A 288,358-nucleotide genomic window follows, 5' to 3' on the forward strand; every position below is an offset into this window, starting at 1 on the left:
TAAAAAGTTCATATTTGATAAAAAACGATTTTGTATAGTTCATAAAGAGAAGTAAAGTTGATAAGATTTATTTGTTGCTAAAAACGAACTATTTACAACTGTTAACAATGTATATAAATATTTTAGTTGATATTTGATGTAGTGACATCACTTCCTGTTTACCGCAAGTCTACGTCCGGTTTGGGAGATCGTTCTTTGCCATAGAGAGACCGAGACGTTATGTTTGTTCTCCATTCATCATTCAACATCCATGTTCAGATTTACACAAGGCAATGTTGTAAGTACGAAATATCAAGTGTTGGATTGGTAGCTTTATATATTAGTCATCATTTGTTGGGAATATTATGTTTTTAGTTATTGTTTTGTAGCTAGATTGTTAGGCCAAAAAGCGGACTTTCTAGCTAACCACTGTTTGTTTACATCCTGTTGAAACATGTTTTGTGCTGTTTGTCTTGCAGTTTTTACCAGTTCAATATACCTGATTTGAAAAGCCACCCTACGCCTCTTTCTTTGATGGACTTTATTGACAAGGTTTAGCTTGATGTTAGAGAGAGAACATCACACCTTCATCTAAACAACCACACACCTGTCATCTAAACACACCCGTCATCTAAACAACCACACACCTGCCATCTAAACAACCACACACCTGTCATAAACAACCACACACCTGTCATCTAAACAACCACACACCTGTCATCTAAACAACCACACACCTGTCATCTATGATGAAGTGCTGGTAATAGCCTACCAGCCCCAGGGAGGATTTGACTCGCCTTTTGGTGTGGGCCCGGATGGCCTCTGCCTTGGGCTCCTGGGGTCGCATGCTGTCTCGCCCCACCCAGTACAGTAAGGTAGGAGGCCTCTTCTAGGCCGACGTGGCACTTCTTGGAGTTGGCTGTGAGTCCCACGTCCCGCAGAGCTTTGGCTGTGGCATCTCGGAGGGGTAGGGCCTCGGGATAGCAGGTGGCGTAGTCTACTATTACAAAGAGGTACTGGTGGCCTCGGCCGGTCTTGGGCAAGGGCCCCACAATGTCCAAGGCCCCACAATGCCTCCCTTCCACCATTTCAGGCCAGACGAGCATCACAACGCTGCCTGAGTCTATCAGGGCGGGCGTATCTCGGCCCCCTACTCGGATGGTAAGCTCGGTGCCTCGGTGGCCTGGTGGGCCCAACAGGTGCCGGGTTCCTCGTCTTTGGCTGGCCGAGGGCATAGAGGCCTCCTTCCAGGGGAATTGGCGGGCCAGATGTCCCTGCTTCCCGCAGGTATAGCATCTCCAGTCCTCTCTCTGGGGGCGGGGACCGGGAGGTCCACCAGCCAAGGTGGCGGGCGGGAGGCGTCTTGTGGGCTCAGGGCGTGTCTCAGGCCTCTACCTCGGCCTTGGCTTCGCTGCCACGGTTCCGGGAATCGTCATCTGGCTCGCCACCTGCAGTTTCTCCATCATCTGGACGAGCTCTTCTAGGTGGTTCTGGGTGGGTGGCCCAGCACTTCGACTCAGCCGGTAGGGTCCGGATGCTGTGGTCTAATCCCACGCCGGTGTGGAACCAGCTACGGGTCAGTCGTGCTAGTTGGGCGAACTGGGCCCTCACCGTCTTGCTGGTGTCGTACCCCCCAGGCTTGCACCCGCTGGGCCCTGGTGGCCAGGTTGTGGTCGTGCTGAGTCCCCCTTTAGAGTGTTGTAGTCCGCTGTCTCCACGCTGGTCATGTCCTGGTAAGCGTGCTGGCCTGCTGGGTCTGGGCATGAACGAGAAGGGAGAGGGGGTCGGTCATCGCTGCTCTCGTTTGCTTCTCAGGCGCTCATCTCTAGCTCGGGTGTCCATGGTAGTGGTCTCAACGTGCCTGCGACACACGACACAGAGAGTTGGTACCGGTCAGCCATTTCGGGTATATTTAATAGTTTAAACAATAGTTCAGGTCAGGTAAAGTCCAACAAAAGCCTCCCTTGTCTGGAGTGGGGGGGAAGGGTATAATCCCCAAAACAGATACATCCTCCCTTCAGAGGGAAAACAGAGAAAATCTAGATAGTCTATGATTGTCCTCGCTGGGTAGGGTGAAGTGGGAGGAGGGACCCAGGTGGGTTTCTGGTGAGACAGAGAGTAGCAGATTAGTCGCATTTCCGATATGTGACAGCGGCTGGTGAAAGGGGGAACAAGTCGGCAACCAATCAAAATGTTCTGACTTTTATTTTGAAAAAACGGAAATACATTTCAACGCAAATCACAACATACACTCACTAGTCATGCTAAAATATTGCAATACAATGAATTCGGTGAGTAATCCCACCTGCTACCTAGTTTACTATAACACTACTTTACATTGTTAGCAGGCTCACAAAACAAGCTGTGTTAGTTGACTAGCGAGTGTGTCATTGATTTTCAACAACGCTGAAATGTATTTACATTTTTCAAAATAAAAGTCTGAACATTAAATCGGCTGCCGGCTTGTTACCCCCTTTCACCAGCAGCTGTCATACATCAATCTTGCTCGGCTCCGGCCCTCACCCTCTCTCTGTCGCTTTACGTCATTCGGCCACTCTCTCCCTTCTGGCGGATTCCCTGCTCCTTTTCTGAGCATTCTTTGGGAGGCACAGGTGCACCGAGTCGGGCTGATTAGCCTATGCCTAACACAGGGCAGCTGCACACCAGGGTAGTATGTCCCACCAGGGTAGTATGTCCCACCCGGGTAGAATCTCACCAGGGTAGTATGTCGCACCAGGGTAGTATGTCCCACCAGGGTAGAATCTCACCAGGGTAGTATGTTCCACCAGGGTAGTATCTCACCAGGGTAGTATGTCCCACCAGGGTAGTATGTCCCACCAGGGTAGGATGTCCCACCAGGGTAGAATCTCACCAGGGTAGTATGTCCCACCAGGGTAGTATGTCCCACCAGGGTAGTATGTCTCACCAGGGTAGTATGTTCCACCAGGGTAGTATCTCACCAGGGTAGGCTGTCCCACCAGGGTAGTATGTCGCACCAGGGTAGTATGTCCCACCAGGGTAGTATGTCCCATCAGGGTAGAATCTCACCAGGGTAGTATGTCCCACCAGGGTAGTATGTCCCACCAGGGTAGAATCTCACCAGGGTAGTATGTCCCACCAGGGTAGAATCTCACCAGGGTAGTATGTCCCACCAGGGTAGAATCTCACCAGGGTAGTATGTCCCACCAGGGTAGAATCTCACCAGGGTAGAATCTCACCAGGGTAGTATGTCCCACCAGGGTAGTATGTCCCACCAGGGTAGCCTGTCTCACCAGGGTAGAATGTCCCACCAGGGTAGAATCTCACCAGGGTAGTATGTCCCACCAGGGTAGTATGTCCCACCAGGGTAGAATCTCACCAGGGTAGTATGTCCCACCAGAGTAGAATCTCACCAGGGTAGTATGTCCCACCAGGGTAGAATCTCACCAGGGTAGTATGTCCCACCAGGGTAGTATGTCCCACCAGGGTAGTATGTCCCACCAGGGTAGAATCTCACCAGGGTAGTATGTCCCACCAGGGTAGTATGTCCCACCAGGGTAGAATCTCACCAGGGTAGTATGTCCCACCAGGGTAGAATCTCACCAGGGTAGACTGTCCCACCAGGGTAGACTGTCCCACCAGGGTAGTATGTCCCACCAGGGTAGTATGTCCCACCAGTGTAGTATGTCCCACCAGGGTAGAATCTCACCTATGACACTGCCCCGTGGGCGACGTGGTCGCTGTCCCTGGTGCTGAAGCCCGCTGTTCCCTGGGCGAGGCGAGGGGTTGCCACAGTGTGTGTGTGTGTGTGTGTGTGTGTGTGTGTGTGTGTGTGTGTGTGTGTGTTTGGACAGCCTTATGAGGACAATTGGAAGCAGCCACCAAAGGTTAATAAGCTGGGGTGAAGAGGAATCCTTTCATCTGCTGAAACACATAAAGGTAACCTTCTTTCATCATAGCTTGGATGACCTTTTTATTCAGAGATCCTGCAATGCTGCAATAGGGCCAATGCACTGTGTGTGTGTGTGTGTGTGTGTGTGTGTGTGTGTGTGTGTATGTGTGTGTGTGTGTGTGTGTGTATGTGTGTGTTTATGTGGGTGTTTATCCATCCCACTCTGGAGGCAGGATGACCTTTAACCCTAACCCTACCATATTAGTATAATTTCGCTTACATCACATGGCTTTTTCTCTAATGCAGTGTCATTGTACAGTGCTTACCCATTGTGCTCAAAACATCAGTGGAAATAAAGGCATCAACTATCCTCTGTTAGTCCAGCCAGTGCCACTGTTTACTGTCCACCTCTTTTCGTTTGAACCATGAAATGTTTGTTCGAACCAGTTTCTCACCCTATTGTACTGCTGATAACAATATTGCAAATGTTGAAGGCATCGGTCACCTCTGTATTGCTTCTGCTTTATAAGTACTCAAAAAGGAAAAATGTACAGAATCCACATATTATAGTAATAGCAATGACATGTCCAAATGTGACATGCTTTCTTTCTACTCAGCCATCAATTTTAACACACATTGTGTCTCCCCCTGAGTCTGGCTCATCGATCCACAGGTAGTCGATTGCGCCTCTCACATTTGAACTCTTATCATAATGGGCCTTTTTAGAACCATCTCATTTTGATGATGAATTGGATTTCCAAAGAAAGCCAAAAAGGAGTTACTGTGGTAACCACATGGACTGTCAATCACTTGCAATCAGCCTGTTTTTTCTTTGCTCATTGCTTGCCACGTCAAGATTAGGACCTTCTCCACGGGGGGCCTCACAACACTCAGTGGAAATGGAAAAAAGATCTGTATGGAAGTTCTATGTCTGCTGTTTGGAAACTTTGCAGAGCATGACCCTTTGGCCCTTACACTGACACACAGCTGAACAGCATTTGAAGCGTCTCCCTCTCATCTTACTCCAATTTCCACCAATGCATGCTCTATAATGTGTTAGGTCCTGTTAAAGGTTTTATTTGAAGAATCCTGTTATTTGTGGGGCATTTGTAGAGCTACTCCTTCATCAGTCATTTCAATACTTCAAATCTAGACCTATGTATTCACAGTAACATCTGAATTCTCCTTCTTCTGTGGACTTATTTCATAGAAGATTCAGGAACAGAGGCATCTGATAAGTGCAAGTTCAGGATGTTGTTGGATCACCTTGTCATATTGAGTGTGTTATGAGAGTGTAATGCGTTATAGACCTTTTACAAGTGTTACAGTATGGAAGGGTTTGGAATACCTTGCAGTATATAACCTCCTGTATACCACCCCATATTTAAGAGTCCTGTAAGATGTATTGTAGACTCTTGTAGACTGGCAAAAAACAACAACATCAAATGTATGTATGATATCATGTTTAATTTAACTTACATTTTTCACACAAAAACTAATGGACTGAACTGACATAAGGACTGTGACTTGACAGAACGAACGACATCTTTCATCATATTACAATTTTACTGTCGCACCGTTTTAACAGTTGAAATATTTAGGGAGAAGTGCAGCTGATTTGCTGGTTCAGCTGATTCGCTGGTTCAATGACTAAATGTGGCATTACATACTTGAAAAAGGGAAAAGCCATATTATCGGCACAGAGCCTCGAAAGATCTTAATTCCCCATTAGTTTTGTATTCTTTTCAGCAACAAAGAGAGAGGTCTTTCAGCCTGGTGTTCCTTTGCATACCAAAAGTCATTCAACAGGGGAGACCTTTACCAAGAGCAATGCTCTATTCATTCCATTTTAATTACAATGTTAAACCATTATTTGTTTCAACACCTGGTTAACCTATTCAGACCTGGTTAAATCCCTTTCATTATCCCAGGTGTGATGGAAAGGCACTAAGGAGTGAAAAGGTCTGCTGGAACAGGAACATAATCAAGTCAGCGCTACACAATGTGAATAAGGCTCTGGGATGAGATCAGATGTTACACACTTGAGTCTTCAAATAAAGAGTGCTAGGTGGATTATGCTTGAAAAGAGGATTTAGTCAAGGATGTATCCTCAACTTCTCTTCTTTCAGCGGTAAGCATCATGAATAGCAGATTTCTTCCTCAGGAGCTGTATTAGGACACTCAATCGCTGGCTTTAAAGCAATTGGCTTTGTTGGACATTTCTGTGCATATATTTGTGTTGCAGTTTGGCTGATTGAAATGAAGAGGCCATGCTGTGTGGTCAGGATGGATGGTCCTCCTGTTAGAGCCGGACCATAGTGAAGGACCATAGTGAAGGGCTTTCTCATCCTTTAAGCTTCTTTTCTTTCTCTCTTTTCTCTCACCTACTTTGAAGTTTAGGTTGTAGTTAGGCCATATGCCTTTGTCCATTACGATGCCATTAGCAAGGCTATACTGAGGAAATGGACCCCTGCGGAGGTGTTGTTGACCCCTGGGGAGGTGTTGTTGTGACTGGCTCTCTTAGCTTACCTGGTTTAGCTGCTTGTTTGGGATGATCCCATTTCAATAGGAAACATTAACAGAGGAGACAAAAAAAAGTGACCGTAATTGAAAAAAGAAATGAAATGAAGTCAGCACCTTTTCTTATTTCAATCAGTCCCACCTTCTAATTTCCTGGCCTGTACCTGCAACTACAATGCCATGGTTCTTTTTCTATACACCCCTTGCTGTGGAGTTCATTCCAGACATGCAGACATGGAGAAGTCAAGATGATACCCACACAAAGTTCTGATTAACAAATTAACATCTCCTAATAACCCTTCACCATCCTTCCTTAAATGGATTACGGCTCCTCTCTTCACTTTCTTCACACCAAATTTAATTAAGATTTAGATTTGGTTTGGAACATGCCATGACAGATTCACAGTGCATTCATGATGTACTTCAATTAAGGACCAAAGCAACTTAAGCTGCTTCACCAATAATTAGACTATCGGCACTTTTAAATGGTATCTAATTATACATCCCTGTGTAATTTAATTTCGGTGTAGGCTACTGCCGCCTTACTAGCCTAGTATCACATTTTAAAGGCCGTCCTCTATTTCTGTGTTCTATAAAGTGTTCTAATGCACTTCTCAATTAAATGCATAACTGTATGACACATTGACTATGTGGTATCAGGCACGACCCCAATAAGCTATCAATCATCTGTACTAGCCTCAAACCACAATTATAAAACAATATGATACGCCTGACATGCAGTATGTGATGTCTCCATCACTGATCAAGTCATATAGTAGCTTGACATTCAGTAGGTTCACCTTGCAGCCTGGCTTTTTCTCCAGTTTGCCATTGGCCCTCCCGTGCGTGCTTGTTGCCCATGTATTTGTATAGTGATTTAAAACAACAGCCAAACCCTGCCCAGTGTTAATTTACTTAAAGCAGCAGGGGTGGCTGGGCTGGCCGCTGACCATTACACAGTAGGAAGGGGATGTCCAGCTGACTGTCCTTTTAATCCACAACAGCAGGCCGGAGGAATTTAACAGCATGGGATTTACCGCACTTTTAAAAACAAACAACGCTTATGGAAGATTTACGAGTCGACAGAATTGTCTGGGCTTTTCTTCCCTTTGACTCGTTCAGTTAGAGCTGTGAATGACTTGGTTAAAGGGGGTGACAAGACAATTGGAGGTGTCATCTAATTATTTTAGCCGGTGCTACACCAAACCGCTCCTGCGATGGATTCCCTTGTCTTGGCTTAGTGATATGAGGTAAATGGGTTAAAGCAGCGGGGGAGATGCAATCTTTTGCTCTCCTGGAGATGTGATTCGACCACTGCCATCTTTAAAGTGAATCACAGATCTGCGGGACTGCATTTAGATTAGATAGAAAATATAAGCTATGTAAAGTAAATCAAATCACCAGTATTATCTTCATATCAATGGATAGGCATCACCTTATAAGGTCAAGCAGTACATGGTTATCTATACAGTAGTCTCTCTCAATATTCTCTCTTATCCACCACTGTTCTTGACTGCCAGCCAAAGCATACAGTGCTGTGGTAAAGAAGCAAGGGATCCCTCTATCAACCCCATAGACCCACAAGGAAGTAACCAATGCTTTTCTTTATCCCAAGCTAGCCAAAGAAAACCAAGATTGAGAGGTCATGTATGAAGACATAGCGTGGTGCGACGGGTTTCTTTAAGAGGAGCCTATCCTGTAGCCAGGCTTTCCTGGTCTGTAAATTAGCTGTGAGTAATGCATTCTGGGAAGCTGCCCTGCTGCTGAGATGCTCCCTCGCTGCCGGACACTCCCATGCTCCCCGTTGACATCGCTTTCCCAAATCTGTCCTGATGCTCCTAGTCTGTCAGTGAGCGTCCCGGGGGGGCACAGGGGGCGCTGGGCCTGGTCCCCACCCCCCCCCACACACCCCCACAACCCCCCGCCCTCAGCCCTCTCTGGGCTGAAGCCAGCTGAACCGTGTAAGTCCCTGCCATCGCCAAGTAGGATGACCTCAAACGGGATTGACGGATCACATACCATGGATGCAGAGGCCACCATTCCAACAACATCCATTTCTACTGGTGGTGTTACACTGCTGGCATGAATGGACCAAATCAGAGACACGGTCACTAGATTTCATTTCCTTTGTTATTTCATCTACTTTGAAATAACACCAACACCTGACACAAACCTTAACTTGTAATTGTCTTCACCTTAAACTCTCAGTAACAACTGGGAATAAAATCCGAGAATTGTTTGGTTTGTAGGACATCTGCGCTGTGGCATGTAATCTGATACACAGCGAGTGTTCTACACTACTCATAGCTGGCCTTCCCTTTTAGAATCAGAATCAGAATCAGAGTCTCCCTGTGTCGGTGCAGTTATCTGTGGGCCGGATGAAAAGCCTTGGCTATGACACTGACATAGGCCCCAGCACGCCCATTAGAGAGCCTGGGGGTTCCCTAAGTGTCACCCATGAAATCAAGATGTTAGGGTATGAAAAACAGGGGAGGGACCGCTAGTAATTCTCATCATTGTTAAATGGTTATCGTCCCTGGTGTTGACTTTGCCTCTGTCCAGCTCAGTCAAGGCGAGGGGAAAAAATACATGGTGTTGTAGTAGAGTTTTAGTAAGCTTTGAGTGAGATTCAGAAGAAGATAGTTAGCAAGGTCTCTCTTTTATAAAGGAATGAATAGAAGTGGGCACAAAGACCAATCGCACTGTGAACTGAAATTGCACAATTAAATAATAACTTGCATACAGATTCCAATTGTGACTGCTCCTGGTGTTTCTGGACACCTCTCGGAAATGAGAAAGACGTCAAATTCGTCTTTAAAGTTTTTTTTTTTTTTTTTTGATTTTCGTTTTTTTAGCTAACATTCAACTCGAAGATGTGAAGTACCCACTCGTTATTTTTCCGAACAGTTTTACGTTCATTAAATAAGTGTAATCCATAACACAATGACTTCGTTTCTTGTTGTTTGATGGGGATTCATTATCTTTGATGGGGATTTTCTGTGCTTAGTGATTTCCGGTGTAGCAACTTTCAAATACTCATGTCGTCTTCAATTTGTTTCCGATTTCAATGTATGATGCATCATTTGAAAGCTTACAATCTGTAGTTTAAGCACATGTAAAAGACTGAAAAATGATTTCGCCTACAGGTAGCCCTTTTCATTGGGCTGTGTCACAATTTTCTCCATCAGTTCTAGCCAACTCTTACTGGATCTCTAATTTGGAGGAATCATCAATTATCATGCACTGTGATTAATTTGTGTGGAGTAAAATTCTAAAATACCTCAAAGTATCAAGTCCCATCTAGGGTCAACAGCAATGTATCAGCAATTACTGTAAGGAGAGAAATCCCTAGTGTCTTTAATCATATGCATCCCTGCACTATGGCCTTCTGGAAATCCATTCTGCAGTGTTGACTGGCAGAGAGAAAATAACTTCTCAATAGCAGATTTCTGACGTCCATAATGGCTTAATGTCAGGATATGACAGCCATATTGGGGGAAGTGAAGTGACTCTTTGCGTGGCCCAGAGGCTTTTGCTGTCATAGCTGATGACAGTAACTTTCTCCATGCAGATTAAATTGGTGTTTACAGATTTGCCCTGGGTGTACGTTTTCCCCCTGCTGGGCCACAGTGACACAGGCTGATGATGAGACGCAGACGAGACCAGCCGCTGCAGACACTGATGCCTACGCCTCCATCACATGGAGCCTTGCAGTGGCTCAGCCAGCAGTCACAGGCAGCAGTCACAGGCAGCAGTCACAGGCAGCACTGTCACTGGTACAGCTGCACAGTCTGGTACACTTACTGCTGCTGTACTGCTGTTGTATCACTTTGATTAACTCTAATACGACCATACATCTATGACCTCAGCATATTATTATTATTACTATTACTGTTATTGTTATTATTATGATTATGACTATTATGATCATTATTATTATTAATAATAATAATAATAGTAGTGTTTTTATTATTATTAATAATATGTTTTATTATTATTGCTGCTCCTATTATTAGGATATGATATACATTGATATGATAATACATTTGTACTGTGACTCCTGGGCAGCTATACTAATATATTTGATAGATAAGAGAATTAAATAGGTCATCAGTAAACATCATAATATCATATAATTTATTATTTCATCTTGATAATCCAGCCAAAGACAGCTTGTATTCCAGCTGAGAGTTACGGTGGACATCAGTGCAGTCTTACAGGCGTGCGTTCCTGGTCAACAGAGGTTGTTACAGCTGGGCTGTAAAAGAATGTGTTCAAAGTTTAAAGCCACAGTGGATTGTTTTTACAGATGCCTTTTTTTCTTGGTTTCACTTCAAACAGGAATGGTATGACTCGCTGCAACGTCGGCTATGTTTGTGAATCATTGAAAATCAGCTGAAAATATATTTCTTCTGAAATAAATGATGGTATTTTATATTTGCTGTCCCGATCGAAAGAACACAGAGTCTCCTTCTGGAGGAGCAATAAAGACTTGATATTTGCAAATGGTATGAGGCTGATTTAATGACACGATCTTCCTATGTCACCTGTCCAAGCTACTATAGACTTTCATATTCAGAACCTGACCGTATAAATCCACTTTGGAGGATCATTCACTGACTACGACACTGTAGCCTGTAAATGCATGAGGGGTACAGTGACCCTACAAACACAAGCAAACTCTAATCAAGCCTGAAAGATATTCAGTGATGGGTACTTTCATTATGTAAATGACTGAAAATAATCAAGAGAGACCAGCCTCTGGGAAAGTTCTAATGGCATGTATTCCATGAAAAACTGTAATCTTTGCAGCATAGCATTTGCATTGATTACTTTAAATGTTCAATTGTTGGGTAGGATTTGTTGATTACGCAAATTGTTTGATGTAAGAGGAGTGCTTAGTGTGAGGTTCACTTTGTTAGTGTAAATCTATTGTTTTGATTCATCAATAACCTACGCGTTTCTAACTACAAATTAACTGATAATGTGATCCTCATCACTGCTTCAGTATACCCATTTGGCAAACCGTACATTCCCTATACATTTTTGATCAATGAAACACAATTCATCAATGAAATCATATCACACTAAAACCACATGTCATAACTGGTATTTCCCAGTTAAATCAGATGCAGAAGGCATAAACCCATGTCCCACAAATATATCTCCAAGGGTTTCGCTCAAATCAACCTTGTGACTAAAAAATATAAGGTGTCAGCAGTGAATATACAAAGCAACAGTATACAGAATGTGAGTATTAATTTCAGGTTGTAAACAGTAGTCTCTATGTGCTGGGTTGTTATCGAGTTGTGGCCCCCAGCGCAGGATTGATCCACTTCAGTCCAGCAGCGGGGGGGCGGGAGCTCTGGAGGGGCTCAGCAGGACTCCAAATCAATAAGGTTAATAGATGTGGGGCCACGCAGTCAGAGGTTAGCAGCCTGGCATTTTCGGTGCCAATGAGGAAAATTCCTGATGACGAGATGTCACTTTCGGCCCCGGCATTAATGTCAGTCTGATTACCTGAAGCCAGGATGTCAGATATGGTGTGTTAGCAGGGGCTTGTTCACTGGCCATTAACTGGAATTAGCTTTACAAGAAGCCCCCTTCAGACTGGAGACTTTTAACTTGCCTCCGCTTCTTCTCTTGTCCATTTAGCCACAAATTGCCAAACCCCCACCCCCCTCCCCCTCCTTGGCCTATTCTCTCCCTCTGATTTCTATAATACCAACAGTTTCATAATCACTTGATGAGTAATTTCTTTTCCTTTGGGATTTGGAGTGAGGTTTCTCTCTTCTTATTCTAACACTATCTGTATGGCCTCTCACATCAGGTTCAAGAGCATAATTGAACTACGGAGGGTAAAAGAAAAGAATGCACATGGGGTTAACGGAAAAAAAGAGGGAAAAAAACGTGTGTGGATGAAGGTCCTGTTATACGAAGACAAAATGCTGATGAAATCATTTTCTGTTTTAGTTTTCAGGATAACATTACCCTTTTGTCATGTTCTCATGTGTGTAGCTGTTCAGTGTTTGTGGAAGTTGCAAAAAAGCGATTGTTTGGCATCAATTTAACATTGAGTTCTAGAGTGTAATATAAAATGTTGTTTGTACACTATTTTCTTTTTGCCTAATATTTTTTTGGATTTCCAGGATAACAACTATAGTAGATTGAAGTTCACATGGGTTAGTTTGTTATCTTCCCCACATTGTGATATACAGTACACAGGCCATTACCATCTCTGAATAGCCCCCTTCAGTGTTCCCCTCAGACTTACTCAGGCTCTGAATGGTGAAATGCAAATTAGGGGCTTGCTGATCTATTCTCTTTGTACCTGACCAATATCTTACAGGGGCCTTGCGTTTGTGTTTGTGTTTGTGTGTGTGTGTGTGTGTGTGTGTGTGTGTGTGTGTGTGTGTGTGTGTGTGTGTGTGTGTGTGAGAGAGAGAGAGAGAGAGAGAGAGAGAGACTGTTTGTGTTTGAGAGAGACTGTCTGTCTGTCTGTCTGTCTGTATGGAGGAAGACCAGTGCCACACCTGTAATTATGCATGCACCTGCATTGGCTGATTAAGGTGGAAGAAAAAAAAACAGAAGCCATGCTGGCTCAAGCTTTCCCTCCCTCAGCCCTGCTAAACAAAACACTGAAGTCATTTACAATAATGGCATCGGTTGTCTCCTTTCCTCTTTCTAAAGAGCTTTTCGCACAGGAAATCATTTGCTTCTCCAATCATGGACTCCATGCAGAGGGGGGCTTGCATGGAAATGAGTTCTGGCATTGTTGTGCTGAGGCCCTCCCCTCTAATAAATTGTGGAGGATTAGTAGAGAATGTAATAAAGAATACTTCATCATGACAGCCATTTTGAAAGGGGGTTGGGGTAGCTGGCGATTTAAAGGATAATCGTCCTTTGGTTTATTTCCATAACATGCCCTAATCTGCTTCTTTGAACTTTGCTTCCGCTTAGGTTACTTGATTTATAAAAAAAATAAAAAAATAAAAGCTTCTATTATTATATAGTGTTCAAGACATCTGAGTGACGTCTTAAAGTATTATGGTTCATGGAGAATATTAAGAGTTCATCTAAGATCTTTGATCTCACTGAACAGTTGAAATGGCCGCCCTGGTTTCTAAAGGGCAATGAAATCAAATGCGTAGTCCTTGGCAAACAATGTGATATGGCTTTTATTGTAAATGATCCACTTGTGTTAGGAAGGTCCCACTCACTTTAAACAACTGATCATTTCTAATGGCTTAAGGAAGCCTTCATAAAGCCATTATAAGACCTAGATGTTTTACATGTACCGTACATGTCTTACATGTAGGCCTATATTCTTACTTGGGACGTTTTATTCTAGATTCTTTGCAGAATTATGCATGTTGACTTGTTTGTGCAGTTACTGACGACATTGTGCAGCTTTTTAAAACTTTTTCAATAATGAACTGAGCCATATCATCGAGTAACCTTTTCAAGTAATTAGCACATAGTATACTCACTAATGAAAACATTTGGACATGTTGCCAAACAATCTATCTCAGTTCTCATTGATCACAAAGTCAGTCTCAATCCTACTGAAGGTTTGCTGGAGGTTTTATTTTATCTCTCTGTGTGATTGGAAACACTTCAGAAACAGTGACCAACAGCAGGTGAGGGCCACAAGAGCTTTGAAGTCTCTTCTTCTTATTGATCCTGTGCATATTCTAAAAATCAAAGAGGGCTTCAAAGGCATATCTAAACTCTTAAAGACTCTGCTCGCCCAGAACAGAACAGGGCACCGGTGACAGCGTGAACAAGCAAAGCAGGTGGTGGCCAAAGCAATCCTGCCCCCGAGCCTTAAACTAACTAGACCTGCTTCCATTTTACTGCTAGGGGGCAATACCTCCCAATTTGATTGGCACTTGCCCCCTGCGGCAAAAAGAGGATTTGAAATAAATTCCACCATTAGGTTCATTTGAAATGGGAACATACTGTATGTTATGCCAGACTTCAAAACAAGGCCCTAGTATGAAGTATGAGTATGAAGCAAGGTGTTGTCTTTTTTACACAGCAATTGGATACAGACAAGCATAGTGCCGTTGACAACATGGCAAACCCGTCTCGTTGACAGCCAGCCCTAACCAGAGCAATGCACAATCAGGCCAGGAAGCCTGTCGTTGGCAGAATTGATGACTCAAGAGTCTGTGAGTAGAAGGTGCAACTGTAAGGTCCCTCTAATATCCCAGGATAGATATCCCATCTCTGCTCAGTCTCTACCTCCCTCCTGATGCATGACTCTGTCTGTCCTTTGCTCTCCTTGGGTGCACACAGGAGTTATCTGAGCCTTTCTGGGAGCAGCGGGATGCGGTGCTGTCACACCGGCTCACTGTTGGATTACCACCATTGCGTGAGTCTTTGGCTTCTTTCCTCTCATGACGACACAGGGTGGAGTTCACAGGGACTGATTTAACTCATTCACCACAGTCCACTGCCACTACTCTCCAGCCCTGACAGCTCTGTTACTCTGAAGCAATGCTAAGTGTTCATGAAATGAGGAGGCAAAATGGATTCACAAAGATTGAATTTTCTTGGGATGATGCTGCCCCTGATGATGTAGTCCCCGATGTGCTGCGATGCGCTCCCCAGGGGGTTAATCCCGACGTTGAAATTTATCTCGAAGCGTTTTTGGGGCCTTGTTTGTTGCTAATGTATGGTTCATTAATAAATATGGGGTTTTGGATGATTTTCTTTGGTATACCGCAAGTTGTATTCACTATGTGAATGTGTTTAGGGCAGAATTCAGAAGAACAGAGTGTGGGAGGTGTTCACATTGGATGTGAAAGACACTGGGCTGAGGAATCAGCATGCTAATGCGAATGGACAGGACACATTTTTAGCTGTAAGCTAGCTCAGGGGGAGCGCTACTATTGATCCTGAACATAATTGTAAGGCAAATGTAAGGTCTCCTAAAACTGCAGGGGTGTGTTAGGTTTTAAACCGTGTCAGCATTGCACCCCTATCGCTCCTCACCTAAAAAAAGAAATTATTTTATTTTCTCAATCCTGGTTCCAGGAATCCTACTCAAAAATGTCCACTTCTACAAATCCCCTTTAAACTGCTGTTCTTGAGAAAAAGAAGTATACAGTTGAGAAAAAGACTAAACAAAAGTGAACTAAATCTTTAGCAGAGCACCAAGATGACTACCTCTTCCTTGTTCATAAGACGCCGGTGCAGAGCACCAGGAAAAAGCTTATCCAGCCTTTTCTTGAGAGAGTGAACAATGCACACAATGAACCTACTGACCCTCAAAATCCTTTTTGATTCGCTATCAGGATGTTTCTTGTCGTGTTTTTGTTGACTGTGTTTCTTAAGTGTTTGAATTTCTGTAAGTAGTCTACAGCGAGTCCTCTGGCCCTGTGAAGGGAAGCATCCCGTCAGGGACGTCCCGAGAGACACTCGGTGAGTAATGTTCCCCCATTAATAGGGCAAACATGAGACACTCACTACGTTAGGACTATTCATTTAAAAACTGGCCATGTTCTTGTTCAACAGTGTCCTACAGGCTAACGTATCGTCTTTTTGTTCTCTCGCGGTCATGTCAGATTCAGACTTCACGAGAGAGAAATCATTTGATGAAAAGTGAGTGAACGGTATAAAGAAATGTCGATGAATGATAAACTCCTACATTTACGTTTGTCTGAGAGAGGAAATGGAAGCATCAGTGCGTCCCATATTATTGAGGTTAATTCGGAGGACGAGAGGGGCAAGTGAACAGCGGCAGTGGGCGGGGTGAGATGTGTCCTCTGCTTTGGTGTTTGTGGTCCGTGTCATGTAATTATAAACCAAACATAGAAAGTTCTCTAAAAGACCAAGGAAGATATACGTGTGTTGTGGCCTCTTGCTAGAAACCTACACAGTGAGGTACCTAAATTGGCCTATTCAGGAAAAATGCCCCAAATGAGCTGTGAATGTTAACTTTCACTCCCATAAAAACCTATGTGTTTTTTTTACAGACTCCTGCCACAATGCCTTGCAAAAGGACAATTGGGACATTTAGGAGGAGTGTGAAAAAGTCCTGTGTCTGTGGCCAAGAGAATGAACTATGGCAGACTGGAGATGGTGAATAGGCTTTTTACAGGTCACAGATTCCATTCAGCCCTCTGACATTGTTATTATCTGACGGTCATAGATGGGCCTAATTAATATTCCAATCATACGCCACGGGAACATTTTAAGCAAAATTATCCTCTGAGTGCCATTTGCTTAGATGCAGTCGCTCATTGACTCTGTAAGTAGGAAATAACCACACTGAAAAATTAACTCAAGCAAAGGCTGACTTGTAGATAAACAATTGTTTCATTTCTCAATCTCTTTCAGTTAGTGGATTTGCTCTGTCTTTCACTCTCTCACTCTTCGCTCTCCCTCTCTCTCACACACTCTCTCTCTCTGTCTCTCTCTGTCTCTATCTATCTCTCTTTCTTTCTCATTCTCTCTCGCTCTCTCTCTCTCTCTCTCTCTCTCTCTCTCTTTCTCGTTCTCTCTCTCTCTCTCATCCTTCTCCTGGCAGACTTGTTGTTCACAATAGAGTGAAGTACAAAAGTCGAATGGCAATTCACTTTCATAATTGAATTGTTGTATTAATTTTTTACCAAAGTATGTTGTTATGTATGATAAGTAAATAGAACAAAATTGTATGTTACTTTCACATTGATAAATCACAACGCAGCTCCATGTTCTGAAATTGCTGGTTTAAAATTGCATTTTAATAGCACTTTTGTTTATGAACTGCATATGAAAACAGTGCTGCAAATCAGCATCATTATTGTCCCCTGTCAGGGTAAGATTGTGTTCTCAGTCTCAGTGGGGCTTTTGCAGAGTTATTGAGTATCATGCCTTAGGAGACCTAAGTGTCTTTTACTCTCACCATCTCGTGATAGAACTTCAGATGGGAAAGTGAACAGACTGAAATGCTAATTTTCTCACAATGATAAATCTAGGGTATGAAATTGTGGGTTCAGAGCTCTTACCCCCAGGCTGAGGGTTATTGCTTTATTCTATTAGTCAGTTATTACCAGCGATCACAGAAGACCCCCTCCACCCCCCTCATACAAAGCCCCTCTTACATTACATTTATCAGCCGTTGTACAAACGTTGAAAACATATGATGGCTGCCCTCAGAGCCATGTTTCCTTCAGGGCTGAGCAGAGCTCCAGCTGTCCCAGAGTGCATCTGTGCATTGGGCTGGGAGGTAGTGACACCACGAGAGGCACCTGTACCCCTCTCTCCTCTCTCTGGTCCTGTGGAAGCTTTAGGGAGAAGCCCAACTCTTCTTCTATCTTTTCACAGGAGGACACTTCTAGTAATACTTCAAATCTTCAGGTATAATGTAGGTCAAAATAAATTATAAGACTTGTTATGGGCGCATGATATGGCCTACTTAGAATGATAATCATGTCATAATGATCCGTAAAAGTTCATAATAGCCATTATATCTGTGTATCTAAAAAGAATAAAAATACATTTAGCATCAGTTTGTTCTGGAAGTGCATATATAAGTCACTAAGTAAAGTGTGTATTGTATTCCTGGGAGTATCTCCGCTTTGACACACCTAATCAATTGAATCTTCCCTCCCTCTAGTACAACTGTTACCAGATGCTCAGCCCTCTGCCCTCTCTATATTTCCTTTCTGATGGGAACTGTAGCCTGAGGCTATTTACACCACAATCTGTGGAGTAATTACCATACTATTTAATATAATGCCAAGGCAATCAGAAGGTGATAACATGCAATTAAGCTGTGTTTTCAGATTAGACTATCTGCAATGTACATAAGCAATCTTCCATATCTGTCCCCCAAGATAAAGTGCCCATCTCGCAAATGTCAAACTGTAGTGACTTAATCAGATTATTTTCAATTAATATGTATGTCGCCCTGCCCTGCTTTTACTGCCATTATTGACATTGATAAATTGAGCTCATCTCTGGCAGAATTTGTCCCTGAGACACTAGATTTTGTTAAATGTCGCCTTTTCTTCCTCACACTTCTTCTTGTTCCTTTTATTTTTATCTTCCTGCGAGCGAGCCATGTACGATCTAACTGAACCCCCCCCCCCCCCCCCCTTCCAAGTCATCTTTCAGATTAGGGCGACATGTCAGTCTTGAGAGGAATAATAATCTGAAAGGGCATCGATATAAATAGGGTGTTAGGATATAATTGTTTGCCATGTCATTTCTCTCCTCTCTAAATCCCTCTGAGTCCTGTTGGAGGGAGGCAGACAGCCGTGGCTGACAGGTGCCAGGGGGATAGGTGTTTATAGTGTTGCCCAAGCAGGAAGATAGAGCTTGGACCTTCAGAGACTCTGCCGTCTGCCTGCCTGGCTACCCAGAGAGCCTCGGTTCATTCTGGAGCCACGCGAGTCGTCGCATCTGAGCTCAGACACTCCTCGATACAGATAACACCAACGGGAGTCTAGAAAGGTTTGTGGTAGAGAAAAAGACAAATAACAGATATCCCAATGCAGATAGGAGGAGCTTTAAATGAGTGTGAGCTCTGGTGGTGAACAGGCTGCACTGTCACATTCGAGCGGCCTCTGCCTCTAGCCTCAGGAACCACGGTGCCCACCGTTTGAAGATTAAACCATCCAGTGTCATTTCCTGCTCCAGTGGTTGCTTTCCCAAGAAAAGGGGAGATATGAATTGTATTTTCCACCCCCTTCAGAGCTGATTATCGAGAGCCAGCCTTTCAGCAGCCTCCATGTTTCATGGTGGTCTCGGGAACAAGCCACCAAAGAGGCAGAATAGGAGGGGAGCAGATCAGCCGTGTGTTGTACTTGTGTAGTCAAGCCATTGTTCCGATCAAGTACAAAAGGTGATGCTTGGCTGAATCCTTTCTACATTTCCTTGGGTGAGTGTATGTGTGTGTGTGTGTGTGTGTGTGTGTGTGTGTGTGTGTGTGTGTGTGTGTGTGTGGGTGTGTGGGTGTGTGGGTGTGTGTGTGTGTGTGTGTGAGTGTGTGTGGGTGTGTGTGGGTGGGTGGGTGGCTGTGCGTGTGGGTGTGTGTCTGTGTCTGTGTGTTTATGTATCTGTCAGTGTTTGTATATGTGTTTGTATACAGTAAGTGCATGTTGCTTTTTGGGTTGGTCATTGAGTGTGGTTGTCAGGGTGGTTCGTACCCTAGTCTCCCTCCTTGGCCTCTTCATCCCAACTGTGCACCGTCAGCAGCCCATCCAGGGTAGGGCCCAGGGTAGAAGGAGATGCCATGTAGGGAGCTCTAATAAAGCCATCAGTCAAGCGCCTGTCCAGCCAACCATACCTTAGGGCCTTCCTTTTAATGCCCTGACACATGACGGAAGGACTGAGAGGGGAGGTCGTTTGTCAAAGTGCATCCAATGTGAAGGAAGTTGTTAGCAAAGTGTTTCTTCTTATCAGACAGGACCATGGCTCTTCCACAGGATCGTTGGCTCTATGATTTACAAGAAATGTTTTTCCTGTTATTTTATCGATCCATGAAATCTATCAAATGTAATAATGCCTTTTTTTGTCTAAATTGTTTTTTGACTAAATGGTTGTGATTAGCTGACATATCCCAGTATATGGGTGAGTGTGTGTAGCTACAGTACATGATGGGGTTTATTCCAGTAGGACTGGCCAGCCACTTCCTGTGTGTTAGCGTCTGGAGCGGAGCCACAGAGAGACACAAACATGCAAATCTGCGAGGAGCAGCCGCCTCATATCACCACACCATCACACCTCTCCCTGCTACACCACCCTACCTGCTGCTCCTCTGTTTAGCATCACTATTTTTGCATCATGACTTTGTTTTTCTCTCTTCTGTCTTTGCTCTGGATAGCCACGGCATGACAACGTGGAATGGAGTCACTCAAGCATGGCTGCTTCCTCCTGTTCTTGTTCCGCAGCGGGCATGGCAGCTCCCCTTTGCAGACGATCATTACTCGTCTCCTCTCTGAGGCACGTAACACTGCACTGGCAAAGGAAGGGGAGAGGAAACCAGTGCTGGAAATGTGTCAGGTAATGTCAAGAACACTCACATGAATACCTCCATGTAGGGATATAGCCAGGTGCACCGTGCACCTTATGTCATAGTAGCAATAGCAATTATGGTTTTCTACAGAAATGTCTTCACTGATACAGGGCTTGACGCTTACCTTTTCCCCAGGTAGCACTGTGCTACCATGTTGAAAAATTTAGTAGCACACCAAGAATTTCAGTAGCACAATGAAAATTGCGCAATTTTCGTCAACAACGACAACAAATTATCATAATCATAACATATCAAAATGATCATAACCGGCTCTTGGCCGTAATAAAAATGGAGACTCACACAATGTAAAGGGGAAGTTGGCCCACGGTTCGGTATGAACCTCGGTTTTTGGGTCACGGTTCACGGTTCGTTTTTTATTTTTATTTTTTAAATGCTACTATTTATTTACAAACTGTTACTTTATTTTGCTTATACTTATGGAACTTTAACATTTAGACACATTCCAGAATATGACTGGTAAATTCAAATGTGACGTGTTGTGGATTGGAACTACGGATCATAAGCTTTCAAATGATGTGTCATACATTGAAATCCGAAAAAAGATGAAGTTAGAGTCATTTGAATGTTGTTAGACGTCAGGCACATATAGGGTTAACCTCTTTGTAATGAAACCGGAAGCAGACGCTGCTAGCAGCTAGCGGCTAACAAAACACAGCGCTATGAACTATGAGAGCTGTATCCCATATACCCATTATGCGCATTTTAAGCGCATATAGGACTCGCGTGAAGCATTTCTGCGACACGCGTTTCTGTTCACTGTTTTCATTCCCTCATCGCTTATACACATAAGTTAGACTGCGCATGACAGTAGTTCAGCAGTCTTTTAGTCGCACTGGTGCGATTGAATGTATTTCCAAGTCGCACAGAAATATATTCACTCGCAAATGCGACCAAAACAGTCGCACTGTCGAGCCCTGCTGATAGCATGTTTTAATCTAGGCAAGTTCACAACGTTTCTTGGGGCCAAATAACCTTGAAGGACGGTGTGTTTGGGGGTTGCACTTTAAAGATTAGGAGAACATTTGAACTAGAGTTACAGTGTTTAATTTGTTGATCCGTTGAAAGTATTAAAATACATCTGAGCTAATCACCATACAAGACAGAGACATCTCCAACGACCTTGAAAAAGAACACTTTGTTTGCTGTGTTCAGTATCTTAGGATCATGGGAAAGAAAGAGAAGAGATGTGTATGAAAACAGAAGATACAGTATACAGACACCGCTCAAATACTATCTTTACTATCTTTGCTCTTCTTAACACTCACTGGGAAGAGAATGTTGCCTAGGGGTAAAACTCAAAACTGTGCAGCTGTTTCCAATACACTACTCTGTTAGAAAAAACAGAAGCGTTGAAATGTAAAGATAGTATCTGAGTGTATCTGTGGGTCTTCTTTCCCCCTGGGATCACCTGCTTGCTTGGAGAATCTCTGATCAAAGTCATCCCCTTGAGAATGCCCTGATTAGATTTTACACTTTCTCTCCAGGAGGAAAGGAAACAATACAAAACACACCTCTCGAAAACATCAATACATATTAATTCTCCTTAACATACATTGCATTTCATGTTTGGTATCCCATTGTAACCCATTATGGTTCATCTGAACAGAAAGTGGGCCGTGGCTTGTATGTACGTAGTGCGTATATCATCCATAGGCAATGGGGTGGAAAACTCATATTTGATCCCATATGTTCTGGTTGAAGATGAACACATCCCTTTCTGGTAATGAACCAGTTGTGAAGAGGGGAGGCGGTGCAGGCTTTTAATTGGCTGGGTTGAAGTTTTGCTATGGGAAGAGTTTTGGTTGAATGAGATCTGGGCACGGTGCCAAATGAATAGAAAATGGTACTCTCTCTCTCTCTCTCTTCCCCTCCGATGGCCGTGCTGCTCGCTCGTCATTAGGGGAGGCATGTGAGCCATTCCGCGATTTGATTTTAATAACACCGACGTCTTCATTACTCCTAGCCTTCCTCCTGGCCCCCTTATGTTGCGGCTGAGCGGCTACAGTGGCTCCTCGCCATTGAGAGATTGTCATGAAAACACCTTGCAGTCCTTTTTATTCACTGCTCAAGGGGTATCAGGTGTGTGTGGCAGAAGAGGCCCTATCCGTTTTCTTCGAGGAGCCCTATCATCTAGGTCTCATCAATAGAGTTTGCTTTCACAGAACAACATTGAAATGTCAAAACACGGTGTTCCCCCTTTATCAGCCTCTGGGATTCTTCTTCTGGTCTTTGCTGTGGGGATATGGCAAAGGCCCTGTAATCATGCAGTTAAATGAGCTGACCTAACTAGAAGGCACTCAGCACCCTATGTTGGGCAAATAACACAGCCACGGTTCGAGTCGACCAGACAGGAACGCGTGCTTTGAGAGACTTTTATCTCTGCCACTTCAGATGCCACTACAATGTCCTTGTTCTGCCTTCAATGACAATGACATATCTTCAACAAGAGCACCTGGATAAAGAGTGCTGTCTTATGAACTCTGCCGTCTGGCCTGCGAGCCGGGCAGAAGCCAGAGGTTAGCGCTCCATTTTTCCCTCCTTGGTTGCTGTGTCACCATGGAAACGGATATAGAAGTCACAGTGACTCCTGTGAAGAATGCCTGGGTGACACACAGTGGCACTTTTGTGGCACATGAAGACGACAGGGTTCATTTAGGCTATCCGGTCAAGGATATGCATTCAGCTGGGTGAATGAGAAAGATCAGACAGGACAGAGGGGGAGAGAAAGGGCCATGGTCAAAAAAAGCAATGATGTGGCTCCACAATAGAATCTTCTAGCAGTAGAAAGGAAGAGGTGATTGGCTCATTAATTCCCAGTCAAGTCAACAAGCTCGCTCAGATGTTGGGTGTTACTGTATCTGAATGCGTTTCACCCAACTTTATTGGAATGTGTTGACTCTCTGGCCTCCCCACCTATGGTGACTATGCTCCATCCAGGTCTTACAGGTTGGAGGCTAGAGGATGAAGAGCCACTCGGGCAATATCAGGCACATTGGGACCCTCAAATGACATTTGTTGCATCAAATTGTGCAAGCAATTTATGTTTTAAAAATGCTTCCTAGAAATATTTGTTTAGCATGTATTCATCTGTGTCTGCAACATGTATCAAGAGAGTGTCTGAAGGTTGTACAAGGCATGGGAGGCCTCTACTGGCCAACTCAGTCCTCACATCTGTCGCACCAGTGGGGAATTAGGCATATCTGAAATGAATATGTGTCCCTGTCACTGGCCTGGCTTTTTCATATAGAGCTCAAGTGGAACAAGAGTGGTGAGTTGGGAGATCTCATTAAAGTTCTGCACAACATCTTCCTTTTTAGTGAATTCAATTTGAGAACTGTACGGTTTTTTGGGATCTATATTAAAAGAGCATGTGTCGAAATCAGTCAGCTTCCACAACGTGTTTCGGAATAGTAACTGTTCAATAAAACTGTCAAAGGCTTCACACGCTTCATTGAACAATAAAAATCGATACCATTAAACACTTCTAAAAAACAATGCAAGCATTTCTCCTGAGGCCTAGCTGGTCGGCTCACATGTATTATATTCTTTTCAAGACTCTTGAAAAATGTTTTGAAGACGTCTAGTCACTGATAGATCAATAGAGAATCTTCTGGAAGGAATGTAAGGCCTGTATGAACGTGTTCCATGCTATCATGAAACGGACACCACTCTCACCATTAAGGCTATCTGGGGCATGTGGCCATCAGATGTTTTTATGAGTGACCACAAGCCCTGATCATTCATTTCCTCTGAGCATACCAATTCCTTCACAGATGTATAAGCAATTATAACAGTAGTTAGGCAGAGGTGGAACTGCTTGACATAATCTCTATCAGACAGACTCCACCGTCAGCCATATGACAGGTCATGTTAAATCCCTGACTCAACTCAAGCGCACATTGGAATAAGCCCTCCACGACAACAAACACCAGAGTACGGTCAATGCAAACGCTCCCCTAAACAGTGTTATCCATCATATGTATGTCCACTACTGAATATCCCAGCTGCATGACCCAGCATATCTGTTATTCTGGTATTAACCAACTTTACAACATCACATATAAAATCCAATAGAATTCAATCAAAAACTAAATCCATACCAACTCTGGTAGAAGCTTTTTTTTTGTGCAATGCAGTAACAGACCACTGATGCTGATGAAAAGGTTCATGCTTTTCTTGTGTTTGATTCAATCAGTGACATTGGGTTGTGGCATGGTGGTGTGAGGCTGGGAGTTAGTTGGAGTGAGTTGTCGTCACAAAGTTGAGAAGGTAGACACCGATCTTTCAGTTAGTTTTCTGGTTTGATGGACGGTACTGTTGTTGTTGTTGTTGTTGTTGTCGTTGTTGTTGATGATGATGATGTTGAGAGGTATGATGAAGTTCTCCCAAGAGCATTTAGACCAACAGAGGTTCGGACAGACATATTGTTTATAAAACATATCTTTGTCAGTTTGTTATGGTCATTGTGAAATATGTGACAGGTTCTGGTGAAAAAGTAGGAGCTAAGACATAACATCACTATGTTTAGCACATCACAACATGCTGAGAGAATGTCAACATGCTAAAAACACATAACTACATATAATTAGATGATCACACAGTCCTTGCTTTTGAACAAAACTTATGTTTGTTTACAAGCCATGTATCACACAGCGATTCCAATTCACAAATGATAAGTATTTAGTGATCCTAAAACAGTTGTTTGTTATATCCAGTTCTCTCTTTCGTAATATGCAAAAAAACGAAAAACTTTTTTTTTCTTTTAATAAGCTTTTTGGTCATTTGCGCGACTTGAGCATTGCCGACATATGGACCTTTTCATCAGACTGTGTGTCACATATGATAGTTATTTATGTTACTTTATGTTTATATTCCTTAAATGGTTTTGAACTGTCAGCCATAAGGGGAGATAAGTTGTGTTCAAGACATTTCCCTATTAATAGCAATGTTTGGTGTACTGTCCTTGAATCTCTCAGAGAGGTTCAATACATACCTCAGACAAGGAGATCTGAAAGGAGATCGCAAATAGTATCTATTCCTCTTTTAATTGGGGCTTTTTTTCCTGATGCTATATGCCCCCCAAAAGTCTGTTTTCTCCCCCATTGAGGTTGACTCTTGCCGGCTCTCCAGCTGAGGTCTGGGGGCCCTCTCAGGATCCACTGGCCCCCATCCCAGCCTCCATCCCGTTGCCCCCCCTTTCACCCTGTCCCGTTTGAGCTTCATCAAAGCGAAAGTAGCTAAAGGATCGCTAATGCTTCAGATGGTAGCACTAGCCCTAACAACCCCGAGGTTGAGGAATTCTTTGCAGCAGACTGAGGTCATTTTTTCTTCCTCCTCTCTCGCTACCCTCACTACCCCCCCCAACCACCCCTTCTCTCTCTCTCTCCCTCTCTCTCTCCCCCAATGCTTTTCTCTATTAATCAGAGCTCACGGCTCAAACTGGTCTTCAACTTCCTCCCCAATCCTCGCTAAGCCTGTCATTTCTGGCTATTATTTACTTTAATGGGCTTTGGCTGATCCCTGGCGAAGCCTTGGATCTGAGAATAATGCGGCTGAGGGTAGCCGGCCCAGACGCAGGCGCAGGGCTGCCTGTAGATTAGCTATGGCAGATGGGCTTTACAGGGGCTTCCTGTGAGCAGGAGTGTTGATTGAGAGGGCATAATGAGAGAGGTGGTGTCCTCACAATGGACCCAGCCACCTCACTGCACCTCTCGCGTCCAAACAACCCCCCCATTCTCCTCCTGGCCCCTCAGCCCCCCGTCCTCCTTTACTCTTACTCTTACTCTCTCTCTCTCTCTCTCTCTCTCTCTCTCTCTCTCTCTCTCTCTCTCTCTCTCTCTCTCTCTCTCTCTCTCTCTCTCTCTCTCTCCTCTCTCTCTCTCTCTCTCTCTCTCTCTCTCTCTCTCTCTCTCTCTCTCTCTCTCTCTCTCTCTCTCTCTCTTTCTTCCGTGGAAGTCAGAGTGCAAGAACAAGCACAAAAGCAACTGTAAATAACCATGAATGTTAATCCAGCATTAATTGGTTCCCTCTTAAACTGGGTGTGCACTTTCACAGGGCTGGCTCCTCCGCAGGTCATTAAAGGAATAGAGCCCTTCTCATTGTTTACTTAACAAGGTGCCTCTATATTTTGAGGGAGAGATTAGCACAAATGACAATGGCTGGATTATTATTAGATGACCTCATTTATTAACTTTTTTTTTGTTTAGTTGGAATGGGTTAAGGATCAATTTATTGTTTTGTGAATTACTTTATCCAGGCAATGGTTTTGCATATATTCATATATTTGTCGTTTTGCAGGAATTATTTTCCTCTAGCAGAATCTCTTGAGACTAGAACAGCCAATCCAGCGCTAGTGGAGGGTTGGATGGTTTCCATTGTTGTGATGTGTTGTGGCCACTGATTCCTCTCCAGCGCAGTGCTCTCACCTGTCTCTTTCTAGTCTGTTGTGTTGACACCAGGGGCACACTGGGGCAAACGCTCCGCAAATGAACTGTGGAAACCAGCGAAAGTCCTCGGGTCAAGTTTGTGTACAAGAGTTGAAATTTTGTCGCGTCCGACTCTCTCTCTCGCCTGCTCTGAAAGTTTCCACACAAGGGGACACACAATCCACAGACTCCAATTATCCCCCTCCTCTGAGCGCCTTAAGCAACTTTTTCAAAACTCCTTTCACTTGGCTCTTGTCAAGCGATGAAAGAGAAACTAACCACCATGTCAAGAGAACTCAGCTGCCTAGCAACCAGGCCACAGTTTAATTCTGATTTGCTTCAGGTCTTGAGTAATGGAAATTGACAATGTTAAGCTAGTCACAAGTGTTGTTTGTCACCTCTGAAATGCAAACAAAACTGCATTGTTTTTCCAAAGTATTGAGCATGATTGATGTTAAGAGACCACAATGGCATCATTCATTTCTCTCTTGTGTTTTTGCCGGGATTGATGTCATATCTTTTCATGGCATATTAAAGGTTCTGGAGGAGCATGAAAACTCATCGCTTTTCATCGCCCAGCAGACGGCAGCGCTTCGGACGCATTCCTATAACTGGTGAAGTTTAATGATTCTTTTCAGCCTGTGTCCATTTCACCCAGAAATAATTTAATAAGAATCTTTGGCCTTTAAGAGCTGCTGTGTCCTGCCACAATGCTCAGAGAACGGACAAAAGATGGCTTGAATACCACAAAGAGGCAGCCTTGAAGATGAAAGTCTTTGACACCCTTCATTTGTTTGTTCTGCAACTTTGTGTAGATTTCGGGTTTTGGACACACTTTGAGTGTAAGCGTTTTGATTTCCAGCTTAGTTGTAACAGTTAGGTAAATACGTCATGAATAGAGAGTTACTATGTTTAAGAGTTTCTGGATGCATTCTTGAAGTTTACATACTGTATATACCGAAGGTTTAGCAGTTACCAAGAAACCTTCCTGTTTCTCTATCACAACATGTCATCATACTGGAGATGAATAGTAAATGTCATCATACTGTAGATGAATAGTAAATGCCTTCTACTGTGATATGTTTTAGGAATGTAAGGACTATATAGTATGTAAGGAGTATATAGTATGTTAGGAATGTAAGGAGTATATAGTATGTTAGCAGTGGTCAAGCAAAATGGATGCCCAGTGTGAGTGTGACAGAACAATGCTATCACAACAATGAATATCGTCTTCCCATGATACACAATATCCCCCTAGTACACACAGACCAGGGCAACATAGCGCTCTCGACTGCATAACAGTGTATTTCCCAGTTCAAATGCTTTGCACTTATTTTACACTTGCAGTTTGAGAAATAAGTCATCATGAAAATTGTATAGCAACTTAGTAAGCGGGCATATAGAGGTAATCGCATCATCTTTTGTTTCATCTAATGCTTTATACTAACTTATAATAACTAAAGTATTTCGACCGATGTGGCTAATGTAGATGGGTTTCATTTCAGATGATGTGTTTACAAGGTGTGCTGCTCTCTGTGGCAAAATCAACCTTTTAAAACGTAAATATCATAAACTTTTGTGGTAACTACATAACTGCATATTCTTCTATATGACCGACATGTAAAAATGCTACAGCTCTCAGTGGCACTGTTTACAAGCCAGCGCTTGACCTCAACCCTGTATTTTGAAATGTGATTTTAGACACCAAAACAACATTGTTCACCGCTTCAATTTCTCCCTCCCAATATCCTTCTCATATCTCTTCTCATATCTCTTCTCATATCTCTTCTCATATCTCTTCTTATATATCTTCGGCATTTAGAGATTTAAAAAATCTCATAAATATCACATTCCACACTTTTAAAGCTATACAGGTTTTGTACAAGTGATTTGTACAAGTCATTTTAGTTAATGATTATGTACAAAAATGTTTGATACTGTTTCTAACGATATATGATTTTCCTCAGAGATTAAACAAAGCTTGGTACGTCAGAGCAGATGGGTTTGGCTACGCCAACGGAAATTGCATTCATGGACCTGAGTATTTGATAGTATGATATGGATGCTGGCAATTTCTTCTGCTCCACAGAGCATTTTTCAAAGGCCCAAATGGCACAATAAGAAAGCCATCCATCACAAAGGCGAGAAAATTAGTGTAGAAATAAATGGCAGTCTTTCTCCCCTTCTCACTGTACCATGTGAAGCTCAGATGAACGTCGGGGCGGATGACAGAGAATAGTCAACAATAACCTCGCTCACATCAAAGCCCCAGACAGTGGTATTGGGGTAGACCACAGTGGGTGATGGAGACAAAATAAACGCCGGCCACGTCAAGCCCACATCACCCCCCCCCCCCCCCCCTACAGATATACGACTGTTACCCCCACCCCCCACCCACAGATATACGGCTGTTACCAGGTGGGTCCAAAGAGCCAATGTTGGTTTATGGTGGTGAGTTTACATTACAGTGTTCAGTGCGAATGGTAGATTTAAAAAAAATAATCCGTTGAGCAAATAATTTCTCCCACCCTTGGTCAACACACTGGCCCGAGTGATAAACTGCCATCTTATCCTAACAGCACATGAGAGAAGGACATCCAGGGGACAAGGCTTAATTTTTTAATTCTTAGTGTCCTACTGCTCACTTTGTAATTTTGAACATATAGAAAATGTAACTTCCATGCAGTTTCGTTTAACTCTTTTTGATACGTATTTCAATCGATTTTGAATGGGGTCATTTGACTTTTAAATTATTTAAATAGATCCGATCATAGCTATCTCTGTATTTCTATATAGTGTGGTGATGTCAAATTATATCACAGAACATATTCTATGTTATACATTGCAGTAGCTTGCTTATACTGCATGTATATTGAACTGTTTAGTATAAAGTAGATTAGTATAATGAGCTGTTGTAATTAATTAAATTAATGAGGGACAAAGATATACACAGAACGACATTGTACTGTATGTTCAACATATCTGTCGTCGTTTGAATGTTACACAAAATGTATCAGAAGTATGTGTACGAAGAAAACATTCATACTGTACATTAAAATCATCAAGCATACAGTTGTTAAACCCTAGTCATGTCTCTGCTTTAAATTATTGTAAAGCAGCTCATTTGTATCACCCACACACACTAAAATAATCAAGAACTACACCACCACAACAATTAGTGTTTTGTGTGGAAATCATATCAGATGTCTCTCAGGTTTTGACTTTGTCTGAAATGTCTTCCCCCTTCCATAACAAATGGCTTTTAGCACTTTTGCCATCTGTCCCTAATGAGTCATTTTTTCTCCCACCATTTCCATACTGTATTGTGAATTGCCTTACATTCATTTGCATAATTGTTCAAAGATGTTGCTCCAAAATTGATATCCACACTGGGAGTGTGAGAGGATGAGGAGAGAGAGAAAAGAAGGGGGAAAAGCAGAGTGAAGATGTTTGTGAAATTATGTGCAGAGCAAATCCATTTTTTTTTCCTTCCAAGCACCACAGTAACCTAATCAGGACGGCCTTTATCTGCTAATCCACATTTAAACTTTAACCTGTAGGGGGGCTCTTTGTGTTAGTTAATGTACCCATAAAAGGAGAGGCCAGCCTGAATGACTAATCAGATTCATCATATTTTGCCAGACTAAAAAGCTTCTCTAAAAGACTAAAAAGCTTCTCTAAAAGACTAAAAAGCTTCTATAAAAGGGAATCAGAATTAGCGTGACTTCCATCTGAGGAGGAGAGGGGAAAAAACTTTCAAATGAAACAATCACTTCTGACGAAAATGGTGGTGCGGAATAAATTAATGTTCAAAAGCCAACTTCTTAATCAGCTCAGCTGTCTAAGATAGACAGACACTGGGATGTTGGGTCATTTCGTAAAATGAAGGCCATGAAGGACAAAACGCAAATGGAGAAAGGCAGCTGCTTTAGGGAGAGAGTTAGGGACACAATGGAAGGATACGCATTTTATCACCAAATAAGAGAGAAACAAACACTCTGATAAAGTAGAGAGTTTTAAATCGGCACCGTCCCATGGGACGCTGAAAGGCACGAAAGTGATGAATGACAGAGCAGGACAGCAGACATATTAGAGTATTAATATGTCAGTATTTTTTGTGAATTAATAGGTGGAGATGATGGAGGGTGGAAGCCATTTGGATCTTCTCACAACAATGGCTAATTGATAGAGTGTGTTGATGACAGTAGACTATTGCCAATATCAGATGTTCGTTTTTCCATCACACAGCCTTGTGAAAGGAGCAGAGAGAGAGGACCACTAGAACATGCTGAAGCAGTTCTGTTGAGGGAGAGAGGATTAAGGATTACATTTGCTCTTTCTTTGTTTAGGAAGCCTTCCGACACCCAAGACTAGGATTTGCCTTGTTAAGGAAAGAGAAACAACCTGGCATATATTTAAAAGGGTTTGTTTAATGTATTTCAATCAGTGTAAACTATGAATATTCATAACAGCGAAATGTAAGCCTTTGAAACAATACATTATTTACCATGACACGAGTCTTCAGCCTAGTCAATTACCTGTCACAACTGCTAGATGCTAAATGGTGCAATTCACTTGAGAGATCTCTATCAAGAGAAATATGAAAAAAAGAAGAAGAAAATAATTCACAGCATTAAACATCTGTTCACAGATACAGTATATATCAACAACATTCTAACTTGTGTCTCTTGTTTTACTCCGATATTGTGTCAAGGAATAGTGAAAAGCCTGTCAAGAGAGTAGAATTGTTGCATGTCTATATAATGTGTTATGGAGAACGAAGAAACGAAGGGCTTGTACGCACAATTAAAGCTAATCTTTCTCTTTTTATTGACATTAAGCCTGGCTTTTATGAATTTATTAACTGGACAACTGGAACATTCTCTTGTTGCAACAATCTTGAAAGAAATGTGTGCCACCATTAGCCACCATTAATGTTCCAAAAGCTGTCTTTGCTCAAGGCTGTGAAAAAAAGAATAGCATGTCACTTCTCCACAATCCACATATCAGCAGTATAATTTTCTCCATTAGATTGTGCTGCATGGTACTGTATCTGCATTATCATATCACGCAGTGAGCCATGCCTTCATTTTGCCTTCACTGCCTTCAAACCGTTTCATAATTCATCTGATTCTCACTAGTATCCTTTTTGTTCCTAAACCTGAATGTACCCGAATCATAATACCGTAATAAAGATATCATCTACCAGTCCACAATTTTGGGGGATTTTTCCTATTTTCCCTTGAGGAAAAAAAGGACTGTTTTGTTCACTTATCATTCGAGATTGACCTCTACCTGATGCAATAACAGTCTCAGGATCAGCCTCGGGGAAGTTGCCTATGTTTAACAAGGCTTACGCAGTTGCTTTAAGAAATCATATTCTAAGTTACGTTCTTGTTCGCTTGAGCACTTTTTGTTGAAGGGCCATATAGAGCTAGATCCTAGTCTTCATCAGCCTATGATTTCTTCCTCCGGTCACATCTAATATATCTAATATATCTCACATCTAATATATCTCACGTTTCACGTTCCTCCTCTCAGATGCTCACCCAGATGGCATCTCACCCTCATGCTCACCCTGGGTTACACCCTGCAGGGATGCAGGGAGCTATGCAGGGAGCTATGCAGGGAGCTCTGCAGGGAGCTCGGGTGTAAACCAGTGCTAACCTCTAAAATCGAAGGAAATGAAAAGAATACAGTTTGTATATTGTCTTACTTAATGCAAGGAGCGTGCAAATACTCCTAATCATATATAGGTTGTATTCCTTAAGCTCTACTACAGTAGTATATGAGTGTATGTGGAGTGTGACCTGGTCAGTAGGCCACTATAGTATCTGGGTGCTGTAGCACGTGTCCAAAGCTCCTCTAACGCTGGTGTTACCATGGCTGTGTCTCCGTCCCCAAGGCTCTTCTGTAGGATCTGACTCCATCTAGTGGCCCTAGTGGCTCCCTTCAGCACACAGCAGACAACACTAGGCCCACACAATTCACACACACATACACACACACACACACACACACACACACACATCACTCTAACGCTCACACACTGTAACAAAATACCATCCACACACTCTAACATATTGTGTTTTCTATCACAGTAGATATGACTATCTGTACTTTGCATTTCATCAACATTGAATGCAAGGCCTATTATGTTGTGGTTGATTTCAGCCATAGGGCTTTGGTACATGCCAGTCCTTGGGAGAAGTGGGGGAAGAAAACTATTTTAGGGGCTAATGGAAGGGGCTATCTCCTGGGACATGTAATCTTTGCACATCCTATAAAGCTTATTCATATAATACCACAATAAAGTTGGCTGTCATATTAATATTCTCTACTTTTTCCAATTTGAATGAAGTTATCTCCGTCATTTTCATTTAGCAGATTACAATATGTAAAGAAACAATAAGTGTGGCCGCGGCTTTGCGTCTGTAATCATGTAATTTACCACCAGTCTCAGGTCTTATATGACAGGCCAATTTCCACACTTATTAAGCCTCTGACACACTTGAAATAATCGTATTAGTGCTTTTTTTTGGAAATTAGCCCGATTTTGGGGAGAAGTCCTTGATTCGATGTAATAGACTGCTCTCACACACAACTTGTGATGTCTCTATTTCTGCTCAGTGCCAGGCAGGGGGTGGAGAGGTCTGTCCACAGCCAGAGTTACCAGTCAATCATCAAATCACTCTCTACTTAGCCACTGTCTCAGAGAGCATGCTCCATTTCCCACTTTTAAAGTCCTAGTCAAGGGTTTGGTGGTAGTAATGGGATAAGTGCGTTGGGCCCGAGGAGCAGTGGATGATTTTAATACCACTTGGGGCTCCCCATTGGGAGGGTCATCGGCAAACCCCAGGACCTCAGCTCTGGCCAAGACCTCGAAAACAACTTCCCCACTTGTTTTTCACCCTCTATGTTTTAACTGTTTTGACATTTCGACTTTGAGACATCGGTAAACATTGCCGAAGTAGCGAGTATGAAGTTGCGGTGTCATAATTCACCGCCGCAAAATGAGACCGCTCACTGGGAGTGGTGGAGAGAAGAAACACACGGCACTCGGCTCGCCGCCCCCCTCTGGTGAGGAATGCACACACTGGAAACTGGTTACTAGTTAGGGTACGCCACATCCTGGTACTTTTATCTTTGACCTCTGACCCGCGGCACATCTGGAAACATAGTTGGAGCCAAACACAAGGAAGTTTTCTTTTCTCTTCCTTCAAGCCGTTTATGGAAGAGAGGCTTTTAAGTTTTTCTGCGACAAAGTAGCCTTTCTCAGAGAGAGGCAGTTTAATGGTTCGCACTGGTAATGAACTCTGGGATATTGACCGTTTGAGCAGGAAGGGTATGTGTGCAGGGGACAGTGGGATGGTGAGAACACCGCATTGTTCCTCCTGGCTGTATGGATTCCAGATTTTGGAGCAAATAAACATCTTGGGGAGGGGTGTGTCCTGGACATGAAGACTATAAAGGCTTGGTGTCTTTGATGTTCAGGGATGGTCTCGCTTAAAATACACCAAGTCTGGAGCCAACGCAAGCATTCTTAGGCAGGAGATTTCGAAGTAACAGGTAGGTATTTTATTAGATGGACTGAGGTCTGTCGGTGTTAACTGATACAAGCTGACCTCTTTTCAGCCTCCAAGCTGAGTGTTTATGTTCGTTTATGTTCTGGGGGGAAATTGTGATGTTGCTTAGAGGCAGGCCGCAGCAATGCAAACAACATCTAGAATCTAAGCCCATATATCCTTTATTAGTGTAGGCTGAAATGACCCAATACAAACAGTACATCTGCCATCTTTTTTTGTATGTTCGTTAGTATGGCATTAAGAGGAGCATACATACATACATGTATGTACAGAATCATGAAATTGTAGAGTCATTGCTGTACAGTGAAACAAGCAGCAGCCATGTTTAAGGCAGTAGTCTTTGGGCCTATCTGGCATGGGGAGGGGGGTGGGGGATTTATTGTGTCTACGAGTATAACAGGTCCCCACGTGGAAGAGACTGACAACAGCAGTCATATAAAGTAAAACCAATGGATTCTTTTTCAGGCAGCCATTCGTAGCTCACTCTATCAAAGCTGACAGTCAATAGGGTCTCATTTGGACATGGACATATATGAGTAGAAATGATATTATAATAAATTCTAGAAGTGTTTTGTCCACTGGTTCTGCCTTGGGGAGTTTTTGGCATGTCGATGGGGGTTACGATTTGATGATCAGAGGATCTGCTGGGAATGTATGGAATCCTCTTCAGTTTTCGGAACTGGGTTTTTATTTGAGCATAGCATGGACATCCAAGGACCATAATCCAGACCATTTAACAGTGCTGACATTTACTGGCGCATGGATGTAATGCCAATCTCCTGCTCCTCAGCCAGTCATGCATGTTCCCTTCACCTATACCTGGAGTTACTTTCCTCTGTCCAAACAACTCAGCAACGTAGTATGTACAGTAAAGACTTCAAGCTCAGATAATACATCTATTGTATAACAGAAAATAGCAAAAGTCCTAAAATGAGTGTCTCTAAGGGATTTTGTCATAGGTCAGGTGCCTCTAGGGAATGCAGAGAGGTGTCTATCAGTGTCCCCAAAGAATGATTTGATAGGTCTTTCTGAGCCTCTAAGGAATATTGTGAAAGTTCTCTCAAAGTCCACAAGGAATTTCGCTAAAGATGAATCTTCCCAAACTCCCTTCAACTCACAACCTCAAGCTCCTACATTGAACTACATCATTTAGATAATCATTCAGACGTATCTGAAAGTGCCATAGTGTCTTCTGTGATCTTTTCCTTTTCGGAGACAAACGTTCCAGAGCTACGAACATGACCCGCAAAAGTTGTGCTACATTTGACTTGTCGTTAAGCTTTGGGATTTTACTCTTTACTCGTTTTTAAAAGGCAGTTTTGAAAGCCAAAACACCCTTTCTCGTAAAATAAATAAATGTATTTAATGAGATATGAAATGCTTATAAATGTCTACCCTCTCCACGGTTAATTGCAGCTTGTCACCCCAAAGCATTCCTTGATATATTGTATACAGCAGTAGGTTTTTCCAATGTGTGACTTTTATGTATTACATCCACACTATGTGTAGTGTTTTCAAATGTATATACAATGTTGCTATTGCATTTAGTTTAAAATTGTATAAGCATACACTGCTTAGAATTAGCCTATTCATCTTTTCTAGAGTTTATGAGGTATGCAATGTAGCAGTGCATTGCTTCATCAAATAATAGTATAAGACAGATTATTTCACATGGACCGTATGAACAACTGTATGAACAGTGCACTGCAGACAGTGGTTTTGTTCCAAGTATTTTCTTCCGAAAAAATCATAGGATGGATCAAAACCCTTGTTCTATCATTTTCCAAATACGAACACTCGATCATCTTTTTGTTCAAAATTCTCCTATAAAGTCAGTGTGCTGTAAAACCGGCCCATATTTTTACATCTGTGGCCCTCGCTGAGAGAGGCTGCATAGGGAAGACCATTTCGCACATCTTACTTCCCTGTGGTTTTCTGGCTTACAGTCTTAGGGCCCATGTTCTCCACATTTCCCTGTATGTGCTGCCTCGTTAACTCTTATTCAGACCCAACTGTGTGAAAAGACATTCTCTCTCTGTAGTTCTTGATTGTTATCTGTCCAACTTTTTCCTCAATTGACTTTCTCACAAAAAAGAAAAAAACTAAAAACATTTTGTTGCCATTACCAGAAGATATTTGAATTTGCATCCTTGGCATGTACAAAAAAGTAATAATGTTCACATCTTCATAGCCCAAATGTTTGATAGAATGATTGGTATCTTTAAACAGGCTGGAAAAGCAATTGTGGCATTTGATCGCACATACATCCATTGGCTTTCGAGTGCTCAAGATCGCCTGTGAAAGAGGGAGCCAAAACTCGACCTCACTCTCTGTACAGATAAGTGTAATTCCACTAGGGAAAGAGAGGGAGAGGGAGAGAGGGAAAGAGAGAGATAGAGGAGCTGAGCTGCACTAGAATCAAGGACTTCACAGAGTCCCTTCCCTTGCAGACCCCCTGCGTTCAGAGTTGTGGGTGCTATCAGTGGAAACTCATCGGCAGCCATCAGAGGCGGGAGCTGGCGGTCCGCTAGGCTAGACGAGAGGCCCAATAAAGTGTCTGGGCGCCCACAGATTAGAGGAGGTCACGCCATGCTAATGAGAGTCATTACTATCACATGATAGCCAAATAAACTAATTGCCGGCTTATTTACAAGACAGAGCGTCCTGAATCAAAAGGTTAATTACATCTGAGACAGAGTCCTTCATTGGAGATTGTACCCCTGAATCTTTCTTCTCTCTCTCTTTCTTTCACTCTCCTCTTTTCTCTCCCTTGTACTCTCTTTCTCTGAGAAGGGAGAGACAAAAAGGCAATATCCAGATAGGGTTGCCTGCATGTTTCTTGATAAGCTTCAGGCAGTGACGTTCGCCTATTACTTTTTTCTTTTTTTTTCTTCCCAGGAAGTGCTTGACTGCATAATTAGCAAACATCATCAGGCAAGAGTTAGTGCCACAGAGGACTTTATTTTTCCCAAAGTTTTTCTTGCCCTGAAGCTTCCCCCAGCAACCTAAGTCTGTTTGTTCTTCCTGAAATTAGATTGGTTTAATCGCTGTGAAACAACAACGAAACAACCTCCCCAACCCACCCAAAAAAACCTGTCTAAGATCAGGCCAGCTAATTATGCTAATGTACAATTGTTCAGGCGTGCTGATATGTTTACTTAGGGAGTTCATGCGTTGCCTTTTGCTCTGTCATAAGCAGGCTGTCGACTGGTCCTGTGTGAGATCTCTGCACCTGAAGGCAAGAGTGCTGCTCCTTCATCCATCCTGCCTAACCCATTACCCTTGGACAGGAAAGAAGATAAATATTGTTGCAGATGCCTAACTCTCTGCAAATGAGCTTTTTCAAACCAGATCTATCAAGCCGTAGCGGGCTGTGTAAGGCACCAGAACCCGGCCATGATAAAATGGCAGAGCATGTTTCTGGATCATCCACAACATGGCTGTTGACATGTGTTAGGATGACATAGACAGTGCTTTTCCCTGAGGTTGGTCGTGATTTTAATCATGTTTCGTGACGTTAGAATTATAAGGTTTTTTGTCAAAATTGAGTTTTTGACATAATCTGATGCATTATGTGTTTATTAATAACTGTGTGGTGTTATTTTTAAAATAATGATATTTTTTAGTTAGTAATTAATAAAATACAAAGGTTCCCTCACAAAACATAATGGAATGTAAAAACTTTGACGCTCAATATCTCTGAATTACCCTAAACGGAGATAGAACCTGATAATTCTAAGATCACGTTTTTGTATTCTCTGTATATACAGTAAATCAGCAACATCTGTTTGGTTAGAACTGTGAATGAATAGGCCTAAGTATACTTTTAGATAAACATCACTATCTTTAAAATGAACTATTTAATAGCATTCAGTAACTGTTTTGTATTATTCCTGAGATGACTCATAGCTTCCAGAAGGTATTGAAGTATCATTTGTTATTTTAGTGTTTGTTGAACACAATCTCTTTGTTAAGTCAATGACTGCCATGACTTACATAGTTGCAATCCAATGGCAGTCAAGATGGTTATTCTTTTCACTTTCAAACACAACACCACTATATTATAACAATTCCAGTTGAACATTGAAATGTTCACCTGGCAAAATATTGATTGACTGAGCGACCCTCTAGATTACATTGTCTGCTTTGCTTTCGTCTTTGTTTGCGATGAACAGAGAAACCATCACAATGTCTCTTACACTGAACAACAATATGTTGGTATATCTCTCATATACCTAGCAGCTTATATTAATTTCCTGTATTCTGTCACCCTGCTTTGACATATGCGTTGACAAATCCAATCAGAAGTTGCCATCTTTGGCCTTGAGATTCAAAAGGATTCCATTCGTGATGACACAACATGCTCTGCATTCCAAATCGGCAGACAGCCTCAGCATGCTTGCAGCGTTACATCGTACGCATCATCAAAACTTAAACCTTACCATGTGTACAGGAGATACTCTTTGATAGTAAATTGTGTGTTCACAGGAACAATTTCGGCCCATATACAGTCAGGTCTGATTCTGGGGCTCTGACCAAAGGAATACGGGCCAGTCCAAGGTGTTAGAAACATCTGTTTTGGTGGTATGAATTACACAGCCAGCACTATGAAAAGTTTAACAGTACCACAGGATCCCAGACAGACATTCCCCCTATAGAGCACCACTGGACTGTGGACAGGCATGTTTGTAGTACTGTGTGTTGGTACTGGTTCAGGCGAAGGGGGCTTGTCCTGTGTTTGGGGTCTAAATCATGTAAGAGTGACAACAGGCCTGGATGTTCTTAACCACGTCCACAGTACGCTGCCTCTCCTCATGCTCCACGCAGGCTGAGAAGGAATCGCTGAGAAGAATTCATAGCAACTGCAGTTAAAGTTGTATATCCGAACCTGTTGCCTGTCAGACCTGGCTTAACGACACTCCGCGGAGCCTCCTATGGTGAAGCTCCATATTTATGTTGGCAATATATGCGAGAGAATTAAGATCATAAAACTCGATGACCACACAAAGCTCTCATTAACTTGGAGGGGCCGCTTTTTTGTAAGGCCAGCTTTATTTATGCACTTTGGACTGAAGTGAAATCGTCCTCCTTTCTCTCTCTTTCCAATAATATTTCCCTTTCTTTTGTTGCTTTGTAGCTGCAATCAATAGACAGGATTTATGACCTGAAAATATTCTGCTCTGTTTGGATAATAATTGAGTAATGCTACGTCAGAATGTTTCGTTTTTCTATTTATTTTATTTTTGTTGGACCATTGGTAAAATTCCAGTGTAATAGCGATACTGTACTGCACGTCATGTGTGTATCTCCTTTTTTTAACAATTTGTTTATTGAAGATTTTACTTTTTATACAGAAGTACATCAAGATACAATTTAAACAATGTGTGTATCTCCTGAAGATCAATGTTTAATAAGACAATGAGGTCCTAACAGTGGATAAAAACATTCTGAGCAAATGTGATGGTATTTTTATGGTTATGTTTTACCATTATATTTCCCTGTGTTGATGACTTATGGGGTTGAGTGAAAACGTAAGATGTGGTTGCACTCATATTCAGCGTATATTAGTCTCTCTGACAGGAATGACCATTAGAAAGGGCAGAAATGAGAGGCTGGTCATAAGAACAACCATCTCATGGAGAAAATGATTGCCATGGTAACATTAACCCATGACCCTGGCAGCCAAACTGCCTACCAGTCATTGGAGACCACAAGTTTAAATGGCAAAGGTCAAGTCTAACTATAACATAGATTTATTTTTATTTTTTTGAAATGTTTGTAATTGTATTTGTATTTCTATGTCTGTGTATGCCTTTACGTTGTATGCAATACATTGGAAACACACTTTGAGTCTAACAGCTGCATATACCCCTGAAATGAGAGGTTGTTAATCTTTCTCTGTTGATATTGGGCTTTGCACAGTAGCTGGGGTTGTGTTGGAGATTTGGCATGTTAGAAAGTGAAGAATTGTACTTAAATGTGTTTGTAATTAGTCTCTTCCCGGTGGAACCTCTTCTCATTACGCCTCTATGTTAATGAGGAGGATTGTGAATAAACTTGTCAAACTGCCATGAATCCACAGCATGCCAACTGTCAAAACAAAACTTTACAAAGAGTAGTCCTAGCAAAGGCTTAGTTTAGTTCTCCTGGCTTTCATAAATAAGTGATCTCAATGATGGAACAATAAGATTTGATCCCCAGTCTTTTCACTATCACACTGTCCAAGACAAAGAGAAGATGGAGAGAAGGAGAGAGTGGATGAGAGTGCATGGAGAAAGAAAATGCAGAAAGCTATGCTATCGTCTCCCATTCTATCCAGCCCACCTGAAATGTGACATGGTAAGATTCCAGACATGTGTTCCTTGTGCGTGTTTTCCATGAGCGTCCCGCCTTGCCATCTGTGTCCTGGAGGTCACATGACTTGGGCCTAGGATGAGCTAGAGGCGGGGAGGGCCATCATCCAAGAACAACTCTGAACCGTGGAAAAACTCCTCCCCCTCCCTCCTCCCCCCACCATCCCCACCTCCAGGGGGAGCTCTAACATACAGCAGGGGGTCACAGCGCTGCTCGTAAAATAAACACAGAAATCAGGCTGAAGACTTTAGCTGCCCCGCCAGAGAGGAGAGAAAATGCAGACGAGGAAAAAGACTCTTCCCTTGTCTTTCTTCTCCACAGGGAAGAGGGGGAAAAGCATAAAAAGAGAGTAAAACATTTTTAATTCATGAAATAAAATTTTACACACTGGTGATACATGGGATGGCCACTCTATTAACGGAGAGTTGAGCCTCTGCACACAGCTGACCTTTGACCTTACACTTTCCCTCCAAATCAACACTCTCCTCACGCACACTCTTCCAAGACAACAGGGAGCCTGGAGTTCCTGCAAATTAGCTATCTGTCAGGAGGCTGTTTATATCCTTTCTCTCTCCTTTATTTAACACTCAGATATTAAAAGAGAAAAGCTTTTTAATTAGCTATGGACTTTTCTATTTTAATCAACTCAGAAATGGAGTCCAGCTGTGACAGTCTTGACAGGCGAAGTATGCAGACGCTCTGACATTTGACTTCCTTAAAAAAAGAGCAACATATTTGCAGTTTTGAATGGAAAACACAGTTTACCGAGATAGATGGGTTTCAAATTAAAATGAAACAAGACTGTCTATTTCCTGCACTGCATGACAGCAAGAAGATTGCTTTTAGTCATTTTCGATACGGTTTTTTACCCACATTTGAGCTGTTTAATGTATCCAAACTGTCATAGTCTTTTGGAACAATGCTGAATTGCTGCTGTGCTTACATGAATGTGTTGCCACAGTACTGTAATTGAATATTTTGTCAGTCTTAGGCAAGATCCTGTGATTGCATCCCTTGTCATAGTTTTGCTGAGAGATTCACCACTCTTCTTCACCACTCATTTTTCTTAAGATATTCGAACAACAACTTTGACCTGTTGCTTTCAGTTTCATTTTTAGTTACAGAACAATCCAAAAGCCACCATCAGAGGAATTGTGCTCTTTCAGCACAACGTTTCCAATGGTCTTTCATTGCTGTACAACAGCTTTCTCCTCACAATTGTTTACCATTCAGTTCTAACTAAGGAGATACCATTAATTTTTAGGATGTTTTTCATCGTCTCCCAGTTGCGTGCAGTTTGTTGTTGCAGACAGTGTGTTGTGAAGGCCCACAGTTTAGTGCCAGTTTTAGTTTCCCCAAACCAGCCCTATTTTTGCCCCTAGTATTTCCTTTGTTATTTTCTATACAATTATATACGTTTCGTGAAGTATATGTATTATTCTTGTAATGTTTTATGCATATGTTTGATGACGTAGTATCCGGGGTGTGTCTGTGACCCGGATGTTACGTTCGGTGGTGCCTATATAAGAGCCGGAAGGGCGGAGTCAGTCAGAGTGTGTGTAGAGAAGCCGAACGAGAGAGAACTAGAACGAGAGAAGCAACGAAGCCGATCTAAGATGGCGGATTCAGCAGCGAGCACACCGTGCAGCAACTGAAGACGCCAGGAAAAGCGATTCTTGAGTGAGCCACTGTAGCCTGTTGGTTGTGTTCCCGTTGGACCGTCTTGCCAGCGGCCGGCTGTTCACCGTGGGACCAAGCGGGACGCCAGCTGGACATTAATCGTCGTCTCCACGAGCAAACACAGACTCCAGCGGAGCTTCAACGCGGACCACTTCGTCGACGCACATGCCAGTCAACCAGGCCTCGACGCGCACCACGCCACTGGACTATAGGCCTGTTCAGGCCAGAGACTGTCAGTGAGTGATTGAGAGTGTGTGTGGCCGGCCGGGTGGGAATGTATATATGGGGATGTATACAACCGTCGTGTAATAAATGTGTTGTTCATCTGTAATACCGTGTGTTAGTTGTTTGTAGCTTCAATGCTAATGCTAGTTGTTTGTAGCGCTAATGCTAATGCTAGTTGTTTGTAGCGCTAATGCTAATGCTAGTTGTTTGAAGGCTAATGCTAATGCTAGTTCCCTTGCTAATGCTAACGACCTTAACTGCTAGTCTAACGGTTTGCTGTCGCCCACTGCCTGTATCCCCTTATACTGCCTATTTAGCTCCCTTAGTTAGATAACCAGCCCTTTCCTAAAAGTATACAGTCCTTTTCAGCTACTCCCTGGTTACAATTGGTCCTTCGAGCCGGATTGGTAGTGTAGTGATAGCATGGCTGAGCGCAGCCAACCAGACCAGACAGTTACCCCCCCTTCTCCGCCCCCTGAGCCAGAGCCACGACCACAGAGAGTCCCGCGGTTGCCTCCGAGGTTACAGGAGTATGAGCTTGAGCTTGAAAGCTCACTGAGTGGTAGCGAGGAGCGCACTCCACGGGATACAGTGGTCGGAGAGGCCGAGGTGTCCGCCGGCGAGCAGGTGGCTAGCACTGAGACAGCCCTCAAAGAGCACCAGCCTGAGGATGAGATGGCAGAACCGCAGGGTTTTGCCGTGGAAACGGAAGAACAGGAAGGAGAGGCCCGGTCCGACAGCGCCTGCGGGCGGAAGAGGGAGGGCCTCAGCCTTAACGATCTGCCTCCCAGTACGGCGCGCTCGAGACCTAGCTCCTGCCGCTCAGTGGCTTCCTACCGGTCCAGGGCTTCCGTGGGCAGTTCTGCCTCTGGGGCGGATAGCCTGCACTCCAGAGGGAGTGGTGCCGCGCTGTCCGAATATATGCGCCAACAGGCCGAGATGGCGTTAGAGCGGGAGCGCCAACAGGCCGAGACGGCGTTAGAGCGGGAACGACTCCAGTTCGAGCGTGAACGCCTCCAGCGCCAGGAGGCGCTAGAACGCGAACGCCTCCAGATGAACGGAGCGGAACGCGCGGCGGAGAGACAGCGCCAGGAGGCGCTAGAACGTGAACGCGCGGCGGAGAGACAGCGCCAGGAGGCGCTAGAACGTGAACGCTTCCAGATGGAGCGCGACCGCCTCCAGACGGAGAGACAGCGCCAGGAGGCGCTAGAACGTGAATGCCTCCAGCGCCAGGAGGCGCTAGAACGGGAACGCTTCCAGATGGAGCGAGACCGCCTCCAGATGGAGGGGGCGGAACGCGCGGCGGAGAGGCAGATGGCGAGAGAGCAACTGCACGCAGAGAAGATGGAGGAAATGATGCAGACCATGCGCGACGTGTGCATCAGCAGAACTCCGTCGGCCTGTAGCTCCAGAGTATCATCCGCACGGCCCTCTCGAGTGCCATCTCCTGAACCCCCCGCCGATGGCTCCATGACCCCCGCCAGGACTGTCCAACCACAGGCCCAGCTGACCACCTGGAAGGAAGAGGACCAGGGACCCGACCGCTACGCGGCCCAGAGGGAGCCAGCGTCGCTGCCCGGGGGGGGAGTCATCCCCCAAGAGCGTAGCACACCCCTAGGTCCTCCAGTGCACCAAAGTGCATGCAGGCCGGACACCCAGACCGTCACTCCAGCACCGATGATCCACTACAGGATGTTCCCCCAGGTGGAGGGACCCAAGTTCCCTTTCTTCAAGGACGAGGACAGGAGCCAGTATGTGGAGCTACGCATCTGCCTAGACACGCTCTTGGACAACTCCTGCTCCGAGTCCTACAAATATGCGATTCTCCTTCAGCATGTGAGGAACCCCAGAGCCCACAACATGGTACTGGCCCATGCCTCCGCACCGACACCTTACACCAGAGCGCTCGCTGACTTGGATGCCCGCTACGGTCGTCCCTGGAACCACGCCCTTGCTGAACTGCAAGCCCTCGAACAGCAGGCCCCCATCAAGGATGACCGGGCGCTGGATGACTTCGCGCTCCGCGTGCACACCTTGGTTGGGATGCTGAAGACGCAGGGCCCAGCTGGCGCCAGCGAGATCAACAGCACCTCCAACGTAGAGCGGCTGCTCCGCAAGATCCCACGCTTCCGGCAGGAGAGGTTCCGGCGACAACAGCGCGTTCGTAACCCCGAGAAGTTGGGTCTGAGCATGGCTGCCTTCGCGGAGTTCCTACTGGAGGAAGTGCATGACACCAACGTAGACGCCATGGGTTACGCTGAGCCGAAGAAGGAGAGGGAGAAGGGAGACCGCTGGGACGGGCCGAGCTCGAACAGAGGACGCCCAGTAGGAGTGCTGCACACGGAGGAGGAGCCTCGGAGAGAGAGGACCACCCGACCTGAGGGAAAGGATTCCTCTCAACCCCCTCCAAAGGGACGGAGAGGTCCACCGCCATGTCCGTACTGCACCAGCGAGCACTGGCTCAATGAGTGCAGTGACTTCAACAACCTGAGTACCGAGGCCAAGCAGAGGTGGCTCGAGAAGAACCAGAGGTGCTGGAACTGTGGGCGCGACCATCTGGCGAAGAACTGCACCTTGAGGAGGAAGTGCAACCGCTGTGAGGAGGTCCACCTCCACATCCTACACGAGGTCTCCCTCGCCAGGTCCACGGAGGGCAACAGAAGCCCTAGGTCCGGTCGCGCACCGGAAGAGGAAACCCCTGTCTACTACCTAGACTCGCCACAGAGCAGCGGCTCCAAGGTTCTACTGAAGGTGGTGAAGGTCCGACTTCACCACAACAACGCTGTGTACGACACGTACGCCGTTCTAGACGACGGGTCGGAACGGACCATCCTTCTCCAGGGGGCAGTGCGCCAGTTGGGGCTCCAAGGGACTGCGGAGAAGCTGACTCTGCGCACGATACGTCGCGACCTTAAAGAGGTCACCGGGGCGAGAATCAACTTCTCTATCTCCCCGGCGGGGCGGCCGTCGGATAGACATCGGCTTCAGGATGTCTTCACCGCCGACCAGCTAGCGCTCTCCCGCTACGACTACCCCCTGGAGAGGTTACGCGCAAGATATCCCCACCTACGGGGAGTAGACCTACATCCGATAGAAGGAGCGGAGCCAACCCTTCTCATCGGCTCGGACAACGCTGAACTGATCGTGTCGCTCCGTCCTCCGCTGAGAGGACCACGAGGCTGCCCGATGGCTGTTAAGACTGCGCTTGGGTGGGCCCTCCAAGGCGCTACCGAGTGGAGAGAGAGGGACGGGAGAGCTACGTCATCCCTCCATGTCCGAACCGAAGAAGCAAACCAACCAACCGGACCGCCTGGAGTGGGATCTATTGCTGCCAGTGCACCTGGAACAGTTAGTACCACAAATGGTTCACCACAGGATGACCAACCGAGGAAGAAGTCTCTGTGGACAGAGCATAAGTCTCTGGATGGGAAGCCTTACTACTACAACTCCCAGACTAAGGAGTCCCGGTGGTGGCGCTACCGTGCCATGGCGGCAACAGCTGTTGCCGAGGAACACCTGCAGGTGGCCATGCACCCTCACGGGGCCGAGGTCCGCATTGACGCACCCGTCAACTCCGTCGAGTACACGTCAGCCATGAAAGTCTCAGCCAGTATTGTAGACGCCTCCAAGGAGGAAAGGCCGAAGTTGGCGAAGAAGAGAGTAAAGTGGAACCCAGAAGAGGAGGCCAAGCAGGCCTTCAAAGAGCTTCTGGAGGAGGATGGTGGTTCATCCGACGCGTCATGGGAGCAAACCATGAGAATGATCATCAACGACCCACGCTACAGCGCCCTGCCCAAGCTGAGTGAGAAGAAGCAAGTGTTTAAGGCCTACCAGGCTAAGAAGGAGAAGGAACAAGCCAAGCAGCTCAGGAAGAGGAACTGTGAGGCGCTGACGAGCATTCTGGACAACATGGCCAACGTCACCCACTGCACCACCTGGTCCGAGGCCCAGCAGTACCTGCTGGACGACCCCTTCTTCGCTGCGTACGAGGCGCTGGAGACCATGAACCAGGAAGACGCTCTGCTCTGCTTCAAGGAGCACATCCGCGCCCTGGAGAAGGAGGAGAAGCAGAAGATTCTGCTGAGGGAGAGAGACAAGATGTCCGAAGGTGCCGTGGTACTGGTGAGGGACCAGTCCCTTCCGCGCGCCGCCTGGCAGACAGGCAGAGTGGTCGACACTATCACCTCATACCTCGCGCTGCTGGGGCAGCCTAGCTAGTGTGCCTTCTTTAGTTAACTGAAACCGAGGGTTTCATGGGGCGGCTGTTGTGAAGGCCCACAGTTTAGTGCCAGTTTTAGTTTCCCCAAACCAGCCCTATTTTTGCCCCTAGTATTTCCTTTGTTATTTTCTATACAATTATATACGTTTCGTGAAGTATATGTATTATTCTTGTAATGTTTTATGCATATGTTTGATGACGTAGTATCCGGGGTGTGTCTGTGACCCGGATGTTACGTTCGGTGGTGCCTATATAAGAGCCGGAAGGGCGGAGTCAGTCAGAGTGTGTGTAGAGAAGCCGAACGAGAGAGAACTAGAACGAGAGAAGCAACGAAGCCGATCTAAGATGGCGGATTCAGCAGCGAGCACACCGTGCAGCAACTGAAGACGCCAGGAAAAGCGATTCTTGAGTGAGCCACTGTAGCCTGTTGGTTGTGTTCCCGTTGGACCGTCTTGCCAGCGGCCGGCTGTTCACCGTGGGACCAAGCGGGACGCCAGCTGGACATTAATCGTCGTCTCCACGAGCAAACACAGACTCCAGCGGAGCTTCAACGCGGACCACTTCGTCGACGCACATGCCAGTCAACCAGGCCTCGACGCGCACCACGCCACTGGACTATAGGCCTGTTCAGGCCAGAGACTGTCAGTGAGTGATTGAGAGTGTGTGTGGCCGGCCGGGTGGGAATGTATATATGGGGATGTATACAACCGTCGTGTAATAAATGTGTTGTTCATCTGTAATACCGTGTGTTAGTTGTTTGTAGCTTCAATGCTAATGCTAGTTGTTTGTAGCGCTAATGCTAATGCTAGTTGTTTGTAGCGCTAATGCTAATGCTAGTTGTTTGAAGGCTAATGCTAATGCTAGTTCCCTTGCTAATGCTAACGACCTTAACTGCTAGTCTAACGGTTTGCTGTCGCCCACTGCCTGTATCCCCTTATACTGCCTATTTAGCTCCCTTAGTTAGATAACCAGCCCTTTCCTAAAAGTATACAGTCCTTTTCAGCTACTCCCTGGTTACACAGTGAGAAGGCCTGGTTACAGAGGAACTGTTTGTTGTTGTTGAAGTTTTAGAGAGCAGACAGTAATGTAAGTCTTAGCAGAGGCACATGTTTCAGCCATTTGATTTAGCTGCCAGGCAGTCAGTGGGATACTATAATATTAATTTCCTTTATTCATGTTGCAGCTGTTATCTACATGACAAGACAGAACAGATTGCACTGGTCTTGAAAAAAACACACACAACAGCTCCAAATTAACATGAAAAATGCTGCCAAACAATAAATGAAAAAAGACTGAGGCGTATCAAAATGACAAGTATATCTTCTTCCAAGCCGTAACGTTGGTCAGTTTGTTTGTGCTGCTATCTAACTGATACTATAAAGATTTGAGCTGTCAGTTGATTAAAACAATTAGTTTATTAATATTTTCCTGTTAATTGATTCATCTACCAAAATGTGTGTCTTTATTGTTCACCTTGCAGTTTAGGTGAATGCTGACGATCCAGACAATCCTACACAAGAAACCAAAAGTGGTGCTTAACAATGAGTTAACATTTCATTGTTTTAACTTCACAAGTTACAGAGGTGCAGTTTTGGCATTCCCTTTCCTGTAGGTGAAGACAAAAGGCCTGGCTTGAACCAAGCTTCCTTGTTCCAACACTCGGCTCCATTCCACTCACTCTAGCTTGAACTTCTTCTAGGCTACCAGGTCTGACATATAGAAATCAGACACATTTAAAACAAATAAATAATAGTGAGGCCATGTGGGTAGTGGAGATGAGTTGAGGCGTGTGTAGTGGAGATCACTTCAATAGTGAGTGAATCCTATTTTGGGAAGTGGATTACTCTTTGGCTACATGTATTCTATTTCCTGACCAACCTGAAAGGATGTGATATCGAATCTTGGTGAGAGGAAGGTGATGGCAGAATTGTCATGCTGGGAGTTAGCTCCTCCTTGTCAAACATGTTAGCTTGTCTGTAACCTTGTTGAGACCAGACGTTTCCTAGTTTGGAAAGCCTGAGGAAATCCTTTACAGGAAGTAGCTACAAATGGGTGAAATTTGGTTTGAAGTTAGTGCTTGGGGGCGGAGCTACAACAAACAGAATGAAGTTTTCCTTCAGGTTTTCTTTAATTGTCTTTGTTGCAAGTTAGCAACAAACTCTGCAAAATAGTCCTACCTGGTCGGAAAAGACGACACACAGCAGCAACAAGAAACCATTCTGGGAGCATGGGAGAGGGGTTTTGGAATGTAACATTCTCCCGTCACTCCGTCTAGTTCTGTCAAGCTGCCAGATCGGCTCATCTAACATTCTCCAGACCTCCAAGGGAGGCGTGAGAGCAAGGTGATTCTGAGGTATGGCCACACAAGACTAGAGACTGTCTGCCATCCAGACCTCCCTAGCCTATACAGTAGGCCTACTTGTGTGGGTGCACATTCCTTGTGACACTATCTGCACTGAAAGCAATGTTATGAAAAAGAAAGAAAGTTGGAATGAATTCATTGCTACAATTATACATTGCTAATGAATTAGCAGTGCACATTTTATTACATCTCACACTGAGGAAACGGTATCACTTTTGTTCTGGCAGGGCTGTTTGTTAAAATGCTTTATTTTATTACAAGCTCTCTTAATTCCCTGGCTTTAGCCTTCCAGCCACCCTGCCTGTTTTCTTTCCTTTTTTTCTTTTTTTCCCTCCCTCCTCCATGCTCACCCCAACTGGCTGTGTGTCGCTGGAAGTTCTCCATGCATCATAATCGTTTTGCTAATTCACTATGCTAATTGAGTAATTAATTCGGGAACAGGAGATTAGAAGCGGGCAAAAATAAAGAAATAAATAAACAAGTAAAGCGTTGAGTGTTACCGGCGGGCTACCATTTGCTCTGACATTAGAAATGCAAACTGACTCCCATATTCTAGCGCTTGCTTCCTTAGCCCAAGGCTAGCGCAGTGATGAGCTGTGTGTGTTAGCATCCCAACCTCCCGCCCTGGCACTTACAACCGCTCAGCAGCTAACTGCATGGTAACTGCATGGTACAGCACAGCAATTGAACTCCAGCCGTGTGGTCAGAGTTGTTAGTCAACACAACACAGCCAGTGTTTTTGTGTGTGTTTTTTAAAATTAAAAAATAAATATGAATGAATGAATGAATGGTCTTTATTGTCATTGCTACAGTACAGGTACCAAACAACGAAATTTAGGAGGGTTGGCTCCCCTGGTGTTAGGAAAGAAAAAAAAACACTTTTAAAAAAATCACAAGAAGGGAAGGAGCTGGTTTACATAAATAAAGGCTATGTACACTATCCACTATACTATACTGTACAGATAGACGACTAGGGTTGTCATATTGCACAATAGTGTTATTGCACATTTATTTAAAGTGTCGCAGTTTGCAGGCTTGAAATGTACATATTTGTGCCTCAGCACTACACCTGATTTTTTCAGTCCAGCAGCTGCCATCAATCCGTCCAGACTGTCCAGGGCCCAGAACCTAGGTCTTTGCTGTGTTCAGGGCCTGGACGGCCCTGTGGTAGAAGCTGTTCTTCAGTCTGTTTGTCCTTGCGGCCAAGGTCCTGAACCGCCTTTTCGAGGGCAGCCGGGTAAAGTGTTCGTACCCAGGGTGGGTTGGGACAGCGTGTGTTGTACAGCTCTTCCAGAGAGGGGAGGGGGGCGCCGGTGATCTTCTGTGCTGTTCTCACGACTCTCTGTAGCGCATTTCTCTCCGCGGTTGTGCAGCTGGAGAACCAGTTGCAGATGCCGTAGGTGAGGATGCTCTCCACTGCGCCGCGGTAGAAGGTCACCAGTATCTCCTGCTTGCTGTGTTCCTTCCTGAGGACTCTCAGGATGTATAGCCGCTGTTGTGCCTTCTTGATGGTGGCTTTTGTGTTGTCCTTCCAGGTCAGGTCATCCCGCATGTGCATCCCCAGGAATCGGAGGGTTGAGACTCTCTCCACGCTCTCTCCGTCGATGAGCAGGGGCTGGATCTCGGACTTTTTCCTCCTGAAGTCTACGATGATTTCCTGGGTCTTTGACTTGTTCAGCAGCAGGTTGTTAACCTTGCACAGCTTGCTCAGTTGCTCTACCTCATCCCTGTACGCCGCCTCGTCCCCCCCCGAGATGCATCCCACCATCCCAAATATGAATGTAGGCCTAAGGAATGATAGATGATTAAATTATTGTATTAGTTTAATCCACATTTAGACATAGAATGACATCATACCAGTACAGTAAAGTAAAGTAAGTTTATTAAAACATAATGAAGTGACATGAGAACATGTTACATCATCATAACTAAAACCATTGCTTTGGGGCTACTTATAGTAGCCCATATGCGTCTGTTTTTTCATGCAGTTCAGATGCAATCCCACAAGGTGGCAGTGATCTTTCTGCTTTGTAGGCCTATTTCATTCTACTCTCCATGTTGACATCCTATTCTTAATGTCATTCACTCTCCATAGTTCCAAGCTAATGCTAATATTGTCTCAAATATCTTACGTATCTTATCGTGTATGAGGTTAATTGACCTGTGTACTGTGTATGCCTTGGGAGTGCTGCCTGAGGACATGACTGCTGTCTAGACTTACTGTCTCAGACTCTTTACAACGTCCTGAGGCAGATACAATGTAAGAGCCATTAGAAATGTGAGGGAGACTTGGGATGGCTATTGTCATAGTACAGAGAATGAGATCAGATAAACATGTACACGCAGGAGGAGGCTGTCGCCGTCTGTTCTTCATTCATTTGTCCAGCAGGTGGCAGAGTGGCGCCACAGGGATGAACCGTGCAGAGCTAGAGCTTGGGTTAATGCACCCTATAGAAACCCTCCCTATCAAGTTTCACATAATAATAATAATAATAATAATAATATTAATAATTATTATTATAATAATAATAATAATACATTTTATTTCTGGGCGCCTTTCAAGGCTCTCAAGGACACCTTACAAGACAGTTTAAAACCACATATCAAAACATTAAAATCAACAAAGCAAAATTAGATAAAAACAGCCAAATCAGATATAACAACAAACAAAATACAGGAGATCAAACCAAGTAAGCCATTGTGAAAAGGTGTGTTTTAAGACTGGATTTGAAAGTAGTGAGCGTGTCAATATTGCGTATGTTAGGTGGCAGAGAGTTCCAGAGGCGGGGAGCAGAACGGCTGAAGGCTCTAGATCCCATAGTATTCAGGCGGGCAGAAGGTATAGTGAGTTGAAAGGCAGTGGAGGACGGAGAGTGCGAGAGGGAGTGTAGGTGTGGGGTTCCTTGTCAACGGGGTTCCTTGTCAATGTGCGAGCAGCCAGAACTGTTAACACACCATAGCTTAGCCTTAGCGTCACCGTGTTCTTTACTGAAGTATCAACAACAAGACAAGAGCAATACATCACATATAGGCACATTAGGCTTCACATCACAATCCCATAGCAATCGATCATACGTGAATCACCATAGTAACAAGCAATCAAACCCAGAGTATCCCCAATTAACCCTATGTGTGGACACAACAAGTACAACTAGTCCCCTCGCAGGATGCTACCCTCTCTGGTACTGAGGAAGAAAGGACGTCATTGGCGTTTTCTGAGAATTCTGTTGTTACACAAGAGGTTTTTGTATTAGTATTATTAGATTAGATTCGCACACTGGCTGATCGCACGTCATTACACAGAGTACAAGTAGCCAACAGAGACAACGAAATGTAGTTACTGCCATTGTCATAACAAACCTAGTGTGGGTACCTACACCTACTCCTCCCTCCTGTATGGTTTTATTTTGTATTGTATTCATTGAAAATGTTATTGATGTGTGTGTGATAATGATGTGTAGAGTGAGTAGAGTTTTGTGTAACATCCTGTAGCATATATCTCCCAGTTGAACTTGTCTGAAGATCACCGGTGGCTTTTCTGAGTAAAGCTGTCATTTCCTGTTGAATGTGTGATTCTGTCTACAGAAGGCTCGTCTTGGCCTCTGTTGGCGGCTCATTGACACTGAGTCTTCTGTTCCGCACAGAATAAACACAAAACACAAAACCTGAAAAAATCTTTATTTCATCAACTCACCAATAAGGAATATATATTAATTGCCATAACAGTGTTCACAGATAGGGCTTTCACACCGCCAAGGAACCGTCTGGAACCGGTTGGCGAAAATAAATTGGTTCGGAGACTGAAAAGTTGGGTTGCAGCGGGAACCAGAAAATAATGGTTCTCAAGCGGGAACCAAAACGTAGCACAGTCGTCGTCAGTGGGTGTGTCATATTCTAGGCTGCAAAAACCAGCAAGAAGGAAAGAGACAAAATGTAATCTAATCTAAATCTAATCATTAGTGATTTAAAAAAAAAAAAGAACGCAAATTTCGTAAGCCATTTCTATTCCAGTAATGGAGCAGCTGGTTAGAGAACGCATGTAGAAAGTGTCTTTGGTTTTGTTTCATAGAAAAAAGTGTTTATTTCAGATACTGTAGTGCAGGGGTCAGCAACAGGCGGCCCGTGGGCCATTGCTGGCCCATCACCAATAATATTTGGCCCAGCAGATTATTTTGAGAATCCACTTTTTTTTATTTTTTATTTTTTTTTACAATATCGGACCGACAGTCCCACATATAGCGCCTATAATGTCCGATTTGTGAATCGACCTCCACCTGAATAATGCTTATTGTACTTTTATCCATGTTGAGAGTGACTGACACAGGGACAGACAATCAGGCAGCGAAGCGCACTAAGTAGGTGGACAACGCGTGGTGCTGAAATAGCCGACATGCGGTGTGTGGTTTGAAATAAATAACACGACCTCAGTAAACCATTCAAACGTAATGTTTACGTATATGTGACTGCAACACACATATGAACAGTAACAAAGCAAATTCTGTTGAATTTTCTGAAAAACATTGACAACAAAATTGGCGCAAACAAAAAGCAGAATCCGCTTGATCTTCGATCTACGCTCCTGAAACGACAGAGCAAACACTCTATTAGGGATAATAATTACAATGAGCCATTCATTCAAAATATACAAAATACAATTAGGTTATTAAATACAATAACGACAGGCTTGGTACTCACTTAATGTGAAAAGTGGCATCTCCCATCGGTCACTATTTGCTTGATATCTGGTGATATGGACGTCACTTTAATCCGCAGGCAGTTCTCAAGGTTTTTATGCATCAATCGATTCCTCTCGTGCGTCTTTATCACATTCATTGACGGAAAGGACGACTCGCATGTATAGAAAGGGAACATTGTCAGTGAGCACGTAAAATGTGAGTCTCACAACGGCTTTGCATTGATGAAACCAGGTAGGATGAACGTATAGCTCGCTGTCCATTCCTCTTTAAATGCCTTGTTTTCACCGTCAACTTTCCTCTTTAGACCTTTGGAGAGTGACATTATGTTTCTCTTGCTAGCTAGCAGGTTAAATGTTTAGCTAACTTCACCCGACACGCAAACAACCAATCCAATAATAATATGACCTTGTCTGGGAGGAGGGGGGAATAATTATCAGAACAAAAGTATGTTAAATAATTATTAGAATAAGTTAGGCTGCGCTACATCGTCAGTCCACACATTTATTATTCAAAAATATGGAAAAGGGTGAAACTACGTTTCAACAGTGGTGTGCCGTCAGGGCCAGCAAGGCCTTCTCTGCTGGCCTAAACATAATCAGAATATACATTTAATTTTTATATTTTTTTTCTACAAATATGTATTAAATTATTCCCGTAGTCTATTCTCTTCATTTCATAGCTTTCCTCTTGGTTGCGCTGCTTCCAGACATTTGGAGGGCTGGCCTTTAGCTTTTATCCAATCAAATTCAGCCATAATGTGTTGCCAGGGTACCAAGAAATCTGCCCGCCTGCAGATTCAACAGTGGCGCGAGTACAGATTGTAATTTAAAGTGAGCGAGAAAAGAGCTGTGGCGTGCCGTGGTCAGATCTCGGGTTGGCAGCAAATCCAAGCAAATCCGACGAAGGGGCCTTCTGGATGGCGGAGCACCTGATCAGCCCCTTCACGTCTTTTGATTGGATACAAACTATTGGGAGGCGGAGCTAACACACTGAAACTTGATCTCGCTAATTTGTGTAGATGGAAGGTGTTGTTCTACAAGCCGAACCCCGACGTTAGCGACGATATCCATGTAAAAGGACTTATTGGTGGAACTGATCAACTGTACAACAGAGTCATTGAAGTCTTCTTGAGGAAAGAAAGGAGGATGGATTTTGTGTTCAAATAATCAGTTGTTTTGGTGAGTACAAAGCATTTAATGTTTTCTGCAAGAGATGTAGACATATGGAGCGACCCTGGGGTCCATAGAGATATGTGTGTTGTGTTGCCTGGCTCAGTTGTGTGAGTAAGTGGGGCTTCAATGCGATCTTCTAACCACTTCCCGGGCTGCTACCATGGAAAACGACACACCCCCGTGACCGTATGAACACGAGGAAGATAACCATCCTTAAATGGAACCTCGAAACGGTTCTCCTATCGAGATCGAGTTCGGGAAATAACTGACGCTTTCGTTTTCATGCAATGAATTGAATACACCCAGACAAGGTGCCGCTATAATAACAATGGCAACGCCCGGTTATACTGCGTTTCTGTCTAAATGTATAGTTTCTAGAGCCATGGCGTCATAATGATGGTATTAAGAGGTGGAATAATTCAGGTAGGACATCACTGAAGGCCTAGGTGTGAAATGCACCGCCCGCCACTGCGTTTCAACGTTGTTGAGAATCACAACACAAACTCGCTAGTCAAGCCAAAATACTGCAACGTAATGGATTGGACTGCTACCTAGTTAACTAGAACACTACTTTACATTGTTAGCAGGCTCACAAAACAAGCTGTGTTAGTTGATTAGCGATGTGTACATTTTTCGAAAGAAAAGTCAAAGCATTAGAACGTGTCACATTTTTTAACAATCAATTACTTAAATTAGCCTTTGATTATGTTCGGGCCCGCCATCTAGTGGCTTAAATTTTTTGGGGCCCGAGGCCAAACTTAGTTGCCGACCCCTGCTGTAGTGGAAGATATTATCCTCATTTCCTGTGAAGTAGCTGCCATCTAGTTGTGGCATTTTTGTTCATCCTGCCTCTTCATCACCCAACGTTGATGACGGTTCTGGTTACACTGGTATGAACCCTGATGGTTCTGGTTACACTGGTATGAACCCTGATGGTTCTGGTTACACTGGTATGAACCCTGATGGTTCTGGTTACACTGGTATGAACACTGATGGTTCTGGTTACACTGGTATGAACGCTGATGGTTCTGGTTACACTGGTATGAACGCTGATGGTTCTGGTTACACTGGTATGAACGCTGATGGTTCTGGTTACACTGGTATGAACGCGGGCTGGTTCTGGTTACACTGGTATGAACGCTGATGGTTCTGGTTACACTGGTATGAACGCTGATGGTTCTGGTTACACTGGTATGAACGCGGGCTGGTTCTGGTTACACTGGTATGAACACTGATGGTTCTGGTTACACTGGTATGAACGCTGATGGTTCTGGTTACACTGGTATGAACGCTGATGGTTCTGGTTACACTGGTATGAACCCTGATGGTTCTGGTTACACTGGTATGAACGCGGGCTGGTTCTGGTTACACTGGTATGAACCCTGATGGTTCTGGTTACACTGGTATGAACACTGATGGTTCTGGTTACACTGGTATGAACGCTGATGGTTCTGGTTACACTGGTATGAACGCTGATGGTTCTGGTTACACTGGTATGAACGCGGGCTGGTTCTGGTTACACTGGTATGAACCCTGATGGTTCTGGTTACACTGGTATGAACCCTGATGGTTCTGGTTACACTGGTATGAACGCTGATGGTTCTGGTTACACTGGTATGAACCCTGATGGTTCTGGTTACACTGGTATGAACCCTGATGGTTCTGGTTACACTGGTATGAACCCTGATGGTTCTGGTTACACTGGTATGACGCGGATGGTTCTGGTTACACTGGTATGAACGCTGATGGTTCACCAGACAGCACCAAGGTTCGGAGGTTTCAGAACGCGAACGGGAAACGGTTCCTTGGCAGTGTGAAAGCCCTAAGAGAAGCACCGCCGTAGGGTTGACAATCTACTTGGTGATGTCTTTATTCCATTGTTTGACAAATGTCTCCAGATGAGGAGGCTAATGGACCTGGAGAGTAACAGAACAAGGTTATAGTACAAGCCTTTGATGTGCATCGCATAAAATACCTTTTACATGAGCTGATGACGCCAGCAAAGGGCCGTTTATTGTTGTGTGTGCGGCCTAATGGCACTGTTCTCTCTGCAACCGGCTTCTATGACGTGTACAGTATGGGGGATAATGTACTCGACACACATGAGCCAATATGAAAGCAAATTGTCCTGGATGGTGGGTGTCACATTTGAAAACATTTTTAAAGATCTACAACTAAATCTTTCTTACTCATGTCAGTCCCATTTTAAAACAAATGGGATTAAAATAAAAGCATAATAAAGCCTCTATAATAAAATATAAAATTGCATAGATGCTTAATTTATTAAACACCATGTCATAAAGGGTGCCAACAGTTTTATGCCACATTTGGAAAAGCTCCAGATGTAAAACCCTTTATATAGTATGAATTTGGTTATTAATGATTTGTATAGCATCTATGTATGCCTTACAGTATAAAGGGTTTATTCTGTTTTAAGTCAGACCCTGATTTCTATACATGGCTATGAAGGCACTCATGGCTATGAAGGCACTCTTAGCCATACAATTAATGTATCTCCTGGCTTGACCCTCATCCTGATATCAAATAATATATGTAGTGTCAATGAAGAAAAGTATGACTTAATCATTAGATGATGAACTGTCAACACATTACATCAAACTAGGCATTCACATTGGGGGTTATAAAAGGTCAGAAATAGATGACATAGACTTGTCTGCATGGACACACCTGATTTAAAAACCCTAGACCAAGGTGTTGCTGTGGGAGCCCCTTACCCTCTGGGAGATAAGAAATGGTGACAGTCTTTTCCCAACAGTTTGACTGGAATGCGCCTCAGTGCCAAAGAAAAGCGCTCCAGCTTCCTAACATTGGTATCAAGGGGAAATATCTGGACCAGCGACACAGCCATTACTTCAGATGAATGAAAGCCCAAGGACTCGTTCAATTGCGGAATATCACATGATGTATATTTGGTTGAATGAAAAACGTCTATGTGTGTTGTTACGTATGGTGTTCTGTTGTGTCTATCGGGTGCTGGAGCGGGGGAACCGAGGTCCAGGTACAATATCAATCAGACCCTGACTGAGAGAGAGAAAAAGCATCCATTAGAACAACATCCAACAGTAATGAAGGGCTTCAATTTCTGGGGTTTGCTTGTGTTTTATTAACATTTAATAGGTCTGAGTGATTTTAAAGGTCATTGTTAGCATTGTCTTTCTTCATTTTGCTTCATCAAATGTAATTGTTAAAGGCATTAGCGTAATGAGGCCTACGTGCAGGGAGAGAGGTACACACCACGTCCCCTGGGCAGAGAGGGGCTCTGCTCTGGGGGAGGGGAACACGCAGGCGGAGGCAGTTGGTTTTGATCGACCACAGTGTCTCATGCTCAAATCTATATGGCTTTTTTAATCCAATGAAAAATGAGAACAGTGCGATAACTTTGTTAGGAGTGGGTAATACAGCCAGGAGAAATGGAATAGGACGCCAGGTTTGCAGGTCCTCTCCACACACGTTGGAAGAGCTGATCTGATTTACTCTGCTGGTTCTGAGAGCAATACCTCCCAGCGCTGCTGCTATCCCGATGCCTCTTCTGACTGATCCAATAAAGATGATGGACATTGATCTGTTGGGGCTGTTAGTTAGACGTAGACGTAGATGTAACATAGCAGTCGTGCATACATACATGTACTGTATATATGGCACTGGATGTTGTTCTTCTCTCCCATAGAGAGTGAATAATGTTCATTTGGACTGAATTACTGAATGATGTTTCTCAACCTACTCTCTTCCCTTTTCACTTAACCCTTGGCACGCATGGCACACATATGTACAGTACAGGGGAGGCTGGTGGAGGCAGAAATCAGAAGGCCAAGCCCATTATACATGTGTTTGATACCATTCCTGCATCCATGCATTACAATGAGTGAAAAATCAAATCAAATCAAATCAAATCAAATGTTATTTGTATAGCGCATTTCTCACACAATGTGACCCAATGCTCTTCACAAAGAGCAAAGAAGATAAAGCAACAACTAAGATGGACATTAAAGGCGAGATTGAATAAGTAGGTTTTGAGGTCTCGCTTAAATGTTCCATAGTCTGGGAGCATATATACTGAAAGTTGTCTCTTCATATCTCTTGGTCCTGGCTTCTGGGTCCGTCAGGAGTTCAGTGCCAGTGGACATCAGGGGTCTACCTGGTGTGTATCTTACAAGCATGTCCATGATGTATTTGGGTGCATGGCAGTGGAGTGATTTATAGACTAGTAACAGAATCTTGAAGTCTATTCTGACTTCTGATGTTCAGTGCAGTGCAGTGATTTCAGGGCTGGTGTGATGTGTGTGATCTCTGTCTGGTCCGTTTGGTCTTTGTAAGGACATGTGCAGCAGCATTCTGAACCATTTGCAGTCGACTAAGTCGACTAGACCTATCAGGAGAGCATTGCAGTAATCTAGTCTGCTGGTGACAAAGACATGCATTAGTTTTTCTGTCTGCCTGGGAGAGAATAGATTGTACCGTAGTAATGTTTCTTAAATGATAGAAGGATATTTTTGTTGTATTTTTGATATGGGTTAAGATCTGAGTCAATTATAACACCTAGATTTCTGGCCTGGCACTTAGGTCATGTTCTCACATGAAAGTCTGAATCATGAGCCGGAGCAAGTGGATGAGTTTGCAACATTGTTGCATAAATTATTTCTCTGATTTGCATTCTCACAGCCCTTTATGTAAACGAAGTAACATAAAGTAACATATTCAATCGAAGCAACAGACGTGGTAGTTGATTTGTCGCTGCTTTGTCCTGTGGTGTGCCCCAGGGTTCTGTTCTGGGACCTATTTTGTTTGTACTTTACATGCTTCCTCTAGGAATGATCATTAGCAAATTCAAAGAGGTCTCCTGTTATGCAGACGATATTCAATTGTACATCTCATTTAAGCCAAGTTGTCTGTTCTATTTGAATGTCTGACTGCTGTGAAGGATTGGATGGCAAACAACTTCCTCCAACTAAACCAGATAAAACTGAGGTTCTTATTACAGGTTCAGATAAAGTCACTCAAAAAATTAAGCTCAGAAACCTTGGTGTTATTTTTGACCAGCAGTTGCACTTTGATCACCACATCAGATCACTGACACGTACTGTACCTGTTTTTTTCCATCTGTGCAATATTGCTAAGCTCCGGTCTGTGGTATCCCACGCAGAGTTGGAAATGATAATTCACGCTTTTGTATCATCCCGATTGGGCTATTGCAGTTCCCTGTTCACCTGCCTCGACGCATCCACCCTGGGCCGGCTACAAATGGTCCAATATGCAGCTGCAAGGCTGTTGACTAGGTCCAGAAAGTCATGTCATATCACTCCCATCTTCCCACACTCCCACTCACTCCCCTCATTCCCACTCCCAGCGTCCTTAAAGCCCCAGTAGGTCTCTCAGGTCCTCTGACCAGGGTTTGTTGGTTGTCCCCCGTGCCAGATTGAAGACCAAGGGTGATAGAGCATTCCAAACCGTGGCTCCCAGGCTTTGGAATGCTCTTCCCTTGGATCTTAGATCAGCGGTCTCGGTCGAGGCTTTTAAAAAACAGCTTAACACTGTCTTGTATTGACAGGCTTTTGGATAGCCCCAAAAGCCTGTCTTTCTGTGTCCTGTTCTTCTTCGGCGTATGGGTTGTTGTTTTCCTCTCCACTCCACCAGGCTCGGGGCCGAGGGGCTACCCTTTTACCACCCCGAGACCTGGTTGAGGGGCTCACCCGGGCTATATTTCTGGACACCCCTCCAGAAGCCACGTCATCGTCTCGTCATCTAATACCGACAGACCATGCATCCCGTTGGGTGGGTGGTACACCGGGCAATCCAGGATAACATGATCTGCGGTTTGGTCCTCTGTGCCACACTCACACAACGCATTTGGGGCCAAGCCCCATCTGTGCATTGATGAGCGAAAACGCCCGACGCCGGTCCGGAGACGATTGAGCCTCACCCAGGATAGCCTTGGCAAGTCCATCCCGAGGGGCTCAGGGCCGGCGACTGGGATGTGGTCGCGGAGTTTGGAGGTGTTTGCCTCCCACTCCGTGCGCCACATATAATCCGCCCATCCTGCCGCACTGATGTTAAGATCTCTGCATTGCTGCCTGAGATCCTGTGCGGCAGGCACAAATGGGTGTCTCCACTTGAGACGCCGGGAGGGCTCCGCTGTTATAGTGAGCCTATCATGGAGCAGATGGTTATTGAGCTCCACGGCCCGGCAGGCGAGACGTGCTGTGGCTCCCATGCGGCGGAGGTCTGCGGACTGGATGGATTGTGTCCTGTTAATATTGTTGTACCTGTTGTCTGTTACTTATTTTCACTTGTTTGCCTATTTTAACCTGCTATTATGTTCTCTATATGTAAAGCACTTTGTGACCCCTGGTCTGGGATAGGTGCCATACAAACCCATCCTCCCCAATCGCCATCGCTAACAACAAACACAACCTACTGCTGGCCTGTCGCCAGGGTGACCTTACATAGTACTCTGTTGGGACTTCCAAAATAGTTTGGTTGGAAGACACAGTTGAATGAGTGTACTAGAGGAAACCGTAGAGGAAATTGCATCTCAGGGGACAGGTTGTTATGGAAGTCTGTCAGTATAGTTTGATGCTGGGTGTTGATACGGTGGGTTTCTAACAGCAGTTCTGTGTCCGCTTGGCGGGCTCCTTCCGTCCCTCCCTGTGTTCCTGACTGATTAATTAGAAGAGCGAGTGGAATCGGTACATCAGCAGGAGGGAGGGAGAGGGTGAAAATATTTACCAAGCTCCCTGGATGGGATTTCATTAGTAGTGGCCTTGTGATGAGTCCGCTCTTCAGTTGCCGCGGTGACGGAGCGTGGGAGGGGTCTGAAATGTGTACAACAAATACAGTACACACCAACCACAGTCATGACCAAACTGCATGATGAATGCATGTCCACAACAAAAGACACATATTGATTGGGAGCTTCACATTTTACAACCACGGGGTCCCAATGATCTCCCATGCTGTACATATAGTCTCAGGCTTACTGTATATATAGTCTCAGGCTTACTGTACATATAGTCTCAGGCTTATAGGAGAAGAGTTTTACAATAACCACTGGTGCCATGGAGATACTGCTTGACATCACACTGACACCAAAACAATCCATGGTCATCCCATGTCTGTATGTCTGTACCTGTACATGTCTGTACCTGTACATGTGTCTGTACCTGTACATGCAAAATGTATGTTACATTGAAGGTCTGTAAAATAGGACTGCAGTGCCTTGCCTGAACCCCACTATGATCCTATGTGTGATCAGACGACACATCCCGTTCACTCTAGAACGGTAGAAGGACACGACACACAGTCCTAGAGTGAGTCAGTAAGCAAGGCTGCTTTGGTTTCTATCACTGCTTTTGCTTCGCTGTTGATTGGCATGGGGACGCCCCATGGCTCTGTTATTTCCTCTGGCTCTCCTCCCATCCACTCCACTAGTCTCTGCAGGGGTTAACTCAGCTCCCTCTGACTTCATAAACACTTCATATGAGCACCCACGGAGCCAGGGAACGGCTCTGTTATCATTGTGTGTCCCTGCAAAATCAAACACATGACCGCAGAGTGTTCATGGGTGGCATTCAAATGAGCTCCCAATTACATTTCAGTGCTTTCTTTCAGTAATGCCATGTTGAACAATAGTGTGAGTATTGCCATGGAAGACTTCATTCATTTGGGCACCACAATCAACCTACCATCTATCCTATGAATCAAGTATCTGAAAGTGACTCTTCCTTCACAATGCTCTTGCTCAAAGTCCCCACCCACACTGGAGGTCATTCTGGAGAGTGCAGTCAAGCTGATAGGCCTTGGTGCTACTTCCTACTGGCACTCCTTGACACAGAGCCAAATCAAATACCTTGAGCAAGGTCAATGCCACTGAGAATGATGGGAAAGGGCGCGGTATCTCTAGGGGAATGTCCAGATCGAATCATTTTTGAGCTATAAGTCAACAGACCAGAGTAGAATCAAAAATAAATGGAGTAATATGGCAAGATAGGGACTCTCTCTGGCCCAGAGAGCTACAGACAAGTCTGTATGTGTGTCTATACTATTAAATGACTGTATTGTAGCCCTGAGTGTTGCAGGAACTGTATAGGTGGTTGTTGTTGTTGTTGTTGTTGTTGTTTTTATCAGTGTTTTTACAGGAATGGAGTCGCTTGTTAACGTCTGTTGACCTCTGTAGAGTGTAGGGAGAAGTGGTGACCTCATTGCCTCTGAGTTAGAGGAAAGCGTGAGGGAACCCGGCGATGAACCAACGGATGTCTGCAACAAAAGGGAGGCAAGATAAAGTGACTGAAGCGCTCACTCACACTGATTTTCAGGTTTTTGCAAAGTTCCTGTTTGCATTGGATGTTTGAGAAACACAGGGCTTAGACTGAGTATTATTCCCCTGTCAAACCTTTATTGTTTCTCAATGCATTGAATCATGTTCTTGGTAATCCTCCTAGGATAAAGTTTAAGAGGAAAACATAAAAAACATAACCACTCATATACCCCCACTGAATTTAGCTGACTGAAAATAACCCATACCCACAGATACTGGCTGTGGTAGCTGAGGAACATGGTTAATAAAGATACTAAAGCAAACAGTACAAACTCTGAATAGATGTTTTCTTAACATCCTGGGAAGTGTTTGGTTTCAGTTGTGTCTGAGAACTCGTAACACGTCAAAAGATGCCAAATAGGGAAATTGATACTTTTCACATTGTTTCAATCTCGCCATCTGTTACATTACATGAGCAATTAATCTTCATTAAAAATAATAATAATATGATCGGCTTTTAATTGCATACCATCAGAGTTCAATTTCAGAGAGTGTTTTTAACAAAGAGACAGTTGTTTATTTGATATGGGACCCGGTCCACAGAGAGTTAATCACAATCCATCTCCAGAGCATTATCCCAAACACAGAGACGCTGATGTGTTTGTTACTGGAGCGTTGAGGATGTGGCACAACAACTCCCGCGTGGCGCAACTCACCTCTTCCCTTGAGGACGACACGCAGCGTGTGTTTAATCCGGTTCTGAAAGGCCCAGGGCTGTTGACTCAGCTGGGCCTAAAATCCCCATCAAGGCCAGGGAGAAGTGGGCGGGCGAGGGGGGCCTGGGTTGGAGGTGAGAGAGACACATGTAGATTGTAAATTGTTTGCTGGCTTCATCGAAAACAGAACAAAGTCTTTTTCGGGGGCAGTCCGGGGGGAATCTTTAGTTTCATTGTGTATTTATTACAGGTACATACGTACATTATCTTTAGGATTTGTCCCCCGAACCCCCAGTGATACTACTTTGGTCCCTGCAGTACCAGTGACATTCCTGGGGAGGTTGGGTGCTTGGGTGGGTTAACTGGGTTTGAAAAGTAAGAGTCATGGGTGAGAGGGAAGACTCAATGCTCTGTGCTGTTTACACAAGGAGAGTCTGGTAGAAGAATGAACAGGTTCCAGACCCCATTTATACCACTGTAAAGACACACACACACATACACAGAGAAACACACACACAGAAATGCACACAGACAGACGCGCACACACACACACACACACACACGTACACAAAGACACACACACACGTGCACGCGCACATACACATACACAGAAATGCACACACACACAGACACGCACACAGACACACACATACACACACACGCACACACCTGAAGTGCCCTGTGAATGCAAGGTGTGTTTCTAAAAAACTGACAAATAAGCTTAATAAGAAGGTTTGAACAGCAAACAGTCACTTCCTTGGCTTGTTGACGACACTGACTTTATACCAGTCTCTTATTTCATCTGTCCTCTGACCTTTAAAAATGTATAGAATTTTTATCTAGTCACATTTAATCCATTCTATTACATTATTGCTGCAATTTTATGAGGCTGTGCACATAATATTTTTTAATTCTTAGGGGGCATGTAGCCCTATTGTAACTGTTAGTTATTCCGTTTTCATGAAAAATGGCCATGACTCACACAATTATTGGTAATTAGTGGTAACTAGTGTTCCTAGTAGTAGTAGTAGTAGTAGTAGTAGTAGTAGTAGTAGTAGTAGTAGTAGTAGTAGTAGTAGTAGTAGTAGTAGTAGTAGTAGTAGTAGTAGTAGTAGTAGTAGTAGTAGTAGTAGTAGTAGTAGTAGTAGTAGTAGTAGTAGTAGTAGTAGTAGTAGTAGTAGTAGTAGTAGTAGTAGTAGTAGTAGTAGTAGTAGTAGTAGTAGTAGTAGTAGTAGTAGTAGTAGTAGTAGTAGTAGTAGTAGTAGTAGTAGTAGTAGTAGTAGTAGTAATAACAGTATTGTTATTGGTGATATACTTCTTCTTATTCTTTTCCTGGCTTTGGTCAAATAGCTCAAAAAGTCCCTGACCAAAAATGCTATGAATCTGCAGGCCACAACTAGAGAGCATCAGTAACTATGGCAGAAAGAATGACCATGATTAGACCATAGGTGGCACTATAATAACCAAAAGTAAATAATTAACTTCAGAATGCTGGCATTTCCACCCCTTTGGATGGAAATGTATGAAATTTGGTATATATGTGTCTTTCCTCATGGGGAACATATTTGCCTCAAGAACCCATAGTCCCCCATGATGGATTTGTCTGCAGGTGTAAAATTTGGCCAAACGTATACAAATTAACTTAAAATCAACTGTAAGTCTGATTAGTCCAGAATTGCATATGAACATGTGTGGTGCACGTCTATATATAGGGTGTTGAACGATAAGAGATCTATTCCAAGATGGCGAAGAAAATGATGTGAAAACCAAAAGTAATTGGGCCAGAATTTTCAAATTCTCATAGATTTTGCTCTGCTAGGTAAATCCCTGACCAAAAATGCTATAAATGTGCATGCCACAACTAGAGAGCATCAGTAACAATGCCAGAAATAATCACCATGATAAGACCATAGGTGGCGCTATAATAACAAATAGAAAATCAAGTAACTTCACAATGCTGGCATTTATACCCCGTTGTATGAAAATGTATGAAACTTGGTACATATGTGACAGCTTCCGGTGAAAAGTGCAACCAGTAGCCGAAGTAATTTTTCTGTTCTTTACATGTGCTTAAACTACAGACTGTAAGCTTTCAAATGATGTGTCATACATTGAAATCTGAGAAAATGTTAACACGACGGGCGTATTTGAATGTTGGTACACCTCAAACACTGAATGGGAAAAAAGTGACTCTAAACGCAGCCACAGCTACGAACGCTGCTAACAGCTAGCGGCTAACAAAGCACATCGCTACGAAGGTCTAAACCAGCGGTCGGCAACCCAACATGTTGAAAGAGCCATATTGGACCAAAAAAACAAAAAAATTATCTGTCTGGATCCGCAAAAAATTAAAATCCTTATATAAGCCTTATATTATAAGCCTATATAATATAAGCCTTAGCACATATGCATACAACCGAATGCAAACGTATTGTGATTTACAAAAGTGAAACACTAGGATAATGTAAAGGGGGTCTGGGGGTTCTCCCAAGTTTTTTAAGATGCAATTTCGTGTAATCTGGTGCCTTTTAACAGGTGGGTTGATACTTTTATCTGGCTATACTAGCATGAGAAAAAATATAGATAATTTTGTAATTTCATCCGGAGGAAGTGAGCAAACCAAAAGATTGTCAGCCCAAAAATAGACAAATCTACTCTACAGACTGTAGACTACAGTACCAAATTAAAACTAGCCTCCCTCGTCCTCTTTTCACTATTTTAAGTTAAACGTAACCCTCTCAGCAGCACGGGAGAGCCCAAATATCATACCTTCTTTAGAAGTTCATAATTCGAGCTCAAGACAAGCAGTTTTTTGCAATTAAAAGTAGGCAAATAGCGCTCATCAGGAAGCTCCCGTTCATCGATGTGCGTCGCCGATGTCCGTATAAATCTAGCCACAAAGTTGTAGACAATGTGGATAGTTTCCTGCTTTGCCTGCCGCAGTACTTTGTCAATCCCTGTGGATATAGGTCTACTCTCGAAAAAAACGTCACATCCAGTCTCATGTTGGGTCCAGTCAAAATGTAAAATACTAGTCAACATATCCAAATCCTATTGGCCCTCGTACAACATCCCGAGTCCTCCGACCTGGATGGATTAATCTCCCTGGCCATCAGAGTGGATAATCGCTTATCAGAACGGAGACGTGAACGCGGAAGTCGTTTCCCCGTTAGCTTCGCCACCCGGCGTGCTTCGTCTATTCTAAACCCAAGTAATTATTCTCGCCCTTTTCAGCCCAACGTCACTCCTAGAGAGGAGACGTCTTCTGTCCCCGAACCTATGCAGCTTGGTCGGATGCGCCTCAGCCAGGAGGAGCGCCGCCGCCGTTTTGAGAACAACAGCTGCCTTTACTGTGGGGAGCTCGGTCATTACCTCTCCACCTGTCCCACTCGGCCGTTAAACCAGCAGGCTCGTCAGGAGAGGGGAGGACCCTAACGAGCCGTTCTGCCATCTCTGCCTCTCCCCGCACCCGGACCCAGCTCAACGCCACTATCACCGTTAAAGGTCAGTCCACTGTGTTCCCCGCCCTCATTGACTCTGGTGCTGATGGTAATTTTATGGATGTGTCTCTGGTGGAGCAGTTAGGTCTCTCCACCAGTCTCCTAGACGTGCCCCTAGAGGCCATCACTTTGGATGGCAGGCTCCTCGCCAAGGTCACTGATAGGACAGAGCCTGTGTCTATGTTACTGTCCGGCAATCACCAGGAGGAGGTGAGTTTTTTCATTACGTGCACTCCCAATGCTCCCATTGTTCTGAGTCACCCCTGGCTGGCCAGACATAACCCCAACATCAACTGGACCCACGCCAGGGTAGATAGTTGGAGCCTTGAATGTCATGCCGCCTGCCTCCGGTCCGCTGCGTGTACCTCTGCTTCCCTCCAGGCGCCCAGACCAGAGGCCCCTGACCTGTCTTCTATTCCGCCGGAGTATCGGGACCTCCAACAGGTGTTTTGTAAACAGCTAGCCCTTTCCCTACCCCCTCATCGACCCTATGATTGCGCCATTGACTTGCTGCCCGGAGCACCCCTTCCTAGCAGCCGCCTGTACAGCATCTCTAAACCCGAACGGGAGGCCATGGAATGTTATATTAAGGACTCCCTGGCTGCTGGCCTCATCCGTCCCTCCTCCTCACCCGTGGGCGCTGGTTTCTTTTTTGTGGTTAATAAGGACAAGACTCTGCGGCCCTGCATAGATTACAGGGGGCTTAATAACATCACCATCAAAAATTCTTACCCTTTACCCCTCATGAACTCTGCTTTCGATTCTCTCCAGGGCGCCACAGTGTTCACGAAGCTCGACCTCCGCAACGCCTACCACCTGGTTCGTATACGAGAGGGGAATGAGTGGAAGACAGGGTTCAACACCCCTTTAGGCCATTTTGAATACCTGGTCATGCCTTTTGGCCTCACTAATGCCCCTGCTGTGTTTCAGGCCTTAGTCAACGATGTCCTCAGGGACATGATAGGTCTTTTTGTTTTTGTATACCTTGATGACATCTTAATTTTTTCAAGGGACCCAGTCACCCATGTCCAGCATGTCCACCGGGTCCTTCAGCGCCTCCTCGAGAACCGGCTTTTTGTAAAGAGGGAGAAGTGCGAGTTCCATGTCCCGTATCCTTCCTGGGGTACATCGTCTCAAATGGACAGGTGAGGATGGACCCCGCTAAGGTGAGAGCAGTCCTGGAGTGGCCCGTCCCCAGTAATCGTAAGCAGCTCCAGAGATTTTTGGGGTTTGCCAATTTTTACAGGCGGTTCATCCGCAACTATGGCCGTGTCGCGGTCCCACTCACTGCTCTTACTTCCACTTCCTGTCAGTTCCGTTGGTCGCCCGAGGCCGAGAAGGCTTTCCTCGACCTTAAGACCTGCTTTACCTCGGCGCCCATTCTCATTCAGCCGGACCCCTCCAGGCAGTTCGTGGTGGAAGTGGATGCCTCAGACATCGGGGTGGGGGCTGTCCTCTCCCAACGCTCTACGGACGGTAAGGTCCATCCCTGCGCCTTCCTGTCCCACCGTCTCTCTCCGGCGGAGAGGAACTATGACGTGGGTAACCGTGAGCTGCTAGCCGTGAAGCTGGCGTTAGAGGAGTGGAGGCATTGGCTGGAGGGCTCGGAACAACCCTTCCTCGTGTGGACAGACCACAGGAACCTGGAGTACATCCGTACGGCGAAACGGCTCAATTCCCGCCAGGCCAGATGGGCTCTGTTTTTTGGCCGTTTTAATTTTTCTCTCACTTTCAGGCCGGGATCCAGGAACGTGAAGCCCGATGCCCTGTCCCGCCTCTATAACAAGGAGAGTGAGACCAGCGCATTGCCGGACACCATCATGCCGGCCACCTGCGTGGTCGCGGCCGTCACCTGGGAGATTGAGGAGGCGGTCAGGACCGCGCAGCGGGCTCAGCCCGACCCTGGAAACGGTCCTCCTGGTCGCCTATTCGTCCCTGACACGGTGAGATCCCGGGTGTTACTATGGGCTCACGCCTCCACTCTCACTTGCCACCCTGGGGTGACTAGGACCCTGGCGTTCCTCCGCCGGCGCTTTTGGTGGCCAACTGCGCCCTCTGCCCATTCCCCGTTGCCTCTGGTCCCATGTGGCCCTGGATTTCGTTTCTGGCTTGCCGATGTCTGATGGGATGTCTGTCATTTTAACTGTGGTCGACCGTTTTAGCAAATTTGCCCACTTTCTGCCCCTGCCCAAGCTTCCTTCCGCCAGGGAGACGGCGGATCTGTTGGTGAGGGAGGTGTTCCGGCCCCACGGCCTACCCACTGACGTGGTGTCTGATCGGCGACCACAGTTCACCTCGGCGGTCTGGAAGGCTTTCTGCTCCGGCCTCGGGGCGTCCATCAGCCTGACTTCTGGGTTCCACCCCCAGACCAACGGCCAGGCGGAGAGGGCCAACCAGAAGCTGGAGACCACCCTGCGCTGCTTGGTGTCAGCCAACCCTACTACCTGGGCGTCCCAATTACCGTGGGTGGAGTACGCCCACAACACCCTGACTACCTCGGCCACAGGTATGTCACCATTTCAGTGCCTTTACGGCTATCAGCCTCCCCTGTTCCCTTCCCAGGAGGAGGAGATCCTGGTCCCGTCCGTCCAGGCTCACCTTCGCCGCTGCCATAGGACCTGGCATCGGGCCCGTGCCACCCTTCTTCGGGCTTCGGAGCGTTACCAAAGACAGGCCAACCGTCGGCGTATCCCTGCTCCCGATTATTCCCCCGGGGACAAGGTATGGCTCTCCACAAAAGACCTACCACTTAGGACTGAATCCAGGAAATTGTCCCAGAGGTTCATTGGTCCCTTCACCATTGAGCGGGTGATCAACCCTATGGTCATGCGCCTCAAGCTTCCCCGTACCCTCCGTGTCCACCCCTCCTTCCATGTTTCCCTCCTCAAACCTGTGTCCTCCAGTCCCCTGTCTCCTCCAGTTCCCGACCCACCTCCCCCCAGGATGATTGATGACCTCCCTGCCTACACCGTCCACCGCCTCTTGGATTCTCGTCGCCGTGGTCGAGGGTTCCAGTACCTGGTGGACTGGGAGGGCTATGGTCCTGAGGAGAGGTGCTGGGTCCCTCGGCAACAGATCCTCGACCCTACGCTCATCCAGGACTTCCACCGCCGACACCCCGGCAAGCCTGGTGGTCCGCCCAGAGGCGTCCGTCGGAGGGGGGATACTGTCACAGCTCCGCCCCTGGCTCATCAGCCGTCGATCAGTGGTTCCAGGTGTGGCCGATTAAGAGCGCCCCTGGCTCATCAGACGTCGATCAGTGAACGATTAAGAGCGCCCCTGGATCATCAGACGTCGATCAGTGGACGATTAAGAGCGCCCCTGGCTCATCAGCCATCAATCAGTGGTGCCAGGTGTGGACGATTAAGACCGCGACTGGCTCCTACTTAAGCTCTGCTCCTGCTTCCAGTCATCGCCAGATCGTAGCCACTTAATGGATTCCCTGCCTGCCGACCTCCTGCCTGCCTGACTACCCTGCTTCCTGCCTGATCCCCAGCCTGTCTGCCGACCACTCCGCCTGCCTGACCTCCTGCCGTTCTGACTACCTGCCTACCTGCCCGACCTCCAGCCTGTCTGCCTACCTGCCTACCTGCCTGATCCCCTGCCTGTCTGACTACCTATCTACCTCCAGCCTGCTCCTCCTGACACCCCTACCCTATAATAAATCATTATTATTGTTTTACTACCTATTCCCCGTTGTCTGCTTCTGGGTTCCGCCCTCTGGTCGTGACACTAAATGCAGGCATTTAGTAGTTACTTAACCCCTAGTTGTTACTAGTTAGTTTCAAACTAGTTGTTTACTAATTTCGGTTGCACCACACCAATCTTTTGCCAATCTTAGCTAGTAAATACTCAGTTTTGGTAACTGTTTTTTGTTTCTCTACTGTAACATAACCAGGTACATTAATAATAATAATAATTATTATTAATAATTACAATTTACAATACAAATACAACAATTGGGGGTCCCTAAAAAAAATGTGGTAGCCTTGATAGCCATCTTGAGCAATGCACTGTATATAAGATGATGACCACGGGTCTTTCTGCTGCTGACCAAGGGGCTGAGTCCTGTTGATGGGGCCAATTTTTCTTTTAGAGTCTGTAGGCTACTGTATTTGTTTATTAAGATTTCATAAATATGATATATTGTCTGAATTTTTTTCTTGTTTTATAAAATGTTACTTGTTTTTATTTATTGTGCTGGTTTATTATGAACATCATGTAAAATTGCAGGAAACTAGCACAAATAATTGGGTGGGAGAGAGGGGCCGCCGCTGCCAAAACGTGCCGTTTTGGGTCGCTCCACCGCCCAAAAATCTCACTCCAAACTTTTGGTGAAACTTGGCAGCCCTGAGTTCATACTTCTAAAAATACACAGCTATAAGCACATTAATATGTACCGTGAATGATGACATATTCAAATAGGGCTATGTCAGTCATTGTATTCAATGTAATCAGTCTAATCAATCTCAAAGTTAGTGTGCTTTGAGACAGTGCCATAACAGAGATGTGTAACAAATTTGAGGTCAACCTTTGCACCCTTAATAGCCTCTAATAGCTCGGCTATATTTTACTGTAAAATTGCTGAGCAATTGACTCATGAATCTTTTTTCTTTTCTCAAACTTGAGATCAAGAATAGTAGTCTGGGAGAGGTTATACAGGGGGGAATACAGTAGATTATTTTCACTACCGCCTCAGTACAGCATATTCCCATCTGTCAATGTGGGTCGATCTTAGGGTCAACCTTTGAGTAACCGAAACCCAAACAATATTGTGCTCAGTGGCTCCCTGCATCCTTCCCACCACTTCTTTCCCTGAGGAGGGCTTCCTGTTTGTGTAATAGATTTGTTGTCTTTGACATATCAGTTCATTCTTTCTGATTAACGAGAGTGCAACAGTTACAGCATGCCACAACCCCAGGGTCAATGGTTTCCATGACACTGACGAGGACCTTTGTCATGTCCATTAGCAAAGGTCAAAGGTCATCAAAACCAGGAAGTACATGAAGGACATGTTTACAGGTTTGCACTCCTCATGTTCATGACAGAGAAACTTTTGCCAAAAAGTATCAAATGTTATCAGAAACATGGAAATTATAGTTAGTAGTAGATAATCAATCTCTGCATGTGATACACTGTTTACATAAATACACATATAGGCCTACTATGTCTTTTTGGGATCTAGAAATCGTTTCTCTCTCTCCTCCATTCCTCCCTTACTCTGACCCTTGGATGGGGAATATAGTCAACAATCAAGCAACAGCAGCTAAGATAAAAATGCAGGCCCTTCCCTCCAGTATGAGAGATGCTGTAAATATTTTCAGAGCCTTGACTACACCAGAGGGATGTAGCTGGGGACGTGTCCTTGACCACCTATGCTGCACACAGAGAAAATAAAAGCCTTGTTAAAGTTATAGAGAAAGGTTCCCTTTGGGGCTTTACATGGTGATATACAGTATCATATATACTGTATATATATATATATATATATATATATACTGTACTTAGAGATGTGTAAGACTGGAGAGACGGCTTGCTACAAAGAGATGTTTAAATTAAAGATGATAGTAGAGGGTAGGCTACTGTATGTGATAATAGGTACTTTTTGTTTCTAAAGAAAATATGATATCTTTCGTGTTCTAAAGCACGCTTAAGTGATTGCATGAATTGTATTTTTCGACAATTCTGTCACACCTTTTTCGTACATTCCAAAAGCTTTATGAAAGCTTTATGATGCTATTTGATGATGCTCCATGATGACAAATGATCAATGTCATACCACTGTTCATGAAATGTCATTCTTTGGGTAATCTTCTGCTCTGCGTAAGGTGTTACATAGCTATTTTCATTTGAACCATTTTGATAGGATACAATCTGGTTCGATGAGGCCAGACTATTGCTATGACTGTAGCCTACTCATCCATTATCAATGTGATATCAAATATAGTAGCAGTTACTAAACACAGAATTCTAATTCTCTCTCTCTCAGAATACAAAAAAAACGAAAACAATGTTGGTTTACAGTCCTCAGGTCTCATACCTAACAGAGTATCGTTTTACCCAACCAGGTGGCTTTCCTAAGGTTTGGCATTTTAGACCACGGTGTTTGACTGGATGTGTTTATGTCACTGGTCAACCTTTGTCTTTCCCAGCAGTGCTGTATGGCTTATATCATTACCTCTGTACACAATTCATTCTGCTGCTATGCTCGTGCTAATACCTCTAATCAGGTTACAGCTCTGATCACCACCAGCCTCCCGGGCGTGAAAGTCATGAGAAAGGAGTCAAAGGCGCTCCATCCAGTTTACAGACACAGATTAATCAGGCATGAAAGGTGTTGGGAAAATGTTGTGTCATCATTTCAATTTGTGTAATTTTTATTTGTGAAACTACAGCTGAAGGCTTGCTGTATACTGACAAAAATGAAATGCAGGTTTGTCCTAATGTAAACAGAATAGTATGGGGAAATCAGGTGCTAATGGGCACGGTGCCTACAGTATGTATACTACTGTATGTACTACAGTATGTATATATACTACTGTATGTATACCAAAGAAACACCAAATGGATTGGATATACACATGGTCAGGAGGAAGCTATGGAAGCTGTGTATTTTTGAGTTTCCCAAAACTAATTTTGAAATCAATAGCATCTTGTTGTTGGTCCGTTTCCTTGGAAAGAATAACTAGATGCCTGTAGGGTGTTGAAATAACATCCTGTCCTATCCATTGTGTGTTTTCTAATATTTGTTTTCATATGATATGCCTTGATATTAATAGATACAGAGTCTGATTCAGCCTGATAGATCTGTTCCTCTTTTCACTCCCTTCAGTGTCTCTATTGGGCTCGATTGTTGATTATTGTTGCTCAATTCCAGATAACAAGGTCACTTCAAATGTGTATGCATGTTCTTATTTAGCTCGCTGGGTCATGACCCAACAACATTTATGGGCTAAGGCACATTTTAAGCAGTACTGCAACTCATTAAAGCACTGATGGAACCTCACACACAATACTGTTGCTGTGTAGCTTCCATCCCTTCCATCCCTACAGACCACTGACAGCTAAAGGCACGCGACGTAAAAGCACGTTTCCATATTCCTTTCGCCTATTAAGTCCTTTCGGATCAGTGTGGAAATGACACAAGGCAAAGGAGTCATGGAAGTATCGGAACACATGGCAACGGAGAAGCTGTTGACAGATGACCCCTTCTGATCCTGAATGTCATCAGCCTGGGTGGACGAGAGAGGGAGGCTTTGTAAAAGTGATCATTCTAAATGAAAGAGGTCATGCTTGACTGGTCACAACCTACCCAACCGGACCTCCACTTACCCCTAGAGCGTTTGTTTTTCCTTTCCTTCCCTCATCCGTCTTTGGGTGTCAGAACTCAGGCGATGTGGACATTGTGGACACTGAAACTGAAGGGATTTAGGAGATGACAGTCCGCCAGCCTCATCCGTCATCATCCATCTCAGCGGTGGCAGAGATAGTGGTGCTGTTAGTCCGCAGGAGAGCGATGAGGATATGACCTACATATCACAGCTGTCAAGGAAATGGCCAAGAGAAGTTTAGTTTGGGGAAGTTTAGTCTGTTTAGTCTGGGGCCACTATAAACTAATCTAATAGATAAACGTATTAGAAACAAACAGTCAGCTGAAATTGCTTTTACTCATATTGGAATGAGAACATTCCTTTGATTATACATTTAGAAAACGGTATTGTAGTTTACAGACATCAGCGTACAGACGGGCATCTTAGCCATGGGGAGTCGTCACCACAGCCATTATACAGAACAGTACCATACAGAACATGTTCCAAACACCACTGATAGATGACTGACAGCTGGACCACAATGGAAACACTCAATGTCCTCTGGGCCTGAGAACAGCAGTAACCCAACACCATAGAGGCACCAGCCAAGGGCACCCCCAGCCAAGGGCACGGCTGTGACAGCTATTAATAAGGCTTTATAGGAGGGGTCCACTTGGAGTTAGAGCCAGGGCCATTCTTCTAACACTGTAGTGGCCTGTAAACAAGGTACATTGATTGGCGGCGGAGAGGGGGGGTAGAGGGAGAGAGGAAGAGGAGGAGAGAGAGAGAGCGAGAGAGAGTGAGATGGGCCTCATCACAATAGTGGGAGGGGTGAGAGTGGTGCGTAGGAGGAGGAGGTGGTTTGACCAGTGCAGGGTGCGGGGGGGGGTTGTTGTGTATGTTTCTGTTTACAACAGAGTGTGTGTGTGTGTGTGTGTGTGTGTGTGCGTGTGTGTCAGGCAGTATCACGGCTCATCTTGTTCCTCCAGAGTGGAGTATCAGGACAGTCATCACTATCACACTGAGGAGGTCTCTCCCTCTCTCCCTCTCTCCCTCTCGCTCCCTCTTATCCTCCTTCTCCACATCATCTATCGCCCTTCGATTCACAAACTCAGGTAAGAGCTCTCATTCTGCCAATCTCATGAACATTTTAGATATCTTTTGTATTCTTTTAAATCCAATGTTTCTTATCTATTTAAACTATAATTATATCATGCATCTTTTTTTGAGAATGTTATTTTGAGTAGATTCTGGGTGAATCTCTTCTCTTTTTTTGCCTGAATCTGCTTTATAAAATCATTCTATTTTACATGTTAACTGGGGTATTGCTGGATACAAACATACCTCAATATATTCACAGGATTTATATATATTTGTAATTGTTAGTGGAAAGAGCAAACTTTCTTTCTCCCGGTAGTTTTCTTCCACCTGTTGGCCTGTTTGTCTCTGGTGCTCATGTGAGGGTCCTGTCTGGTTTGTTCGAATGTGTCTTTTAGAAAACATGCTGTGTGCTTATGGATAGGAAAACCCTGCACGATGAGAACCGTAGCACCATGGAGTAGAGGCTATGCATACATGTAGAGTTGACATGCAGAAACCTGTGTCTCCACAGAGGATAGGGTTCACTTCCTGATCAACAAGCCCCCCGCTTTCCCATTAATCCTCCCTTGTGAATAACTAATAACTAGTTATTAATAACTATCCCAGAGAGGGGGGGGGCAGATAGTGACAGGGGGGTATGGAGAGAGTGGGAGAAAATCTGGAAATGTTCTGAAAGGGATGGTTAGGGGGAGTGATGGTTAGGGGGAGTGATGGTTAGGGGGAGTGATGCGGAGGAAACCGTTAGTGAAGGAATGAAGGGGAAAGGAAAGGAAGGGATAGGGACATGAAACACAGGGATGGAAAAGAAGTAAGGAGGGAGCAATGGAAGGAGGACAGGTGACAGAGGTATAGTGAGGCAGAGGGGATGAGGGAGGTATGTTGGGGTAGAGGGGATGAGGGAGGTATGTTGGGGTAGAGGGGATGAGGGAGGTATGTTGGGGTAGAGGGGATGAGGGAGGTATGTTGGGGTAGAGGGGATGAGGGAGGTATGTTGGGGTAGAGGGGATGAGGGAGGTATGTTGGGGCAGAGGGGATGAGGGAGGTATGTTGGGGTAGAGGGGATGAGGGAGGTATGTTGGGGTAGAGGGGATGAGGGAGGTATGTTGGGGTAGAGGGGATGAGGGAGGTATGTTGGGGTAGAGGGGATGAGGGAGGTATGTTGGGGCAGAGGGGATGAGGGAGGTATGTTGGGGTAGAGAGGGAGGTATGTTGAGGTAGAGGGGATGAGGGAGGTATGTTGGGGCAGAGGGGATGAGGGAGGTATGTTGGGGCAGAGGGGATGAGGGAGGTATGTTGGGGCAGAGGGGATGAGGGAGGTATGTTGGGGCAGAGGGGATGAGGGAGGTATGTTGGGGTAGAGGGGATGAGGGAGGTATGTTGGGGCAGAGGGGATGAGGGAGGTATGTTTGGGTAGAGGGGGTGAGGGAGGTATGTTGGGGCAGAGGGGATGAGGGAGGTATGTTGGGGTAGAGGGGATGAGGGAGGTATGTTGGGGTAGAGGGGATGAGGGAGGTATGTTGGGGTAGAGGGGATGAGGGAGGTATGTTGGGGCAGAGGGGATGAGGGAGGTATGTTGGGGTAGAGGGGATGAGGGAGGTATGTTGGGGTAGAGGGGATGAGGGAGGTATGTTTTGGCAGAGGGGATGAGGGAGGTATGTTGGGGTAGAGGGGATGAGGGAGGTATGTTGGGGTAGAGGGGATGAGGGAGGTATGTTGGGGTAGAGGGGATGAGGGAGGTATGTTGGGGTAGAGGGGATGAGGGAGGTATGTTGGGGCAGAGGGGATGAGGGAGGTATGTTGGGGTAGAGGGGATGAGGGAGGTATGTTGGGGCAGAGGGGATGAGGGAGGTATGTTGGGGCAGAGGGGATGAGGGAGGTATGTTGGGGCAGAGGGGATGAGGGAGGTATGTTGGGGTAGAGGGGATGAGGGAGGTATGTTGGGGCAGAGGGGATGAGGGAGGTATGTTGGGGTAAAGAGGATGAGGGAGGTATGTTGGGGTAGAGGGGATGAGGGAGGTATGTTGGGGCAGAGGGGATGAGGGAGGTATGTTGGGGCAGAGGGGATGAGGGAGGTATGTTGGGGCAGAGGGGATGAGGGAGGTATGTTGGGGCAGAGGGGATGAGGGAGGTATGTTGGGGCAGAGGGGATGAGGGAGGTATGTTGAGGTAGAGGGGATGAGGGAGGTATGTTGGGGTAGAGGGGATGAGGGAGGTATGTTGGGGCAGAGGGGATGAGGGAGGTATGTTGGGGTAGAGGGGATGAGGGAGGTATGTTGGGGCAGAGGGGATGAGGGAGGTATGTTGGGGCAGAGGGGATGAGGGAGGTATGTTGGGGCAGAGGGGATGAGGGAGGTATGTTGGGGCAGAGGGGATGAGGGAGGTATGTTGGGGCAGAGGGGATGAGGGAGGTATGCTGGGGTAGAGGGGATGAGGGAGGTATGTTGGGGTAGAGGGGATGAGGGAGGTATGTTGGGGCAGAGGGGATGAGGGAGGTATGTTGGGGTAGAGGGGATGAGGGAGGTATGTTGGGGTAGAGGGGATGAGGGAGGTATGTTGGGGCAGAGGGGATGAGGGAGGTATGTTGGGGTAGAGGGGATGAGGGAGGTATGTTGGGGCAGAGGGGATGAGGGAGGTATGTTGGGGCAGAGGGGATGAGGGAGGTATGTTGGGGTAAAGAGGATGAGGGAGGTATGTTGGGGCAGAGGGGATGAGGGAGGTATGTTGGGGTAGAGGGGATGAGGGAGGTATGTTGGGGCAGAGGGGATGAGGGAGGTATGTTGGGGTAGAGGGGATGAGGGAGGTATGTTGGGGTAGAGGGGATGAGGGAGGTATGTTGGGGCAGAGGGGATGAGGGAGGTATGTTGGGGTAGAGGGGATGAGGGAGGTATGTTGGGGTAGAGGGGATGAGGGAGGTATGTTGGGGTAGAGGGGATGAGGGAGGTATGTTGGGGCAGAGGGGATGAGGGAGGTATGTTGGGGCAGAGGGGATGAGGGAGGTATGTTGAGGTAGAGGGGATGAGGGAGGTATGTTGGGGCAGAGGGGATGAGGGAGGTATGTTGGGGTAGAGGGGGTGAGGGAGGTATGTTTGGGCAGAGGGGATGAGGGAGGTATATTGGGGCAGAGGGGATGAGGGAGGTATGTTGGGGCAGAGGGGATGAGGGAGGTATATTGGGGCAGAGGGGATGAGGGAGGTATGTTGGGGTAGAGGGGATGAGGGAGGTATGTTGGGGCAGAGGGGATGAGGGAGGTATGTTGGGGTAGAGGGGATGAGGGAGGTATGTTGGGGCAGAGGGGATGAGGGAGGTATGTTGGGGTAGAGGGGATGAGGGAGGTATGTTGGGGCAGAGGGGATGAGGGAGGTATGTTGGGGCAGAGGGGATGAGGGAGGTATGTTGGGGTAGAGGGGATGAGGGAGGTATGTTGGGGCAGAGGGGATGAGGGAGGTATGTTGGGGTAGAGGGGGTGAGGGAGGTATGTTGGGGTAGAGGGGATGAGGGAGGTATGTTGGGGTAGAGGGGATGAGGGAGGTATGTTGGGGTAGAGGGGATGAGGGAGGTATGTTGGGGCAGAGGGGATGAGGGAGGTATGTTGGGGCAGAGGGGATGAGGGAGGTATGTTGGGGCAGAGGGGATGAGGGAGGTATGTTGGGGTAGAGGGGATGAGGGAGGTATGTTGGGGCAGAGGGGATGAGGGAGGTATGTTGGGGCAGAGGGGATGAGGGAGGTATGTTGGGGCAGAGGGGATGAGGGAGGTATGTTGGGGCAGAGGGGATGAGGGAGGTATGTTGGGGCAGAGGGGATGAGGGAGGTATGTTGGGGCAGAGGGGATGAGGGAGGTATGTTGGGGCAGAGGGGATGAGGGAGGTATGTTGGGGTAGAGGGGGTGAGGGAGGTATGTTGGGGTAGAGGGGATGAGGGGGGTATGTTGGGGCAGAGGGGATGAGGGAGGTATGTTGGGGCAGAGGGGATGAGGGAGGTATGTTGGGGTAGAGGGGATGAGGGAGGTATGTTGGGGTAGAGGGGATGAGGGAGGTATGTTGGGGCAGAGGGGATGAGGGAGGTATGTTGGGGCAGAGGGGATGAGGGAGGTATGTTGGGGCAGAGGGGATGAGGGAGGTATGTTGGGGCAGAGGGGATGAGGGAGGTATGTTGGGGCAAAGGGGATGAGGGAGGTATGTTGGGGTAGAGGGGATGAGGGAGGTATAGTGAGGGGGGGTGCTAAGGGAGAGATATGAGGAAGTAGAATGGACGGAGGTAGTGAGGGAGAGGCTGCTGAAAGAGAGGGGTAACGACCTCCCTCCCTCTTGGGATTCCACACACTCAAGACCCAAAGTTCACTGTCATACGTGTTGATAGCCGTTTGTTTGTTCGCCCATGCATGTCATTGGTCATCCTTCTATTCATTTCGGGGAAGCCTAGAAATAAAATATAAAGTATTGACATTTTAATGAAATATTTGTTTCGAAAAAAATATGTTGTCGCAAAGTGAACATGATCCATTTTGAGAAACTTTCCATCATTATCTTCTTACCAGTATTTTTCATTAGAAGCTGTTAATGTCACCCTTTGAAAATGCCTGTCGCTTATTGTATACAGGAAATGAACAAGCCCACTTTCACAAGAACCAGAAGGTTTGTTCTGGATCATTGTGACAAGCGAGGCACATGGAGGCATGTGCAGTTCTGTAAACAGGGATACACAGACACCATTTCTCATGCCAATATTTCCATTAGCTTGAATCCAGCAACCACAAATCAAGTCCAGCGAAGGCAATTCATTAGAAACGGTTAAAGTTGTCCAATATTATTCCCAAGATAATTAAAAGAGGATAATCGTGGACAATTTGATAGTGTACACAGGGATTCTACTGAGATAGTTTTCCAGAGTGTTCCCCAGTAAAATGAGACTAGCTGAATAATGGGCTGGTATGAATCATTAACTCCATCAGTGAGACATTTTAGTGGGCCTCTCTATGGGTTGCCAGATGGTGGTGCTCATGTCAGGCTGGGCCGAGGCTCGGGGCCAGCTGCAGATAGCTCTGTTGATGGGAGCCATGTTTCACCACTCACCTTTATCCTCTTCAGCCGGAGGTTTAGCTTTGAGTTCTGTTGGTTTGTAACCTAGCGAAGGCTCCCATAAATTCCAGTACCAATGGTTCAAGTTATGACTGAGCACTCGATGAACTAGATTGCAAGTTAGAGCATCGAATGAGCCATCGCGCTATGAGGGATGAACATTTGTGTCACGTTTCCTTTTGCATCATGTGGGTTATGAAGCTTTCTCTAGTACAGTAGTCGGCTGGCTTGGGTAAACGTGGGCGGGGGGGGTGTTCATGGTAAACAACGGTAGTTGTTTGCCTTCCTGTCTGCGGTCACCTTGGCTTTATGACCGCCATTCTGCAATGTGCCATCCTGCTCCTAGCTTCGGCTCACTGGGCATGGCAACACTAATCACCTATCTGAGAGCTACTCTGGTCCGCACTAACCGCTTTATTATGACCCAAAGACACAGGACCGGTAGTGTACTCTAGGCAGCTATTATATTAGGACATGTGATCAACACTACAATATATGGGGATTTCTTTTTCTCTTAAGTTACTATGGGGGAGAATACCATTGAGGTGTTCTTATAATCACATTGTATGTTATCACTGCATTTACTCTGGCGAGTAAGAGTTTTTTTTATTATTATTACATTTTTTGGCGTCTCCAAGATAAGACTAAGGACATTTAAACTGTTTTAAAACCGAATGGAAAATTGATACACATAAGTTTGCTTTTTCTACCTTATGCTTTGAAATGTACAGCCACCCACTGTTATAATCATTAACAAAAGAAAACACATCTAAATCTAAGCAGTGACATCTGTGTTGGTACTTTATTGCACTCGGTCTGTAGAGGAAACTCTCAGAGATATTTCATTATTCTGTTGCCCTTGGCACCCCGACATCCTCTGCTTGCAACAATCCCCACATCTGCAACTGATATCGCAATTACTTTTATGCAGGAAGGCTTTTTTGAAGAAAGCATAAAGCCGGGGGAAAACGAGAGAGGCTTGACCTGGAGATAGAATGGAGTATTGGAGTGTCTCAGGATGTACAGCAACTGTATGTCAAAGACCTAATGCCAAACAGAGGATGTTCACACAGCAGATAATGAACCATTTAAATTATGCATTTTACATAGTTTTTCTGTCCATGCAGCAACTACAGTACGAGAGCTTTTTCTGCTTGAGGGTTTGTAACTTTGGATATATATTGTATTCATATTTCATGTCGCCTCTTGCGAGTTAGGATGCCATCTTGTGGCTGGTAAACACTATTTTTCATTAGACAAGATTGTTAATTCCATTCCAGCTCAACACATGAATACAGGCAATCAACTGAAATACAGCTCATTTAGTTGTTTTTTTTTACAAAAGGACCACCGTTTTCTATGATAGCTTTACAATTCAGGAACTGAATTTTGGTAAAAATGCAACTGAACACAATACTGTAGAAAACATAAAGTATGTCTATACCAGGGCTAATTTTCTATTATCATTTTCTTCATTTTCAATTCAACCACACATTTTACTGTAGTTTGATTAGTAAGAGAATTTACCTTTTGTTATATATATATGGTATATATATTTAGTAGTGCTGTGAATCTCTTTGGCTTTTACTCATATTACTATCAGCACCACTAATGATGGACAGTTTAAGCTCTTCCATTAAACATAAAGACAAACATGGAAGAAGGGAATTTGTTTTTATCCCCATTTCCCATTCAGCGTTTTATAATGAAGCACAAAACTAGCCTCAAGCTAATTTTCCACAGCACACAGGTTTGATTTTCTCACAGAGAAAAGTTTCCACAGAGCGAGACCCCTGCTGTCCTGTTTGTTTAGGTGTGTGCTGATTAGAAGTTCCCATGCTGGGTATCTTAGCACACAGTGGGCATGAAACGTGACATGTCTTTACAGTGACTGGAGCCGCAGCTCTCTCCCTCTCCCCCACTACCTCAGTGCTTAATGGCGTTGTTATCCAAGCACGCACTTTGTCCTCCTCCATCTCTCCACCCTGACCCCCCTCCTCCTCACTTTGGCATGCAGTCTTCATTAACACAGGTCGTAACACATGACATAAACGCTCTCCTTCCGGGGGCTGACAGTCCATCCAGATGGACGGCCCATTTGAAAAACACAGTACAGTTTTACTGTTGCCATTCATTAGCAAAGAGACATTTTAAATGGGGGGGCAAGATCCAGCCTGTCTGTATAATGATGTTTCAAAGGGCATTTTTGGAATATTGAATAACATACAACATCTGTTTTTGATGGCCTCTTACTTTACAGAAATAACATAAAGCGTCAGGTTGGTTTTAATGTGCAGGTCTTTAATGAGCTGGTGTAGGGTGAGCGCTTTCATGGTCGCTCGTGTGGATTAGCGTTTATGGCCCGTGCCTGTGGTAATGATGGCTCTTCTCCTAGACTGTGACATTTTTGTTGTGTTTCTTTTATAGGACTCGCTGAGCCCAAGGCCCAAGGCCCGTATTGGTGGCTACAGACGCACCCCGTCGACAGGGCCCCCCGTTTTACAGTCCCAGGATCTGGCAATAAAAGGGGAAATGGAGAATCATACGGCGGGAGTGACAGAAGGGATCCATCTGAACTGCAGCACGTTCTCCAGGCACGACTTCATCTTCACCCTCATCCCTGTGGTCTACGGCTGTAACTTTGTCATCGGCATCGTGGGCAACAGCATGGTGGTGGCCGTCATCTACCGCTACATGAAGCTCAAAACGGTGGCCAACGTGTTTGTGCTCAACCTGGCCGTGTCCGACCTCACCTTCCTCATCACCCTCCCCATGTGGGCCACCTTCACGGCCACGGGGTACCAGTGGCCTTTCGGGGGCTTCTTGTGCAAGGCCAGCGCCGGCCTGGTCATCTTCAACCTTTACACCAGCATCTTCTTCCTCACCGCCCTCAGCATCGACCGTTACCTGGCCATCGTGCACCCTGTCCGCTCTCGCCGGCGCCGCACGCTGGTGTACGCCCGCATCACCTGCGTGCTGATCTGGCTGTTCGCCTTCCTGCTGAGCGTGCCCACCGCGCTGACGCGGGACGTCCTCCAGATCCAGAACTACAACACCACGGTGTGCGGCATCCTGCACTCCAGGGACCTCCGCCACGTGCTGGTGACCATCAACCTGATGAAGAGCCTCCTGGGCTTCCTGGTGCCCTTCCTCATCATCATCACCTGCTACTGCCTGATTGGCCAGGCGCTGCTGGGCGCGCGCAGCATCCAGAAGAGCACGCGCTCGCGGGACGACGAGGTGCTGCGCATGCTGGCGGCGGCCGTGCTGGCCTTCTTCCTGTGCTGGGCGCCACACCAGGTGTTCCACTTCATGGAGACGCTGGCCCAGCTGAAGGTGCTGTCAGACTGCACCATCCTGGACGTCATCGACACGGCCATGCCTTTCACCATCTGCATCGCCTTCCTCAACAGCTGCATCAACCCCATCCTCTACGGCTTTGTGGGACAGAACTTCCGTAAGAACCTGCTGCGTCTGTTGCGCTGCACCCCTGCCGGCCCCGGAGCCCACCCCAGCATCAGGTCCAAGATGAGCACCCTGTCTTACCGGCCCTCTGAGGCCTTGAGCCTCAAAGGCAAAAACAAGGACTTGTCTGACGTCAAGTGAGAGGAGACAGAGTGTGTAACCTTGCCCTCCCTGCTCTGTTAGTTGTGTGTTGAGAGGGTTTTGGAAGGTGGCACACCATGCTTTTAGAACCCCAACTGTATTACCAAGCACTGGACCATGTGTTGAACATGGCTGTAATGTTATATACAGAGGCATATACCTTTGTGTCCCAAATTAAATGAATGTGTCCATGAGACATTCACTGCCTTGCACAACATAGAGGTTGCTAACTGCTGTCAAAAATATGAAAAATAGGAATATCTCTGTTGCCATCATTATGTTTTTAATTATAAACATCACATTACATTACATCATATATATATATATATATAATATATATTGCTGTTTCACAAAACAAGAGATTAAAGTCACAACAACAGGAAGTCCTTGTTCAATGAGAAAATATTTGGTGGGTTTGCAGCTCTAGAACAAAAGTTGCATGATTTATTTTTTTAAAGTGAAATATGTTATCTTTTGCATTACATCCTTGTCTTCACACAGTAGCAGCTGTGCATTTATCCAACATTTGCTGGAATATCTGCCTTTGAACTGAGAAAATATGGGGTGGGAATACTCTTAATTATAACTTATTTGAGCTAACATGACACACTTTGGTATTATATTTATCCCTATTACATATTTTACCTTAGAAGACCTGATGTGGAAAACAACAAGGAAATCAATGATGCCAAAGCGTTAACAATGTCAGACTATCTGAGGTACGCCTGTCCAACTGTTCACTCTGCCTACCTATACACCCTCCTATGCTCAACCAAAGCCGCTTGTAGAGAGTGACTTGCTTGGCTGGTCAGTTTGTACAATAACAACAGATTTCCCTCTTTTGCCTGTAATTGTAAAACGCATGTTTGTAATCCTTGTGACTGTGTTCTGTTGTGCCAACACAAAGTGGCTATTCCTGTGATATTTTGTGCTCATAGTGGCATTGCCTTTGTATAGGGAGACTGGCAAATGTGGTAGTTTGAAATGTTAAATTTTGACTGGGAGAAATATATGATAGAAATGTGTATCATCAACACTCCAGGTAGGGTGATTCTTATCTATTCAGTGTTTATTTGTGGCGGTGTCTTTGTGGTATTTAAACATGTTGACATTTAATAGAGATTTTTTATATTCTGTAAGTGTACAGTTCATCGAAAAATATGTTTTGAATATATGAATAAAATGGAAAAGACAAATGCAAATCTACTCTTTTGTGATAGTTGTGCATTTCTTTGTAAAGTAATGTGAAAGTAATGTGAGTCACAATCACAATCATTCACACACCTCCTTTGAAAAGATGTCATAGGTGTCAAGATAATACTATATTATAATAATAATAATACTATTCCGACTGAGAGGGTCACAGGATCAGACCAAACCAAAGACCTTGGCTCAAGGCTTCCCGTCATGCTAAAACATATATGACTGGACTCAATCAGAGGTTAATTATTGAAGGAACATCATCTAGCAGTAGAACACTCCGGAACCCAAATTTAGACAAAAAAAGAACAGGTGCATATGCTTCTGTGGATATAGTACTGAGGAACGTGATATGCCATGGGCTGATGGACAGATTATGGGGATTGGTGGATTGAAGGAGGGTCCAGGTGTTATAAAGGCTAGCTGGAGCTGAGGTCCACCACACTGGAAACATGAAGGTCCTTCTGCTCTTGGGATTTGTGGCGGTCGCCTTGGCCGACGTGAAGCGGTTTGACGGGTAAAATCGGCCTTTTTTTCGTTTCACACTTAATTAATGTCTGGAAATTGCATAGCTGTTACTGTACTGAGACATGGTGAGATTACATGATTGAATTACCAAGAGAGGAGTGAACTCTCTTCGTTAAAAAAAATTCATATATTTCTACATGATGCATATGCCAAGTGTAAGTAATACATAGTTTGGAGGTGCATATTACTCTGTTTCACAGCAGATATATTGTGGAAAAAGACAGCAAAAAAGAAAAAGAAAAGCGAGTGAGTGAATATCTAAACAGTTGATTTAAGAAAGAGCCAATAACTGCTCTTCCTTCTTCTCTCCTGCATCACCAGGGAGAAAGTCTTCCGTCTGAGGCCCGTTCTTGACAAGCATGTGACCCTCATTAAAGACATGGCTAGCAGCATGGAGGTAGGATCCTTACGCACACGCAGCCTGCGCTCTTCTCACTCTACAGGGGTTCAATTGCTTTATTAGAGGTGATAGAACTCAAATTGGACTTTCAAATGTCATTCTGATCATTAGCATAATACTAGGCAATATCTGTGTAATCACGTCCAAATCCAAAGGTCATGGTAACTCCTTCCTATCCCAGTTCACCCCCATGGTTCTGCAAAATGACTGAAGTCAATGTTTAAATGGTTAACATCTACATAACAAATAATGTTGGAAAAATAAGATTTCTTATGACTTCTTGGAACTCCTCCCTTGGTTCCCACTGGTTCTTGATTGCTTTGGGTTATTATGAGGATGGGAGTGTTCAAGTGTGTGTGTGGCGCCATCTGCAGGTTATTATGAGGATGGGAGTGTTCAAGTGTGTGTGTGGCGCCATCTGCAGGTTGACTTCTGGAGCCCTGACAGCGCTGAGCTGGTGACCATCGACATTGACGTGGACATCCACGTGTCTGCTGTCCACACCGACATGGTGCTCACCATGCTGCAGCAGAGCGACATGGAGAACTAGTAAGACTCAAATACAGATACTACTGTACACCTCTCACCTGGTCTAATACATACTACTGTACACCTCTCACCTGGTCTAATAGATACTACTGTACACCTCTCACCTGGTCTAATACATACTACTGTACACCTCTCACCTGGTCTAATAGATACTACTGTACACCTCTCACCTGGTCTAATAGATACTACTGTACACCTCTCACCTGGTCTAATACATACTACTGTACACCTCTCACCTGGTCTAATACATAGTACATACTACTGTACACCTCTCACCTGGTCTAATACATACTACTGTACACCTCTCACCTGGTCTAATAGATACTACTGTACACCTCTCACCTGGTCTAATAGATACTACTGTACACCTCTCACCTGGTCTAATACAGATACTACTGTACACCTCTCACCTGGTCTAATAGATACTACTGTACACCTCTCACCTGGTCTAATAGATACTACTGTACACCTCTCACCTGGTCTAATACAGATACTACTGTACACCTCTCACCTGGTCTAATACAGATACTACTGTACACCTCTCACCTGGTCTAATAGATACTACTGTTCACCTCTCACCTGGTCTTCTGATTCCATCTGAATTGTGTCTATGTGTTTTGAGGTTGTGGTAGCCTAGTGGATAATGATCAGACTGGTGATCAGATGGTCATGAGTTCAAATCGCACCTGGGAAGACCACCACTAGTGTGCCCTTGAGTAAGGCACTTAACCCTAAATTATTCCAGGGAGAATGTCCCTGTAATCTTTAATTGTGCATGTTTTAGATAAAAGCATCTGCTAAATGGTAAAAAATATAATTTGTTAAATATAAATAATAATAATAATAATAATAATAGTAATAATAATAATAATAGTAATAATAATAATAATAATAATAATATCTTAGATTTATATAGCGCCTTTCTCAAACCCAAGGACGCTTAATACTTATATAATGTTACGACCTATTGATAAGTATAATCCTTGCACACCACCATTATGAATGAAATATAATAATGATGTAAGTAAAGCATATTAACCCTAATAATAATTGATCATGTATGGGTTCAGGCTCACCAGGTGACCTCTCTATAGGATCAGTGGGGTGATGGGGCTCTCTCTCTGTTCTCAGCGTCCTGATTGAGGATCTGCAGGTTGCCATGGCAGCCCAGCACGACAACAAGGAGATCAATCCCAGATCCCACAACTACATGAAGTACAACAGCTGGGACCAAGTAAGGGACTAGTCTCTCTCTCTCTCTCTCTCTCTCTCTCTCTCTCTCTCTCTCTCTCTCTCTCTCTCTCCCTCTCTCTACTCTCTCTCTCCTTCTCTCTCTCTCTACTCTCTCTCTCTACTCTCTCTCTCCCCCTCTCTCTCAACTCTATCTCTCCCCTTTCTCTCTCTTTCTCTCTACTCTATTGCTCCCCTTTCTCTCTCTCCCTGTTTCTCTCTACTCTATCTCTCCCCTTTCTCTCTTTCAACTCTCAACTTTCTATCTCGCTTTGTATCTCTCTCTCTCTCTGTCTCTCTCTCTCTTTTCTCTACCTCTCTTCCTGTCTCTGATCCATTCCTCCATGCTTGTGTTCAGATCCAGTCCTGGATCTCCTCTATCTCCACCTCCAACCCTGCCCTGATCAGCAGGCAGATGATCGGCAGCACCTACGAGGGACGCCCCATGAACGTCCTCAAGGTATCACTCACCTTTGAGATGAGCCTAGAATCAGATTGATGATGATGATGATGATGATGTATTGAAATGTCATTTGCTTTGGTACAGACCTGTTGACGTGTTGCTATCGATCTCTCCAAAACACACACAGATTGGTAAGCAGTCCGGCTCCACCAAGCCCTCTATCTTCCTGGACTGTGGCATCCACGCCAGGGAGTGGATTTCTACTGCCTTCTGCCAGTGGTTCGTCAAGGAGGTGAGGCCTTTGATTTAACACTAGAACAGCCGTGAGGGGTCATTTGTGAGTAAAGAAAATGTTTATATCTTACATCTTATCTTATATCTTATCTGACTTTTCCTAGATATGTGCGTTCTACCACCCAGTATCCTTACATTTTCGAAATCACATCAGGATAAGCTAGTATGAAGCTATTTTGCAATTTTTTCTGTGTAGGAAGCAGGCTAATTTACAAGTGGCCAACTAGTGGTCGTTGTGTGTAAATAGCAGCTTAGCATTGTAAACCTCTTTTAGTAGGTAAAAAAGGCACGGCTGTTCTAGTGTTAAACCCTTCCTTACACCGACCACACTTTTCCAGTCTAAAGCGATGTAGTATTGATGTAGTATTGATGTAGTATTGATGTAGTATTGTATTAAACCTCCTTCATTCTTCCTCAGGCCCTGTCCACCTATGGCAGTGATTCTCAGATGACCAGCCTGCTCGATGAGATGGATGTCTACGTCCTGCCAGTGTTCAACATCGACGGCTATGACTTCACCCACAAGAGTGTATGTTAACCATTCAACCTACCCGAATGCTTTGCTGTTCTATGATGTGACATAGTGCAGGTGTTCCAGTTTCTAAGGAAAGGTTCTATTATGCATTGAATATTTGGAGAGTGACAACCATAGTGGATGTCCACGACTCATTCTATGCGAGGACATTTTCGAAAAGGCATGTACACATTTGAATGACTCCTTCATTGTTGATCTGATTGTTGACGGTGTATTGATGAGTGTGAATCGGTATGTTCTGGAACCTGCAGGACAGGATGTGGAGGAAGACCCGCTCCAGGAAGTCTGGTTCCAGCTGCATTGGTGCTGATCCCAACAGGAACTTCAACGCCGGCTGGTGTAGTGAGTAGAACGAAGAACTAGTCCCAAAGAGTCTAATCATGACTCATTTGGAAAAGTAAATGGAAGTGGTATACCCACTTCAAGTAAAGCATAGCCTACCATCATCATGTCAGTATCTCGAAAACCTTGAACTCTGAACTCTGTGTGTTGGCAGCCATTGGAGCCTCCAGCTACCCCTGCAGTGATACCTTCTGTGGCTACACGCCTGAGTCCGAGATAGAGGTCAAGAACGTTGCCGACTTCATCCGCAAGAACAAGTCCACGATCAAGGCTTACCTCACCATCCACTCCTACTCTCAGCTGCTGCTCTTCCCCTACTCCTACACCTTCGACCTGGCTGAGCACCACAGCGAGCTGGTGAGTCACTGCACTGCAGCTGTCATACACAGGGTTCCCACGGGTCCTTGAAATCCTTGAAAAAAAAAGAAAAAAGAAAAAAATCAAGGCCTTAAAAGTTTTTGAAAATAGACATGGGTCATTGAAAGTTCTTGAATTCCCCCCCCCTCTCTCTCTCTCTCTCTCTCTCTCTCTCTCTCTCTCTAATATATATATATATATATATTCAAAATGTATACGTAATTATAGAGACCATCTAGTGTTCAAGCCTCTACATTCAAAAGCCTCTCTTTTTAAAAATTGTTTTGGTCTGTGAGCGGATAGTTTCTATTATATACATTCTCATCTAGATAATCTGATAGATCTGTCTCAAACTATGCCGCGTTGGGCACTGAATTTGAGGGAATTGAGTCTTGAAAGGTGCTTGAATTTGATGTTTTAGTGTGGGAACCCTGCATACAGACGAAGAGTTCTGCTTGTACTGGCTTTACTGAGTTACACTGAGCTTGAATGGACACTGACCAGTAAGATTGTGCAAGCACAGAATGTTCTTATGCTTTTGAAAAATTATTCCGGATATTCATCACTGGGGTTTCCTGCGCTGGTGAATATAGCAGCGAACGTATTTAATGAAATAATGTCATTTTCATTTGAAGTTAACCATCAGTCGGTTATCTTACTGTTGACCAAATGCTTCTGTTCAAACTAAGCATGGTAACATAATCTACTAAGACAAAAACTAACTAATGATACTATACGTTAACTGCACCATGTCAAGCAGGCTGGAATCTCCATGTGGGTTAATCTCTGAAATAGTTATGAGCTCTAACTACATACTCCTAGACCTCTCTCCCTCCAAATGGGCTTCCGCACCCGGCTAATTGAAGCAGCTATCTGAACACTTGTCCATTCATGGCTCTTATCTCCAGCCCAGACATAGGTACTTCTGTCATTCCCTGACTGCTTCTGCCATTTATCTTCCTCATGTAGGAGTCGACTGGTCCTTTTGCCACATACTTCCATACACATACACATACTTCCATACACATACACATACACATACTTACATACACATACTTCCATACACATACACATACACATACTTACATACACATACTTACATACACATACACATACACATACACATACTTACATACACATACACATACACATACACATACACATACACATACACATACTCCGTTCTAGCTATCACACCTTCTGTGCATCTCTACCTCTGTGACTTCATATTCACACTCGAAATGATAGGAACAAATGTTATTGTTTCCATTGTGACGTTGAGAAACATTGTTTGATTTCATTTTTTCTCTGCTATCAGTGTGTCTGCAATGAAAGTTCTATATTTTAGTGGGTTGTAATATCCTGTCGGCAATTATCTCATACTGTTGTCTCTGTGTCCTAGCTGAGTGTGGCTGAAGGAGCTTCCAAGGCTCTGCGCAGTCTGTATGGCACCCAGTACACCAGCGGCCCTGGCGCTGCCACTATCTGTGAGTACAACACACCTATCACTAAGCCACGCCCCCTAGTATAATGGTCCTATCACTAAGCCACGCCCCCTAGTATAATGGTCCTATCACTAAGCCACGCCCCCTTTGAACACTCGGACAAACAAACAACGCTTCACTGACAGTGACTGACTGACCGACCGTGACTGAATGACATTCAATGACTTACAATGGCAGGAGTTGGCAAATTTCTGATTTCTGATTTACCACAGCAAGTAAATTACATGTTTTTTTAAAGATGACAATAATATTTTGTCTAGAAGCGTTTCGCCATCAGATATTCTTAGTTTTCAGTCACGTGACTGGCGCAGAGCCCTGGGGGCCGTTCCACTAAAGTGGATTAGTATATCGGCGATTTAAATAAATCAGGCGATCAGGCAACTCGGGATTGGAATTCAAGCCTCAGGTGATTCCTCGAACGAGGATCAGGCTTATGTCATCAGTGTTCACAGAACACCGGCTTAGAAATCCTCGATATGGGCGCGTGCACGCAGACATAAAGAGCCCCGAAGAGTCGATCTGTCGAAATGAAGATACTCCACTCTGCAGGGGTCCTACATTCCGAATTATTGATCTTTATGAAGACGGAAAAATAAGATGTAAAATTAACAAGGCGAGGGAAATGGTTTGGCAAGAAATTGCTGACCGATTACTAATAAGACACTTGAGGAACTGTCGTTCGGGATGTAGTTTACGCCTGTGAGCCTTTTTTGACGCACGCATTACCTTAGCCAGCCTGTAAGTCTGCTCGGGACCAGGCTAATTATATCTGACTCAGAAGGATAGGTTGCATAGCATAGCAACCAAGCAGCGAATTATTTGAGCCACATTGATGGAACCGACCGCAAGCTTATTTAAACCTTATTTAAACCAACCCAGGGTCGTCTCCTCGTAGGTTAGTGCACCCGATTGCACAGCAACTATCTAGCATTTTGTCAAACAACTAACTACTTGGTAAAAACCTGGAAATAGCTGGCAGGCAGCGGAAGAAAGATTTGTTTTGCCCGCCAGGTGGCCGTTCCTATAAGAATTTGACATCACGTGAAAACTATGAATTAGCGAGTTGTTTGTCCGAGTTTTCTGCCTGTAGTGACTTTTGCTGTGATATGATTGGACAATTTCTATTTGGGGCGTGGCTTAGCGATAGGTCCATTCTTACGACAAGAGGAAGTAGGACATCGAAAAGGAAGCATCTTTAATGCTTTAATGAGTTCAGCGACTTTACGGATTAGCTAAAAGTGTGCTAAAATTGTTCAACTGCTTTGTTTGATACTCTATATTCTGTCCCTCTAGACACATTAGCTTCCGTCTGTCGTTTGCTCAGCTTATTGTAAATGATGTATTTCTCTGTTCAAAGACCCCGCTGCCGGGGGCTCTGACGACTGGGCCTACGACCTGGGGGTGAAGTACTCCTACACCTTCGAGCTGCGTGACACCGGGCGCTACGGCTTCCTGCTGCCCGAGTCTCAGATCAAGCCCACGTGTGAGGAGACCATGCTGGCTGTCAAGTACATTGCCGCCTACGTGCAGAAGAACCTCTACTAAGGAGGGACAACCAGAACCCCTGCCAACCACACATACCCGCCCCCCCCCCCTCCCCTCCCTCCCTCCCTCCCCTCCCTCCCTCCCTCCCCCCTCCCCTCCCTCCCTCCCTCCCCCACACCCGCTACCTCTCAGCGCTCTCGACCCCGTATCCATGGATACGCGGCACCACCCGCCTTGTTTTCTCACTGTGCATGACAGAATGTCAGGATGAGTGCAAACAATAAAACCAATGATCCGTTTCATCTCCGAATTCCTTGCTGAATCGAATAATGCTTTCTTGTTTTTTTAATAACAATGCGATATTTTAGAGATTAAACCATATTTAGGATCTTGGGTGTAGAAACTTGGAGACAGCAGAGCACAGCAGTGATTTTCGTAAAAAGCATTTCATCAAACATATTTCTGAAAAGTTAGTTCTATGATGTGACATATGATGTGTTTATAAATTCAGTTTTGCTCAGATTTAGAGTGTTATAGACTCTCAAGAAAATACAGTCAGACATTTCATCTAAACCTTCCTGAGCACCACGTTTACTGAATAAACACAGGCAGCAGTGGGAAGATGTCAGGAGTTTGCAGGATCCATATCCTAATCCTAATACATCTCTAAATTGCAAATCCCACTCAAATCATCCATATGCAATACATAGGGAATAAAATATGTGTAAGGATAAGCACTAGTCTCACAGAGTTAGTGTTTTGTGTATTTAAGCAGCCTATAGAAGCACACGAGAATGCAAAGAGAAAGAGAGGGGGCTATGGCTTCATTGTGGGACCCTCTCATGTGTACTACTGGCTCTGTTCCAATAAGTGGGGGTCGGACTCCCCCTAAGTATTCTGGTCCGACTGCACATTACGTGACAGCCATAGAGTACAGGCTCCATGACAGCACCTTTACCCTGCCAAGTATGCGCTTGACTTCATAAATCAGCCACATAGTGTATCTCACTTCATGGCCCTGAATAAGGATGGAAGAGAGATGTGTCCATGGTTCACCTATGGGATGCATATCAGATGTGTCCATGGTTCACCTATGGGATGCATATCAGTATTGATTCAAGAAAATTTCACTGCAAACGTATGATTATGATGTAGTGTAGGTTACATCAGGCATTTCATGTACGAAAGGCGCTATATAAATAAAGCTTTACTTACTTACTTACATCATTTGATTTGCCTTGCAAATGGTTACCATGGTTCTTATTACTTTACCATAGTGGACATTGGACAGACTGTATCAGTGTTAGGAGGATTACACTAACAGTGCACAAGCCCCTTTAACCCCCTTAACATGTAGAAAGGACACTCATATCCTGACTATTATGTAATGTGAAGTAACTGGAGGAATGCAAATGACCTCTTACACACTGTGACACACAGTGACACACTGATACAGCTGTCTTGTTGGATGCGCTCAACACCACTAGATGGAGACAACATATAGCAAAAGAAATATCACGATGAATATGAATATAACATTGAATATATCAATGTATCTATGAATATAACATTCAATTGTGAAGTGTCATAGGTCAGGTTGTCATAGGAACCCCTGGATAGGATGGTGTCTGAGGGGATAAAGTAGAGCAAGTCATGCAAGTGGATCCTGTGCTCTGCCTCGGTCATGTCTGACTCAGGTTTCATGTATGTAAGACACTGACGTGTGAAAGTCATCTGAGCTGAAAACTTAACATGGCAGACAGCTACGAACATATACATGTGTAATCTCATGTATACAATATTGTGGAAGTAATTGTGTTACAGTAGAGTAACAGGGGAAGTGCTGTAGAAGTATGCAGTATGCTATAATTGAGTTTGTAGTACAAACCCTCTTGATATGACTACTGTACAACTGACATGATGGTTATTGCCCATGGCTGTTGTCCTCTCAACATGCAGCATACTGGAGCTTTATACTGTAGCTTCGTTATAAAGAAAAAAGCTGAGGACAAAACGACTTAAACTACTTAAACTACTTAGGAAACCAGCAAGAGAAGCCAAAGTGCAGTAGGGCTGAGGGGTTGCTGGCAGTGTTGCCAGATTGGTCTGATGTTTACCAGCCCAATCAGTGCTCAAAATCCGCCCAAATTGATTAAAAAACAACAGCCCAAATAGTATAGCATATGATATATCATAATACATATTTAACAATTCTGTCCACCAGCACAATGCAACCTAAACTAGCCCAATTGGGTTGGAAAGCCGCCCATCCTGCAGGAGAAGTGCTCCATGGCGCTTGCAAGTACAGAAGTGGGTGTGTCCGTCCAGACCGTGTCACGTGACAGGGTGTGTAGTGAGTATCCATGCTGGTATAAATGCATCTTGATATATTGTTTAGTCCTTTCCTCAACTAAAGCAGTGTTCAGAAGGCTAGGCTACAGAGTAGCTTCGACCTCGACTCCAACCATGGCAGGTACGTAACATTGTTGCACGGTGTGATGGCGTGGATGCGCTAGTTTGAAGTTCAACTTCGAGTTGAAACATTTCTTGTGTCTCTCTTCCGCAAAAACGAGCTGCCAGTCAGGCACCTAGACCTGTGGAGCTGGGAGGCGCATTGGTTTGGTTTGTTTGCTGTTTTGGGATTTGTTATAGTGATGATAATGCATGCAAGTATCGATCGATTCCCAAATTAATGTGAAATGTTGTCCTGGACTGGTTGTCAGCTTTTGTTTTGGAACATTCCTGAGCTTGAATCCTTTGTTTTTGTAATGTTGCTGCAATCTCATTATTTGACATGTCATTGCACGATTGTCTGCCGCTCTAGTTTACGGAATCTTTAGGTCATTGCTTCCCATTGCTTCCCCAAGAGAGCACAATGTTCTCATGTTCTCCTAGCAGACTGAGTCCTGTCCTGTCCTGTCCTGTCTTACTGCAGTCAGTGTTCAGTCGTACAACTTTGATGATGTTAATGCACGAAGTAGTCTGTTCTATTTTGCTTGTATATTCATAAGGTTTCTAGATTTGTATTTAATAAACTTTGCATTACATGTAGGCCTAGTCATTATTTCAGAAAGTTAGCAAGTGATCCTGTCATCTGATTTCAAGCCAAGTGTTGTGAGGATAACCCAACTTTTTAATGCACGTTGCTCCTCTTCATGCATGTTACTCCTCATTGATATGAGCCCTTTAGAAAGGGTAACGCTTGGTCTATCCCTTCTATGGCTGACCTGTATGGAATGTGACATGCTTATGTAACTGCTCTTATTTAGTGAAGGGTGAATTCAGCAAGCAGTGGTTCGAATAATGGGCCTCTGTTGACTGGTTTTTATGAGCACACACTAACCCTAAGGTGCTACTGTATGATTCACATTCATTAAGCTGTTACTGTGCCTGTTTTGGCATATGAGGGCAATTTGAGAACTTGGTCCGTGCTGGGAGTTATCCAATGTTCCATGCTGTGGGCCAATATTGTTAACAATACTAAGGGCATTCTTTTATTGACTAATGGGGACTGCTCAGGGCTCATATCAGCTTCCAGAGCCTAATCCTGACATACATTCACCAGTGGCCATTATGATATCACTGCCTTCTACAATCAATCCATTGTGAGATTCTCGTCAATTGGCAGTTACATAGGAAATGCATTGGCTAGATTTTCCTCCAATGACACCTATCTGGGTTGACAGTTGGCAAGCTACGTCAGTGTTTCCCCTAGGTTTGCTGCCTTGGGGGGGGTGGCATGGACCGTGGAATTGGAATTGGCATTGAATTGGAATTGGGGTGGCATGGACCCTGCGACATACCAGCGTCATGTCCAGGGGGTGTACTAACTTGTACATCAAGCCGCCTCACGCTACGGAAACAGGAGATAGGCTCCTGCCCTATGGGCCGTTAGGCTCCAGAACCAGCGGTTCACAAGGCTACTTACAGTATGTGGTCTTGACTACCTGTCCACTTTCTCACCTGGTTCTTGCGCTCTCTCTCTCTGGTGTGCCGACACCATCCTGCTCTCTCTCCTTCTCTCCCTCCTTCTCTCCCTCTCTATCTCTCTATCCTCCTCTCTCCCTCTTTTGCTGTCAACCAAAAGGCAAACATAACAACCAGAGTATTTCTAATCTAATAAGAGGTATAAATTGATCCATATCAATTTATAACATAATTATAATAGCTTTTGGATTGCTGTGGGCAATGCAGTCAGATGATTACTCTCACCTGAAAAAAGATCATGTCCAACTATTTAAAAAAACAGACATTTCCAATGCTTCAATCCACTGTCCATGTACTGTAAATATGCCATTATGGTATTACCATGAAGCCCAATTCTAGCAGAATAAGAAAGATTGTATGTCTACTTTAACTAAAATAATAAAGTCAAGTGCCTCCAGTTAGCTGTTTAGCTGACAAGTGTGCAGCAGACTAGCTCATCTCATCACCTCTGAGCTAGCTAGCTAGCTTGATAGTTCTTTGACACTATTTACAGTTACACCATGGAATTATAGTCACACACTTTCTAGTCACAATAATAACGACCAATTTTAACCAACGTTCTCTGTCAGAACACTCAGCAAGTATATTTGCTAACGTTTCAACTTGCTTACTTTCATCTGCAGACATCTCACCCTGCAAAAACTCTCTCACGCACACTGGCGCACACACTCGTCTCGCGCACAATGTTGTATTATTCTCCAGCGCGGCACAGTGTGAAGCGAAGTGTGGAGAGAGAGGTTTGGCTACTATGCGAGACTACTGGCGGACTAATGTTACCAACGAGCCTATGGGCTTGCCACTCGCCAGATTCGGGTTGGGTGCGTTTAAAAAACGCAGATATTTTAGCCTGCTTGTCAGATGTTTGGTGTTTACATCCGTAATAATTCCTCTTTCTAAGGGGGGCGGGTGGTTCCGTTGGGGGGGCGGCCCGCCCCCCCCAAGGCAATGGTAGGGGAAACACTGTACGTACTGTCTGTGTAGACAGGTTAAGGTGGCAAGTGCTTACATTGGTGGCATTGTTCCCTCAGGCAGCTTCATGCAATGAGAGCCTAACCAACATGACTGTGTTCTTCTTCTTCATACAGATCAGGCTTTTGTGACGTTGGCTACAAATGACAACTATGCTAAAGGAGCCATGGTGCTCGGCAAGTCTCTGCGCAACCACAAGACATCAAAGAAGCTGGTGGTGCTGATTGGCCCCCACGTGTCAGATCCCTGCCAGTAAGAAGCCTTTCCGCCCCAGTGATGCAACATCATTGTTGGTTCACTTTACCAGATCAAAACTTGTTATTGTGCATTGTGTGATTATTTTTTTTTTTAGGGTAGAGCGAGTTTGAAGAGATGATCTTAAGCCTGGTACACATAAGGATTTTCAAAATCTTAACAGATTTTTTTATCTGAGAGAGACCCCACACATGGATTGAACAGTTTTGTCTGTGGTGTGCTCCGATATACGACCACATGCATAAAGATCTGTTTTCCGACAGTCTGGAGTCTCGTCCCCCAAGCCAGAAATCTTGTGTGATCAGGGTAGTAGTACCCTGACTGACCTGTAGAGGCAGCCATGTGCGACAGGAGAAATAAAGTGCAGAAGAACGAAAAGAAGAAGACGCGTCAGTCAGCTCGCTTCTTGATTGGCTACATTCCATTCTTGATTGGCTACATTCCATTCCAAGTCACAATCGGACCCGGGTGTTGGCAGTTTCGCCCACACGCAAGAGGATTTTTGGTCGTAAATATTGAACACGTTTAATATTTACAATTGTCGGCCCCGACCATTTTCCGAGCAGATTGTCGGGAGTAATTGAGTCTTAACACAGCTCACACCACAGGATAATCTTGTAGGATAATCTTTAGAGCCATCCGATAATCGGGCGTTTGCTGTCCTTGGTCGGAAGGGGGAAAATCGGCCCAAAACCAGCCAGATTATCTTTATGTGTGTACCAGGCTTTAGTCATGTTATAAAGGGCAGGTACAGAAGTTACTGCTTGACAAAGTTCGATAAAACATAAAACATGTATACTTGATTAACAATTATTTGACATGCCAGTGGGTTAACATGCCATTTAAGCCATGTCAGAGACAGTAGGTATAAGTTATTATTATTAAACTCTTGTTCATGCGTTGAGAGTGCTTAAGATTCCCTCCTCTCCTCCTGTAGGTCAGTGCTGAAGAGGATCTTTGACGAGGTCAGGCTGGTGGATGTGTTGGACAGCGGCGACACGGCCAACCTGGCCATGATGAAGAGGCCGGACCTGGGGGTCACCTTCACTAAGCTCCACTGCTGGACCCTCACACACTATTCCAAAGGTGTTTTCATGGACGCAGATACACTGGTGAGAGGCCGTTTTGATCTTTCATCACCTTCGTGTCTGTGTTTGCTTCACTAGCAGCGGTGAAGCTCTGTCAGGACATGCACAGCAGTTTCATGTTGTGGCGGTTTGTCATGATCATTGTAGAAAAATGTGGTCAGTGTGGATTCATGGCAGTTTTGATTTAAGAATAATAATAATAATACATTAGACTTATATAGCGCTTTTCTAGACACTCAAAGACGCTTTGCAAACTGAAAAGATTGAGTAGTAAAATAAAAAGAAACAAAAAGAAATAAATAAAAGAAAGTATAGGGTCTAATTAATTTTTAGATTACTAAATCTAAATCTAAGTGTCTTTGTAGGACAATCTACTCTGTATACTGCAAGTATATCTAGATCTCGGGCGGAGAAGCGGCGAACAAGCAACGCCAGCGTCCTCGACCGGCATTTTTTGAAAAGTGAAAAGTCTTACGAGTATGATCAATGTCATGTTAGCTAGCTACCTCTAAACATGGATTTGGCTGGGCATAAATGAATTAATTTGAGGTAGTAAACACAGTCTAAGATACCCCACGTCTGCGCCTGAGGTACACATGTTGACTTCCCTCTTGCTAGGATATAATAAACAAGCATTCCACTCTGACATCTGTCACCCTTGTCATGTTGAATGAGACACATGGGACGTATCTTCCTGGGTACAGTAAGTTGTGTTTGTCTTGCAGGTGGTGTCCAACATAGATGAGCTGTTTGACAGAGAAGAGCTGTCAGCTGCCCCAGACCCTGGGTGGCCAGACTGCTTCAACTCTGGGGTGTTCGTGTTCCGTCCTTCCAACCAGACCTACGGGAGACTCCTCCAGTACTGTACAGAACACGGCAGCTTCGACGGCAAGTCAGACGGATAATAATAATAATAATAACTTTTATTTGTATAGCGCTTTTCCTGCAAACGTTGCAGCTCAAAGTGCTCCAATCATTATATAATCATGATTTAATTATTTTTTCATTTGAAGGCAATATTAAAAAGATGGGGTTTTTAGTCTTGACTTGAACATATTTGCTGAGGTTGCATCCCTAATGTAAACTGGCAGTGCATTCCACATTTTGGGTGCATAACATGAGAATGCAGCCTCACCAAATCTCTTCTTTTGTACATGTGGTACACAGAGAAAACCAGTGTCAGAAGACCTGAGAGCTCTATTGGGCTGATATGCTAGCAAAAGGTCTTTCAGATATTCTGGTGCTGTGCCAGTGAGAGCTTTATAAACAAGCAGAAGGATCTTGAAATCTATTCTGAACTTAACAGGAAGCCAGGATAGTATTCCTGTTCTTTGTTTTGATGTTTTCTTCAAATGTTAGACACTTGTCTTTGTCCCCGTTGACATACATCATTGTCATACAGCCTATCGTACCCATTAGATATCGGTTATCATTGGAATTGAATGAACATGGTAAAATGAAATGCTGGGACATATCAGAGTACCATTCCCAAGGTCTGATGGGATATGTGGTGGATTTCCAAGAATGAAGATGAATGAAGTGTAGCATCCCAGATATCTGTGGTATTTGCAGTTTGGGGAAGTTTGGATATTAGCAGACGTCCACAGTTCATTTCCAGCATTTGGGGTTTGATGGTATTTAGCTAGGCTTTGAGTGCTTCTATATGTATGATGTCAAACTGTGTTTACCTTTCCTCTGAGTAAAGCCTTTACCAGGCCTAGTGCTCGGACACAAGGCTCTCCTGTTGCTGCCCTCCAGGGCTATTCTCGGGGCTCTTTAGGGTGGGGTGTGGGATAATTTTGAGAGGCCGCATTTTGCAACGGACACTCGTTGACTTTAGGCATCTATCCTCCTTAGGACACCAGGGAATTGTGGTCTTCATTTTGGCTCCAAACTCAGTTCTACAACTCTATTGGAAATAGCTGCTACAGTACAGTGGCCTCAACCTTTTGTTTGTTACAGTTTTAATTAAAGTTTTCCACCTTGTTTCCTCAAGCAACACCTACAATACTGCTTTTTGGCATCGTAGCATAACAGAGCTGGCATCCTAGCACCCACTTGTGGCTCTTCAAAACTATTTGTGCATGAACAACAACGCAGGTTTTGAATGGAAACAAAAAGCTCTTTCATGGCAAGTTTTTTTATAGGCCATTTTATGAAGTCACTTTGTTGGAGTTGAGCTTAATGTAACTTTTTATGAGGGCAGCATTGAAATGGGCTCTTGTTTCTACTGATCAGTAATCAAGCTACATTTAGGCCACAGATGTGATCATACATAGTATGATACAGTATATTACATGCATCTTGCCACAATGGGAAGACTGGGTTGCGGAATGAAGTGGTGCTGTGTTCGATTATGCTTCAGTACATCAGTATAATGTTAAGACAAAAAGACTAATGGCCTATTACAAATGTAAGTTTGCAATTGGCAGTAATACGTTGCATTAGATTTGAGTGAAGGTGATTGTCAATGGCCCTTTCTTAATTGTTAGAAACTCCATACCTTGTGTCCTCTGTCCTCCACTCGCATCATACTCAAAATGCATTAAGAAGAGCATTTAGATTCCTCCCCTAAGATATTCTCCTCCCATGTTCTTTGAGAAGAAGCAAGTGGAAGACGAAGGAGTGGACGCAAGGAATGGACAGTTGAGAGGGCCAATGTCTGGCTAAACAAAGCTACCAGTACTCTAACCTCTTTATAGCTATGGATCACAATAGAACTGTTGTTTGTCTGATATGGCTAAAAGCTTACCTAATCAAGAGTTCATCAAGAAACCAATTAGTTTGTTTAATGGTGCCACATGCTTTTGAAGTTCAGACTGGTTTTGGCTGTGTAGAGTGACCGTTGGCATGAGTTCCATGACTGCCTGGCATCCCCCACGCTGCACGGCAGGCACCCATAAATGTCCTACTGAAAGGAATGCTTTCCAAAGCTCACTAAGTGCTGGGCCCTTTTGCTACTCTTGTTAGCCTAATGCCAGTCTATCTAGTTACCCATCTCATTTGTTATGCACAAGAGGATTTGGTGGCATGTTTTAATCAGACATTTGATGTGATGTCATGGTCTAAACCCCCAGATTAACAATGTAGTTGAGTGACACACTGATGTCCTGGTTGTATGCTAAATGATCAGCTGTAGTATTTATAGCCGGACGGCCGTTTCATGTGCTCCAGCTTATGACTTGCAATTCCTTTGACCTTTTAATATTTCTTCTCTGCTCCGAGGAGGAATACATGCTGTGTCCATGCTAATATGTAAAGTTAACACGTTATTGGGCAATGGCAGATATGATGAAACAGTCAAAAGAAGGTTTGCAGGTCACAGGGCGTCTGTATTCAATTTCCCCTTTATTGCTGTGGCTCTACCCAGGGGCAGTACAGTATCTGTGAACCTGTTGCTTCAATCTCATCTGCCGCCAAGGTAAACTAGCGAATAAGTTTCACATTCTTGCTGGGCTCTGCTCATCCCCTGGAAATGAAGATGCTGAGGCCCTTATTAAGTCCATGGAGCTTTTCGTATCGTAAGAAAGAAAAAAAGCCCCTGAGGAGGAGTTTCTGGGCTGGGCTGGACCGAGCGGACAGCGATGGCGTGCTTAAACTGTCTTAAACTGCAGCGGCCTGTGGTCTTAGAGGCGATACAGCCTTGTGCTTATGAACATGCATATCATCTTGAGGTTTAAAGGTCATCTTCTAATGAACTCCTGTTCTCTTTTATCACTATTGTAACATGTATTTAATAGCCTTGAATCTCCTCAATCTTCAGTACTATGGAGAAACGTATTCTTGTGTCAAGGTTCTGTCCGGTTATGTGTTATAATATAAATATTATAAATTCATATCTGTTTATGTGCAAGAGAGGGATATCTTCAGTAAGATGTGCAGCTTCTGAGAGAAGGTTGTGCAGCTGCTTGTTGCATGTGCATGCCAGTCACAAGGCTTCCTAGTGGGTTTGTTTTGCTTTTGTTTTGTTTTCTTATCTATATCTTATAGCCTGCTCTTTCAAATATGTGACAGCAGTTGGTGAAACCGGGAACAAGTCTCCAACCAACGGAGCTTTTCGAATTTTATTCTGTAACAATTGTAAATACATTTCAGCGTTGTTGAAAATGAACGACACACTCGCTAATCAAGCCAAAACATTGCGATGCAATGGATTCAGTGAGTAATCCCCACCACTACCTAGTAAGTGTAGAGTAGTGGGGATTACTCACCCAATCCATTGCATTTCAATGTTTTGGCTTGACTAGCGAGTGTGTCATTGATTTTCAACAACGTTGACATTTAATCACATTTTTCGGGAATACAAGTCTGAACATTTTGATTGGTTGGCGACTTGTTCCCGGTTTCACTAGCTGCTGTCACACATGTCATACCCCCCCCCACACACACACACACACACACAGCCATAGTGAACAGACCAGAAGCACCCAAACCGTCGCTAACAGATTCACCCCCACAAGCCTAGCCTGCTGCTATTAATAACCGGAGGGCTCGCTACAATATACCCTGCTTGGTACCCTGCTACCATTGGAATGCAAGGGTCTCCTTAGGGTACGGTACATGTTCGGTACATGTTCTGTACATTGTGTCTCTTTCACACCCTGTGCTGGCACTGCGACATGCTACATACTGCCTAATCTAAATATAAAATCTCTGAATGCCTAGTGACACGGAGCAACTCTTGCAAACAAGATGAATGACGAATAGTGTTTTATAGGAAATCGCCATGGTATTCTGAGCTGCCTTGCCTAGGTAGGCTCTTGACATGCGTGACCTTGGGCCCTATTATGCACTTCATAAGTCTTAAGCAATAAGACGAGGCGGTAGATCTAAACTTAAGACGTGGAGGCGTGGTCACGGCCACTTTGCTATTATGCGTGCGGTAGTGGGCGCCTAAGACCCGGCGCTAAGCCCAGAAATTAGTCATGGGTGTGTTTTGGGCGTCTTCTCAATCAACCCAATCAGCGTGCCAGGTGCCATTCCCTTTAAGAACCGGCTGCGTTAAGTCATAAGCGCTATGCTATTATGCAGTTCATAGGCGCTAGACTTCATGCACGTTTTGAAACACGAGCACGCCTCCGCGGTTTGCGCATGCGTGCCGACCGTCTAGCGCCTAAGAACTTTTCAAACCACTTCTTAGCGCTAGGCGCAAAGTCAGATCGCATAATAGCAGGGGCGCCTAGCGCACTTCATTAACATATGAACACTCCCACAATGAGTAATATATGCACGGGAGTCTTACGTCTTATGTGTGGGCGCCTATAGCGACACCTGCATAATAGCAGGTCTTAACCTGGCGGTGCGTCTTAATTAAGACTTAAGACGGCAAGTTAAGAAGTGCATAATAGGGCCCCTTGTCTGTTACAGCTGGTCACCGCCTTCCCTTACCCACATGTAACTGTAGGCCTGTGTGCAGTAGCTTTACCACCAGCCAGGCCCTAACTTGGAGTGGGTAACCTTTCTTCAAGAATGGTACTATTTCTACAGTAGGCCTCTTTTGTGTCTGCTCTTCCAGTATCCCAAAACAAAAAAGGTACAGCCTTTTCAGAAAGGTTGTTGCACTGATGTATTGACCTGGCTGGCACGTTCACAAACATAACAGACAGCTGTCTGTTCAGTGTTTGTGTGAACATCCGCACTAAGTGCAGTTGTATGTGAGAACCTCCTGTTCTCACACACAGCTTGTCTGGATTGCTTCCAGCAGACTGTGCTGACTACAGTAAGCTAGCAGTGGAAAGCTAAATTGCTTTGGGTGTTGAAGGTGTGGTTCAGTAGTTTTTTCAGCCTCACTGAAGTCTAACTGCACATTCATTCATTCAGTAAACCATTAGCATCAAGATCAGCATTAGTTTGTTATACCATCAATCAGGGTTCCTCATTCCTGTTCCAGGGGACCCACAGGGTGTGCATGCTTTTGTTCATGCCCAGTGCTAACACACTTTACACAATTCCATCAAAGGCTTAATAATGAGTCTTTGAATCCGGTGAATGGACACCGGATTCAAATGGAGGAAGCCTGCCCTCTCCAAGAGAACTCTACTGTGACCTCCTCCCAGACAGCCAAGAATCTTGGGATGATCCTTGACAACGACTTATCCTGAGCGGCGAACATCACAGCGACAGCACATTCCTGTAGATTCTTCCTCTCCAACAGAACGATATGTCCATTCCTCACGAGAGAAGCAGCACAACTCTTGGTACAGACGCTTATGATCTCCCGCCTTGACTGCTGCAACACACTCTTGGCCTGGCTCCCCACCTCCACCATCAGATCTCTGCAGCTCATCCAGAATGCTTCTGCCTGTCTGGTGTCCAATCTCTCAAATTTCTCCAATGTCAGCCCCTCCTTCACACCCTTCACTGGCTCCCGGTAGCAGCTCGCATCAGACTCAAGACCCTGGTGCTCGCCTACCGGCCAGCAAAGGGTACAGCCCCTCCCTACTTGCAAGCAATGGTCAGCCCCCAAACCCCTGCCCGGTCACTCCGCTCTTCCACCTCAGCTGGCCACCAGGCACCGCCACCTCTACGTGGATGTAGTGGTCCCGCTATTGGGTCTCGGCTTTTCACTGTCCTGGCGCCTTACTGGAGGAACAAGCTTCTTACTGCTGTCAGGACTGCAGAGTCACTACCTGTCTGCCGTCAGGACTGCAGAGTCACTACCTGTCTTCCACCGTAGACTGAAGACCTCCATCTCTTCAGGCTTAATCTTGACCGTCCCTCCTGAAGACCCCTTCATACCCACTACACCATGTACAGTTTCTCTACTGTTAATAATTGTAAATATATATATATATATATATGAATAATTCTTCCTCCTTCTAGCATTGTGATTGCCAATGGCCCCTGATCCTAGCATAGATTTGTTTTTCTTATGATGACTGATGTATAGATGATTCACTTACTTACTTCAGATGAAGGTGTTTGCTAAATGTCAAAATATTTATTAGATATGGAATTAAAGGGTGGTTTACTAAAAATACAAATGACTGTATTTTTGTGTGTTTATTGCTGACTGATTTAGTTTTTCTCTCTGCAGGAGGGGACCAGGGGGTACTGAATGGCTTCTTCAACAGTTGGGCAACAGCAGACATATCAAAACACCTTCCCTTCATCTACAACCTAAGCAGCATAGCAATCTACACTTATCTTCCAGCATTCAAGCAGTAAGTACATAGATCAGCGGTTCCCAACCTTTTTGGACTCTCGGCCCACTTTCCCAATCTCTACAGTATTCGCGGCCCACTGTAGCCTAGCGCGCGAAGCGTAAATGTTGTATGTGTTCAATATTTACGACCAAACATCCTTATGTGTGTGGGCAACTCCCCACTCGGGTTGCCAGATGGGCTCGGGGTTTTTTTGGTGGAATTAGCGGTTTTAGACTGTGGTTAGGGTGGAAAATGTCTCCAATCTGGCAACCCTGTTCGCGAGTCCGATTGGGATGGAATGTAGCCAATCAAGAAGCGAGCTGACTTCTTCTTTTCGGATGGAAATATCGCCGCACACCACACACGCAATACGATCAAGGCTGTTCAATCCAAGATTTTTAATCTTTTTTAAATTAAAACGTTTTTGTAACAAAAAAAACATTTGTTTGCCCATGATTTGGCAGCCCACTTGCAGTACTTTGGCGGCCCACTGGTGGGCCGCGGCCCATAGGTTGGGAACCGCTGACATAGATGTTAAATTGACAAACCATTCAGCCAAGTCACAAATACAGCTAAAGAATTCAATTTTCCAATTGACATCATCTACTCTGTATGGTTAGCAGACTTAATGACTATGGTAACAGGTAAGCCTATGCAGTATGTTGTGCATTCTGAATTTGTGACTGTCTGAAGATTCACAATGACAGTTTGAATCGAGGCACACATTCTTGTTTTAAAGGCTTATGGGTATCCCCTGTATCCTTGGAGGTATCCTTGTTGAGACCAGACCTTCCTAGTTCGGAAAGCCTGGGGAAATCCATTTGCCGAAAGTAGTAGACTATAAAGTAGTAGGCTATAAAGTAGTAGGCTTTGGATTCAGAAATAATCACTCTACCGAAACAGCTATCTGTAATCTAATTGAACATGTGAAATCACTTTTGGACATAAATGGTGAAGTCGGTGCATTGTTTCTGGATCTAAAAAAAGCATTTGATTCTATTAATCATAATGTGCTCTTAACTAAGTTGTCCTCATACAATGTCTCTTGTGAAGCAATTTATTGGATACAATCGTATTTAACTCATAGAGGCCAAAGGGTTCATATAGGGAACTGCCAGTCTGATCTCCTTCATAATCATCTTGGAGTTCCCCAAGGCTCAATACTGGGACCTCTTCTGTTCAATGTTTATATTAATGATCTGCCACTTATTTGCCCTCAAGTTGATACTCAAATGTATGCAGATGATACAGTTCTGTACATCCATGGGAAAACCAGGTCAGAAATCGATCAGAAACTAACAGAAGCAATGACCAGTGTCTCTAAGTGGCTGATTGATTCATGTCTACACTTGAACACCAGTAAAACCGTCTGCATATGTTTCCAAAAAACCTAACAGTCATATGGTGTGACGATAAATGGGGAGAATGTGACAATTGTAGATAATGTTAAGTATCTTGGCATTATTTTGGACACCCATTTAACCTTTAAAAAACATGTGACCAAAATCGTTAAAACTCTTAAATATGGATTATATAATTTCCGGACTATAAGAGGACCAGCTGGTCTCAAACCGGAGTCACTATTCTAAAACCAATTGAATCACTCTACAAACAAACACTGAAAATCTTGGATAAAAAGCCTAATAGTTATCATCATTGTCACATTATCCTCAAGTATAATCTGTTCAGTCTGGAGAACTTTAAACAATATATACATGTGTCTCATATTTAAGATACTTAATGGATTAGCTCCCCCTCCTTTAGGTGCATACGTCACTGTTAAGGAGTCACGGGTAACACGGTCAGCAACCAGACGAGACTGTGCTGTTCCATATAGACACAGTGCTTTTGGAAATTTGACATTTTCCGTAAGAGCCGCAAAAATGTGGAATACACTCCCTACTAGTATTAGGAACCATAGCAATTATCATACATTTAAAATTAAACTGCAACATCACATAAAATCTCAACAAATCTGCACACATTACTAACTGATTACCTGTATAGTAGCAATATGCTAACGTTGTTTTTTTGTAATTTGTTATTGTTTATTTGATATTGTTTGTCCTGTATAATCCGTTTTAATGTAACTTTTAAGTATGCTCCTGCTCAGGGACTGCAGGTGCAATTTAGCCCTTATAGCTAACCCTGGCACATTTACATTGATTGAGATATTAATGTTGATTAATGTGCTTTGTCCCTGAATTAAATAAATAAATAAATTACAATTAAAATAAAGTAGTAGGCTATAAAGTAGTAGGCTATAAAGGGGCGGCAACCCATTTGAAATAAGTGACGCCTCGCCCCACCTTGCTTGGGCAGAGTTTTTCCTTCAGGTTTTCTTCCATTTTCCTCAATGTTGCAAGCTAGCATAAAGGCAACAACTCTCTTGAAAATAGTCCTACCCAGTCTAAAAGCATAACAACCAGCGTCCCTATGGGCATATGGGGGAGGGTTCTTGGAATGTAACATCCAATGAAACGTTCTCCCAGCGCTCTGTCCAGTTCAGTCCAGACAGAACAGATAAGAAAACCATCTAATGTGATTCTGAGGTATGGCTATCTGACCTACCTTGGTGGTAATGTTTTGAAGTGAACTATGCATTGAGTCAAGTTATGCATACTCATTAAATGTATTTAGAGACAAGAAATACATACCATGAACATTAAAGAAAGATTTATAGAACATACCATGATATTTGGACTATATCAGACAATATCGATGAGTCCTAGATTCAATACTACCTGTGAAACCCGCGACAGTGATGATCTTGGGCGTTGGCTGTGGAGTAGAGATGGGTGTAAGCGGATATACAGTCACATGAAAAGTATTCGTGCCATGACATCAGGTTACCAGGGAGGAGAGAGGTTGTGGGTAGCCTGTCTAACCCCCCCCTGACGTGTGTTGAGCTTGGATATCCACCCTGGCCTCCACAGCTCTGATGCCAGAGCTTAACATAGACATGCTTATTTAAAGACCTTTATGCTTGTCAACAGGGCCGCTGGTCACTGTGGCCTGCCTCTCTCACTCACTCACCCACTCACTCACTCACTCACTCTTTTCGCTCTCTTGTTTTCCCCTCTGCAAAAGAGAAACTCTCATTACTGACCCCCTGGCAACAATATACTGTCTGTTTCAGCAGGCTTGGCTTATAACTCTTGGAATCTTGCGACACAAATTTAGTATACACTCACTGCGCACTTTATTAGGAACACTATACTAATACTGGGTAGGGTCTCCCTTTGCTCTCAAAGCAGCCTCCATTCTTCATGCCATTGATTCCACAAGATGTTGGAAACATTCCTTTGAGATTCTGGTTCATGATGATATGATTGCATCACACAATTCCTGCCGATTTTTCAGGTGCACTTTCAAGCTGTGAATCTCCTGTTCCACCACATCCCAAAGGTGTTCTATTGGATTCAGATCCGGTGACTGAGAAGGGTGAAGAACATTGATTGATTGGTATTAACAGCCCCAAAGTGCCAAGAAAACATTCCCACACCATTACGCCACCTCCACCAGCTTGGACTGTTGTCAGATGTACAGGTGTTCCTGTGTTCCTGTTCCCAGAAACTATTGTGCAATAACCATGGGAATAGTGCAATGTTCTATAACCGTGCAATATGTTTACATTCTTGTGATAAAGGAATAGGCCATATAGTGTATATAAGTATTGAAGTTCACATAATAGATACATTCTCAGTCTACCGATCACTTATCCCCCTATTTTTATTTATACCCCCCCCCCCCCCCCCTTATTTATGTCTATTTATGTCTCATTCTTGTTTTTTTCTTCTTCGGACTGTGTTTGATTGTTAGCACCTAGGGTTTGCATTTAAATTTCGTTGTACCTGTTACAATGAAAATAAAGATAATTAGGGATGCACGATATGCATTTTTTCCAACCGATACCGATACCGATATTTACCCGCTTCTCGTGGCCGATAACCGATACCGATATTATTATTATTATTTTATTTTTTCTTTCCTAGCACCAGGGGAGCTCCCCCTCCCAAATTTCGTTGTTTGGTACCTGTACTATATCAATGACAATAAAGACCATTCAGATATCATTTCACAGTTGATAACCTGTAGTTCATGCACACCTGAAGGTAAGAAAGGCTATGTAGTGAGCAAAGATTGATGATTTAATATTCCATAGTGATCTCACCAAATCTAACTTACATCACTATTGTTAACACAACAAAGAGAACACTTCTGAGTCTTCAAATTTTCATTTATTATTTCCTCTAACAAACAGAATCTGTTATACAGTGCACAATGCTTTTTTTAGCCAAGATCTGGCCTCCTTTTATGAAAACAAAAAAGGCTCACCTAAGAGTAATTAGATCAAAAAAAGTGTCAAAAATAAAGTGCACCTTGTGCATCAGTCAATACAAAAATAAAGACTTTTAAAGAACCAAAAGTTGTATAGAACTTGTACAGAAACTAGTGCCAAATGGCTGCTTAGTCTGCAGATAAACAGAATGATACAAGGCACATAGTAGGCTACACTAGTATGCTTAATAAAGCAACTGAAAAGGGCTGGGCTATGCTACTTTTAGTGCATGAGGATGAGGTAGGTTGTGATAAAGCCCATCAAACGTTTTGCATAAGAATTCAAAATAAATTGCACTGACATGGAAAAACAAAAAGTGCATGTTTTCCTTGTAAACAACTTGTCTTGTATAGCCTACATTCACATTCTCACCTAAATAATAGACACGTTTTCCATTGGTGTTCCCTAATATACAAACTGAATACAATTCAAATGCGTGTTCAATAGGCACCGCGGCTAGGCTACCTTCTGCTTGATATTCCTTCCATACAGCGTGCTTGCAATGGTGAATCTTAAGGTGACTTATGAGATTCGTTGTGTTGTAACTCGTAGACCTTTGCCCTCCTCTCCGAACTTTTGTTGAACATGTGTTGCAAATTGCAAATGCACTATCTGCCTCAGAAACTCTGCAGAATGTCAGACACACTGGGGAAGCTCTCATGTTTCGCTCTCGTCTATACACTGCGGATTATGAATGAATGAATGAATGGTCTTTATTGTCATTGCTATAGTACAGGTACCAAACAACGACATTTGGGAGGGGTGGCTCCCCTGGTGCTAGGGAAAAGAAAAAAGAAAAAAAAAATCGGCTCAATATCGGCTAAAATGTTATAAAACCGATAAAAACCGATACACATTAATTTCCCATTATCGGGCCGATAAATATCGGTGCCGATAATATCGTGCATCCCTAAAGATAATTCATTCATTCATAAAGTGTTCAGTGAGTGTAGATGACTTGGTTGTATATTTGTTCAAACTTGTTTGATGTCAGCCAACGAGTAGTGATGATGGATTGTATTTATTATTAAACGTTTCCTGTACTCAAAGGCTTATATTAGCTCCTGTCAACGCCAGTCATTTGTAGTTTTATGTCATGCTGTAACATCTAAAGCCAGTCCAACTTGATTTTGCCTTCACAAAAACCTTAATAATGGCTGTAATAATAATAATAATAATAATAATAATAATACATATAGCGCTTTTCTAGACACTCAAAGACGCTTTACAAACTGAAAAGATTGAGTAGTAATAATAAAAAGAAACAAAATAAATAAATAATAAAGTTTAGGGGCCTAATTAAGGCAGTGCTGGGAACACATGGGAAGAGGGTTAACTGGTGAAGGCAAGCTTGAAGAGGTGGGTTTTGAAGGCCTGTTTAAATGTTGGGAGGGTGTTGGCCTGTCTGATGTGGTTGGGGAGGGCGTTCCAGAGGGACGGGCTGGCTGCGGCTGAAAAGGCCCTATCACCCCAGGTCCGGAGCTTGGTCCTGGTGGTCTTGAGGGTGTTATCCTTGTACTAAATGCAAGTTTAGCTTTGAATTCACTCATCATGTGTCTATTTCAGATATGGTGGCAATGCCAAGGTTGTCCACTTCCTGGGTAAGACCAAGCCATGGAGCTACACGTTCGACCCCAAGGCCAGGAGGATCAGGGGGGACATGCATGAGGCGGCCACGCATCCCACCTTCCTGCTGGAGTGGTGGACCCTGTACTCCAGCTCTGTGGTGCCCATGCTCCACGAACACTACGGAGACCAGCCCTTCCACTCAGGATGTGTGGAAGTGAGTCAACGAAAAAACAGCATTCTTTTTAGTATTATTGGGGTTTTATTTAGTTATGTGGGTAGTTGGATGTCTATTTTAACTGTATCCAATATTTGTAACTGTGCTTGAGGCTGTGGTATATCAACAATGTTGGCACAGCTATGCCATTGATTCTGTAACAATGATTAGTGAATGATTGTATTCATAATGTGACACAGTCCCTCCTGCTTTATAATTAATAATAACTAGTCAGTGTTGATTATTTCAGGGTTCCCACGGGTCCTTGAAATCCTTGAAAGTTTGTGAATTTCAGAAAAGAAAATCAAGGCCTTAAAGGTTTTTGAAAATAGACATGGGTCATTGAAAGTGCTTAAATTCCCCCCCCCTCTCTCTCTCAATTTTTATTTTTTTATTTTTTTATTCAAATGTTTTATGTAATTATGGTAGATAAGTCACATTGCACAGTAACTTTACACATATTTCACAATATTGTTTTGCTCTGCTGTGGTAGAGAAGGCAAGAGACCATAGACCATCAAGCCTCTACATTCAAAAGCCTCTCTTTTTAATTGTTGTCTGAGAGCGGATAGTTCCTATTATATAAATTCTCATCTAGATCTGTCTCAAACCATGCCGTGCCTGGGTCCTTGAATTTGAGGGAATTGAGTCTTGAAAGTCCTTGAAAAGTGCTTGAATTTGATGTTTCAGAAGGTGTGGGAACCCTTTTCTGCCTTCTAGTGCAACTAGTGGAGGGCTCCGGCCCCTCTTGTCTCCTCGTACAGTTTTGGAGCATGATTGTGATTTGGTCCAAATCTTCCAGTTTCTTGGCCAACTAGATTTAATGTCTTAGATGACTGAAGTTACATGTTGTATTTGAATGTCGATTAATCAACAAATCAGATTCCATATCAATGTAAATGCGCCAGAGCAGGTATATTACTAATACTACTAATGCTGCTTTTGGTCAACAAATGGTTTGGAATAGCATCAGTGTCAACTATGTTTTTGTAAAGCGTCAATGTGTTTGGGACGATTGCACACAAGCTGCACTGATTGCAATGGATCAAGTGTTGTGGAGAGTCCTGTCTTGTGTCTCCTTTCTGGATTGTAATGTTTGTTTGTTTTTCTCCCTCCCTTCTTCCTTCTTCCTGTTTAGGAGACCCCGTCACCATGCCAACCTGACATCTCCTCAGAGGAACGCAAGCAGAAGTGGGAGCAGGGTCAGGCAGACTACATGGGAATGGACTCTTTTGATAATATTCAGAAAAAGCTTGATGCCTTTCTCTAATAAAGATGTGATGAAGGAAATGTCTACATACAAGAGAGCACTTGCAGTTTGAAACATTGATTCCATAGGTGTATGAAACATGCTGAAATACAGTTTACTTTTTCCCCCCCACTCCTCTCTAGAATAGGGAAGTTGGTCTTCAATATTGTGAGCCACTACCCCCTCCACTCCAACTTCGAAGGCAACACAATGCTGTTGTAATGGGAACATGCTTCAAACTATGCAATATTACAGTGTTTGTCCTGCCACATGTTCCTCTATATTCGCTAAAGGTTTACACACACTGAAGCAAGAATTACCAATACAAACACGATTTGTACTGACATGTAATTGAAACTTTTTCATAATTAGCAATCACAGTTTTTCCCCCTCCAAACTCCCTAGCAAAATGTGACTTAAGGGTAATAAGTACAATATAACGCCTATCCAAATATGGACATACAAAGGGAGCCTTTGTTTTGCACTTTGCAAATACAGGGGTGGCTTGCGCTCTAAGAAAGCACTTAAAGAATTGTCTTACAGTACTGTGCCTGTGTGAGTGGTTATCTATCTAGTTACACAACACAATCTAGGACTAGCATGTTTATTCTCAGCTTGTACCTTTTTTACCATTCAGACAGTTGAACATACAGTCGCACTTTTACTGAATCTCTAAACTGTAACATTTCTAAATGTTTTTTCTATTTTTTTTCCTCATGGAGATACACTGCTGCCTTAGTTTTTATATCGTTTACAATTAATCTCTGCTGCATAGGTGACGACCACCCTTTTGGCCTCTTTCACCCAGCGCAGGTTTTCAGTTGCCCTTCACAGCTAAACCCTGAGTGCCTGTTACACTGTTACACTAGCATCCCATGACTGGAGGTCATGTTCTCTCTCTGCACATTCTATTCACTGTTCTACATCTATTCTGTTCTAGGTACTATTCTGTCTACTCTGTTCTAGCTTCTATCTACTCTGTTCCTGCTTCTATCTACTCTGTTCCTGCTCGTACTCTGTTCTTGCTTCTATCTACTCTGTTCTAGCTTCTATCTACTCTGTTCCAGTTCTATCTACTCTGTTCCAGTTCTATCCTATCTACTCTGTTGGAGGTTCTGTTCTGTCTGGGGGAGCAGTCTAGTCTAGGGAGCAGTTCCTAATGCTGTTCTCACACCTAGATGCAGTCGTTTTGTCTGTCTTCAGCTTTTTAAGCCCACGGTTGTTTTACTTGAACCACATGTTGCCTATATAACAGCCCCTTTCACCTGCAAAAATAAAATAAAAAGTAGTGGAAATAATCAACTGTGCTGTTTGTCTTTGGAACATCTACAGTACTATACAGTACACAAACACAGCAGTGTTCTGTCAATGGTCATACCAGTGACCTTGGGGGTATGAGTGTGGTTGAAAGGAAATAAGGCCTGCACATACTTTTGCAGTGTTAAGGCATAATGTCATAGAAATACACTGCATTGATCTGTATAATCCTCATACTTTTCAAAAAATGCAGTCGAGTGAGGACGCTGGCGTTGCTTGTTCGCCGCTTCTCCGCCCGAAATCTAGATATACTTGCAGTATACAGAGTAGATTGTCCTACAAAGACACTTAGATTTAGATCTAGTAATCTAAAAATTAGACCCATATACTTTCTTTTATTTATTTATTTTTGTTTCTTATTATTTTACGACCCAATCTTTTCAGTTTGTAAAGCATCTTTGAGTGTCTAGAAAAGCGCTATATAAGTCTAATGTATTATTATTATTATTATTATTATTATTATTATTATATAGAAGCATGTTAGGTTCATTGTTTGGACAGCTCTACAGTATAGTAACAGGTGAATCAAATCCAAATCAAATTGTATTTGGTACACAGATACAGCCATAACTGATATAGGTCTAGTGAAATGCTTTAGGATCGTGCTCCTCGATCAACAGCAGTCAACAATAATCATCGAATCAACAATACATTATAATATAATAATAATAAAACAGTGGCAATAGTAGTGCATAAGGATGTAGTGTAAGTACAGTAGCAGCAGTAAGGGTTGCAATAATGACCCTAGTAATACAATGTCAAGAGTATGTAGGATTTCTTTACCATCATTATACATCCAAGTTTTCAGTTTAATTACAGGTCACAGGTAACATGTTACACATAATTATGTTTTATATTTGAGTGTACAGTAAAATATTTGACTTAGTTGATCATTGGTGCTCAGTGCCAGTGTGAGTTATGGACAGTAGGCTTAGCTTTTCACATTTGATCAATCTAATATTTAATCCTTTTATTCAGTTGATGACTGTAGGCCACTGGATGACCTGGCCCTGCATAACTGACCTATTTTATTGACTAGTCAGTCTTCATTGTGCATATTAAAGCCATCACAGGATCACAGGATGCATACCAGTGAAAACAAATACATTTTGATGAAATAAAGATACATGAATTGTCATAGGTTACATCCAAATGAGTGTGTTTCCTTTCAAATAATTTGTTTATAGAGAACATACCTGTACAAACCTTGTTTGTAGAGAACATATTCACTATACCTGTGAATTGAGTTACTTCATTTGAACCAGAGATAAATGATGTTCTCCTTTGGAGGAAAGTGCTACATTGCCATCCAGTGGCCATAAAAACACATTCATTGACACTGTAAATTCAGCCAATTTCCATTTAGCCTCGAGGTCTACTTTATTTCCTATTGTCAGTCTGTTTCATTTCAAGTTAATTTCAAGTTTCATTTGTAGCATTTACACGTGACATTGGACTAACAATACCATTACCACTGTTTATTGACACATAGCTGTATGGGGAATCATTCACATTCAATTTGTTACAAAGTAACTACGGAAGTGAACAGTGGGCGTGTCTGATGATGTAACAGCGCAACCAATGGCGTGTCTGATGATGTAACAGCGCAACCAATGGCATGTCTGATGATGTAACAGCGCAACCAATGGCATGTCTGAGCGCAACTCTTCTACATCAACTCAGTAAACAGCAGTTGTGTCAACATGGCCCCGCTGCCTCTGGTTCGGGTGCTGCTCCTGGTGTCATTTTCTGTTTTATTGACGGTTGTTTTGGGGTTCGGACTTCCAGCAGCGGTGAATGTAGTTGCACGATGCTGTGGATTTCCTGAGACAAGTGTTACCGAATGCATAGTGTTCATGTATTTAGTGTTTGTGGTTTATGTCGCAACGCCTCGAATTCCCAGAGGATCAGTTGAGGTATGACCCTACACATCATGTCTGACTCTGTTCCTGTTTATTCCCTTTGTGGGAATAACCTCGCAGCCCATAGGCTGCAATGCAAACAGTATTATAAGCAACTATTATAATGCACTCTGTGAAATTGTGTGTTCAATTGCCAGCACAATGTCTGAAACGTGCTATGAGCTCTTCTATTTCGAGGTTGTGTAATGATGGTAGTTGTTAATCTATTGGTTTTAATGATTTTCTGAACCTATCACGTCAAAACCAATTATGTTGAGCAGTGTTCTCAATGAAATCTCAATTTAGATTACATCTTGACACAATATTAAAACCACTTTTGAACACTTTTGTTGGTAACATTATTTAATTGCTTTCCAATTGTAGGTGAAGGGAAAGGCTGTGTTCATCACAGGCTGTGATAGTGGTTTTGGTCATGCATCAGCCAAACATCTCCACAAGCTGGGCTTCACTGTCTTTGCTGGATGTCTTTTAAAGGTAATGGAGTATAATACTATCCTGTATCCATCTAAATGTCTGTCAAAATTACCCTCATTCTGTTCATGAGTTCATTTATGTTTGAATGTTTGTCTAGAATGTTTGTCTCGGGGCGGCTGTGGCGCAGGAGGTAGAGCCGCCGTCTAATGATCGCAAGGTTGGCAGATCGGCGGTTCGAGCCCCGGCTGGCCACATGTTGAAGTATCCTTGGGCAAGACACTGAACCCCAAATTGCTCCCAGTGAGCGGGCCAGTGCCTTGCATGGCAGCTTGCCGCCATTGGTGTGTGTGGGTGAACGAGAGGCCGTTGTAAAGCGCTTTGGAGCAGCAAAAAGGCGCTATATAAGTATAATACTATACTAAAACCATTTAGAATAGATATTGTCTTATAAGGTTTTGTAATGTGATTGTCAGACCATGGATGTGTAGATGTGCTTATTGTGCTTATTTATTGAAGTCAGTTGACAGAAATGTTTGAATGCACCTGAAAGTGTCGTTGACAAAGCTGATATGATGAGTTGATTCTATGTGTCAGGATAAGGGTGGTGATGGGGCTAAGGAGCTGGAGGATATGCACTCAGATCGCATGAAGGTGCTCCAGCTGGACGTATGCAGCGAGGAGCAGGTGACCCAGGCTGTGGGTTACGTACAGGACAACCTGGAGGACTCAGAGCGAGGTACGAACGAGGCAGGAACTGTTATCTCCACTTTCACTCCACTTTGTGTGTACTAGGCTACTTGATGCCCACCACTCAGGTAGTCCTCACAGCATACAGTACACATGAATGAAGTCTAGACCTCTAATAAACGTCTTACCTCATGTTCCTGCCATCCATAATGATTAGATCTCCATGGATGTTGTTCCTGTCAATTAGTGTATTTATATACACAGCCAAAATGTATGCGAGGTGAAAGAGGAACCGATGAAGTCACTCCCCATCTCGATCCACCCAGGTCTGTGGGCTGTGGTGAATAATGCTGGTGTGTCTACGTTCGGGGAGGTGGAGTTCACCACCATGGAGACATACAGGCAGGTGTCAGAGGTCAACCTTTGGGGCACCATCAGGGTCACTAAAGCCCTCCTGCCCCTCATCCGCAAAGCCAAAGGTGAGCCATCACCACGGTTACTTAAATCTTCCATTTTAGTCATGAATGAGATTCAATGCAAAACACGAAATCTATATCCTATGCATTGACAAGGTTTTCCAGCACACTCAGATTTGACTCCTGCCACAGTTACAGCACAGTTGACTACTGTTTTTCAAACAATATACTAACCACTGGGCATGTTCTTTAGGTTTCATACCTTCTCTCAAACTGTACTGCAGGAACACAACTCATGAGATAATATTTTTCAAAAGTAATCAACGATGCTTTGTCGGAACACAAATGCAGAATACTATTCAAATAGGGATGACTGAGTAATACAGGTTGTGTTTTGACTGGAGATACTCACCCGAAAGGACATTTTGATTTCTTTGGAATGCAGGCCTGAGCTGGTTATAAATGAGTGACAGCTTTCTGGTCAGTCTGTCACTGTTAAGTAAAGAAGATTAAGTAAAGATTAAGAGAATGTTTCAAGATCTGTATTTAAGACAGAAGTACTCTAGACTAGAAGCTTACATACCTATGAGGCTTTGAATATCAGGCTTTACCTAAATCTCAAGTCATACGCCTTTCCTTGTTTCCATATCTGAATTATTTCTTACGTTTTGTAATATCAGTTTGAGCATCAGAGCAGCACTTCATATCAAACGTAGGTCCACTTATGATTTTGTTATTAAGAGACATATGCATTTGTATTAACAGCACCACTCTTATTGTAGGTCGTGTAGTAAACCTGGCTAGTATGTATGGAAGGATGGGTAACGCCCTGCGGTCCCCCTACTGTGTGTCTAAGTATGGTGTGGAGGCCTTCTCTGACTGCCTCCGCTATGAGATGAAGTCCTGGGGTGTCAAAGTCTCCATCATTGAACCTGGAAACTTCATCGTGGCCACGGGCATCCTGACTCGAGACATTGTGGCGACCACAGCAGACAAGCTGTGGAAGGAAGCTCCCCCTACTGTTAAGGAGGACTATGGGAAGACCCACTTTGAGCAGCACATGGCTCTGATGCGCTCCTACTGCAGCAGCGGCGAGAAGGACGTGGCTCCTGTTTTGGATGACATCACAGACGCCGTCACGTCCAGGCGTCCGTACACTCGCTATAACCCGATGGAGCCTCACTGGTGGATCAGAATGCAGTTGATGACTCACTTGCCAGCACTCATATCAGACCGGCTCTATTTCTGGGTTGGAAGGATTCACTGATTCCACACTCTCTATTCAACTCCATTGAATAATTCCCCATAGAAAATAATTAATGATTCTGAAATGTATTTAATTATCGTGTCCTCTCATGGAGTCAAGAGACTTGCCCAATAGGGTGACTAAACTAAGTACAATTGATCACTCATAATGTTTGAGCCTTAAACATTGTGGCCTTAAACACATTGAAAAATGTGCTGATATTTGCACTATGGCTTTTAGTATCCAGTCTGATGTGCAGGATAAAGTATGTTTTTTGCAAATCTACTACACAGAACAAAAATATAAATGCAACACTTTTGTTTTTGCTCCAATATTTCATGAGTTGAAATCAAAGATCTAAGACCTTTTCTATGTACCGGTACACTAATGGCCTATTTCTCACAAATGTGTTTAAATTAGTGAGTACTTCTTCTTTGCCGAGATAATCCTTCCACCTGACGTGGCATATCAAGATACTGATTAGACAGCATGATTATTGCACAAGTCAAATCAAGTTTATTTATAAAGCACATTTAAAACAACTTTCACTGACCAAAGTGCTGTACATGGACTAAGATCAGAATAAAAGGCAATCAAATCACAATATGCACAATCATAACAACGCAAACACAAAGACACACATAAAAGTACAAAATGAACAACAAATAATAAAAAAAAACTAAGGAAATGCTAAAGAATACAAATAAGTTTTAAGTGCAGATTTGAAAAAGTCAATGGAGGTCTAGGGGCTGCGACAGCAAAGGCACGGTTACCCCTGGTTACCCCTGGGGTTGAGCCTTGATCGCGGGACAAGCAGGAGCCCTAAGATAGGTGACGTAAGGGACCTGTAGGTGGAATAGGGGGTTAAAAGGTCTGCGATGTAAGAGGGGTCCTGCCCATTCAGAGCTTTAAAAACAAAAGGGAGGACCTTAAAATCAAACCTGAACCACACTGGAAGCCAATGGAGAGAGGCCAAAATTGGGGTGATATGGTCTCTCTTCCGGATACTGGTCAGGAGCCTGGCGGCGGCATTCTGGACAAGCTGCAGGCGGGACAGGGATGACTGACTAATCTCTGTTTAAAGGGAGTTGCAGTAGTCTAGATGTGAGGTTATGAAGGCTTTTCAAGTTCTTTGAGAGAGAGAAAGGGCTTGATTTTTGCAATTATTCATAGCTGAAAGAAACTGGCTTTCACTACTGTATTAACCTGCTTGTCAAACTTAAAGGCGGGGTCGAATGTCACACCAAGGTTTTTGACATGGGGTTTGACAAGAGGGGCCAGATTGCTGAGGCTGTTGGTGATCAGATTGGTGGAGTCGGGGGGAGCCGAATAGGACCACTTCAGTTTTGGTTTAATTTAGCTGTAGGAAGTTTTGTGCAATCCAACACTTGATGTCCTCAAGGCAGTCCTTGAGACTGTCAAGGTTACAGTGGTCGTTTTGTTTTAGGGGGAGATAAAGCTGCGTGTCGTCTGCATAGCAATGGATTTTTTTTCTTTTCGTTTTGGCTAATTTGGCCAAGGGGAAGCAAGTAGATGGAGAACAGAATGGGACCTAGGATGGAACCCCGTGGGACCCCACATGAGCATCTGGCTGGTGGAGAGGAAGAATTAGCTATGTTAACAGAAAAACGTCTTTTTCTGAGGTAGGACGTGTACCAGGTCAAGGCAGTGCCACCAATACCGACCCCATACTGGAGACGGTCAAGTGAGAGGAGCAGGTCATTAGTCACTTCCAACAGGGCAGACTGTGCTATGGCCAGCTCTAAAACCTGACTGAAATCTTTCCAAGATGTTATTTTGGTCAACAACAGTTGTCAGAGAATGACATTTTCAAGACTTTTTGACTGGAATGGGAGTTTTGAGATTGGTCTTTGGTTGCTAGGTAATGTGGGGTCTAAATTGGGCTTTTTTCAGGAGGGGCTGGACCACTGCATGCTTAAAGCAGGTTGGAACGGTGCCAGTGGCCAGAGAGCTGTTGATAATAGAGAGGATGCAGGGACCGGCTGTGTTAAAGACATCCTTCAGGAGAGCAGTGGGGACAATGACAAGGGGGCAGGTTGCGGATTTCATGGAGGAAATAATCTCTAAAAGGAGGGTAGTGTGATTGGTTGAAAACAGTCCAGGACAGATGAACAAGCCAGGGAGACAGCTAGGTCACGTGTGGAGGGGGAGATGTTGGTTCTGATGTTCTCAACTTTGCTAATGAAAAATGTAACAAATTCTTCACAGTGCGTTGGGGATACACCTATGCTGGTCTTGGGGGCGGGACAAATAACAGAGTTGATGGTACTAAATAGGCCTTTGGGTTATGAGAGTTGTTGGCAATGAGGTCAGAAAAGTGCTTGGTTCTTGCAGCCTTAACTCCTTCCTGGTATTTGGTAAGACTGTCCCTCAACATTTCAAATGAGAGGAGCTTATCATGCTTCCATCTCCGCTCTGCTACTCTGAACTCCCTCCTCAGGGCCCTGGTGGTCTCACTAAGCCAGGGCAGACCTTTAGGCTTAAGTTTTTTCACTCTGAGGAGGGCAACAGAGTCTAGGATGGATACGCATGTGGTGTTGAATAAGGAAGTAAGTTCCTCTGCTAATATGGGGAGGTGGAGACTCAATAGTGTATTGGGAGCAGCTATGAGGGCCCTGGAGAAATTACAGGCAGTCGAGGAGTTAATGCTGCAAGAACCACATACAGGGAGAACCACATACAGTAGGTGAAAGGAACAGAACTGAATCAAATATAATAGCACTATGATCAGAAAAACATGCATAAATGATTTCCATGTTGCAAATTTGAATATGAATAATAAAATCACCAAGAATGAGCACTCTGTCAAAGTTGGTCATAGTGTTTGAAAGAAAGTCTGCAAATTGAGGACAGAGCGACAGACAGACAGACAGAGGACAAACAGCAGTGGCAGTAGGCGACAACAAGCAGCCGGAAACAGAGGCGCAGCCATCGCATGCACAGGGGCCTCATTCATAGAACGTGCTTACCCGTGTCGTACGTATAAAACCACGTCAACGTAGTGATTTATACAATTTCAACATGAGTCAATTTGATCGTGGAAACGATCGTAGCTCGACGTCGAGTATTCAACTTGCTTACGCACATTACCTACTGGTTATGCGGAGTTATTACAGGCATGTGAGCCGCACTGGAAAAACGTTGCCTACTGTAATTCATGCGAAGTTTAAGTGGCTCGTAATAAAATTAACGATGTTAATTACCAGCCGAGAAAATGAGTTAAATTCAAGATTTAAAGGGAACTAATGTTTATGATTGTATTTCAGTCTTTCTTTATATCCCTCAGGAGCTGTCTATCTCTCTTCAACATGCCTATGCCTTGCCCGGCCACGCGCTAAATGATACTGGATTTCGAGTTGAGTCGGGATGAGGGGGAATGGCACCCCCCCCTGAAATAAAAACAGTCCAAATCATCCCCCTTCTAAAACTGCCATCCCCCCTTTCCATCCCTTATGTCATTTTATCAATGAACGTGGTATTACTGCCCTCTCCCGCTTCCAGACGCACGCCTACCCTATAATATAGTATTAACGCCCTGTGATAGCGGCTCAAATGGCGGCTGAATGAAGCCAAGTGCTATAATATAATATAATACAGACAGTACTGTATATAATATTGTCAGTATTGTCTGTCTGTATTATATTATATTATAGCACTTGGCTTCATTCAGCCGCTATAATTGAGCCGCTATCACAGGGCGTTAATACAAACCTCATTCACCTGCGTTCAATTCCAAGTATGTTTGGTATTTATAGAAGGAAGCACGTACGCAACTTTAAACCATCTCAGCCCGTTTTATAAATAATGCTTACGTCCGTTTAGAAAAATGTGCTTACGTGAAAGTCAAAGATGACGTTCAAGTACTTTTTTATGAATGAGGCCCCAGGTGTGCCGTAGGCTGGTCACAATAAAAGACCACTCTAAAATGTGCAGTTTTATCACACAGCAACAATGCCACAGATGTCGCAAGTTTTGAGGGAGTGTGCAATTGGCAGGAATGTCCACCAGAGCTGTTGACCGTGAATTGAATGTTCAGTTCTCTACCATAAGCCGTCTCCAAAGTCGTTTCTGAGCAGTACATCCAACCGGCATCCATTTGGCAGTACATCCAACCGGCCTCACAAACGCAGACCACGTGTACTGTAACCACACCAGCCCAGGACCTCCACATCCGGCATCTTCACCTGCAAGATTGTCTGAGACCAGCTACCCGGACCGCTGATGCAACAATTGGTTTGCATAACAAAATAATTTATGCACAAACTGTCAGACACCATCTCAGGGGAGCTCATCTTCATGCTTATTGTCCTCACCGGGGTTTTGACCTGACTGCAGTTCGTCGTTGTAACCGACTTGAGTGGGCAAATGCTCACCTTCACCTTCGATGGCGTGTGGCACTTTGGAGAAGTGTTCTCTTCACGGATGAATCCTGGTTTTCACTGTACCGGGCAGAAGGTGAGCGGTTTGCTGATGTCAACGTTGTGAATAGAGTGGCTCATGGTGACAGTGGGGTTATGGTATGGGCAGGCATATGCTATGGACAACCAACACAGGAGCATTTTATTGATGCCATTTTGAACAGAGATACTGTGACGAGATCCTGAGGCCCATTATTGTGCCAGGTGGATGGATTATCTCAGTAAAGAAGTCCTCACAAACACAGGTTTAAACTAATTTGTGAACAAAATTTGAGAGAAGTAGGCCTTTTGTGTACATAGAAAAAGTCTTAGATCTTTGACTTCAACTCATTAAACATTGGAGCAAAAACAAAAGTGTTGCGTTTATATTTTTTGTTCAGTGTAGTATAGTATGTATTTTTAGAAACTTCTGATTCAATCATGAAAAACTGAAAAAGAGGGAAATCGCCATTGACTATTCTCTTTGAGGAGCCCTTTCACTCTTAACTGTCCCTCTGGCACAGGGACCAAAGCTGAAGCCCAGGAGAACATCCCTGCTGTGCTTGTTGCTCGTGCCGGAACAAGCCAGGGTTGTTTACGGTAAGACCATGGTGAGACTTGGCTAGACTGATTCAAGGTTATGTAATGAAAACACAGACTCTCTTTGTGTTGCCTGCTCTGAGATTATTTTTGCTGATGCAATATTTATTCTGATATGGAGGGACAGGCTATTCAATAATGTTAAGCAATTTTTAAACATGTTTTTCAGTTTGATGGCACTGTATAGTACAGGATGTGTGGGGTTGTATATGTGTGGATATAAGGACTACTGCTAACAAATATCTAGTTAAGATGCTCAGAACCACTGGTTAATAGATGGTTTTCCTTTCAAAACATCAATCGATTCCTTTAATAAAGATGACACAATCCAGTGCCTTGCTCAGATTGACCTTCTGGAGAGTTAACCAGGTCCAGTCAGGCCTGTATGTCGCTGATCTGGATATTCCAATGTTGACTTTCTTTTAGGAGTTTTTAGATTATAGTTTTGCTTATGTTACTATTTTGACATTTCTGATGGTCATTTGTCATATTATGTGTTTTGTTATAATGGAGTGGTGCTCGCCCATGGGCCCACGATTGCGGTCGCTCACCTACACGCATGACAGGCTAGCTCCGCCCTGCAGAGTTGCCTTTGGAATTGGAATAAATACAACAGTGTCATAGTGATTTATTTAATGTAATTGCATTTGTGCTTTGGGGGGCTCTACCATGATCGGTCCAAACCTCAGCAGAAGAAAATGCACCAATATAACTGGCCACCAGATGGTGTAACCACATAACAAAACATTTGACAAAGACAGAAACTCATAACAGTAGCCCCAAAATCACTGTTATTTCACACTAATTATTTTCTTTCTATCCACCAAAAATAATAGATTAATCTATGCTATCCTCCCACAATTGCTTAATTCCACGTATTTCCAAAAGGTCTAGCTCCATTGAATCTTGGTGGAGATGGCATGCATCCTTGTTCCAAGGGTTTTGAAGGCTCTTCATAGGAACATGCACTCTTTTCAGAAAACATAATTGATGGCAGTTTTTTTTTAATGCCTCACCCACAGCTCTTCAGATATCTGTCCAAAAAGCCAGGAGTGATCTCCTGCTTTCACAATGGATACAGACAGCTTAGGAAGCAATTATAATAGGAGCTGACTAGTTCATAAAAACAATATGCATGTATCGCTTTCTAAATTGGTCTTGCTGCACCCCCATAATGTCATTTTTGGATTTTGTTCCAACCTATCTTGTAAGTGAAACAAGTCGTTGGCAGCAGAAAACCCCCAATCCACCTGGAATGTATGAACATATCTAATTAATCTTCAAAGCACTGAGAACTGAATGAGATTGTTGATATCATTTGGCAAATAAAAATAAACAAGACGACATTGCTTTATGTGGTTTATTACTTCTTTTGAACAGTCTAATAAACTCTTCTAAAATATTACATGAAGATCATTTCCCCCCGCCATAAAACAGTATTACGAGTATGAATACATTAATGTTCACAGCACAGCCTGTTCCACTCCACTGCCTGTATCCTCTCTCTCCCGCACACACGCACACACGCGCGCACACACACACACACACACACACACACACACACACACACACACACATACATTAGTGAGAAAAACAGAACACTCAGACTAGGGCACACAAACATGGAAGCAGCGCAAAAGCACCAAGTTGTCATGGGTCACTTGATATGAATATCATCAGGAAAAAATACTATTTAAAACATTCTCAGTCTCATGTTAGGTAAATTCATACAATAACCATATCCAATTATTTTGCAGTTTGTGAACTTTAATAATCCTTTTGCATCCTCAAAACATCAGAACGACAGACATTAGGTGTTATAAAAGCCTGATAATAAGACTCTCCTGATGGTATTGATTACAATTGACCCCATGTCCTTTTCAGCAGATATAAAACCATTTCTGTACAGCAGTAAGGTTCTGCCCATGCAGCTTCCATTGATGACGAGATCCTAGTTCACACAATATACAGGGAGAGAGAGATGCGTATTCAAGTGACAATTTAAACATTTAAGTGTGATCAAAGAATCTTTCAAACATTTAAATGGCTCAATAAGAAGCTAATGTTTTACACCGTCTGTTGTTAAATATGAAATACATTTCATATATGTGGGGAGGGGATTGCTGTGCTATTGGATACCATAAGCATTTCTTTACAACAAACACATTTGATCCCACTTGAAGAAATGAATGTTATAGCTTTGCCAAGCTGCTCAGCAAAGTCATATCTGGAATTATGCTCTGAACCGTGCGCCAAAGCATGGCTGAAAATCATGTCCACAAATGCAGGCATTCACTGTTAATCACGTTTTTAAGTTAGATTAATTAAATCAGCTATAGTAAGGTCACTTGATACTACACACATTAGCATCGAATATTTTCCAAGATACAAATCAAAATGTTACTCACATTTTCAACCAAAGGACTTGAACCAAAATCAACACTTGTCTTGATGGAACAACCTCTACAAGGAAGTGTTCAGAACCCCAACACATCGCTGACTCATCCGAGGCGGTTGACGTACATGCAAAGCATTAATAAAAAATAAAAAAAGGGTGTGACAAGGTAGGGGGAAGCTCCCGTGGCAGGGTGGCATTAGGGACACTAAACCTTTGGTTTTTGACAGTAAGCGTTGAAGGCACATGTTACAAATGTCCTGGTAATTCCTTGCAGCTGGGACTTGCTGAGTTGGCGCCTCAAGATAATGTTGTAGCCTATATAACATTGCAGATAGAATTGGAACTCATGGAAGAAACCTGTGAAATAGAGGGCAGTGTCTGTTCTAAATATTCAACTCCTACTCAAATGTTGTGTAAATTAATCTTGAATTTGACCTAGTAAGACAACCCTCGGCCTGTAACCCAAAACTCCCACTCCTGTCCTCTCCCATAATGCATCAGCATTGGCCTCCATTCATCCTCTCCCCCATCTCTCTCCACTACCCATTTCCCCCACCCCTATCATTGGGTTTGCTATTCCAGGTATTTAGTCACTGCTCTAGCCTTGCTCTCTCCTCTGGATCTTTACTTTTAGCTTTTTTTTCTTATGGGTCATTTTCCATTTCTCCTCTGTAATCCCCATTCCTCGTTTTAAACTCCAGTCCAACTCACCCCAGCTGGGAAACTCATCACGCCATCTCAATCAACCCCCCCCGAGCCAAAAGATCAGCTCACTGTTGCTGCTGCTCACATTCAAACTCTGCTTCTAATACTGCCTGGTCTGTTCTCCCTCAACAAAGTCTCCTCTTCCCTCCTCACATGGCTTTCTTCCTCCTTTCCCCAGATAAACCTTGGAATGTTAGACCACCAGCAAACCCTTCTAACCGTCTCCATATCTTCAAGCAAGATATTCAGAACTATACTTTAAGAACAGAAAGTCGTACTGGGAATTGACTTCAAGACGCCTAAACCTACCAATGACCATTATCTCAGATGTTGCGGAGCCACAAACCCATCCGAACACTTACTGTTAACTAAGACACGTATCAAATGAGTGCCAACACAGAACGCAAGACCATAAGACTTGAGATGTGAGTGAGAACAGAACAAAGGAATACAATACAAACTCATGGCACCAGACTTTGATAGCTACTGTACCATCAACACTGATAGCAATCATTATACACATACAGTACACAACAATCAAGCACATATCCATTTGATGGAAGATTTTTGTGAAAACAGAGAAGTCCCATGTGTGCCTGTGAGAGGAAGAAGGCGTTTCCTTGCTTGGCGCGCACTCACCCACATGACCCCATAGTGACCCTTCCCATAGCGACTGACGTCAGCTCTTTGGACTGCCTGGACAGACCCTGCCTCAGCTCCTGGGAGATACGGCTGACAGGGCCTGTGGCTGTTGAGCTACATCTCTCTCAGTATGCATCCTCAGTGCTCTCTGTCTCTCTCTCTCTCCTGAGACCAGAACACGAGGCAACACCACCAGGTTTCAGCTGTCAATCACACTCAGGCAGGAGACGGGTAGGGGAGGCAGAGGACTGAGAGGAAACAGGAAGTCTCCTGGGGCAGTGGAACTGCAAAGAGAGCAAATGCCTCTACTTCACACGCCCCCGAGACCTGATTAACTTCTCACCCATCAGCTGTCAATCTCTACCACCAGGGAGATACAGTGACAGTATCTGGGTCTCTGATCAGCAATGACCACACACACACACACACACACACACACACACACACAGAAGGAAAGAAAGACACACACACACACACACACACATACATACATACATACATACATACTCTTGGCAACGTGGAGGAAGCACCACATCATGTACTGCCTCAGACCAGCGACATTCAAGTGACATGGACCCAGCTACAGGTGAGACAGTCCGCCCTGCTGATGCAGAGAAGCTGTCCCACTGCCTTTCCTCTAGCCTCAACCACAACACAGGGACAACTTGAATATGTCTAGAGATAGATCATCTCTCCTAATAATAGAATCCATATGACCCAACATACAGTATGATATTCAATATCCTTAACTATTTGGGAAATGAAATCCTACCAATAAATATACTTTGGTCACTTATTCGTTTTTATTTAGTTGAGCAGTTAGCAAAATTGTGGATTACTGTCCACAACATAGCAGTTGTATGACGTTGAGTGTGTTAAGACAAGACAACACAAAACTCCTTTGAAATGTGTGACTCTAGGCTGATCTGGACCACAAAATACAACATCCAAAATGCCTCATGTGGGGGTTGTTGTTGGGTGTGTTTGGGTAGAGTTAAAAACATCACATTTTAAAAAGAAACTGTTAAAAAGAATATATATATATTATTAACAAAAAAAACAAAAAACTAAATGTAGATCTAATAGATGTCAAGGTTGAAATACATCGTTCATCGACCTAAATACATCTGGATACATTAGAAGGTTGGACCGCGAGGTCTGGAGTCCACACTCAGGAGTCCATAGTCCTTTTCTCCTTCCTCGCTCCTTTCACTCTCGTTCACTCATGCTCCCCATCTCCCTCTTGGAATGCTCACAATTCCCGGCACATAAGTCCTGATGATGTGTAAAGTCTCCAGGCTTTGAGTGTGAGTGTGTGTGTGTGTGTGTGTGTGTGTGTGTCTATGTGTGTAGGTGTGTTTAAGAGTGTGTGTGTGCATATGTGAATGTAAGTGTGTGTGTGATCAGGAGGCGGCCAGGGCCTTGACCAGGTAAAGTTTGTCTCCTTGCTCGCTGGTGAAGATGGGGGCCTTTTTGTAGTGTTCCACCAGCTCCTCCATGGAGTTGAACTTGCGCTGGCCAATGCAGTACATGCTATCCTTCAGCTGCACCTTGAAATGCTTGTTCTTGCCCTGCGCCTTAAGGGAGATGGAAAAGTCGTTGGGCTGCGGGGGGAGGTGGGAGAGAGTAAGAGAGAGACAAAGGGGAAGGGGTCAATACAAGCTTTTCATATTTAGGGGAACGCTAACACATAACCGACAGCAATTAACAGTTTTTAAATACAGGGATGCAAACTGGTGATGGCCCAAAAAGGGCCTCTTTTTTCCGCCTGAAAACAAAGAACATTTATTAAAATTGTTGACCTATTTTGAGGTAAAAACGGCTAAAACGGTTAAAAGGTGACAAGTTTGCACCCCTGAAATATCAAAATCAAAGCGTGTGATGAATACCCATATTAAGATGCTGAAATGTGTCCGGTGACTCACCGATGACTCGCTGTCTCTGATGAGGAAGTCCCCCTCCGAGCCTCTCTGGTTGAGGGCCACCTCCGCCTGGTGACGCGTCACTTTGCCGTAGTACCACTGCTTCCCTGCGAAGCGTCCGCTGGTCGCGGGCGAGATGTAGTCACAGTCGGGCGTGGGTGGCCCCGGGGGGCCCGGCGAGGGGTTCTGGGTAGCGGAGTCCTGCTGGGGCAACACCGTGACGTAGTTCTTGGGCACGAGGCCCAGCTGGCCGTCGCCCTTGCGGCACTTCCACCACTCGGGGTCGTTCTCCGGCTTCTCCACCACCTCCATCACCTCGCCCTTCTCAAAGTTCAGCTCCTCGTCGTTGCCCGAGCTAAAGGGGTAGAGCGCCTGCACCGTGTGCAGCACCCGGTTGCCGTTGGCGGCGCTGCTCACCACCGCCGCCAGCTTCTCCGTCAGCGAGCCCGCCGGGTCGCCCGGCCCGCCCACGCCCCCTCCCGCCGTGCCGTCCGCATCCTCCGTCACGTAGTTGGAGGGGAACCAGCCCGAGCGGCCCTGGTAGCCGCCGCGCCACCAGCCGTCGCTGCACTTCTCCATCACGATCACCCGGGTGCCCTTGACCAGCGACAGCTCGTCTTCCCGCTCGGCCGTGTAGCTGAACTTGACCAGCGCCGGGAGGTTGAGGTCGTACAGCCGCTCGCCGTTGTCCGAGTACATGTCGGCGTCGGCGTTGGAGGCCGTGTCCCTCATCCCCGCTTTCCGCTTCACCTTCCCGATCCCTGAAGGGAAGAAAAAAACAGGAAACATGTCATGGTAACTGAGGGCGGATTCACTTCGTACCAGGGGGAGATACACCTCGAGGTCTCATCAGTTGACTCTAAGAACTAACCTATACCCACAGTTACACAGCCGGTGTACAGTTACTGAACATCACAAGCTTAAGACGTCCCTCTGCTTGTCCTCAATGTAAATATGTTTGGAGTAGGCCTATAGGTCTAAGTCAAATATTTGCCTTGAGAGTCTCAAGCGTGTTAGCTACCCAAACACAAGCCACAAAGTCCAGGTTCATTGAGGTTCATTGACTTCTGGTCTATGGCTGTGTGACTAACATACAGGATTACAAGAGGGAGGATACTGTTTAAGACCTTGACACAGAATCACACAGTCATACTTACAGGGAAGCAAAACAAGCTTCCACAGCAAAATAAAAGCACAAATGAAGGGGGGGGAAAACGAACATTCCCAGGCAAATAGCAGGCAGCGATAATAGGCATTAGAGGTTCTGTTGAAACATGGGGGGGGGGTCAGTAACACTGCTCTCCTACACTACTAACCTCCCCCCTTCCACCTCAATTCCTTGGGATTAGTTGCTGAAAAGAGGCTAAATGCTAAACTGGTCTGATACGTCTGATACAAGAACAATAAGTGAGATCCAAACATGTCCTGACATATGTGACTGCTCCTGGTGTTTCTGGACACCTCTCGGAAATGAGAAAGACGTCAAATTCGTTTTTTCTTTTTTTCAGATTTTCGTTTTTTTAGCTAACATTCAACTCGAAGATGTGAAGTACCCACTCGTTATTTTTCCGAACAGTTTTACGTTCATTAAATAAGTGTAATCTATAACACAATGACTTCGTTTCTTGTTGTTTGATGGGGATTCATTATCTTTGATGGGGATTTTCTGTGCTTAGTGATTTCCGGTGTAGCAACTTTCAAATACTCATGTCGTCTTCAATTTGTTTCCGATTTCAATGTATGATGCATCATTTGAAAGCTTACAATCTGTAGTTTAAGCACATGTAAAAAACTGAAAAATGATTTCGCCTACAGGTAGCCCTTTTCATTGGGCTGTGTCACATATGTTCTGGCAGTGAGCTCATACAGGCTGTCCTGACTAGGTACAGTAGCTCCTCTGCACTCCTGTGAACCGAGCTGTTCCCTCTGACTCTGCAGGGAGAAGCCCCAGTAACATCTCACTGCTGCTAATCGCATTGCTCTAATCACCTCAGCCTTGACATCTCCAGCCTCACCAGGGGCCTGCTGCATAAAGATAGACCCAGTCTTAGATCTCACTTGAATAAAGATAGACCCAGTTTTAGATCCAGTGGCGGCTGGTGATAAACATTTTGGGTGGGGCACAGGTTATGGGGGCATGCTCCACGGGGAAGAATATCAACTTTAAAATCTGGATTTACAGTCGATTTTAGCATGAGAATATATATATATATAACTTAATTATTTTTATATATAACTTATTAAAGGGCAAACTGCAAACACAACAAAAATATAATGCACAACAACTGACAAATCAACTGGAATAGTCTTTGTTAGCAGAGTAGACCTAATGTTAACAGAATGGACTTATACCCTTTGTCTATCTGTGCAGCGGTAAGGTGAATAATTCTAGCAGTACTGTCCAGACAGTTGTCTTGTTTAGCCATTCAACTAGGCATTATTTATTCAATGGAGAAAGACATGGAACACAATGCAATTGTGATAATAAATGTGTTCTTTGTTACTTCTTTAATTAAATTAAAGTGTACCTTTCTATTATCATACAATATTTCCTTGAACATGTAAACTCTATAATCATACAGTTGTCTTTCTATTAGTTGTCTCTGTCATACTGAACTGTTTGTTATCATCCTGAACTATCTCTGTTAGGGATGCTCCGATCTGGATTTTTGGGGCCGATACCGATCACCGATTTTTTCCCTCAAGATCAACCGATACCGATTTTTTTTAAATACATAACTGTAGGCCTACTGACTGGATAGCCTACATATTTTTTGCTTTTTAGACAAACGTTTTGATCCATTAGGCACCAAGCAAACGCAGACCCATTTTTATGGCATAGTAAAGGTCTGGCCTATCACCCAGTTAGGGCCTGAAGCCCAAGTCAGTCGATATGGCTGTATAAAAGACATCATAAACGTGGCCTTCATGGTTTACATACTGTTACGTCCTCCTATGTTTTCTGTTCAGTTATCTGTCTTCCCCAGGAAAAAAATAAAAATAAAAATATCGGTTTTTGCGATCGGCCATTTTTGCCGATCACCGATCGAGTCATTTGGAGTGAAATCGGCCGATTTAAATCGGTGGCCGATAAATCGGAGCATCCCTAATCTCTGTTGCTCACCTCACCTCAGTTCTGTCTCTATTGCTCTCCTCTCCTGTTGTCTGTCTCTCTGTTGCTCTCCTCTCCTGTTGTCTGTCCGAATATCGGTTGTTAAGTCGCGACGTGTTTCGGGGTCCAAAGTTGGCTGAGGCGCTGTCTTCGAAATGCCGCAATAATAATAATTAATTATATTTATATAGCGCTTTTCCGAGGCTCAAATACCCTGACAATATGGGGAAAACGGGAAAGTGCTGTGTCCCTTGTTGTATGAATAGATCCGAGTCTAAAAAACGATTAAACTGTCATTCTACCGCTGTAGTACACTGGTATTCTGGTGCGGAGAATTTCTGGTTTGGACCCGGAAATTGCAAAACGTCACGTTTGACGTCAGACTTAACAACCGGATATTCAGGGCTCTCAAGTCTCACGCATTTTTTTATTTTTACTACCCCTAGTGGTAGTGGCCCTAGGCTGCAGCCTAGGTAAGCCTATAATCTGCGCATGCTCGGGCGCATTTTTGGCGCCCCGACCGAGAAATAGGAGACAGCCAATTGGAGCGCTGCTCCAGCTCACGTGTAAGCCAAAAGTATTTGGACTGCCATAGACTGCCATTCGGCCGGCGTCCCCGACTCCCTACCCTATGTATTTTCACAGTGAATTTTACACACATACAGATAAAATGTTTATTGTATTGGAGGATTTTTAATGAATGCTGATAGGCGCCGACAGAATATCAGCCGCATTTTATGAATAAACAATGTTTAAAAAAAAGAAAAAAAAGTAGCAACTAGGAAGTGGGGGCGCTTTGGAAGGTGGGGGCGGCGCCCTAGCGTCCTCTATTGGCCAGCCGCCACTGCTTAGATCTCACTTGAATAAAGATAGACCCAGTCTTAGATCTCACTTGAATAAAGATAGACCCAGTCTTAGATCTCACTTGAATAAAGATAGACCCAGTCTTAGATCTCACTTGAATAAAGATAGACCCAGTCTTAGATCTCACTTGAATAAAGATAGACCAGTGTTTCCGCTAGGATTTTTCACATTAGTGGCGGGATGGAGTGTCTTTGATTTTTTTTTCGCGTGCACGCGCATAAAACGCCACTGGCGCTCAAAACAAAGACGTAATTTCACCAAAAACTAGAATGTGGCAACATTTTTTTTTTTTAAATAGCGGTTAAGCCGAGCAGGTGATTTTATATAGAAGGTGATCAAATACCAACATATCCTACAGCTGCAGACACACACACACAGAAAGATCATCAGCTCAATATGAAGTAGAGATGCTCCGATCTGATCGGCGCCGATCGATATCGGCCGATATGGCCTTGATCGGTTTTGATCGGAGTTCTCAAAACGGCCGATCAAACACGGCCGATCAGTTTACATAGAGAAATGGCGTCGCCAGTCTGGCAATATTACACAGTGTCGGAAAGAGACAACAAATATGCAGTTTGTAATGTCTGCTCAAAAGAAATTCCTCGCGGAGGAACGCACGCAAGGACTTTCAATACCACGAATATCATACGGAATTTGCTGCGTTCGTCGATTCGCTCCGAGAGCGCCGAAGCGCACACTGGGCTCGACGTCATAAAGGGACCGAGTGCTTTGATTGGACGAGAGGCGTTCCACGAGTGCTGGTCAGAGTTCCAGCGCGACTTCACGAGCGTAGTGTAGGTAGTGTTCAGCGACGTCATGTGACCCCGCGAGCAGGAAGTCACTAAGCTAGGCTAAGGCCCATAGCAACAACAACTATTAGCGCGCGAGTTTTAGGTCTTCCTCTGTGCACCTTGCACAAGTGTAGATAGCGAGCGACTTTTCAGCATAGCAGGACATTAGATGATAAGAGGAACAGGCTGAGTGCCAAAAACGCTGAGATGCTTGTATTTCTCAAGGCTAATCTGCCAGTGATGCTGCTTAATCAGAAGTAAGGTTTGAGTCTGAAATCTCCTTAGGTGCAATGTTTTGTTTTTTTGTTTTATTGATTATTGCCGACTTGCTGTCTTATCTCCTCCTAAATATGACTTGAAACTGACTGACTTGAAACAGTATTTTATATTTGGCTATAGCCTGTTTATGTTGCAGTTTAGTTTGGGTATGTTTATTGTTCCTCAGGAAAGCTACAGTATAAGCTCCAAGTTCTCTAAGAGACCCTAGTTCCTCTCATTCGAGTGGAATGTTGCACATTTGATGTGACGGTGTACATTTTATTTATTATGATTTTTATTTTCACATTTTATTTGTTTTTCCTGAAGTAAGCTACAGGTGGTTGTGAATTCAATAAAACAGATGGTTGTCAATTAATGATACTTTCTCATCTCCTAATTTCATTTGAATACTTAATATACAATGTCAATGGTGTTAAGAATAATTAAAAACAAATAATGCTACACAATAAATAGAATGCTTCAATTGCCATTTTCGACGCTGTGATCGGTGATCGGTGATATCGGATCGGCAGATCACTGATTCCAGTGATCGGTGATCGGCACCAAAAACCCTGATCGGAGCATCTCTAATATGAAGTACACGAGAGATAATCAGCTCATCAAATATGAAGTACACAAGAGTAGAGTAGGCTACACATGGAACCGGGAACGCGCATACAGCACTGAACAACATCCGTAGAATATAAACTTGTGACTGACAGTCACATACATACAGTACATACACACACACACACACACACACACACACACACACAAAATGAAAGATCATCAGCTCATCAATACGAAGTAGGCCTAAATGAGAGTACACGCACAAAACGGGCTAACGTTACTGTTTACACAAGTAAAATCACAGTGTGACAGTCAGATGGAGCATTCGGTAAACAACAACAGCAAGGTAATGCATCAGCTGAGTTAAAGAAAACCAACTCTTACCTTTGATGACACCGACATGAGCCCTGCTTACCCGTACCTCCGCCGTTCTGTTCGTGGTGATTTTAGAGGCAATAGATTATTTTTGCCCCGCGCATATTGCTACGAATAGTTCGAAACTAGCGTTAGGTGCGAGGCTGCTCGGTTAACCCATAAGCGGGAACATTATTTGTTTCACAAAATAGGCTGATTTAGTTGACCATGAACATCAGAGACATACATTCCGAATGTTCATTTAAAATACTTGTATACTGAGCACTGGTATAAGAACATGAACCAGAGAACAGTAGTAAATGCAATAACCCACAGTCGTCGCTGATGATTAGGGCTGCACGATTTGGGGGGAAAAATCGAATTGCGATTATTTGGACAGATATTGCGATTGCGATTTAATTTGCGATTATTATTTTTTTAAATAGCAAAAAAAAAAAAAAAAAAAAAAAAGGGAGTTTTTGTAAAGTGTGGCCATATCTCCGGCTAGGAAGGTCGTATCAACGTGCAGTTTGTTTGTACGTCTTCAGGGGACTTAGAGGCTCCCTCCTCTAGCACCCCCACAGCCCGAGCTACGAGTGAAATAACTAAACTTATTGGGTTGCTTTAAAGTTGGGTTGCTTTAAAATCAAGCTTCAGATTAAAACATGTGATGGAGCATTACTAACCTGACTCAGGTGGTTTGTTTCACACAACCATCTAGGAAAGCTTAATTGGAAGCTGTTTGGAAAAGGGCAGGTACTTTCAAAAAATACTTGGCAGGTGATTGGATGAATCTGTCTATCACCTATTTTCAGAGAGCATTACCACATGATACCATCAAACTATTAACTGCTCTAATTCTAATGCAAGGATGAGAACTTAAGATATGAATTGTATGTATGATAACCTCATCTCATCTAGACAGGTGGCTACTTTCTAAGATGATCCAGCTATTAAAATGATCATTTGGGGATACACTGTGACTATAACTGAAAGGACCACATCTAGATGACTCGGTCAACAGTCGAACTGATGAATGATAGAATGGTGGTCTCTGACTATGGAGCACAGACACACGTCACCTTGACTTAGGAATCTGTGACATACTTCAGCCCAAGGCTAGGCTAGGCTAACCTCTGCGTCTTTAAAGCCGGCTGGTATGAACGAATGGTATGAGGTTATGCATACAGGACACATTCATGTTTGACAACAGAACAGTTAACTTCCATGTATCCATAAGCCTGCTATACTATATAAACACCAACCCGCAGGTTGCTGAGACTGTCAACTCTGTGTCTGTACTTTAACGCCGGGTTAGCATGAGTAGCTAAGCTACCGTCTCGAAGACTACAAGTTAGCTAAGCTAAGTTTAAGGCTGGACTAACAGCACCGACATGCACTTGGCTGGTACAGTTAGTATAGTGAAATTGTACACTTACCTGTCGCAATTATAACATACTAACGTTTATCATACGTCCAGTAAGCCATGTGGTGTCTAATTGTCTCCGTTACGTTAGCCCAAAGTCTCATAATAATTGGACTGACTGTCGTGACACAACCTATGCCTGCGTTCGTAAATTCGCTCTGAGAGCGCCGGGTTCAAAGTCATAAAGAGACCAAGTAATTTGATTGGACAAGAGGCATTCCATGAGTGCTGATCAAATTTCCAGAGCAAGTTTACGAACGCAGCCTATGACGGTTCTACGGAAGACCGACACGCTTTATTCATGAATATTCATATGTTACCGAACTCGCTTCTTCCATTGGGACATCAGTCGTCCTAAACCCGAAATACTTCCATACAACAGAAGTGCTGCTTTTCTTCGGGACTAAATCGTCCAACGTTGCTTCTGGTTCTGCTGAAGCCATTTATCCACCATGAATGTTGCTAGCTACCGAAACGTGGGCGTTTCACGTGCGATGTTGTTGTTGTGCGTGTGCGTTCATTGACATTGACGTTCATTGACGTTGACGTTCATTGACATTGACGTTCATTGACATTGACGTTCATTGACGTTGAATCCGACGCGCTGTATGACGTATCCCAAATAAGTATTTCACAATTGGATTATGGTGATACAGTATATATAGGTTTGCTTCTCTGTCCACTTTATCCAAGCTAGACCCCCTGTATCATTCGGTTCTAAGATACATCACCAATAGTGCCTTCAGGACCCATCACTGTACACTGTATAGTCTGGTTGGATGGCCATCTCTTTCTGTCAGAAGGCTCCAACACTGGTACACTCTTGTGTTTAAAATCATCTCTAGCTTCTTACCGAATTATCTGGGCCGGAAGTTCATCCCTATACCGAGTGGCTCGGGTCTCAGGTCTCGTAGACGGCTACAATACAAGGTGCCACTTATCATGAACAATGTTGGAAGGGCAAGCTTGTCTTATTATGGCCCTTGGTCTTGGAATGACCTACAGACTACTTTTAAATTAGAGGCCCTTATTTCCATAAGTATCTTCAAGCGTAGATTAAAGGATGAATCACCTTGTAAATACCCCTACCACCCCTACCATTGTTTGTCTATTGTATTGTTGCCACTGTCTTATGTCCTGTCTTGTTATCTGAACTGTTTTTTAAGCTACTATTTTGACCCTGTCTTGGCCAGGTCTCTCTTGTAAAAGAGGTTTTAATCTCAATGTGACTTCCTGGTAAAATAAAGGTTTAAAAAAAAAAAAAAAAAACGCAGGCAAATCGCAGGCTTTGCGATTAGCTAATCGCATCATTTCAAATCGCGATTTCGATTTAAAATCGATTAATCGTGCAGCCCTACTGATGATGTTGCATTTTTGATTAGGATACGGGATTAAAGGGACGGGCGAAGAGAGAGAGAGAGGAGAGTGATTTCCTGAAATCCAAATGTCCCGCGAAATTCGGACCAATCACAAAACTGTCGCCACGCGCCTGTTGAGAGCGATTCAGTCTCGATTGCAGTGCGAACACAAACTACGAGGTTAATTGCAACATTGTAACATATTGTAACTTCCTACACCCTAACGAAATGTGGGTCTGGAAGCGGACAAAATCTAGTTTCAATCTGCATTTTTTTTCTGTTCTCCGGTCATAATAACTGAATCAATTAGTGGCGGAGAAAATTCATTCGTGGCGGCCCACCATGAATCAATGCATATAGAGGAAACACTGTAGACCCAGTCTCAGATCTCACTTGAATAAAGATAGACCCAGTCTCAGATCTCACTTGAATAAAGATAGACCCAGTCTTAGATCTCCCTTGAATAAAGATAGACCCAGTCTTAGATCTCCCTTGAATAAAGATAGACCCAGTCTTAGATCTCCCTTGAATAAAGATAGACCCAGTCTTAGATCTCACTTTAAGTCAGTCTTGCTATAGACTCTAAAATGTTCCTGTTGCATGAAGCTCACCTATGAGTGACTAAAGTAAGACTGACTTAGATAGCCTGTCACGCAATGCATTCTAGGTAAAATAAGACACTTGACAAAAGAAAAAGAGAGATCAACTCCCTTTTCTTCTGCTGAAAACGTCTGTATATTGGAGGAATATAATGTGGAGAAAAGTATACTGCTTAGCAATTTTAACCAGTGAAGTAGTTTACCGCGCTGGAGTTACAGTGTTAGCTAGCTACTAGCCTTGACTCGTTCCCACAGCAACACAGCTCTTAAATCAAGATTAGCCAGGGGGGAAGGTGGCTAACTTTCTAACCTCAGAATCAGTCAGTCTTATTTTCTATGCAACAGGCAGTCTTAATTAGACTGGTCTAACCTGAGAATATAAGACTAGTCTAAGGCTTAGACCAGTCTTAATCTATCTTTATGAGAATATAAAACCAGTCTAAGGCTTAGACCAGTCTTAATCTATCTTTATGAGAATATTAGACTAGTCTAAGGCTTAGACCAGTCTTAATCTATCTATGAGAATATACAACTAGTCTAAGGCTTAGACCAGTCTTAATCTATCTTTGAGAATATAAAACTAGTCTAAGGCTTAGATCAGTCTTAATCTATGTTTATGAGAATATAAAACTAGTCTAAGGCTGTAGTTCCTACAGCTGAATGAGAGCAAGGGGGAAATCCTCCTCATCGGCAACACCACCGCCATCACTCAGCTCAGCACCAACATGGGAAGCCTGTCCACCCTTGTCAGACCACATGTCAAGAACCTCGGTGTCATCTTTGACTCCGAGCTTAACCTTGACCGACAAGTGAACTCCGTCGTGAAGGCATGTTTCTACCAACTACGCATCATAGCCAAGATCAAGTCCTTCCTCACCCCCAGCGACCTGAGGAGGGTCGTCCTCATGCTAATCTCATCTAGGCTCGACTACTGCAACTCACTCTATGCTGGACTTCCTGATAAGACCATCTACCGCCTGCAGCTAGTCCAAAATGCCGCTGCCAGGCTGGTGTCAGGCACCAAAATGAGGGACCACATCTCCCCTGTCCTCATCTCCCTTCACTGGCTCCCAGTGAAGAAGAGAGTGAAGTTCAAAATCTGCACCTTTGTTTTTAAAGCTCTCAACAGTCTCGCCCCACCCTACATCAAGGACCTCCTGGACCAGTCTACCTCCTCAAGGCCTAGACCCAGGCTCAGGTCTGACGCCCAACTCAGCCTGAGGGTCCCACGTACCAACCTCAAGAGGAAGGGTGACCGTGCCTTTGCGGTGATAGCACCGACCCTGTGGAACGCGCTCCCTTCTGCCATCAAGTTTGCCCCCACTCTGGACTCCTTTAGAGCCAAGTTAAAAACCCACCTCTTCCTAAATGATATTCCCTAAGTCTACTCCCTATTTGTTTTGAATTGTATGCCTGAGATTTACGTTTAAGTCGTCTGTGTCTGATTGCTTTCTGTGTTCCTTGTCTTTGTCTTTATCTGTTCCTTTACCCAGGCTGCGCCCCGGGCCGATGTAAAAGTTGGATGGGGGGCGCATTATAAATAAAATTAACAATTAACAATTAAGGCTTAGACCAGTTTTAATCTATCTTTATGAGAATATAAGACTAGTCTAAGGCTTAGACCAGTCTTAATCTATGTTTATGAGAATATAAGACTAGTCTAAGGCTTAGACCAGTCTTAATCTATCTTTGAGAATATAAGACTAGTCTAAGGCTTAGACCAAATTCTCTCCCTCCCTCGAGATTGAAAAGATGACATGACTGTAGTGTGTTAATATCAATGTAGGTGCTTATTTAATGACAGTGTATCAACAGTGGTTAAGGTCTGCCTGTCGGTCTGCTAACAGGCTAACCCAGTGGTTCCCAAACTTTTTCAATCAGGCCCCCCTTGGGTAATTGGAAATATTTTCGAGCCCCCCCTAACCCGGTTCCCACCTAGATTGATATAATTAATTGTATAAAGTTGTAAAAACATTACATTTTCTCTTCTAATAATAACAAGACACATACAGTATATCCAACTATAGTTTTATATTTTATTATGGTTTGAAAAGGAACATAAGTGCTTGGCAAATGATCCTGTGCCACTGAAATATTCAACATATCAACATTAACTAATTTCTACTGCATCACTATTCTTACTCCTCACATTTCTATCACAATTACGATCAATGACTTGTGTGTGCTTGCTTTGCCTTGCAAATCTTCTCAAAGCGGGGTTGTTGTTTTGAGACTGCCACTCTCAGTTCATTCTCAATGTTCAACTTCGACCTGTATTTGCTTTTGATAGCAGCAACAGCAGAAAAGCCTATCTCACACAGGTACGATGTTGCAAAAGGCAGCAGTATTCCCACAGCTTTCTGTCCAATGAGAGGGTAGTCCTTCTCCACTCCAATCCAAAACCCAGCCAAAGTCGTGGATGTGAACTGCAGCCTCATGGTTGACTCTGAAGTCATGTCGATGTACTGTTCCTCTTCCGCAGTGCTGAACATGGCAGGTGGTGGTGCAACAAATGGATCTCTAATCCAGTCGTATTTGGCACTGTCATCCACAGAGAAGTATTTCTGGAAGCTTTGTTTCAGGGCTGAGATGTGCTCTCTCATACATGGAACCACTGTGCTCTGCAGCTCATTGGTCTCGATGAATGCCTTCAGATTCCCAAATGAGTCGATGTCCCCCTGTTCAAGTCTCCTGCCCCACATGTCCAGTTTCCGTGTGAAAGATTGTATCCTGTCTGCCAGATGTGGAAGGTGTGTGTTGTTGCCCTGCAACTGTAGATTCAATTCATTGAGCTTCTCAAACATGTCGCTTAGGTAGGCCAATTTCATGAGGAAGTCTTCATCATTAAACTTGCTGGCAAGTTCGTTCCCTTCCTCCTCCAAGTAGATTCGGATCTCATCTTTCAGCGATAGCACCCTGGACAGCACCTTTCCGCGAGAGAGCCAACGCGACTCGCTGTGAAATAGCACGGCTGTGTGCTCGGAGCCCATCTCCTCGCACAAAGCGGAAAAAATGCGAGCTTTCAGTGGTCTTGTTTTTATGTAATTGACGGTGGTGATAACATGAGACAAAACGTCATTCAACTCTGGACTCAGCTGCTTTGACGCGAGTGCCTCCCTGTGTATTATGCAGTGAGTCCACACTGCTTTCGGTGCAACGCGCTTGATGAGCGTCTGGAGCCCTCCCCGTTTTCCTGCCATGGCCTGGGCACCGTCGGTGCATATCCCCACACAGTCCTCCCATTTCAGATCGGCTTCACTCAGGTATTTGTCTATGATTTTGAACAGTTCATCAGCTGTTGCTCTGTTTGGGACATAGTTGCAAAATAGCAAATCCTCGCTCAAACCCTCCGCATCAATGTATCTGACATACGCTATTAACAGACAGTCCTTGTTACTATCTGTGGCCTCGTCTACCTGGAGCGCAAAGCGTTGGTCTTTTATTTTCTCAACAAGCTGCTCTTTCATGTCTTCTGAGATGTCATTGATGCGTCTCGCAATAGTGTTGTTTGACAGGGGGATAGCTTTGAGTTTTTGGGCTGTTGCCTCGTCTATCATATGTGAAACCATATCTATTGCAGCAGGGAGTATTAACTCCTCAGCGATGGTGTGTGGTTTTTTAGACTGGGCGATACGATATGCCACTTTGTAGGAGGCAAGTTGAGCATTAGACGTAACAGATGCTGTTTTAACGAAACGGCTCTGCTGACCACGGTATTCTTGGAGTTTTCTCTTGAAGAAATCGAGGGGCTTCTTCACATCAGTCGGGTGTGTGGTCTCCAAGTGACGTTTCAACTTGCTAGGCTTCATGCTTTCTGCCGCTAAAGTTTTGAGACAGAGGACACACAGTGGTCGTTCCTCCGCACCGACCACATTAGACGTGAAGCCCAGGGAGAGGTATGTATCGTCATACTTTCTTGACTTTGGCTTTGGGACGTTTGTCATGGGCTCCTTCGCTTTTCGTTTAGCTTCTGGCTCTTTCATAAACTTATCCATTGTTGTTGTTGCTGCTAGATAGCTGGAGGAGGGAGTGCGCGCGTCAATGACGTGAATGGAGCGCGCGTCAATGACGTGAATGGAGCCCCCTCGCTGCCTCTTTGTTACAGTTTATGGCCTGCGCTCCATTCAGGTTCTCATTTTTATCATCCAACGCCCACAACACCCCTGATGGTAACCTTAAGCAAGCAGTGTTTGTTTACAGCTCTTGTGTGTGCATTTTTTTCCCCTCCCATTATTTCTGCGCCCCCCCTGCAGTACCCCCGCGCCCCACTAGGGGGTCGCGACCCACAGTTTGGGAAACGCTGGGCTAACCAATGGAAGAGTAGAGGGATGAGTATGCCTGTCTCCTCTCCATGTTGCTACTGACGATGCAACGCTTCAGGAAAACTCAACCTCAGACAGAAAAACCAACCCTATTGTATTACATACCAAGCCTATTGTGTATCACACACACACACACACACACACACACACACACACACGTGGAGGAGCGACAGGGACGAGGGGTGTGATTTAGGGTGGGGGTCCGCTAGCTCTGTGGAGGATTCTGCCCCGTCACCCAGCCTCTCCGTCCAGCCAAGTGGGCAGGGTCCACCCTGGCCCCTCCGCCATGTAGCCCAGCTCTGGCAGCACGGTGGAGAATGGTGTTACCGGACAGGAATTTCTACTTGGCAGCCTGGTGTGTTCAGACGGCCGTACGAAACACAGCTTGGTGAGAACGTGAGAGCTGCCCACTCTCTGTGGAAACGCGGCCTACTCTTGCAGTACACAGCCTAAACCCTACAGGCTAACACTGGAAGAACGCCCAGAATGACGCAGCGAAAACAGCCTGTTCCATCCATTTCACATCCAATTAGAACCACCTCTGAGACCTGTTCGAAACACTACTCAAAGTCATCTGAAATAGCTAGGCCTGATCGCAGGGAGGTTAATGTGAAAGCTGATTTCGACCCAGCCTCCTTCCGATGACAGAATGAAGAAGTGCGTGTCTGTTACGGCCGTAGTGTGTTTGTGTGTGTGTTTTGTTTGTTTCCTGTGTTTCTCCCAGGTGATTGCCTGCCTATCACCATGGTGACGGCCTGATTGAGCGCACCTATGCTCAATTAAGGGTGGAAGATAAAAGGCTGGGAGAGACATTCAGATGGTGCCAGGTGGGCCAGTCTCCTGCAGAGTTGTGTGTGGTTAAAGCTTTAGCCTCTGTTACTGCGTGTGTTACAAGGGTGTATTACTGTGTGTTGCTTGCTAGTTAGCTTAAGCTTCTGTTGTTTTTTTGGTTCAGTGTGTGTTGCTAATATTCGGTTGGGTAACTTTGACTCCTCTTCTAGACTTAACTTGCTACATTGTTCATCTAACCTGTTAACTATCTCATTTACTTGACACTGCTTATTAATATAACTATTCTCTCTCCTCTTTATAGAGAGTCGTTTTTAGTTAAAGAGTTTCACAGAAACCTATTTATTTGACAAATGATACAATACATCTATCTATTCTTGTCCCCCGGTTCTATTATATTGTTAGTCCCCTCATACCTGGACACTATTTGGGGATGTAACACTGTCTGTGAAGAAGTGATTACATATGCATTTTAAGGCGTATGGGGCCTCAGAGCAGGTTGTTTGTGTAATCAAGTCAGCCTTCTGAAATTATACAGGGAGGCTGGGTGGAGTCACTGTGACAGTCTTGGGGGGCGTGTGTGTGTGTGTGTGTGTGTGTGTGTGTGTGTTTGTGTTTCAACTGTGAGGGCATGACTCACATGTCATGCTTTGCTAAATCCATTTCACCACAGTTGTGGTCGTCCCCAGGAAGGTGTCTGGAGAGGCAGTTTCATGGTAGGTTCATGACTGTTTGCAGGTAGACCTTATCATTAGTCGCATAACTCCTGTGCTACGCTTCAAAACTGGTCCAAAACCCAACCTACAAAAGCCTGGCACTAACAAAGGAAAAATCAATTGGATTACACAGCCTAGGAATCAACATTAAAGACAACAAATAAAATGATAATAATAATAACATTGGAAATGTCATTTGAAATAGATTGCCTTTTGATAGACCATTGTATTAGCTTACAAACCATAGCAATATAGTAGTACGGTATACAAAACCAGCGAGAATACACTCAGCTTCAAACACACACTTGCAGGTGCAAGCCCCAGGATGTGCATGTGCACTGTGTTGGAGATGACCTAGTTAACTCACAACAAAGGTCAAGGTCAACTCCATAAAAAGTCTAACACTTTTTTAGCCACGTGTGTGTGTGCCCCTATAAGGTTTTCCTATAGGCCTACTTATCACACAGGGCTTCGATGGAATTGACTTTGTGTTTCCTGCAGTGTTCAAACGACTGCTTCACAAGTTTGCATTAAACAAGCATGGAACCCATGACCACACCATATGCCTGGCTGTTCAATTGAAGCCATGGTAATGAAGCTGAATTGTAATTTGCATTCTCTACAGTGATAGAGAGATGACATTGGGAGAAGATATGGGGTGTTATCCAGGGCATCTGGCTGTGTGTGGAGTGGACGTGCCTAAGCTTGTCAAAGCACTGGTTTGCTAGCTCTACCTCTCCTAGGCAGCCCTAATGGAAGACATGTTCAGCCTGGCTGTCTAAGGTAGGAAGCCTCCTGAGTTACAAGTTCAAATCCATCAAAGTGTCCAATTCATCTCAGAGTGAACCGATTCCTCAGTGAACTAGGCAAGGCTCTCGGAAAGCAGTTCTCCAATAGTAACAGAGACAGTGAGTGATATTATATTGTACTTCTCTCGTTTCGGTGGTTCTAATAAATCCCACAGACAAAATGGCAAGTGGAATCCAATCACTGTAACAAAGGAGGACTCAAACAATGGAGCAAAAAAGAATAAAATCATATCATCCATCACGAACATGGGAGGAGAACTCCTCTGATAACGGTAGACTCCACGGTCTGTGCATAACAAACCGAGCGAATGGCCTGACTCCTAAAATGTCTTCTCCAACACCCACTCCCACCTGTCTGAAGTGCAGGTGTTGGGATAAGGGGAACAATCTTCTCTCTCTTTCTCTCAACACTTCACTCTGCTATCTACAGCTAGCCACTGTCTAATGGAAACCACCAGCCATCCCACAAGCTGCTGCCACTTGGAAAAGCCTTCAAAATGGAGGAGGAAAAATGAGCGCATTGTGTGAGGTTCTCTTTTTCTTCTCGACGTCAAAAGCCCTTTCCTGTGTGTTTCCTCAGAGGAGGATGCTAAGGAAGGAAGCCATGTTGCATCAGATGGCTGTAAATCAGAGAAGAGGGAGGTGTAAATCAGAGAAGAGGGAGGTGAATGCACCTTTATTTTCCCCCTCGAAAAAAAACTGATGAAACAGCACAGCATGGGGAGAAGAAAGTGCTCTCTGGATAGTGAACAGTGAGAGACAGGAACTGTCAACTGGTTTAATACTGCCCTCCCCATGCTGGCTAGGTCTCCTTTGTCTGCCAGGCCTCTCGCGACCCCTCCACTTCCCTCCATTTCAGGCCTCTTCCTCTGCGTACAACAACACCCACGTCAGGCAGTCTGAGTTACGCCACGCGGCTTCAGAACATCCCTTTGTTCAGAGATGGAAAAATAGTTTTCTAGAGATGTAAACATTTCCAAGAGTGTACTTGGTACTTGCTCCTCATGCAGGCTCTAATGTGGTCAACATCCACATTAACTTGGATTCAATCACCGAATAGGCTACTACAGTTGTTTATTGATCTGGACATGGCTGTACCAGGGACAACTCTGGGCCAGAGTTATCACTACTCTTAGCTTGAGCACTGCCACACAGCTTAACACAGTCTGGCACCTTCTATTGTATTCTATCTTCTGAAAGATTTTCAGTCAACTGCATAGACCAAGGTGGTCAATATGGGACGACAACAACAACAACAACAACAGTTACATTTACCCAGACAAACTAGTCTCTCTGGGGTTCTCTAGGACCATGTCAGTGCAAGCTCACGCTTTAGCAACCATGTGTCAAACACACATCCAACCAAATGGGACATACATCCAACCAGACGTGTGTGTGAGCCTTTAAAAAGCCTCAATCAAGGCAGCGCTAACGTGGCTGGCTGATAGTAGTGCAGGAAACGCAGAGCACTCTTTCAACTCGGCCCATCAAAGACTTCAAAAGACACCCAGACATCAGTCACTCTATGAAGGAGAAGAGAGAAGTGCACTCAGGGTTTTGCTTTTACGGCCCGGGACTTTCTGTCTCTGGGAGTGTTCACTCTGTCTGTCTCTGGGAGTGTTCACTCTTTCTGTCTCCTGGAGTGTTCACTCTTTCTTTCTGTCTCTGGGAGTGTTCACTCTTTCTGTCTCTGGGAGTGTTCACTCTTTCTGTCTCTGGGAGTGTTCACTCTTTCTGTCTCTGGGAGTGTTCACTCTTTCTGTCTCTGGGAGTGTTCACTCTTTCTGTCTCTGGGAGTGTTCACTCTTTCTTTCTCTGGGAGTGTTCACTCTTTCTTTCTGTCTCTGGGAGTGTTCACTCTTTCTTTCTGTCTCTGGGAGTGTTCACTCTTTCTGTCTCTGGGAGTGTTCACTCTTTCTGTCTCTGGGAGTGTTCACTCTTTCTGTCTGTCTCTGGGAGTGTTCACTCTTTCTGTCTCTGGGAGTGTTCACTCTTTCTGTCTCTGGGAGTGTTCACTCTTTCTGTCTCCTGGAGTGTTCACTCTTTCTGTCTGTCTCTGGGAGTGTTCACTCTTTCTGTCTGTCTCTGGGAGTGTTCACTCTTTCTGTCTCTGGGAGTGTTCACTCTTTCCATCATTGTCTGTATAAAATAATGTGCTTGCTATGGGAACATACAAACAAGGATAGAGCCAATTAGAAAATAAATGATCTACAAACTCTTGTACTGTCAGCTGTGTACTTTTTCTGGGTGCTTCTTCTGGGTCCTTGGATTAGCCAATCCAATCATTTTGAGTATTAAAAAGGGAACACAATTGTTTTTGTCTTGTGTCAGCAACGTCTGAGAACTGGTTGTGGTTGGAGCAGTTTGAAATGCACGGAGGAAGATTAGCAGAGGCCAGAACGTTTGCTGGTCAACAGATGAACCTCCCTGGGGTCCAGGTTACCTGTCCAGAGAGGGCTACAGTTGTGACATTCAGTATCCAGCAAACAAAGGGTCCTGTGGATGTTTCCACTATCCTAATGTGTTTATGAGGCTGGCTACTCTTCAACAAGGCCAGCCATCATTTCCTCTTATGCAATGCTCTCTGGCTAGCTTTGTACCAAGGCAGCTTAAACTGCAAAAACAGAGTAGAGACGACACTGCATACAAAAAAGGGTGGCTAGATTTTTAAAAATATAGTTTCTACTGTTTAAGAAATATTTGCGTGGCTATTCCAATGTCTATTTGATTACCCAGTCAAATGACTTCCTCCCGCCTATTTGCTGTGTATGCGTGCACATTCGCATAGAAGGAGAGTGACAATGAGATGGATATGAAGGGAGAGAGAGAGCGTGACGACAATACAGAGAGACCGACAGGCAGACATGCAGTTGTCCACAATGATTCAACTTCCTTCCAAAATGCTCACTTCCTTCTGCTCCCCTCCTCAGGAGAGAGGAGAGAAATGTGTCCCGAATTAGAGCTTCCGCTGGCTGAGGAGGCCGAGAGACAGGAAGACAGAACGAGAGTGAGGGGAAACGCTGCTGCCTAACGGCTCTTCACAGGTCTGTTAGCTTGTCGCCTGTTTTTAAGAGCCTCTTCACACCAGTAACAGTCTATATCCCTCTCACTACAACTTAGCCTAGCCTGAGGAGCAGAAACACACACACACACACACACACACACACACACACACACACACGAGAGTAACTCAAGAGTTACTGCGTGATTACAAAACGCGAGCATGTCGGCTCCTTTGAAAAAGTGTGGCAGTAAGGCATCTTTGAGCTGTGAAACTGCTCAGTAATGACATTCCTCTGATACCTTGACTGAGGAGAAGATATGAGCGAGCCCCAGCCCCATAAATCACCACAGACAGTCCCACTGACACAATGACTGCAGTGTTCTACATGAAACCCCTCGTCCCCCAACTGTAACTCATTACAGGGAGATCCCAGGCAGGGACCCTCCCAGTGCTAGGCTAAACAGACCCCTCCAGAATTAATGTAGCATTACAGAAACCTGCTAGCTAACCTCATAGTTGTTTTTTCTCCAAATCTTGTACAATAGAGACAGGATGTCATCAAGCCTAATAAAGTGATCTGTCGAACTGCAGCTCACTCTAGAGTACAAATGGAGAAAATGGAGTAGGATTACACACTGTGTACATGGTCGGGACTCGAGTGTGTGTGAATGCTGGGCAATTACAGGCTTCAGCAGTAGGCTTCCAGACTTATATCCGCCCAGTTTTTGCAGTCGCTAAAACAGACGGAGCCCAAAGTTGTGAAGAGACACACTCACAGCTTTCTTCCCGAAAATCTACTTCACACAAACTGCGGGAACACAAGCAGCACTCCCTAAACCAAACTCAAGAGAGTGAGAAAAGGAAAGAAAAAAAACCTGACAGCCTTTCCTGAGAGAGGAAAGTCAGAGAGAGAGAAGGAAAAAAACGAAAGAAAACGACTTCTTTGAACTTCTTTACTCAAAAGAACTCCACAACACTTTCAACAAAAGCCGGTTTAGAGTGAAAACTAACCAAAACACTTTCAGAAAAGCATTGGAAAGGAAGGGAAAAGTCAAGCAAAGTAAAACTCACTGAAGAAATGTTTGAAGAGGTTGGCCATGTCCATTTTGGGCGCTCTCTCTCTCTCTCTCTTTTTCTCCCTCCCTGGCCTCTCCACTCTTCCCACTGCAGGCAGCTGCCGAGTTATTCCATGTGAACACCCAAAGAATAGGGCAGCTAGTTGAGCAGAGGGCAGCCCACTCCCAGCACATGTGACCTGACGCAGCCAATGGGGGGAAGGGAGAGCGGCCTCTACTCAGACAGTGGAGCTGCTGGGCTGCCCACTGAGTAGAGTGAAGTCCTTGCACAGCGTAACAGGCTGAGCTGGGCCTCCAGGCGTGAGAGAGAGAGAGAGAGAGAGAGAGAAAGAGAGAGGGGAAGGGGGGGGGGGGGTGGAGAGCCACCATTTCATCACTGCACAGGGCCTAAATGAGAAGTGAGAAAGGCCTTTCCAATGTGATGCTTTGGAATTTGGATGTATGAGTGAGTCATTGTCACATGATCCTAGTTGCCTGTAGAGACGCGCTCATAACATACAACAAACCCAGGAAGCAGGAATCCTCACCCTACACACAGGCGCGCACACGCAAACACCATCTGCGGACAGCTCATCTCATGACACACTTATTTGCCACTGACACCATCCCCACACCCAGTTACTTAGTAAGCTGAGAAGTTGATACGCTCGAAAAAAATCCATCTTCCCACTTGAAAATCTGGAGTGTCTCAATCACATTTCAGTGGTATTTTTTGGCCTAGCTGTTACTTGGGCCAGTCTCACAGATTCACGTGAAGCAATGGGATCATTTTCAATGTACCACAATGGCTTTGGCCTCTGATAGTCACTTCCACATTCACCTTTTCATGAACCCTAAAACAGAGACGGGTGTGAAAGGATAGAGTTAATAATAATAATAATAATTCATTGTTTTTATATAGCGCTTTTCCGGGGCTCAAAGACACTGTGTGACAGTCTGTGCACCCGGGCAGCTGCTCACCTGGGTCATGTGATGGATGAGGGCAGCGACAGGTGAGGAGTCTCACAGCTGTGGCCCCTGAACACAGGCGTGTTCCAACACATACACACACTCCCAACCCACATCATGTACATTAAGGCAAAAAACGAATATAAAAAATGCTTAACTGGGTCACATTTCTGTGACCATTTCACAAGACCCTCTTCCTGTTGTTCTAGTACTCTCAAGAGAGTAGTTCAGCACAAAGACTACACCCTTACCTCAGCTGTCACCCTCCACACACACACACACACACACACACACACACACACACACACACACACGTTGTTGGCGAGCTCTAGATAGTGTGTTACAAAGTTACGGCACCTTTATCAGGAGCAAAACTCATCATCTCCATCTCCTCCTCTTTGCCAGGCAGAGCTGGTGCTGACGCCAAGGCTTCCCCCTCAGCCCGGTCCAGGACAACATCTACACATCAAAGCGACCCAGAGAAGAATGGCCTCTTCTCTTCTCCACTGTGACACACACTTTTGTTATGTGAAGTGGACAAGCACACAACAGCCAGTGGCTGCGGCTAGACATGCTTGCATACTAAGTCCTTATTCTCACTGAGCTGATGAGCCTGGGTCGGCAAAAGTGACACGAGGACATGGTGGCCATGTTTCTGTGGGAAGAGTAAAAGTGCAATTCCACAGTAACATGACTTTTGGAACTAGGCTAGTTGTTTTTTTGACAAGCTGCTATACAATGGGGATGGATACATGGCTCTTTTCATCTGAGATATTTTTCCGAGGCTCAAAGACACTGACAATATGGGAAAAACGGGAAAGTGCTGTGTCCCTTGTTGCATGAACAGATCCGAGTCTAAAAAACGATTGAACTGTCATTCTACCGCTTTAGTACGCTGGTACTCTGGTGCAGGGAATTTTTTATTTGGACCTGGAAATTGCTAAACGTCATGCGTGACGTCAGACTTAACAACCGAATTGCTGCAGCAAGACTAGGCCAGTAAAGACTAGACCAGTAAAGACTAGACCAGTAAAGACCAGACCAGTAAAGACCAGACCAGTAAAGACCAGTAAAGACTAGACCAGTAAAGACTAGACCAGTAAAGACCAGACCAGTAAAGACCAGTAAAGACTAGACCAGTAAAGACTAGACCAGTAAAGACCAGACCAGTAAAGACTAGACCAGTAAAGACTAGACCAGTAAAGACTAGACCAGTAAAGACTAGGCCAGTAAAGACTAGACCAGTAAAGACTAGACCAGTAAAGACTAGACCAGTAAAGACCAGACCAGTAAAGACTAGACCAGTAAAGACTAGACCAGTAAAGACTAGACCAGTAAAGACTAGACCAGTAAAGACCAGACCAGTAAAGACTAGACCAGTAAAGACCAGTAAAGACCAGACCAGTAAAGACTAGACCAGTAAAGACTAGACCAGTAAAGACCAGTAAAGCCTAGACCAGTAAAGACCAGACCAGTAAAGACTAGACCAGTAAAGACTAGACCAGTAAAGACTAGACCAGTAAAGACTAGACCAGTAAAGACCAGACCAGTAAAGACCAGACCAGTAAAGACTAGACCAGTAAAGACCAGACCAGTAAAGACTAGACCAGTAAAGACTAGACCAGTAAAGACTAGACCAGTAAAGACTAGACCAGTAAAGACTAGACCAGTAAAGACCAGACCAGTAAAGACTAGACCAGTAAAGACTAGACCAGTAAAGACTAGACCAGTAAAGACCAGTAAAGACTAGACCAGTAAAGACTAGACCAGTAAAGACTAGACCAGTAAAGACTAGTAAAGACCAGACCAGTAAAGACTAGACCAGTAAAGACTAGACCAGTAAAGACTAGTAAAGACCAGACCAGTAAAGACTAGACCAGTAAAGACTAGTAAAGACCAGACCAGTAAAGACTAGACCAGTAAAGACCAGACCAGTAAAGACTAGACCAGTAAAGACTAGACCAGTAAAGACTAGACCAGTAAAGACCAGACCAGTAAAGACTAGACCAGTAAAGACCAGACCAGTAAAGACTAGACCAGTAAAGACCAGACCAGTAAAGACTAGACCAGTAAAGACCAGACCAGTAAAGACTAGACCAGTAAAGACTAGACCAGTATGAATGAATGAATGAATGGTCTTTATTGTCATTGCTATAGTACAGGTACCAAACAACGACATTTAGGAGGGGTGGCTCCCCTGGTGCTAGGAAAGAAAAAAAAAACTAATAAAACAAGAAGGGAAAGGAGCTGGTTTACATAAATAAAGGCTATGTACACTATCCACTATACTATACTGTACAGATAGACGACTAGGGTTGTCATATTGCACATAGTGTTATTGCACATTCATTTAAAGTGTCGCAGTTTGCAGGCTTGAAATGTACATATTTGTGCCTCAGCACTACACCTGATTTTTTCAATCCAGCAGCTGCCATCAATCCGTCCAGACTGTCCAGGGCCCAGAACCTAGGTCTTTGCTGTGTTCAGGGCCTGGATGGCCCTGGGGTAGAAGCAGTAAAGACCAGACCAGTAAAGACCAGACCAGTAAAGACTAGACCAGTAAAGACTAGACCAGTAAAGACTAGACCAGTAAAGACTAGACCAGTAAAGACTAGACCAGTAAAGACTAGACCAGTAAAGACTAGACCAGTAAAGACCAGACCAGTAAAGACTAGACCAGTAAAGACTAGACCAGTAAAGACTAGACCAGTAAAGGCTAGACCAGTAAAGACCAGACCAGTAAAGACTAGACCAGTAAAGACTAGACCAGTAAAGACTAGACCAGTAAAGACCAGACCAGTAAAGACTAGACCAGTAAAGACCAGACCAGTAAAGACTAGACCAGTAAAGACCAGACCAGTAAAGACTAGACCAGTAAAGACTAGACCAGTAAAGACTAGACCAGTAAAGACTAGACCAGTAAAGACCAGACCAGTAAAGACCAGTAAAGACCAGTAAAGACCAGACCAGTAAAGACCAGACCAGTAAAGACTAGACCAGTAAAGACCAGTAAAGACCAGTAAAGACTAGACCAGTAAAGACCAGTAAAGACCAGTAAAGACCAGACCAGTAAAGACTAGACCAGTAAAGACCAGACCAGTAAAGACTAGACCAGTAAAGACTAGACCAGTAAAGACCAGACCAGTAAAGACCAGACCAGTAAAGACCAGACCAGTAAAGACCAGTAAAGACCAGTAAAGACTAGACCAGTAAAGACTAGACCAGTAAAGACCAGACCAGTAAAGACCAGTAAAGACCAGACCAGTAAAGACTAGACCAGTAAAGACCAGACCAGTAAAGACTAGACCAGTAAAGACTAGACCAGTAAAGACCAGTAAAGACTAGACCAGTAAAGGCTAGACCAGTAAAGACTAGACCAGTAAAGACTAGACCAGTAAAGACTAGACCAGTAAAGACCAGACCAGTAAAGACCAGACCAGTAAAGACTAGACCAGTAAAGACCAGTAAAGACTAGACCAGTAAAGACTAGACCAGTAAAGACCAGTAAAGACTAGACCAGTAAAGACTAGACCAGTAAAGACTAGACCAGTAAAGACTAGACCAGTAAAGACTAGACCAGTAAAGACCAGACCAGTAAAGACCAGTAAAGACTAGACCAGTAAAGACTAGACCAGTAAAGACTAGACCAGTAAAGACTAGTCCAGTAAAGACCAGACCAGTAAAGACCAGACCAGTAAAGACTAGACCAGTAAAGACTAGACCAGTAAAGACTAGACCAGTAAAGACCAGTAAAGACTAGACCAGTAAAGACTAGACCAGTAAAGACCAGTAAAGACTAGACCAGTAAAGACCAGTAAAGACCAGACCAGTAAAGACCAGTAAAGACTAGACCAGTAAAGACTAGACCAGTAAAGACCAGACCAGTAAAGACTAGACCAGTAAAGACTAGACCAGTATGAATGAATGAATGAATGGTCTTTATTGTCATTGCTATAGTACAGGTACCAAACAACGACATTTAGGAGGGGTGGCTCCCCTGGTGCTAGGAAAGAAAAAAAAAACTAATAAAACAAGAAGGGAAAGGAGCTGGTTTACATAAATAAAGGCTATGTACACTATCCACTATACTATACTGTACAGATAGACGACTAGGGTTGTCATATTGCACATAGTGTTATTGCACATTCATTTAAAGTGTCGCAGTTTGCAGGCTTGAAATGTACATATTTGTGCCTCAGCACTACACCTGATTTTTTCAATCCAGCAGCTGCCATCAATCCGTCCAGACTGTCCAGGGCCCAGAACCTAGGTCTTTGCTGTGTTCAGGGCCTGGATGGCCCTGGGGTAGAAGCAGTAAAGACCAGACCAGTAAAGACCAGACCAGTAAAGACTAGACCAGTAAAGACTAGACCAGTAAAGACTAGACCAGTAAAGACTAGACCAGTAAAGACCAGTAAAGACTAGACCAGTAAAGACCAGACCAGTAAAGACTAGACCAGTAAAGACTAGACCAGTAAAGACTAGACCAGTAAAGACTAGACCAGTAAAGACCAGACCAGTAAAGACTAGACCAGTAAAGGCTAGACCAGTAAAGACTAGACCAGTAAAGACCAGACCAGTAAAGACTAGACCAGTAAAGACTAGACCAGTAAAGACTAGACCAGTAAAGACTAGACCAGTAAAGACCAGACCAGTAAAGACCAGACCAGTAAAGACCAGTAAAGACTAGACCAGTAAAGACTAGACCAGTAAAGACTAGACCAGTAAAGACTAGACCAGTAAAGACTAGACCAGTAAAGACTAGACCAGTAAAGACCAGACCAGTAAAGACCAGACCAGTAAAGACCAGACCAATAAAGACTAGACCAGTAAAGACTAGACCAGTAAAGACCAGACCAGTAAAGACTAGACCAGTAAAGACCAGACCAGTAAAGACCAGTAAAGACTAGACCAGTAAAGACTAGACCAGTAAAGACCAGTAAAGACCAGACCAGTAAAGACCAGTAAAGACTAGACCAGTAAAGACTAGACCAGTAAAGACTAGACCAGTAAAGACCAGACCAGTAAAGACCAGACCAGTAAAGACTAGACCAGTAAAGACCAGACCAGTAAAGACCAGTAAAGACTAGACCAGTAAAGACCAGACCAGTAAAGACTAGACCAGTAAAGACTAGACCAGTAAAGACCAGACCAGTAAAGACCAGACCAGTAAAGACCAGACCAGTAAAGACCAGACCAGTAAAGACCAGACCAGTAAAGACCAGTAAAGACTAGACCAGTAAAGACTAGACCAGTAAAGACCAGACCAGTAAAGACTAGACCAGTAAAGACCAGACCAGTAAAGACCAGACCAGTAAAGACCAGTAAAGACTAGACCAGTAAAGACTAGACCAGTAAAGACTAGACCAGTAAAGACCAGACCAGTAAAGACTAGACCAGTAAAGACTAGACCAGTAAAGACTAGACCAGTAAAGACTAGACCAGTAAAGACCAGTAAAGACCAGACCAGTAAAGACTAGACCAGTAAAGACTAGACCAGTAAAGACCAGACCAGTAAAGACTAGACCAGTAAAGACCAGACCAGTAAAGACTAGACCAGTAAAGACTAGACCAGTAAAGACCAGACCAGTAAAGACTAGACCGGTAAAGACTAGACCAGTAAAGACCAGACCAGTAAAGACTAGACCAGTAAAGACTAGACCAGTAAAGACCAGACCAGTAAAGACTAGACCAGTAAAGACTAGACCAGTAAAGACCAGTAAAGACCAGACCAGTAAAGACTAGACCAGTAAAGACTAGACCAGTAAAGACCAGACCAGTAAAGACTAGACCAGTAAAGACCAGACCAGTAAAGACTAGACCAGTAAAGACTAGACCAGTAAAGACCAGACCAGTAAAGACTAGACCGGTAAAGACTAGACCAGTAAAGACTAGACCAGTAAAGACTAGACCAGTAAAGACTAGACCAGTAAAGACTAGACCAGTAAAGACCAGACCAGTAAAGACTAGACCAGTAAAGACTAGACCAGTAAAGACTAGACCAGTAAAGACTAGACCAGTAAAGACTAGACCAGTAAAGACTAGACCAGTAAAGACTAGTAAAGACCAGACCAGTAAAGACTAGACCAGTAAAGACTAGACCAGTAAAGACTAGACCAGTAAAGACTAGACCAGTAAAGACTAGACCAGTAAAGACCAGACCAGTAAAGACTAGACCAGTAAAGACCAGACCAGTAAAGACTAGACCAGTAAAGACTAGACCAGTATGAATGAATGAATGAATGGTCTTTATTGTCATTGCTATAGTACAGGTACCAAACAACGACATTTAGGAGGGGTGGCTCCCCTGGTGCTAGGAAAGAAAAAAAAAACTAATAAAACAAGAAGGGAAAGGAGCTGGTTTACATAAATAAAGGCTATGTACACTATCCACTATACTATACTGTACAGATAGACGACTAGGGTTGTCATATTGCACATAGTGTTATTGCACATTCATTTAAAGTGTCGCAGTTTGCAGGCTTGAAATGTACATATTTGTGCCTCAGCACTACACCTGATTTTTTCAATCCAGCAGCTGCCATCAATCCGTCCAGACTGTCCAGGGCCCAGAACCTAGGTCTTTGCTGTGTTCAGGGCCTGGATGGCCCTGGGGTAGAAGCAGTAAAGACCAAACCAGTAAAGACCAGACCAGTAAAGACTAGACCAGTAAAGACTAGACCAGTAAAGACTAGACCAGTAAAGACTAGACCAGTAAAGACTAGACCAGTAAAGACTAGACCAGTAAAGACCAGACCAGTAAAGACCAGACCAGTAAAGACTAGACCAGTAAAGACCAGACCAGTAAAGACCAGTAAAGACCAGTAAAGACCAGACCAGTAAAGACTAGACCAGTAAAGACCAGTAAAGACCAGACCAGTAAAGACTAGACCAGTAAAGACTAGACCAGTAAAGACTAGACCAGTAAAGACTAGACCAGTAAAGACTAGACCAGTAAAGACCAGTAAAGACCAGACCAGTAAAGACTAGACCAGTAAAGACTAGACCAGTAAAGACTAGACCAGTAAAGACCAGTAAAGACCAGTAAAGACCAGACCAGTAAAGACTAGACCAGTAAAGACCAGACCAGTAAAGACTAGACCAGTAAAGACTAGACCAGTAAAGACCAGACCAGTAAAGACTAGACCAGTAAAGACTAGACCAGTAAAGACCAGACCAGTAAAGACTAGACCAGTAAAGACTAGATCAGTAAAGACCAGACCAGTAAAGACCAGACCAGTAAAGACTAGACCAGTAAAGACCAGACCAGTAAAGACTAGACCAGTAAAGACTAGATCAGTAAAGACCAGACCAGTAAAGACCAGTAAAGACCAGACCAGTAAAGACCAGACCAGTAAAGACTAGACCAGTAAAGACTAGACCAGTAAAGACTAGACCAGTAAAGACTAGACCAGTAAAGACCAGTAAAGACCAGACCAGTAAAGACTAGACCAGTAAAGACTAGACCAGTAAAGACCAGACCAGTAAAGACTAGACCAGTAAAGACCAGACCAGTAAAGACTAGACCAGTAAAGACCAGACCAGTAAAGACCAGACCAGTAAAGACCAGACCAGTAAAGACCAGACCAGTAAAGACTAGACCAGTAAAGACCAGACCAGTAAAGACTAGACCAGTAAAGACTAGACCAGTAAAGACTAGACCAGTAAAGACTAGACCAGTAAAGACTAGACCAGTAAAGACTAGACCAGTAAAGACCAGTAAAGACCAGACCAGTAAAGACTAGACCAGTAAAGACTAGACCAGTAAAGACCAGACCAGTAAAGACTAGACCAGTAAAGACTAGACCAGTAAAGACCAGTAAAGACCAGACCAGTAAAGACTAGACCAGTAAAGACTAGACCAGTAAAGACCAGTAAAGACCAGTAAAGACTAGACCAGTAAAGACTAGACCAGTAAAGACTAGACCAGTAAAGACCAGACCAGTAAAGACTAGACCAGTAAAGACCAGACCAGTAAAGACTAGACCAGTAAAGACCAGACCAGTAAAGACCAGTAAAGACTAGACCAGTAAAGACCAGACCAGTAAAGACTAGACCAGTAAAGACCAGACCAGTAAAGACTAGACCAGTAAAGACCAGACCAGTAAAGACTAGACCAGTAAAGACCAGACCAGTAAAGACCAGTAAAGACCAGACCAGTAAAGACTAGACCAGTAAAGACCAGACCAGTAAAGACTAGACCAGTAAAGACTAGACCAGTAAAGACTAGACCAGTAAAGACTAGACCAGTAAAGACTAGACCAGTAAAGACTAGTCCAGTAAAGACTAGACCAGTAAAGACCAGTAAAGACTAGACCAGTAAAGACTAGACCAGTAAAGACTAGACCAGTAAAGACCAGACCAGTAAAGACCAGTAAAGACTAGACCAGTAAAGACTAGACCAGTAAAGACCAGACCAGTAAAGACCAGTAAAGACCAGTAAAGACTAGACCAGTAAAGACTAGACCAGTAAAGACCAGACCAGTAAAGACTAGACCAGTAAAGACTAGACCAGTATGAATGAATGAATGAATGGTCTTTATTGTCATTGCTATAGTACAGGTACCAAACAACGACATTTAGGAGGGGTGGCTCCCCTGGTGCTAGGAAAGAAAAAAAAAACTAATAAAACAAGAAGGGAAAGGAGCTGGTTTACATAAATAAAGGCTATGTACACTATCCACTATACTATACTGTACAGATAGACGACTAGGGTTGTCATATTGCACATAGTGTTATTGCACATTCATTTAAAGTGTCGCAGTTTGCAGGCTTGAAATGTACATATTTGTGCCTCAGCACTACACCTGATTTTTTCAATCCAGCAGCTGCCATCAATCCGTCCAGACTGTCCAGGGCCCAGAACCTAGGTCTTTGCTGTGTTCAGGGCCTGGATGGCCCTGGGGTAGAAGCAGTAAAGACCAGACCAGTAAAGACCAGACCAGTAAAGACTAGACCAGTAAAGACTAGACCAGTAAAGACTAGACCAGTAAAGACTAGACCAGTAAAGACTAGACCAGTAAAGACCAGACCAGTAAAGACCAGACCAGTAAAGACTAGACCAGTAAAGACTAGACCAGTAAAGACTAGACCAGTAAAGACTAGACCAGTAAAGACTAGACCAGTAAAGACCAGTAAAGACCAGTAAAGACTAGACCAGTAAAGACCAGACCAGTAAAGACTAGACCAGTAAAGACCAGACCAGTAAAGACCAGACCAGTAAAGACTAGACCGGTAAAGACCAGACCGGTAAAGACCAGACCAGTAAAGACCAGACCAGTAAAGACTAGACCAGTAAAGGCTAGACCAGTAAAGACTAGACCAGTAAAGACTAGACCAGTAAAGACTAGACCAGTAAAGACTAGTAAAGACTAGACCAGTAAAGACTAGACCAGTAAAGACCAGACCAGTAAAGACCAGACCAGTAAAGACCAGACCAATAAAGACTAGACCAGTAAAGACTAGACCAGTAAAGACCAGACCAGTAAAGACTAGACCAGTAAAGACCAGACCAGTAAAGACTAGACCAGTAAAGACCAGACCAGTAAAGACTAGACCAGTAAAGACCAGACCAATAAAGACTAGACCAGTAAAGACTAGACCAGTAAAGACTAGACCAGTAAAGACTAGACCAGTAAAGACCAGACCAGTAAAGACCAGTAGAGACTAGACCAGTAAAGACCAGACCAGTAAAGACCAGACCAGTAAAGACCAGTAGAGACTAGACCAGTAAAGACTAGACCAGTAAAGACTAGACCAGTAAAGACTAGACCAATAAAGACCAGACCAGTAAAGACCAGACCAGTAAAGACTAGACCAGTAAAGACCAGTAAAGACTAGACCAGTAAAGACCAGTAAAGACTAGTAAAGACCAGACCAGTAAAGACCAGTAAAGACTAGACCAGTAAAGACTAGACCAGTAAAGACTAGACCAGTAAAGACTAGACCAATAAAGACCAGACCAGTAAAGACCAGACCAGTAAAGACTAGACCAGTAAAGACTAGACCAGTAAAGACTAGACCAGTAAAGACTAGACCAGTAAAGACTAGACCAGTAAAGACCAGACCAGTAAAGACCAGACCAGTAAAGACTAGACCAGTAAAGACTAGACCAGTAAAGACTAGACCAGTAAAGACCAGTAAAGACTAGTAAAGACCAGACCAGTAAAGACCAGACCAGTAAAGACTAGACCAGTAAAGACTAGACCAGTAAAGACTAGACCAATAAAGACCAGACCAGTAAAGACCAGACCAGTAAAGACTAGACCAGTAAAGACCAGTAAAGACTAGACCAGTAAAGACCAGACCAGTAAAGACCAGACCAGTAAAGACCAGTAGAGACTAGACCAGTAAAGACTAGACCAGTAAAGACTAGACCAGTAAAGACTAGACCAGTAAAGACTAGACCAGTAAAGACTAGACCAGTAAAGACTAGACCAGTAAAGACTAGACCAGTAAAGACTAGACCAGTAAAGACCAGACCAGTAAAGACCAGACCAGTAAAGACTAGACCAGTAAAGACCAGACCAGTAAAGACCAGTAGAGACTAGACCAGTAAAGACTAGACCAGTAAAGACTAGACCAGTAAAGACTAGACCAGTAAAGACTAGACCAGTAAAGACTAGACCAGTAAAGACTAGACCAGTAAAGACTAGACCAGTAAAGACTAGACCAGTAGAGACTAGACCAGTAAAGACTAGACCAGTAAAGACCAGACCAGTAAAGACTAGACCAGTAAAGACTAGACCAGTAAAGACTAGACCAGTAAAGACTAGACCAGTAAAGACTAGACCAGTATGAATGAATGAATGAATGGTCTTTATTGTCATTGCTATAGTACAGGTACCAAACAACGACATTTAGGAGGGGTGGCTCCCCTGGTGCTAGGAAAGAAAAAAAAACTAAAAAAACAAGAAGGGAAAGGAGCTGGTTTACATAAATAAAGGCTATGTACACTATCCACTATACTATACTGTACAGATAGACGACTAGGGTTGTCATATTGCACATAGTGTTATTGCACATTCATTTAAAGTGTCGCAGTTTGCAGGCTTGAAATGTACATATTTGTGCCTCAGCACTACACCTGATTTTTTCAATCCAGCAGCTGCCATCAATCCGTCCAGACTGTCCAGGGCCCAGAACCTAGGTCTTTGCTGTGTTCAGGGCCTGGATGGCCCTGGGGTAGAAGCAGTAAAGACCAAACCAGTAAAGACCAGACCAGTAAAGACTAGACCAGTAAAGACTAGACCAGTAAAGACTAGACCAGTAAAGACCAGACCAGTAAAGACTAGACCAGTAAAGACTAGACCAGTAAAGACTAGACCAGTAAAGACTAGACCAGTAAAGACTAGACCAGTAAAGCCTAGACCAGTAAAGACTAGACCAGTAAAGACCAGACCAGTAAAGACCAGACCAGTAAAGACTAGACCAGTAAAGACCAGACCAGTAAAGACTAGACCAGTAAAGACTAGACCAGTAAAGACCAGTAAAGACTAGACCAGTAAAGACTAGACCAGTAAAGACTAGACCAGTAAAGACTAGACCAGTAAAGACTAGACCAGTAAAGACCAGACCAGTAAAGACCAGACCAGTAAAGACTAGACCAGTAAAGACCAGTAAAGACTAGACCAGTAAAGACTAGACCAGTAAAGACTAGACCAGTAAAGACCAGACCAGTAAAGCCTAGACCAGTAAAGACCAGACCAGTAAAGACCAGTAAAGCCTAGACCAGTAAAGACTAGACCAGTAAAGACCAGTAAAGACTAGACCAGTAAAGACTAGACCAGTAAAGACCAGACCAGTAAAGACTAGACCAGTAAAGACTAGACCAGTAAAGACTAGACCAGTAAAGACCAGACCAGTAAAGACCAGTAAAGACTAGACCAGTAAAGACTAGTAAAGACCAGACCAGTAAAGACTAGACCAGTAAAGACTAGACCAGTAAAGACCAGTAAAGACTAGACCAGTAAAGACCAGACCAGTAAAGACCAGTAAAGACTAGACCAGTAAAGACCAGACCAGTAAAGACCAGACCAGTAAAGACTAGTAAAGACTAGACCAGTAAAGACTAGACCAGTAAAGACTAGTAAAGACTAGACCAGTAAAGACTAGACCAGTAAAGACTAGACCAGTAAAGACCAGACCAGTAAAGACTAGACCAGTAAAGACCAGTAAAGACTAGACCAGTAAAGACCAGACCAGTAAAGACCAGTAAAGACCAGACCAGTAAAGACCAGACCAGTAAAGACTAGACCAGTAAAGACCAGACCAGTAAAGACTAGACCAGTAAAGACTAGACCAGTAAAGACCAGTAAAGACTAGACCAGTAAAGACTAGACCAGTAAAGACTAGACCAGTAAAGACTAGACCAGTAAAGACTAGACCAGTAAAGACCAGACCAGTAAAGACCAGTAAAGACCAGACCAGTAAAGACCAGACCAGTAAAGACTAGACCAGTAAAGACCAGTAAAGACTAGACCAGTAAAGACCAGTAAAGACCAGACCAGTAAAGACCAGTAAAGACTAGACCAGTAAAGACTAGTAAAGACCAGACCAGTAAAGACCAGTAAAGACCAGACCAGTAAAGACCAGACCAGTAAAGACTAGACCAGTAAAGACCAGACCAGTAAAGACCAGTAAAGACTAGACCAGTAAAGACTAGACCAGTAAAGACCAGACCAGTAAAGACCAGTAAAGACCAGACCAGTAAAGACCAGACCAGTAAAGACTAGACCAGTAAAGACCAGACCAGTAAAGACTAGACCAGTAAAGACTAGACCAGTAAAGACTAGACCAGTAAAGACTAGACCAGTAAAGACCAGACCAGTAAAGACCAGACCAGTAAAGACCAGTAAAGACCAGACCAGTAAAGACCAGACCAGTAAAGACCAGACCAGTAAAGACCAGTAAAGACCAGACCAGTAAAGACCAGACCAGTAAAGACCAGACCAGTAAAGACCAGACCAGTAAAGACCAGACCAGTAAAGACCAGTAAAGACTAGACCAGTAAAGACTAGACCAGTAAAGACCAGTAAAGACCAGTAAAGACCAGACCAGTAAAGACTAGACCAGTAAAGACTAGACCAGTAAAGACCAGACCAGTAAAGACCAGTAAAGACCAGTAAAGACCAGTAAAGACCAGACCAGTAAAGACCAGTAAAGACCAGTAAAGACTAGACCAGTAAAGACTAGACCAGTAAAGACTAGACCAGTAAAGACTAGTAAAGACCAGACCAGTAAAGACCAGTAAAGACCAGACCAGTAAAGACTAGACCAGTAAAGACTAGACCAGTAAAGACCAGTAAAGACCAGACCAGTAAAGACCAGACCAGTAAAGACTAGACCAGTAAAGACTAGACCAGTAAAGACTAGACCAGTAAAGACTAGACCAGTAAAGACCAGACCAGTAAAGACCAGACCAGTAAAGACCAGACCAGTAAAGACCAGACCAGTAAAGACTAGACCAGTAAAGACTAGACCAGTAAAGACTAGACCAGTAAAGACTAGACCAGTAAAGACCAGACCAGTAAAGACCAGACCAGTAAAGACCAGACCAGTAAAGACCAGACCAGTAAAGACCAGACCAGTAAAGACCAGACCAGTAAAGACCAGTAAAGACTAGACCAGTAAAGACTAGACCAGTAAAGACTAGACCAGTAAAGACTAGACCAGTAAAGACCAGTAAAGACCAGTAAAGACCAGACCAGTAAAGACCAGTAAAGACCAGTAAAGACTAGACCAGTAAAGACTAGACCAGTAAAGACTAGACCAGTAAAGACCAGACCAGTAAAGACCAGACCAGTAAAGACTAGACCAGTAAAGACTAGACCAGTAAAGACCAGACCAGTAAAGACTAGACCAGTAAAGACTAGACCAGTAAAGACCAGACCAGTAAAGACTAGACCAGTAAAGACTAGACCAGTAAAGACCAGACCAGTAAAGACTAGACCAGTAAAGACTAGACCAGTAAAGACTAGACCAGTAAAGACCAGACCAGTAAAGACCAGTAAAGACCAGTAAAGACCAGACCAGTAAAGACCAGTAAAGACCAGTAAAGACTAGACCAGTAAAGACCAGACCAGTAAAGACTAGACCAGTAAAGACTAGACCAGTAAAGACTAGACCAGTAAAGACTAGACCAGTAAAGACCAGACCAGTAAAGACTAGACCAGTAAAGACTAGACCAGTATGAATGAATGAATGAATGGTCTTTATTGTCATTGCTATAGTACAGGTACCAAACAACGACATTTAGGAGGGGTGGCTCCCCTGGTGCTAGGAAAGAAAAAACTAAAAAAACAAGAAGGGAAAGGAGCTGGTTTACATAAATAAAGGCTATGTACACTATCCACTATACTATACTGTACAGATAGACGACTAGGGTTGTCATATTGCACATAGTGTTATTGCACATTCATTTAAAGTGTCGCAGTTTGCAGGCTTGAAATGTACATATTTGTGCCTCAGCACTACACCTGATTTTTTCAATCCAGCAGCTGCCATCAATCCGTCCAGACTGTCCAGGGCCCAGAACCTAGGTCTTTGCTGTGTTCAGGGCCTGGATGGCCCTGGGGTAGAAGCAGTAAAGACCAAACCAGTAAAGACTAGACCAGTAAAGACTAGACCAGTAAAGACTAGACCAGTAAAGACTAGACCAGTAAAGACTAGACCAGTAAAGACTAGTCCAGTAAAGACTAGACCAGTAAAGACCAGACCAGTAAAGACCAGACCAGTAAAGACTAGACCAGTAAAGACTAGACCAGTAAAGACTAGACCAGTAAAGACTAGTCCAGTAAAGACTAGACCAGTAAAGACCAGACCAGTAAAGACCAGACCAGTAAAGACTAGACCAGTAAAGACTAGTCCAGTAAAGACTAGACCAGTAAAGACCAGACCAGTAAAGACCAGACCAGTAAAGACTAGACCAGTAAAGACTAGACCAGTAAAGACCAGTAAAGACTAGACCAGTAAAGACTAGACCAGTAAAGACCAGACCAGTAAAGACTAGACCAGTAAAGACTAGACCAGTAAAGACCAGACCAGTAAAGACCAGACCAGTAAAGACCAGACCAGTAAAGACCAGACCAGTAAAGACCAGACCAGTAAAGACCAGACCAGTAAAGACCAGACCAGTAAAGACTAGACCAGTAAAGACTAGACCAGTAAAGACCAGACCAGTAAAGACTAGTAAAGACTAGACCAGTAAAGACTAGACCAGTAAAGACCAGTAAAGACTAGACCAGTAAAGACTAGACCAGTAAAGACCAGACCAGTAAAGACTAGACCAGTAAAGACTAGACCAGTAAAGACCAGTAAAGCCTAGACCAGTAAAGACTAGACCAGTAAAGACTAGACCAGTAAAGACTAGACCAGTAAAGACCAGACCAGTAAAGACCAGACCAGTAAAGACTAGACCAGTAAAGACTAGACCAGTAAAGACTAGACCAGTAAAGACTAGACCAGTAAAGACCAGACCAGTAAAGACTAGACCAGTAAAGACCAGTAAAGACTAGACCAGTAAAGACCAGACCAGTAAAGACTAGACCAGTAAAGACTAGACCAGTAAAGACTAGACCAGTAAAGACTAGACCAGTAAAGACTAGACCAGTAAAGACCAGACCAGTAAAGACCAGTAAAGACCAGTAAAGACCAGACCAGTAAAGACTAGACCAGTAAAGACTAGACCAGTAAAGACTAGACCAGTAAAGACTAGACCAGTAAAGACTAGACCAGTAAAGACTAGACCAGTAAAGACCAGACCAGTAAAGACCAGTAAAGACCAGTAAAGACCAGACCAGTAAAGACCAGACCAGTAAAGACTAGACCAGTAAAGACTAGACCAGTAAAGACCAGTAAAGACTAGACCAGTAAAGACCAGACCAGTAAAGACTAGACCAGTAAAGACTAGACCAGTAAAGACTAGACCAGTAAAGACCAGACCAGTAAAGACTAGACCAGTAAAGACTAGACCAGTAAAGACCAGTAAAGACTAGACCAGTAAAGACCAGTAAAGAATAGACCAGTAAAGACCAGACCAGTAAAGACTAGACCAGTAAAGACTAGACCAGTAAAGACCAGTAAAGACTAGACCAGTAAAGACCAGACCAGTAAAGACCAGACCAGTAAAGACCAGACCAGTAAAGACTAGACCAGTAAAGACTAGACCAGTAAAGACCAGTAAAGACTAGACCAGTAAAGACTAGACCAGTAAAGACTAGACCAGTAAAGACCAGACCAGTAAAGACTAGACCAGTAAAGACTAGACCAGTAAAGACCAGACCAGTAAAGACTAGACCAGTAAAGACTAGACCAGTAAAGACCAGTAAAGACTAGACCAGTAAAGACTAGACCAGTAAAGACCAGACCAGTAAAGACCAGACCAGTAAAGACTAGACCAGTAAAGACCAGACCAGTAAAGACCAGACCAGTAAAGACTAGACCAGTAAAGACTAGACCAGTAAAGACTAGACCAGTAAAGACCAGACCAGTAAAGACCAGACCAGTAAAGACTAGACCAGTAAAGACCAGACCAGTAAAGACCAGACCAGTAAAGACTAGACCAGTAAAGACTAGACCAGTAAAGACTAGACCAGTAAAGACCAGACCAGTAAAGACCAGACCAGTAAAGACTAGACCAGTAAAGACTAGACCAGTAAAGACCAGACCAGTAAAGACTAGACCAGTAAAGACCAGACCAGTAAAGACCAGTAAAGACTAGACCAGTAAAGACCAGTAAAGACTAGACCAGTAAAGACTAGAACAGTAAAGACCAGACCAGTAAAGACTAGACCAGTAAAGACCAGACCAGTAAAGACCAGACCAGTAAAGACTAGACCAGTAAAGACCAGACCAGTAAAGACTAGACCAGTAAAGACCAGACCAGTAAAGACCAGACCAGTAAAGACTAGACCAGTAAAGACCAGACCAGTAAAGACCAGACCAGTAAAGACTAGACCAGTAAAGACCAGACCAGTAAAGACTAGACCAGTAAAGACCAGACCAGTAAAGACTAGACCAGTAAAGACCAGACCAGTAAAGACTAGAACAGTAAAGACCAGACCAGTAAAGACCAGACCAGTAAAGACTAGACCAGTAAAGACCAGACCAGTAAAGACTAGACCAGTAAAGACCAGACCAGTAAAGACCAGTAAAGACCAGACCAGTAAAGACTAGAACAGTAAAGACCAGACCAGTAAAGACTAGACCAGTAAAGACCAGACCAGTAAAGACTAGACCAGTAAAGACCAGACCAGTAAAGACTAGACCAGTAAAGACTAGACCAGTAAAGACTAGACCAGTAAAGACCAGTAAAGACCAGACCAGTAAAAAATAGACCAGTAAAGCCTAGACCAGTAAAGACCAGACCAGTAAAGACTAGACCAGTAAAAACTAGACCTTTAAAGCCTAGACCAGTAAAGACCAGACCAGTAAAGACTAGACCAGTAAAGACCAGACCAGTAAAGACTAGACCAGTAAAGACCAGACCAGTAAAGACTAGACCAGTAAAGACTAGACCAGTAAAGACTAGACCAGTAAAGACTAGAACAGTAAAGGCTAGACCAGTAAAGACTAGACCAGTAAAGACTAGACCAGTAAAGACTAGGCCAGTAAAGACTAGACCAGTAAAGACCAGTAAAGACTAGACCAGTAAAGGCCCACTGCTGTGGACCGCCCACAGCTCGCAGGTCTGTTTTTCTCCAAGAGAGCCTCCCTGTTTGAATGAATGAATGAATGAATGGTCTTTATTGTCATTAATACAGTACAGGTACCATACAACGAAATTTAGGAGGGGGGGCTCCCCTGGTGCTAGGTAAAAAATACTAAAAACAAGAAGGGAAAAGAGCTGGTTTACATAAATAAAGGCTATATACACTATCCACTATACTATACAGATAAAACACTGTGCTGTACTCTATGCTATGCTATACATATCCTAACATTTCCTATCTCTGAACCTTCTGTACACGAGGGTTGTCATATTGCACATAGTATAATTGCACATTCATTTAAAGTGTCGCAGTTTGCAGGTTTGAAATGTTCACAGTTGTATTTCAGTATTGCACTTGATTACAATGTTTGAGGCGCTGTGCAGAATCATTCATCTACAAATCACTTGAAAGAAATAACCACAGATTGTTGACCGATATCAGTGAGTCTGTGCAGTGTCTTGCTGAGGGAGAGCAGCCTTGGAAAACCCTGTGGCTAAAACAGGCGCTCTTCATCTTGTTGCATGTCGTAATTGAAATGTGCACGCTCAGCGGAAATAAAACGATGTTACAAACTGGAGAACGAATGCACTTTATGCAAGCGCAGGAAATAACGTGTTAACTTCTTTTTTTCTTTTTTATTATCAATTATTTGATCAACTTCTCTATAACATTAAAAACGGGAGGGCTTATTGATAAAAATCACAAAACACAAGAAACATAAATCTGCCTTTGAAACTCGTTATTTATGTAAATCAATTACATGGGGGTTCTCAATGTATTTTCCTTCCTTGTAACCCCACGAAAAATATCCACGTAGACCTGTCATGTGCAGACACAGACAGCCTAAACTGCTCCTGATTTGCCTCAGAGATCCCCTCAGCAAAATGAAAAAGTTATTTCTATTATTCTCTGCAACCAGCGTTGTAAGGACGCTAAGGATCTGTCTTAGGGACACCACACCATTACATTTACATTTAGCAGATACTTTTATCGAAAGTGACTTACAAGTGCGCCACAGTTGCCCCGGAGGTAGCCGCCCCGGAGGTAGAGTCAGCGTCTAATGGTCGCAAGGTTGGCAGATCGGCGGTTCGAGCCCCGGCTGGCCACATGTCGAAGTGTCCTTGGGCAAGACACTGAACCCCAAATTGCTCCCAGTGAGCGGGCCGGCCCCTTGCATGGTAGCTTGCCGCCATTGGTGTGTGAATGTGTGTGTGAATTAAGGCTGCCACGATTAGTCGACTAGTCACGACGACGTCGACTACCAAAATCGTCGACGACATATTTGGTAATCGCCGTAGTCGCATGTTTTTTTGGAGCTGAAATAAGCGTTTTTTTTTTGTTTTTTTTTGCCTAGCACCAGGGGAGCCCCCCTCCCAAATGTCGTTGTTTGGTACCTGTACTATATCAATGACAATAAAGACCATTCATTTCATTCGATAAGCATTCGTTTTTCTTCCCTGAAGCTGCCACTGGCTAGCGTCTCCCAGTGTCTTTGATGTACATGCGCAGTGTCATCCGGGGCACACGTGACTTCCCCGGAAAAACAAACAGAGAAATGTCTTCCTGTCCTCGTACCTCTAAAGTGTGGGAGCATTTCAACCACAATGTTGAAAAAAAGAATGTAAAATGTAACATTTGCAAAGCTGAACTCGCTTATCATGGCAGCACGTCTATGATGCGCGAGCATCTAAAAAGGAAGCACGTTGTGGCAGATGACGAGGAAGACGATGGCTCGTCTCGGTAAGCTAGTTAGCTTGTTATTGGCTAACGATATTGTTACGTTAAAAGCCTTCTTACATTATTTTACGTTGTCATCAAAGCGATACTTATCAAATAGCTAAAAATGTTGTCTTAACGTTTACAGTGCTAAGAAGGCGCGTTCTACTATGAGATGAGTGAAGCAAAGCAAAACTTTTGTACTATGTACAAGTATTTATTTTAGTTTTTGTATTCTTTTGGTTGCCTAGTGCCTAGCCTACCTCATTTTACTCAGCAGTTTGCACCCTCTACTACTCTTTACATTACATTACATGCAAGTGATGCCAGAAATAAATCTGCAAAGTTCATTAAAATATCTATTTTTGAGTGAACAATCATTTTAATTGTCTTTATTTTTAGTTAGCACATGCAGTGTTTCCTCCAGGAATTTTTACAATGGTGGCGGGTAGTGCTGACCGCGCGTGCGCAGCGTGCACGCGCATGAAACGCGCACGCGCGCTCAAAACAACGACGTAATTTCAGCCAAAACTCGAGGATGGCCCAAAAAAATAAAATGTTTTCCTGTACTTCTCCCGTGTGTCTCTTATTGTCTGTGTCTGCATGTTTTTCCAGCATGTAATTCCGTTGTCAATAAAAACAAAAACACTGATCTGACGTTTTTTTTCACAACGTTATTACTTGTCACTTTAAGCCCTGGAGGGAGTTAGCGATTAGCGATGTTTAGCTTAGCTTAGTTTAACAGAAGTATCTTCACTTTTAACATGACTTCCCGTGGTCGTAGAGGGCTGGTCGACGGCTTAAAATGACCGTGTAGACCTGTAGACCTTATCCAGCTATAGTCTTGTGTTTCTACCCCGGGCATAGCCGGTGTTATTCACGGACAAACACTCCTGTTAGAGTGGTTCTAGTACACTGGACATAGGTAACACATAGAGAGGCTTCTCCTCTCTCTCTCCATCCTACACTACACTACACTACGCATCCTATACTACACTACACTACGCTAGCTCGCGGTGTTCGGGTGACAGCCAGGGCGCGTTCGTAAATACGCTCTGGAAATCTGATCAGCACTCACGGAATGCCTCTTGTCCAATCAAATGACTTGGTCCCTTTATGACGTTGAACCCAGTGTGCACTCCGGGGCTCTCAGAGCGAATTTACGAACGCAGCCTCAAGTTCAATACTCGCGACACACACGGACTGGTCCAGTTTCAGCGCTTGTGGGTGTGTCTAGCGCTGTGAAGGTCTGAAAAGCGGCCTAAATCTTTTTTTTTTTTTTGGGTTGAGAAATCTGAATGGTGGCGGAGGAAATTCCATCGTGGCGGTCCGCCACGATGAAATGCATGTAGAGGAAACACTGACATGCCTACAACAACAACTAACAACTTCAAGCTAAATTTAGAAGCTGATTTAGAAGATGATAGCTAAATAAGAGCGATTGAGTAATTGTGCGATAAGCTGTAATTTATGATCCGATTAGTCGACTAATCGTTAAAATAATCGGTGACTAGTCGACTATGAAAATAATCGTTTGTGGCAGCCCTAGTGTGAATGGGTGAATGAGAGGCCGTTGTAAAGCGCTTTGGAATAAGGCGCTACATAAGTCAGTCCATTTACCATTTACATTTGTCTAAAGCAAGTTAATCATCTAACACCATGTTAAAGCGTCCTTGGGTTTGAGAAAGGCGCTATATCAATCTAAGATATTATTATGATTATTATGTGTTAGTGCACTCTTAAATGACCAACAACAAATCCCTTGCTTTCCTTACTGTAGAAGTGTACAACATGTACAGTATGTCATTCTCATTGGTCACTAGTGCTACATGTTTGATTTGCTGGCTTTTTGCTTTTTACTTATGGAAGATGGTTGAGAAATGTATTTCTGACTTAATTCACTCTTAGCTTCATTTGACATGCTATGATGAATTTCACATTTTGGTCCTCATGGGTCCTTTTACACAGTATTGCCACAGTATTGCGAGACAGTGTGTGAGGGTTGCTCACAGTATTGAGAGACTGCACTACAGTAGATTCATAAATGTGAGAAAGTATGAAGTATGAATTCACATTCATAAATGTGAGAAAGTAATACTGCACCAAGAGGAACGGTTGTGTAAATTGTTGTTAAATAATGGGGATACCGGTACATAAAATATTGCTAGAGTCAGACGGCATCCATGCCATCCGGGTCAGCATACACACCCCAATTATCATGGATGTCTCTCATCACATAGTATTAAGCAGAGACAAATAGTAACCTTGGCTCAGATTTGGGGCTCAGAGTTCTTCAAGCAATACTGTGCCCTTGGCAAACACTGTGCCCAGAAATATGACAGCTGTGTTGACAGCGCCAACAACACCTGTGCCATTTTGAGTTACGGCCTCGACTTTGTGAAGAAGAGAGCATTATGTCTTAAGGAGTTATCGCACGCTGACACGCTTCAGTGTTTCCCCTACCATTACCTTGGGGGGGCGGGCCGCCCTCCCAACGGAACCCCCCGCCCCCCCAAGAAAGAGGAATTATTACGGACGTAGAAACCAAACATCTGACAAGCAGGCTAAAATATCCGTGTTTATTAAACGCACCCAACCCGAATCTGGTGAGTGGCAAGCCCATAGGCTCGTTGGTAACGTTAGCCCGCCGTAGTCTCGCATAGTCAGACCTATCTCCACACTTCGCGCTGTGCCAGCGCTGGAGAATAATACAAGATTTTGCGCAAGTGTGCACGCGAGACGCGAGACTTTTTGCCGGCTGTGATGTCTGCAGATTGAAAGTAAGCAAGTTCAAACGTTAGCAAATATAATTGCTGAGTGTTCTGACAGAGAAAGTTGGTTAAAATTGGTTATTATTGTGACTAGAAAGTGTCTGACTATAGTTCCATAGTGTAAATAGTGTCAAAGAACTAGCAAGCTAGCTAGCTCAGAGCTGATGAGATGAGCTAGTCTCCTTGCACACTTGCCAGCTAAAGAGCTAACTGGAGGCACTTCATTATTTCACTTAAAGTAGATATACTATCTTTCTTATTCTGCTAGAGTCGGGCTTCATGGTAATACCATAATGGCATATTTACAGTACATGGACAGTTGATTGAAGCATTGGAAATGTCTGTTTTTTATAGTTGGACATACACTTTTTTTTCAGGTGAGAGAGTAAAGTCAAAATGACATTATCTGACTGGATTGCCCACAGCAATCCAATATTCAATTATAATTATGTTATAAATTGATATGGATCAATTTATGCCTCTTATTAGATTATAAATACTCTGGCTGTTTTGTTTACCTTTTGGTTGACAGCAAAAGGGAGAGAGGAGGGTAGGGAGGGAGAGAAGGAGAGAGAGCAGGATGGTGTCGGCACACCAGAGAGAGAGAGAGCAAGAACCAGGTGAGAAAGTGGACAGGTAGTCAAGACCACATAAGTAAGTAGCTTTAAGAACCGATGGTTCTGGAGCCTAATGGCCCATAGGGCAGGAGCCTATCTCCTGTGTTTCCGTAGCGTGAGGCGGCTTAATGTACAAGTACACCCCTGGACATGACGCTGGTATGAGGCAGGGTCTTACCCCCTGGGGGAGGGGGGTCCATGCCACGGTCCATGCCACCCCCCCAAGGCAGCAAACCTAGGGGAAACACTGCGCTTACATCTGTGCATAGGCAAATGTGTGGCCATGCTCGTACGACTTTCTCGTTGCACAACGCTTAAACACCTTAACTTTTTTATCAACCACACTTCCAATGACACTGTCCGTCATTGTTATAATTGACAGAGAAGCCAAAGTGCTCCCATACATGGGATTTAAATGACGAGGGAGGCATTGAGTTCTTCTCTGTCGCCAACATTAGCAGCACACGCCATGATACACTTGGGCTGCGTTCGTAAATTTGCTCTGAGAGCGCCTGAGAGCACACTGGGTCCGACGTCATAAAGGGACCAAGTAATTTGATTGGACAAGAGGCGTTCCATGAATGCTGATCAGATTCCAGAGCGAATTTACGAACGCAGCCTTGTTGTTCTGGATTTTTTTTTCCATTATCAACCTATCATTGCGCTTTAGAGTAAAACAAAGCACGCAACTGTCGCGTCTATCTTTTCATGGCAACTCTACATTGTGATTTACAAGGGATATTAACTAATATTAAGTAATATTATTACTTGGTTACATTTTGCAATTGATCCGCGGTACACATGCGTGCCAGGGTTTCCGTTAGAAAAAATTGGCGCCAGTCATCGTGTCCGGGAAGATTTCAATTTACCGGACAAACGTGAGATATTCCGGTCATCATATTAAAATATAATATAGCTGTTTGTCACGGTGATTACTGTTGTGTAGCCTATATATGCCGTTTAATGTCTATTTCTCATCCGATACGATTAGATGCGAGCTAATAAATATAATAATATATAGGCTTTCATGATTCGCATGCGCGCTATGCCATTATGTCCAGCGCTGAACGCGCGCCACACTGGGAACTGAACAGACTGCATCGATCAATGAACGGACTCCACATTACGTTAACTGAAGTGTGTTAAATAGTTTCACGACAGTAATGTAAGTTTTCTATATTCTCTATATCCCTTTTTATCAATAAAACAACGTAATTTCTATAACCACGTCTCGCTGATTGGGAAGGCATTAAGTCTAGCTGCATGTCAAATCATACTTACTTGGACTCGGGAGGATGAGAATGGGGAGGATGTATCGGGGGGATACACACCCGTGGACTATTTCACCTTAGTGGCACAAATTAAACTCTAACACTATAGATAGACTAAATTGAACTAAAATGATGGACACCGACTGAATAACTGAGTCGTGTTATAACAGTTATAACATTTAATACATAAAGATAAAACATACACAAATATATAACATTGATATCCCTAAACTCAAATGTAGTGTGGTATTGTCAACCTAATCTAATCAATCCTAATCTAATGGTGGGGATGTTATACTCTGAATCTCCCGACGCAGGGCTGGAAAGGGCACGGCAGGCTCAATCAATGAACGGGGTTGAGATGGCCGCTAGCGTCCTTTACTAGCCGCATCTCACGGCCCTCGGTGGTCATTCACTGTGCTCTAGCACATCCAAAACACGCAGAACAATAACCTTGACTCCGGTCACTGCAGTGGTTTTATTTAGACTAGATCAAACTAAATTAACTGACTAAACTACTCGCGCCGTTGAGAGACAGGGTTGCCAGATGGGGGGGGGGGTTACCGCCGAATGGGCTACTGGGTTTAGCGGTTATTTAGCGGACTAGTTAGGCTGTATTGTCAATCTCATCTGGCAACCCTGCCGCTGTTTGTCATCGCGTAGGCTAGTCTACACATTAATATTAAAAGAAAACATATAGCCTATATATTCGTATTTTTTTATGTAGAAGGAATCAGAATATGTGACAAATTAATTTTAGCAAATTGTATTCAAATTGTGCTTAAAGGGAATTATTTTCACCGGACATTATGACCGAAGAGGTTTACAAATGTCGGACTTCAACAGATTTTATCGGACAAAGACCGGTAATTACCGGTTATTACACGCTTATGTCTCAGGTCATTTAAGTTTAATTAAAAATCTGAGTAGAAATCCTTTCCTTACCCGATTCAAACATGCAAAGAAAGATGTAAAGATTGCACAAGCTGCTACTGTAGCCTTCAGGTCCAGGATAAAGAGAAACTGAGAGAAAGTAGCTGTGTGTGGCTTGTCCTAACAGTAAATACATGAGGACCATCTTCACACACAGGAACAACACTGCAACATTGTGGTCAAAAAGACAAAACAAGCCATCAAAGACAGAGCTGGCCTAGGAAACCAGGAAGTTCTCACTCAGATGCCACAAGACATCTGCACACACACTGCTTTATCCTGGTGACAACAACAGCGCCCACAGATGTTTTAAGTGACTTCGAAAATGTTAATGTTAACATTGAAGAGCTCCGTGCACATCATTTAGAAACAGTGCATTAACATGTACATGTTGCAAACTAACTTATTTTTTGTGACCTCTTGTAAACCAAGTCTAGTGTTATGGCCTGGTGACTGTAGCCAAAATATCAAAATACACATCTTATTCACTTACAGTGAAATAAGTATTGAACTCATCAACATTTTGTCCAGTAAATGTATTTCTAATGAGTCTATTCAAGTGAAATTTGCACCAGACTTTGGTATTAACCAAAAAATCTAAACATTAAAGTCCATATGTAAATAAAGTTATGTGGAATAAAGTGGAATGAAACAGGATAAAAGTATTGAACATACTAACTGAAATTAATTCAATACTTAGTGGAGAAGTCTTTGTTTGTAATGACAGCTTCAAGGTGCTTTCTGTATGAAGTAACTAATCGCCTGCAGTATTCAGATGATTTTGGCCCATTCCTCTACACAGATTGTCTTTAAATCTTGAAGATTGCGGGGGGCCCTCTTGTGAATCTGGATCTTCAGATGCTTCCACAAGGCTTCCACAAATAGATTTTTGGTCTGGATTGTTTGAGTTAATACCAAAGTCTGGCGCAAATTTCACTTGAATTAAAGGCTCATTGGAAATACATTTACTAGACAAAATATTGATGTGTTCAATACTTATTTCCCCAACTGTAATGACTTATTTCATGTTTTTCGACATATGGTGGAATTCTGTTTGCTTTGTAGAAGCATTTTATTGAGTGCACTGTGGATATATGGAGTTCTTTACCTAGTGTGTCTTTGAGGTTCTTGACGATAGAGGCTTTCCTGGCACTGTTTTTTCTCTCCACATAGTTAGAGGGCACGAAGCCTGTCTTGTTGGTGGCGTTGCGGACCCTCCACCAGGACTTGGAGTCGTCCAGCAGCCACAGCCGCTCGTTCTTCTTGATGTCCAGCTCCTGGTCCTGCTGGGCCATGTAGTCAAACTTGGCGATGACAATCACCTCTTCCGTCATCTTGGACTAAGTGCACTGAGGAAGAGAGAAAGAATAAGATGCTTTAGAGCAGGGGTCGGCAATTAAGTTTGGCCTCGGGCCCAAAAAAATGTTGCCACTAGATGGCGGGCCCGAGCATAATCAAAGGCTAATTTAAGTAATTGATTGTTAAAAAATGTGACACGTTCTAATGCTTTGACTTCTTTGACTTCTTCTAACCCTAACCCTTCTTCTTTCAAAAAATGTACACATCGCTAGTCAACTAACACAGCTTGTTTTGTGAGCCTGCTAACAATGTAAAGTAGTGTTATAGTTAACTAGTTAGCAGTCCAATCCATTGCGTTGCAGTATTTTGGCGTGACTAACGAGTTTGTGTTGTGATTCTCAACAACGTTGAAACGTAGTTTCACCCTTTTCCATATTTTTTATGTGTGGACTGACGATGTAGCGCAGCCTAACTTATTCTAATAATTATTTAACATCGTTTTATTCTGATAATTAATCCCCCCTCCTCCCAGACAAGGTCACATTATTATTGGATTGGTTGTTTGCGTGCCGGGTGAAGTAACCTAATCGTATTTTGTATATTTTGAATGAATGAATGGCTCATTGTAATTATTATCCCTAATACTATTAGTAATAGCGTGTTTGCTCTGTCGTTTCAGGAGCATAGGTCTATGCACCACCATGATCAAGCGGATTCTGCGGGGGGGGGGTTTTGCGCCGATTTTGTTGTCAATGTTTTTCAGAAAATTAAACTGAATTTGCTTTGTTACTGTTCATATGTGTGTTGCAGTCACATATACGTACACATTACGTTAGAATGATTTACTGAGCTGGTGTTATTTTTTTCAAACCACACACAGCATGTTGGCTATTTCAGTACCACGCGTTGTCCACCTACTTATGATTCACTATGAGGGGTTCAGCGTCAGTGCGCTTCGGTGCACCCCGCTGCCTGATTGTCTGTCCCTCTGTCATTCACTCTCAACATGGATAAAAGTACAATAAGCATTATTCAGGTGGAGGTAGATTCTTTATTCGGACATTATAGGCGCTATATGTGGGACTGTCGGTCCGATATTGTAAAAGAAAAAAAAAGTGGATTCTCAAAATAATCTGCTGGGCCAAATATTATTGGTGATGGGCCAGCAATGGCCCACGGGCCGCCTATTGCCGACCCCTGCTTTAGAGCATGAATATCGAATCAATGGACCTATCGCTAAGCCACGCCCCCTTTGAAAACTCGGACAAACAAACAACGCTTCACTGACAGTGACTGACTGACCGACCGTGACTGAATGACATTCAATGACTTACAATGGCGGGAGTTGGCAAATTTCTGATTTCTGATTTACCACAGCAAGTAATAGACATGTTTTTTTTAAAGATGACAAGAATATTTCGTCTAGAAGCTTTTCACCATCAGATATTAGCGAGTTGTTTGTCCGAGTTTTCTGCCTGTCGTGACTTTTGCTGTGATATGATTGGACAATTTCTATTTTGGGGCGTGGCTTAGCGATAGGTCCATTGGGTTAGTCTTGGCCTTGAAGAAAGAGTTTGGTTGTTTGGTGACGATTTCTGGACAGTTGCTTACTTGGGGCACATTCACATCAGGGTTTCCGTTAGAAAAAATTGGTGCCGGTCAACGTGTCTGGGAAGATTTCAATGTGTCGGACAAACGGGAGAAATTCCGGTCATCATATTAGAATATAATATAGGTGTTTGTCGCGGTGATTAGCTGTTGTGTAGCCTATATAGGCCTATGCCATTTAATGTCTATTTCTCATCCGATACGATTAGATCGCGAACTATATAATAATATAGGCTTTCATGATTCGCATGCGCTACTATGGCATAATATGTCCAGGGCTGCACGCGCGCCACACTGGGCAGCCTAGTCACCTTTGCTACTTTGAATTACGACTGTAGGCTACTTTAAGATGTTTATTTCAATTGCATTAATGGGATTTGAGTATGTAATTGGTAATTTTAAGTATGCCTAGTTTAGCTTTTGATGGCTTTGAATGGACTGCATCGATCGATCAATGAACGGACTCCACATTACGTTAACTGAAGTGTGTTAAATAGTTTCACGACAGTAATGTACGTTTTTTATATTCTCTTTCCAGTTTTACCCTTTTTATCAATAAAACAACGTAAATTCTATAACCACGTCTCGCTGATTGGGAAGGCATTAAGTCTAGCTGCCTGTCAAATCATACTTACTCGGACTCGGGAGTATGAGAATGAGGAGGATGTATCGGGGGGGATACACACCCGTGGACTACTTCAACTTAGTGGCACAAATTCAACTCTAACACTATAGATAGACTAAATTGAACTTAAATGATGGACACCGACTGAATAACTGAGTGGGGGGAAGACAGGTCTCAAATGTGGAACAATTATAACATGTAATACATAAAGATAAAACATACACAAATATATAACATTGATATCCCTAAACTCAAATGTAGTGTGGTATTGTCAACCTAATCTAATCAATCCTAATTAATGGTACCAGTAGCCCAGGTTGTCGATAGTAGCGCACTACTCCCGTAGTACTTCTCCCGACTCAGGGCTGGAACGGGCACGGCAGGCTCAATCAATGAACGGGGTTGAGATGGCTAGCGTCCTTTACTAGCCGCATCTCACGGCCCTCGGTGGTCATTCACTGTGCACATCCAAAACACGCAGAACAATAACCTTGACTCCGGTCACTGCAGTGGTTTTATTTAGACTAGATCAAACTAAATTAACTGACTAAACTACTCGCGCCGTTGAGAGACAGGGTTGCCAGATGGGGCGGGTTACCGCCGAATGGGCTACTGGGTTTAGCGGTTATTTAGCGGACTAGTTAGGCTGTAAATTGACAATCCCATCTGGCAACCCTGCCGCTGTTTGTTCATCGCGTAGGCTAGTCTACACATTAATAATAAAAGAAAACATATAGCCTATATATTCGTCTTTTTTAGTGTAGAAGGAATCAGAATATGTGACAAATTAATTTTAGCAAATTGTATTCAAATTGTGCTTAGAGGGAATTATTTTCACCGGACATTATGACCGAAGAGGTTTAAATATGTCGGACTTCAACAGATTTTATCGGACAAAGACCGGTAATTACCGGTTAACGGAAACCCAGATTCACATAGCAACAGTTGGTTGATACATGTTGGTTGATCAAAGGGTGATTGGTTACCACATCATAGCGTAATGATATGACATTTCATTGTGAGGTTATTTACCAAATCAAACATTGAGTGTCTTTGACCAGTGAGCCCTACTCTCTCCCCCCAACATATGAGGTCAGTTTGAACAACTCCTGCACATGGCTCAGCCTGACGTTTCTGGAGACCTGAGAACTCCAACTTGGACTGGAGTACTGAACCTGAGGTTAGGGAGGCACCAGGGAACATGAGCACTATTGAACTATGAACATTGTGGGCAGATACAGATTATTCATAACAATATTATAACAATATCATTTCTCATTGACTTAACCATTTGTACCCTGGCATAAAATAAAATAAACATGTTTCTTTTGATGTTGCTTTCCAATAAACACAAAATCAATCATACAAAGTAACGGAACAACTTGGATCATTTATTCTATAACATATCTAGGCATGCCGTGTCCACCTTTACTGCCAAGGGAAGTATGCACACAGTGAAGAAGATAAGGAAGCGCTTTTTGTTGTTATTTGCAGTAGCAGAATGGTGAGGAGCTGGTAACGTAAGGAGTTGCATGGTGGATAAACAACTTTGTTTATAAAGTTCAATGCTGAGTCTAGTTTGTCTTTCACCCAGATGCAAACAAACACTTTATTATTCCAAATTAAGAAAAGATTTCGTATCAAATTAACATGCCATCTAAGAACCAATAATCGGTCTGAATAACCAGACATTAAGCAAATCAACCCATAAACAAATGTGCACATTCTTGCCAATATCAACAGATTGATGCCTGGTCAACTGATGCATCCCTACCTGAGGTCCAATGGCTTGACTCACAATGACAGGAGACTGATGTAGGATGACAATGGTATATAGTGTAAATAATCTGCCCTGAGGTCCATGGATGGAACTAGACAATTATGGGAGGGTAGTGGTGCCCTAATGGATAGTGAGTTGGATCGGTGATCAGAAGGTCAGGAGTTCAAATCCCACCTGGGAACACCACCACTAGTGTGCCCTTGTGTAAGGCACTTAGCCCTAAATTATTATTCCATAAAAATGATTTTAAAATCACTCCAGGGAGACCCTGTAATCTCTAATTGTAAATCGCTTTGGATAAAAGCGTCTGCTAAATGGTGAACATGTAAAATGTAAAGAAGCAGAGAGCTCAGTCCACTAGGAGTAGAGTAGCCTCGTCATGCCTGTGAGGGACCCAGTCTAGGAGTCTGACTGTCAGTGAGTATCTCCATCAAGATCCTGGAGATGGACACACTCACCAACCATGTACCATTGTGATCTGCTTCTTGTACTGAGAGCTTTCAGAAATTCTGAGGTGTGTGTGTTTTTTTAGTTTTTTTTTTGAGAATAATCAGTGTATTGTTGTCAGACACCTCAATTGTAATTTTAGATTTTCAAAGAAAATGCGGTTGAAAAGGAATGAATAACGCTGCCACCTTACCTGTACTGCATCAAAGCTGACAGCTTCAAAGTTGCAATGCTTCTCTGTTGACCTAAAACGAGCACAGAAAATGTTCTGAGTATCACAAATGGTAGTAGGCTAAGTTGCAAAATCATTTATTTTCTACAGATCAATGGAATGGATGTGGCACAATACATTTCAACACAGCCAAACCACAGTAACATAGCTAAGCCAAAGTAGCATCGTGTCAGATACATCAACGGTCAAGGGCACAGTTAAGTCTTCATAGACAACGCTCTTCCCATCAATTGTGTGCTACTCACATGAGTACATAACAGCTAAAAGTCACTATTGTTTTCAGTATTATTCAACATGATAAGCCAACAGACAGTTTGCAGTTTATCCTACAAATTCCTCCTTCATAAATTCAGATGGGGCCTGGTTTCCTCTACAGTGGTGTCCAGCGATTGTCTATTGTTACCTCTCAAAGACAAACCAAGCTGTCAGGAAGATGGCAAAGCAACAGATTACTGGAAGATGTAGGCCTCCAGTATGGACAAAGAGCTGTCAAAGTACACATTTTTTAACGAGTATTAGCCAGATAGTCAGAGACTTTGCCATGCATCAAAATAAAAATGACCCCACCAAGACAAAGTTTGGAATAAAATTGATTGGCGGGTTGTCCCCTTTGACAGACATGAAGCTTGCCAAATTTCTCTTGCAAAGTCATTTAATAGCAAGTAGGCTAAACCTAATGGGAGTTAAGCAAGCTACCTGAAGGAACCTCAAGTCGGAGCTTAAACTTAAACTAGTTTAAACTAACTTAAACTTGTTAGCTCGCTAATTCCGTAAGATCCTTTTGTAGTAGGCCTATACCCTCATTCATTTATTTCTGCAAGGCACATTTGGCTAGCTTGATGCCTGTCAGAGCAGGACAACCACACACGCCCAACCATCAGTCAGTAGGATTCAGCAGGATTTCTTTGCACAAACTACCAGGTTATTTTTATTTCAATACATGGCAAAGTCTCTGACTATCTGTGCATAGAGGATTAGGCTACAAGAACATGGATATGAGACTTAATCTTTGATGAAGGGAGAGATTATTAATCAATGTTTGAAGTTCCCCCTGGTTGTGGGTCAAATGGCGCTTTTCCACTACTGACCCGAACCGGGCCGCATTTGTATCCGAGCCGTGCCGTGCCGTGCCGTGCCGAGGAGTTACGTGTCATAAGATTCCCCCCCCCCCCCCCCGGATCAGCGGGGGGAAATGCATGTCTCCTGACACGTTGAGCACTGTGCTTTTTTTGTTGGTGAACTACCGTAATAAGCCTAAAAAAGTTCAACTATTCAAAAAGTGCAACTTCTCTGCTTTCAGAAACTGTTTGAATTGTTTAGATTGGGCATATAGTTCAGGTAGTTTGAATCCGCTGTAGACAGCTCCGGTTTTGAGATTGAGATTGAGATTGAGATAACGTTTATTGCCACTATGCATTACACATATAGGAATTTGCTTCGTCACCACAGCAAGTGCGTTTATACTTTTTTCACATATCAAAAAACAGGACAACACAACAACAACACAGGACAGACAACAGTGCATTGGATAGTGCGGTATAAAGTAAAGTGCAGTGCAGAGTTTTTTTTTTTTACAGTGAGTCCAGTTCAGTCCTGGGCAGACTTGGGGGCGGGGGGGGGGGGGAAGCCAGAGTCATTTAACAGCCTGGCGGCTGAGGGGTAGAAGCTGAGCCTGTGGCGGGCCTTCAGTGCCTTAGGCAGCCGCAACCTTCTTCCAGAGGGAAGCAGGGTGAGGAGGCCGTGGCCGGGGTGGAAGGGGTCTGCCATGATCTTCCTTGCCCTCCTCAGAGCCCTGGTGTCATGCAGGGAGTTGAGGGAGGGCAAGGGACAGCCGATCACCCTCTCTGCTGAACGTAGCACCCTCTGCAACTTGGCCTTGTCCTTGGTCGTTGCAGCAGGGAACCAGGTGATGATGGAGTGGGTGAGGATGGACTCTATGATGGCCGTGTAGAACTGGACCATCATGGACCTCGGCAGCCTGAGTTTCCTCAGCTGCCGGAGGAAGAACATCCTCTTCTGGGCCTTCTTTGTGAGGGCCTCGGTGTTCTGAGCAAGACTATCGGCATTAGTCAAATACATGCTCACATCAAGTCATCCGCTCACTGCTGTCCATCAAAAATGGCACATCCATCAATAATATTACACAATAACAACTGCTCTGATTAGATTGCTTAGATTGTTTAATACATCAACGGGGGGGAAAGCGAGATGAACTTGCGAGTTTCATGCTTCCTCCATTGAACGGAAAGTCCTATCTATCCCATTCAAAGTGTTTTAGTCTTCCCCCTTTCCACTGGTAATAAGGAATTGGCAATAATAGATCGATATAAATAGATCAACATAATGCAGCACTATCATGCACAGATCAGCCTTAAAACATGTAACGTTATATACAGTATATAACGGTGCGACGTATTTCTACGGAAAAGCTGACTGACGCGGGGCTCATTCAATCTCCGCGTTCGTTATAGATACGCTTGCAGCAGCGGGTGAACTCCCGGTTCATTGAGTTTACGGTTAAAAGCATATCTTCTCGGGGTGTCAGCGCGGTGGTTGAGGGCTCAAAATGACCGTATACCGATGTAGGGGTGGGCATCAATGATTGACGATCGATAATTGATCGATAAGGATCTTGGTCGATTACAAAATATTTTGATCGATAATCATTCATATTTTTTTTAAAATAATAATAATAATGGAAATTAGTTAGGCTGGCCTAACTGTCACCAGATTGCGTTCGTCTCTCACATCTGAACATGTTAACATGATCATCTTTCTGAACAAGAACCAGTAGGCCTGCCGCCTACAGTCTCTCGCTGGAGTTTAAATTTAAGTTAAGCTGGACGCTCTTAAGGACACTAACGTTTTCAGTCATCCTCCTATTTGTGAGTAACTGTTTTTTTACTGCTCCTATGGTGAGTTACTTATTTTCTATATTTTTATTTATAACGTAAAATGTGTTTTTAAGTTAAACAATTTAGGCTACTCTCTGCCTTGTTTAAGAGGATTGTTATCTGACTGTAGTGTCTAGTTTGAATGTGAATGAATGAATGTGTGCAATAGCAACACAAATAAAGTTTTTCCCCAAGGAAAACATGCTTGTTATTTCTGCCCTAGTTTTTTTTTTTTATGAAAGAAAAGCTTATCAATTAATCGATAATTGATCGTTAATTCTTGCGATTATCGAAAAATAATTTTTGATCGTTTGCCCAGCCCATACCGATGGTGAAGTTAGCAAAGGAGTATTGTGTTTGTACCACCTCCATAGCCGGTGTTATTCACGGACAAACACGGTGCCCGGAGGCACCCTTTGCGGGTTAATAACTGTGGTTTACCGTGGGTTATGATAACAATTCAAACGTGTCCGGATAGGGGAGAGGACAGGGAATCTGAAACCATTTGAATGGTGTCGATACTACACTCCTATCACGGTCGACACCGACATTATTTATATATACAGCATATGGATGTTACCTGCCTGTTACCTGCCGCTTTCAGTTCAACAGGACATCGCCATAATAGCGATTTTTTTGTTATGCTTGTTGTAAATAAAAGTTCTATGATGCATTGAAATTAGGGATGCACCGAACATTCGGCCACCGAATGTATTCGGCCGAATATCGCAAAATAAAGCACATTCGGTATTCGGCCGAATGTGTGAAAACACCGAATGTTTACCACCGAATAGTGTGCGTGTTTTGATAACGCAATACAATTAAATATAACTCTCAACAGGCGCGCGGCGCGAGGCGACGCGCTTTCAAAACTGGCTGCGTTCGTAAATTCACTCAGGAAATCCGATCAGCACTCGTGGAATGCCTCTCGTCCAATCAAATGACTCGGTTTCTCTATGACGTCGGGCCCAGTGTGCGCTCCAGCGCTCTCAGAGCGACTTTACGAACGCAACCTTACACTCATCTAGCTAGTTAGAAGCAGCTAGATGAGAAGCAGAGTTGTTGCCTTGTTGAAAACATATTCAGACTCCCCAGCTGTTCTACACGAGTTTATGACATGCAGCTGTATCATGCGGTGGTTTCTATGCAAACCAGAGACTATAAAAACAAAAGATATTCATTCTGAAATAACATGAACTATTATCCTTACACTCAGGTGGACTCAATTCAACTTGTTGAATGACTTGTTGAAGACATTTAGCATTTGACCTAATTTTAAGAGTGACAAAGGGTCTGAATACTTATGTACATGAGGTATTTCTGTATTTACATTTTAATACATTTGCAAACATTAAAAAACGTTTTTACTTAGATTATGGGGTACTGTGTGTGGATTGATGGCAAATCTATTCAAAAATGTGAAAAAAGTGAAGGGGTCTAAATACTTTCTGAAGCCTATGTAGAGACAAATCATGAATATCATATGAATAAAAAGCAAAATGTATTTAGTTTATGCAATGATAAAATTAAAAACTGCCGATACACATTCGGTATTCGGTATTCGGTATTCGGCCAAGTGTTTCCTTAAATTCGGCCTCGGCCAAGAATTTTCATTTCGGTGCATCCCTAATTGAAATGACATTAAACTAAGATAATACGATGGTTATCATATTTTTTCAAATCTTTATTAATACGTTATTACAGAAACAGTAAGTGACATTTTCCTAGAGTGAAATCTGTTGTGGTATTTAAAAATGGCGGTTAGTGATGAAATCTATGAACATGGGATGACGATTTCCATTGACCAATCAACGGTGTGCAGCGTCACACGTCACACGCAGCCTGGCAAAAAGGTACCCTTCGGCCCTATGGTTCCTGCTCACGATGGGTAGCTAAAGAACCGACCCGACCCGACCCAGGCCGACAAATGGAAAAGCGCCAAAGAAGCAGGCCAGCCTGGGTCGACCCGGGTCAGCACTGTAGTGGAAAAGCACCAAAAGTGTTGCCAAATGATCAGGTGCACACATTATAGGCTTTATTAAATATGCCAATATGATACCTATTTGGACAGTTTCACAGACAAAATTCCTGGACTAAATCACACTTAATAATGTAAAGAAGATGCTTTTTAGTCTAGGATTAGGCTTACGCCTTGTCTGTGAAACCAGCCCATTGTGTCATATGCAAAATACCGCCAATGTAGACTAAACCGTCCTTGTAGACGATGCAAATCACCCTCTCAGAACTGGTAAACAAACACTAGGCCTAGCTGTTTGTGATGTGGATCACAAGACTCCTGTGTTGTGGCCGAAGGCTATCCAACTAGGATGCAAAGTTTACCAGCTGATCCACGCTGTGCTGCTGGAAATAACAATGAACACATTGAACACATCTAGATTCAGGGCAGCTGATACAAGCTCTCCAGCAGTGGGGCAGCTGATACAAGCTCTCCAGCAGTGGGGCAAAAGCTTGAACAGCTTTGGGTGTGGCTATTCAACTTCTCTGATACGTACAGAAGTGGGTGCTGCTGACTAACTTGGTGTAGTAGTAGCCCTACAGTATATTGGCTAATAAGGCTAATGAGAATGTTCAGCAGGTAAGGTTGTAGTTGAGACACTAAGGGAGGCAAAGTAATGTCTGACCTCTCTGTAGCTGGTGTTGAGATAGGCCTACGACATGATCTTAAACAAATATGATGAGTAAAATGACCTGGGGTGTGTGTTTCAGCAGTATTGTTAGGGCAAATATAGAGCTGACAAGATTCCTTCTTCGACAGAGACGTCTCAATACACCTCTCCGAATAATCTGTTTGAGCCCCTAGTTACGTCTTCCAATGACGTCTTCCCCGCCCACTGCCAGTCCCCTCCGCTCCTCTGGGTTTTAATGGTGTAACACCAGGAGTGCTGTAATAATATCAAAGGAATTCCTGTGTGTGTGATCCTCAGACTGACCCTCCGTTTCTAGTGCCCATGACCAGCCTCAAATTGCACACATTCCTGCATGGGTAGGCTTAGTCAAATGTGTAGAAGTGCAGGGTGTGTGTACAAATGTGCATTGTCTGCGTGTACCTCTGAATACAGTATGTGGGAATGCAGCTGTGGGTGTGTGTGTGCGCGCAGTGGTTGTTTAACTGAGGAACACCAGGGTGTAGACTGTGGTCTTAGCTCACAGCATGTCCTTGCCTGCCTTGATTTCCACATCTCCGTCAGCCATCTCTAATTAAATTAATGAACACTGGGGAGCAACATAGGGAGCGCCATGCAAAAAAACAAAGAGCTGATTGACTTCTCCCGGTGTGCTGGCTCTCTTACTGAGACAAAGACAACAAGCTCTCCACTCCTTGGGCTGGGCTGGACAACAACAGCAGCCAAAGAGGCAGGGGAGTGTCTCTATGCTCCTTCTCCTCCCTCCTCCTCCTCTCTTTATTCAAACCGCTCCACTCTATCTTTACTCCTCCTTCCTTCTTACACTCTTCTCTCCATTCTTCTCTCCTGAGCTGTGGGGTGCAGCACCAGGAGTGTGGCCCTTTCCCAGATAACTCCCATTTCCAGACCCCTCCCACCCACCACTACCCACCGTCTCCCCAATCTAGAGTTGCACATTAACACCACATTGCCTTTAAGACGGCGTGCAGATGTGTAAAGGACCACAAAGTAAAGTAACACACGCTGCTGTCTAATCGTGCAGCTGCAGACCGAACAAGGGTGATGGGCCAATCAAAACCGCTCAAAGGGGGGTCACATTCAGGTAAGAGCTCTCCATTCTTTCCCTGACGCATGGCAAAACAGAGACACCCCTCCCCCCTATTAAAATATAGAACGGACTGTCTTCAGTCTGGCAGCAGTCTAGCAGCCATCCTCATCAAGCTACTGAGAGGAGTGTGAGTGAGTACTGAGTGAGCTTCTTCTAGTATTGTAACTTAATGGCCCCTGGTCATTGCATAGGTGACTTTTTGGTAAATGGTAAATGGACTGCACTTATATAGCGTCTTTATCCAAAGCGCTTTACAACGGCCTCTCATTCACTCAATCACACACCAATGGCGGCAAGCTACCATGCAAGGCGCCCGCTCACTGGGAGCAATTTGGGGTTCAGTGTCTTGCCCAAGGACACTTTGACATGTGGCCAGCCGGGGCTCGAACCGCCGATCTGCCAACCTTGCGATCATTAAACGGCGGCTCTACCTCCTGCGCCACAGCCGCCCACCTTTTTCTTATGATGACTGATGGACAGATGATTCTATTAGACAAATGTATTTGTTGTAAGTCACTTTGGATAAAGGCACCTGCTAAACACGAAAAATGTAAAATAAATAAATACATTTTAAAAAGTTAAATTTAGAGGAGCTTCACATAGCATTTGAGGACCAACTGCTCCTTTGTAGCATTTTTTCAGGAACGCACAAGAGACTGTGTGCAGCCATGTTCACTTAGGCTACAGGAGGAGTTTGCCTCACCGGAGCCACTGAGAGGGAAATCCATATCCACCTGATCTGCCTGATGGGGAAGAAAGAAGCACTACCACACCACCTCCCCCTGCTGCTGTCTGCATCTGCTCAACAGACATCTGTCAGACAAAGGAAGGAAATGCACATGAAACATGAAACATTTAACAGTGATATTTACCCAATGACAATAGAGTTATGCATCAAAATGCCAAGTGCTGTGCATAGTAATTTGTGATATACGCCATTGAACCATCTCAATCTTGGGTTAGGCAAACAATGTTGAATCTGTTAGCCTAAATAAAGTGTTACTACACAGGTATAGATATAATCAAAAATATTCTACAATAATATCACTGGCCTACTGTAGTGTAGGCTGCAATACTACAATAGTCTATGGTAGCATAGATTTTTTTACCAATCTTCCAAGGTTACTGATAGGGCTTTCACACCAGCAAAGAACCATTCCGGTTTGCGTTCGGGAACCTCCGAACCTTGGTGCTGTCTGGCGAACCAGCCCGTGTTCATACCAGTGTAACCAGAACCATCCGAGCTCATCAACGATGGGTGATGAAGGGGCGGGATAAACAAACATGTCACAACTAGATGGCAGCTACTTCACTGGAAATGAGGATAATATCTTCCACTACAGTATCTGAAATAAACACTATTTTCTATGAAACAAAACAAAATACACTTTCTACACGCGTTCTCTTACTAACCAGCTGCTCCATTACTGGAATAAAAATGGTTTACGAAATTTGCGTTTGCGAGTGTGAGCGTGTGTGTCTTTGCTGAGCATGTGAGGAAGATTGAGAGAATGATGAAACTTTTGATAATTGTTTTGATCACTAATGATTAGATTTAGATTAGATTACATTTTGTCTCCTTCCTTCTTGCTGGTCTTTGCATCCTAGAATATGACACACCCACTGACGACGTGACATTTTGGTTCCCGCTAGAGAACCACTATTTTCTGGTTCCCGCTGCGAACCAACTTTTCAGTCTCCGGACCAAATGAGTTTCGGTCTGAACGCGCCGGCCGGTTGCCCTAGACTGAAAGCCCTATGAGAGGGGCCCACCTTATGCCCTGGCACTGTAGCAGTTGTGGGCCAACAAGAGGTCATCCAGAGCCATTATCAGTAATCCACTCATGCTCTCTTAGAACCAACGTAGGCGACAACAACGCCTCTCAGAAGGTTTGTAGTAACCCAGCTGACACCTTCACCTTAAATGCATTACGGTAATGCTTGGGTCTGAACTTTTTTTATTTGTATTGAACAACCAGGAAGAATAGAGAAAGAATAAGCAGCATTTCCTAAAGCGAAGCAACCCCCCTGGTTTTAACAGTGTTGCAATCCTCAACCGCAACAATTGCACATGGCAGCCGTAAGAAGAGGAGAACACGGCGCAGTTTCCTCCCTGTGCAAGGCTTTGTGAGATACTGAGGCATGTCTTTTACGATGAGATGATCGAGAGAGTGATATGAGTTTACCACATCCTTTATTACTCTACAGCTGCTGCCACAAGGCCTTGTGTATCCACAGTAGGGATGGACGGTTTTTCGGTTAAACCGAAAACCGGGGTTTATAAAAATAGAAACGGTTTTTTATCAAAACCGTCAGAAACCGGAAAAAAAAAAAAATAATATTTTTTATTTTTTTCCCTATGTTGTTCAAAGAATAAAACTGGAACATGTCACATGTTTGTCGTGTGTGAAAATAACAATGATACAGTCTGAATCTGCCGCGCAATGAGTGAGAGGTTTGGTCAGTTGTGAAGAATAACTGAGGATTAATATCTAATTGGGATTATATTTAAGGGTAACGAATCACTCTATGGGAAAGATAGTTGCCTTCAGTTATTGGTAGATAGGAAAGTGTTTTTACAATTACTCGCTTACATTTAATAAGATCATTTTCGCTGCTCTCTGTAAAGCGCATTGGGTCACTTTTGTGAGAAATGCGCTATAGAAATAAAATGTGATTTGATTTGATATCAATCAATCAATCAAACTTTATTTATGTTCTATAGCACAAATCATGCATTGAATGTAACTCCAAGTGCAGTATTTACTAAACCACAATATAATAAAACAAGAGCTATACGGATCAAGAGTGTTTGTGCACAGCGCCACTGTGTGTGAAGGCGCTACTGAAAGTGATGACAGAACGCATGTCTCAGAAGATACGCGGTCACTTAGTGACGCAAAGGTAGTTCTGTATTTATCTCTATCTGTATTAGTACATTTATTTAGAAAGCTCTATCCGCTTGTTAAGTCGTGACGTATTTCCGGGGCCAACGTTGGCTGAGGCGCTGTCTTCGAGATGCCGAAATAATAATAATAATTAATTATATTTATATAGCGCTTTTCCGAGGCTCAAATACCCTGACAATGTGGAGAAAACGGTAAAGTGCTGTGTCCCTTGTTGTATGAATAGATCCGAGTCTAAAAAACGATTAAACTGTCATTCTACCGCTGTAGTTCACAGGTACTCCGGTGCGGAGAATTTCTGATTTGGACTCGGAAATGGCTAAACGTCACTTTTGACGTCAGACTTAACAAGCGGATTTTGACAGCTCTACCATGGGCACTTTTATTTTGATGGGGCATTCTTTGTTGATTGACTTACGACAGTTCAGGACGAGTCAGTCTCGCGGCATGTGGTTTTTATGAAAAGCTTTAAGTATGTTCACTGCATAATTCTAAGTCTAATATTTCAGTGATTATTGAGCAGTATTCAAATATTTAAATACATTGAGCAGCAGCTGAAACTTTGTCTAAGAACCAAGATATTGAGAAAGCAGTTCATTCAATGAAGACGCTGTTCCAAGAGATGATCTTCCGTGCAGGCGTGCACCCTGGATCAGCGGAGCTGGTGTGTTAAGTGTTCATGTGTTTTCATGTATGGTGTAGCTTACAAAAGTCTGCCTTTCCACTTATATTTGTGAAACAAAGTAGCCTAAATGTGTTGCGACTGTGCTTACGGTGTTTTAATGGTGTTCGACATGAGTGTATTGTAGCAGTAGGGCTCAATTATTTGACATTGTCGCTCTCTTTTTTTTTTTTTTTTTTTTTTTTCCTTCCGTTTTTCGGTTAACCGGGAAACCGCGGTTTTAGTCTTTGACGGTTTTTCGGTTTCAATAATTGGAAACCGTCCATCCCTAATCCACAGCAATCATTCTGTTGAGATAGGCTAGTCAAAGAGCACACCCTGTGGCCTAGAAGGCAAAGCAGAGGGAGTGACATATTGCTGAATGGAATGAAATAGTACGAGGCTGATTTTTTTAGAGAACAGTTGCCGATAGTGGAATGTCAGTGTAAGGAGTGAGTGGGGCTTGAGATCCACCGCATGGCCTACCCTACATTGACAACCACATAACGCTGGAGCACATTTAAAGTTCTCTCGATGAAGATGTAGGCCCTGATCACTTGAGCTGGAGGTCGGTAATTTCCATACATCAGACAGACCCCTCAATACTGCGGATCTTCCTATCTCTACACAGTGGGAAAAACTATGCCACTATGCCACAGCATGGCGGGAGTGTGTTAGTACTGAGACGGCAATAGCATGAGCTCACAGAGGCAGACAGAGTAACCTAATCCCTGTGACAGCCTGCTAAAATCACAGGGCTCTGGTGCCTTCTGGAATGTGCTCTGTGTGCTCACTCTCTCGGCCCCTCCAGCACAGCTGCACTTCCTCCAACACGTGCACAAACACACACACACACACACACACACACAACGCGCACTGAGGATGGATGGTGCCGTATAGGACCAATTGAGAGATGACTAGGCACAGCACAGTTCAGCCCAGCCCAGAGTGTCAGTGTGTGTGAGAGACCCCAAGAGACTGTATCTTGTCCAGGCTGTCCTGAATCCTCTCAAAACAAAACTGCAGCAGAGCAGCAAAGGGTCATGAGAGACTTGGCAGGCCAGCTGTGAGACAGGAAGTGGGAACACAGGGGTGCACAGGGGGTTGGAAAGTGATGCAATCTGACACAGAGGGCCAGCCAGACCCACGGGTTTAGACCCGTCAAGATACCATATCTCTGCTTGCATTGATGCATTTAATGCCCAGTATTGCCTACATGTGAGATAAGAAGGATCAAGTTCAAAACGGACTAATCGCCCTTACATGGCCTTAGGGGACACTGAATTTGAGCCATACTTAGAAATTCCATACCAGCATCGCAATATAAAAAAATACTAACAACTAATTTCCATAAATGTGCCTTTCGCCCTAATATTGATTCAGAGCAGAGGGACCTGGAGGATGTTTTTGTGGGCACAGTGAATAGGGACCACTGCTATGATGAGTGTGTGAAAGCAGTTGGTTAGCCAACCCCTGGGATTAACATTTCAGAGTTTTGAAAGCCTGAAATAGACCAACATCTGGATCATCCCCTTTGAGAATAGCCAGAGATCCACTCAGTGACATGGGTGGAGGGTACCCATCCACCCAGTGTTTTAGTGCACTGTGTGTACGGCAACTGTTGCACAATAGGAAATCTAGCTAGTTGGGTCACATGTTATATTAAGTTGCCCTCACACGTGTGTAGTTGAACACTAGTGACAACTGTGGATGACGTCATGTTACATTGTTTATAGGTAGGCCTAGGCCTTTGCATAGTAAGGGAGTTGTGCGTTCTGTGTTACACAATTGACAAAAGGCTGAATAATAGCGCAAGTCAGTCAACTCTATACCATTACCAAATTATAAAAAGGCACGGCTGTTCTAGTGTTAACTTGCAAACGCGTGTGTTTTGGACTACCGATTTACCGGCTTCCTACCTGGCTGGCTCCCTTGCCTCGCCCAGCTGCCACTGCTGTCTTCCTCCCGCGACCTGTATCTGGTAGCTTCACCACCGAGGTAACCATGTGGATCAACAGGCTGCTAGGGTTGGGTACCGAAAACCATACATCCGGTACCTACCGGACCAAATTGCAACAGAGATTTCGGTACCTCTCTGTCGCCCCCTGGTGCTCCGAAACGGACGTTATATGCAACAGTCAACCGCCCCCCCAACGGGACCCCCCGCCCCCTCAAAGAAAAAGGGATTATTACGGACGTAGACCCCAAACATCTTACAAGCAGGCTAAAATATCTGTTTTTTAAACGCACCGAACCCGAATCTGGCGACAGTGGGAAGCCCATGGGCTCGTTGGTAACGTTAGTCCGCCAGTAGTCTCGCATAGCCAGACCTATCTCCACACTTCGCTTCGCACTGTGCCAGCGCTGGAGAGTTTTTGCTGGGTGAGATGTCTGCAGATGAAAGTACCGTATTTTCGGAGTATAAAGCCCAATTTATACTTCTGCGTAAAATCGACGGCGTAGGTTGACGCGCACCTCTTCAAAAATGTAACTACGCGGCAGTGCCTACGCAACCGTAAGCACTGTGATTGGTCCGCTTGGTAGCACATGATTCCGACTCTCTCGTAGGCCAAAATGCGGAAGCCATGACAGAAATGTAATTTACTTTTTCTGTAATTACTTATTAATAAAGATTTGAAAAATTATGATAACCATCGTATTATCTTAATTTAATGTCATTTCAATGCATCATAGAACTTTTATTTACAACAAGCATAACAAAAATCGCTATAATGCCGCTTTGAGTACACTGTTCCAACGGAGCGCCCAATGGAAGCATCAGGCACAGCCTTCCTATAAGGAGCGCGATTCACATTTACGAGATGTACAATCCAGAAATAAATTATTAGTTACAGGGAGCCCCATGGCTGTTCGTTGGGTTTAAATGATATTTATGATAGACATAATGTAAAGTTATCTATAAGAACTGTGATTGGTCCGCTTGGTAGCGTCACATTCCGACTCTCTCGTAAATGCGGAAGCCATGACAGAAATATAATTTACTTTTTCTGTAATTACTTATTAATAAAGATTTGAAAAATGATGATAACCATCTTATTATCTTAGTTTACTGTCATTTCAATGCATTATAGACATTTTCTTTACAACAAGCATAACAAAAATACATTTTTTGATCGCTATTATGCCGCTATGAGTACACCGACCAACGCGACGCAGTGACCAACGCAGAAGTATACATTGGGAGAGCCCTTGCGTACGCTACGGCGTAGCGGCGCGTAAATTCGACGCAGAAGTATAAATTGGGCATAAGTCGCATCAGTCAAGAAATGCGTCATGATGAGGAAAAAAACATATATAAGTCACACTAGACTATAAGTCACATTTATTTAGGAATGTATTTCACAAAATCCAAGACCAAGAACAGACATTTAATCTGGAAAAGCAAGTTATTCAACTACACAATAGCACACAGAACAACAGGCTGAATAGGTGTCCGGTATGTTAACGTAACACATTAACAGTTATTCAACTACACAATAGCATAAAGAACATACCTGGGAGGCTGAATAGGCTAAATTAACATAACAAGCCAGCGAGTCCAACAAGCAAGTTACCAGTAAGCAAGTTCACCAAGCTAATGTTAAGCTCCCGTTAATGTTTCAGTTAATTTCTTCAGTGGTACAGGAGCAGCATATAGTTGTCACAAGCCCAGAGCGCCCTCTCGCGGCTGTAGAGGGTAATGTTTATTCCTTGGTTCATGTCAGTCAGTATGAAATTATATATATATATACATATATATATACAGGGCTCTACAGTGCGACCATTTCACTCGCATTTGCGACAAAAAATACATCTGTGCGACTAGAGAAATAAATTCACGAGCACACGTGCGAGTACAGATTTTTTATTTATTTTTTATTCTAAAAATAAATCTGCGCGAACCGTGTGGCCACATTTTAAGCCGTCAGCCAGCCCGCTACGACCACGGGAAGTCATGTTAAAAGTGAAGTTACTTCTGTTAAACTGGCGCGGCTAAGCTAACATCGCTAATCGCTAACTCCCTCCTGGGCCTTAAAGAGACAAGCGCCCTTTTCTCATCTCAAGCTTCATTAGCTTCATTAGCTCACCACATCTACAGATTTGGTCCCACACACTCCAGATTTGAACCCAATGTTACAACCAGGGTTAACTACCGAGGGTAGAAAGTAGAAAGCTCTCAGACCTTCAGAACCCATTGAAAGTAGTGGAGGTACTCCAGAAGTCCAAATGCATCTCTAATCCTAGGAAACCCTAGGAAGCAAGTTGCCTAATGGCATGAAAATGCAACATGTTGTACTTGAGTGTGGCAGAGAGGTGGGACCCCCGGGGATGGTGGTGTGCTAACAGCTAGCCGCCGCAGAGGCACCGTGCTGGGCTGGCCACCTCCACATGTCACCACCCGGGCAGCATGGGGCTGGGGACTGGTCATCTGGATGTGGGGTAGTTTAATACCCCTAGATGTGGAGTTGTCTGGCCACCGTGTGTGACTGATGTAGCCTGACCCAGCAGCAGGGAGGTGGGCAGCATGGAGACAGACCTCTGCATGGCCTGGCTGGGCTGCTAGCTGACATACCTAGCCCTAAAGCCTGGCTGGGCTGCTAGCTGCTAGCTGACAGGCATGACATGGATGAATGAATGAACATGCTGCTAACCAGGAGAACTTGACACAGCTAGTTACCATAATACAATGCCATCAACTCTGCGTCTAGTAGGGCTGTAGGCATGGGCCAATGTGTGATTTTGGTGCAAAAATGGCAAAATCACTAATAAAAATGTGTTATAATTACATTTTTCACTGTGCTCCTAAATTTCTTTGTGTGCCCCTAACATTTTTCATTTAGGAGCACATGTGCTCCTAGTGAAAAAGGTTAGCGTAGAGCGTAGAGCCCTGTATATATATATATATTGATATATTGATATATAAGTCGCACCTGACTATAAGTCGCAGGACCAGCCAAACTATGAAAAAAAGTGTGACTTATAGTCCGGAAAATACGGTAAGCAAGTTGAAACGTTAGCAAATATAATTGCTGTGTTCTGACAGAGAAAGTTGGTTAAAATGAGTTGTTAGTATTGTGACTAGAAAGTGTTTGATTATCGTTCCATGGTGTGAATAGTGTCAAAGAACTAGCAAGCTAGCTCAGAGGTGATTAGATGAGCTAGTCTGCTGGCACACTTGCCAGCTAAACAGCTAACTGGATGCACTTTATTATTTTAGTTAAAGTAGACATACAATCTTTCTTATTCTTCTAGAATTGGGCTTCATGGTAATACCATAATGGTATATTTACAGTACATGTTCAGTGGATTGAAGCACTGGAACAAACCCTCATTCATTGGAATTGTCTATATGGATAGATGGACATAGATTCTTTTTTTCAGGTGAGAGTGTAAGGTCAAAATGACATTATCTGACTGCATTGTCCACAGCCGCCCAATATTCAATCAGAATGATGTTATAAATTGATATGGATCTCTTATTAAATTATACTCTGGCTGTTATGTTTGCCTTTTGGTTGATTGCAAAAGAGTGAGTGAGGAGGAAAGAGAGGGAGAGAAGGAGAGAGAGCAGGATGGTGTCTGCACACCAGAGAGAGAGAGCAAGAACCAGGTGAGAAAGTGGACAGGACCACATAAGTAGCCTTGAGAACCGATGGTTGGCAAACACCAGGATCTATGTTTTTTTTATTGATTCACTTTGTCGCTGGTTTTAAACAATGAAACAAACAATAAATTACACCTAGCCTACATCTTTCTTAGCCTTAGCTTAGTGTCTCTAACACACACTGACTGCAACCTGTCCATGTGTGCCTGCCATCATTCATAGAAAATAAAGTGCCAAAAGGCTGAACTGCCCAGGAAGCAGGAGTTAAAATGTTTAAAGGAAGGGCTAGCCTACATACAATGCTGGAATAGTTGTTTCAGTGAAATCTTTGACACAGTATTTCATATCTTGGTTCCAGTGTTTGCAGCATTCGGCGGAGACCTTCGTTTTCGACTACACTGTACGGGCGAAGGTCCTGGCAGATAAACCCAGTGATAGACTTGGTAATAGTCGTAGCCGTAGCCCTCGGGGAGTTAAAAGGAAGCCTTGCTTAGAAATATAATGGTCCCAGGCTTTAGATTTGTAGGCTAGACGTGCATTTGGTATTTGTTTTTCCCCACTTTCAGCCATTCATCATCTTCAACGTAGTTGGTTCACTTCCGTTCTACAACGCGCGCGTGCAGCTTGTTCCCCCCTCCCCCCGCATTTATTTATTTATTTAAAATATAAATATTTTGCAACGTGAATCAATAATTGGATCGCAAGAGACCACAATACGATAATCGCCGTAACAATATGTTGTCCCACCCTTACTTATAATTCACTATATCACAATCCCAATGGATCAGAAGTTTACAAACACTAAGTTGACTGTGCCTTTAAACAGCTTGTGAAAATTCCAGAAAATTATGTCATGGCTTTAAAAGCTTCTGATAGGCTAATTGACATCATTTGAGTCAACTGGAGGTGTACCTGTGGATGTATTTTAAGGCCTACCTTCAAACTCAGTGCCTCTTTGCTTGACATCATGGGAAAATCAAAAGAAATCAGCCAAGACCTCAGACAAAGTCTCCACAAGTCTGGTTTAACCTTGGGAGCAGTTTCCAAATGCCTGAAGGTACCATGTTCATCTGAAGGTACCACGTTCATCTGAAGGTACCACCTTCATCTGAAGGTACCACCTTCATCTGAAGGTACCACCTTCATCTGAAGGTACCACCTTCATCTGAAGGTACCACGTTCACCTGTACAATAGTACTACAGCGTTCTGTCTCCTAGGGGGAAGGGGGGAGGCCGAAGAACACCATACCAACCGTGAAGCACAGGGGTGACAGCATATGTTGTAGGGGTGACAGCATTATGTTGTAGGGGTGACAGACAGCATTATGTTGTGGGGGTGACAGCATTATGTTGTAGGGGGGACAGCATTATGTTGTAGGGGTGACAGCATTATGTTGTAGCGGTGACAGCATTGTGTTGTAGGGGGGACAGCATTATGTTGTAGGGGTGACAGCATTATGTTGTAGGGGGGACAGCATTATGTTGTAGGGGTGACAGCATTATGTTGTAGCGGTGACAGCATTGTGTTGTAGGGGGGACAGCATTATGTTGTAGGGGTGACAGCATTATGTTGTAGCGGTGACAGCATTATGTTGTAGGGGTGACGGACAGCATTATGTTGTAGGGGTGACAGCATTATGTTGTGGGGGTGACAGCATTATGTTGTAGGGGTGACAGCATTATGTTGTGGGGGTGACAGCATTATGTTGTGGGGGTGATGGACAGCATTATGTTGTAGGGGTGACAGCATTATGTTGTAGGGGTGACAGACAGCATTATGTTGTGGGGGTGACAGCATTATGTTGTGGGGGTGACAGCAGTATGTTGTGGGGGTGACAGCATTATGTTGTAGGGGTGACAGCATTGTGTTGTGGGTGTGACAGCATTATGTTTACATTTTTTACATTTACATTTTTGGCATTTAGCAGACGCCTTATTCCAAAGCGACTTACAATCAATACATTTGAATACCAAGCATGTGAATCAGCAATCCACCATTCGTTGCAGGAAGAGTAATCTAGCTCGGGCCCGGGGCCACTGATAGAAGGAAAAACCTTCTCCCTATCGCCTTCTACTAAAACCTCTTTTATTTTATTTTATTTATTTTTTTACTGGAGAAACTGAGAAACAGTACAAGGGGGGCAATAGAAGTTATTAGGGACACAGTAGAGGGGAAAGCGGATGTATTTAGGAGACGTAGTGGTGAGGGTCAGAAGATGTCTCAGGAGGAGCAGTTAAGATGTAACCTGAAGAGATGGGTCTTCAGTCTACGACGGAAGATGGGTAGTGACTCTGCTGTTCTGACAGCCGTGGGGAGCTCATTCCACCAGCGGGGAGCCAGTGTTGTGAAGAGACGTGATCGGGCAGCCCGACTGCTGTGTAGAGGAATTATTTAATTATTTTAGAGGAGGTGGGGCCAGTCGGCCAGCCGAGGTGGAGGAGCGGAGTGAGCGGGCAGGGGTTTGGGGGGTTACCATTTCCTTCAGGTAGGCAGGGGCTGTCCCTTTAGCTGCCTGGTATGCAAGCACCAGGGTCTTGAATCTGATGCGAGCTGCTATCGGGTGCGAAGGAGAGGGGTGACATGCGAGTATTTGGGGAGGTTGAATACCAGCCGGGCAGCAGCATTCTGGATGAGCTGCAGAGGTCTAATGGCTGAAGCGGGGAGCCCAGCCAGGAGTACATTGCAGTAATCCAGGCGGGAGATGACCAGTGCCTGGGTCAAGAGTTGCGCTGCCTCTCTGGTAAGGAATGGTCGTATCCTTCTGATGTTGTAGAGGAAGAATCTGCAGGAGCGAGCCGTTGCTGCAATGTTCTCCGCACAGGATAGTCCATTGTTTCCTCTATATGCATTTATTGGTGGCGGACCGCCACAAATGAATTTCCTCCGCCACTAATTGATTCAGTCCACAATTATTATTTTTTAAAAATAAAAAAAATCCACCTCTGAACATTTTAGCTGATTAAAATATATCTGATCCTAGATCAGCGCTATAATGGATGTTGACTAAAAGTGCACCTAAATCCACGCCCATCTCTCTCTAACCGCTGATCCAAAATCAGATTAATAACATTAAACATTCAGTTGACGACGTGACTAGGGGTGTAACGGATCACCTAACTCACGGATCGGATCGTGTCACGGTTTTTGAGTCACGGATCGGATCATTTTTCGGATCAACACAAAACATTTTTGTTTTTATAAAAACTGCTTTTCCTTGAATTCTGTAAAAACACCACTTTTACTATGTGACAAAAACCAACAACATTCAAGATGTCAAAACTGGTAATATATATATATACATACTAGTGTTGTTCCGATACCGATACTAGTATCGGCATGGCCACCGATACGCACAAAAATGCTGGTATCGGTATCGGCGAGTACTAACAAATAACACCCGATACCAAACTTGTGATGCGCGTTTTGCACAGGCTGCATTCGTAATTCGCTCTTAGAACGCTGGAGCGCACAGTGGTATCAACGTCATAAAGGGACCAAGCAATTTGATTGGACAAGAGGCATTCCTTGAGTGGTGATCAGATTTCCAGAGCGAATTTACGAACGCACCCACAGCGTCCCGCAACTCGGTGAATGAATTGTCTCCGGTGACGGTGTGAAGACACGAGAAACATTCAATTTTTTAAGTTGAGCAAAGTAAATAGGATTTTACAAGTCCCGTTAACAAGTATATCATCACCTGTGATCGGCAAGCATGGCCCCTAAGGATTATGTGGCAGAGAAAGGTACGTTTTGTTTTACCGGCGTTACTCATACAGACAGTGTGTGGTTGAGTTGCTGCTACTGTTCAATGAACAGAACAGGCAAAGCGACAGGCACTGCTGGGGATGAAGAGCTATGTAATGTTATACGCGTAACTAATAACTAGCTATCGTTCTTGACTTTTGATTTCAACAATGGTGCCACGTTTGCCCACTTTTCACCAGGGTAACTAATTCTGTTGGCCAATGCATGGTAGCTAAAAAACCAACCCCGTTTCATGAAGCACACACCGGACTGTCAAAGTTATAAAAACCAGTGTCTAGAACTTTTAAGTCTACTTGCGTTTAGCTAGAAACTTTGCTAGGAGTCTCCGACTAGAAGGTTTAAACCCTAGCAGCATTCTTTGCTTGTCAGGCTTCAAAACTACCCGGATGGAATAACTCGGAAGAAGTCCGGGCCAGTCTCCGTGTCAAACCTAGTCGAATATGGAAGTGATTTCACAAATTCATTGAACTGCACTTTGACAAATCGTGTGCCTTCACATATATTAGTACCTGGCCACATTCTTCTTTTGATGGGCGACACCGCCTTCACTCCCCAGTCCCACAGGCCGGCCCTGCTGTTATGATTAGTTACAGAACCAAATGGTACCTTGATTGAGTTGGTTAATAGATTTTTGTTGATACTTTTCACGATACCAAACACCCGATGCCAGACTAAGTGTTAGCAATAATTTTACATCGAGGTGAGTATGCGGCTCAAAAAACATGTTTTTTTGTTTTGTTTTTTCAAACGCCGTGGTATCGGATCGGTACTCGGTATCGGCAAGTACTGCACGGTCAGGTATCGGTATCGGTATCAAAAAATGGTATCGGAACAACACTAATACATACATATATATACATATATATATATAATATATATATATAACATATTCTACACTCAAACATTACATAATTATACTGAAATACACTCAATTTAAATGATAGGAGAGAGGGAGGAGGCGCCTGGTTGCAGCAGTGAATCACTGGGCTCTTTAAAGCAGATGAATAAACATGTTTTATGCCACTTTTAACTAAATAATAAAGTGAACCCTTATTTTGAACATGTTATGAAAAAAATGCGTTCTTCTCCGCCGAACAACGTAACATGATACACTTGTGGGCCGCGTTCGTAAATTCGCTTTGAGAGCGCCGGAGCGCACACTAGGTCCGACGTCATAAAGGGACCAAGTCATTTGATTGGACAAGAGGCGTTCCTTGAACGCTGATCAGATTCCAGAGCGGATTTACGAACGCAGCCTTGTTGTTGTGGATTTCCAGCTTCACGTGTAGTGAGCAAACAATGGATTCTTTTTCTTTCGCATTATCAACCTATCATTGCGCTTTAGAGTAAATCAAAGCCCGCAACTGTCGCGTCTCTCTTTTCATGACAACTCTACATTGTGATTTACAAGAGATATTAAGTAATATTATTACTTGTTAACATTTTGCAATTGATCCGCGGTACACATGCGTTCCGAACCGTGGAGGGCGATCCGAACGGATCACGGAATTTCCGTGATCCGTTACACCCCTAGACGTGACACAAGGGCTACTCCTGATTGGTCTAAATGTGAACCGGCATGAGAACCGTGCAGACTCAACCATCCCTGCTCAGCAGTCTTACCTGCCGAAATGCTCGGGCGCCTGTGTTTTCTCCTCGCAAATAACGGGCTAAAAGTCACCGGTAGCACCATCTAAAAGATACAAAAAGCTGATCTAGCTAGCTAGGTGCACAAATAAGATATCACGTTAAATAACTTCGAAAAATTAAACGAAAACAGCGACAGATGGATGCATTTTTCAAGAAAAAAGATGTCCCAGACACTTTAAACATTGCTGAAGCTAGCAGTGGCTATGAGCGATCCGAAACTGCATGGCTGGCAGGAGCAAAGGAGCTAGTTGGTGGATCAGCTAACAACGTTTATGGCGGGGTACCCCCACCACCACCAGCTACAACTACAGCGGGAGAACAAGCAGCAGCTACTGTGCGCTGTGGTATGTACACCAACATATATTACTTTCGTTTGTTACTTTTATTTGGACTTTGGATTTTAAGACCACTCATGAAAAGGTCCAGAGTTTCTTGTTGCAAACGGAGGAAGGACAAACAACAGGTGCGTTGAAACCAACACCCAATCATGCCAGGACGATGGCTAATTTGATAATTTTGATAGCCATCACATCTAGTTGAAAAACTGTCGCAAGTTGAAGAACTCGCGCAAGTTGGAAATACTCGGAAACTTTCGCCAAGTTGGACATACTTTTCCTGTTGTGTTTGAGACGGAGCCAAGACTGCTCGTTTGGAAGGACATTGGATCCGTGAGTAACGTAAACCTTCAGAGCTGATGGATGGAAACCGGTAACACAAGTTTATATTCTGTATATATATTTTTAAAAAATTGCCATCCTCCCTCTAGTTTTGGTTGAAATTAGGTCGTTGTTTTGAGCGCTATGCGCGCGGACAGGGCTCTCCGCCACTAATGTAAAAATTCCTGGAGGAAACACTGTAGTCGGTTATCCAGGATCACTCCAAGGTTCTTGGCTGTCAGGGAGGGGGTTACAGTAGAGTTCTCCACTGTGATGGAGAAGTCTTGGAGAGGGCAGGCTTTCCCGGGGATGAAGGAGCTCGGTCTTGTTAAGATTGAGCTTGAGATGGTGGTCTGCCATCCAAGTTGAAATGTCAGCGAGACATGCTGAGATACGGGTTGCCACGTGTACATCAGACGGGGGGAAGGACAGGAAGAGTTGAGTGTCGTCTGCGTAGCTGTGGTAGGAGAGCCCATGTGAAGAGATTACCGAGCCAAGAGACTTGGATTATGTTGTGGGGGTGGACAGCATTATGTTGTGGGGGTGACGGCATTATGTTGTGGGGGTGCTTTTGCTGCAAGACGGACTGCAAGACGGAGACGGAGATACACTTCACAAAATAGATGGCATCATGAGGAAGGAAAATTATGTGGATATATTGAAGCAACATCTCAAGACATTAGCCAGAAAGTTAAAGCTTGGTCGCAAATGGGTCTTCCAAATGGACAATGACCCTCAAGCATACTTCCAAAGTTGTGGCAAAATTGTGGACAACAAAGTCAAAGCCCTGACCTCAATTCCGTGATCCGTTCGGATCGCCCTCCACGGTTCGGAACGCATGTGAACCGCGGATCAATTGCAAAATGTTAACAAGTAATAATATTACTTAATATCTTACTTAATATCTCTTGTAAATCACAATGTAGAGTTGCCATGAAAAGATAGACGCGACAGTTGCGGGCTTTGTTTTACTCTAAAGCGCAATGATAGGTTGATAATGCGAAAGAAAAAGAATCTGTTGTTTGCTCACTACACGTGAAGCTGGGAATCCACAACAACAAGGCTGCGTTCGTAAATCCGCTCTGGAATCTGATCAGCGTTCAAGGAACGCCTCTTGTCCAATCAAATTACTTGGTCCCTTTATGACGTCGGACCCAGTGTGCGCTCCGGCGCTCTCAAAGCGAATTTACGAACGCGGCCCAAGTGTATCATGTTACGTTGTTCGGCAGAGAAGAACTCGAAATGCCTCCCTCGTCATTTAAATCCCATGTATGGAAGCACTTTGGCTTCTCTGTCAACTATGACGGGAGGCACGAAAAAGGTAGCTCGACAACTTCTGATAATGTAGGCATTTTTTTCATACCATGTTCAAAATAAGGGTTCACTTTATTATTTAGTTAAAAGTGGCATAAAACATGTTTATTCATCTGCTTTAAAGAGCCCAGTGATTCACTGCTGCAACCAGGCGCCTCCTCCCTCTCTCCTATCATTTAAATTGAGTGTATTTCAGTATAATTATGTAATGTTTGAGTGTAGAATATGTTATATATATATTATATATATATGTATGTATATATATATACATATATATATATATATTACCAGTTTTGACATCTTGAATGTTGTTGGTTTTTGTCACATAGTAAAAGTGGTGTTTTTACAGAATTCAAGGAAAAAGCAGTTTTTATAAAAACAAAAATGTTTTGTGTTGATCCGAAAAATGATCCGATCCGTGACTCAAAAACCGTGACACGATCCGATCCGTGAGTTAGGTGATCTGTTACACCCCTAGTGATTATGATAATAAAGAGGCGTGGTTTACTTCAAAGGTTGCTGTGTTATTACATTGTCTGGGTCACATAACAGTGAAACAATTAAATGGTAAATGGACTGACTTATATAGCGCCTTATCCCAAAGAGCTTTACAACGGCCTCTCATTCACCTATTCACATACACCAATGGCGGCAAGCTACCATGCAAGGCGCCGGCCGCTCATTGGGAGCAATTTGGGATTCAGTGACAATTATATTGTCAATGGCAATTATTTCTGAGACGATTAATAGTCTACCCACTGGGAATGTGATGAAAGAAATAAAGCTGAAATAAATAATTCTCTCTACTATTATTGTGACATTTCACATTCTTAAAATAAAGTAGTGATCGTAGCTGTCCTAAGACAGGGAATGTTTACTAGGATTAAATGTCTGGAATTGTGAAAAGAAAATCTGGCTACGGTGTATAACCCTAAACTTCCAACATCAATTATACTACACAGGTAGTCGATATAAAGGGGTTGTAGTGATCTATTTTAAAATTGAATAACAGAACTATTAAGAAGAAACATTTCCCTTTTCAATCACAAATGGACCGGTCCTAGATAGGAAGCAAAAACATCTCAGTAGCTGACCTTGAGAGAAACACAAGGCAAGCTTCCATCTATTCAACCCTAGACCGTGACGCACCAGAACCTAATACCTCTATTTATGAAGCCATCTATTTCCTTAACCCCACCTGCGTCAGTGGAGCCTGAACATCCATGACAATGCGCTGCCTGCCTGGTCTATCTGCTATCCACATCAGGTCAAACAATGGCCTCATCCGAGCCATCCAGGATACTCGTGAAATAAAAACAAGCCTTCAAATTATCTCACCATCATTGAAACGCGGCAGTGGATTTCATAATCACTGTCCTTAAGTTTACAAAGCAGAGGGATCAATCATATCAACTGTTTGCTCAATATTTGTCTCATTTGTGGCTTGCAACTGTGATGTCAGGCTACTTCATAAAGCTAATGTGCATATGGAGGCAGAAAAGGGGATCCAAACAAATAAAAATGAGGGATGGGATGCATGTAGCTGTATGCCTCTCCCCAATAGTATGCCTCCTGAAGAAGCCATTGTTGCAGTCAAAATAGCAAATAATTTGTAAACCGCAGAGATAATGATCCCAAACAGTGTGTGTGTGTGTGTGTGTGTGTGTGTGTGTGTGTGTGTGTGCGTGTGAGAGAGAGAGATGTAATTGATACACTGTCGTCATCGTCATCTTCATACTCCATAACAGTACAAGCCTCGGGCTCCTGTCACAATGGAACTAAACAAGCCACTTGGGACGGAACTGGGGGACACGTGTTGGAACTTGCAGGAGAATCTTGGGAGAAGGAGGTATGCCAGAACGCATGATGCCACACAAGTATCTTGGGCCGGAGTAAAACAAGTGAAATGTTTGAAAGACGGGTGACAGGAGAGGAAGTTGATGTTTCACACAGAACCCACCTGTTCTGCTGCTGGCAACGCTCCTTCCCTTCTTACGAAAAATCAAGTCAGGGTGCAATGGTGCATTCACATGTGTTAGGGTTAGTCTGGAAAGTCTGAAACTCATCTTCATTGAGCCACTTATACACTTGGGTGCTGAAACTATGAGAATGCCTCTCTTTGCTGAAACAGTTTTTTGGTTTCTTCACCCATAGCGTAGACTTCATTGAGGCGTCAAACTTTGACACCCTAACTTAAATCACTTGTGAAGCCTTTCGTGTTATAGGATACTAGGCCTATATAGCAAAACCATATCTCAATGGCTGAAAATTAGGAAACAAGGTATAAAACCACTGTTGTCTTCATCAAAAGACAGATTATTCACACATCCTCATTCTTACCTTTACTTCATCATAAACCCTAAACCATGATAGACTGATAAAAACCAAAACATTGAGACTGTGGATAACTTCCCTATAAAATGAAGAAGTTAAAACATAGTATGAAAACCAGACCGCTTGTTTCGTTCTTGCATGATAAATCAAGATGAACATTTGGTAGCTTTCCAGCTCACATATAGAATCAGTGCACTGTGTATTCTAATTATAGGGTGGTAGAGAAACTTTGTCAGACCATTTTAGACACCTTTGAATATGCTGGGTTTGAGGAAAATGATAGGCCTAGACAAATCAACAGAAGTGTTGATCACAGAGCTTATGAATGTCTTCAGAAGTCTTCAATGCTCTAATTTCAGGTCAATCAGCTCGAATGGCCTCTGTATTCCCTGGCAAGATGCACATTGTGCATTGTGTGTAAAGAGAGGGCCACTCTTCAACTATCCTACATGTCCAGATCCCTGAAATGCCTCTGAGAACACTGATGAATCAAAGTCCTGAACACAAAAATGAGCTTTCCAGAATAGGTGACTTTAGCTGACGTCTGAATGGAAGAACATCTAACTTCCTCTACATCTTCATCTGATACGGACTGTAAAAGATGGGTATGTAGGCCTACATGCATGAGCTGTGATAGTAAAACCCTTCAGGCAGAGAAATACATCATGAACGAGAAATTAGGAAGTGAGAGGTTATGCAATATTGGAACTGGCAACAGAAGAAGAAGAAGAAGAAGAAGAAGAAGTGAGAAAAGATGATGGAAAGCCCCCCCCCCCCCCCCCCCCATTGCTCCAAAACATTCCCTACCTAATAGACCAGAGTGCTATTTCACCAGAGTGCTTTTTGATGACCAGAAACTGCACAGTTAGCGTTTTCTACTGAGGTCAGTAAATTTGGCAACTGGAGACCGCTAGTTAACCAAAGCCAGGCTTATGGGATGGCACAAGGGGTTTCGAGGGCATGGAGCTAAAGCAGCAACAATAAGAGTAGCCTAAAGCTAACCACATCTTATTTGGGGTATGTTTATTCCTCTCAAAGCTTCGTCTAAGTGAAACATCAAATAGGCCTACAGTCCGACAGGAGTATTTGGTCTCAACAAAGTGGTTAATGCGAGCTAGCTTGCTTTTGGCAGCTCTCTGGGCAGTGCTTGTGAATGAGAGACACATGAAGCAAATAAGGCCACGTCACTGCAATGTCAACATCTGTAGTCAGCCGGATGGTGAGGGCTTGGAAGTGGAGCAGGGGGCCCCTGTCCTGAATGGCAGCGCTGTACTGTATCTCAGAGAAGACGTGAGCCTAAGGAGGCTGGGAGAGGGGGAGGCTGGGAGAGGGGGACACGGAAAGGGAGAGTCGGCCTTCTCCAGAGAGGGCTCCCTCAATGGACTGGGGTGACTTTTAGCCTTAAAGGAAATGGCACTTTATAAATAGCTGGCCTCAACCCCCTTTCTATCCTCCTCCCCCTAACTCCCTTGGCAGTGGGGATACAGTGCAGTGGATACAGTGGGGATACAGTGCTGTTGCAGACTAAATGTCTTTCCCTTTACCCTCCTTTTAACCTTAATGAAAGACTGTGGAGAGGGCCGTCAGTGTGACACTACACCATTCACCAGCTGCAGAAGGCCCCCTGCCTCCCTCACAAGCAGACACACACGTGTCCCCTCCCCCTCTCACACACACACTCGCTGTCTCACAGCAACCCAGTCATATGTTTCAAGTGAGGACAAAAAGGAGAATGTTGAAACCGAGAGATATAATGACAAAATTCCAGACTGCACTTTGCGAACCTGCGTTAACATAGGAAACTGGCAAGGATAAGATAACTGCCTTGTCAGTCCCTACACTTGACAATGTCCAATACTAGGCTGTTGGCGATAACAGATGTCAACTTGCACAGTGATGATATGCTCAAGAGCAGGGCCCAGAAAATGGTTTATGCCTAGGCTACCTGCAAAGGAATACGATTATTATTAAGTAATATAATACATATATATGCCATTTATCTGACGCATTTATCCAAAGCGACTTACATTGCAATGAGTGCATACATTTCTGTATATATTCAGCAGGAATCGAACAACCTAAGCATTGTTAGAGCCATGCTCTACCAACTCAGCCACAGAGGACCACAGATAGTTATCACAGCTAGATACATTGTTGCATTGCAAAGCCAACATGATCTCCTAGACCACAGACTCTTTGCAAACTTCCTTTTAAACTGCCGAGATGAATAGATTGGTTAACCAAAACTGACATGAACCAACAGTGTCAGGTGCACAGGAGAGATGGGACATATGCTCAATGAAACGGTGTAGGCTGCAGTGTGCCAGGGAGGGACGGTGATGGTCACATCATCATAGAGTTATCATAGGTGATGGTCACATCATCATAGAGTTATCATAGGTGTGGTCACATCATCATAGAGTTGTCATAGGTGATGACACATCATCATAGAGTTATCATAGGTGATGGTCACATCATCATAGAGTTATCATAGGTGATGTCACATCATCATAGGTGTGGTCACATCATCATAGAGTTGTCATAGGTGATGACACATCATCACAGAGTTATCATAGGTGATGTCACATCATCATAGAGTTATCATAGGTGATGTCACATCATAGAGTTATCATAGGTGATGGTCACATCATCATAGAGTTATCATAGGTCACATCATCATACAGTTAGGGAAACACCTGAAGGATAGGCTGGACGGACTACACCTGACAGGTGCCACATCTATAGACAATCTTACCTATTCTATACCTCTATTGTATCAAAGTCATGCTTCAGTCCCGCAGACACTGAGACCAGCCACAACATGGGACTGATCCAGGAACAGTTCAGATGATCACTAACAGGAACACGGCATGTATAATGATGCGTCTCCTAGCCATGCACAGACATGGTGGACTACACACTGGTGTTGCCACCTAACCACTGTTCCACTAGCCTAGCTGGCTACCAGGGTGAGAACGAGAAGCTAGTGAGATGTCTGTTTCCTTGGCCAGATACTAGAGCTAGACGGCTAGCTAACAATGGCTGACTATGTATTAAGCTGTGTATGATGTGTAGGTAGACGTCAGGTAGTGTGTACCATTCATAGTCACATTAAAGCATGACTTCGGATCTCTTCTATGCCATTGTACGATCCCTGTGGGAGTTGTGGCGTTCCCGACCACAGCGAGCTAACGTTAGCCAACAAGAGACCAGAGCTAGCTGACTGGCAGAGACATGCTAGCATGACCATCTGAAACGGGCTAACAAGCCCAGGTCCCTGTCCCTTACCTGGGTGTTGATCGGCCGTACCTGCCCTTATGTCTGTGTAGAAGAGACCATGTATGGCCACGGACACCAAGACGCACAGAGAGACGATGGCTACGGCTAACACCTAGCTAGCGAGCTAAGTTAACCTTGCACAGCTTGGCTGAATCATCAGCCTTGGTGGAATAGCAGCATGACATAGCTAGCCTAGCAACCCCCTAGTGTTCCTGCTGGCTCCGCCCAGCCACATGAACCCGACGCTGCTATTGGCTGACAGAGAAAATACTATTTTTTGATTGGACGATTCCACGGTCAGTAAATCAGTCCAATGCGACAGTGGTAGTGACACTTTCCAGAGGCCCATTCTACATTTATGTGAAGATGTTTTCAAAGTGGACTTACCTGTAGCCTATGTTCTTGAGTTTCAATTCAATTGTCCTAACATGCACATACCGGTAATAGTGATTGTCAATGTCAAAAGCAGCGTGTTTAGAAATGCAGCAAGAGAAACGCACTCCTGTATCACCTGTGTGCATTCAATCTGTTAACCCTTAATATGACCCAATGACCTAACTCTATGGTCAATTTGCTTTTGACGGCACATGGCATGGCATATCACTTTCTGTTATGAATCCTTGTATTTTTTAATTCAATATGTATAATATATAGCCTATATATATATACAGTGGGGAGAACAAGTATTTGATACACTGCTGATTTTGCACGTTTTCCCACTTAGAAAGATAGATAGATAGATAGACTTTATTTGTCATTGTTACAGTACAGGTACCAAACAACGAAATTTAGGAGGGGAGGCTCCCCTAAAGAATGTAGAGGTCTGTAATTTTTATCATAGGTACACTTCAACTGTGAGACAGAATCTAAAAAAAAAATCCAGAAAATCAAATTGTATGATTTTAAAGTAATTAATTTACATTTTATTACATGAAATAAGTACTTGATACATCAGAAAAACAGAACTTAATATTTGGTAAAGAAACCTTTGTTTGCAATTACAGAGATCAGACGTTTCCTGTAGTTCTTGACCAGGTTTGCACACACTGCAGCAGGGATTTGGGCCCACTCCTCCATACAGATCTTCTCCAGATCCTTCAGGTTTCGGGGCTGTCGCTGGGCAACACAGACTTTCAGCTCCCTCCAAAGATTTTCTATTGGGTTCAGGTCTGGAGACTGGCTAGGCCACTCCAGGACCTTGAGATGCTTCTTACGGAGCCACTCCTTAGTTGCCCTGGCTGTGTGTTTCGGGTCGTTGTCATAGTGGAAGACCCAGCCACGACCCATCTTCAATGCTCTTACTGAGGGAAGGAGGTTATTGGCCAAGATCTCGCGATACTTGGCCCCATCCATCCTCCCCTCAATACGGTGCATTCGTCCTGTCCCCTTTGCAGAAAAGCATCCCCAAAGAATGATGTTTCCACCTCCATGCTTCACGGTTGGGATGGTGTTCTTGGGGTTGTACTCATCCTTCTTCTTCCTCCAAACACGGCGAGTGGAGTTTATGCCAAAAAGCTCTATTTTGGTCTCATCAGACCACATGACCTTCTCCCATTCCTCCTCTGGATCATCCAGATGACCATTGGCAAACCTCAGACGGGCCTGGACATGCGCTGGCTTGAGCAGGGGGACCTTGCGTGCGCTACAGGATTTTAATCCCTGACGGCGTAGTGTGTTACTGATAGTTTTCTTTGAGACTGTGGTCCCAGCTCTCTTCAGGTCATTGACCAGGTCCTGCCGTGTAGTTCTGGGCTGATCCCTCACCTTTCTTATGATCATTGATGCCCCACGAGGTGAGATCTTGCATGGAGCCCCAGACCGAGGGAGATTGACCGTCATCTTACATTTCTTCCATTTTCTAATAATTGCGCCAACAGTTGTTGCCTTCTCACCAAGCTGCTTCCCTATTGTCCTGTAGCCCATCCCAGCCTTGTGCAGGTCTACAATTTTGTCCCTGATGTCCTTAGAAAGCTCTTTGGTCTTGCCCGTTGTGGAGAGGTTGGGGTCTGATTGATTGAGTGTGTGGAGAGGTGTCTTTTATAAAGGTAAAGAGTTCAAACAGGTGCAGTTAATACAGGTAATGAGTGGAGAATAGGAGGGCTTCTTAAAGAAAAACTAACAGGTCTGTGAGAGCCGGAATTATTACTGGTTGGTAGGTGATCAAATACTTATTTCATACAATAAAATGCAAATTAATTATTTAAAAGTCATACAATGTGATTTTCTGGATTTTGTTTTAGATTCCGTCTCTCACAGTTGAAGTGTACCTATGATAAAAATGACAGACCTCTACATTCTTTCTAAGTGGGAAAACCTGCAAAATCAGCAGTGTATCAAATACTTGTTCTCCCCACTGTATATATATATATATATATATATATATATATATATATATATATGTTACGGTACATGTGGGAAAACTAGGGTTAGGGTTAGATGCTACGTCGACTTGGTACATGCTGGCATGTCTAACCCTAACCCTACCCCTACCCCTAACCCTAACCGTAGCACCCTAGCACCTAATCCAAACCCTAGTTTTCCCACATGTACCGTATTCCCACATGTACCGTAACATATATATATATATATATATATATATATTTACCTGTCAATAGATGACAAAATTATGTGTTTGTAGTTCATGTGTAAGAGACCCTCTGAAATCATCAAAGCAAAAAAAAAAAATTTATATGAGAAATCTTAGCGCAGCTGCAGTGCCTATGATGTTATATAAACCTATAGAAATGGGTTATGCATATGCATAACATGGGTAGTCCTACATAATGACATAAGTACTGGGCTGTCCAGGAGAATATACCAGTGATAACGGTAGATGTGTTTATACTTTGCAAAGAGGCATTGTTCTCTGCCACCAGATTCAGAAGAAGTTGCCAAAATCTATTAAGCCGAGTGGGAAATATGTAAAAAAATAAGTTAACATTGTCCAACTTTTCCCTCTATCTGCTTGTGTTTTCCAACGTAATTTTCAAGGAGTGGTGTGGGGTAAAAATGGTCTCAAAATGACCCACCCGATGACCCCAGAAACTCTAGGAAGAACAGACTCCTCCACACCTCCACACCCCATACACAGCACAATAACTCAGCTCCAAATTCCATTTCAGCTCCTCCTGGGAAGTGATGCGATTCCTAATAAACATGTTGGTGGAGGGAGGACTCTATGGCAGGGCAGTGTGGAGGGGTGTACAGCACACTGCAGGATGCAATCTGTTTCCTGCACAAACAGATGGACTTACTGTACATGTACCATGTGCACCCCCCTTTCTAGCTCTAATCTACAGGACTCACATTACCAAAACTGACACTTACAGAGCCTCACAAACCATAGCAATGTGGTACATAGTTACTGTATGTAGTTCATTGCTTTAGTTGTTTCATTCAGTGGGCATTATTTGACAAGCTATCGGAAAGCAACTCATTCCAGAAACACAGTTTCTTCCAGAGGTTTTTGGAATTTCAGTTGCAAGGCAGGTGGACAAGATCATATAAAATCCCCTAGAACAGAATTCTTATTGAAAATATAAATAATGCATAAGGGTGTACTTTTGTTACAGATCCAGGGTAGACATTATGACAACTCAATGGTTATATGCAGTTTGCTCCCCCGCGCTGGAAAACTTGGCAAATTTGTCTTGTCTGGACATTCAATCCAGTTGATGAGAACTCAATGTCAATTCAAAAGATACGACCACCAATGAGATGAGCAATAATGGCGAAATTATTGCTCAAAGCAAATGGGACAAATATGTGTTGCTTCCGCCACCTGTTGGACGATCTGGGAAGTTATCCACATTTGCTTTTGACGCCACAGGATCCATTCTATATTCAAGCTCTCTAAATGTCCACTTCGTCATCATTCTATTGATGCTGCTTTTCAAACGTCTCCTGGTACCAAGACTGTGCTATAACTGCTATTGCAGAGAGAAAGCAGCTGAGCATAATGTTGTTGTCTTAATGGCTTAATTTATTTTACTGCACCCGCCTCAGGGGATTAACATAATATCCAGCTTAAACTAAACTGAAGGAACATACACAGATGTAATAATCACTACAGCAACATTCATTCATTCACAGCCAGTGTCTGATGTATGCCTGGCCTAGCCTAGCCTAGCCTAAGATAGTGGAGTATGCTCATTATGTAGGGAAGAAAGCATTATTCATTATTCAAGAAAACAATCATTATAATGGCATACACCCAAACCATAGTGAATTACTGGACACCAAGGAGGTTTGACTGAAAGACTTCTTTCACTGTCTCCATTCAGAATTGGGCCGCAAATCGGCAAACAATCAAAATGTTCAGACTTTTATTTTGAAACATGGAAATACATTTCAACGTTGTTGAAAATCACATCACAAACTCGCTGTACTCACTTGAATACTGCAATGCAATGGATTCGGTGAGTAATCCCCTCTGCTACCTTGTTAACTATAACACTACTTTACACTTTCACAAAACAAGCTGTGTTAGCTGACTAGCGAGTGTGTCATTGATTTTCAACAACGCTGATATGTATTTACATTTTTCAAAAGAAAAGTCTGAACATTAAATCGCATGCCGACTTGTGGACCAATTGACCAGACTGTGTCACATGCTCTGCCCATCTAAATGAAACTTTAATTTGTATAGTCCTTCAAGTGAAGGCACCTCTTTAGATCTTAACCACATAAAAGCAACCATGACCCCTCCAATAATCCCTATTTATCGATTATATTTTACTAATGGTAAATGGACTTCACTTATATAGCGCCTTTATCCAAAGCTCTTTACAACGGCCTCTCATTCACCCATTCACACACACATTCACACACCAATGGCGGCAAGCTACCATGCAAGGCCCCGGCCCGCTCACTGGGAGCAATTTGGGGTTCAGTGTCTTGCCCAAGGACACTTCGACATGTGGCCAGCCGGGGCTCGAACCGCCGATCTGCCAACCTTGTGATTATTACATGGCGGCTCTACCTCCTGCGCCACAGCCGTACTACAAGAGATTGAATTCATTACCTTGGCAGACAGAGACAATGGGCTAAGGAAATCAATAGCAGTCCATTTATGAAATGCAGCCAATTTCTTTCTTTTTTTCTTTTTGGCAGACACTAATAGTGTAAGATAAAGCATGCACAAAACAGACAAACACTATTTAACACCTTGTCAATATTGCCTTGATAAAGGCAACGTATGGGCAGAGGTATCTAGTCACATATAGTCTTTAATTTCATTTCTTATTGATGTGCAATATACAGTATATGTCATCATACACTCAGTAAAGCACCGGTCATTTCACTCTTTATCATAGTTGAATAGCAAACACGAAAGCAAAGCTATCCAAAAAACAATTTCACTGTGAATATTCCTTTTTATTTCACACACAAATAGTCAGCAAAGACAATACACAACTGGCACTCCTTCAACAACACAATACAAAATAAATAGATGAAGATCCAGACATTCTTCAATTGCACATGTACCTGCAACACTGTAAACACACAGACAGACAAACTCATTTGATTGGTGAATCCAGGATCTCCTGGTAGTCCTGCCGGACAGCCCTGCTCACCCTGTAGAGCTTCACCCCCGTCAAGGTGAACACGCTGACCATGATGACCAGGCCTCCGATGACATCATAGACGGACGGGATCATCCTCAGCACGATGAGCTGAAGGAACATGGCCACCACGATCTCCAGGTGCTGCACGGTGCTGACCAACGCGGGGTGAAACTTATTGAGGGCGTAGTAGACCCCCAGAAACGCCACCGTGGAGCAGATACAGATCCCAGTGAGGTAGCCCCAGGTCTCCCCGTCCAGGGGAATGATGGGCTCCTGCATGATGAACATGGTGGAAGCGCCCCACACCGTGCCCGTCCAGCCGAAGGTGAAGAGCGCCGTCCACATGCTGACCCGCTCCTTGATGGCCCTGTAGACGATCATGGAGAGGGCGGCAGTCAGGCCGGCCATCACCGTCATGGTGTAGCCGAAGGCCTCCTTCCAGAAGGTCAGCCGGGACTTCTCCTCGTCAGCCACGTTGGGGATCATGACCAGGCACAGGCCGAAGACGCTGCCCACCACGGTGACCACGTCCGTGTAGCCCAGCCGCTCGTCCAGCAGCAGGAAGGCCAGCACGGCGCTAAAGACAGTGGTGGTGGCGCGCCACATGAGGGTGCCGTTGCTGGGTGGCACGATGGCGAAGGAGGTGTAAGCACAGGTGATGGAGATAACGTTGCACACTCCGTAGAAGAAGAGCCTCAGCCGGTAGCCCTTGGGGCCGAAGGGGGCCTCCTGGCGGTAGAAGACCACGATGATGGACAGCACTTGGATCACAGAGCGGATGAACAGCAGCTCCAGGGACGGCACTTTGGAGCGGTCGGCAGCCAGGCGGGTGATCAGCGCAACACACCCGTGAGCCACCGCCGCCCCAAACAGGGCCATCCAGGTGACCCGGGAGGCCAAGACGGAAGCCTCCCCAAAGCTAGCCAGCTGGCCCCCCACACCCTTGTCCCTCTGCTCTCCTGGCTGCTTGGGCCGGGTGTCCATGGTGCCAAAGAAAGTCCTGCTGCGATTGCTTTCTGACACCAGTCTCTTACCTGGGTTCTCCTCTGCAAAAGTGCCAAAGTCCTCGAAAGAGGGTGCATCGTCATATCCCTCATCGCCAGGTTGAGGGAAGTGGGTGGCATATTTCACTGTAACGGTGTTGGGGTGGATCTTGACTCTCTTTTTTGATCCATATTGCTGCTTGGACGGAGATATATCCATTTTTCTTTAGCAATTGAGAGAGATCTGTAAAATGAGATAGAAGTCAGAGTAAGACATGACTAGACTGACCGCTTGGGATTGAGTCATTTATGTTCCAAGAGTCAAATCTCAAGATCTTAATCGAATGAACGTCAAATCATTTCAATTATTTATTTATTTTTTAAATGTACTAGATTGAGCAATAAACAATGAGAAAAATCATAATAATATCCAATTTATCCAAAATATTCAGCAGATTTGGAGAGGAACAACAGAAAGGAGCAATATCATTGAAAGATGGTAGCCTCCGGACTGATCTGTTGCTTACTGAAGACAGAGGTTTTTGCACACAGTAAAATGCTTACATAATGCTGCATCAGTGGTCTCCTTCTCTGTCCCTGCTCTTGCTCTTTCTATCACTCTATCACACACCCTCTTTCACCCTCTCCCTCTCTCTCACACTCTCATGAGTTGTGCTATTTCTATACATATCACCGCTAACTAAAATAAGCCAGTGAGAAAACATTTTGAGATTGATGTAGTCTGATGGGCCAATATAATTATGTAACAGGAAACCACATAGTGACAATGCTAGGGGGATATGCCCCACTTGGCGAATAGGAGAGACAAACCTGCGTTAGGGATAAGCTCTCATGTAAATCACTCACACTTCTCAATGTAGGCTAATAGAGAAGAATCACAGCTTAATGCAAGCATGCATTCGTTGTACTGTATAATAATGACACTAGCTAAGAGCCAGTGAGTCACATGCTTGATGATTCTCAAGTAGCCTATTAAACACTGGCAGGAATCACAATACACACATACTTAATTAACCCATGTAGGGCCATTTGGAAAGGTTAAGAGCACAATGCCACAATTAAACGTCATCAAGACACACACACACGCACACGCATGCACGCACGCACGCACGCACGCACGCACGCACACACACACACACACACACACACACACGCACACACACACACACACACACACACACATACGCACACGCACGCACGCGCACGCACGCACGCACACACACACACACACACACACACACACACACACACACACTGTGCTGTTTCCCACCCTACGGTGGTGAAACCATAGATATAACACAGTTCTGTCTGTATGGATGGAACAGATCAACATTACCTCAAAACGATTTTGCTCTCCCAAGCTATACATTGTAAATCCCACAAGGGGGCAGAAACGTGTACTATTCTCTCTCTCTCTCTCTCTCTCTCTCTCTCTCTCTCTCTCTCTCTCTCTCTCTCTCTCTCTCTCTCTCTCTCTCTCTCTCTCTCTCTCTCTCTCTCTCTCTCTCTCTCTCTCTCTCTCTCTCTCTCTCTCTCTCTCTCTCTCTCTCTCTCTGTATTACCTAATGCATGATTGAATGTGAAAAGTCAGAGACAACTGCATTTGCCCTATTTCAATGGCTATTTTGAAAACAATATGCCTGAAAAAGAAAAAAAAAGCTTTTCAAGCTGAAAGGTTAAGGCTAAGGCAATGATCTATATCTGTGAGCTGAGCCCCCCTCCCAACAACCCACTCTCCCCCCCGCGCCCCCCCCCCAAAAAAAATACAAATAAAATACAAATAAAAAGTAATAATACACCCTGCTGAAATAAATGGAAGAATCGGTCAGCCTGATTTCATGAATTCCGGAGTCGGAACCAGAATCGAATTATTTGATTCATTAAAATCTACCAAAATGAAATGTTGCCTCTAGTAAATAAGTACAGTGTCCAGTGAGAGAAGATGATAATTATTTCGAAAGCGTTTATAGTCATGCATAGTGTGTCCTATTCGTTGAAATTGTGATTAGAAGCGAATTTTTTCGTTCCTTTTCATTCGCTGTAGTCTATAAAATGAACCATTTGTGAGACATCAAGTCAACATAATAATATGTGGTCTGGTAATGTCAAACGCGCTGAATAAGAAGCACATTTTCGGTGCACAAGTGTTCCATTACCACAAATACTCTATGGAATGGAATAGAAAAGCTCCACACACTTACCTTCTTCCCCTGAAATAAGTTCCTATTGACGTTCAAGAAATATTTGCATCATATATGACAATGTTGCTTGATTTCTTGTTCTCTAAATTTGGAGAACTGCGCTTGCCAATTCTCCATCTTCCCCTCAAATGGATGCAGCGCGTCTCCAATAGGCAAGGTGCGTCCGCACGAGACGTCTCCACGCTTCTACGGACGTTGATGTCGGGCGCGAAGGAACGGTCAAACCAAGAAGGGAGGAAAGATAGCTGCTTTCACAGCGGTGTCTCCTTCAAGGCATTGTAAGACTACACATTTTAAAATATATGTACGGCCGTCTATGATTTAGATTCTATGAGTCTGTTCATCATCATCATCATCATCATCATCATCATCATCATCATCGCCATCACCGCCATTGTATGGATTCAATTGAGCACCAAATATGGATCCAATTAACATTTTGCAGTAATATGTAAAACATAAGAAAGGTCATTGTTTAGCTTAGTCCATGAATTGGGACATTGTGTTAGCCTAATGGTTTAATGGTGTTATTCTGTCAAATGTCTCTGTTTTACCACTATGTCCACCATGTCCTCCTTATAAATAATATAAATATATATATAACATTTTCTACAATTTCACATACTGTATGACAAGTAAAATGACATGTATGAGTCATAAAGCAGCAGAACCAAGAAAGGTTATGTTTGAGGCTTGTGTCAAAGTCTTCCTCAGTGCTCTCCATCCCTCTTTGCCCCATATTAAAATGACACGTCACCATGATGGTATCCCAATGCATCCAACAGCTGCTGAGTTTCCCATGATCCTCTCTGCACCCCTCCTGGCTATGCAGTAAGTAGTGAGTTAGTTAGCTATGTAGAACATGGTATCAGCCCTATAGGTTACTGCTGAGCTAATGGACCACTTCAGTTCCCTGCTGCTGTAAACACTCTGATGACCCTCGTGTAGCCCTTGTTGTAATAATAATAATAATAATAATAATAATAATAATAATAACTTTATTTGTATAGTGCTTTTCCTGCAAACGTTGCAGCTCAAAGTGCTTTAATCATTATATAATCTTAATTTAATTATTTAGTCATTTGAAGGCAATAATAAAAAGATCGGTTTTTAGTCTTGACTTGAACATTATGTGCTGAGGTTGCATCCCTAATGTAAACTGGCAGTGCATTCCACAATTTGGGTGCATAAAATGAGAATGCAGCCTCACCAAATCTTTTCTTTTGTACATGTAACACACCTGTTCGAACTTTTACTATACCAATTTATGATGACTACAACCATACTTTGTACTCCCAATAGGTATGCGGCTCTTTAATTAATTTTGCCATTTAGCAGACTCTGGCTCTGATTCTGTGAGGCTCTGATTCTGTGAGGTACAATGGAATGGACTTTATTTGTCATTGCTACAGTACAGGTACCAAACAACGAAATTTAGGAGGGGTGGCTCCCCTGGTGTTAGGAAAGGAAAAAAAAAATATATATAGAAAAAGCATAGAATCACAAGAAGGTAAGGAGCTGGTTTACATCAATAAAGGCTATGTACACAATCCACTGTACTATACTGCACAGATAGTCAACTAGGGTTGTCATATTGCACAAAAGTATTTTTTCACGTTATTTTAAAGTGTCACAGTTTGCAGGCTTGAAAATGTACATGTTTGTGCCTCAGCACTAGCTGCCATACAATCCGTCCGGACTGTCCTGGGCCCAGAACTTAGGCCTTTTCTGTGTTCAGGGCCTTGACGGCCCTGTGGTAGAAGCAGTTCTTCAGTCTGTTTGTCTTAGCGGCCGGGGTCCTGTACCTCCTGTTCGAGGGCAGCCTGACAAAGTGTACGTGCCCAGGGTGGGTCGGGTCCCTGGAGATCTTGGAGGCCCTCCTGAGACAGCGTGTGTTGTACAGCTCCTCCAGAGAGGGGAGGGGGGCGCCGGTGATCTTCTGTGCTGTTCTCACGACTCTCTGTAGCGCGTTTCTCTCCGCTGTTGTGCAGCTGTGGAACCAGTTGCAGATGCCGTAGGTGAGGATGCTCTCCACTGCGCCGTGGTAGAAGGCCACCAGTATCTCCTGCTTGTTGTGTTCTTTCCTGAGGCATCTCAGGGTGTATAGCCGCTGTTGTGCCCTCTTGATGGTGCCTTTTGTGTTGTCCTTCCAGGCCAGGTCATCCCGCATGTGATGTCCCAGGAATCGGAGGGTTGAGACTCTCTCCACGCTCTCTCCGTCGATGAGCAGGGGCTGGATCTCGGACTTTTTCCTCCTGAAGTCTACGATGAATTCCATACAAATGATTTGAAGAACCATGTCTAACGGCAGTATGTCTAACGGCAGGATGTCTGCCCTTCACCAACATCCCAATGGACCCGGTCTTTGTACTTTCAGGTCTTTGTACTTTCAGGTCTTTGTATTTTCAGGTTTATTTTGTATGTTTTACAGAGACCCATAGAAGCCGTAGAAAACCAAAGAGAAAAGCCAAAGGGCAAGGCCGGCCGCTTGCATGAAACACTCTAGGCGGTTGTCTAGGGCAACAACCGCTTGACGGGGCCACACTTGCGCCATCGATTTGCCCCCTGTCAATCCCAGAATTCTGCTACCCCCCCCCCCCCCCCCCAAGTGACGAAACACCCATCAATCAAAAACTTTGCTACCGACCCCCCCCCCCCCCCCACACACACACACACACACACACCCGTCAACGAAACGTGGCAGGGGGGCCACAATCAAAATGTTGTTTAGGGCCACCAAAGTCCTACACTGGGTTTGTGTATGAGACCTGATGCAAGGCAGGCTGGGATTTATATTCATGGCAAGCTTGGGAAACTGAAAGGACTGAAATTAGATTCCCTGTTTACACCCTAGGGCCTAGGGAGGCAGTGGACGCCAGAGACATCCAGGCTGGGAAGAAAGACAGACAGACAGACTGCCTCTAACACAACACTATGAGACAGACGGACAGACTGCCTCTAACACAACACTATGAGACAGACGGACAGACTGCCTCTAACACAACACTATGAGGCAAGATTTGTTAATCAGAAATACCTTGAGGTCTGGCCCAGAAATACCTTGTGGTCTTGTTGCCTCAGACAGAATTTCTGCATTGGCTACGCCTACTTTCTTTAAGATGCAGTCCTTCATTATGGCCAGGTTATTGATCAGTTGAATGATTAGTTGTAAAGGTCATGCTGAATCACTCCTTCATGCTCATTCATTCTTCCGTCGTTGCCGGCACCAGCTCAGTAAGAATCCCAGTCATAGGAGAGAGAGGCTTGCATTATTAAGAACTACGGTGAAGGCCGACTGTCTTATCCTGATTTCATTTATTCCAAGTGATTGGGAGATGAATCAATGGCATGGGTATTTGAATGACATTGCCTACATACACACCCTCCTTATATCAGGATGTTTTCCCTGTGCTTCAGAATTGCATATAGCATAGCCACTAGAAAAATGCAAGCAATAATCTACTTCATTAGTACGATGAAAATGAAGTTGAACAATTAACTGGGCATTTCTTTGTCATTCTAGTCGGAACATGGCCAGATATCATTGTAAATAAGCAGACAACAGTTCCTCTTAGCATCATACTTTGCAGGACTTTGATAGATGGCATTGAAGGATTACCTACAGCAGCAGGCATGTATTTGCCAAAGCAGCAGAGTAACATTTAACATTTCCTCAGGGGTTTTTGAAGCACACAAGGGGTAGCGATAATTGAGGTCGGAATTCCCTGTGAATCTTATGCCCGTGCCAGCAGAGTGCTATTAGTCAGGAAATGAAAAAGCACAGGGAAACATTGAATTACCCTTCAACTCAAGAGAGTAAAGTACAATGATCCACATTGAAACACAGAGAGCGTAGTTACGTTTTATAACATTCTGAATGCCACCAACTCTGTGGACAATTCCACACTTGTATCCATTAATTGTTAGTAAGTCTGTAGTATATTGTAGTATATTTTAAAAGAGGAGAATCATTCAAGGCTGTGTGGTCTAAACATTAGGAATGTATAACCATGACACATTTCATCTGGCAGGGGAAAATACACGGTTCTGACTGTCCCTGTAAGATAACCCAAAGACGTTGAAGGACCTAGTAATAATAATAATAATAATAATAATAATAGTAATAATACTACTACTACTAATAATAATAACTTTATTTGTATAGCGCTTTTCCTGCAAACGTTGCAGCTCAAAGTGCTTTAATCATTATATAATCTTAATTTAATTATTTAGTCATTTAAAGGCAATATTAAAAAGATGGGTTTTTAGTCTTGACTTGAACATATGTGCTGAGGTTGCATCCCTAATGTAAACTGGCAGTGCATTCCACTATTTGGGTGCATAAAATGAGAATGCAGCCTCACCAAATCTCTTGCGTTACACAGAGAAAACCAGCATCAGAAGACCTGAGAGCTCTATTGGGCTGATATGCTAGCAAAAGGTATTTCAAATATGCTGGTGCTATGCCAGTGAGAGCTTTATAAACAAGCAGAAGGATCTTGAAATCTCACTGAATCACTGAACACCAGCTTGAATAAATGTATTTTCTCACAGATGTTTTTGTTCACCTCAGGTTTGCTTTCAGAACAAAACATGTGCTCTGCAGAAAGGTGGCAAAACTGACATTGTCATATACAGTATACCTCTCCCTTCACAATGAGTAATACTTACAGTATCTGCCTACATTAATTAAGTCAAAACATATTAATGGAACTCATATTTTAATAATGTAATCATCATCTAAGCAGCATCAATAATGTATAATGATTGATTTAAAGTGCATACCATGTAGTCTGATTAGTCTGTTCAAATCAATGGGTGTAAATGAACCATTGACATGCCTTGAAACTAGGATACTAGGCAGTTGTGAGCCTACATATATGGACACTAATTACTGTTCAGCCTGTTAGTTCTCATCCTGATCCTGTACATCAATATGTTACCTAACTGTTCTTTTCCAGTCAAGCAAGTCTTCTCCAGAACGTCACCAGTCCAGATCCTTTGTTTCACACCACTGGTCTGGCTGGTCCACCTGACACCCAGCTGTCCATCATGCAGGTGACGTTCAGGGGATAATGTCCTGTTTTACGGGTTAGGGTTAGGTTAGGGTTAGGTTAGGTTAGGGTTAGGTTAGGTTAGGGTTAGGTTAGGTGACCTTTCAATAGAATGCAAATGAATCTAGCAGACAACAGACCTGTGATTAGCTGTTGAAAATAGATGAACATTCAGATTTCAGATGTGACAGATGAGAAAGTTGAACATACTGTATACGTTGAATGAAGTCTGACTGGGTATATGTACCTATGTTTGTTAATAGTTCAAAATGACACAATTGGAAGAGTCGTTGTGTAAGGTTGGATGCAATACTTGTAGTGAGACTGGAAGTAATACTGATATGGCCAGAATCAATACATTTATATTTAGAGAAAATGTACAGAAAGTCTTTCTGTAAAACGTCTTGGCTTTAGAGCAGTGCTGTTTGCCATTTATCAAGCAGTAGCCTACAGTATTATTTTGTATCCACAAATGAAATGGAAGAAGCAAGACCTAGAGATGTTGGATGTCTTGATAAGATCTGTGACTCAGAAGACCATGGCTAATCATGTAATCAAATCATATTCTGTTTGTTGTTTGATATTTAGGCTACACTGGTGCTGTCATGCCAAATAATGTCTGTCTGATGTATATAAACATACAAGTTATATTTGATAAGTAAGTCATCTAGCTAAGTAAGTAAGCTAGCTAAGTAAGTAAGCTAGCTAAGTAAGTAAGCTAGTTAGCTATGATTGGAAACAAAGTAGTATCCAGTTATGGAATTATATTTATCACTACGTTGGTTGATGTGATGTGGGTTAACTAGCCAACTATTACGTGCGAAATTAGCATGCTAGGTGTTTTAATATAAAATGGCCATGCCAACATAAAAGCTATAGGAGCTGACTAGTGAGCCTGCATCAACCTTAATGCTGTTCAAGTGCAAGAAGATTAGATAAGTGCATAGCAACGGCGTTCAAAAGTCATTGATAACATCAGGCGGACGCTATTTGGCCAGGGGGACTTAATCTGGCATGACAGTAGCCTACCATGTTTCTATGGTGACAAATCAGAAAAAAGACAAAAGACTACCTCCAATAGAGCCTCTATTTTCTACATTACATCTTGGTTATTGGTCATTTGGTGAATGTTTTAGGTACATGTCTAGTCTCTGTTTTGTATTGAAGACCAGTCATTGATGGTGTTTGTATCTGCCTAGACTCTCTGATGGGCATTCGCAATACATGACGACAAACATGACGCAAAACATGCTGTTCATCTTCTCCCATCCTGGGGCTAGGCCATTTGTAAATGGCTGTGTGGATATACAGTATATAATATATAATATAACACAAACACTTCTATCAATGTCTTTTTTCCATTAACTATTGTCTTTTAAATGTTTTATCTATTTACTTCTTATATTTGCTTTTATTCATTGTAATTTTTATTTTCTTATGCTCCTCTTGCTGTATTTTTAAATAATGTATGTAAAGCACTTTGAATTGCCCCTGTTGTATGAAATGTGCTATACAAATAAACTTGCCTTGCCTTGCCTTGCCTTGCCTTGCCTTGCCTATATAGTTTATCTCATTGGCCAGAAAGTGGTAAACACCAGCCTTCTATGCCTGTCATTGGAGAAATTACAGACTGATAGATTCATTTTCTGGGAATTGTATTGCTGAAGCTGAATGAAAATACCAGGAAAAGAAATATCAGATAATGACTTGGCAATGACAACTTTAAGTGTGTGTGTGTGTGTGTGTGTGTGTGTGTGTGTGTGTGTGTGTGTGTGTGTGTGTGTGTGTGTGTGTGTGTGTGCAGAGTCAACCAAGTTAAGCTGACAAGAGTAAGATGTCTTGCATGCAGAACACCAATCATGTCATCAGCAGGGGTAATGATCAGAACACCCATACAGGATTTGCCAAATTTAAAATGACATGTCCCTTTATGAATCTATTAACACATTCACCAATGGTCTGCACTTATATAGCGCCTTTATCCAAAGCGCTTTACAACGGCCTCTCATTCACCCATTCACACACACATTCACACACCAACACCACTCCTTTGGGGTTCAGTGTCTTGCCCAAGGACACTCCGACATGTGGCCTTGCGATCATTATGAATGAATGAATGAATGGTCTTTATTGTCATTAATACAGTACAGGTACCATACAACGAAATTTAGGAGGGGGGGCTCCCCTGGTGCTTGGGGAAAAAAATAATATATATATACGTATGTACTAAAAACAAGGAGGGAAAAGAGCTGGTTTACATAAATAAAGGCTATATCCACTATCCACTACTATACTATACTATACTATACAAATAAAACACTGTGCTATAAATATCCTAACATTTCCTATCTCTGAACCTTATGTACACAAGGGTTGTCATATTGCACATAGTATTATTGCACATAGTCTTATTGCACATTAATTTAAAGTGTCGCAGTTTGCAGGTTTGAAATGTTCACAGTTGTATTTCACTATTGCACTTATGATTACAATCTAGTAGCTGCCATCAAATTGTCTAGATTGTCCAGGGCCCAGAACCTAGGTCTTTGCTGTGTTCTGGGCCTGAATGGCCCTGGGGTAGAAGCTGAGCTTCAGTCTATTTGTCCTTGCGGACATGGTCCTGAACCGCCTGCCTGAGGGCAGCCGGACAAAGTGTTCGTTCCCAGGGTGGGATGGGTCCCTGGAGATCTTGGAGGCCTTCCTGAGGCAGCGTGTGTTGTACAGCTCTTCCAGAGAGGGGAGGGGGGCGCCGATGATCTTCTGGGCCGATCTCACGACTCTCTGTAGCGCTTTCCTCTCTGCGGCTGTGCAGCTGGAGAACCACACGCAGATGCAGTAGGTGAGGATGCTCTCCACTGTGCAGCGGTAGAAGATCACAAGCAGCTCCTGTCTGAGGTGGTATTTCCTGAGGACTCTCAGGAAGTAGAGCCGCTGTTGTGCCTTCTTGATGATGGCTGCTGTGTTGGTCCTCCAGGACAGGTTATCCTGTATGTGCACCCCCAGGAATCGGAGAGTTGAGACTCTCTCCACGCTCCCTCCATCGACGAGCAGGGGCTGGACCTCAGATGTTTTCCTCCTGAAGTCCACGATGATTTCCTGGGTCTTTAGCTGGTTTAGCAGCAGGTTGTTAACCTTGCACAGCTTGCCCAGCTGCTCCACCTCATCCCTGTACGCCGCCTCGTCCCCCCCCGAGATGCAGCCCACCACGGTGGTGTCGTCTGCAAACTTTATGATGGAGTTGCTGGGGTGGACGGGGGTGAAGTCGTAGGTGTAGAGGTTGTAGAGGATGGGGCTCAGCACGCAGCCCTGGGGGGACCCAGTGCTGAGTCTGAGGGCTGTGGAGGTGTGGGAGCCCACCCGCACTCTCTGGGGGCGGTCAGACAGGAAGTCCTTGATCCATGCGCAGATGGAGTGTGATAGTTCCAGGTCTAGTAGTTTGGTCACTAGCCTGTCTGGAAGGATAGTCTTGAAAGCAGAGCTGAAGTGCACAAAGAGCAGTCTCGCGTAGCTGTTCCCCCTCTCCAGGTGGGATAGAGTGGAGTGGAGAGTCGTCACAATGGCGTCCTCTGTGGACCTGTGGGCTCTGTAGGCGAACTGGTATGGATCCAGGTTGGGCGGGAGGCATGTGACTATGTGGGCCCGGACCAGTTTCTCAAAGCACTTCATGATGATTGGTGTGAGTGCCACCGGGCGGAAGTCATTTAGGCAGCTCACCGTGCTTTTCTTCGGGACTGGGATGATTGTTGAGGTTTTCAGGCAGGGTGGGATGGTGGCCTGGGACAGGGACTGGTTGAAGATGTTGGTGAAAACCCCGGCCAGCTGGTCGGCGCAGTCCCTCAGCACCCGTCCCAGGACGCCGTCCGGCCCTGAGGCTTTTCTGGGTCCACCGCCTTCAGCACGCGTCTCACTTCATGCTCTGTGAGGGTGAGGCTGCTGAGAGCTGGAGAGAGTGGTGTTTGTGTTGTGGTTACCTCCGTTCGCCCCTCGTCGAACCGGGCGTAGAAGGAGTTCAGCTCTTCCGCCAGCAGGGGGTCGCCCTCAGCGGCTGTGAGCCTGTTGGCTCTGAAGTTTGTCATGTGCTGAACCCCCTGCCACACCCGCCTGGAGTCGTTGCTCAGGAAGCATTCCTCAATCTTCTCTCTGTGGTCTGCCTTGGCCTCCCGGATGCCACGGTTAAGGTTAGCCCTGGTGGTGCTGTACAGCAGTTTGTCCTTCGCTGAGAAAGCATTGTTCCTCTTCTTGAGCAGTTGTCGGACCTTCTCAGTCATCCATGGCTTCGTGTTGGGGTAGACCCGGACACGTTTGTCCACGGTGGCTGAATTGGTGCAGTTCACTATGTGGTTCAGAACCGACGACGTGAACTGTTCCAGGTCCTCATGCTCATATTCCTGCCATGAGGTGTCATTTAGGCAGATCTGCAGTGGATCGGACCCTGCTGGCCAGGTTCTGACAGTCTTAGTGGTGATGGGGGCACTTTTCCTCATGGGAGTGTAGGCTGGGATCAGGAGGATGGACACGTGGTCAGACATGCCTAGATGAGCTAGCGGTCTGGCTTTGTAGGCAAGCTTGATGTTGGTGTATATACCTTGTCCAGTGTGTTATCTCCTCTTGTTGCACATTTAACATGCTGATAAAACTTGGGTAGTACTACCTTCAGGTCAGCATGATTAAAGTCTCCCGCTATTATGTGTACTGCCTGGGGATCTGTACTCTGTCCACCACTGATGACGTCATGTAGCCGGGCTAATGCTAAGCTAGCATCCGCGCTTGGTGCGATGTATACAGCTGTTATGTACACTGCGTTGAATTGCCTCGGGAGGTATGTGGGTCGGCATTTAACAGTCAAGTATTCCAGGTCTGGGGAGCAGTGGCTACTTACAGTTTTTGTGTTTAAGCACCAGCTGTCCTTCGTAGATATGACCAAGCCGGCCCCGCGAGTTTTCTCGCTAAGCAATGTCCTGTCCGCTCGGTGAAGAGAGCGGCCTTGCAACGAGACAGCAGAGTCAATAATGGAAGCGCTGAGCCAGGTTTCTGTTAGAATAATCACACAGCTATCCCCCACGGTGTTGTTGGTAGCCACCTGCAGTCTCAGTTCGTCCATCTTGTTAGCTAGGGATCTTACGTTAGAGAGGAATATACTTGGCAAAGCTGGCTTGTCCGGGCACCTTCTCAGCCTAGCTAGCAGGCCTCCTCTGCAGCCCCGTCGTTGCTTGCGGTCCCTACGCCGTCGTTTGCGTCTCAGGGTCGGGACTGTGTACCATATTTCTCCCGGAGGTCGGGCGATATCGTGAGGGATCCTTTGTTGTTTCAGGAACTCCGCTGTTACTGTCTTCTCGTTTTGCGCACCAACTTCTAGTAAGTCTAGTCTGCTGTAGGTACTATTTACACAACAGTTCCCTATAAGTACTGAAATGAAAATGTACATACAAATGTACTTAAAAACGCTAAAAAGCACCAACGTCGGGAGCTCTCCCAGCCTCGCGTATGAACGCGCCGCCATCTTGATATTAGACGGCGGCTCTACCTACTGCGCCACAGCCGCCCCCACAGGACTTAGAGGGAGTAGGCCTATAGCAAGAGTCTTGTCTATCTAGAAGGGCAAAGTGAACTCCTGGGGCCAATGACAGAATAGAGGAGACTCGCTGGGTAGGCAGGAGATGTAAGAAACATTCCCTTCCTACTGTTATAGCCGGGGGAATACAAAGGGTAACTTTCAGCCCATTGTTAAATGTTCTACCATGGCTAACTTTCTGGCATGTGCAAAGACCTGACTTATTGGTCAGACAGCGTTCCGTTCCCCTGGCAAACAACCATGGGTGATGCAGCCAGTCTGCTCTGCTAGTTCAAACAGACTGCTTCATATGTACATGAATCATACAGCACAAGGGGCTTTACTCTCAATTGGTTATTCCTCAAATTGTACTATTCAATTATGCATGATGAAAACAAAGACTTCCCCAGGGAATACTCCATCCTTTGATGTTCTTTTGAGTAGGCAAAAAATAAAACCGTTTTTGTTATGACGTTAAGGACATGCAGAATAGAAGGGTGCTTGAATAATGGCATACCTCACCATTGCTAGCTGATTAAACGGGGCCTGTCGGTCTGCTAATTACTAACATCTCAGTTTTTATTATAAGTTTGCTTAATACTCTCTCTCTATACCGCATGTTCATACCAAACTCATTTCGTATTTCGTACATTGTCTGCCATCCACTGAATAATGGATGTTTCTGTTTCGGCATTGCCATTGAGCCCAGATGCTGAATGATTCGAAAATAAAAGGAGACACCTGAAATCACATTCATAGAGCTTGCGGCAAAGCAGCGTTCCAGTGGATAGGAATCCTTGTTGCTGGAATATAGAACAGCCTCCAGATTCAACCTGCATCTCCAGTCAGAGCTACCGAGCCATAAAAAAGTATTCTTTCCCACTCTTTCTCATTCTGATATGATCTGTTCCTCGCTACAGACCTGATCATTTGATTCTTCAGTAATTGCCAGATGCCTATTTCTGCTGTATGTGTGTGTGTGTGTGTGTGTGTGTGTGTGTGTGTGTGTGTGTGTGTGTGTGTGTGTGTGTGTGCGCGTGTGTGTGTGTGTGTGTGTGTGTGCGTGTGTGTGTGTGTGTGTGTGTCAGCTCACCTGACAAAGGGGCTCCAGCCACACACAGTCCTCTGGGCTTAAATATCCACGTCCAGGGTTCCAATGCCATTTGTGCAGCACAATCCATCATAGAAATCACATTGTACTGATCCGGCCACTGCCATAATACATCACAGCAGCACTTTGTGTTGAAGGCTGTGAGACAGACATAACCACGGTGCCAGGCCACATGTTGAGGAGATGAACAAATGGCACAAAGACCATTTGGCTTTGGTTCTCTGATGACTATAGCTTACACATGAGGACTATGACATTATAATGCATTGAGGTTATTATATCTCATCTCCATCATTGATGAGGGATATCATGAACTATAGTCACACGTCATTTGTGGCCCTTTATAGTTGGAATTTCATCTCACAGCTGAACTGAGCATTGCGTTAACACTAGAACAGCCGTGACTTTACCTACTAAAGAGACCTCCTCTTTAGAATGGGAATCTGCTATTTACACACAACGACCACTAGTTGGCCGCTTGTAAATTAGTCTGCTTCCTACACAGAAAAACAAAATAGCTTTATACTAGCTTATCCTGATGTGATTTTGAAAATGTAAGGATACTGGCTGGTAGAACGCACATATCTAGGACAAGTCATGAAAGGAGGGTCCTGAAATTTGATCGAGTGCAAAGATATAAAGATTTGTTTTACTGCTGTTTACGGCTGTTAGTGTTAAAGAGCGATTGTGTCTTGCCAGCCTTACAGCTCTCCAAAGGACATCTCAATGATCTAGACTAGTTACTTGTGCCCTACTGAAGAGCAAGAGACATTTAAAAATTAAATGACATGCTTAGTGGTCCTTGTCACAACCGTTGGGGGTGTAAGTTATAGTTGAGGCCACACGGTTCAGAACTACCCTAGCACTTCATTCTGGGGTCATCGTTGCAAAACTTAATGAATGAACGGAATCAAAGTGCTCTTTTACTGAGAGGGCCTTAACATCAGTGACCTTTGGTGAGAAAAATGTGTTTGAAATGTTATTTTCATCCTATCCCACAATTTGACCAAGCTGAATTAATCATATTGTTTTCTGTGTCAGCTGATGTACAGAGCTGCTACATAGCCTGTGACAATGTCTTCATGGGTCCTCAGAGATGTCGGCTCAATGACATGTGGAGATAAGGTAACGAGGGGTGAGCTGACAGTAAGCATTGCCGTCTGCTTTACAAGGTTGCCTCACAAGGCCCTCACCATAGCAAGTAGAGCACATATAAATGTGGCTTCAGCTCCATCCGTACAGATAGATACATAGGTTCTGTGAATTCTCTGGGAGAGAGGCTCACAATGAGTACCTCCATGCAGGTTCTACTGTGGAGCCATTTTCATTTGTTGTATTCAGCGATGACTCGGATGTTGTTTTTGGTGGCATTCTATTTCCCAATGCACTTTCCAAGATCAAATATTAACAGTTGTTTTGAGTATATCTTTGTGCAATTATGCAATTTAACATCCAGGACAGCATCTGGCTCACCAATAACATACGGCTTTCCCCCACGATGCAAACATAACCTTTAAGTCAAAGGAAATGATTAAGACATGATTAAGACATGATTAAGACATGATTAAGACATTTCTGTTTGTTATTAGCCTATGCCTCAACCTCCACAGTCTACTGCTCCAAAGGTCCTAGGAGAGTACAGCATTTGTGCTGATACATAATGCATACTAAACCCTGATACATAATGCATACTAAACTCTCTTCCTCTATCCGCCCACTGGCCTGTCTGATCTCCTCTGATCCCAGGCCAGTCAGAGCAGCTGCTCAGAAAGCCAGAGGTTAGTCTGTGACCCAGGTTCTCTGAAGGAGATGAGGGAGACCCCTCACTATTGGACATGCAGTCTGTGTCCCCATTCACTAAATACCCCTATACAATGGCGCCTGGTACAGGCCAATGACGTCCTATATATAGGATCTAGTAAGCGTGCCCATTTTATCCCACAAACCCACTCTTCACAAGCACAGTGTGAGAGGGGCACTGAGATGAGGGGTCTCCTTCTTGCCCATCTTCCTGGACTTGACCCTGGACTTGACCCTGGACTTGACCCTGGACTTGACCCTGGACTTGAGGTCATCCAGGGCCACCTCAAATGGGTCAACGGTAATGCTGGAATTGTCGAGCCAGAGGGCTTGCTGTCCCACCACTGGTAGGGCTTTCAAACCGACAAAGAACCGCTCCGGTTCGCGTTCACGAACCAAGTCTGGAACCGGCCGGCGCGGTCAGACCGAAACTCAATTGGTTCGGAGACTGAAAAGTTGGTTCGCAGCGGGAACCAGAAAATAGTGGTTCTCAAGCGGGAACCAAAACGTAGAACAGTCATGTTGTCAGTGGGTGTGTCATATTCTAGGCTGCAGAGACCAGCAAGAAGGAAGGAGACAAAATGTAATCTAATCTAAATCTAATCATTAGTGATCAAAACAATTATCAAAAGTAAAAACATTTTTTATCATTCTCTCTATCTTCCTCACATGCTCAGCAAACACACACATGCACACGCGCGCGCACACACGTGAACGCAAATTTCATAAGCCATTTCTATTCCAGTAATGGAGCAGCTGGTTAGTAAGAGAACGCGTGTAGAAAGTGTATTTTGTTTTGTTTCATAGAAAATAGTGTTTATTTCAGATACTGTAGTGGAAGATATTATCCACATTTCCAGTGAAGTAGCTGCCATCTAGTTGTGACATTTTAGTTTATCCCGCCCCTTCTTCACCCATCGCCGATGACGCGGATGATTCTGGTTACACTGGTATGAACGCGGGCTGGTTCGCCAGACAGCACCAAGGTTCGGAGGTTCCCGAACGCAAACACGAACCGGAACGGTTCTTTGCCGGTGAGAAAGCCCTAAGAGAGACCCATCACCCTTCCCATAAACTGGGCCATGGCCTTGATGCTGCAGGATGAGGAGGGGTTCTGATGAGGAGGGGTTCCATCAACATAGAGGCACCAGCCTTCCAGTTGAGATAGTCGACCAGATAGTCGGCCAGCGAGGCAGATAGGAGCCAATCACGACCTTGGTGGAAAAAGGCTGCTTCCACAATGACTTGATGGCATCAAGGTACAGTATACTCACAGATGGGCGATCACCTGCAGGACCATCTCATGTAGCCTCATCCTCTTGGAAGGTGGTAGAGCCCCCAGGAATACACTAGCATGTTATAAGCCTACAGGGGTTCAAACAATTAAAAATAATTATGAGTACACAAACTAGCTGTCAACCTTCTTGTGCTGGACGGCAATTCTGTACCTAAACTTTCTCATTGTACTGTGAAATTGCATTTGACACTGAGAGAATAGTTTGGCCTGCTCTCATCTCTCCTGCTCTGTTGGACCAGGGGGAGTCTGAGGGAGCTGCAGTTCAACAACAATGCTGATCTGACTATTTAAAGACCAGAGAGCCACACCTGACAGAGCTTGTGTTTCTTTGAGGAAAAAAAAGAAAAACACATAGCATGTTTATTTAGAGTGTTATATTTCACCATCTTGTCTCCTCCTCACTGTATCTATACTGATATCAGAAATTAGCATTTCAGAAAATGGCTTTAAGCTCTCATTTACATTTTTACATTTTTGGCATTTAGCAGACGCCTTATTCCAAAGCGACTTACAATCAATACATTTGAATACTAAGCATGTGAATCAGCAATCCACCATTCGTTGCAGGAAGAGTAATCTAGCTCGGGCTCGGGGCCACTGATAGAAGGAAAAACCTTCTCCCTATCGCCTTCTACTAAAACGTTTTATTTTATTATTTTTTTATTTTTCTTTCTGGAGAAACTGCGAAACAATACAAGGGGGGGCGATAGAAGTTCTTAGGGACACAGTAGAGGGGAAAGCGGGTGTCTTTAGGAGACGTAGTGGTAAGGGTCAGAAGATGTCTCAGGAGGAGCAGTTAAGATGTAACCTGAAGAGATGGGTCTTCAGTCTACGACGGAAGATGGGTAGTGACTCAGCCGTTCTGACGGCCGTGGGGAGCTCATTCCACCAGCGGGGAGCCAGTGTTGTGAAGAGACGTGATCGGGCAGCCCGACTGCTGTGTAGAGGAGGTGGGGCCAGTCGGCCAGCCGAGGTGGAGGAGCGGAGTGAGCGGGCAGGGGTTTGGGGGGTTACCATTTCCTTCAGGTAGGCAGGGGCTGTCCCTTTAGCTGCCTGGTATGCAAGCACCAGGGTCTTGAATCTGATGCGAGCTGCTATCGGGAGCCAGTGCAGGGTGCGAAGGAGAGGGGTGACATGCGAGTATTTGGGGAGGTTGAATACCAGCCGGGCAGCAGCATTCTGGATGAGCTGCAGAGGTCTAATGGCTGAAGCGGGGAGCCCAGCCAGGAGTACATTGCAGTAATCATGCAGTCAAAACTCCAACAATACCAACAAAAAGTGACAATTGAACTCTAAACAATGTCAGAGAGAATACAGTACCTGGGAAAATACATGGTATTATGTTGAGCTATGAGCTATGGTGGAATTTAGTTTTTTTGCATTGTGGTTTCCCTCTGCACAGTAGTGGACTGACTCTTCCTTCAATGAGGCCATGATATTTTTTAAATAATAATAATAATTATTATACTTCTACTTACTGTACAATTCCCGGACCTATATATACACTATATGGACAAAAGTATTGGGACACCCGAACGTCACACCCATATGTGCTTGTTGAACTTCTCATTCCAAAACCGTGGGCATTAATATGGAGTTGGTCCCACCTTTGCTGCTATAACAGCTTCCACTCTTCTGGGAAGACTTTCTACTAGATTTTAGAATATGGTTGCAGGGATTTGCTCCCATTCAGCCACAACAGCATTAATGAGGTCGGGTACTGATGTTGGGCGAGAAGGACTGGCTTGCAGTCGCCGTTCCAATTCATCCCAAAGGTGTTCGATGGGGTTGAGGTCAGAGCTCTGTGTGCAGGCCAGTCAAGTTCTCCTGGACCTCACTTTGTGTATGGGGGGCATTGTCATGCTGAAACTGGAAAGGGCCTTCCCCAAACTGTTGCCACAAAGTTGGATTCTCTAGAATCTCATTGTATGCTGTAGCATTATGATTTCCCTTCACTGGAACTAAGGGGCCTAGCCCAAATCATGAAAACAGGCCCAGAAGATAATTGTGTCCACATACTTTTGTCCATGTAGTGTATATACAGTACCTATAGGCCCAACTGTTATTTATAGCCTCATGGCAACTATGTACAGTAAAGTGGTATTTGTATGTGTGCCTAGTGATATTTAGGGTATGAGTAAACCTAAGCAGTTCAAAATCTGTCAGAGAAAATTGATCAATAATAGACTCAGGTCTGTCAGCGGCACTGACCTGGAGTCAGTCTTCTGCAGCGTGTGGTCCATAGAAATTGACCGGATCAAATCAATCTCCAACTTCCACAGCAGATGTAAATGTGCCTTCAGCAGAGGGGAAGAAATAACCCACTGGAAGTCCTTTATCGAGCCACTGGTGCGTGACACAACAAACAGCCCAGGTCTTGGATTAATTCATCATATAATTCATCATATAATTCATCATATAATTCATCATATAATTCATCATTAATTCTGAAGTTCCTGGCGGCGGTTCTAGCAGTCAGAAGAGACAGGCTGTTATGACACAATGTTATGACACAATGTTATGACACAATGTTATGACACAATGTTATGACACACGGTTATGACACAATGTTATGACACATGGTAACTTCCTCATCTATCATGTCTCAATAATTACAGTGTGATATCAACCTGGGTCAGAAGAGGGGAAGATCCATTATTTGATAGAGGATTAATCATCATCTGCATCGCACCCTCTGTGTCATCCAAATAGCTACAGACTGCAGTTAAGAAGGTCGGGAGCAGGGTGATTTAATAGGGGGGTTTAATGGATTCATGCAATGGCAACCCCTCATCGGAAACACCAGAAGCCTAAATCAAACTCCTGCCTTTGTCATAATGAGAATGTGCTGATCTGTCTGTGTGGAACAGACCCCTTCACCAAACCCTCTTATTGGACACAATAAGTGAAGTAGCTGCCAATTCTGCCATCCCACTACCATTATAGGATGGCCTTGAAAGGGAGGCTTGGGAGATTGGCTCGGGATAGGGAGGCTTGAAATCTATTTTCCCATTTTCTCCTGATGAAATAGACCATTGTTGTTTGTTTTGACTAGGTTCAGGGGAACATATCACTGTCTGCAATGCCTCATTGGAGACCACAAAACAATTATTTCGATGGATTAGTCACCCCATTATATTAATCTGCAAACATTAAAGTCAGCATGTAAAAAAAACATGTCACTGTGGCAGAAGCAACTGCTAGCATGCTAATAAAAACACATTTTGCGTACATGTGTTTAAAGCGCTGACAAGCAGCAGAGAATGAGGGGGAGAGGGGGAAGGGGGGGAGACTGATAAAAGAGACAATGTAAATAGGGACATTTCATTTACCCACAGCAAGAGCAGATGACAAGTCTTTTGTTAGGGGGTTGTTATGGAAAGACACTAATCCAATTTAGCCCACTGACGTCAGTCATTAAAAACCTCCCTATTAGATTTGTATACACATGTACTGTATGCTCAAAATTACACCTAATCTAATTTGAGATAATACATATGTGTTCTAGCTATGTAAGGTCATTAAATGATGGACTGTGGGATGGGCAGCCTTCCTTGGTTTCACCATTGTGTACAATCTGGATTTAGAGAAAGTTTCATTGCACATTATGTAAAACTCTTGGGAGAGCATATGTGCCAGTACATTTTAATAGGCATAAAAATAAGTTAAGCTGTCGTTTTAGATCGCCTCTACAGGGCCCCTGGGCCATAACTCAGCCTTAGAGATTGTGACTCATCTCATTGTTTGCGCTCATTGTGAGATGCGACACAGAGAAGGTATCCCTCCATGTCACAGATTTGGCTGATGGCAGTGGAGGCTAAACTATGGGCGGGGTCGGCAACGCTGGGGTCGGCATGATGGGGTCTGCAATGCAGCATAGTGTCACTGCTGAGCAAAATGTGACTTCAAAGAGGAAAAGAAGAAGTTACACAAAGCGTTACATAAAGATAGGATTATCATCATCATCTCAACACAAGGACCACAGCAGTCTCATCCTCTATGTGACAATAGTTAAAATAGACCATGAGTGGGAGGTGAAGCAAAGAAAGCAGCATTCTATTGTCAGCTAATTGTCTTATTATGTTGCTCTGATCGTTCAAGCTGCTATTGCCACTATATCATTGTTCCCATGGTCCCTTTCCCCCTATTAGCAGAGAACCATATCGACCCATACTGCATTCAAAGTCCTCATTGATTGGTTCGCTCTCTTGGCGGCCATTATCTTGACGGTCTTGTAGCCCCGCCGGGCGGTTCAGCGACGGCAGACATCCTGGGCATGTACCGTCACCGTTTGAACAGATGGACCCTGAAGAGCTAGGGGACGCCAGATGAAGGGAGGATGCAGGAATTACAGAGAGATATAGTGGGCGTTAAGGCACTAAGGCATCCTCTCCGGCCCTGAGGCTGTGTGTTGATGATTACCAAACTGCTCATCTGTTCAAAATAGGTCAGGGACCTGATGTCCTGAGCAGGTACTGTACACAGCAAAAAAGATTAGGCTCTAAGTGGGCTGAGATATCCTGTCGTGCTTTTCTCATTGTCACAGCGCGTCCTCAGGGAGTCTGCTTGATTCCTCTCAGTGGCATGATGAGCAGCGACACAAGTCTCCCCCTGTGTCATTGTGTGTGTTCCCTCTCCGCCTTTCCCCCTGACTCGCTTCACAGCCGTTTACATGGCCAGTGAAAAGGTGGCCATGCCTCCATCGCCATGGGGATGCACTAGCTGTACGAGGGCTCTGGGTGAGTATGGTGGGGGTGAGTACTCCTCAGCGAGTCCCAACCATCTGGACTCCATCCCCAATCCTAATGGGAAAACGCTATTGAACCGAAGGGTAAGGGGGACTGAGTAATTGCATGAAAGTATTCGCACTGGAAAAGAGCCATGTAAATATGTACTGAGTGCTGCTAATATGACATTTGAATGACGCTTTTAGGGTACTATTCATTAGTTCTGCTCCTACCTTATCTCACTTTACCAGGCTATTAAGGTCTGCCTTTCATGGGTTGATTAAAAATAGCAGAAAATAGCGGAAAAAACGCTATTGAACCATGTCACTTACAAATGTGCTCGTTAGAGAATCCCAACCAAATCACCTTGTACAATCCTCCACTCCGGCTCTCAATCTGGTGACACACCTATATGGTTACTTGACCGTGTGAAGTTACAGTATGGTATGTTCAGTTGAGACAGTTCTCTAGCTCTTTGTCTGCTCCAGCTGTCCCCCTGGCAGACGCACCCTGACAGTACTGTGTAATCAGCCTCTACTGCTGCAGGCTGTAAAACAAACAAACCAACCACCTGGAGCCCCTGAAACCCTCCTGGATTGTCATAATGAGCACATCTTTATTAGATCTGAATGTTGCCCCCTCCAGCCTATTTATATGAGAGAGAGAGAGAGAGAGAGAGAGAGAGAGAGAGAGAGAGAGAGAGAGAGAGTTAAAGAGAGAGAGAGAGAGAGAGAGAGAATGAATGAATGAATGAATGGACTTTATTGTCATTGCTACAGTACAGGTACCAAACAACGAAATTTAGGAGGGGTGGCTCCCCTGGTGTTAGGAAAGGGGAAAAAATAAAATAAAAATAAAAATAACTTTAAAAATAATCACAAGAAGGGAAGGAGCTGGTTTACATAAATAAAGGCTATGTACACTATCCACTGTACTATACTGTACAGATAGACGACTAGGGTTGTCATATTGCACAATAGTATTATTTCACATTTATTTAAAGTGTCACAGTTTGCAGGCTTGAAATGTACATGTTTGTGCCTCAGCACTACACCTGATTTTTTCAGTCCAGCAGCTGCCATCAATCCGTCCAGACTGTCCAGGGCCCAGAACTTAGGTCTTTGCTTTGTTCAGGGCCTGGACGGCCCTGTGGTAGAAGCTGTTCTTCAGTCTGTTTGTCCTTGCGGCCAGGGTCCTGAACCGCCTTTTCGAGGGCAGCCTGGTAAAGTGTTCGTACCCAGGGTGGGTCGGGTCCCTGGAGATCTTGGAGGCCTTCCTGAGACAGCGTGTGTTGTACAGCTCTTCCAGAGAGGGGAGGGGGGCGCCGGTGATCTTCTGTGCTGTTCTCACGACTCTCTGTAGCGCATTTCTCTCCGCTGTTGTGCAGCTGGAGAACCAGTTGCAGATGCCGTAGGTGAGGATGCTCTCCACTGCGCCGCGGTAGAAGGTCACCAGTATCTCCTGCTTGCTGTGTTCCTTCCTGAGGACTCTCAGGGTGTATAGCCGCTGTTGTGCCCTCTTGATGGTGGCTTTTGTGTTGTCCTTCCAGGTCAGGTCATCCCGCATGTGCATCCCCAGGAATCGGGTTGAGACTCTCTCCACGCTCTCTCCGTCGATGAGCAGGGGCTGGATCTCGGACTTTTTCCTCCTGAAGTCTACGATGATTTCCTGGGTCTTTGACTTGTTCAGCAGCAGGTTGTTAACCTTGCACAGCTTGCTCAGTTGCTCTACCTCATCCCTGTACGCCGCCTCGCCCCCCCCCGAGATGCATCCCACCACGGTGGTGTCGTCTGCAAACTTTACGATGGAGTTGCTGGGGTGGACGGGGGTGAAGTCGTAGGTGTAGAGGTTGTAGAGGATGGGGCTTAGCACGCAGCCCTGGGGGGACCCAGTGCTGAGTCTGAGGGCTGTGGAGGTGTGGGGGCCCACCCGCACCCTCTGGGGGCGGTCGGTCAGGAAGTCCTTGATCCACGCACATATAGAGTGTGATAGACCCAGGTCTAGTAGTTTGGTCACTAGCCTGTCTGGAAGGATGGTGTTGAAGGCGGAGCTGAAGTCCACGAAGAGCAGTCTCGCGTAGCTGTTTCCCCTCTCCAGGTGGGATAGAGTGGCGTGGAGAGTCGTCGCGATGGCGTCCTCTGTGGACCTGTGGGCTCTGTAGGCGAACTGGTATGGATCCAGGTTGGGCGGGAGGCGTGTGAGTATGTGGGCCCGGACTAGTTTCTCGAAGCACTTCATGATGATTGGTGTGAGTGCCACCGGGCGGTAGTCGTTTAGGCAGCTCACCGTGCTTTTCTTCGGGACTGGGATGATAGTTGAGGTTTTCAGGCAGGGTGGGATGGTGGCCTGGGACAGGGACTGGTTGAAGATGTTGGTGAAAACCCCGGCCAGCTGGTCGGCGCAGTCCCTCAGCACCCGTCCCAGGACGCCATCCGGCCCCGAGGCTTTCCTGGGGTCCACCGCCTTCAGTACGCGTCTCACTTCATGCTCTGTGAGGGTGAGGCTGCTGAGAGCTGGAGAGAGTGGTGTTTGTGTTGTGGTTACCTCCGTTCGCCCCTCGTCGAACCGGGCGTAGAAGGTGTTCAGCTTTCCCGCCAGCAGGGGGTCGTCCTCTGCGGCTGTGAGCCTGTTGGCTCTGAAGTTTGTCATCTGCTGAACCCCCTGCCACATCCGCCTGGAGTCGTTGCTCAGGAGGCATTCCTCAATCTTCTCTCTGTGGTCTGCCTTGGCCGCTTTGTTTCCGCGCTTTAGGTTAGCCCTGGTGGAGCTGTACAGCGGTGTGCTCTTCCCTGCGAAGAAGGCGTTGTCCCTCTCGTTGATCAGTTTTTGGACCTTCCCAGTCATCCATGGCTTCGTGTTGGGGTAGACCCGGACCCGTTTGTCCACGGTGACTGAGTTGGTGCAGTTCACTATGTGGTTCAGAACCGACGACGTGTACTGTTCCAGGTCCTCATGCTCATATTCCTGCCATGGGGTGTCATTTAGGCAGATCTGCAGTGGAGCGGACCCTTCTGGCCAAGTTCTGACAGTCTTAGTGGTGATGGGAGCACTTTTCCCCATGGTAGTGTATGCAGGGATCAGGAGGATTGACACACATTGAGCATTGTCAGACATGCCTAGATGAGCTAGCGGACTAGCCTTGTAAGCATGTTTGATGTTGGTGTATACCTTGTCCAGTGTTTTTTCTCCTCTTGTTGCACATTTCACATGCTGATAGAACTTGGGTAGTACTGCCTTCAGGTCGACATGATTGAAATCTCCTGCTATGATGTGAATAGCCTGTGGATCTGTGCTTTGTTGACCACTGATGACGTCATATAGCCGCGCCAATGCTAGGCTACCGTCCGCGCTAGGCGCAATGTAAACACATGTAATGAACACATTTAACAGTCAAGTATTCCAGGTCTGGGGAACAGTGACTACTTACAGTTTTCGTGTTTTTTTTATTTTTTTTTAAATTTGTTTTTCAGATTTTATCCCTTTTTCACCCAATTTGGTAGCCAATTTAACCCAACTTAGCATCCAATTATCCCCTGCCTATTGCATGGGATCCGCCGCACGACCCCGTGGCCGGCAGTCCCAGAGGAGGGCGCCAGGCAGACTAGGCTGGCTGGCTCCTCGAGCCCAGTACCGTTATTCCGGCACCCAGGGGGCGGTGTTGCGCGACGGATCCTAGTCCAGAAATACTCCTATACCCCCCTCGGAAGCGGCCGGCCAATATGCCGCTTCCCGTGTGCCTCGGCCATATCTGGATCTGGCGAGCCGGGATACGAACCCCGGCCCCGGTGGGCAGCATGCACTAGCGGCCAGTGCGTAGACCGCTACACCACCGCGGGGCACAGTTTTCGTGTTTAAGCACCAGCTATCCTTCGTCGATATTATGATCCCACCCCCTCTTGACTTGCCGCTGAGCTGCGTTCGGTCAGCGCGATGTAGCGTGCGGCCCTCCAAGCTAATAGCTGAGTCCACGATAGTGTCATTTAGCCAGGTTTCAGTAAGAATAATCACACAGCTATCTCCCACGATGTTATTTTTGGCAACCTGTAGTCTCAGTTCATCCATCTTGTTCGTCAGGGACCTGACGTTGGAAAGGAAAATACTCGGCAAAGCAGGTTTGTCAGGGCTCCTCCTTAGCCTAGCTAGCAGGCCTGCTCTGCGGCCCCGTCGTTGCTTGCGGTCCTTACGCTGGCGTTTGCGCCTCAGGGAAGGGACTGAGTACCAGGATTCTCCCGGTACACGGGCGATCTCGTGATATATCCTGTTTTGCTTCAGGAACTCCGCTGTAACTGTCTTCTCGTTTTGCGTGCCAACTTCTAATAAGTCGTGCCTGCTGTAGGTACTATTTACACAACCGTTCCCTATAAAAATATACATACAAATGCGCTTAAAATCACTAAAAAACACCAGTTTTGAAGCCACCCCGGCCGCAGCGTCTAAGCGCGCAGCCATCTTGGATCCAGAGAGAGATCCAGAGAGAGAGAGAGAGAGAGAGAGGGAGAGAAAGAGTCAGACAGACAGACAGTCAGACAGACAGACAGAGACAGACCAGACACAAAGACACAAAGATACACAAAGACAGAGACACAGTGAGAAAGACAGAGGTACAATATGAGTCATTTTGAGGTGATTTTGTGCTGATGTGTGTATGGCATCATGGCACTGGGTGTTGGGGCATCTGCAGCTGTGCTCCTCATGGACCTGTTGGGCCTTGCCAAAGAGGGAGCGCTCCACTGTATCACACACACACACCAAGACTGACTGGACAGACACCTCAGCGTCACATCTGTTTACTTCATGTATGCTGCTATTTCATTGCCTACCTTCTTATTTTTGCCTATCATAGCCTATTTCATTGTCATAGCACCACCTTGAGTATAACTTAACATGTTATGACAATGTCATAAATGAAAAGAAAAACATGTCTGAATAATAATAACTACTATTAGAGTACAATTAAAATCTGAATTTCTAAATGAATCTCCATATATGTGTTCTTGGACATAGAGGAAAAAGTGATTGGAGAGAGAAAGTGACGGGAAAAGTGATTCTAAGTACAGCTGACTCACTGGGTTTTGTATATTGAGCTGAGTGGGTAAAAGATAATGAGCATATAATCACATATTCTTCCTTTGACTCATGTTATCAGGTTATTAAATGGATGGGCAGTGAGCAACAGAGCAGACTAGCCTTGCATTTCTTTGCAGGTAGAACACATTTTGTGTCTCAGATCTTCCCCCGAAATGTTTGGAAGAGGTCACAAAATGTTCTCGGAATACAAAATAGTTCACTTTTGTTGTCATCTGCAGCTTTCTACCTTGGAGATGGCTTCCTAGTTTGAGGAAATTCTAGGCAGAAGTGTGTTATCAAGGTGCAACATGCTTGCCACACTCCCAAGCAGTCAATACGCAGCTCAAAACAGTCGTGTTTAGACAGCCAAATTAGAATTCCAGGAAAAATAAAAACCCATTCAGCAATGTCCATTTTCAAAAATATAGCTTGCTAGCAATGTTACTAAAGTTGGCTAACACTGACTAATTTGTTCTTTTCAAACGTAACTGTTACGTCTGGATTTTTACAACAGTCTGGACTTTACTACAGTGCAGTGTTCTGTTTTGTGTTATCACGACTTACGTTATGTTGTTAGAACGTTGTTCATTAAATTGAGTAAGCTACGACTTGAGCTCCGAGTTTCAGTCTCCGTTATTAAACATAACATTTGGCGACGAGGATGGCTGATTGTTCTCTGCCACCACCCTCTCCTTTCCTAGCAGTCCCGGCAGAACCACAGATTCCATGGAACCGCTGGATTTCCTCTTTCAAGACATATCCTAGCTGCCGGCTTGGAGGACATATCGGACAAGAGGAAATGTGCACGGCTGCGACACTGTTTAGGAGCGGAGGGTCAGCGTGTGTTCGGAACTCTGCACCGCGGCAAAATACGAAAAACATAAAAGCTATGAATTGATTTGAATTTGATCGAGGGAAATAAGTATTTGATCCCCTAGCAAAACATGACTTAGAACTTGGAGGAGAAACCCTTGGTGGCAAGCACAGATGTCAGACGTGTCTTGTAGTTGGTCACCAGGTTTGCGCACATCTCAGGAGGGATTTTGGTTCACTCCTCTTTGCAGATCCTCTCCAAATCTTGAAGGTTTCGAGGCTGGAGCTTGGCAACTCGAAGCTTCAGCTCCCTCCACAGATGTTCTATAGGATTACGTTCCGGTGACTGGCTAGGCCACTCATGACCTTAATGTGCAGAGCTGCCAAGTCTCACGCAATCGCCGTGAGACTCACGCATTTCAACCAGTTCTCACGCTCTCACGCCGCACCTCTATTTCTCACGGCGAGAAATAACAATTGTTTTACGGGACTTTAATTTTTTTTCATTCCTTGAAAGAAAGCTACCGGACATGAGTTTCGTGGCATCTTTCTGCACGTGCGTTAACTTGAGTCTACAATCGAAGCGGCAGGCGAGCGCTGATGGAAGAACCTGTGTTCGCGCGAGCTGCAAGAACGTAGCAAGCAGTGTTGCCAGATTGGGCTACTTTTGGTCACACTGGACGGGTGGATTCGGCAGCTTTTAGACCGGTTGGGCTGGACATTGTCAATTCCATCTGGCAACCGTGGTAGCAAAATATGTGCATACATTACATTACAACATCGTATCTGGTAGCCTACTGGACTGGGTTGCACCAATTTGGCGTAAGTCATTACTAAACCCCTAGTTGTTACTAGCTAGTTTCAAACTAGTTGTTTACTAATTTCGGTTGGACCACGCCAATCTTTTGCCAATCTTAGCTAGTAAATACTCAGTTTTGGTAACTGTTTTTTGTTTCTCTACTGTAACATAACCAGGTACATTAATAATAATAATAATAATAATTCATAATAATTACAATTTACAATACAAATACAACACAATTGGGGGTCCCTCAAAAAAAATTTGGGCGCGCTGCACACGCACAAGATCAACCACCCTCATTCTGACCCAGGAAAAACCCTGGTATGTACTGTATAACATGATAGCAATCTATGAGCAATGCACTGTATATAAGATGATGATCAAGGGTCTTTCTACTGCTGACCAAGGGTCTGAGTCCTGTTGATGGGGCCCATTTGTCTTTTAGAGTCTGTAGGCTACTGTATTTGTTTATTAAGATTTCATAAATATGATATATTGTCTGAATTTTTGTCTTGTTTTATAAAATGTTAATTATTTTCATTTCTTGTGCTGGTTTATTATGAACAACATGTAAAATTGTAGGAAACTAGCACAAATAATTGGGTGGGAGAGAGGGGCCGCCGCTGCCAAAACGTGCACAGTTTTGGGTCGCTCCACCGCCAAAAAATCTCACTCCAAACTTTTGGTGAAACTTGGCAGCCCTGTTAATGTGCTTCTTCTTCAGACACTCCTTTGTTGCGTTGGCCGTATGTTTTGGATCATTCTCGTGCTGGAAGACCCATCCCAATTCATAGCTTTTATATAATGTGTTTTTCTGGATCTTTTTTATTGATATTTAACTCACTGTTAAAACAAACCTACCATTAAAATGATAGACCGTTCATTTCTTTGTAAGTGGGCAAACTTACAAAATCAGCAGGGGATCATATACTTATTTCCCCCACTGTGTCATGCAAGGCAAAATATATTTTCTTTTTTCTAAATTATAATTATTTCTTCTTCTGTATTGTGTTTCCTGTCCTCCTGTACCAGGCATGTGTATGTGACTCCTCTGTTATCCTCACACCCACCTTTATGAACAACTGACTGCCCAGCAGGAGTGAAAATAGGATAATTCTGGATCCATCATCCTCGACCTCCTCTGACTTTCCTGAGCTGTTTATAGACTGTTTACACATAGTAGACTAGACATGAGCATACAATAATAACAGTGTTTTACTCCTCCATTTAAATTGTTTTATATGTATCATGGTTTACCAAGAAGCTTACATGGACATTCATCTTTGTAGTGTAAAGATCACCCTGTATCAGGCTAATACACTGTATGTTTGCTTCCAGATGACCTGCATTTATGCAATGGGGGAGGGGGAAGTTAGATGGCATTACTGACAGTGTTGTCACCCATCATGTCATCTATCAACAGCCCAAATGAAAGGCTCCTTTGTACACATTCAACAGTGAAGATAAAAGCCCATGAGAGCAGTCTGAATACAGCAGTATTACCAGAGCAAAGCCTAGGAAAAGGCTGGCCGTAAAACCATGCAGACTACAGAAGCTATTTCATAGATCACAATCTCCAAACCGCCCTGCACATTATCGCTGTATGTCACTGTTTGTTTGTTGGTTGTAGAGAGAAAGCTCCCAACGCGTTGCTAGGGAAAAGTAATTAAATAAATATGTTTGTTTCTATGTATGTACTTTGAAACTACTACTACTAACTATTGTTTTGAATTTGAAATAAATAAATACCATGGCCCTGCTTGTCTCCTGCAGTCATAGGACTCTACGGTTCTCTAGGATGAGTCAGACAGGAAGACATGTCCACCCAGACATTAAATGCCCCTTGGTCATACTGTGTGTGTCTGTGTGTGTGCGTGCGTGCATGTGTGTATTGGGGGAGGGTGGTGCAACTACTATAAAGAGGATCATCTCATAGACTCCCAATCTACATAATAGAATATTGTGTTTTGTTTATGAAATGATCTAATTTTTCTGTTGTTGTTTTGTTTTCATATTGCCTTTGTACTATGACAAATATCCTGGGCCCGTATTGCCCAGCATATTTGAACATATTTTTTTCTCACACTGTCTACAGAGATAGTGTGAGTAGGCAATATCTGCTCCAATCCATCATTGAAACTGAGACTAGGGATATTTTTATTAACAGAAGGTTAATTACGTATGTAATAGGCCCATATCGTCCTGAATATTTGAACACATTTGGAAGCTTTTTCTTTCTTTTGCACTGTAATTTGGGGAGGTTGAACACCAGATGGGTGGCAGCATTCTGGATGAGCTGCAGAGGTCTGATGGCAGAGGCGGGGAGCCCGGCCAGGAGTGCGTTGCAGTAGTCAAGGTGGGAGATGACCAGTGACTGGACCAAGAGTTGAGGCTTCTCTGGTGAGGAATGGATGTGTCCTTCTGATGTGGTAGAAGAGGAATTTGCAGGAGTGTGCTGTCGCTGTGATGTTCGCCACACAGGATAAGTGGTTGTTGAGGATCACTCCAAGGTTCTTGGCTGTCTGGGAGGAGGTTACAGTACAGTTCTAAACTGTGATGGAGAAGTCTTGGAGAGGGCAGGCTTTCCTGGGGAAGAAGAGTAGCTCAGTTTTGTTAAGGTTGAGCTTGAGGTAGTGAGCGGACATCCATGCAGTGATGTCAGCAACACACACAGAGACACGTGTTGCAGCATGTGAGTCAGAGGGGGGAAAAGACAGGAGGTTGAGTGTCATCTGCGTAGCTGTGGTAGGAGAACCCATGTGAGGAAATGACTGAGCCAAGAGACTTGGTATGAATGAATGAATGAATGAATGAATGGTCTTTATTGTCATTGCAATAGTACAGGTACCAAACAACGAAATTTGGGAGGGGTGGCTCCCCTGGTGCTAGGAAAGAAAGAAAAAAAACGAAAAAAAACAAGAAGGGAAAGGAGCTGGTTTACATAAATAAAGGCTATGTACACTATCCACTATACTATACTGTACAGATAAAACACTGTGCTGTACTCTATGCTATGCTATACCTATTCTAACATTTCCTATTTCTCTGCAACCTTATTACCTAGGGTTGTCATATTGCACATAGTGTTATTGCACATTCATTTAAAGTGTCGCAGTTTGCAGGCTTGAAATGTACACATTTGTGCCTCAGCACTACACCTGATTTTTCAATCCAGCAGCTGCCATTAATCCGTCCAGACTGTCCAGGGCCCAGAACCTAGGTCTTTGCTGTGTTCAGGGCCTGGATGGCCCTGGGGTAGAAGCTAAGCTTCAGTCTGTTTGTCCTTGCGGCCATGGTCCTGTACCGCCTGTTCGAGGGCAGCCGGGCAAAGTGTTCGTACCCAGGGTGGGATGGGTCTCTGGAGATCTTGGAGGCCTTCCTGAGGCAGCGTGTGTTGTACAGCTCTTCCAGAGAGGGGAGGGGGGTGCCGGTGATCTTCTGGGCTGTTCTCACGACTCTCTGTAGCGCATTTCTCTCTGCGGCTGTGCAGCTGGAGAACCAGTTGCAGATGCAGTAGGTGAGGATGCTCTCCACTGCGCAGCGGTAGAAGGCCACCAGTATCTCCTGCTTGTTGTGGTCCTTCCTGAGGACTCTCAGGAAGAAGAGCCGCTGTTGTGCCTTCTTGATGATGGCTGCTGTGTTGTTCTTCCAGGACAGGTCATCCTGTATGTGCACCCCCAGGAATCGGAGGGTTGAGACTCTCTCCACGCTCTCTCCGTCGATGAGCAGGGGCTGGACCTCAGATGTTTTCCTCCTGAAGTCCACGATGATTTCCTGGGTCTTTGACTGGTTCAGCAGCAGGTTGTTAACGTTGCACAGCTTGCTCAGCTGCTCTACCTCATCCCTGTACGCCGCCTCGTCCCCCCCCCGAGATGCAGCCCACCACGGTGGTGTCGTTTGCAAACTTTACGATGGAGTTGCTGGGGTGGACGGGGGTGAAGTCGTAGGTGTAGAGGTTGTAGAGGATGGGGCTTAGCACGCAGCCCTGGGAAGACCGCTCTCAGTCCACAAAGAGCAGTCTCGCGTAGCTGTTTCCCCTCTCCAGGTGGGATAGATTGGAGTGGAGAGTCATCGCGATGGCGTCCTCTGTGGACCTGTGGGCTCTGTAGGCGAACTGGTATGGATCCAGGTTGGGCGGGAGGCGTGTGACTATGTGGGCCCGGACTAGTTTCTCGAAGCACTTCATGATGATTGGTGTGAGTGCCACCGGGCGGTAGTCGTTTAGGCAGCTCACCGTGCTTTTCTTCGGGACTGGGATGATAGTTGAGGTTTTCAGGCAGGGTGGGATGGTGGCCTGGGACAGGGACTGGTTGAAGATGTTGGTGAAAACCCCGGCCAGCTGGTCGGCGCAGTCCCTCAGCACCCGTCCCAGGACGCCATCCGGCCCTGATGCTTTCCTGGGGTCCACCGCCTTCAGCACGCGTCTCACTCACGTATAGAGGGAGAACAGTAAGAGACTTGGTATAGAGGGAGAACAGTAAGAGACTTGGTATAGAGGGAGAACAGTAAGGGACTTGGTATAGAGGGAGAACAGTAAGAGACTTGGTATAGAGGGAGAACAGTAAGGGCCCTAGGACAGAGCTGTCCTCTCCACCTCACCTGGTAGGAGCGATCAGCCAGGTAGGAAGCAAATCAGGAGAGTGCAGAGCCAGAGAAGCCCAGTTCTGAGAGGGTGGAGAGACGGACCGGGTGGTTTACTGGGCTGAAGGCAGGAAAATGGGGATGAAGGAGAGGGAGGAAGGAATTCCAGTGACGTGTGGTGAGGTCAATGCTTGGGGAGGCGCTGGCTAATATCAGAGCCAGATTTACACACATGAACCCGGTAGAGGTAGCTTCAATTCACCATTCAATTGGCAGGTTCTAATGGTGACCATATGTTTCATATTTCATATTTCATATGCGTGTGCAACATTATTTGCACACGCATACAAGTAACACACGTATGCAGGTAACTTATGTATTTGATTCACGTTTTTTAGGCAAATGCAGTTCCACTATTCATACTCATTCAACACAAATGAAAAAAGATATTGCATGGTCTTACCTTTACTTGTAAATATCCTAAAAATCATATCTATGTTCCCGCTACAATGCTATGGCTAGCTATGCGTTGACAACCACTCCATTTGAAACAAGTGTTATTTTCTGTCCCTTTGTTTGAAGTAGGTCCTTAAGCTCAGGCATTGGTCTTCCATTATTAATCACTCCCTGTTTTGAATGAAAGTCCAATTTTGACTTTCAATAATAATAATAATAATAATAATAATACATTAGACTTAAGAGAAAAGATCGAAAAAGATCTGAAGACTGAAAAGATCGAGTAGTAATAATAAAAAGAAACAAAAGGTAAATAGAAGAAAGTATAGGGGCCTAATTAAGGTAGTACTGGGGACACATGGGAAGGGGAGGGGGAGAGGGTTAACTGGTGAAGGCGAGCATGAAGAGGTGGGTTTTGAGGGCCTGTTTAAATGTTGGGAGGGTGTTGTCTGATGTGGTTGGGGAGGGCGTTCCAGAGGGACGGGGCTGCGGCTGAAAAGGCCCTATCACCCCAGGTCCGGAGCTTGGTCCTGGTGGTCTTGAGGGTGGTTTGGTCGTCAGACCTGAGGCAACGGGAGGGGGTGTGGAGGGGAAAGGTTGGCAGGGTAGGAGGGGGCCAGGTTGTTAATGGCTTTGTAAGTGGTGAGTAGGTTTAATTGGATCCTGTATTTGACCTAAACATCAGAACTACCACAACATCTCTTCCCTCCACCTCCTCATTTGAGCACCTCGCTTGACTCGTTGAGGCCGGTAGTGAGAGTGGAGTGGGTGTTAGGGGAGATGGTTAGATATAGCATATATTATAATGCTTTCCATTCTTGCAGCGCTGGAAGTTTTTTGCTGGAGCTAGCTAATGTGGAGGGAGACAAACTTCAATTACGCGGCCTCAATACACACCCCTCAGAGAGCCATATTTGATTGCTGCCGCCCCTGGTGCTTTTTCATTGCAGTTTGTAGCAGGCAACGCACTTATTGCCCGTACTCCACCCGGTTTCTGAGGGGCTTTATATATTTTATAAATAGGTAGATATTTATTTATTTCTGTAACAGCTATTTTCATTGGAGTATGACTCTGCCTCCCCTGATCGCATGTCCCTGCTGTATTGTACAATACTTTGAGCTAAGTATGTGACAATGAGGTAATGAGGTTTACCTCAGCAAATCTAGCTGTTTAATTAAGTGTGTGTTTGAATATGTACTGTATTTGCAGTGTTGCAGTTTATTTCTTTATTTCTTTTACTAATAAATCCACAGCAGCAGTATTTTTATTTTATTTTATTTGACCAGACGAGACAATTAAGAACAAAATTCTTATTTACAATGCCGGCCTGCAATAAGGGGAAAGGGGAGGGGGGCTGAAAGATAAAACATGTTAAAAACAAAGCACAATAAGCCTTAAACACATGCATGGAACACAAACAATACAACAAAAGCACTAACAGACATCAATAATACAATACAACAAAACGTATAGCCTACGGCCTTAGATTCTATGTAGGTCATGTCACTCTACAGTAGGCTACATGCTACATCTAAACAGCTAATGTACAGTCAGTATACTCTTCATTTCAAATGCTTACAGTACATAAACCTGATGTCCCTGCTCTCAAGCGATGGTTCAGGATCTATTAGACCTCTAACTTAGCCTGCTCATAGATTCAACACCAGTCACTCAGGACTGACCATGATCTTACCAATAAACAGCACTTAAGTCCCTCGGACAGTGCAGCCATTGCTAAGATGCAAGTGACTCATGCTTAGCTTTCAATCTATTATTATTATTATTTTTATTTTATTTTTTACTAGAACACAGTAATTGACCACAGAGGATGTGTATGGGTTAGGTCAGAGCAATAGGACTGAGCAATAGGTTCTGGGAATGGAGATTTGATATCAGGCTAATTTCACTTACAGTACTTAGCGCATACTGTTGCATACACAGTAGCATTGACTACTCTATACACCATTAACAGCCTATGTTTTTTGATTTTTTTTGTTCACACAAATGTATTCTCATCATGAGTCAGGGAAAAAAATCAAATGAAGCCATGGAAAAGGATATGCATATTCAAAGGTAAATGGAAATGCACGAGGGTGACTTTGATCTAGGAATTGATATGAGAAGTTGACAGGTGGAATAGAAGTGGTTATCTGAGGGCAGAGGAGCAGGATTCAATGCTGTTGTCACACTCTCACTGTCAGCTATCAGAAGGTGTTAGAAGGATTCATTGGCAGATCAAAGAAAGCTGCTCCTTGTTAGCCTGCTCTTTTGTTGCGTCCCAAAGGGCATAAACTAGTTGATGATTCAAACTTGATGTAATTCTTTTCTTACACTTTTTCTTATTTTGGCTTTTCACTTGCAAGGTGCTTCTGATAATTAATTACATGCGGAACATTGGAGTGTCAGATTAGTTCCGTGTCTAGGAACCAAGAAATGATCAAGGTGTCAAATTATAAACTTACTGACAACGTGAGGCAGTTACAGACCCCTTACTCTTACAGCAATATAACTATTCTCATATAGATAGTACTCTTTTTGTAATTGGAAGTTGTAGCTCTACAAACTGATCAGGCTAGCTGTGTACTATGGCTGTGCATAATGGCATTAAATATAACCTAGCATCTGTTGTAAAGGGCAAGGAGAGTGAGTGGGTGGGGATAGAAAAAGCAAGGCTCAGCAGCAGCTGGCTAACTCCAGGGCAGCTGGCTAACTCCAGGGCATGCTACTGTAGCTACTCTGCTCTAAGCAAAGCTCATATGCCACTGCACGTCATGTTCATGAAATAAACCACCTGCCCTTTCCCAATGTTGACCTTTGACCCCAAACACAGCTGCAGGAGGAAACCTGCAAATGCAAGGCTACATGGCTGGAAAAAGTCAATCTGCTTGCCTTGAGATAGTATCTGATCAGACAGACCAATAACAGATTTATAACTATTGCCTGACACACACGGCAACTGACAGTTTTGTACTGTATAATGAATCCTGCATTAATTAGACCCCAATACTTTATTATTATTATTTTTTTGTTTATTTTTATTTTTCTACTCGATCTTTTCAGTTTGTAAAGCGTCTTTGAGTGTCTAGAAAAGCGCTATATAAGTATAATGTATTATTATTATTATTATTATTATTATTATTATTTTAGCTTTTATACTCGACAAGGGAGAAACTTAAAAAGTAGGAAGACAGAAAAAGGGTGTGCAAAAAATAATCAACTTTAAAATAGTAATATAAACTATGGGCATCATGCAGGCCATAATTACCTCCTTCATGGTAATGTCCGGTTGCCATGGAGACAGCGAAGCAGCAATCAATTTAAATGGCTACATTGGCCTCAGGGGAAGAAATGTTTAAGAAATTAATCCATCTCCCTCTCACAAAGAATTACCCCCACACTCTCTCTAAGTTATTCCCTCGTCTTACATCATTGTGGATATCACAGTATTTAGTCAATGTTGACAGTGAATGTCACATATGTGACACATTCTAATGCTTTGGTCCTCATGTCGGGATCCGATGTAATGATCAGACTTTTCTTTCGAAATGTGAATACATTTCAGCGTTGTTGAAAATCAATTATACATTTCAGCGTTGTTGAAAATCAATTACACATTGCTAGTCAACTAACACTTGTTTTGTGAGCCTACTAACAATGTAAAGTAGTGTTGTAGTTAACTAGGTAGCAGTGGGGATCACTCACTGAATCCATTGCCTTGCAGTATTTTGGCTTGAGTTTGTGTTGTGATTCTCAACAACGTTGAAACGTAGTTCCATGTTTCAAAAGAAAAGTCTGAACATTTTGATTGGTTGCCGACATGCGGACCAAATGATCAGAGCTTGACACACTTTCACTAAACGGCACCTGTTTTCACTAAAAGGCAGTGTTGCCATTTTGCTCTAGTCTTCTATCTTAGCAGCAGTGAATGTAACACTTGTTCTGTAGGTGATTGAAATTCCTCTCTGGTTACACAAAATGAGTTTATGAGTCAAAATACAGGAGCAGTATTTCCAGTTCATTAATAGAACACATTAGGCAGAGCTCATTAGGCAGAGCTGAACATAGCTGAGATGTAAACATCCGTAGTTTGAGTCTTCACACATGTCTCTTCATCTACAAATCTCCTTGGCAGATAAGTCTCCTGGGTTTGCTGTGGGACTTCAATGCCCTTATGGGTCGTACAGTCACTCTGACTCTTCTGACACGCTGTAGCAGAAGACGTCAAAAGACCCTATTGGAAGTTGGAACATCGCTGGGAGTGCTTGAAAGCCTGCCACACGCCACTCCACCATCACCAGCCAGGACTGCATGTGAAAAGCCTGAAGTTTACCATAGGAACCAATGATGACACTGTTCACCATCAATCACGTTAATCACCCTCACAGGTGGCTATGGTTGCCAAAGCCCACCTGGCATTCTCCATTACCTCTCACTAGGTAAACACAGGCTTCATTTCATATCACAGGTGTGTTATCCCAGCAAACAAAGACTGTCTGCATTTTATTATTTTTCATATGTATTCATAGACATTCTAGCTATATACAGACAGTAGCCGTAGCCGTACAAGCCGTACAAGACTTTAATCATGGTAGCTCATTAATACAATGAACTAATTAGAATTCACCTAAAACATTGTTTCTGTGTAATTACATTAAAACTATGTTTTAGGTGAATTCGAATTAGTTAATTGTAAAGTATTGTACGGCTTGTACGGCTAAGGCTACATATATATTCTATATAGCTAGAATGTCTATGAATACATATGAAAAATAATAAAATGGAGACAGTCTTTGAGAGGAACGTTAAGAGGAGAAGCGTGAATCCTCTTAATGGAGCCCAAGATGTTGAGAGGAAAAACGCTAAAACAACAGGCCAGGAGGAGGGAGGCGCTGTGTTCACCTTCCTTCCAGTCTGGAAGTTAATTCCAGACAGAGAGGATTATGTCTGTAGTTAATTACAGACAGAGAGGATTGTGTCTGTAGTTAATTCCAGACAGAGAGGATTGTGAGAGGATTGTGTCGGGGCGGCGGGATATTCCTGCAGCTCAGCTGTCGGTGGTGGAGAGCGTGGGTGGAGAGCGTGGGTGGAGAGCGTGGGTCTGCAGCGTGGGTCTGCGGTGGTGGAGAGCGTGGGTGGAGAGCGTGGGTCTGTCAGTGGTGGAGAGCGTGGGTCTGTCAGTGGTGGAGAGCGTGGGTCTGGTGGAGAGCGTGGGTCTGTCAGTGGTGGAGAGCGTGGGTCTGTCAGTGGTGGAGAGCGTGGGTCTGGTGGAGAGCGTGGGTCTGCACTCGCCTGATAACAACACATTCTCCTCTTTTCTTTCCACGTCACATCCCCCCCTCTCTCTAGAACCCCTCCCCTCACATCCCCCCCCCCCCCATCTCTCTCCAAGCGTATTGGTAGATTAAGTGTGTGAGATGTAATATATGCATACAGCTTGTGATACATATGTCTGACTCAAAACAATTCACTTGCCTGGTGAGAGAGAGAGAAAGAGAGAAAACAGGCATTTCCCACAAGGTTGGCAGATGAAAAGTCGAATGTCTTCCCTCTCTCATCTTAGCATGCCCCCAGGAGCACAGTTCCAGATAGATCCTGTGCATGTCTGCCTGTCTTCACCACTGTTCTGCTCTCTCATCCCTCTGCTCTCTGTCACCATGCAGACAATGCTCTGAATCTTCCCACCTCCCTGCCAATCATGTCTATACCTTAAGGTATCCACTGGAAACCTGTGTTCCTGTTGCCTGGTGTCAAAGCAAAGTCATGTTTGTGGAGTTTACACATACAAACTACATACAAAATATCTACACAAGACCCCACTGGAAAGCCTTTTTCAGGAAAGTACACAGTTCCGCTACATTGATTGAAGTTAGATGATTACTGACGCACTGACGCACTGACGCACTACTGCGTTAACTGAGTTAATTCGTCATGGAGGGAGTAATACACTCCTGCTCAGGTTTTAAGAACACGTGCGCTCTCTAAAATCACCAAGTGAGCACTACATTCTTTCCAAGACCAGCCAAATTAAATTAGCAACACTTCAGCAGGCCTATAACATATTAACAAGACATTTTCTTTTATAACATATTTGTTAGCACTACATAAATACAAATATGTAAAGTGCTTGATAATGAATATTCTTTGACCTATTTTTATTTTTTATTTTTTTATTTTATTATTATTATTGAACTCTTTTTTTAATGAAATTCAACTCAATGTATTAATGTTTGATGAATAAGACTATGATATGTGCACCCAGAAATTGTTGACCGTTGCTGTTTTCTAGGTCTCAAGTTTGTGAAATGTTTTTATTGGACAATGCTTATAACATTGAGTCTGTGTCAAGCCAGGTTCATATTTTTATGATCATATGTGTGGGCATTACTTGATGCAAATGAGTGTGCATATATGTTCATTCTTTTCTGAATTGCACGCACATCTTTATATACTTGCATATGAAAATAAGGCTAACATCTCCCTTGCGGGTCAAGGCTCGGCCTCCGTAGTGACAGAAATGTCACAGCAAATATGTCACAGACACAGGGAACAGCAGGGTCCACCCGGAGTCCTATCTCCCATCTCTCATTTACTCTCATTCATTTGGAAATGCAGAGCCGAACCTTTATTCCTGTCTCATCTGCTCTTTCTCACTGCAGAAAGCCTCCCGCAAACATAAAAAAGGTCTAAAGGTCTAAAAACATCACTGGTTCACATGAAACATTAATCAATCATTTTAAATGTATTATTATAACTTGTATACCAGTATACAGTCAGGAAGTACCTGCCTCTGAAATGAGTGACGATGATATGTGGGGTATAATTTCAATAAAGAGTTACAATTAACAATCAACAGGAAATTCACAGAATGTGCCTTTCAATACTGACGCACATCAAGAACCCATCAGCGGACGGTTTGTGTGGTCTGGCTTTGAGGTAAACATTTATCACAACATGTGAGCAGCTGCAGGCCTGTCTGGTGACTCAATGCTGCACTCAGTGACGTAGTTTTGCTTAATTTCTCTCAGAACCTTCCGAGGGATCTCAGGGGAGGCAATTCAGATCTAAATGGTCTCTGCCCCATCTAATATTGGTTAGATGTTCTTGCTGGCAGATGTCAAAGCAAAGTCAGGTTTGTATGTGGAGATTACACAAACTACATACAAACATATCCACACGGAAGACCCCACTGCAAAGCCTTTTTCAGGATAATATTTTGTGACGTTAGAATTATAAGGTTCTATCTACATTTTTGGTATTAGTGCCTGTGTGGTGTTATTTTTACATTTGACATTTTTTAGTTAGCAATTCATAAAATACAAAGGTTCCATCTCACAAAACATAATGGAATGTAAAAACGTTGACGCTCAATATCTCTGAATTACCCTAAACGGAGATAGAACCTTATAATTCTAAACTCACGATTGGTAGAATTAAACCACCCAGGAACAAGCTGTTGTCAGGTACCCATTTCAATGGATAATGAGAATCTACAGTAAGATATTGGGTGTGTTCGAAGTGGCATAAGCTACTAGCATACTACTCATACTAGATATGACGTAGATTTTGAGTATGCGAGAGCGTTCATACTATACAGTATGCAAAATGTTAGTATGCGAGAAATGTAGTATGTATACTAGATTTTGCCAAATCTTTGAGTATGTGATCGATGCACGCTATTCCTACTCAACATCCCCAGAATGCATTGCGTGTCTCTTCAGTCTCGTCAAACAAACTCGCCATATAGCTGTTCTTTACAATGGTCCGTGAGCCTGGAGACCGAAAGCTCGCAATAAACATATTTTTTTGCACAGATTTGAGTGCACAGATGCTGCTTTTTTGCACTTGTTTGCAATCTTTAGATACTCTTCAGCTCCCCAGCTAAGTCTGATCACGGATGAGCGGTGGTTTTTTCACTATATTGGGAATGTACATGGTGAAATGCATTCTTAGCAGTGGTGGGCCGTCAGGGCCAGCAAGGCCTTCTCTGCTGGCCTAAAATAAAAGCTTTTATCCAATCATATTTCAGCCAGCCAAAATGCGTTGCCAGGGTACCAAGAAATCTGCCCGCCTGCAGATTCAACAGTGGCGCGAGTACAGATTGTAATTTAAAGTGAACGAGAAAACAACTGTGGCGTACCTAGTCAGATCTCGAGTTGGTGAGCAAATCCGACAAAGGCGCCTTCTGTATGGCGCAGCACCTGATCAGCACCATTTGGATACGCACTATTGACAGGCAGAGCTAGCAAACTGAACTTGATCAAGCTAATTTGTGTAGATGTAAGCTGTTGTTCTACAAGCAGCCACAATGGCTGAAGGAGGAGAAGAGGTAGATTTGGTGGCAGATATTATAACAATGCCATTTTCAAGAAGAACCTTCCAAGAAAAGCTAGACATAATCAGAAGAGAACGGCCAACCCCGACGTTAGCGAGGCTATCCATGTAGAAAAGGACTTATTGGTGGAACTGATCAACTGTACAACAGAGTCATTGAAGTCTTCTTGAGGAAAGAAAGGAGGATGGATTTTGTGTTCAAATAATCAGTTGTTTTGGTGAGTACAAAGCATTTAATTTTTTCTGCAAGAGATGTACTGTAGATATACTGAGCGACCCTGGGGTCCGTAGATATGTGTGTGCTGGCTCAGCTGTGTGAGTAAGTGGGGCTTCAATGCGATTTTTTAATCACTTCCCGGGCTGCTATCGTCGAAAACGACACACCCCCGTGACCGTATGAACACGAGGAAGATAACCAGAATGGACTCGATACGGTTCTCCTATCGAGATCGACAGACCGATAAGCAAAGTTCGGGAAATAACTGACGCTATCGTTTTCATGCAATGAATTTAATACACCCAGTCCAGACAAGGTGCCGCTATAATAAAAATGGCAACGCCCGGTTATACTGTGTTTCTGTCCAAATGTAGTTTAGAGCCATGGCGTGTCATAATGATGGTATTAAGAGATGGAATAATTCAGGTAGGACTGTGTAATCCAAGTTTATTTGTGTCCTACACACACATTCGCCTAGTATTTGACTGCCTGTAGCCCAATCACAGATGGTCCCAGTATTGTAGCTTCAGACGGACAAGTTGGTTGTTATTGTGCTTGCTGTAGCATTATGTTATTGCTCATACAGTATTTATTTTAATCCTGTTCCTTTACCAACTGCTAAGACAACAATATAGTAAGCTACTTACTTTAGCTAGCTAAAGATATTGGCCCCCCAAATCATTTTACAACTTGTTTATGTAACGGAGTAGAAAGGTCAAGTTCAATTATAGCTAAAATAGGTATAAACTGCGCCTTCTAGGGGTTTAATGACGTGGTATATCCGGGGTGTGTCCGTGACCCGGATGCTGTGTCCGTGACCCGGATGCTGTGTCCGTGACCCGGATGCTGTGTCCGTGACCCGGATGCTGTGTAAATATAGCTGGACAGTGCAATTGCACGGGACGTAACGTGATCTCCCTCAGTTCATTCTTAACCACTGATGCGAATGTAGCTCGATGACCCTGCAAGTCCCGTGTCCAGAAATTGATGCACTGTTTTCAACAGAATAAATGAACGTGAGCCATCCAGCTGAGAGTGATTCATGAAAAGATACACCCCGTCACATTGGTGCCGTGACCTGTGGACCTGAAGTCAACTCTTCACCTTGACCCGGGACCACTCTGCTGGATCACTCTGCTGGACCGCTCCTGCGTGCTGTCTGGTGGGCGGCGTATGGTTTCACTCAGTTCATTCGGTGATGTTATGCACAAATGGATTGTTGAATTAATGAATGTGATCTGTGATTTATTTTAGTTTTATTGCTGTTTTGGTGACATTTTTCTTTACTGGTCTTTTATCTGATTAGTCTGTATAGTACTGTTTTCTTGAATTGTAATTCAACATGAGCCACAGACCAGGATGTTTCAGTACGCCACTAAGCAGTAGCATTGGGAGGGGTAGAGCGATCCTCCTCAGTGGAGGTAGGGGGATTCCAGTGTTGAGTTATGATAGTCCTGTTCAGGGGGGTGATGTTCATGTTGTGGGTAGTCAGGATGCTGCTGGGGCCCTTTCAGTTAGTGGGGACACAGTTCCTTCTCAGAGCCACGACATTGATCATGCACCGAGCACACGGGTCAGTGATGCCCCATCCCCAATCTCTGCTTTCCAGTTACCTAATGTAGTGAGCCAGATGAGTGACATAATTAGAGATGTTGGTCTACAGCTGGCAGATAGCATACTTGCACGCCTTGACTCAACGCTACCTCCTCTTAGCACTGCGCATGCACAGACCACGCCCACTGATACATCCACCCAGAGTCTAGACCTGTCCCAAGTCCAGTTGGTACCTCACAGGAGGGTGAAGGAGCCTCCAACGTTCAGAGGGGATGATAAGGACGCAGTGAATGTGCGTGAGTGGGAAGACATAATGAGGAGTTATGTGAAAAAGGCGAACATCAGAGCAGATCAGCAGGCGGAAGAAATATTCACCCATCTCAGGGGCAGGGCAAAGGATGTAGTGAAGTATGGGACGAGGAGCAGTGACATTAATGTCGCTGAAAACCCAGAGGCCATCTATGGTCTTCTACGTAAGCATTTTGCTGCTGTTCCCTGTTCACCTATCCCCCTAGCCGACTTCTACACCACGCTGCCGAAGAGTGGTGAGGATGCGTATGACTACTGGCTACGCCTCAATCAAGCTGCAGATGTTGCCACTGATCGCCTCAAAGAACAAGGTAAAACACTTGAGTGCCCTCTCCTGGAGGTGACACGTATGTTTATCAGGAACTGTCCATCCAAAGAGCTTGCCATGACTTTCAGATCAAAGACGATCGATAAGTGGACTGCTGTAGAGGTCCAAGATGTACTTGACGAGTTCCACACTCAGGTGTGCTCGAACGGTGCTGCCGCAGCCGTGAGTAAAAGGCCCAGTGAGGGTGTGCTAGTGAACAGAGTTGAGATGTCAGGCACTGATATGTGTTCACCTGAAAAGCAGGATACTCGCCCAGACAAGGGGGCAGAGGCCTTTGAACGTATCATCTCAATGCTAGAGAAAGTCCTAGTGGAGAAGTCTGCTCCTGCTAAGGACATGTCAAACAAGCAGTATAGACCCAGCCCCCCCAGGATTGAGGGTCTGAATAACCTGCCGTGTGCTGTGTGTGGCGACGCTAGACACTCTGCTTGGACTCACTGCCGTGACCAGAGGCTCTGCTTCCAGTGCCATTCGCCTGGACACCCCAGATCCAAGTGTCCGATGCAGGGACTTGCCCAGTCGGCGCAGCAGGGAAACTTATAGATCTGCATTCAAGGGAGGACTGTGCAGATCCTGTTGATATCTCCCCCAATGATGAAATGGCTGATTGTGAGTCAACGTACAAGTCATTCATCTCCAGAGCGCCTTCGAACAAGACAGTAGTATTTCAAGGTCTACACAGAGTCCAAAGGTTTATTCTACACCACTGTCTCCGCTGCAGATGTCTCTCTTAGAGCGATGATAGACAGTGGTTCTATGGCATGCACGCTTAGCGAGGCTGCGGAGGCGCGTCTCTTGCAGCGTAACCCTGATCTGAGAGGATGCCCCGCTGATGATGTCATTATCATAGGATGTGGTGGTCACCGAGTTGTACCTAAGGCAATATACAATGTCGATGTGGTGGTGTATGACTGCAAGATGGTCATCCCAATGCTTGTGGTGCCTGGACAGACCGATGACATGATACTAGGCAGTAATGCCATCAAGAAAATCCTAGAGTTGATGAGGAAGACTGACAGCTATTGGCGGCTGATATCTGAACATGGTGGTGGCAGTGATGGGGACTGTCATCACTTCTTCTCTCTCCTTTCCAATACAGAGAGATGGAGGGGTGAGACAGTGCCTGAGAAGGTTGGCACACTGAAGCTACAACAGTGTGTGGTGCTACAGCCAAATAGTGAGCATCTTGTATGGGGCAGACTCCCTGTGTCGGCACCTATATCAGAGGGCAGTACGGTGGTTGTGGAACCAACTCAGTCCAGATGCAGACCGAATAAAGTTCTGGTTGGCAGAGTTGTTACGCCGATGTGGGGCGACCGATGGCTGCCTATGAAGGTTGTGAATCCCACCGGTGAGCCGGTAGTGCTGAAGCGAAACACCAAATTGGCGGACGTGTTCCCCTGCATTGCCGCTGAAGATCTGTCCCCGCCCGACCACATTCAGTCTTCCCCACAATCCGTGACTGGTGAGTCTGTAGCAAGGCCCAAAGAAGACATCAGAAAGGCACTAGAGGAACTTGGTCTACGTGACCTAGACTTGGACGCGTGTGAAGTCTCTGACCTGTGGAGAGAGAAGCTTTGTCAACTTGTTGTGAAATACGAGTCAATCTTTTCACGCCACAAGTTGGACTGTGGTGAGGCGTCTGACTTCGTGCACAAGATACATCTGGTGGACGAGAGGCCATTTCGCCTGCCCTACCGCAGAGTGCCACCGAACCACTACGAGAAGCTGAGGTCTGCCATCAACGACATGGAGGAGAAGGGCATAATTCGTAAGTCCAACAGCGAATATGCCTCGCCCTTGGTTCTTGTGTGGAAGAAGGATGGAGGATTGCGCATCTGTACGGACTTCAGATGGCTTAATGCGAGGACAACGAAAGACGCACATCCGCTGCCTCATCAGGCTGACGCGCTGGCTGCACTAGGTGGTAATGCCTACTTCTCCACAATGGACCTTACCTCTGGTTTCTACAACGTGCCTTTACATGAGGACCACAAGAAATACACTGCGTTCTCCTCTCCCTTTGGCCTGCATGAATATAACCGGATGCCTCAAGGGTTGTCCAACAGCCCGGCTACATTCATGCGGATGATGCTCTCGATCTTTGGGGATCAGAATTTCACCAGTCTATTGTGCTACCTAGACGATGTTATGGTCTTCGCTCCTACAGAACAGTTGGCACTCGAGCGTCTAGAGATGGTTTTCTCTCGTTTGAAGTACAACAATCTCAAATTGGCTCCAAAGAAGTGCTATCTTCTGCGGAAATCAGTACGGTTTCTCGGCCATATCATCAATGAGTCAGGAGTGCAGACGGACCCTGGAAAGGTTGAAGCCATTAGCCAAGTACAGGTATCCGATCTGATGGACAGTGATGGGGTGTCTCCTTCACAGAAGAAGATTAGGTCCTTCTTGGGCATGATGCTTTACTATCAGCACTTCATTGAAGATTGTTCCTCTAAGGCCAGACCCCTATTCAAGCTTCTCTCTGGACAGAACGCTGGAGAAAAGGCACGCAGAGGGAGAAAACCAGTGAAGAAATGTCACAATCTTGTAAAGCTCAAACCAGCTGACTGGACGCCCGAGTGTAGGGATGCTTTCGAGACATTGAAGCGCGATCTCCTGCATTCTGTAACCCTGGCCCATCCTGATTTCGCAAAGCCATTTATCCTAGCAGTGGATGCTTCATTCGATGGGATTGGCGCCGTCATCTCTCAGCTCCAGCCTGGTGATAAAGTTGCAAGACCAGTTGCCTTCGCTACTAGGACGCTGTCACATGCTCAGTTGAACTATCCAGCTCACCGACTTGAGTTCCTGGCATTGAAGTGGGCTGTATGCGAGAAGTTTTCCCACTGGCTGAAGGGAGTGCATTTCACAGCGTGGTCGGATAACAACCCCTTGACCTACATCCTAACGAAGCCCAAGTTAGATGCATGCGAACAGAGGTGGGTGGCCAAACTTGCTGCATATGATTTCGATCTGAATTATATCTCAGGGCCTAGGAACATAGTCGCTGATGCGCTGAGCCGTGAGCCATTTGTTAAGTCCTGTGTGAGCCATCGCCTGGTGAGGGAGCCTTACCTGTCCTTGCTGGATCAGGTGAATGGAGTAGTGGCTGGTACGGTGCAGGACGCTTTCCGGCTGACTACCAACTGTCAAGGTGTTCAGCACACTGATGTCGACACAGATGAGGTCCTGAGTCCTGAGTCTTCTGGAGGTGCCATTAGTGCTGAGGAGGTGTCTGCTGTCATGGACGTCCATCGTACTGGGGGTGTTTCTCAGCTGCCCTACATTAATCCGGGGTATTTGCAATTGCCCGAGGAAGACCCTTCCATCGCCATCCCACAGAGTCAATTACACAATCTCCAGCAACAAGATGCTGTAGTGAGCAGGGTTCTCTTTTATATGCAGCGACATAGGAAACCAAATGCACACGAGAGAACAGCTGAGTCTAGCTGTGTGCTCAGGCTGTTGAAACACTGGAAGAAGTTGAGAGTGCGTAGTGGACTCCTCTACCGTGTGAAGAGAGACCGCATCAGGGACAAGAGGATCTTTCAGTTCGTCACTCCAGAAGCTCTGAAGCGACAAGTCTTGCATGGAGTCCACGATGCTGCTGGCCACCAGGGTCGCTCAAGATCATCCTCTCTGGCCAGTGAACGATTCTTCTGGACAGGCATGCAGAGGGATGTTGAGAATCACGTGAAGCACTGTCAGAGATGTATTTTGGGGAAGACTCCTGAACCACACGCCCGAGCACCTCTTGAGAGCATCCGCACTTCAGCTCCTATGGACTTAGTGTGCATCGATTTTTGGACCGCAGAGCAGAGCGACAAGAAGACCATTGATGTTCTTGTTGTTACGGACCATTTTTCTAAAGTAGCTCTTGCCTTCCCCTGTCGGAACCAGACTGCGAAACAAGTTGCCCGCTGTCTATGGGACAAGTTTTTTTGCATATATGGGTTCCCCAAAAGAATCCATTCGGATCAGGGAGCTAACTTTGAGAGTCGGCTTCTAAAAGATCTACTAGAGATGGCAGGTGTGCATAAGTCCCATACGACTCCATACCACCCCATGGGCAACGGCGTCACAGAGAGGTTCAACAGGACCCTCGGGGGCATGATAAGGGCCCTCCCTCCACTGAGCAAGTCCAGGTGGCCACAGATGCTCCAGACACTGACCTTCTGCTACAACTCCACTGTGCATGAGACCACGGGCTTCGCGCCATTCTACCTGATGTTCGGACGGGTCCCACGGCTGCCCGTGGATGTCATGTTTCATCATGTGCTGGAGGATGATGCCGTTGTCAGTCGTCATGAGTTTGTGCAACATCTGAGGAGAGATCTTTCTGAAGCAGCACAGATCGCTCAAAGGAATGCCATCAGGAAACAAGATCGCCACGCCAAACTGTACAACCGGAAGGTCAGAGGACTGCCGTTGGGTGTTGGTGACAAAGTGCTGCTTGCCAATCGAGGTGAGAGAGGGAAGAGGAAGATCGCAGACCGGTGGGAATCAACTCCTTTCGATGTGGTGTCTGTGAGATCGGACATCAACGTGTACAGGATCAGAGATGTTGTCACGAATAGAGAGAAGGTTGTACACAGGAACATGCTGCTTCCGGTTGACTTCTTGACAGTTCCGGAACAAGATGGGAACCCGGCATCCCTAGAGGAGTCGCAGTCTATAGCTTCCTGTGCCAGTGTTCAGGGCTCTGTCACCTCTGATGTTGAAGAGGCCTCTCGGTTGCGCACCAGGGACTGGGTCTTGGAGTCGCCTGAGCACGCGGGGGCAGAGAGCATCCATGAGGAAGAAGTCAACGGAGGGACTATGCCCGTGCCGAGTGCCTCGAAGGAAGACCGACCAGATGAGTTGCTGGATAGTGTTCCTGATGACTCTGTACCTGACTGCCACACTGATTATCCCCCTGACACAGTATGTGACACAGTACACTCACCTGAAGCTAGATGTGATGCCCATGGTGACCTTCCAATTCTAGTTGAGGTTGAGCCGGAGCAGGTAGTTTGCACACGTTCACAGAGTGCTCAAGTTCCATCAGTTGTCACGAGATGTGGGAGGAGTGTTAGGAACCCAAATAGGCTTATTTGTGAGATGTCAGGGCAGATGCTTAAAGGGAGTACTGAGCCTTTCATAAGTTCTGCATTTAGTTTCATTGCGGCGTCTATGTAGGGGCGTAGTGCATCCAGTTTTTTTCTTTATTTATTTTGCTTCCGGTCTGAGTCGTGACCTAGAGTCATGAGATCCTCTTGTAAGGGCAAAGTTATGTACAACTGTGGGATGTAGATGGCATCTCTTTCTCCTCTGTGATAAGTACGGGTTTTGGTACCAATCTGTCCTTACACACTTCTTATGGAAGAATTTATAATGTTGAGTTTTGGTACATCAGTGCTCGAGATCCACGTTGTTTTTTTGTTTTGTCATTTGTTTGTTTTTTCGCTTTTTTTTTTTATTTTTACTGTCCTCCGGTTTTCATGCTGTTGCCCCATTTTAGTATAATTTAAGGGGGGTGTATGTAACGGAGTAGAAAGGTCAAGTTCAATTATAGCTAAAATAGGTATAAACTGCGCCTTCTAGGGGTTTAATGACGTGGTATATCCGGGGTGTGTCCGTGACCCGGATGCTGTGTCCGTGACCCGGATGCTGTGTCCGTGACCCGGATGCTGTGTCCGTGACCCGGATGCTGTGTAAATATAGCTGGACAGTGCAATTGCACGGGACGTAACGTGATCTCCCTCAGTTCATTCTTAACCACTGATGCGAATGTAGCTCGATGACCCTGCAAGTCCCGTGTCCAGAAATTGATGCACTGTTTTCAACAGAATAAATGAACGTGAGCCATCCAGCTGAGAGTGATTCATGAAAAGATACACCCCGTCACATTTAGAACAACTTGCGAAATGCATTCTGGGAGGCAGTATGCATACTGCAGTGTAAACGGTCGGCTGGTATTGGCATACTTATTATGAATTTAGTAGGCAGTATGCAGTATATACTCATTGAGTATGCTAGTATGCAGTATGCTAGTATGCCATTTGGAACACAGCCGCATGTCTTTTCATGAAGCGGTCATTAGGTGATGTTTACACTACATAGCAAAAAAGTATGTGGACACCCCTTCTAATTTTTGGGTTTGGCTATTTCAGCCACACCCATTGCTAACAGGAGCATAAAAGCAATCATACTCCATTGTTAATCCCCTGGCCAGTTTGCTCTGTTAAGGTGGTGTGCCTGAGGAGGCGAGGCCATGGATGTGCTGCTCCTGATGATTGTGTTAATGGGCATTCTCCACCTGTGGCTGATGTCCTCCAAAACCCTTCAAAAAGCACCACAGATGGTGTGGAGGTGGTGGCCCTATCAGCAATGCCTGTTGGACTTCCATTAACTTTCTTGTGATTGGTTTTAATTTGTTGGTTTTCTCCCTGTGAGGTGTGGGTTTCTTTTGGTTTTGCTTGGCAGGGAGGTGAGTATTGGGCTTCGTTCACCTGGCAGGTCTTGATGCTTAATTCAGATTTTTTACACAGATCCGATTTTTTTGTTTGTTGTACTTTAAAATGTGACCTACATTGACGGATGTCAGGATGTCACGCGCAGCGCACTGTTTACGGAAGTAACAATGGATAACATGATAACGTTACAACCGGTTTCATTTTCAAGTTGGGCTACTGGATTTAGCGGTTATAGACTGGTTAGGCTGTAAATTGTCAATCCCATCTGGCAACCCTGCTAGAGATGTAAAAGTCGCATTAAACACGGCTTGGCAGTTCAGACGGGGGCGCGTTGCTAAATATCAGACATGTATCCGATATAATACCACCTCTGACCCAGGTCGGATTTTAAAAAGTCCAATTTAATGTGACTTGCGCTGTTCACACGATCATGCATAAATCAGAGCTGAGTCACATTTCGGCCCAAAAATCGTATTTCACTGCCGTGTGAACGAAGCCTTTGTTAGACAGGACTACTGGGGTGTTGGGAGACGCCTGTCTCGGTTCATCTGTTGTCTACCGAGTTCCAAACTGCCCCTGGAAGCACGGTCAACACAAGAACTGTTAGGCGGGAGCATCATGAAATGGGTTTCCATGGCCGAGCAGCCACACACAAGCCTAACATCACCACACTTAATGCCAGGCGTTGGCCAGAGTGGTGTAAAGCACACCGCCATTGGAGCAGTGGACATGTGTTCTCTGGAGTGACGAATCACGCTTCACTATCTGGCAGTCTGATGGACAAATCTGGGTTTGGCAGATGCCAGGAGAACATTACCTGCCCCAGTGCATACTAGTGCCAACTGGAATGTTTGGTGGAGGAGAAATAATGTCCTGGGGCAGGTGTTCATGGTTTGGTTCCAGCGAAGGGAAATTGTAATGCAACAGCATACAATGAGATTCTAGAAAATAGAAAAGCTTCCAACTTTGAGGCAACAGTTTGGAGAAGGTTCTTTCCTGTTTCAGCATGACAATGCCCCTGTGCACAAAACGAGGTCCATTATGATATGTTTTATAATATATGAATGAATTAATTAATTGTTTAATGACCACATGACCTAGGTCGGTGGAATTTGTTTTCGGTACAGCTCAATACAGCAGTGTCAAAAAAAACATACACACATTGCACATAACTATCACATGGACATGAACACACATAACCACAAGACAAGAACATACAATTTACAATTTATAAAGTGCAGTACGTCTGGTAGGGTTAGTGCAGTGAGTCAGGTGTTGAGAGTCCTTATAGCAGAGGGGAAAAAACAGTTTTTGAAACGGGATGTTTTGGTGGCCAGGGATCGTTAGCGCCGTCCAGAGGGCAACAGTTGAAACAGGTGGTGAGCAGGGTGGGAGGGGTCAGAGATAATTGTATGTGCTCTATTTGTGGTGCGTTTGAGATATAGTGATTCAACTGATGGGAGAGGGGTGCCGATGATCTTGGATGATTTTCTTACTATTCGCTGTAGTTTTCTTTTTGATTTACTGTCCGAGCTGCCGTACCAAACTGTGATGGATGAGGTGAGTATGCTCTCAATGATGGCGGTGTAGAACTGAAGGAGGAGTTTTTGTTTTACTTCTTTACTTTTGTTTGATGAAGTCTGTGTTGGTGTTCCATTTGAGGGAGTTACTGATGTGAGTGCCAGGGAATTTGAAAGAGTCCGTTATGGTTATGGGTTCTCCAAAGATGTTGATGTTTCTTTTTGGGGGGGGGCTGTGCCTGAAGTCTACGATGAGTTCTTGTGTCTTTGATGAGTTGAGCTGGAGGTTGTTGTTGAGGCACCAAGTGACTGCTTGGGCTATCTGCTCGCGATAATGGTCTTCATTATTATTTGTTATGAGTCCGATTATGGTTGTGTCATCTGTATATTTCAGAATGGTGACTGAGCTGTGGAGGGATATCAGGTGGTTGGTGTAGAGGGAGAAGAGCCAGGGTGAGAGGACGCAGCCCTGGGGGGCGCCTGTGCTGAGGGTCAGGGGTCGAGATGAAAGGCTGTTCATCTTGACCCTCTGTCGTCTTTTCCACAGGAAGCTCCGTATCCAGTGGCAGATGCAGGGGTCAATGTTCATGTCCACCAGTTTATTGAAGAGATTGACCTATTATTATTATTATTATTATATATATATATATATATATATATATATATATATATATAATATATGCCATTTAGCTGACGCTTTTATCCAAAGCGACTTACATTGCAGTGAGTGCATACGTTTTCCGTATATATGGTCCCAACAGGAATCAAAGCCACATGCTGAGTTGTGGTGTGGAAAAACCTGACTGGCCTGCACAGAGCCCTGACCTGTACCCCTCCAACACCTTTGGGATTAATTGGAACGCCGACTGAGAGCCAGGCCTACTGTTGAATGTTCCGAAGGCTGTGCATGTAACATATCTACAACAGGGGAGGCTGCTGGAGGCAGAAATCGGAGGACAGGCTGATTATAATGCATGGGACTCATTCCATTACATGCATTATAATGAGCTTCGTCCTCCGACGACCTGTTTTCACTGATCTACAGTTGTCTGCCATTTCCCAAAACGAAACAGTCATTTATATTCTCTGTAGGTCTTGATTTACGAATGACTAATCAAGTATGCAAATTGTTCCCAGTGACAGAGATGCTGTTGGTTGGCTGCTAGTGTGTCAGTGAGGACAGCAGGTGCACCGAGGTTGGACGTCAGCAGGGACATCTTGACAGTGGAACAATGTGTGCGGCCCCATGGTCAGAATGCTAATTTAATCTCCTCACCCCAGTAGAAAGGCAATCAGGGCTCAGAATAGAGCTCACAATAGAGCATGACACCCTCAGCTAACCTCCTTACTGGGGGCTACTTCCTATCTACCTTTTCCTCTTTGTCATTAAGAAACAAAAACACAAACCCTGCCCTCCTGGATGGTGGTTGTATCACGACCCCCCCTGCACGCATATGTAAGGGGGCTACATATGAAAGAAAGTATACACAGGCAGCTGGAAATGAGTGCAGCAGATGAAAACACACACTTGTGCAGTATTCAGGACTTCTGCAGTGTACAGTCTGATGTTTGAATGAACGCAGATATCGGGTCATACAGTAGTAGCTAACATAGTTGAGCACTTACTGGGGTTATTTCCTGACTCATAGATGCAAACATACTGTGGAGAATTCTGCATGGTGCGGGTATGCAAATAAAGGTATTTACGTCTCCAAATGGAAATGGTGAAAAGGTACGGTATGATTGGTTACGAAATAGTGAAGATCACACAAGTTCACACTGAGGCTTGTGAGCACACAATACATACATTGCAAATAATGCCAACATTTTATAATATATCTGAAATATGTATACTGTGTTATATTGAGAATACAATCATATGCATATACAGTACAGTACATCTTATCTCTTTCTGACCAATGATTAGGGTTGCCACCTTTCAGTCAGAGAAATAAGGGACACCCCTCGCAGTAGGGGCCCCGCTCCTCGGGACCACGACCACCACGGGCCCAAGGGCGGGGTGGGGGCCCCAGTGCTAGTAAATCATAAGTTAAACATCGTTTCAATAAAGCATTTAGATTCATACTTAAAGTTTCAAGTGCTTTATTAACACTGACTGAACGTATCTTAATACAAAATGTATTAAACAAAAAGCATTAGCATACAGTATATGCACCATAACTTAACTCAATAACTTACAATTAAACAAAGCTTTGCCACTTTCAAATATAGTGCAACAATGGTTGTGCAAATAATAATTTATGAAACTAAGAAATGGTTGTCTCGTCTTTGTGTGAGTTTTTGCTTGAAGTTATCCATGATGGAATATAACTCAACACAGGTGGTTGAATTGCTTTCCAGCTTCTTAACAACTTCCTCAAAGAGGGAGAGGATATTGTTGCAGAACAGGAGGTAAACCTCCACAATGTCAGGGTCTTCCCCAGTTGAGTCTTCACTGAGATTTAACAAATCTCTGATCTGTCTGGGACACTCATCCCCCAGGCTGATGAAGTAAGACTTGAGAGCAGTCCAGGTTTGCATAAGCCGGGTGATGGCTGGATTGAGGGAGAGCCACCTTGTTGTGACATGTCGTAGAATCTCCCTGAATTCCACATCACAAAATTCACAAAACTCTTTGAGGGATTCTCTTCGTTTGGCTGATACGGAGAAGTGCCCATAGACCTTTCAGCACAATGTTTTCGACATCTACAGTGAGTTGGTCCAGAGCATGTTTCACTGTGTTGTGCATAATGTGGGCATGACAGTTCCCTTGCAGCAGATCCTTTTGCTTTTTCTTCAGGTTTGTGAAGACCGAGTTGTGGATTCCATAATTTACATTAGTATTGTTTGCACTATATGCTATCACTTGATCTAATGATAAGCCAAATTTATCAAGTGATTGTTGTATGGAATCTATAATCCCAGCGGCTGACTCATCTGCATTTTCTATGAAGTCAAGCATTCTGTTGGTGACCCCAGTTTCTGGCTGAAAGAATTGTACAGCAAGGGGAAACATCTTCCTGTTCCCCTTATTTGATGCATCCGTCTGGATGGAGAATGGGAGGGGTCCTGATGTCAAGACATTAAGAACTTCACCCACTGCCTTCGGCGCAAGGACGTCTTTGACCATTGCTTCTGCCTTTGTTCTCCCTAGAGACATTTTCTTTAAGATTTTGGAATCATGCAGAATCGTTTGATTGAGTTTGTGTCCACAGTCCGCACTATTGTAGCTGAGGTTGTGCTTAACCGTGTGGTACACATGCGTCAATTCCGCTGCTGTAACCTAGAGGGGGGAGAGGATGACAAATTGTTAATGAAATTCAACAGTATTAATTGTAGTGTTGTTTGGACACAGTTATGAAAGTCACACCAGTTTCTGTTTCCAAACAGTGAAACAACTGAAATCGTCACAAACATTTTTAATGTGAGAAAAACATATTAATACATTTTGTAAAATATATTTTTCTCTGAGCATTTGTCTGTATTGTTAATCCATTAGTATTTAAAATGCCATTTTCCAGATGAGTCGAGCATATAACATAATAATATGTATATAACATCAGAGTTGTTTATTTTATTATTTTAATATTGTGCACTATATTTATATTGATGATACATCGATCAGTACTTGTACACTATGTTGATCGTTGCTATGACAACCACCACCCCCCTTGCATCACGTGACACACACTAGGGACGATTCTGCCCACATCGACTACTAACAACAACAACCGTCACACATGGTAGAATGGATTCAAAATCGATCATTACCTTATCTGCTTCAGGAGATGCCTGTGGTACGAAATACTGTGTCACTGCAGCTTGGTTCATCTGGATCCTGGCATTACGGGAGTGCTGCTCTCCAGAAGCACGCTGTTTCACATCTGACAGGCCGCCGTGTGCGATAGAAAAGATTAAAGGCACGGGCGATTTCCTGAAATCCAAATGTCCCGCTAAATTCGGACTAATCACAAAACTGTTTTATAAGCGCGTCGCCTCGCGCCGCGCGCCTGTTCAGAGCGATTCAGTCTCGATTGCAGTGTGGGCCGCCACGAATCAATGCATATAGAGGAAACACGGATATTGCCCAGCGCTGCAGTAAGATATATTGGAGCAATCACGCAATGCGGGTGGATTGAAAATACGGAACAAACAGCGTTCCGTATTGGTTCAAAACGGAACGCATCTTTTAACTGTCAAATAAGGAACGATTCCGTATTTCAAGGTACGGGTGGCAACCCTACCAATGATGTATTTTCTAATGGTGGAACAACATGTATATGAGTAGTATGTGTTGTGGATCCCGCTTCGGCTCCACTCGTTTCCACCTCGGCACCGCTCGTTGAGACCAATCAGGCTCAATCGGAGACAGCTGCGCCGGCTCCAGCAGGTGTCTACAATCTTAGGAGGAGAGACCTGCATAAAAGGCCCCGCAACCTGCCGTCTGATGCTTGATCAATCTGATCCTATGTGGTTAGTCGTCTCGCTCCCTCGTTTGTCTCCTGTGAATTCTAGATCCGAAATTACTTGTTTATTTTTCCCAGTCGTTTTATTTATTTTGTTTGTTTGTTTTTCTCTCCTCCACCAGTCCACTCCTGCCTGCCTGCCCTGCCTACCCTCCTGCCTGCCTATCGACTACTCCTCCTGCCTAAGCCCCTGCCTGCCTAACGACTACTCCTCCTGCCGAAGCCCCTGCCTGCCTAACGACTACTCCTCCTGCCTAAGCCCCTGCCTGCCTGCCGACTACCCCCTCCTGCCTATAGCCCCTGCCTGCCGACTACCCCCTCCTGCCTAAGTACCCCTGCTTACCTGCCGACTACTCCCCCCTGCCTGACCCCCGCTTGTCCTACGACCATTCTCTGCCTAGCCCCTTTTAATAAATACTATTATTATTACCCAAGTCTCTGTGTCTGTCTGTTCTGGGGTACTGCCACATTTGACCGCTTGTTTCAGGCCGTAACAGTATGAACAACATGTATATGAGTAGTATGAACAACATGTATATGGAGTAGTAACAACATGTATATGGAGTAGTAACAACATGTATATGGAGTATCAGTGGCGGGCGGTGCATTTCACACCTAGGCCTTCAGTGATGTCCGACACATTCCTACCTGAATTATTCTACCTCTTAATACCATCGTTATGACGCCATGGCTCTAGAAACTAGACAGAAACACAGTATAACCGGGCGTTGCATCACCTTAACATAGTCAGACAAGTACAACAGAGTTATATTCATATTTCCGAAGCATTTTTAATCAATAAATCCGCATTTACAATGAAGAGTGTTAAACTAACATCTTTAAGATCGCTACATTACCCACGTCTGTCGTCTCGTCCACCATAATAGCGACAAAGGGTGCCTTTTTAATCTCCATTTTGATCTCTTCTCCAATAGCAAAAATCAGGTCGTTTTGTATTTTGCCTGACGTTTCAGTAAACACTTTGTTTGTGGACAGGTGGTAATGTAAATCTGGGTTGTTTTCAGCCAGAAAAGAAAGAAGCTCAACGTAGTTTCCTCTGTTTGTGGACTCTGCGCTTTTATCGTGTCCCCTAAATGAAAGTTATTGTTTACCCAAAAACAGGACACAATTGATCAGTATTATCGATCAGTCAACGAAAGCTTTCGTTGTGTCGCTCCGTTTCCCTGCGCACTTTCAAAAGTTTCACATCTACCGGCATAGTTACGCATCTCAATAGTGATTATCAATAGTGCGTATCAATAGTGCGTATCCAATCAAAAGACGTGCTGGGTGCTGACATCATTGAGCCTTACAGCAGGCGCCGTTGTTGCTTTTGCTCGCATCTACGTAGGTTTACTAGGTACGCCACAGGTTTTCTCGTTCCAACGTTAAGTTACAGGTAGTATCCGCGGCACCGTTTAATGTGCAGGCGGGCAGATTTTTGGAGCCCCCTAGCAACACATTTTGATTGGATAAAAGCTCTAACATAAAGGCCAGCCCTCCAAATTTCAATCGGAGACTGGAAGCAGCGCAACCAAGAGGAAAGCTATGAAATGAAGAGAATAGACTATGGGGAATCATTAATACATATTTGTGGAAAAAATATATTAAAATAAAATGTATATTCTGATGATGTTTAGGCCAGCAGAGAAGGCCTTGCTGGCCCTGACGGCACACCACTGTGGAGTATATAGTACAGTTAGTCCTTGGGCCAAACCCCCAAATTGAACATTTCACTACCAAATTCTGGGCAAATCCTAGATGTGATTTTCTTATTCCTATACATCCCTAGATTATGTTTTGATATGATAGACCTTTTGGATTGGCAGCTTATTAGTAGTTATCACCTCGTAAAGGTACGGAGTGCTTTTTTCAAAACCGGAGTTTTGCCTAGAAAAGTCCCCTGCCATATCCTGCTCCCCTTCGCATGATTCGCGCCTAGCTGTGCTGTGATTGTGATAGAGACATGAGCCCTTTCATGTTCTTTATGCGCCTGAGTCTCCTAAACACGTAGAGACAAACCCCGAGTCGATCAATGATTCCTACGATGAGCTATGGTAACTTTACCGCACCTACCCCCTACCGATGAATGCCTAATTTTTGCGGTTTTCCGGAGGTATTGTGCGGTAGGTGCGGGAAAGTTACCATAGCTCAGCGTAGGAAGCTCTGATCGACTCGGGGTTGATCTCTACTTGTTCAGGAGACCCAGGCGCATAAAGCTAACCTGGCTCATGTTTCTATCACAAGCACAGCCCGAGCTATGCGCGACTGACGCGAAGGGGAGCAGAATATGGCCGGGGACTTTTTGATGGGTAAAACATTTTACCTAATAGATATCACCATGAAACTTCCCCAGTTGATTACTTACATTGAGACAATAATTTTTTGTATTACAAGTTTTCAGAAATGTTCTGTTTAAATATGCAAATGATGTATTATCTACTTAAAATATGAGTTAATTTGCATATCTTTAAAGAACATTTGGACCACAGATTGGATAAAGACAGTAATTAATTACTATACATCCCTAGAATATTATTTGATGTGATAGACCTTGTTGGACCTTGTTGTTAGTAGTTTAATACCTTATCCCCTCTTAAAGTATGGACTGCTGTCATTTAAAATGTGTGTTAGCCTACGTTCTGTACGGGAGTGGACCCGAATGCAGGACACTGAGGCGGAGGCAGATGAACAGTTACATTTATTTAGCCCACAAGGCAGTGAAAGCTGTAGGTGTATGGAGTCCGGTGGTAGGTGTGGTCCAAAATTGGGAGATGTTTTCTGATTTCTGCCGCCCTCAACAAAGTTCTCCATAAGTCCAGGTTTTGGGGTGACACCAGGTTTGAGTTGGAGTCATCATCAGAGCAGTGGATGATGCTGTCCATAATCAGAGCAGTGGATGATGCTGTCCATGATCAGAGCAGTGGGTGATGCTGTCCATGATCAGAGCAGTGGGTGATGCTGTCCATGATCAGAGCAGTGGATGATGCTGTCCATGACAGAGCAGTGGATGATGCTGTCCATGATCAGAGCAGTGGATGATGCTGTCCATGATCAGAGCAGTGGATGATGCTGTCCATGACAGAGCAGTGGATGATGCTGTCCATGATCAGAGCAGTGGATGATGCTGTCCATCATCAGAGCAGTGGATGATGCTGTCCATGATCAGAGCAGTGGATGATGCTGTCCATGATCAGAGCAGTGGATGATGCTGTCCATCATCAGAGCAGTGGATGATGCTGTCCATGCCGCTTTCTTGGCAGGTTGCTGCTGCATTCACCTGAAGTTGGATCCATCATTAGACTTACACTTACTGCTGATGATGTGGGTCTCTGAAATAGAGGAATACATCTAGTTTGACATTAAATTACCAACCTTATTCTAAACTAAAATATTGTCAGGGTGCAGTAATTGGGGCAGATCTCATTACAACTTAGAGGGGCTACAAACAAGGAATCTTCTGTAAATGTAATGTAAATTAAGTTACATTAATATTACTACAATATAAAACCCTGTCTCAAGCCTGGGTACACAACAGGCTACTTTGCTAGTTTAGCTAGCTAACTAAAGTGTTATTAACTATAAATAATAATAATGCATTTTATTTGTATTGCACTTTTCATTCAAAAGAATTTCAGAGTGCTACAGAGTAAAAAAACCTAAAACATAATAAGTAAAACAACTCAAAATAAATCACAAAAATGAACACAGTTCAACAGTCAAAGGCCTGTCTTAAAAGAGTCCAGGCTCTGTACTGCCCATAGCTGGCTAGGAAGGCTGTTCCACAGGCTCTGTACTGCCCTTAGCTGGCTAGGAAGGCTGTTGCACAGGCTCTGTACTGCCCTTAGCTGGCTAGGAAGGCTGTTCCACAGGCTCTGTACTGCCCTTAGCTGGCTAGGAAGGCTGTTCCACAGGCGCTGTACTGCCCTTAGCTGGCTAGGAAGGCTGTTGCACAGGCTCTGTACTGCCCTTAGCTGGCTAGGAAGGCTGTTCCACAGGCGCTGAGAGCCGAACAGAAGGCTCGGTCCCCCATGGTGCGGAGCCTGGTATTGGGGACCTGGAGGAGCAAACTGTTTGAAGACCTGAGGGTGCGGGTGGAGGTTTGTGGAGTGATGAGTTCTTGTAGATAGGGAGGTGCGTGTCCGTTGATGCATTTGTGGGTGAGAAGAAGGACTTTGTAGTCAACCCTGAATGAGACAGGGAGCCAGTGTAGTGAGTGTAGAACAGGGGTTATGTGCTTGTATTTGTGGACTCTCATCAGGATCCTGGCAGCGCTGTTCTGGATGTATGGCAGCTTCTGTATGCTTTTGCCAGGAATCCCGATGAAGAGCATTGCATTTATTCATGCATTGAATATTGCAGTAGTCAAAGGCATGGACAAGTTCTCTGCATCTGACAGGGTTAGAGTGGGACGGAGTTTGGAAATATTTCTGAGATGATAGAAGGAGGTTTTGCACAGGTGTTTTATTTGGTCACTGAAGGTCAGGTGAGGGTCAAACCTAACCCCCAGATTTGAAACTGAGGAGGAGAAGAGGATGACTTGACCCTCGAAGGTGAGCTGTGATATGGGCGAAGACTGAACCTGGTGTGGGGTGCCAACAAGACGAGCTTCGGATTTGTTACTGTTTAACTGAAGGAAGTTGTTGTTCATCCATGCCTTTATCTCCTCAAGACAGGTGGTGAGACATGACATGGCTGCAGAGGGGCTTGGGGTAGTTTTAATGTAGAGCTGTGTGTCATCAGCATAACAATGGAAAGACATCCCATATCTGGTGATGACACGACCGAGGGGGAGCATGTAGGTGATGAAGAGGATGGGGCCGAAAACCGACCCCTGTGGAACACCACAGGTAACAGGGAGAAGTCTGGACTTGCATCCTCCCAGTGAGACGTATTCAGTCCTGCCAGAGAGATAGGACTGAAACCACTTCAGTGCAGAGTCTGAGAGTCCAATGGTGGTGTGGAGGCGCTCTAGGAGGATAGTGTGATCCACCATGTCAAATGCTGCTGTCAGGTCCAGGAGGATGTCATTAGCAGTTCATTCGTCACCCTTAGCATAGCCGTTTCTGTACTCTGTGGGCTGAGCGAAAGCCTGACTGAAATCTTTCAAACAGGTTGTTGTGTTTGAGGTGATCCTGGAGTTGGGAAGCAACTTCCTTCACTAGCACCTTGGACAGGAAGGCAAGGTTGGTGTATGACTTGAGCAGAGCAGTGGGAATGGGGTCCAGGGCGCAAGTGCATGATTTCATTCCTCTAAGGATTTCCATAATGTGGCTCTGTTGAACCTCTGTGAAACATGGGAGAGATGGCAAACTCCCAGGCGAGGGGTTGGTAGCAGAGGGAGACAGAGAGGAAGAGCTGGGCATCAGAGAGCGAATGTTGTTGACCTTGGATCTGAAAAAGTCAATGAAGCTGTTACATCGCTGCTCTGTAGCCTCAGTAGTGGGAGATGGTTGTGGCTTCAGGAGATGATTTATGGTAGAAAAAACTAGCTAGCTAGTTATAATAATAATAATAATAATAATAATAATAACTTGCATTTACATAGCACCTTTCAGGGAACCCAAGGTCGCTTCGTTATCTAACCAGTAACCAGCTATACATTACCACTAACTCTAAACTAGCTTGCTAACTTACCTCTAAATATGGATCTGGCTGGGGCTAAGTTAATTTATTTGAGGAGGTAAACACACACTTTATTTGTTTTAAGCACTTTGTTTTAGATTGTTATTCTGGAAAACTATGTAAATTAACGCATATTTTAAGTAGATAATGTATCATTTGTATATTTAAACATACAAATTCAGAAAACAATAAATGTACCCATCCATGGGTTTGACCTTTCATCTGACTCCGCCTCAGTGTCCTGCATTCGGGTCCACAAGTCCCCTGCCATATTTTGCTCCCCTTCACGTCAGTCGCGCATAGCTCGGGCTGTGCTTGTGATAGAGACATGAGCCAGGTTAGCTTTATGCGCCTGGGTCTCCTGAACACGGAGAGACCAACCCCGAGTCGATCAGAGCTTCCTACGCTGAGCTATGGTAACTTTCCCGCACCTACCGCACAATACCTCCGGAAAACCGCAAAAATTAGGCATTCATCGGTAGGGGGTAGGTGCGGTAAAGTTACCATAGCTCATCGTAGGAATCATTGATCGACTCGGGGTTGGTCTCTACGTGTTTAGGAGACTCAGGCGCATAAAGAACATGAAAAGGCTCATGTCTCTATCACAACCACACCACAGCTAGGCGCGAATCATACGAAGGGGAGCAATATATGGCAGGGGACTTTTCTAGGCAAAACTCCGGTTTTGAAAAAAGCACTCCGTACCTTTACGAGGTGATAACTACTAATAAGCTGCCAATCCAAAAGGTCTATCATATCAAAACATAATCTAGGGATGTATAGGAATAAGAAAATCACATCTAGGATTTGCCCAGAATTTGGTAGTGAAAAATGGTTTGGCCCAAGGACTAAGTGGAGGCTGGTGACTTCCAGAATTGAGGAGGCCAATTTTTTTCCGCTTGCTCGCTTCACTCGCGATGGAATGTTCCCTGTTCTTCTTATCTCTGAAGAAATGACATTGCTGTAAGTCTATGAGCCTGCCTGATAATTAACTAAACTTTTTTAAAAATATATTTATATTAAATTATTATTATGTGAACCACATAATTATCAAATTCCTGCCTTTTACACATGTTCACTGGGCATTTATATTGCATCCAAATGTCATTTCTCAACTTAATTATCAGGCAGGCTCATAGACTTACAGCAATGTCATTTCTTCAGGCAGGCACATAGGCTAAGCTCTGCACAATGAATTCCATCAATCAGAACTTTCTGATTGTAGCTTACACTCCAAATAGTATGCCTTTGGCCAGCACAAAGACAGATAAGAAGAACAGGGAACATTCCATCGCGAGTGAAGCGAGCAAGCGGAAAAAAATTGGCCTCCTCGAAATCGACTACATTAAAAATAAAACTGTTCAATAAATCCTAAATGTTGTCTACCTATTCGATGTATAAATCGCGCCAGAATCTCGCCGACTTCCGAGGTCATTTTAAGCAAAAGTATTTGGCCAAATGAGCTATTATTTTCAGGGTTAATAGCCATGGGTGTTCTAGACGTGTCCTGCAAAGGACAAGTTGACATAGCCACTATGGCGAGTGTTTCTTTGACTGAAGTGACTGGCGAATTCTCAAAATGGCTTCATGTGATTGGACGAACAAAATGTCAATCTTTCAGCCCTGGACTCAATGCATGGTGAGGCCAGGCCTCCTCTGCCCACCCATTTTCAGTGATTTGGCCAATCACATATTGCCATGAAGAAAATTGCATTACATTGACTTCTATGAGAAACCACTTTCAATACAAACGGATAGGGATTCTGGCCTGTAGGTGCTTTACAATTGCAATATTGGGTTTTAGCCATGGAAAAATTCAGATTTACGAACAAAACGGAAATAATATTAATATTTAAAAATGTAAAATATGTTTTTTGTTAAATAAATAATAATAAAGTATATAATTATTGCTTTTTTAAATCTCTCTCTCTTCTCTCCAATTATTGGGGAGGCCAGGCCTCCTCCACCTCTATGGAGGAGCCTCCACTGATATAGTATATATATATATATGGAGTAGTATGAACCAACCCCACTGAACCGCTCTCTTTAAATCAATGAAGCGTCATCAAATTCCAGTATAACCTCTTGTAGATGGGATGTCCTTAGGACCAGTGGCAGGCCTCCTTCATATAGCCCTCCCCCCCACACACACACACACCACAACTAGAGAGAGAGAGATGGACGGAGAGAGAGAAAGAGAGACAGAGGGGGGAAGAGAGAGAGGGCGCCTGCTCCTTCTGCAGAACTATTGGAGGTTTAAACAAGTAGAACGGCTCTGGTTAGGAGCAATTACCAGCTTGTTCCTTTAATCTCCTTTATAATACTCCTCTGTATCTCTCTTCTTCCCCACTCCATCTGAACCTTCTCTCTCCTTCTCTTTCTCTCTCCCTCCCTCTCTCTTCAGTGGGTGCATAGTACAATTGGACTTGCTAAAATGCTATGGAGATGGGGCACTAAGCTGGTACTTGGGGCTATGCCGTTTGCTAGTTGAGGAGAAGACGAGCTGACAGGAGGGTCCAGCAGCGTCACATGTGTCACATGAGTCACTTGAGGACATGAGGGATATTATGGGATGGTCTCTCAGAGGTAGCCTGCCTTCAAGTCTGCGCACATCCCCCTCTACCCACCCAGCTGCAGCAACCTGCCCCAGGTCCAGAATCAGAAATAGAATCAGAATCAGAATTGCTTTTATTACATCAATGTAAGGGGTACACTGTGTACACACAGTCACATTCTGAAGGGTTCAGGTTCATTCCACATTGGCATTGCAGCAGACTACAAAATCAATCATAAAATAAGCAGGATATAAAAACAACAATCAACAATCAACGATAACTGCAATAGTAGCAATAGCAGCAGAATGCAAATAATAGAATAAAGTAATGGCAGCAGAATGCAAATGAGCATATCAACATTATTAATGTGATGTAATCAACATTACGGTGCATTAAGGTCCACAGGAAATCTCTGCAGTGGCTCACTCCAATTGTATGACATCACATCAGGAAATATGAATAGAGAAGCATTTAGTGTTCAGCTCAATAGAAAACTGTATATTACTGTATATATATATACCTTCAAACTGTATATTACTGTGTATATACCTTCAAACTGTATATTACTGTGTATATACCTTCAAACTGTATATTACTGTATATATATACCTTCAAACTGTATATTACTGTGTATATACCTTCAAACTGTATATTACTGTGTATATACCTTCAAACTGTATATTACTGTATATATACCTTCAAACTGTATATTACTGTGTATATATATATACCTTCAAACTGTATATTACTGTTTATATATATACCTTCAAACTGTATATTACTCTATATATACCTTCAAACTGTATATTACTGTTTATATATACCTTCAAACTGTATATTACTCTATATATACCTTCAAACTGTATATTACTCTATATATATACCTTCAAACTGTATATTACTGTTTATATATACCTTCAAACTGTATATTACTCTATATATACCTTCAAACTGTATATTACTGTTTATATATACCTTCAAACTGTATATTACTCTATATATACCTTCAAACTGTATATTACTCTATATATACCTTCAAACTGTATATTACGGTATATATATGTATATATACCTTCAAACTGTATATTACTCTATATATACCTTCAAACTGTATATTACTGTATATATACCTTCAAACTGTATATTACGGTATATATATGTATATATACCTTCAAACTGTATATTACTGTTTATATATACCTTCAAACTGTATATTACTCTATATATACCTTCAAACTGTATATTACTCTATATGTATACCTTCAAACTGTATATTACTCTATATATACCTTCAAACTGTATATTACTCTATATATACCTTCAAACTGTATATTACGGTATATATATGTATATATACCTTCAAACTGTATATTACTGTTTATATATACCTTCAAACTGTATATTACTGTGTATATACCTTCAAACTGTATATTACTGTATATATATATACCTTCAAACTGTATATTACTGTGTATATACCTTCAAACTGTATATTACTGTGTATATACCTTCAAACTGTATATTACTGTATATATACCTTCAAACTGTATATTACTGTGTATATATATATACCTTCAAACTGTATATTACTGTTTATATATATACCTTCAAACTGTATATTACTCTATATATACCTTCAAACTGTATATTACTGTTTATATATACCTTCAAACTGTATATTACTCTATATATACCTTCAAACTGTATATTACTCTATATATATACCTTCAAACTGTATATTACTGTTTATATATACCTTCAAACTGTATATTACTCTATATATACCTTCAAACTGTATATTACTGTTTATATATACCTTCAAACTGTATATTACTCTATATATACCTTCAAACTGTATATTACTCTATATATACCTTCAAACTGTATATTACGGTATATATATGTATATATACCTTCAAACTGTATATTACTCTATATATACCTTCAAACTGTATATTACTGTATATATACCTTCAAACTGTATATTACGGTATATATATGTATATATACCTTCAAACTGTATATTACTGTTTATATATACCTTCAAACTGTATATTACTCTATATATACCTTCAAACTGTATATTACTCTATATATACCTTCAAACTGTATATTACTCTATATATACCTTCAAACTGTATATTACTCTATATATACCTTCAAACTGTATATTACGGTATATATATGTATATATACCTTCAAACTGTATATTACTGTTTATATATACCTTCAAACTGTATATTACTCTATATATACCTTCAAACTGTATATTACTCTATATATATACCTTCAAACTGTATATTACTGTTTATATATACCTTCAAACTGTATATTACTCTATATATACCTTCAAACTGTATATTACTGTTTATATATACCTTCAAACTGTATATTACTCTATATATACCTTCAAACTGTATATTACTCTATATATACCTTCAAACTGTATATTACGGTATATATATGTATATATACCTTCAAACTGTATATTACTATATATATATACCTTCAAACTGTATATTACTCTATATATATACCTTCAAACTGTATATTACTGTTTATATATACCTTCAAACTGTATATTACTATATATATACCTTCAAACTGTATATTACTGTATATATATACCTTCAAACTGTATATTACTCTATATATACCTTCAAACTGTATATTACTCTATATATATACCTTCAAACTGTATATTACTCTATATATATACCTTCAAACTGTATATTACTCTATATATATACCTTCAAACTGTATATTACTCTATATATATACCTTCAAACTGTATATTAATATATATATACCTTCAAACTGTATATTACTGTTTATATATACCTTCAAACTGTATATTACTCTATATATACCTTCAAACTGTATATTACTGTTTATATATACCTTCAAACTGTATATTACTCTATATATATACCTTCAAACGGTATAATACTCTATATATATATACCTTCAAACTGTATATTACTATATATATACCTTCAAACTGTATCCCAGCTAGCAGGGAATGTTCCCACAACATTGGCTAACATTCCCTACACGTTCTGCTAATGTTTTAAAGAAAACGTTTTCATCTAATGTTCAAAGAGCATTTTAAGGATGTTTACCATTTCAAATAATGTTCCTGTAATGTGATATGTAAACAAAGGAAGAACGTTTTACCTGCAACATTCCAAGGATGTTTTGGGGACATTGTTTAGGTAACAGATTATAGAATGTTCTTTTATAAAATGTTCCCACAATGTTACACGATAACAAAGGAAGAACATTCCCAGCTAGCAATTTTTTGTTCTAAAAATGTTCAAAGAATGTTACCTAGAATGTTCTCGTAATGTTTTCAGCGGGAAGTTTTCTTTAAGTTCCCAGAATGTTCTAGGATAACGTTCTCTAAAAACATTTTTTAAATGTTGTGTGATGATAACCTTCTTAAAAAGTTAAGTGACAACATTGCTAGAACATTATGCCCTAATGTTCTTGAAAATGTTTTCAGCGGGAAGTTTTCTTTAAGTTCCCAGAATGTTCTAGGATAATGTTCTCTAAAAACATTTTTAAAATGTTGTGTGATAACCTTCTTAAAGTTAAGTGACAACATTGCTAGAACATTATGCCCTAATGTTCTTGAAAACGTTTTCAGTGGGAAGTTCCCAGAATGTTCTAGGATAATGTTCTCTAAAAACATTTTTAAAATGTTGTGTGATAACCTTCTTAAAATGTTAAGTGACAACATTGCTAGAACATTATGCCCTAATATATGTATAAATGAAATGTATTCTTCTTCTTCTTCTTCTTCTTAATATATTGTTTTCCACTTTTCACTCTATACTCAACCATACTCTTCTTGACATCACACTCATAGAAACTAAGCTTGGAAGTTGGATAGAGATTAGATTTGTCACACTGTATTATATACAGTGCCCTCCATAAGTATTGGAAAGAGGGAGTATTTAGCCTTTTCTTAGGGTTGTACTCCAACAGTTTGGATTTGAAATCAAACAATGACCAAGGGGTTAATGTAGACATCCTCAGCTTTAAGTAAATGTTTTTTTTTCCGATTGGGTTCACCATTTAGAAAGTAATTATTTTCCCCCCCCCCATATTTCAAGGCACCAAAAGTATTGGAAAATGGGGAAACATTTTTTTTTTTAATATTGTACTTTCTAAATAGTGAACCCAATCTGAAAAAAACCGTATAACTTGGGCACACCATAATGATCTGCAATGATCAGCCGCAGTATCACAACGACAGTGGATGCTCTGCACATCTAACCCTGACGTCATAGTGTCATATCTGTAATAGTAGAACTGGTGAGGGTTTGTCCTAATCTTCTATTTCTACCAGACGTGCCTGATCAAGAACCTGGCGAAACCTCCCAGTCTTCAAGACTACAACGCACTTTCTGGAGGATACAGATGGAAATATTCTGTGTCCCCCCTCCCCTCTCTATTTCCACTCACGCTCTCTTTTCTCAACCTCCCTGCCCATCCCCCCACTCCCACAGAAGAGTGCCCTAGTAAATAATTGAGGCAGATTACTCCTCTGCCGTGCAGCCTGGGCTGTAGTGTTGCCTATGATGTTTTTCTCTGGCTGAGGCTCAAAGCGTTGGGTCCAATCTTGGCACATTATGCACAAAGACACACCACATGGTGCCTCTTCCTCACTCCTTCACAGAACACTCCACAAAGACAGTCTGGAAGGATCCTCAATTTAGATACCAGCATACTGTATGGAGAGCAAGGCACTCCTCCTTGCCTTGGGAGGAATGAGAACTCCGTTGTCTCACATATCAACTCTTGCCCTCTCTAGTTTGTATAGTAGTGCATCCAATGAAATGTCTATTTCCATTCCATTTCCTCCGAAGAATGGCCTGTACAGGCACATCCATATCCACAGTGCAGGGTGGGGAAGAATAGTGCAAATGACGTGTTTCTCCTAACGCCTCAGCACTGTGCAGTCAACCCCGACCCAACCCTCTCTGACCCCGACCCAACCCTCTCTGACCCAACCCTCTCTGACCCCGACCCAACCCTCTCTGACCCAACCCTCTCTGACCCCGACCCAACCCTCTCTGACCCAACCCTCTCTGACC

General features: G+C 44.0%; 6 protein-coding genes across 7 annotated transcripts; 4 read left to right on the forward strand and 2 right to left on the reverse strand.

The window, feature by feature from the left end:
• Nucleotides 1–83,628: 83,628 nt before the first annotated feature.
• Nucleotides 83,629–84,702, forward strand: agtr1b (angiotensin II receptor, type 1b; the record flags this gene model as incomplete). Its single annotated transcript, XM_080548833.1, has 1 exon — nt 83,629–84,702. One exon carries the CDS (start codon nt 83,629–83,631, stop codon nt 84,700–84,702), a length of 1,074 nt encoding a protein of 357 aa, XP_080404959.1.
• A 1,652-nt stretch (nt 84,703–86,354) lies between these two features.
• Nucleotides 86,355–93,819, forward strand: cpb1 (carboxypeptidase B1 (tissue); the record flags this gene model as incomplete). The annotated part of the gene is made up of 11 exons (XM_080549299.1): nt 86,355–86,419; nt 86,752–86,827; nt 87,255–87,379; nt 88,511–88,613; nt 88,968–89,069; nt 89,200–89,304; nt 89,725–89,835; nt 90,093–90,183; nt 90,338–90,540; nt 91,943–92,027; nt 93,403–93,819. The coding sequence occupies 11 exons, from the start codon at nt 86,355–86,357 to the stop codon at nt 93,588–93,590; spliced, it is 1,254 nt and encodes a 417-aa protein (XP_080405425.1). The 3' UTR covers nt 93,591–93,819.
• A 2,177-nt stretch (nt 93,820–95,996) lies between these two features.
• On the forward strand, nt 95,997–114,368 carry gyg1b (glycogenin 1b; the record flags this gene model as incomplete). Its single annotated transcript, XM_080548922.1, has 7 exons — nt 95,997–96,003; nt 98,603–98,738; nt 99,679–99,853; nt 100,555–100,717; nt 106,866–106,992; nt 112,883–113,099; nt 114,237–114,368. The coding sequence occupies 7 exons, from the start codon at nt 95,997–95,999 to the stop codon at nt 114,366–114,368; spliced, it is 957 nt and encodes a 318-aa protein (XP_080405048.1).
• Nucleotides 114,369–117,357: 2,989 nt separating this feature from the next.
• On the forward strand, nt 117,358–123,879 carry bdh1 (3-hydroxybutyrate dehydrogenase, type 1). Its single transcript, XM_080548782.1, has 5 exons — nt 117,358–117,580; nt 117,950–118,060; nt 118,595–118,736; nt 119,014–119,166; nt 119,886–123,879. Exons 1-5 carry the CDS (start codon nt 117,368–117,370, stop codon nt 120,368–120,370), a joined length of 1,104 nt encoding a protein of 367 aa, XP_080404908.1. The 5' UTR covers nt 117,358–117,367; the 3' UTR covers nt 120,371–123,879.
• Nucleotides 123,880–130,051: 6,172 nt separating this feature from the next.
• On the reverse strand, nt 130,052–212,001 carry nck1b (NCK adaptor protein 1b). 2 transcript variants are annotated; one of them, XM_080548775.1, is made up of 5 exons: nt 211,871–212,001; nt 183,005–183,056; nt 178,161–178,401; nt 131,038–131,795; nt 130,052–130,716 (listed from the first exon to the last, which is right to left on the reverse strand). In XM_080548775.1, exons 3-5 carry the CDS (start codon nt 178,384–178,386, stop codon nt 130,516–130,518), a joined length of 1,185 nt encoding a protein of 394 aa, XP_080404901.1. In that variant the 5' UTR covers nt 178,387–178,401; nt 183,005–183,056; nt 211,871–212,001; the 3' UTR covers nt 130,052–130,515. The 2 variants fall into 2 exon arrangements, with proteins under 2 accessions (XP_080404901.1, XP_080404902.1); XM_080548776.1 differs by lacking the exons at nt 178,161–178,401; nt 183,005–183,056; nt 211,871–212,001 and adding an exon at nt 151,081–151,158.
• Nucleotides 212,002–217,380: 5,379 nt separating this feature from the next.
• Nucleotides 217,381–218,631, reverse strand: slc35g2b (solute carrier family 35 member G2b; the record flags this gene model as incomplete). Its single annotated transcript, XM_080549288.1, has 1 exon — nt 217,381–218,631. The coding sequence occupies one exon, from the start codon at nt 218,629–218,631 to the stop codon at nt 217,381–217,383; it is 1,251 nt and encodes a 416-aa protein (XP_080405414.1).
• Between the last annotated feature and the right edge of the window lie 69,727 nt (nt 218,632–288,358).

This window comes from Nansenia antarctica (genome assembly GCF_963989245.1).
Source record: "Nansenia antarctica genome assembly, chromosome: 19".
Classification (NCBI taxonomy): domain Eukaryota; kingdom Metazoa; phylum Chordata; class Actinopteri; order Argentiniformes; family Microstomatidae; genus Nansenia; species Nansenia antarctica.

Coding starts and splice junctions, on each gene's coding strand:
- nck1b (XM_080548775.1), bottom strand. CDS start 178,386: ATGACGGAAGAGGTGATTGTCATCGCCAAGTTTGACTACATGGCCCAG. Junction 131,796..178,160: donor GAACCTCAAAGACACACTAG/GTAAAGAACTCC, acceptor TCTTCCCTTCAG/GGATCGGGAAGGTGAAGCGG. Junction 130,717..131,037: donor TCAGAGACAGCGAGTCATCG/GTGAGTCACCGG, acceptor CTCCCCCCGCAG/CCCAACGACTTTTCCATCTC.
- bdh1 (XM_080548782.1), top strand. CDS start 117,368: ATGGCCCCGCTGCCTCTGGTTCGGGTGCTGCTCCTGGTGTCATTTTCT. Junction 118,061..118,594: donor TTGCTGGATGTCTTTTAAAG/GTAATGGAGTAT, acceptor TCTATGTGTCAG/GATAAGGGTGGTGATGGGGC. Junction 119,167..119,885: donor CCTCATCCGCAAAGCCAAAG/GTGAGCCATCAC, acceptor CTCTTATTGTAG/GTCGTGTAGTAAACCTGGCT.